At 40.7% G+C, this 208,507-nt stretch overlaps 1 protein-coding gene and 1 long non-coding RNA gene across 4 annotated transcripts; one reads left to right on the forward strand and one right to left on the reverse strand.

Annotated features, from left to right (window-relative positions):
- Positions 1–60,452: 60,452 nt before the first annotated feature.
- On the forward strand, positions 60,453–173,621 carry LOC122981480 (chemokine-like protein TAFA-1). 3 transcript variants are annotated; one of them, XR_006403248.1, is made up of 6 exons: positions 60,453–61,057; positions 63,444–63,580; positions 153,292–153,432; positions 163,506–163,630; positions 164,960–165,051; positions 172,217–173,621. XR_006403248.1 is itself a non-coding variant. In XM_044350223.1 (5 exons), exons 2-5 carry the CDS (start codon positions 63,457–63,459, stop codon positions 172,232–172,234), a joined length of 408 nt encoding a protein of 135 aa, XP_044206158.1. In that variant the 5' UTR covers positions 60,453–61,057; positions 63,444–63,456; the 3' UTR covers positions 172,235–173,621. The 3 variants fall into 3 exon arrangements, 1 of the variants encoding a protein (XP_044206158.1); XR_006403249.1 differs by lacking the exon at positions 172,217–173,621 and adding an exon at positions 166,204–167,335; XM_044350223.1 differs by lacking the exon at positions 164,960–165,051.
- Positions 165,778–191,047, reverse strand: LOC122981481. The gene is made up of 3 exons (XR_006403250.1): positions 190,939–191,047; positions 181,732–181,734; positions 165,778–165,791 (listed from the first exon to the last, which is right to left on the reverse strand). It is a non-coding gene; the product is annotated as an uncharacterized LOC122981481 (long non-coding RNA).
- Between the last annotated feature and the right edge of the window lie 17,460 nt (positions 191,048–208,507).

Raw genomic sequence — 208,507 nt, forward strand, 5'->3', positions numbered from 1 at the left:
ATTGTTTGTTTAATTCCTCGTTTGTGATGGAGGTGATCTCTAGTCTCCTTGATAAAAGTCAGACAAACTACATACCCATCCATGAACCTGACCTCCGTACTGTTACTTTCTGCTATCCTGGCTATGGTATACTACTTCCTCCATTGGCACTTAATGTTGGCACTGGACTTAAATCATAATGTGCGCAATCATCCAGTATGGACATAGTTACATACGGGGTTGATGGACTGCATTGCAGAGGAAATCGGTGAGAAAAAGGAATAAATGCAAAAACAGGTGGGGGGATTTATTTTTTTAAGTATTGTCTAATGTGACATACTCTGTTTACTGGAACATTTTGGTCCCTTAGGGTACATAATTGTCCCATTAAAAGGTACAAATAGTAGGTTACCTTAGTGTATAAGGTACAGCTCAAGCAACAAGCAACAATTCTCCTGTACTTTTTCTCTGAGAGTGTTTAATCGAATCCCTGATTCATATCAATGGACACTTTGTATTAAATAACTATGTCAGATTTGCCACCACTGAGAGATTTTCACAGCCAAGCTTACAATCTCTATCTTATCCATGACGCAGGGAGAGATGATTGCTGATGTGTGCTCACAGAATTTCATCAGGCACACCGTTCCACCTCAGCTCTGCTCTTCTTTCTCCTTTAGCATTGCTCTGATTAGGCCTCTAAATTGGATTCCAGTGCGCTTCTATCATTTTTATGTTGTTTTGTGTTTGTGCACCCTCCTCTACCCCTCCCACTCACGCTTCACCTCTCACTCTATCTTCCTCATATTTCAGCTTTCTCTATTTCATGCAAACTCAGCTTTCGTTACACTAAAGGGCTGACATTTCTGTACACTCTGGTATTATAAGACTGTGCCACACAGTTCAGATGATGTGACAACACAACATGTTTTCTTCCATTGTGTGGGATAATGTAGATGACATTTTTTTTCTGTACTGTTAGATTTGCACTTTAGCATTGAGGTGCTATGGAGCCAGTTCGTCCATTATTCTTACTCTGCAATATGTGATCATAACAGCCGAACGTGTACCATTGCTATCAAACAATATCTCATCACCTCATCTATGTAAACCCTCCTGTAATTAGTTTACACCATAACATGCATCAAGGCAACTAAAAGAAGAAGCTATAGCAGTAAAACCTTTTAGAGCATTTAACATACCGTACAATAGTAGCTCCTTTTTTGAATTTTGAATTTTATTTTCCTTCCATAGGCCACTTGTCTCATAGAGAGGAAATACAGCTAATGTGTTACTTTCAGGGTATATTCATAATTCATAAAAGCACAGTGGCTAGATGGTTCTATCTCAGGCACCATTTCAGTATATATCATAAAACGCTCTTATCTTAAAACTGACATCACCTTGTTATGCATCAAACATCAATATTAATACTGGCTTAACTATCATATATCCACTTATTGCTTGTTGTAAGGACTATTATCTCACTGTTGTCATTTCGATAAAGAATGAATTAAGGGATGGCAAAATGACATAATCCCTATCTTTATGTACAATATAAGGACTGAAATGACCCCCTGCTATGCACACAAACCCACACCGATACAAAGCTTCCACAAATCTGAATGTTTCAAAACCTTTGATGGTGCTAAATGCATTTATTTTGGCCATATGTGCCAGGCCTCCCACATACAGATACTTTATTAAACCTTGCATTTTTGGGCAGCTGCCAATCTACAGCCCACTACTTGGAGAGGCAGAGTAAAAGATTCTATTGTTTTGTTGAGGGAGAGCCTGGAGAGCAAGCCAAGCATGCAGTAATGTTGCCCTCGCCTCCACCACTTTGCTTCCAGCGCACGTTTCACATGTTTCACGTTTCTGCACCAGTACCACGCACACACATACTGAATATACACAAAATCTTGAATATATGAATCCACATGTAGCACACAAACACAAATATACATACACATGCATTTACAAACACGTGCACAGCCCTGCACATGCATGCACCTTTAGGCAGCAAAACAGTTAATAAAGTTATTTAGTTCTAAACTCAGTGGCTCTAGATTTATGTTCATCATAATTTGTGTATTATATGTTGTTGTTATCATATTGATTGTGTGAAGTGTTTATATTGCAGGTTTGCCATAGCAAGAAATCAATGCACTTCTTTGACTGATTTAAAGTATAACTCGGTTACTGTATGTTTAAAGCTTGGTTTAAGTATCTCAACCCCATGTGCATAATAAACATTTCCTGGTTTTGTGTTTATATACAATGCAAATATATAATTTTGTGGCAGCACAAATGCATCTAAAGTGAATGCAACAATGCAAACTTAGAACAACAGGGGTAGATTTGCTCTGGCAGCACAAGATGACAGAAAAACCTTCAGTCAGTTTGGTATATATATATATATATTTGAGTTCCAGACCCCTTTGACTGTCTGGAATGCAAGGCGCTTCCATGAATTTGCTGGGGGGGTGGGGGAATGAGGGGGGGGGGTCTTTAGTCTGAAGATCTTATGGACGACAACAATGATGCTGAGCTTCTTGAGTCTTACCAGCATGCTCACAGGAAACATCTGGCTCTATCTGTGTCCTGCTCTCCTGCAATAGTGTGATAAATAGATAATGAAATACGTGAATAAAAATCTACATCCTCAAGCAGCAGTGTCAGTCGAAGCATGACTCTGCAGGTGGTCCTCCCTCTCTGCAGGAAAAATATGATAATTAATGTAATTATTATTATATTAGCTTATTGCTTGTATCAGTCACATTTCCAGGTCTATATTTATATTCTGGAACTGTATTTTCAGGATTATTTAAAGTAAAAAAAACCCAAAACGGATTTATCTTACATTGGCTCTTTATGCAGCCCTCAGTTAAGCCATTGTCTGAAGCAGGCCATTTTAGATCCTGTCTCTTTAAGGCCGCCCTTTTGACAAACCTACTCTGTTCTGATTGGCCATCTTCTGGAAGCTGTCATTCGGCAGACTTCCAGCGGTTCCAGAGTAAACAAACAGTAGTAATAGGATTTTGCTTATTTATCTCGTTCTTTACTCGAATCATCATACATGTTTGAGCCCAAATCTGATCTAACACATGTGAGCAGACAACATGAACAACCCATGGAACAACCTTAGCAACAACAACTATGGAATGGACAGACATTTGTGGGCATGCTCGAACAAACTGATGTCATCACGAGGAGGAAGTAGATTTAACAATGCAAATGAAATGTTCAGAGCAGGCTGAAGCCGTGGCTTTTGACTTGCAGGGAATATGTTTACATACGTTCACCTGAAGTTTTGGAACTTTGACCATGTTTAACATAGACATCCATCATCATAACAGAATAACAACCGAAAATCACAAAAAGCATATGTCCCCTTTAACAAGAAAGTTTGATTCCCATACAATTTTCCCCTCTGTTACCCCACTTACCTCAGATTTGTGTCAGTCAGCCATTAAATGCACATCATAAATACTGGGGCTTCTTGTATTAATGGTAGAGACTGCAATATTGAACAAAAGCTGAAGTGTGAAGCTGAGCTGTGCAAATAATGTCAAATTGATAATGGTGATAATATCCCAATTTAGATCTCATCTGAAACATTTAAAGCCATTTAGAGATCATAAAACAATGGCTGCCACCACCATGGTGGTTCCAAAATTGAGATTCATGGGAGACCATCTCATATTTAATATTTTTAATCATGTTTTCTGATTGCCATTGCAGAATTCTCCAGGTGTGTAATTGTAATGTTGTGGCTTTTCCAGGTCCTTAAGGAGGGAATGTTGAACTCTGAACAGAATCTATTTCATGTCTAATAAACACCTGCCGCAAGATTTGATAAAAACCATCTCAGTAAACCTTTTCTAATTAAGAAGCATGCTTTTTGCCACTCCAATTCTGCCTCCCATTCATTTTTTCATGGTCCTGTGTGTTAGCCATTGGTCAGTGGTTGTGGAGTCTGTGCCTTCTTCCTCTCAGAGCACATTTCCTGCCCATGACAGCTCCTCTCAGGGGAGTGACACTCATTCTAGTCTGGTGGAGTAAGAGCAGAACTCAGAATACACTTCTCACACAGTAGTAAAGCAGACTATACACCAGGGCCAAAGAGACTAGTGCCTCACCTTTACTTGACCTTGTATGGACTAAGTTGCTCTCAGCAGGCAGTGGCCGGGTACTGCTGCTCCAAAAAGAAATACTCAGTGAGAGCCACTACACAGCCATGGCAGCCCCATAGCAGACAGTCAACGCTGGACACTTCTGATACAGACAATGAGGCACACATCCCTTGAGGGCAGCTGAATGATATTACATGTCAGGTGTGGGAGAATGAACCCAGGAACAAAAGAAAAGTTGAATTATTTCAGCATTTCAACATTAGGATTTCTTTTGGTCTAACAGTCTGACTGTGTAGGTGCAGGGGCACACACACATAGATCCAATGACCTCTGACCTAAAGGTGTAAGGGTGTCAAGGAGACATGAACAGGACTAAAAACCTTTGCCTTTCTCCACCAGCCACAGGAGGAAAATGGATAGTTGAAATGAATGACTTTGTTTTTCTTTTCAGATACAGACTGTACTAACCTGAATGAATCATCTCCCCTTCTTCTGCTAGCTCACTATCTCTTAAGTCATTATTGTTGGGAGAAGCCACATTCCTTTGAGTTGTTCCCACTCCTCCTCTCCTTTGTTAAATGCACAATAAATGTCTGAATTGATCAGAAAATGCTACTAAATATGTAAACTCTTGACTTGTTTAACCCATATTAACTTTTACTATGTTTTAGAGCAATTTAATTAGTTTGATATTATGGAAATTCAAATTTGCTTCAAAATCCATTGATTATAAATTAGACATATTATTGCATTTGATTTATATGATATTAAACAGTGTAAGGGTATAATTTAGCTATGGTTTGATTGCTAGCGTAATTCTTTCTTAATTGATTTAATTACAGATTAGAAAACGAATGTTTATTGATTTCATTCTGTATTTTATTTGGTTAATCCATATTACAATTTCTAAGTGTTTTCCTATTGTTTCATGATGTGTTGATCGCACTGACGACAGAAAATGAGTGAGTATTCAATTTGCAAGTACTTATAGTCTTCAAATATACTATAGTAATAGAATTATTCCGCTTTTATTTGAAGGTCAGTTTTTTGTCTCCATACAAAGGAAATAATTAGTAACCCAAAGTGTTCCCCCAAAAGAACGCAAAGGATCCTTTTTCTTTCAAAACACGCCTCCTTTGTCAGGCAGCTGTTGCTTCTTCTGTTTTCTTTCAACCTTACCAGCTGTGATGGCCTTTGTTGCGTTTGGGTTTTGTCTTTTTCATTCTTCCCTGAGAGATACAATCTTCAGAGCGGAATTCTCAACTGAAAAGAAAGACTGCAAAGATGCCTAAGCCAGAAACCAGGCCAAGCTGGTTGCTATTTGAATAATCTATTATTTTTGTAATCTCTTATTTTTATCATGTAGTTAAACTTTTTAAAGACTGTTCCAATGACTCTTCTGATTAGTTAAGAGCTCCATGCATCCAACTCTGCAGCCTGCCATTGAATGGACTGAGACAGGGACACCTCCCTGCTGCATGTGTCTATGCAGCCTCAACTAGTCTGAGACTGGATTCATCCTCCTGAGAGGCAGTGAACCAAAGCTGTTTCACTGAACCTACTGCAATGGTTCTCATCTAGCTGTCACTCCTGGTGACCCAAGGATAACCGAGTCTGCCTCACCTTGCTCGGCGCTTTCTGGGAAGTACGCCCATCATCAAGCCTTCATCACCATGGAAACAGTAGGAAAACCATCTACCATGCTTCCGTCTCAGACTTGATGCAAGAGCTATTCCAAAATTAAATTTGGCCCTCATTGCATTTTTGATAACATTCATACATTCATTCTGTCAGCAATAATTTGTTAATTTAATTCATTCATTCATTCATTCAGTCATTCATTCATTCATTCATTCACTCTAGTTGTAAATATGTGTTTTGTTTAGTATTCCCTATCCTATTCATCTCTATTCCTTGGTAGTTAAATATCTTGATTTATGGCCAAGTCATTGTATCTGTGTCTTTTTTTGTATCAGAAGATGGGGGTCCTTGTAGAGTTCACAACTTTCAGGTATAAGACTGATTGATTTAATTTAATTATTTTCCTCTTAATTAATCAATTCATTAATTAGTGCCCCTATTTACGTGTAATAATACTCACTACATGAATTCAGAATCATTTCAATATAAATGATTAAATGATTTTAATACAGTAGTTGTGTGAGCACCAAGCTGTGAATAAGTGTAATGTCATGAAAGGACAGCAACTAAGAGAGTCATTAATCACTAGCCAGACATTGCCTATATGAACCAGCAAAGTAAACTGTCAATAGTCCATTAATCAAATGTGTTTATACATTATTTCACAATAATAATGTAATTCTGCTGAGCTGTTTCCACATGCCACATGAATGCCCTTTTTGACTTTCAAAGGAAAAGGTTCCATAGTAATCCATGCCAGAGACGAAAAGAAAGAAACCTTTGTGCAGAAAATATTCTGTGACTCACAACCTACTTTCCCCCCTTGTCACACACACATAGGCTTTTTTACGGCAGCACAAATCACTCATGAACAATTCTATATTCTGTAATTGCATCATACCCGGCTTGTTACATATGAGCTTCACATTATGATTGATTATGTAAAATGATCAGTATGATTCAGCCTTTGTCTGCTTATTCACCTATCCTGGATAGCTGGAGCCTTTTAACAGCATGCATTGGGCTGAAGGCAGATTGAACAGGCTGCCAGTCCATCACAGTGCACATACTCATGCCTGTTGATACATAAATACAAGGAGAGCATGAAAACTTCACAAGCCCTGAGCATTCTTGTTGTGAAGCAACAATGTTGCCCCCTCAGCCACCACATGACTGTGTCTCCTTTTATGAAATCAGATACATATGTTTATGTTGGCAGTTCACAGACATGCAGATTGTTGCCTGGTTCCATGTGTAGATATCTTTAGGTTTAGATATTCTTTTGTCACTAATAGGCTTTCTGTGGGGACTTAATGTGGATTTAAGATTATGCAACAACATCAGAGGCTATGTTACAGTGACAGAATGCAAATAGGACTTCGATGTAAGGATGCATGTTATTACATTGATTATTTTTCTTTGTGCTGTGCTATGATCTTGTATGTTGTACTTTGGATGGGAGAAAGAAAGACTCGTACATTCATGGCATATTTTAAGTGTAAATCTCCTCTACATGTGCCTCAGGTGGAACAGAGAAATTAAATGTTCAGCGAAAAAGGATAGAGCGAGAACATTACACAAGGTTGTAGAAAAGAGTCAGGATCCTTCAGGCGCTTGGTAATGTTCTGACCCCAATGTAAATCCATCAGTGCCATTTTGCTAATGAACTGATCTATGATTTACACTGTCAGTAGAGCTCGTTTCCTGCTGCCACCTTTCTCAAAGTGCTGACAGCGTCTCTCTGTATTCGGCAGACCTTTTGTGTTATTGTGAGTAAGCTGATTTATGTTATTCATCTTAAATCCCTGATCCAGTCTGGTTGTCAGTTGATAACTTTGGGTCACTGCATACACAAGGAGAAGAAATACTTTGGGGGGAAAGTTTTATTACATAAAACCAATTACTGAGCTACTCTGGGTGTGTGGTGTTTGCATACAGATCTCGCGCTTATGTACATTATTCATGACGCATAATCGAGAGGCTGTATGCAGCACATATTTACAACAACAACAAAATGTATGTAGCACTTTTTAAAACTTTTAAATTAGTGTTATTACGGTTGATTGAGTTATTGCTAATCCACCATAACAACAGAAGGCACAGGTGCAAAGAAATATTTTTTTTCCACATCTTTACTTCCATAAGAAAAACAAATCCCTGTGAGCTCCTTGGGCTCTGCTCATGTGATCACAAGGTGTGATGGGAAAAGGTAAGAGCTGTGGGGCATCTGTGGCATCAAGTGAACATCCTGAGGTTTGATGAGGCTTAATGTTGCAGAAGCATGTCTCCTATGGAGTGAAGTCCACCTCACACAACTTGGCACTTTTTGAGATGGGATCGACCAGTGGGAAAAGGAGGAAATGGTGATGGAAAGGGTTGATAAAAAAAAAATCACTAGGTTTTCTGTTTTCAGCAAAAGACAATGAATTAAAGGTCTAGTGTGTAGAATTTAGTGGCATCTAACTAGCAGTGAGGTTGCAGATTGTAACAAACTGAATACCCCTCCCCTAACCTTCCCCTTCCAAGGGTGTAGGAGAACCTACGGTGGCTGTGAAACTTGTGAAACGCAAATTCGCCCTCTCTAGAGCCAGTGTTTGGTTTGTTCCTTCGCGGCTACTGTAGAAACATGGTGGTGCAACATGGTGGCCTCCATGAAAGAAGACCCATTCCCTATGTAGATATAAAGGGCTCATTCTAAGGTAACGAAAACACAACGATTCTTATTTTCAGGTGATTATATACTGATTAAAACATACTAATATTATATTAGCTACATTTCTGCCAAGTCTGTTCCGCTAGATACCACCAAATTCTACACACAAGACCTTTAAATGAATGCAACATCATTCCCAAAATAATATCAAACAAACACAGTCGATTCTTACATCTTAACATTAACTGATTCTTAACATGTAAAACGCCAATCAGTTTGGATTCTGCTCTTATCTAGTGTTTCTTCACTGAAAATGAAATGTATGTAGGCTTGTGCTAAGAGCGCCTCCATCTCTTGGGGTGTATTCAGACATTAAGCAAAGTAAATTTTCAACTAGTGTCTGTTGTTGGCCTCTTATTGACCCCCACTACATGGTACAAGAGTATAAGGCAACACGCACAGCACTTGTTTAGTCTCTCCTGTGGTGCAAGGAATCAACTTTCCCAAAGATCCAATTCCAAAGAAAAAAGTCAATTCTCACACACACTTATCACTATTTATTAAAAAGTGTCAACATTTCAGTCACAGGGACCTTTCTCAAGATAAGTCACTACATGGTACTCTATAAAATGATTAGATGTTAAATGGTAACAATTTTGATAATTAATAAATTCCCAAAATTCACTAGTACCAGCTTATCATATGTGAATATTTGCTAATATTCCCAGTAATCCATGATAATAAACTCAACATTAACTGTGACAAAACAAGTCATTTGAATATGTTCACTTGGGCTGCACAGAACAATGACTAGCAGTTTTCACTTTTTTCTGACATTTTATACACTGAACAATCAATCGAGTCGTGTCAGACCTACTGATGATGAAAATAATGTTGGTTGCAGCCTTACAGTACTACTATGCCCTCAGTTTTGTGCGTGCAATTTGATAAAACACAACTTTACAACAAATCAGCATTATATGATGTCTTAAAACTTCAAGACCAGGACCTCGAGATGGAGGAAGGAGAACCTGTTACAGTTGATGTTGTACTTCAGTGGTGAGGATTTTGGACAAATTTGTAATTAATCAAATTATGTAGACTCCCATGGGTTTGGGGCCTGGTTGGTAATCCAGCCTTATGTTTTACTCGCCAAAGTAACTGCTGAGATCTAGAAATACATTGACATGGCTACAATGAGAAAAACTAGCAGCCAACCTGATAGGTTGTAAACTAGGCAACAGACTTTTAAATATATGGTTTTTAGGGTATTTAAAGCCTTTATTATAGTGACAGTAAAAAGATGACAGGTAACGAAGGAAGAGACAGATGGGTAACTACATGCAACAAAGGTCAACTGCTGCAAACATTGTGATTATGTGGCAAGCATCTTAACCTGTAAGCTATTGGAGTGTGCCAATGCAACAGTTTAACCAGATAATCTAAACCATTTTATTTGGCAATAAAACTGAAAGTGACAGAATGAATGAATGAACTCACCTGAAATGCTGGTAATAATCTCCTAGGAAAACTATGCACATACACAACTACGATAAATACAATAGGTCAAAGTTGAACCAGGAAGTTAGTCTGTAAGCTGTAAAATTTAATTTATTGATTGGGACAGTGTGCAGTTTCAAACATTAAAGATGCACTGCACCGGAGTTAACTCAAAGCTAATTTGCATTCGTAGTCCCCCACAACCAAAACATACAACAGCACAACAACAAACAGTACAACGCAAAAAAAAAAAAAAAAGCCACACAACAAACAGTAACCCTCTGGCACTCACACCTTAGTTTCTCTATAGTTTACATTTGTAGTTCATTCTGTCCCAATTTAATTAACTTTATCATAGGCACATCACAAACAAATAAATGACATGACACATAGGTTTTGTTTCATACATCATACTTTATATAGCTGTTTTGACAGTACATTAGTTTTATTTTGTAACTTTTGTACAGTCAACATTCTAGGTTGCCTTTAGTTAAGTTGTCTTAAGTGGGTCTAATTTTCTATTCTTGGGGTGCTTGGGGTGCCACTGCTGGAGTACATCTTGCCAGGCCTGAGCAAAAGATACGTTCCAGAAAGCAGAGTTGTTAAATACAGGAAGTGGCTAATTGGACCCCACCAAATGCTGGCCACATCACAGGAGGGAAAGTAATTCTTAGTCTAGATATTTTGTTTGTTTCTTTAGAGTATATTAGGTTTTGATACATTTGCTTCAGTTTTTATTTAAATAAATTAACCTTTTGAGGAATTGTCCTGTTTTTTGTTAATTGTAGTTCAGTTGGTAGTGTGTTGTTTGTGTGTTACCCGTTTTGTTTCCAAATGGTCTGATCAGCCATTATATATGTTCCCCATTGTGTTGATTTTGTTAGGTCAGCTTGGAATGTTTGTTGAAGAGGACCTATTATGCTCATTTCAGCTCTAAATTTTTATTTCTGGACTCCACAAGAGTAGCCCTGCATGATTCAAGGTTAAAAAAAACTTATTTATCTTATACTGGCCCTTTATGCAGCCCCTCAATACAAACAGTTTCTCTTACACTCCGTTTTAGCTCCTGTCTCTTTAAGGCCCCCCCTCCCGATGAGCCCACTCTGTTCTGATTGGCCAGCTTTACGTATCAGAGTTGTGTAACTTTACCGTCAATGCAAACCAAACATTTCCTACTTTACTGCTTCAAATTAAAAGCTTTTGAATGACTAACTAATGGGAGACTTTTATTGTGAAGAATTTACAGGGAGTAAAAACGTGTTCCTGACTTAGCAGAGCTTCGTTAGCAGCACTAAAAACCGGTCGAAACAACAACATATGGAGCTATTTGGAACTATTTGTTCAGCGGATCATTTACAAATAATGCAGGGAGGAATAGTACAAGCAGAAACAGCGACAGTGATTTTACTGTGCTGCATAATGGCGTCATGGCTTGGCTTAATTACTCCCGTAGCGGAGCAGTGAACTCGCACGCTGTGCACAGAGCAGATGTCCATACGAAGAAATTTGTCACGAACTGACGTTAGCTCAGGCTGAAAGTAGAAAAAACCTCTGGAAACCGAGCGTTCAGAGCAGTCTGAAGCTTTCTGCTCACAGGGATTACTGCATACATTTACTTCGTTATTTGACACATCAGCCACTTTTAATATCCACATCCGACATTGTGACTTTATATAAATGTCTGAATATAAGGAAAAGCATAATACGCCCCCTTTAAGTTGACATAGCATGAGTTGAGTTCTGTTTAGTTGACCCCTTTTATGGGACCAGAATTTTAGTTACACATCTTTTGTAAATTGCTTTCTGTTTTTGGGTAAATAAAACCCTCTTTTTGAAAAACTACCTGTCAGTCCTCTTGCCTGCCAACTTGGTCTCTTACACAGATTTACAATGTTTGTGTCATAATTTTACAGTTCGCCTTAGTTTTCTGTTCCAACTAAGTTCAGCTAAACTGGAAGTTTGTATAAAACCCCCCTTCAGGCTTCTTTTTGGTGATAATACAATACTGCATTCCCAGACCAAGACCAAATTTGTAATAAACTGGAATTATGCTTTAAGTTTGAGTGCAAGAGGATTGGTGTTTGCTTCTTTTGCTTCCTGCTTTCAATTTTGTTATGAGGGACTGCACGCCTCACACACACTTAGTAAATGATTTTATTCAAATCTGCACTTTGTAATTCAACTTCAATTCATTTTTGAATGGCAAATACAAGTCCAGGGCCAATATCGATAACTCCAATTCCCCATTCTCCCAAGGCAAAGAGAGAGATTTGTGTTTTCACACGATATTGTCCTTAGGTCTGATTTTATGAGGCATTTCTCATTGATTGTTTAGTCTTCACCCACTGAAACATGATGAAATTTAATCATGTGTGCCGCTTCTTCCTACAACACTATTAATTATTTTTAGTCCGTGGGTGGCAAGGTCATAGTGTGAAATGGCACTACTCCAGTTTGTTTGAGTGATTTCCCTAATAGACTGACAGGCAGCAATGTAATATACCGTATATACGTGTGTGTATTTCTGTGGCGATTGCATAATGCAGACAGACGGATCAGTGTCAAGGGAACAAGGGAATCCTAACTAAATTTGGAGATAATGGCAGATGCTGTGTTGTCTGCCAAATGTCTCTGGAGAGACCTTTGGAGCAGAGTGGAAGAGTGGTCCGGGTGTTGAGACATTGTGTCTGATGGACTGTCCTTTGCATGTTGTGATGGTGATTCAGCTAGCTATTCTCACCTTGCAGCAGCCTGCTGTCTTGTCACTTTCAACCTCAGCGCACTTCCAGCTGTATTGCCATGATGTGTACCTTCACACACTCACAGCCAGACGCAGTCACACGCTGCTCTATGTTGCTCGTCAGAGAGTCTCTGGGATAAATGGTCCTGAGTGTGACAATGGCTGTAATTTTATGAAGGGGTTGAGGAGCTGTGTCTCTTTATTCAGCTAACCTGATTACAGGCCTTCTCTTTGCCCGTGTGAGCACACAGTGTAATCTAAAAGTAACACCTGGGCCACTAGGCGATGCAAAATAGACGGCATGCCAAAGTACTGGCACACCCCCAAAATGAATTAAGGTGGGCTATTCAGGTCTGTCCTGACCTTGGGGAGATGTGCATACTGGTTTCTGCTCTCTGAGAAACAAGCTGAATACAGTCTTTTATTACAGAGTCACTGTGAAATGTGTAATGTATGTTAATCCATCTGGGATTGGGAGGAGAAGAGTCAGGTTCTGAAGGGACAAAATGATGGTGTTAAGAGAGAGGGAGAGAGAGGGAGAAGAAGAGAGGGAAAGACAGCGCAGAAGTAAAGGAAATTTGTTCCAACAGGGCAGTGAAGGAGACCTGTCGAGGGAGAGAAAGATATTGAGAAAATGATAGAAAGGTGACAGGCACAGGCAGGAAAAGGCAGACAGACACAGCCAACAGAGGGAGCAGAGAAACAGAGCCAGGATAGACAGATGGAAAGACAAGGGCACATTCACACTGCAGCTGAAAAGCCTCACGATTCTGATTTTTGTCACACGTCATGGGTGACACAGATCTGATATTCTCTAGTCAATGTGATGCAAAGAGCAGCATGACGTGATTTTATTTTTTCTTTTTCTGGTCTGAACCCATGGACCACAGAAAATCAGGTTCTGATGCATGTGAAAAGCATGTCACTTGACAGCGTTGCCATGACAATATGTAAAGTATCTAACTCACCTGAGAAAACTCACATAATTTTGTCCATGGCTCCATGGCTGAACTAACTCTAAAGCAAGAGTAAGTAGCTTTTGAGAAAAAATGGATTAATTCATTGTCTCAAAATGAAAAGTTGAGCAAAAAGCAATAGAATGCACACATCAATACAACAAGGGGTTTTGCTGCTACAGCCTAAGTTGGTCTGGTACTGTATCTAGTTCATTATGGCTAAGATTAGCTAAATCTAGAGGGATATTCCTGTGTAACTGACATTACTCAGTCAGTTAGCTGATGTATTGTGTCTTGTTTGCTTGTACGTACACTATATTATAGCATTTACTGTGGTCATGTAATTGACACTTGTGACCACAGTGGCTGTTGTTCAGCAAAAATTACATGATACATTATTACAAGTACTTCTGTAGTTACCAGGGGGTACTGTAATGGAAAACCGCCTTAAATTCTTCTGAAATTTAAACAAAACACATCAACACTTGCAGGTTGTTGGAAAAATGAATACATTATACAATATGGAGATTACAGGAATCTTTTGGCATCTCTCAGATGAAACACATCGAGTGTGGTTTTTATAAGAAACTAGACAAAAGAAGCTCTTATCCACTGGTCAAGCATCACATCATCCAGTGAGTTAAAACTGTAGGATTATTTTAAACATATTGCTTTATCAACACATCACAAGATTCTGGGCTCTCTGCAAATAAACAAAGGCCATATTGTTAACACACATACATGTGATATATCCATTCAACAAAAGACCACAGTACTCTGAAGGCATATAATGATCACAACACATTTACACTAAAAGATGGCTCACAATTACAGTGACCAAACATATTTTGAAAGTACATCTAATTAAATAAATATATAGACAAATGATAATTAACAAACGATTAACATAGAAATAAATGATAAACTATGAGCATGTACTGAATATTCTCTCAGATTACCTGGAAAGATTGTGAAGTAACTCTTATATATTTATTTTATATTTATTGTCACTATAAACAGTAAGCTTCCAGCTACAACATGCTGACTGCACACCCCTCAGTTTCCCACTGACCTGAGTCAATTGTCAACCTTATCACTGAGTGTTGTAGCATACAGGAAATCACTAAAAGTAATGGATAAATGGTTGAAATGTCCAACTACTGCCACTCCAACTGTACAAATGCAAAGCTCACCCAATGTACTGAAAAAATGAAAAAAGAGACCAAGCCTAAATATTGAAATAGTCCCCACAATCACAAAGTCCTGTGCGGATTCACATGTGCAACAATGGATCTACTACAGCTACTGTGTTTTTTTCCTTGGTGAAATACTATCAAACAATACATGAGGGCTTTCACATCTTTCAAAGGTTATGATAAAGGGGTACTTGAATCTGTCTTATAGAACTGTGGGGGTACTTAGTACAAAAAAAGGTTGGGAACCACCGTGAGACATGACATAGCATTATGGGTATTATTAGGGAGTCTCAGTTCAGTCACATCTTAAAGACACACACAGTGCAACTGATGTGTTCTAAGTAGGATTTGTATACAACAGACATGATGACTTTGACACTGATACTGTATATCCAAGAACTGATGTGAGCAGCTATTCCAGTCACAGCTAGATGAGTGCAGCCTATGGTGTGAACCCAGACACACAAAGCTGATGAAAACACAGCTTAGGCTCCAGTCACATCACTCAGCTCACGCCAGCCCTTCCTGTCTCCACCTATTGAGTGGAAGAGTGAGAGGCGCCTGGACTGCACCAGCAGCCGCGGGATCAGGTGGCTTTTCTTCTCAGGGTCCTGGCCATATGATCCTGCCCTGCCGTCCTTCCTTCCTCATCTCTCCCACAACTGATCAGCATGCACGCAGTTGCCCACTGTCCGCCTGCCAAGAAGAGTGAGGGAGAGGATACTCTGTAATCTATGGCTGCCATGATGACTTTGAGGAGCCCAGTTGTTACCTCCCATTCCCTCTCACCTCACCCTCTTCCCCACAGTTGTAATCCTGGAGCTGTCAGCAGGTGCAGAGTTATGCTTTGACCGGGGAGAGGGCATTTTGTCATAAAGATGAAAAGTGGGGAAAAAGAATGTGGGCAGCGGAGGCCTATAAACTTGTTTTATTGCATTGCAGAGAGGAGCTTCCGTGGAGCACATGCTGTTAATTAATGATACCCCCACCTGACCTAATGCTACTTTGCGCTGTACATCCAAAAGCCGGAGTGCTGAGAGCCTCAAGCAGAGAACTGCCTTGGCACAGCATGGACTTGTGCATCCCCCCTTTAACTGAACAAATGAAGCACAATTTATGGTTGCAATATTAGCCTATCATTCTCAGTGTGATCATCCCTTTATTTGTAATAAGTTATCAAAACTTTCAGGGTGGAACCATTACAGTGCTGGGAAATTGCTCTTCATTCTGAAAGGCAAGTGGCGTGAAATTGGAGCTTTTGACCTCGATAGGAAGAGTTAGATAGTTTTCTTTTTGTAACTGTTACCCTTTTAGTTCCCTGGATGTTATGATTCTTTATCTCAACAGCAGTTTATGATCATAAACTAATACTTTGGACAATACAATGTGGAATGCATTGTGGATGCATAGCAGCTTGTCAGAGTGGATATGAAAAATACATGGGATTCAGGTAGGGAAAGTGCAGGCTAACATCAAAGCCATCCCACAAAAGACAGGAAGACCGGCCGCATGAAAGATTGATGAGGCACTTAAAATTAAGATTAAAAAAGTATAAAGGAAAACAAAAAGGAATCTTTTATAACTCATCATAAAGAACAGAGGGGCTTCACTTTCACAAGATAACTCCTGAAATATAGATCACTGGATTTGCGACCTGGAATGACCGGTGTGCTGTACCAAGTTTGTCGCTCTCAGCTGTGATGGTCCTTGATAGTGGATCATGTATTATGGATGCTGAAGCACAAGGAATTGGGAAAGGTTCTCTGCCCTCCACTGTTTCAGTAGTCCTTCAACATTTGATCTCAGACCTCTGAACTGGGATCTGTGTGTGACGTATAGTTTTGGAGATGGGGTATGAACAACCAAAAATACATGATGAATAAAGGAAGAGGTGTTTTGCTTCAAATCAATGTCAGAGGATATAGTTCTGTCCCTCGCAGTGGTGCAGCAAAAGCTTTTCAAACAATTAGAAAAGTCTGTCATTGATTGGACGTGTATGAGTCTCTGTTGGCATAAGACAGAGGAGCTTCATTGCTTCGAGGGGCTTCTTTTAAAGTGTTCAGACAGTTTGGTGCCTGGTGTGTAAAATGTGTGATATCCATACTGAAATTGGAGTCTCTCTCGCTCTCTCTCTCTCACACACACACACTGACAGATAGACAGATGGTCCAGACTAAAATATCTCCACAACTACTGGATGAATTTGAATGAAATTTTGTACAGCCATTCATGTTCCCCAGAAGATGAAGGTGACTGAAGCTGACTTTTCCTCTAGCACCACTTTATGGTTGACATTGGGGTTTTTTTTTTTGTTTTTTTTGTGACATGTCTCAACAACTGTGTGATGAAGTGCCATAAAATTTGGTACAGGTTCCTCCAGAGGATAAATTCTAATTATTTTAGTTATCCATACATTTACATTCATTAATTTGTCCAAAGCGACTTACAAATGAGGTACAGTCCACGACTGAGTAGATCAAGGATTGACAATAAATGCCACAATGCTCAACTCCCCTAACTTTTTAGGCTCTGATGTCTCCACAACTATTGGATTTGATGCTGACATCCACCTCAGAATGAATTGGAATTCCTTTGTGATTCCTTAACTTCTCATCTGGCACCATCATCATGTCAAAACTTGTCCACTAAGATGGTCAACATGGTAAACATTATACCTGCTGAATATCAGCATGTTAGCATTGTCATTGTGAATATGTTAATTTCATTGAAGACCTATCTTTTTTGAATCTCCACAATTCACAAAACTACATGATTGCTTTTATTTAGTCTGTTATACTTATTAAGCTATCTATCTATTTTCATTTTAATTATCTAAATGTATATTTAGTTTCTGTTTGAATCAGCTTTACCAAATTATTAGATATTATAAGAACCCAACACACAAGAAGACCTATACTAACTATTTATATGCATGGTATTAACAAAATTGCATTTTTTAAATGTCCTGATTTAAGTTCATGGTACATTTCACATGGCATCACATTTCCTGAAATATATATCGCTGTACATGTACTTACAGCTGCCACTGATTTGTGTGTCCTGACAAGTAGCCATCATACTGTGTGCATTTAAATCCCCTCGAGGGTGGAATTATATTATTAAAAAGTCGTGAATAACAACTTTTTAATTCCATCAGATGGTAGGGAAGGAGGGAGGGATAGAGAGAGAGAGAGAGAGAGAGAGAAGCAGTTATCCAACAGCCAAAGCTGTAATGCAGATCATGTATTTTTAATGAGCGCATGGTAAGATCAGACATCGAAAAGGGCTAAACATCTCTGGGATATTTAGTTCCTCTAAAAGCCACAAATGAAATGAACAAATGTTTTGAGTTATGAAGTAAACAGCAGTGGTGGCAACATCAGCATACAGTGGCAACTCTGGAGAGCGAGGTTTCACTGTGTGTGACCTTTACATGGTTTTTCATATCGCCCAACAGGGGTTCTGCTCATGTGGGGCTATTTCCAAAGGCTGTGTTTTCTGACAGAACCTATTTGAAAGCATACCAGAAGACAAGCCACACAGTATGTATATGTTTTTAATCTTGTTCTTCGGGCACCACACACATGCACACAAGCATACAAGTATAGGTCCTGGGGGAATTAAAGAGGAATTCATCCTGTTTTCAGCATGGATAATATTTGAACTGGTGGTACAGGTTTTTTTTTTAGAGAATCAAGAAAAGAATAGGAAATATGTTGAGATTGTACAAAGATTTATCCTGTGTGTCAAAGTTCTGTGGCTTGAAGGTTGTGTGTACAGAAAGATACCCATGAATAATAAGCAATTCTGAATTGAACTGTACAACCATTTCCTTTCACTCATGTTCTTTTAAATGTCAACAATGTGTGTGTGTGTGTGTGTGTGAGAGAGAGAGAGAGAGAGAGAGAGAGAGAAAGAGAGAGAGGGAGAGCGAGACAGAGAGAACAAGGAACAATGTCCACAAGATTAAAAGTAAAACATGGAAATGTTAAATATTTAACACATTGAAAACTAGGACCAGCTGCTTGATGGGACAATAAAGACATAGATAATGTCATGTTTTCTCTTCTTTCTGGGACTTGGAGAGACTGCTGCATCGTTCTCATAACTGTGGATATAAGAATGTTGAAGCTATACTGTGCATAGACACCATAGGTCTTGTTGCATTAGGATGTAACTTATAGGAATACTCATCTTAAAGTGATGCTCTACCCCATAAATATGTTTGGCATACGAAAAACTCAACCCCCTGCAGACTTGAGAAGTGGCTCTAGTTTGCACCTTCGTGGAAAACATAGAAAGTAGACTGCGGTCAACTTCAGTTCATGTACAGTCATTTGGAAAAAAACATCTTCTTAAGCATAATCCATCTCCTCTTTGTCTATCTTTGCATTCTACTGCAGTCATTTCACCAAAGTATGGCTGAACACAGTCCTCACTTGCGACCCTGTTGAGTTCATGAGCAGGATTGTGTGTTGTTTGCATGCAACCTCACTTGTGGTGCATTAATAGATGTGTACTTTTGTTGTTATGCATGTATGCATGTATGTGTGCATGCATGGCCATTGAGGCATATGCATCTGCATGACTACAGTATATATGAATATGTGTATATATGATTATTTATATTTATATGATCTTAGCAATAAACTTGTTCCACAGCCAACAAGACTGAACTGCTTTATCATTTTTACTTGTCATATTCAGGTACATATGTGATCAAGCTGTCCTAGATGAAACAATTTCAAACAGTCGCTAAGCCATTGGGCTTGTAAGTTCTCTATCAGCATGAGCACAAATGTATAACCTTTTAAACAAAGGCTCACTTGCTCTGCCTCAGGCTACACTTGCCAGTTTGCTTTCTTGTCAAGGCATAGAGGAAACGTACATAAGAGAGGAGTGCGCATAGATGAAGAAGAAGAACATTGGTGACAAGTCAAAACTCTGACAGGCAGATGCTGAGACGCTGATAGCACTCTGTTTACATGTCTGGAATACACATTTACACATCAAACACTAGCTTGGTTTATTTAAAAGTCCTGCGCTTTCATAAGATGTCTTCTGTTGCCAACAGAAAGGGAAATAAAAAAAAAACAGGAATTGTGCCTTGTAAGCACATTTGCACACGGTATGTGCACACAAAAACATAACACAGTAACACTATGGAGAATCCACATGAACAGGAGTGAAATGTGTTCAGTAATATGCATGGAAAGGTCTGCATACAAGCACAATGAGCTAGACAGCAACAGACATACAATTATTTAGCTTTTATACCAGATCCTCACAACATAGTTTTTTTTCTCACTAGGGCTTAGGAAACATTTAACCTATGTCTTTAATCTTTCCTCATGAATTTGTTGTAAAAAAGTCAGTAGTCAAGTAACTCACTTGAATGCATGAGGACATGTCTGTGATGCAGACTGACAACCTGTTTCTGAGCATTTCAAGCCTTTAATTTTGCTGCCAACTACATATGAGTAAAGGCCAATGAGCACCAGATTATTGCCTATCACTGTTTTTGTTTCAACAAAAACGCTTCTCTTATCTCAGCAGCCTAACCTTCTTGATTTCTATATTGAACAGAATTTGTATAATTCCTATACATTTTCTGATGAAGTTTAAGTTCAAATTAATTACTGAGGATGTTGCCTGGGGTATGTATTAGAGGTGCGCCCGAATACAAATACATTATTTGGCAAAGCACAAATAGTAGGTGGTTTTATACGAATATTTGTTTCATACAAATATTTTAAAAATTATTTGTTTTTGGGAAGAAAAAAAACCCATGTCAAATACCAGTTCACAGGTCAGTTACATCGTTATCTCAGTCTCTCTCCTCTATTCCACTGTTACATCTATCAGGGATAAGTCTCAAGGGACTCTCCATAACCTGTTGTTCCCTTTCCTGTTGTTCCCTTTCTCCTTTCCACAAAGTTAGGATGTAAAAAATAAGCAATAAATGAAAAGTGCAAAGCAAGAATCACCTTTGAAGTTCTTCTACATGTTACATAATGTGCTGTCTCTGTGTAATGGGTGTATAAATAGGTAGAGGTCTGCCTGCAATGAGTCGATGAGTAAAGTTTTAGCTCAGTAGTCTATGATCTGAGAGACTCCAGTTCAAGACCTGGTGTGGTCCTTCGTAAGTAACACTTATTGTAACACTTTAATTTTCTAAAATTAAAAGCGTAATGAATACAAAAACAGGATTTTTAAGCCTCTTTCCACTTTTATTCGAATACAAATACAAATACAAATAATTTTGCTGCCTCAACAAATACAGATACAAATACAAATACTGGGCTCTCTGCACATCCCTAGTATGTATTATATTATGGTGACCATCAGAGCGCAACTTAGCACCAGCTGAAAATCTTGTTTTTGCTGACTTCTAGCGGTCTGATGTTGCTTCAGTGATGTAGAAATTTACTCCAAGGTGTGTCAGTACACTGTGATATCAGTATTGAGTTTGTTGAGTTTCTTCTTCTGACCACACCCAACCACACCCATCAGTTATACTGGGTGTAACTGGTTAGAGGTGAAACACAGAGAGGGCATTGAAATCTGGTAATAAATTACTCTTTAGAAACACATTGTCAAATGCATTTTTATGAATGCTTATTTCTTATTGAGAGGATATTTATTCATGCCACATTTGTGCAATAATTAACGTGTTGTGTCATGTTAATTAATTTAACCATTTAATTTAACTGTGTCAGAAATGAACCCAACCATTAATTTTAGCAAATTAGAATGAACTGCACAGCGGGACAGATTGTTACAGATGAACTAATTTGGTGGGTTAGTTTGATTTCTACTGTGTTTTCTAGAGCTGGAGAATAAGTATAGGCATCATTACCATTTGCCTACTGTAAAGAAATATACTAATTTATTTACCCTGGCAGCTTTTATATATTATGGTCAAATAACATTTTTTGTACAATATGGAATTCTATAATACCATTAGGATTTGTAACTACATCTTTAACATCTAACATCTTTTTTTTATCATACAGTAGGCAATAGATTTGGAAGCTTAGTGTATCTTTCAGTCATGTGTCTCTGTGCTCCTCTTTGATATTGATTCCACTCCTGAGGCAAAATTGGTTTGGCACAGCTTTCTTCGGCCATGGACTAGATGAGAGACGTGTGAAAGCTTGTTTTGTAGCATGGTGTTTTTTTCTTTTTTAATGTAACCCTTGTTAAGTCTTGACAGCGTTATGTGGTCAGAATTGCTGATACTTAAAGACAAGTTGGCCAAGTATTTATAAAAACATCATGGTAGGCATGACAGCCTCTACATTCCTTTAGGATTCAAAGTTGGCAAAAGTAAAAAAACTTGAATGTCACATTTTGCCAGGGGGTACAACTACTGGCTCTCACTTTACATGTTGTTCATCAGCTTATATTTAGTCTCTTATAGATAGATCAATAGCTTTTTCATGGGGCTGAGCTGCAGATATCACTGCATGGGCTCCTATAGCAAACTAATCCCATGTTGTATGTGCCAGTGTAAAGAGTCATCTGTCTGACATTTAGCAGATGCCTTTAATCTCCAGTAAGGGGCATAATAAAGCTCTGTGAGATAATGTTCTCCTCATGCATGGCTGGTTTCAAATCATGGGAGAAAAATCTTTGTAACTAACTACAGATCCATCTTTTAATAGTATTCATGTATGTTACAGGAAAACATGCCTGGTGGCCATCGATCCTAAGCCAGTGGGCCCGGAGGCAGAAATGTCTTTATTGTGTTTCACCTAAACAGTCCTTTCATCTTACTTTAAGTATTGACATCATAGAGAGAGAGAGAGACATAGACGGGGGCAGCGAACCACTTACTCTAGCCTAATTTTTTTCCCTGATCACTTTATCCACATTCTCCTTAAGCACATTTGTACTCAAGAGGATATTATGTGTGACTGTGCCTGCATAAACAATTGGAATATTAAGAAGTTTTTACACTACAATTCATTTGCACAGAGATAAAACATATTAGTTGTGACAGTCTTATATGAAAAACAGAGAGGGGGAGAGGGAGAGAGAGCAAGTAGAGGTTTTATTGCAACACATCCAAATATATCCAGGCAATGTGTTACCAAATATGCAGGACCTATTTATGTCAGTGAGCATCAGTGCATCCCACTTACAGACAGAAAATGCTGCTTCGACTCCTCAGCACAGCCTGGCATACAACACACATCACATATACATAGAGAAGGCAGGCTTATTGTTTAGGGAGTTGCAACCTCCTTTTAACCCAGATTATTTGGCTAGATTAAGCCCTAAATAGGATCTCCAGTTCCAAGGCCAAAAGACACTAATGTGTAAAGACCAACTCAAACGACCCATGACTGAGCTACTGTAGCAGGATACAAGCCTCCGGGGCAGACAAGAATCTACTGAGTTGTTCTTATAGTTTGAGGCATTCAATTATTTTCCACTTAGTATAGTGATGACTATGGGAAAGTGGAGGCAAAATTTAGTAAGTCTTCCAACTTCTATGTGTAGGGAAGTTTGCTGTTATCACATTGTGCCTATAGATAGTGAGGTGTTTGCAAAGGGAGAGGGGCGGGGGCACTGGAGAGATGGCGAGATTGGGAGATGGAGGATTGGGAGAATGGAGATTGTGCTGCATGCAAACTCTGAACGGTTCCTCAGAGGTGTGAAAGAAAATATACTGTAGCAGAAGAAGGAGGCAGGCTGTGCTGCTCGATGCTAACCACTGTTGGCAACGAGGGGGCTTGACTCCTCCCACCCAGGCTGCGGGGCCGAGTGTCTCCCAAGAGGCTGTCGGTGATTGAAATGGAAATTCAGGAAGTAATACTTCAGAGGGAGGAAGTATCTTGCTCTCCCTGCCAGTCAGTCTGTCTGTTCATCCTGCGGTGCTTTATTACTGTCACTTTCTGTTCGCATTAACCCATAATCATTCATGGCACATAATCACTTTCAGTATGTTCAGCTCTGAAATCCACTGGAAGCTCCAAAATTGAAATGTGTTGCAGTAAATTTTCTACAGATTTGTTTTATTTGCTATCAAAAGAAGCTGAAGTTCTTTTTTTCTTTCTTTTCTTTGTTAAACTGATACTGATGACAAGAGCAAATGTGTCATAACTGCACACATCAATTAAATGAATCAATTTCATTTGAATATAGTCTAATAAAAGCACAGCTTGAGAGATTTCTTGTTGATCCACAATAACTATCATCATCCACTAGCCAGCCTCATAGAGAGCCCATAAATGTTTAAAACATACTATTAAGTCATTTAATGAAGACTATAAACTTGTAAATATATTTTATATATTGAATACAGCTGCTAATAAATAACTCATCACCTCTCAAGCTACTTGAGAAAAATCTGTTTATATATTAGTCTTTATATTTGTTCATGGCCACTGGCAAATTATAGGTGTTAAATATCTGAAACAGCACTGCAGCCCTTTTCCTAGTCATGCCTACGTCTGTTATTTCTGTATCGTTGTTAAAAAGCAAGATATCAAAATCTTTAAATCTTTGATTTATGCAGCCCTAACACGTCAGAAAACAAAGCACCACTAGGCCAGCAAGAGGTTTGACAGTGCAGCCTCAATACAATGTATTCAGTCTGTGTGTTTGAAAAGGTCATTAATGATGGGCACGGACCCCTCTGGTCGAAAAGCCAATATCTCTTCATAGGGCAAGCAGGCTTGCGCCAGTCCCTGCTGTGCCTCTCTGTCAAACCCTGGCGTGTGTTACTTTCCAAACAATACCAAACAAAATCTCACACGTCAGCCCTCATCTATTTTGTTATAAAAGACCAGAAGCCTGCAAGCACTAAAGAGCGGGGGAAAAGGGTAAATTATATGCAAAGTGAGTGGAGTAGGGGGCGTTTGGTTCAGTAAGCTGCAGCCTTGTTTCCATAGTGAACAATATCACTCCCTGTTTGAAGAGAGGAAGTGGACAAAGAGAGCAGGTGGAGTGAAGAGAAAAGGTGGGAGGTGGGGTTAGTGCTACCCAGAAAACACAGAGTGGGTAATATACATAGTGAAAAAACTGCATATAGGTTTAAAGTGGGCTAAATTTGGTTAAAAATGTACGTTTTGTCAGATGTCTACTGTTTCAAGCAGTTCTGTGACTATAATTCAAAATGTAGTTAAGATCAGCAGTGGAATAAATAGGTAGACTGAATACAGTCATTTAAATGATGTTATGGTATGTAATATGTAATCTAGTAGTCTAAAAGACTTTCAGACCTTCCAGACACCCATGTTGGCTTTGTGAAGATGAGCAGTAGAAGCTGAGGAGGACAAACTAAATAAATAGAATAAAAAAAAAAAACATCTAAAAGTAGTAGAACAGTAAAAGGGCAGGAGTGAGAGGAAAACAAAAATGTGCACAGAATGCTTAGAAGTATGAAGTCAGTGAAACCTTTTCAACAACAAAAGAGAAAAATGTCTGGTTTGCAGTGGCCTTGACTACAGCTCCATTGAAAGTTAGCCCTGTCGATAAGCACTTTCTCATGTGTCCACGTATGTTTAAAGTCTAAGACATGCTGTTCAGGCTGTCTTATCGGATCACTGTTTTTAGTATTCTCTGGATTTCCTCTTGAATTAAAAGTGACATTTCATCATGAAGATGCCAGCTGTTAGCTTCAGCTATCGTGCTGTATCTGCTGCATTTAGGACTGGCATGGATGCTGCAACTTTAATTGCTGTTGTTGTTCATTATGATGATGATAATGATGATGCTGATTAGCCATGGAGTTGCTAGCTGGGGTCATGATGGGTAATGACGATAGTGACATTAATGACATTTGATCATACATGATCTAATAATATGATATGAATAACATGGTTGTTGATTATTAACACTCTTTGCTACTCTATTCCTGATTGATTAAACAAAATGATAATTCAGCTTATAGCCACTTAAAGATTTGTTATTTGCTTTTTTACACTGTCATTTAAGTGTAAGAAAAATCACCTGCTTTAATATTCTTGTCTTTTTCATGAATTTGCATCTAATATTATACGTTGATTAGCACACGCTAATACGCAATTTCAGTTTTGTTTTTGAAGCTGCCAAGATCACCAAATGGAGTGTGACACCCCCCAAATAAGCACTCATACACCAGAGCAATTTCCACAGGAGCTCACAAAACTGATGAAGTGTTAGTGTATAACAAAATTAATTAGCAAAAAAAGGCTAAGAGAGGGGTGATGGTGAGATCAACCTAAAGAGGCGAAGGGGCAGGGCGGGGTACAGATACAGCATCCTGAGAAGAATGAGACGAGGCAGCAGTAAGAGGAGAGCTGAGGGATAGGAAAATCAGCATTTCAATTACATGAAAGCAATTGTTTTTTATCTTGAGTGCAAGTTAATGAAACTAATTAGTCTTTGCGGCATGAACCCTCTGGCATGTCAGATAATCGCCAGAGGCTTAGATAGTGCCAGTCAATTTTTAGCTTACCGCAGTAGAGGGAAAAAACAAACAGGGCCTTATCGCTCCAGCAAGCATTACACCTGGGGTTTACATCAACTTCTGGACCTCTTTTCACCTTTCCAGGTTATACACTGCCCGTTTACATGAGGTATCCACAACATTACACTTCTCTCAAATACAAGCCTTAGGGTCCTTGGAACAACTTAATTAGCATTTGATTGAGAACTCCGCCAGGAAATTTGAATATCTATCTGGAATAGTGTGCAGCCTTAGGAAGCCAAGGCTTCTATCTGCTTTACAAAAGTGTGTGGATTTGATGCATTGCTATGCAGGACAGGTAGACAAAGACTCACACATTGCTTTATCACAATAAACGTATTAAGAATTTCACTGAAAGCCTGAACTACCTAGGAGTGAGGACACCTGAAGCGGGCTTGTTTGTGTGACTCATAGTGTCTATGAAGACAGTGAATCAAAATCGGTACTCTAGTGCTGTGAAGGAGACTGGGACAACACACACAAGGATAGACACATTAAGTTCAAGCTTTATCTTGGAATGCTCTCAAATTTTCCATTAGACAAACAGCAATTTAACATCTCATAAAATGTCTCAAAAGGGTTCAAGTACAGCCTATTAAACAGGTGTGGTATTCACAGACAGAAGGTCATAATAGAGATGCAAAGAAGGCACACAAGGCCAAAGAGTTCCAGCTTAGCTAGGACACTAGCAGAAATCTAAAGTGTAGCCACAAGGCCTCTGACAATAATGGTGTCTAGTCATGTAACAGGCCATGGGAGCAACACAGAGAAAAGAAAGCTCAGACAGCCTTACATCACACAGAGGGAGCAGTGGGAGCTGCCCGTGGTGCTGAACTAAGACTGCAACATGAGTAGCAGTTAGTGGGGAGCTATCCAATGTTACTGAACTGTCATGCACAAAAGCCTTCTCATTGGCAACAAAAATAGGGTCAGCTGAAAATGTAGCCTTTTTCTGTGACATCTAACATGAACTTTAGTTTATAGCATATTCATAAAACAACTTTCTAACAGCTACATGGAGGATTCATGAATAATTTATCTCCTTTGTTGTAACCTAAGTTCATCTGGATTGTTATCCGTGCTATTCGATGTGAATGTTTAAGCTTGTTAAATATGCGTCAAGCAAATATTTTATACATTCAGTTTAATTTTAAAATGGATGCTTACAGACAACTTGTTACATTTAGAATTTAACTGAAAAGGTCAGAACTTTGTAGAGTTACAGAAATGGATTGCTCACACATTGATCTGACAAAGCATCACCTTGTATTTCTTGTTTTAATACCAAGTATTGATTGACTGACCTTCATGTATATAAATGGACACTACCCTCAATGTGGCCAGCATGGATTATTTCCACTTATATCTGTTTGTCAAAGCTCTTAGAACCCCTGGCTTGTCAATCAATAGTCAGAACTGCATGGGGATCTTTCGATCCACATCAGAAAGTAATGAAAACAGTATTAGGTGCATTGGTTTATGTGATATTATGGAGTGCATGAAGAAAACAGTCCTGTGTGTGTTTTTTAGTGCCTTAAATATAATAATAACATTAAATACATTTTTTCAGTTTCTATTTTTTTCTCTTCAAGAAAGGTTTTGGCTTCTATTTCACATTACTTAACAATGACTGGAATTATATGAATATTTTTTCAAATACAATATATCCTAACCTTAAGAAAAACTAAATCTCACAGTATTTGAGGTTGACTCATCACTTAGAGGTGCTATTGCATAAAGTGCCATGCTCTAATTAGACACATTTACAGAAGCTTAACTACAGTCAGTAAAAACTGAGTGCAGAAAAACTTACAGAGTAAAGTTAGTGACTTGGCTCTGGTACCAGTACATGGGAACCCAGAATCTAGAGGGAGATAGAAGTTTGATGGTGAAGTACAGAAGCTCCAACTAGGTCAGAACTATTCCTGGTCTCCTACCATATGCTAAAAGGTGCTCCAGTGTACTGGCAGTTGTGAGTGGAAGAATATCAATGTAGCTGCAAATTCATCAGCTGGTAGTATGGGTATACAAACCTCTGGGTGTTTGCTGTGTGCTCAGTGCAGCCTGTGTCCAGCATCTGGTCAGCCATCCAGCTCTCTAGCTCTCTAATACTGGACCTGGCTAAAACCCAGTCCTAGAAAAAATAGAAAGATAGCAATCATACATATACCAGAGACTAGCTGATTTATCCATTCTTTGAAGCTGCTATTTAACACCAAGGTGCTAGCTCTGTTAGAGCTTATTCCAAATCAATACGTCAGGAGAAAAGTATGAGAAACATGTAGTAAAATCTCTAAAATCGAAAAAACGATTTAAACTTTATCTCTGGGCACGATTCATGTTTAAATCTGACATTAACCCAAAATCCTTGCTGCTGCTGGATCTCTTCTAGCCTTCAGCTTTGAAATACACATGCACACACACAAAAAAGTATTGGATCAGATGGGATTGGATGTGTCTATAAATGATGTTTTGGTGCCCAGGGCCACATTGTGAACCACAGCCAGGTTGTGTACGAAAGGCATGAAGAGGCTCATGCATTTTTCTTTTTCTAATACCAACAGCAGCTTTGTACATCTTGCAACTGCACAGGTACATCTTATAAACATGGTGTGGTTTTCTGCTGTTAGTTATTTCTGCAGGTCGGAAAAAAGTATGCCTAGTATAATGTATTATGTGTCACATTCTTGCTTAAACATGAGATAAACAACAACAAAACAAGTTCCAACTTTTGTGTTCCTTAGACATCATTTTGTGACACAATGGACACAAAATGGGTTCATTATTCCTGTACAGTACAACCGCCATGTGACAGAGAAACATGGCATCACCACAGAAACTAAACATCCCTGTCAAGCTATTGTTTTTCCTCTTGGTATCACTGAGATGTGTCCAGGATCATTAATTAAGTCTGCAGGGTCAGGAGGGGGATGTCCATATTACTCCTCTGACATTTCAGCTCCACTGATATGGAAACCAGAAGTGCACAGATTCCATTAAGTGTGCAGGGTGTGTGGCGGCAGAACACGGGGCACCCACGGGATTCCTAAAGTGACATTTCCTCTGCCTGTCATTTCCTCTCTGAGAGAAATGAAATCAGTTGGGCTCCTTCACTTTTAGCTCAGCACTGTCTGATATATTGTAGAATTTTAGCAAAAAAAAAAAAAAAAAAAAACTTGTTTAATGTGCTGCATGGACAGTGATGAGGACAAAGATACTAAAATTTTGATTGACATCGCTGTTTTGGAATCAAACAGCTTTCATTGCAATCATAGAGAGTATGATAAGATGGGAGATATAGCAATTGCTTAATTAACGAGGTGTTTCCACCAAAGAGATCAGTCTGTCTCATATTTTACAGTCTTGTTTATTTCCATACAAGATTTCATTCAAAGCATTATTTCTAACCAGACTCCCACAAAGTGCAGCACACCTGACTGAGCTCTCCATCATTCCCTTTTCTAGCACAGCTGCCTCATTAGAGAAATGCTTTCCTCATGGCTTCCATTAAGGATAAAATAGCCTGATTTCAGCTCAATTTAGAAATCATTAGATACTCACTGCCAGGGTTTTAATATTTCCAGTGGAGAATCATTCACAAATACATTTCTAAAATGCCTAGAACACACATAGTTGATTCTAGGAAGTAGGAAAAGCTTGATTTATTGTAGTTAAACAATCCCATATAGACTTAAAACTTCTGAAAGGAGCCTAGTCTTTGTGTATAATGTCCCAACCAATAAATTAACCCTAACAAGACCATTCTCAGACAGGAGGGCTGTGTCAGCCAAGCTGTCAGAGGAGCTACTGGCTTCTTCCTGAGCCAAATCTCTTGAAGACAACTGAACACTTAGTGCACTACCCCACGGAAAATGAAGCTTGAAGTGGGATTATCTGGTTATCTGCTTATGCCCTTGATATCTGCTATGACTGAAGGAAAAAGAAATCTGAACTGATGATAGCAAGGAAAACATTCACAAAAAGAGGTGTTATACAGTATATTATGATACATTTCTTCACATAATTCTCCTGGAAATAAAGAGAAATAGCTGATACAAACTGCTCAAAGGCAAGACAAAAGCTCAAATTTATATGCACTTTTAAAGGTCACAAGTCCTTGTCATCTTAAAATACCAAAATCTGTAACTCACACCAAATGTAAACAAGGAAATTTTACAACCCTGACTGCTATTCGCAACAACTTGTTTTACATCTTGTAAGTGTGTTTATGGCATGTTTATATGTGAAGACCTCACAGCGCAGGTCAATAAACGATGTAAACCTCATGAACCTGCTACTCAGTGCCTCAAACATTATCTACAAGGTGAGCATAAATCTATCACTCTGTCCTGTTTTTACATGAAAAAGCTCCGGCTAGGTTAAAAAATGGGCTGCCGGCTCAGCGTCCTAAATTTCACTGGGTCTTGACAGGTTGATGCCATATTTACTGTGTGAAATATAATGCAATGAGATGTGGCTATTAGAATGGCTGTAGCTCTTTTTGATCAGAGCCCTCTGCAGCACAGAGCTGTCAACGTTGCTCTGTGAGTTTTTTATTGGGTCGGAGATGCACAGCTCATCAGGGAGCTGGAGTAACAGATAGATGGATCCTATGGGGTTCATGTACATGAGTTTGACACAGACAAGCTCAATAGGTCTGTTTCTGCAGGCTCTGAACTGTTTTTTTACTTATTGTTTAAATGCCAACATGCATCCATACAGCGTGACAATGGTGATGAAAACATACTAAACTTTGTTCCCTCCAGTATTAGGAGAACTTATATCAAGCAAGGTTGCATATAGATCAGCTGAAAAGTCAAGCACAAGTGTAAACACAACTGGGAACATGTTCTGTGTATGCACATATGCATGTGACCACATGACAGACATGCCTGCGACAATGCAGCAGCACCTTCGATTTCTTTGCGGATGTTAGCAGGAGAGGAATAAGAACATAGGCTGAATGGAATCACAATGAAATAACCTGCGAGTTCTCCAGCCCAGATCCAGCTCCATTGTGCCAGCTGACATTGACTGAAGCCCTGAGCATTCCTATAAGAGGAGCCTCTAATATCTCGCAGTCTGCTGATGACTCTGCCCTTTCTTCTCCTTTTCCCCATTGTGTCCAATCCACAGATTCAATTTACAGGCCTTTAAAAATGATTCAAACTTTTATTGCACTGCTCACTGAACAGAACACCACTGAAATGAAATATAGGAGGAACAAGGCAAGACGTATTTTATTTGAAAGTTTTACTCACTTCTAATGTCACAGCTTGTACACAGTGCGGGGTCAGACTTTCATTGTTTTAGGTTTTAAGCTCCATTTTACTATGGCAGTTAAAAATATATTTTACTCTCTTTATTGGAGAATTGGGCACTCTGACTTTTAAAGGACACTGATATATAGTAGATGGTCATGAAAAGTTTTGAATCAAGAAAGTGCTTTGATCATTTCCCTGTGTTATCCCTTCCTCTCACCAGTCTCCTCTCTCTGGATTAATTGGATGAAAAAAGAAAGCCAAGGCCACAGCAGTCACTTTGTCTCCGCAGGAAATAGAGTAAGGCCTGATATAGATTCATTTGAGACAAGATGCCAATAATGCACAGTTATGATCCATTTACTTGCTGTACTGAAGGTGAGAGAAGTGGAGGAAAATGGTTTGAAAGTTACCTCTAATCACATGCTACATTATGTATATTAAGATAATTATTCAGACCTCACGTTGAGTAAATATAAAAAATTATTCTAAGAGCAGCAGACAATATCCAGCCTTGCTCTGGGGCACTGCATTATGTATACAGTACAGTAGGAGAGTAATGCATTAATGTATAGGGAGAAAGAGGTGTGAGTTGGATGGTTAACTGCAGGTAGTGAACAGTAAACACATTTCACTGCCTCTCTCATCATAGTATTGCCGTGAACTCATTGATCTGCTCACATGTAGAGGGAGGGCAGTGAAATCACACTTGGGAAATCATCTATGACCTCAAATGTCACCAGTGGATTTCCACGTGTGAAATGGGCAGGGGGAAATGAATGTTAAGGGAAGAGGACAGCCTTGAGAGGATTGTCAGCATGGATTTCCTGGATTAGTGTTTGGGGGCAGTGGTGCGGAGTGACTGAAGCTGAGTTTGTGGCTATGGGAAGGTAATTAATTAAAAATGCTTGTAACGCTAACCTCGCTCCGTCTCATAATGCCAACACTGATGCAGCGTAGTGGAGGAGGAAGTTATCTGACCAGATGATGCCCAGAAACTCATTTCGTTAGGCAGGGATAGTCAGAGCCTCTGTAGCTTTTCCTCCACATTTCTCTTACTGTCATTATCTGCCTCTTCTGAAAATGCTGGACCATGTTTCTTAACAGTCTCCAACCTCCACCACTTAAGATTCATCCCATTAAAGTCCAGAACAGTCAATTTACCAGCATGCCTTAATAGATGAGTCAGGAGGCAGGCCTTAGCGGGAGATTGGAGCTGATTACGCCCTTGTTCTCTTTTATTTACACCGACCCCAGTTAATTGACTCCTGAGCAGCGATCCATTGGACACACACTATCTGCTGCCAACCTCGTCCTGACCCCACTCAGGGCAGGGAACAAAAGAGCAGTGCTTGTTTAAACAAAGTGTTTGTTTTTGTCTGCGGCAGGTGTGCAGGTACTCGTTTGGTTGTGTAAAACTGAGATACGGAGAAAGAAAGGGAAGAAGAGAGAAAGCATCCTGTGCCTTCATCTGGTGACAGAATTTTCTCCTTTCAATCTCATGTGCAGCAACAGTTGTCAAATCATACCTGCTAGGAAATTCTTGCTGACTGCAACTCTCCCACGTACATTTCACTCTCTGCTTTCCATCTGAAATCACATCATACAGAGTTGACATTATTGTGTGAGTGTGAGGAATTCCAGAGAGAAAGTTGGTTAAATCTCTTCCAGGGGTCAAGGGTGACCGGTACACATGTGACAGGTGAAGCAGGCACTTGTCAGCTTCTGTGCCTTAGTAACCATGGCAATCCAGGATAATCATGTCAGCTCTGGAAGCCTGGAGACGTACTGTTCCTCTATCATTATTCTGCTATGGATATGCCAGCTGGAGTAAGAGCCACAGTAGACTGCAAAACAACCAAACAATAACACATCTAGTAGAGTGATACTGAATGATGGTGAAATCGATGGAGCTGTGCTGAGTCCAAATATTTTCCACTGCTTTTTTAACATGAAGCATATATCTGGATTCAGCACCAACACTTAGTGACTCACAATTTTGGAAGCAGGGCATTGGATTTCACTCATAAATGTTTTAAAATCCAGCAATATTTATGATCATCTACTTTTATGGCTAATCTATAATAGAACCATTAGGCATGCATTAGTGAGTGAAGTATATTTGACCTAATCCTGGTCCTCATTGAGAAGTCAATAGCCTGCATTAAGCCTGCCTAAATAAAAACTATGGCCTGGCCATGTTTTTGCACCAGTCACTTGAGTACCACTTTCGAGACCCTCTCCCTCCAACTCCTGCTAATTGGCACATTCATAACTGGAACATGATCCCTCTGTGACTATTTTAAACCTCAGGGACACAAAGGAAAGAGGAAGGAGAGGGAGAGCGAGAGACAGACAAAGAGAGAGAGAGAGAGAAAGAGAGGTAAAAACAGACAGTAACAGTAGGAACAGATGTATTGATACATGTAGAGTAAAAGGAAAAGTGAATACACCTCTACAGCCAGTCTACTCTACAGTAGTTCCTCGAGTATGAGTACCCAGACAGAGTCCATCTAATTACCTCTCCTTCAAATGAGCCTTATATTCATAAGTTTAAATATTATTCTTAAAATGCTCTGAATGGGCTTATCAAATTTGTGTTTTGATAATTACATCAAAGCATGGAGCAAATGTATAAAAACTGGATTAGTGGCGCCATGGCAGCTTCTATGAAAACGGGCTTATAAGCAATTTGGCATCCTACTGAGTGCACTTCTAAGGTAAACTAAAATATGAATACAACTGCTTTCAAATGCCACAGTGTCCCTGTTTTCCTACTTTCTTATGAGTCATGCATAGCAGCTGAATATAACAAAAGGTCCAATTCAAGCATTCACACACAAAGAATGAAATCTTTTCTACTAACTCCTGATTTTCACTCTTGAGAAGAAAGAGAAGTCTGTCGGCGTAGTTCCATCTTCTTTGCTTTGACAGCTAGCTGGTACAAACTAGGGCTGCTGCAATATTGTAGCTTTGGGCATATGTGCTGTGTTTGTGAGATAAATGTCGACATGTGGAAGACTCTCCATAACACTCCACCTCCTTTGTCACCTAGTCAAACTCTCAGGCTGCTCTGGATCAGCTGTCTGGCTGAGGTGAATGGAGACATGAGGGGTGGGACGCCTGTCAGGGACAGTTCCCTGCAGCCTACGGCCACTGGGCTTATCACAGCCTCAAGTGTGTTATATCTCTGCTGCTCTCATCATGCCCAGGGATCTACTGAGAAGTACAAAGAAAAACCTTCTGCAAAATGATTGCCTCAGTTCAACCAAGATGTGTCACATGGCTGTCTCCCAACAAAATGCACCAGATAGGTTTCAGTTATGGCAACATTGTCAAAGCAGCCTAATGAGAAGAGACGTGCTAAACTGCTTAAAATGCAAATGTCCTCTGCATTTTTTCCGCAGAGCTTTTAAATGGTTATTCCCAGTGCTTTTAAGTGGTTTGAGATGTTACATAGCTACAATTTGAATCCAATTTATAGACATATTGACCCACGAAAATCACATGCAAATGGGATCAGTCGCGCCCAGGTTAAGTGAGCGATCTTGGCAGCGGGTAAGAACTTTACGGCTTGCAAATAGCAAATGGATGGCTTCAGTCTCTCTTTCTCTCTCTCACACACACACTCTTCTTCCTCAATAACTCAGCCCCGGCATGAATATAAATGGAGAACGGTGAAGAGCAGGGACCGGGTGCCGGTGAATGGCTTTCTGCTCGGCCTCCGACAGCAGCGCTCCCCTAATGGGTTCAGCCTGACTGGATTCAATCATGTCCCCTGATACCCTCTGAAGAGGATGCAAATTGTCAATCAGACCTCTCTCTCCACACGTCATACTTCCCCATCTTTTGCTGCTGTCTTCACCTCATTCCCTGTGATCATCTAGTCATCATTCATCTTGCTCTTACTTCCCATTCTCTCTTCCTACAACCTTTTACATATTAGCTCCACCTCCTGTTTTCCTGTTAGCTCTGTCTGGATCTGTTGGGAAGATACTGACATGCACTTTAACCAGGTTGAGTGAAATAAGTAGAGGGAAGGTCATGTGCATACAAAATTCATCAGTTCCTAGTAATGTGAGTTGTAAGGAAAATATGTCTTGTCTAGAATGCATATTTGTGTCTTTGTGCCACTTGTAAGTGTCATAATAAAAATCATCTCTAATAATAGGGAGATAAACAGAAGATTTTACAAGGGACTTTCAATTGCTTTCATTCAAAAGAGAGGAGTAACGGGTCCACTGACTCAATAAACACTGGACAGCCCCATAAAAATGAATGAAAATAATCATGTTTTTGTTTAATCCAACCATTTTAGGCAAATAGCAACAGTTAGGAGGAGATAACATGTTTTGATTTGTAAAGGTTAATGTATTTATTGGATTGCCTCATAATACAATCATATTTCATTAGCTTCATGTAAAAGCAATCAGACTGTGAAAGCACTTGCTGGAGGGCAGGCACAATGAGGAGAAAATTAAGCATATTTCCACACTGGATGACAACTTAATCCACCCTGTGGGCTACAGGTGCACCCAGCTCCCATCTGAATTCAAAGGACTTCATCGTGAGTCTCATTAGATTGCAATACACAATAATCAAGCCACAAGACACAAGGAAGGGACATGCTGGGTTGTGCTTGTGGTCTAAGACAAATACATGTACATGTAACTGCAACTTCAGTTACTGGAATCAAACTGGGAACTCATATTCAAATCACAAAATAGGTCATTTCAATCAGGAGAGACAAGTGAATGAAGCAAAAAGAATTGTTTATTATACAGATGATATTGATGATTAAGTCTTGTCAAAGGTCTTTGGCGCTTAGACTCTACAGAGAGATTTTGTAATCGACATCAGTCCTGAGCAGCAGCAAGATAAATCCCCCCATGGAGTCCAAACACTGGTGCTGGTTGTGGATGATGACTTCTGCTGAGGCTGATAAGGCTGATGAGGTTGATGAAGTGATGCACTGATGAATCAGTGAAGACTGGTTGGTGATGGGGAGGTGGTGGGGCGTGCATAACGGCAGCATGAAAGCATTAAGGCAGAGAGGAAGAAAACATTCTTAAAAAGACAGCCGCAAGATGATAGGCTGACAATGAAGGTGTTTCACCATGCTATTGGTTAGATGTGACCAGCTGATGTGAACAGCTGACGTCTCAATTGATGGCTCGGGCAATGAATGCAATGAAATTATGAGTGAGCATGTGTGAGGGATGGGAATGACAGATGGTTTGAGAAAACTACAGACCTGAGATAGTCTTCCGGACTAAACTTTTGCTAAAGCTCCATTTATCATTGGCGTCAAAAATGATCTGTATGAGTGCTTTCTGATCTGTTGGCAGCACGTGACAGAAATAGGCTACAGAAATAGGCTTAGCAACTTTCTGTCTCAGAGTTAGATGAGAAGATGGATACCACTCTCATTACCCATGCATTAAGTGCTTAGCTAGAGCCTTTGCGGAGAGCTATGAGCTGTAACTGTTTCTTGACAAACAGCAGTTCAGTCGGGAACGATATCATCATAGATTTAGCCATTTATTAGTAAGTAAGTAAAGTTTATTTATATGGCACCTTTCACAGACACCAGTCATAAAGTGCCTCACAGGTGCACAGAAGAAACAATAAATACAGTAGATGAATCAAAGATAAACAAGAATTAAAACACACAGAAGTTAAGTTAAAACATAAAATACCACATGCTGCCTAAATGCCTGTCTGAACAAATGGGTTTTTAACTGCTTTTTAAAAGAGTCCGCAGAGTCCAGAGACCTCAGACCATTAGGGAGACTATTCCAAGGCTTAGGTGCTGCGATCTGGAGTGCACGATCTCCCCAAGTCTTAAAACGTGTCTGAGGGACATTCAGAAGACCCTGGTCAGAGGACCTAAGAGCTTGGCTCGTGGTGTGGGGGTGCAGAAGGTCTACAATATAATGTGGAGCCTAGCCATGTAGGGCTCTATAAGTGAGCACCAAGATTTTAAAATGAATTCTAAAATTAACAGGAAACCAGTGTAGAGAGGTTAAAATAGGTGGAATGTGTGACCATCTGTTGGATTGCGTTAAAAGCCTAGAAGCATCATTTTGGGCAGTTTTGTAAGCGGTCCAATAAAGATTTATTAAGGAAGATAAAAAGAGAATCACATGCTGTCACCATGTGTACAGTTGCTTTTCAACAAATCTTTTTTCTAAAATTTTAGAAAAGAAAGGTTGTTTAGAAGTAGGCCTATAGTTCTGTGACAGGGAGGGGTCCAGGTTTGGTATCTTCAACAGAGGTTAGACAATAGCCTGCTTAAAATAGCAGAGAACACACACCTGATAAAAGAAAGTGGATTATAATATTAACTAAACAGGGACCAATGTATTTAAAAACCTTTAAAAAAAAACAAAGGTTGGTAGGACGTCCAGGGGGCTTGAAGAGGGTTTCACTTTTCCTAACAAAGCTGTAACATTGTTTAAAGAGACAAGACAAAAGGAATCCAAGATGGATGGCTTAGAGGAACCACTAGTGAGTGGACTGGATAAGGGTGGGATGTTTGCCCTAACATTTACAACCTTATCTATAAAATATTTAAGTTTTTGCAGCCACTGTTAGAGAAAATTGGCAAATTTGGAGTGTGCTGAGAGACAATATTGTTTATTGTATCAAATAGGAGTTGGGATTTCTCTTGCTGGAAGATTTTAGATTAGAGAAATAAGAAGATCTCTCAGCCTTCACCATGCCATTGAGGATACCCATAAGTTCTTTGAGATGCAACCTGTGTACTTCAAGCTTCATGGCTTTCCACAAGTGCTTGGTCATCCGACATTTGTGCCTAAATATGCAGATAGTTTCATTTATCCATGGGGATGAATTTGTGGATGGGATCTTTCTGAGGAGAAAGGAGAGGAGCTACTTTATCCAGCACTGAGGAGCAGTGATTGTTAATGATTGGACTAGAGTCTCCACATTGCCATCCTTTAACACTAGAACTGCCAAGGGGTCATTTTTACCCCACTGGCATTTTCAAATTCATGTAACCCCTATATCTCTCAGTTCATGACTTTTCCTAAAATGCGTTTATTAATCATCTAGTGAATTATGGGGGGTGTGGCATGAAAAGAAAAAAAATTATGATCATTTATACCTCGAACTGCTAAGGGGTAATTTTTATCCCTCATAGAAACCGCTGTATAATGCCATGCTCAACATTTTTGCCACATCCAGTTGCTTAGCAATGACCATTGCTTAGACGTCTTTTAATGAGCACACTGCCATATCAAGAACTAGAGCTAGCTAGATTTGATAGAGAGAAAATTGCGGCGTAAAACGCAAGTGCGCAAAAACAACGAAAATGTACATGATATGCCTACGTGCAGTGTGTGGACAGTGCACCGTGAAAGTCTACAGCATGTGTGCTGATTGTGAGTAGTGTGCATGTGTGTGTGTGTGTGCATGTGTGTGTGATCATCTCCTTGCAGCTTTGACTTAAATATTAGTGTTCAAGTTTGCTGTCTGTCATTGTTGCAATAACAAGTGAGAACAGAAATTGAAAACGATGTTCAGTTCAGGTTTATTTTGTCTCATTATTTGTATGCACACAGATAATTTAGTACTACTGCAAACATGTATGATCCATGGGTTAACAGAAGAGTGCTGCCAAGACACTGTGTGTGTGTAAGTGTGTGTGTGTGTATGTGTGTGTGTGTGTGTGTGTGTGTGAGTGTGTGTGAGTGTGTGAGAGAGAGAGCGAGCAGTATAAAACAACGTCATTGTTATCCAAAATTCTTTTTCTTCTTCTACAATAATTAGATTATTTAAATGTGTTAATTATTTTGTTGTTTGTTTGTTATAGCCTACAGTTTATTGATGAATTTTAAATATATTTGACCTTTTTGATCTGTAATGAAATAAAGCAATTTAAAATTAATAAATAGCAAGCACTCTGTTTCTTTATTCCCAGTAGCATAACTAAAACAACACGTTATTATCCAAAATTCATTTTTAACTTTTACTTAATGTTTTTCTACAATAATTAAATCATTGAAATGTGTTAATTATTTTGTTGTTTATTGTAGCCTACAGTTTATTGATTTGATTTATTTTATTTGAATTTTAAAATGTATTTGACCTTTTCGACCTGTAATGAAATAGCCTAAAGCAATTGTAAATTAATAAACCCCATAAACAGAATTTTAAATAGTTATTTTGTCAAGTCTTACTTATTATTTTTTTAAAAATAGATGAAAATGAATAATTTAACTGCTTCAACGATGCTTAATGATTGCTGACACTGTTGTGGTAGGGGATAAAAATGACCCCCCTGGTGGTTCTAGAGGGTGTTGGAATGTTGCCGGTTCTAGTGTTAAAACAATATCACCGTCAAACATAGAGAAATTAACAGCTGTAGCCTCATTTATGAAACAGGTAAGTCTCATAAGTAAAGGAGGCTGAGACTCTAATTTAAATAAAAAATACATTTGTGGTTAATGATAAATCCTTAGAGCCAAATTCAATATCTGTAAAAATGAGGTCCAAAGTGTGCCCTCTGTGTATGTAGAGCCAGATACGTGTTGCATAAAATCAAAGGACTCAATGAGATTGGGAAATTCAGGGCCAATATTACACGTAGTATCATCAATACTAAGATTAAAATCCCCAATCATTAGTTCTCTGTCCAGCTTTATAGTGGATGATAAAAGATCAGCAAAATAAAAAGCAGCCGATTGGGTCTGACCGTAAGACTCTGTGCTTACCATCTGGCATGTAAACTTGTTCTTAAAAACTATGACAAGTTCACCACCATGACCCATCAGCCAGGGTGTGCTGATAAAAGAGCAGTCTGCAGGACAAAGTTCGATCAGTTGGGAATAGTCTATATTCCACTGCCATATTTCAGTCAGAAACATAAAGTCCATACTTTCCCTGCAAAAGAAATCATTAAGGAGAAATTACTTATTTGCAATAGAGATCAGAGCCATCCTGACTGATTGACCGCTGGCCAGTGAGAGCCAATCCGCACTGCCCAACTCACACAAATAACTGTTAATCAACCACCCGAACCTGACCTGACCCACAAACTGACAATTTTTTTTCTTATCAATTTTGTTTACTAAACACTGGTAAGCTCAGTGAGCTGTGGCCAGGGAGCAACAGGCTGTGTCCGGGCAGCAGTGAGCTGTGGCTGAGGAGTAACAGACTGTGTCCGGGCAGCAATGAGCTGTGGCTGAGGAGTAACAGGCTGTGTCCGGGTAGCAACGAGCTGTTGTCGGGGAGCAATGCGCTGTGGCCGGGGAGCAACAGGCTGTGTCTGGGCAGCAAGGAGCTGTGGATGGGAGCAATGCGCTGTGGTTATGTTGTGAAATCTGTGCTTATTACGACCTTTGGACTACCAACAGGAAAAACAAAGGGATAAGCTATGTTCTGCTATTGTTCTGGAGTTTTCTGCTCCTTTGTTAAGGGAATAATGCTGTTTTAGCTGTGTGTGCTTGGGAGTGGGTGACTTGTCATTATGGGGGTGTTTTGTTGTGAAATGTGTAGTGGTTGACAGAGGCAGCTATCTGTCTCATTAGCTGGAGAGCTAATATCTTCAGGGTGTTTCTAGTGTGATAGCACCATTTTGTTGTGTTGTTTTTTTTTGTTATGCCGGTCGTTTGTTGATGTTAGCGGGAGAGAGGCAAGATGCTCAGGAACGTGCAAAAATGTCACTTCTCTTGGATTTTCGTGGAAAATTTGGCCCAGGTCCTTCACATAAAAATCAGCCCACAGGCTGTTACAGACAACTGAGAAAGTTGGAGAAGGTCTCATTTTTTAAATTACATTACTACTCATTCACTCATTGGCAATAAAAAATCATTAAAACATGTAAAATCGCCCCACAATTCTACATATAGAACCTTTAAGCCAGTTAAGTTTGATTTGCTTGTATTCATTTCTTTTTCCAAGACACTTTTTTCTTTGTTAAACTGGACAGAAGAAATCACTTTTTTTTAGTCATTCAACAAGTCTCTGAGTCTGCCTCCTACCACCTTCCTAGCCACTCTGGTCAGACTTCCTCACAAACACTATGAACAGATGTCATCATGAATCATTTTTGTGATGGAAAACTTGCTTGCAACTGCAAATACTTGTAGAGGCAGAGTTAGGTGGCCTTTCAACTTGGTGGGCTCATTTTTTAAAGAATATGGTCACACTGTATGGATTGCATTTACACCTGGCTGAGATCTGAGATCAGTGTCATGCTTAACTAATAGGTTATAAACGCTCTGAAAGAATGCAAATATGCATATTTCCTAAATGTGCAAAACAAGAAACAAGGAGCTGGCAAATTGCAAATTCAATTAAAGGATTAAGTTGAGAATTGTAACCTTATTGTGGTGGATGTGGTTTGAGTGTCCCTGTGACCCTGGGAGCTTTGTTGTTGGGGGCAATAGCCCCTTGAAGGGTCTCCCAAGGCAAATTGGTTCCAGGATCCAGACCAAGGATGATTCATAGACCTCAATGGAGTGTCATTTCAGGCATGTGGGAACCTCGCCTGGAAGAGGGAGACTGAGGCACCCTCCTGGAGCCAGGCCTGGAGCTCGCTGGCAAGCTCCCCTCCCAGGGGAGGGGAGCCGGGCCTTGACATATGGGGTCCAGTCAGGCACAGCCCAAAGAAATAACATTGAATTGTCACCCTGTGGGCCCACCACCTGCAGGGATAAAGACTAGGGTTGGATGCATTGCCAAAAAGGCAGCAGGCAGGGGCGGGGACCTGGACATGCTGATACCAGGCATCATAAACTAGTTCTAGGGACGTGGAATGTCACCTCTCTGGTGGGGGGTGAGGAAGGAGCCGGAGCTAGTGTGGTAGGTAGAGCGGTACCGACTGTCTGGAACCAAACTCCTGGAGAGGGACTGGACTTTCTTCTTTTCTGGAGTTGCCCAGGGTGAGAGGCGCCGGGTGGGTGTGGGGAAATTCATGAGTCCCCAGCTGCACACAGCAGTCATGGAGTTCTCCCTGCAGAATGAGAAGGTTGCCTCTTTATGACCATGTGTTGCTGAGAGGAAGACTCGATCTGATTGTTGTTCGTGCGTATGCGCCAAACAGCAGTTCAGAGTGTCCGGCCTTCTTGGGCCAAAAGGACGACTGCTCAGGTGGCTGCTGAAGCAAAAACCTGGATGTGGGAGGAGTTCGGAGAGGCCATGGAGAAGGACTTTTGGTTGGCCTCAAAGAAGTTCTGGCAAACCGTCAGGTGACTCAGGAAGGGGAAGCAGGGCTTAGCCCAGGCTGTTTTCAGCAGGGGTGGAGAACTGCTGACCTTGACTGGGGACATTGTTGGGCAGTGGAAGGAACACTTTGAGGATCTGCTAAACCCGACTGACATGCCCTCTATGGAGGAGACAGAGTTGGATAACTCGGGGGAAGCCTCACTCATAGGCAGAGGTCTCGAAGGTAGTCAAAAAGCTCCTCAATGGCAAGGCATCAGGTGTAGATGAGATTCATCCTGAGACGCTGAAGGCTCTGGACATTGTTGGACTGCCATGGCTGGCACAACTCCTCAATGTTGCATGGATATTGGGGACAGTGCCTGTGGACTGGTAGACCGGGGTGGTCTTCTACCTTGCAAGGATACTTAGGAGTCATGGGAGTTCACACATCCAATCTACATGTGCTTTGTGGACTTGGAGAGGGCTTACAGCTGTGTCCCTCAGGGCACCTTGTGGGTGGTGCTGCCAGAGTATGGGGTACCGGGGCTGTTGCTGTGAGCCATTCGGTCCTTATATAACTACTGTGAGAGCTGTGTCCGCATTCTCGGCAGTAAGTCAGATTTATGCATTGAAAGGAGCCACCTGAGGTGGTTTGGGCATGCCTCCTGGACGCCTCCCTCTGAAAGTGTTCAGTCCAAAGTTGGCATGTCCAACTGGTAAGAGCCCCCAGGGCAGACCAAGAATGAGCTGGAGGGATTCCATATCTCTCCCGGCCTGGGAACACCTTGGGATCCCACAGGAGGAGTTGGAGGGTGCTGCTAGGGAGAAGGATGTCTGGGTTTCCTTATTCAGTCTGATACCACCCGACCCTGTCCCAGATAAGCAATGAAAAATGGATGGATGGATGGATTAAGTTTGCCAAAGAAATGTAAACAATGTGAAATCAATCACTAAATTGTCATCTAAGGTACTGATAATTAACAGGAAAAAAACACATTTGCATGGCTAATGGTGCTCAGACTGATGGAGGGTAAATTGTTTTGCTCACTTTCTACCATTTCACAGCTTACACTGTCAGAAACATTTTCTACCTTTCCCTCCACCATTTAAAGTAAAGCTGAAAAAGAACAAGATGGTGCTGACGTGATCGATGACAGGGGTGATGTACTGCAATTAGCTGTGATGAATTGCTAGACTCTTTAGATACTCTGTAAATAATTGATTTTAAAAAGAAACACCAGGTATAGGCATTCCAAAACTACTAGCATCAGTGTCAGTAGGTGATGTATGGAAACCCAGTTAAGAGCCCATTTCCCTCCCATTCCATGGGGAGAGGAGAGGCTGTAGTAAATAACCACTACATCTCCAGAGAGGAAAAGGGAGAGAGTGGAGAGGAGAAAATCCCCTGTACTCTCACCACCTTTCTTTTTCCCTCTGCTTCCTGCTTATTCTACTTCATGCATTCATTTTCACCTGCTTTCTGCTCCTCGCCTGCGTCCCTCTCGCTTCCCCCAATCTCTCCTCTGTATGTCTCAATCTCCTTTGCTTTCTTGCCCTCTCAATCCTGCTTCTTTCATTCGTGTGTGCCTGGCGGACGATTGCTGAAAGGAAGGTGGAATTGGATGCCTCCCTTGCAGAGCTTTCCTTTGAGACTTGTAGGAGATTTTGTTTTGCTGGAGTGAGCTGTTACAGCTCACTGGCTCATCGTCATCCAAAACATCATCCAACGTCTGTCATGGTCTGCTATGGCCCTTAAGAGTTCAAAGCATCCAGGACAACAAACATAACTCAATCACACCATTGAGTACATGCACTTGTGATATAAAGTAAGATGATGTGCTGTAGATGTTTTTCATTCATGTGAATGTTTCCATTTGTTGTTTTGATTGATAAGGATGAGAAAACATGTTTGAAAGTTCCTCAGGGCTGTGCTAAGGTCGCAGATAAAATTGCCAGTCAGTATTATCAGAATTTAGTGAGTCACTCCAACAGATGTGTGCCCTATAATGCTGCTTTCAAGTATGGCTGACTCATCCCTGGAACCTCTCAATGAAGAGTTGGAAGTCCCTCTCCAACTCAAATGAAATGCAATCCTTAGTGGGTGGAACTTGGATGTTTGGAATTCAGCGGCTGAATTTTTCCTCAGGGCTTCAACGCCACTTTTGACAGATCATAATTATCAGCATTGGGAAAACATTGAAAATCCTTGTCTCATGGCTGATGAAAAAGGTCACTTCAGTTCTTCCATGTTACCCTGACCTGCTGAGTCACCACTACAGACGGTGGTGGCTGACAACTCAGTTGTCCAAAACCCCCCTTTTTTTCTCCCCATCTCTCCAAAGCAAAGCAACAGAGTTTAATCCCCACCCACAGGTTGAAACCATCTCCTCTCTTATCTCCCTCTCTTTCTGCTTCTCTTTCAGTCATGGACAGGCTGCTTGAGCCATTGTGGAAGGCAGCCAGACAGGTCAAAGGTGACTTGAGTGGAATAATCCCTTTATGAAACCCTCCTCCCCTGCAGAAGTAAAGCTGGCGTAAGGAAGGTCAGCATGTAGGCTCTGTCCCTCCTCAGCATCAGCCAAAGATTGTACTGCTCTATTCACTCTCTTACCTTGAGAAGCACACAGCTGGCTTATCACCCTCGAATTGGCTGTGCAGCATGAATGCAGCAGAAGAGAGAAGCCAGATGAATGTTTGAATGGGGCTAGACTGTGAATGCCTCACCTGTTTCACTCTATCTGCTGTCAGCTTCTCTCTATCCTCTATCTCTTGTTTCTCTTTCACTTAGTTTTATCTCAATCTATTCTTGCCCATATTCTCTAACCCTATGTGAGGGAATTGAATCTGTCGCCTGTCTGTGATGTGTGTTTTTAAGATGACCCAAGTAAAGAGTAAGTTTTGCTGAAAGGGATCATGGCCTTTTCTATAGGTCAGGGTTGGATCAAACCTACTCTGCTGCAATAGTATGTCCAGATGAACATGCTAAAATCCCAGTTGAAAAAACACTTCAGTGACTCTGAACTTGTCTATTCTTAGTCAACTTTCAGTTCATTTTAGTTTTACTTTGCAGACAGAAATAAAGACAGTGTGGCAAATTTTATTGCTTTAAAGCTATACCAATCAATACTTTTATATTATCAGCTTTCAGGTCTTTGCTTTTATAGCATGTGACTTTACTGTTTTAAAAGAAATTAATGGTGAAAATAATAACCCTGTGGTTAAGGTTGGGGAATGATAGTGATCATGGTTTAAAAACACAAAGACACCCAACAATCCACCCCATTCTCCTCCCTATGGAGACTTTGTTTCCCCACAATAACACCTGATTCCTAACACCTGATCACCTGATTTCCTTTTCTGTTGTCATAATTACCAGTTGTAAAACAACTTACTGTTGTTTTTCTCTGTAGGACAGTCTTCTTTTGTAACAGCTGCCCTACCAAAAAACTTTGGAACTTTGGAAAACAAGAGAAAGCAAAATCCAGAAGTCTCTATTCCATTAAATCAATTTCACTTTATTCTGCTCGTATTCTGAGCGGCATTGACAATGGACCCACCATGGACCACTAAAGACTAAGTGCTCTCCTTACAAGGGGCCGATGGTGAGCCATCAACCCGCACATTTCTGGCTGTCTGGGTATTCTCTTATGTTGTGTGCTTCAGATTCTTATTAAATTACGTGTTTCTTATGATTACAATGTAAGTTTGATGATTTATAATCTTCAGCAAGCAAGTTATTCTTGCTGGGTTTAATTCCTCCATAATGCATTCATATTCACACTCTAGGGACAGAAATGGTATGTAATTTTTATTTTTTTCCAAAAAGCTGTGTCAATCTCACACTAGTGTTTTGAGAATGAATAACTTCCATATTCACATAGGCTACCTTCAGCTATCAGAGGCGATGCCTCCTGTGAACAACCTAAACATCCATGTTTCCACTGTCAGTGTAGATGTGTTCGGATCAACCGTGCCACTGCAGTAATGGTGGTGTTGCTTCAGAGCACAACACATAATCAGCCAGCAAATTCATTCATAATGGATGTTTACATCAATGTACACAGATTCTAGCAAAAAGGCTCTTTGAGACCATAGCAAGATATCCATCTTTGTTTGCAGCATCAGATTTATATTTCCTCATTGAGGTTTAAATTTCGATTTAGTTGCATATCCTAGAACTAAACTAGGGTCTTATCAAGTGGTTGAATAAATCACTCACTCCTTCTCATTCTGACTCACAGTAATTTCTAATATCAGTTAAGTTGTGTTAAGGAACATTGACATCTGTCATTTGGAGGAAACCTGGAGCAAATGTGCTACCTTTCCAATTTGAAAAGTGAAAAGCAGTGGGTGCATTTTTTGTCTCCTTCTTCTCATCAGCATTATTCCTTTTATCACTCTTTTTTTCTCTCAGCAGGTCCCCTGTCTCATCAGTTTAATAGTGGTGTATTGAGCAAAGCATTTCCACAGGTGGTCTCCTCGGGCCAGAACCCAACCCCACTGTCCCTGGTCCAATTACAGCAAGAAAGAGAGGACATTTTTATTGGTCTGCAAAGGGACATTTCCATGGCTGCCATCTTCTCCAGGAGTAGAGTCGTCTAGTGCTTAATTACTCCTCCATTCTGAACTGGCAAGGGAAGGAAAACGTCCCCTGCTGAGACCTGGTGAGTCCCAGTGTATTACCAGCAAAGAATTTCTGACCTACTTCAAACACAAAATCCCACAACTTATTTTCATTGCTACCTTTTACCTTTTTTTATTTTATCAGTGACCCCAGGGCTCATGGTCAGGGTGGTGGGCTAGGTGTTGTATTTAAAAAGCATTTTAAATGTGGTCTGTTACCCTCCAAAGATCTCTCTAGCTTTGAGGCCCTTGTCCAAAAAATTCATTGCATAGACCCTGTCCTCTTCGTTGTTATCTATTGTCCCCTAAAGACCAGAAATACCTTGTTCTATTTCACACAAGTTCTGCCCTCTACTGGACTCTATGGGTAATACTCTCCTCCACTAACACACAATTGCCCACTGAAATTTGCATGTATGTAGCCAGCCAATCATGACACATTTACTGATTACATGTGTCTCACACAGTATATAAGGCAGTGCTTTGCTGCCGCTCTCATTCTTCTCACTTCAGCGATGGAAAATCTGCTGACTCATCTTACCTCTCCACACAGATTCACCACTTCAAAACGCTTCGTTGTACACCATTATGTATTCTACTTCAAGTGCCTTGGATGAGACCACACGGAGAGAGGTGTTCAGCAGCCACCATCCTGCCCAGGCTGCCAAAAGCTGTCCGAGATTAGACGCCAGCAGCAGTGGGATCACTTTCTGTGTATCAACGTGATGCTCCGCTGTGAGGAGAGTGAGTCAGAGCTCATGATCAATGACCCTGAGCCCCCTGCTCTGGCCGACAACACACTGCTGCCACTCCCGGTCACCCCTGCTGAGATGATGGCTTTGTTGCAGATGTCGAAGATAACATCTAATCAGTGTCCAGTACATCTTCATCTCGTGGCGGAGCCCCACTGCAGGTGTCTGTCCGCTGGGACTTCCTGCAAGTGATGACCATCGTGGCAGGCCATGTTGGGCTAGCATCTTCACAGCAAAACGTCAAGGTGAAGTCGGTTCATTCCATCTTACACAGCGTGTTATGGCTGTCCAGTGTTGCACAACACACACACACAGATGTTGACCCTGCCCCCGCTCCCATGAAGGAGGCGGAGGGCTGGGGAACTCGTGCCAGCCTAGGTTGTGATGTCCAGAGACATCAAGGCGCTGTGCCAGTTTGCGCATGTTACAGTCAGTGTGATGCTGTCAGAAAGCACACCTCACCCAATGTAACAGCACTGAATAACGTGTTTGCCTCCTGTTGTGGCCGCTGTTTCCACTCTGTCATGGAGCAGCATGTGCAACATCTCTGGCTTAGTGTGCGGTGTCAGGTTACATTATCTCTCCATCAGGGAGAAATATACCTGACGCGCGCTTATCTCAGAGTGAGGGGCGTGCATGCATGACGTGTTATTCTTCATCCATCTCCACATGAGAGACAAGGAGGATTGGACACAATAACACAAGGTCTGCTGCTGTGTTCACAGAGTGGCTAGCAGTTGCGCGTTCACGGACCACCCTGCCAGCTCAGGTCCTTCCACACTGGCCTTTTCTCTGCAGTGATGCCCAGAAGCATCACAGCGCTATGCCAGTGTGTGAGTGCTATGTTCGGCATGATGCTGTCAGATGCTGTCAGAAAGCCTCACCTCACCCGATGTAGCGGCTCTGAATAACATGCTTGACCCCCATTGTTATGGCTGCTGTTGTTTTGCCTCGAAACGGCACGCACAATCCTTCTCTTTTGTGAAGAGCGAGGCATCAGAGTGCATTATGTCTCCATCAGGGAGGAATACACCTGATTCGTGCTTAACACAGAGGAGGGGAGTACATGTCTGTCGTGTTCTCCTTCATTGATCTCCACATGAGAGACAAGGAGGACTGAACACAATGACACAAATATTGCTGCTGCTACGTTTACAGGGTGGCCAGCTCACAAACCTCCCTGCTGGCTCGGCCCTTTGTGTACCGGCTCCCTATGGGCCAAATTCCCATTTATGGAGGTGTGGTGGTGGAGAGAGCTGAAGCAGGATATCACAGCTTCCTGACTGCTGCTATGCAGCTGGTCGCTCACCTCCTGATGCAATTTTATGAGGTGTGGCAGTGCGAGTCGTATTGATAGAGTGGATGGACAGGACACTGAAACTGGGTTGTTCTCTCCAGTTCTGCTGTGTTCCTCTTCCATTCATGGGCATCAAGGAGATGAGTCTATCCTCCCAGGGGGATATAGACTTCCTCTCAGCAAAGATCCAGGACCTGTTATAGAAACAGGCTGTGTCTGTTGTTCCCACTCACGACAGACAAACAAAGGGGTTTTACTCCGCGTACTTCTTGGGAACCAGGAATCCTAAGAAGATGGGAGATTTCAGACCCATTTTGGATCTCAGTTTTCAGACTGCGGCGGGGAGCTGCAGCGACAACCTTGACTGTCATGCAAGTGTTGGGGCTCATGGCGGCGGGCCATCCAGTGGTTCTACTGGGGCTCCTGAACATGCACATGGGGGTTTGCCAGCCTGCGCTTGGATCTCAAGAGGCACAAGCACCGCATGGTGAACATTCCCATATCGGTGCAGGAGAACCTCCATTATTGGGAGTCCCCACATTATCTGTCGATGGGGACACTGCTGGGTTGAGTGACCTCCTACATAGCAGTGTTCACAGATGTGTCACTGATGGGGGCACCTACCTGGGGAGTGCGATAGGTGGTGTGTGGCGTTCAGGGGAAAACTGACACATCAACTTCCTTGAATTTCGTGAGTGCTCTTGATTCTCCAACACTTCCTGACTCTGGTTTAGGGGAGACATGAGTTGGTGAGAACAGACAACCACACCACAGTTGCCTACATCAACAGACAGGGCAGCCTGATCTGCAGTCCTGTTGAAGATGGCAGAGAACCTGTTGGTGTGGGTCCAGAACACCTCCTTTCTCTGAGAGCCCTTCACATTCCACTTCTGGAGAGCAGGGGTGCCAACCTCAAGTTAAAAGGCGGTCCTCTGGCAGAGAAGTGGGTGCTGCACCCTAAGATGGTGCAGCAAATTTGGAACCGGTTTGGGAAAGTGGTAGTGGACCTATTTGCCAATTGGAACAATACCCACTGCCCACTCTGGTTCTCCCTGACGCCACAAGACGATCCACCCATGGGGATGTATTTACACACGTGCCACAGCCAAGGAGGCTGCTTTACACCTTTTCTCCTCTTCATCTCATGCCCCTTCTGCTGGAGAGAGTGAGAGAAGAGTGGCTGTCGGTCTTCCCTATAGCCCCAGACCACCGTTCAGTGTTGTGGTATGCAGAGATGACCCAGATGTTGGTGGTCCAGCCCTGGTCCATCCTCCAAGCCCACGGGACCTATCCCCGGAGGCAGGCTCGATAGGCGTGCTGCCCATGTTGGGCCAACCTCTCCAGGCTTGGCTTCTGAGAGGGACAGGCTGATGTGGTCTGGACTGTCTGCACAGGTGGTTCAGACCATCCAGGTGGTGAGAGCAGGATCCACCATTGCTTGTGACAAAGCAAAGTGGTTGAGATTCCAACGCTTGTGCAAGGAAAGGTTCTCTCCTTTCTACAGTATCTTTTGGAAAAGGGGCTGTCTCATGCCACTGTTAAAATGTATGCAGCAGCTATTTCCTCCTGTCATGAGGGTTTTGGCGACAGACTTGTCTTCACTCACTCCTTCATGAAAAGTTTCTTACAGAGAGTTAGGAGACAATGCCTGATGACACATGTCTCCGCCCCCCAGTGAGAACTACCGTTGGTGCTTAAGGCTCTAGTGAGTGAGTGAGAAATATTCCACTAGAGGCATCTATTGTGCCCAGTACGTGTGTTGGCATGTTACTGTTGTTGTTGAATGCATGGCCCCTATTTGGCGCACTGAACAGCTGTTTGTGTGCTATGGTGAGAGAGTGGCCAGTAAAATCCTATCCAAGAAGTGCCTAGCTAGTTGGCTTTGTGAGTGCATCTCCCAAGCCTACAGGCAGGTGGGTAAGGACCCCCTGCTGTGGTCCAAGCACATTCCCCACGAGGTGCAGCAGCGTCAATGGCCTTATTCAGTGGGGTGAGTGTCAAGGACATATGCACAGCAGCATCTTGGTCTACACCTTGTCTGTTCATAAGGTTCTATCTCTTGGACATGATGGGCTCCTTTTAAGGGTCTGTGCATGCAGGGGTGATTCAAGACTTGTGAAAAGGGTGGTGTGAGTGTCAGCTGTGGTACACCTGACCCCCCTATGCAATATGTGCCTGCATTCTCCTGCGCTCCATGATGACTGAGGGAATGAGGTGTGCAGGGTGTCCATGTTTTGACCACCGTGAGGTTAGGCCATGGTTATACCCAGTTTCATGCTCATGTTAGCGGGGGCTGGCTTGGGCCCCCTACTGCTCCACTGCAATGGCTTGGATTAGAAAGTAGTAGGTAGGCTCTGCCTACTGTACTCATAGAGTCCAGAAGAGGGCGGAGCCTGTGTGGGATAAAACAAAGGTTATGCTATTGTAATCCTAGTTCTAGGCACAGGCGGACCCTCTACCGAGTGGTTACTGGATGAGAGCTGCAGCAAAGTACTGTCTTATATACCATGTGAGACACATGTAATCGGTTAACGTGTCCTGATTGGCTTGCTATGTACATGCAAATTTCAGTGGGTGATTCTGTGCATGTAATTGCAGGAGAGTATTACCCATAGCATCCAGCAGAGGATTCTGCCTGTGCTTATAGAATTAGGTTTACAATATCTTAACCTTTGTTTTTGCCTGAACTGTCAGAGTTTTTATCCTCAGTTGTTCTCTGTCGTGCCAAAGTTTTAATTGCCGGTGACTTATATATACTTACATGCGTTGATGATATTTCTGATGACGTTGCAACTGAATTTTTAAACATTATGGAGTCCTTTAATTTTGCTCAACATATGTCAGGCCCTACTCATAAATGTGGCCATACATTGGACTTAGTTTTTACTTTGGGTCTGGATTTATCATCTTTGGTTTTAAGGGACATTTTTGTTTTATCTCTGATCATCTATGTCTTGTGTTTAACTCTGTGTTTTATGTGAACAGGGATCCTCTTAAGTGGGGAAATTGCTCACACATGGACTCTGCTGAATCCTCAGATTTACTTTCAAACACAAATGACTCAGTGAACTGTGTCAATGATTTGTGCACAACTGCTTTAGATAATGTTGCTCCTCTAAAACGTTTATTTAAATCCAATTCATCAACTGTATAACCTTGGATTACTGAAAGAATCCATGGCATGAAAAGGGAGCGTAGGAAGACTGAGAGACAATGGAAGGAATCAAAGCTCTCAGTACACTATGAGCATATGTGAGCATATGAACTTTTTATTAGTCTTATAACAGTGAAATTAAAGATGCAAGAGCAAAATACGTTTCAAGGCTCATCACCGCCAGCCAGCACAGGACTAGTTTCTTATTTAAGACCACTGATCGATTAGTCAACCCTAGTACTTCTGGTGTCCCTATTATTTCTATTGCAGACTGTGAGAGGTTTTTAACCTTTTTCATAGATAAGATTGAGCACATTCGATCATTCACCTGCCCCACACACACTTCTGTGTCTGACTTAGCTTGTCCTCAGCTGGATACTTGGTGTTTTTTAGGAAATTTTTAGGAATGAACTGAAACTATTTCACATATGACACCATCATCAAGCCCACTTGACATAATACCTACCAAATTCTTATTAGAAGTTCTAGATACTGTAGCCCCCCCTCTCAATCATCAACAGTTCTTTATTTTCTGGATGTTTTCGTGATTATTTTAAGACTGCTAGTGTCCAGCCACTTCTAAAAAACTGGTTCTGATCCCTCTGACTATAGACTATAGACTGATTTTCTTAGCTTCCCTTTATATCAAAATTCTAGAGAAAATGGTCTCAAATCAATTTTTGGAAGTCTTGATGAATAACAGTATTTTTTGGGAAATTTCAATCAAGTTTCCTACAGCAACAAAGCACAGAGACTGCCCTTGTAAGAGTTGTCAATGATATCTTTATGAAGGCTGATGCAGGCAAATTCTCAGTACTGGTTCCGCTTGATCTTAGCGCTGCGTTAGACACGGTGGATCATATCATTATTATTGAAAGGTTGAAAACATGGGTTGGTATCTCTGGGATTGCCCTCCAGTGGTTCCCCTCATACATTTCTAACAGAAAATTTGTTGAGTCTGTTGATGGCTTTACCTCCTCTCAAGCATGGTCTATGTATGGGGTGCTGCAGGGCTCCATTCTAGGACCAATTTTATTTTCTCTTTATTTACTCCCTTTGGGCCACATTATCAAATAGGATTTAATTTCATTGCTATGAGGTGATACTCAGCTGTACTTGTCCTGCAAACCATCTGAATCAGCTAAGTTATCTTCCCTGCATAATTGCCTAACTGCGGTTAAGGATTGGATGGCAGTAAATTTTCTTCAGCTTAACCTCTCAAAATGGAAATCCTTATTAAAGGCCCTGAGCACACTCATGGCCAGGTTCTGCCTTCATGCCTTCTTGGCTCTCTAGCTCAGCATGTGGTGCCCACAGTTAAAAATCTTGGAGCTATTTTAGACCAGAACTTTACTCTCGAGTACCACGTTAAAAGGCTAGCTCAGTCTTTTTTTCCACTTGAGAAACACCTCTAGAATTGGATATTTTATTTCTTTTAATGATCTTCAAAGAGTAATTCATGCATTTATCACTTCTCATCTGGTTTATTGCAATGCAGTGTTTATATGCCTTGGCCAAAACATGATTGCATGGCTTCAGGGTGTCCAAAATGCAGCCACCAGACTTTTCACCAAATCACAAAAGCATGATCATATCTCCCCTATTTTAGCTTCCCTTCACTGGCTGCCTGACAATTTTAGAATGGATTTTAAAATTTCTCTTGACTTTACCATACCTGGTATACCTGGTTCAGGTATGGCTCATGCCAAAAATAAATAATAATAATAAAAATAAAAATAATTAAATTCACTGCCTTCTTTTAAATCGTCTCTCAAAACTTATTTCTACCTTATGGCTTTTGCTTAATCATTTTACCTGTTACTTATTTTATCTGTTAATTTATGTGTTACTTTTAACCATTATTTTATCATTACTTTTAACTGTTTTATGCTCTTTTATTTGTTATTTGTTTATTTGTTGTTAATTTTGTATTGATTGTTTTCCTGCTTTCTTTTACTTGTCCTTGTTTGTCAAGCACTTTGTAATGGTTGTTTTGAAAAGTGTAATACAACAGTATATGATTGAATGTGTGGCAACTAATATTCCCTTCAAGATTGTATATAGAGGTACCAGCAGACTCTTAATAACATACTTTTCCATACAATACATAAAAAGGCGTATAAATAAATTTCAATTAGTTAAGAGCAAAGGTGTCATAAGTAAAAATTATCTCAAAGTTACACATTAAAAAACAATTGAAAGCCTGTTTAATGACAGTAATGACTATGATTTGAATTGTCATAGAGTATAAAAATACAAAGTACATTGAATTCAAAACGAAACGAAACAAAACAAAACAAAAAACTGAACATTTTTTTGTATGCAAATGATTTGGTTATATTTTCTCTCTGCAGTGCTGTTCTTCAATGTTCTCCAATATGGTGCTGACTTTGACATATGTTTTAATGCTAAAAAGAATAATGTAATGATAATTAGATGTACAGTGAATATAAATTCTTCTTCAGTCTTCTGAATTCTATTGTAATTAAATAGAGACAGTCTTAAAGTAAGCAATGAGGTCAGATATATTGGGTCAGCAATTAATGGATGATTTACTGAATGACAGCCTAAACGTAAGCACTATCAGAAACGATCTGCTCAGTGCAACACACATACAGTATATTTCATTGCTCTCATTTGGTGAAAAAGCCTGACTCCTCAGCATAAAAAGAGCAGTATGCAGAGGCTGACAGTCGCTTACATGGGGATTTTATTGTGTGTGCCAAGATTTATAGTGCTAGTCATATGTTCATCAGCATAAATATACCCACATGCCAGGCAGCGATAAGAAACCTTATATAAAAATGTATATGCAGATAGAGAACAGCATAACTGTTGCATTAGCAAATCGTACCTAAAGTTGCACACATTATATGACTGAGATGTGGTGATGTTGATACAGGGGTGTATTTGAACATTAAAGAATGGGTGACAAAGACTGAAATGTTAAGTTTAGTAGGTTTTTGATTTTTATGTTGTATGATTATGTGTGTAATGGCTGTTTTTTGAGATTTAATTTGTATCCTTTTTTTTTTACAACAGACCAAGGACATGGAACAAAAACAGTTGATAGATTGTAGATGAAACACACACTGTGATCTCTAACTTGACCTCTACCTTAGACTACCTAAGACTATTTATCACGGAATAATAGTGTCATTCTAAATTTACCTTTATTGACTTTAAGGAGGTTGCTACTGTAGATATTCAACATTTAAAATCCACCATACAGCTTTCAAGGGAAGTGAAACTTTTGGTGGTATCCATTTTCATAGGCATATGCATGTGGTCATTTACCATTGGAGGGAAATTTGACTATGGATTATTTTGGCCAAGTAGTTGCATACAAATACAAAACTGTAGAGGACCTCGGTCAGAACCAAGAGCAACTCCACTGTTCAGGGTGTCAGTTGAAGATGTAGAACATTAAATTTATCTTTAATGACATAGGAAATCAACCACTTGAGAGAAAATCATGTGAACAGCCATGAAAGCACAACTCAGGTCAAGTAGAAATATCAGTAGCAAGGAGGCCTCACCTTGACATCGACATCACTTAGGCCTGACATGGTCCTACGGTCGTCTTACGGCAGTGTGTGTTCAGGTTTGAGCTGACTCTTGCCTGAGAAGACTGGATCAAGGAGGCCCAAATATCAAAGAAAGATAGCCAAATATCAGGAGCTGGTAGACCAATGTAAGTGGCAGTGATAGAGACCTTGCTTCATATCCATAAAGGTGGGTTATTGATACTTTGCTGGTTGCTCGCTATGCAGAGTACTTGCACTGCTAGGCATCACAGGGGCAGCAAAGAAGCACCAACAGAGCCTGCCAAAAGAACTTCCAGATGGCTTTGGATCACAGGGAGTGATCTGTGGGGTAGAGCTGCTGGGACACAAGTCTGGTTCTGATCAACCTTGGCTGGGTTGCCCTAGTAATGGCATCTGATATTGAAATACTCAAAACACCTGACCTCGGGTAACATCACTGATGGTGTGTCCCAGTGTCCTATCGGGTGTATCGCAGAACCTTAGAAGAGATGTGGAACCTTGGATGTTGCTTAATGATAATGATTGAATAAGTGAGATACATACTGCATCCTCTTACAACAGCTCATTACAGAGTTGGAAACCAAAAGCAGACTCAGGACACAGAGCAGGTATAGTAAAAACAGTCTTCACCTTGTCAAGAGGCAGGCCTAGAATCAGCAGGAGCAAAACAATCCACAAGACACAGAATAAATTGTAAGTGCCATATCAAACAAGGGCATCATAACAACAGACACAGACAAAACATCTAAGGCTCGAATTCTAAGACAATATACATGATCTGGCAGAGAGGGATAATTAGTAACTATGTATATATGAACTATGGTGAGTGGCAGCTTTACAGACAGATGATGGGGTCCGGTTGATGGCTAGGGATGAGAGATGACATGCAAACTGCAATTTACAGTGTCAAAGTCTCACTCATTGTAGGCCCATCCATCCAACCTGACCTGCTTCCTCAGACTTCAGAAAGTGGTATATCACATGATGTCCCTCATTGCTATTGAACATAAACCTAAACAATATTACTGATTAACAATAGTCCAAGTATAGAGGAGTGAAATATGCCAATGACTAACTGACTTGAATTTGCCTCTTGATGACAATGAGGGTGTAATTTGGGATGTTACAGCAAAAAAGTATTTATATTTATAGCTATGAAACTGATAATTTGTTTTTGTGGAATTGCCTATCACGTTCTTTTACACTTTTTACTGATATGTTAGTGTTTTTTCTCTCTGGATCTGCTGACAAAAGAAAAAGGTGGAGGTAAAGCCTGAGAGGTTTATGTGTGGAGAACTGTATATCCACTAACCTTACCCTTTACACTAAAAATTCCACTGTTACAAATCGACAATATCCTCACAGCCAGGTTCCCTCAGTAATGAACACCTGTGAGCAAAAGCAGAAAAAGAACGCTTTGACAAATGTGAAATAAATTATTACTATAGATCAGGCTCCTTTGTTTCATTAATCATCTTCTTCCCTTCACCATACATCAGTGAGCAATAGTTGCCACCGCATACGTCTTCCAAATTAATTTTCTCTGCCTGCCTTAATCTTGCCTTCTTTTTTGCTATTTTCTTTCTCTGCCTCTGTGTCATTCTAACTTTTTCTCAAGTAGAGTGTTTCATAAAGTGTCTATGGAGACTAGGTGTACTAACACAACACAACTTCCCTCATCAGATGAAGAAATGCTTGGTTTGCTCCAGTGAGAAATGTTGAGAAGAATGTAGGAATAATACCGGACAAGGGCTCATTTTTTAAAAGAAAGCATAAAGCTGTTGGGAGGGTTAAATTGGTATTTTAGTACTGCTAGCAGGTGTATATTGAAGCTTGTTGGCTGAACTGGAAGGACAAATTTTATTAGCCAGAGGGAGAAACAGAAAGAAAGAGAATGACAGAATGAGAAAGAAAGACGGAGAGTGAGAGAGGAATATTGGCAAACGCTGCTGTTTAACAGGGCTGCCCAGATCCAAACACAGAGTTGGCCAGTGATTGGTCGGTTGTGGTTAGGTCCTGGCACGGTTTGCGGCGACAGCTGTTTGGAAATGATGGAAGCCCCTGAGAAGGCAGACGGGGAAGAGTGGGACCACGACAACAATCCAGAATTACTGTGAAATACTGTTGTCCCGGTCCATTCTCCCAACGCAGCTCAGACTGACGCAGAATGAAAAATAGGAGACCGCAGCGAATCAACAATAGGAAAAAATTAAGATACAAATGAGAGACTTGCATTGGTACTGCACATTGCTGAAAGGAACATGTAGTAATTGGATGCCTTCAATCTTAAGTTCTCCTCTGAGGCTTGTTTGTGGGCCTGTTTCATTTCACGCCTTCATCTCATTCCAATGGGACAGATCATAAAGACATTAAGCGCTGAAGACAAAATGGAATTCAAGCGTGCATGCTATTAATACTCCTTACAAAAGGAAATATCAACAAATATGCACAAATACAAATAAGCCTATTTATTGGTAATCAAACCATTTAGTGCAAATATAGCTTGACAGTGTAGAAACACTAATCAATGTGGTAATTACTCTGCAGTTCCTGCTTAATGTGAATCTGGTCACTTAACATGTGGTGTGCTTTACCCAACTGAGATCCAGATGGCAGCTTCACTATTTATAAATGCATTCCCATTAGATTATTACAGAAGAAATATGTGAATACAAAGGACGCAGTCCAAAGGCAAAAAAAACAATCAACACATGGCTTAAAACACATCCAGGAATAACTACCACAGGACTCTTTTTTTTTTTGTCCAGTATTTAGCCGTACGAAGAGGTCTCTGTTAACAGCTACTTGTTTACCCACTCAGGTACTCACATCACATTTTGAGAAATCCAACAGACGGAATAATAAATCCCCCACATCTCTTCCTCCATTTCTCCACATTGTGTTTTTCTACATTCATCGCCTCTCTCCCCTGCAGATTGTAACTCTGTGAGGCTGTGTGCATCTGGCTGTCAAATCACACTATGGCGTGTAAAGAACAAGCAGAGGTGATAGCAGCAGCAGATATGGTCCAGGGTGCCCTGTGGCATGACACAGTGACCAGCAATTGAAGAGATTGTTAACCATCTCAAAAATGTCACCCACTAGATAACTGGACAATCAGGAAGATGATATTTTTGCACCGTAGCTCTCTGAGACACACATGGATGTACTGTATTATCATACATCATCACACAAGCAAAGTAAAACAGGGTCTAGCAGATATTAATCATCAAGTTCATCTGTCTGTACTCCCCAACAGCACTGACACTATCCTCACGGTCTGCCAGCTTGTTTAGCCCCTCAGCTCTGCATTGTTGTGAGTAGCATAGGGTTCATTTTCTGTGAAATGTCAGACTGTGAGTGAGTCAGCCATGGCAGGTGCGTGGGATTGGCATATACTGTAAATCTCTGGTTAACAGTATAATGAGTTAAAGGGGAGCTCCTCCATATGGAAGAAAATGTGTTGGAGGAAAACATACTCCACACAAATAAGACTGGTTGCTTTCACCTGCCTGGCTCAGGCTCAAACACACATGCATACACCCACTCACCCACACATACAAACACACACACTCTTAGGTCACTTTTGGGGACATAACATTTCCTGGAGACTTACCCTAACCCTAACCGTACCCACTATTTGCCTTAGCCTAACCCTTACACTAACCTTAACCTTAACCTTAACCACCCTCCCAAAAATCCCCGTTTTACCAATTGGGGACATGGCTTTTGGCCCCAATTGCATAGGCTGTCCCCAATCAACTGGTCTTAAGTCTGGTGCCCCCCCCCCCCCCCCACACACACACACACAGACAGCAGATTCAGTTTGTGAGCGAGTGACAGAAGGATGCTCACAAGTTCTCTCAAGCTCTCGCAGCAGTTGCAAGTTTGTTTGGCTGGCTGTATAAACAAATCCCAACTCATCACCACAAAAACAGGTAGAAAGCGCACAGCCAGCTTGTAATGGATATTATGGTGATTGCAGAGCTCTGATGAGGCACTCTGCCTTCTATTAAAAGTGCTGTGCTTGAAGCATATTTCACTCTCGCCCCTCAAATGCTGCAGGGTGATGACTAAAAGAGGCACATTCAGTCATCCTCCCTCCACACCCTCTCCAACATACACACATACTTGTGCACATGGGTACACTCAAACACATTGAAAGTGAGCTGAAGGCTATACTTGCATGTCTCCTGACGTTGTGGATGGGAGGTTGGGATGTAAAGAGGGGTGGGTTAATAAAGCATGCTTCATTTGCTGATGAAGTCTTGATGCAGAAGTGGGCAGTCTTGCTTTAAGACATGTGATCTGACTCTCTCTCAGCTCTCTCTCTCTTTCCAGCTGGGCTACATTGTAATACACACACACACACGCACGCTCACTCACACACTTGCTCTGCCTCTCTGACACAGACTCTCTACTTAGTGCGTTGGAGAGAGGACTGAGGCTCACACTATCAGCACAGCTTCTCAATGGGGGGACGCAGCCAAGAGCAGACAGAGCAGTCATTCCACTGGAGCCTTCCGCTGCACGCGTGAGAAGGAGACGACAAGTGAGGGGGGTAAATTAGCTCCCTGTCAACACAACATAGGAGTTCTACTGACGGAGAAGAGACAGAGACTGAAGCAAGGAGAGAAAAAGAGATCTGCATGTATGTGGCTGATACAGCAGTGACATGATCAGCCTCCCAGTCCTCAAATCCTGGCCAGTTTGTGACACAGACCCCTGGGTGTTTTGCTCTTGGTGACTATTTGTGTTGCAAAGGATTTCAAAGGAACTGAGCAGCGGGGGTCCAGAGAAGGAAATATTGAGGAAAAGAACAGAATTTTATCCCCTTTTGTGCGGTGACCGGCAAGTCTAGTGCTGGAATTTCATGTGGGAATCCCTTGCTTCAAAGTATGGATGGATTTAAGACAGAAGAGTGAGTCTGCTGGGCAGACAGGCAGTGATTCTTACTGAGCTTCTTTCCTCCTGAACACATTGCTCAGGTAAGGGTGTGGGACTTTCGAGGAACACCTCTGGTGTTTGGGGATGGGATGGGTGGGGTGGGAGCTGATTTTACTAGGACAATTATATCTTTGGGATATATTTCCCACAAAAGATTGCTTGTAGAAGAATGTGTTTGAGTTGAGTAAAAAGGGACATGACTGGGATACTGTATACATGAGGTAAAAATATGGAAAACTGAAAACATCTTGTGTATCATAATACAATATTTGACCAATATATTATATAACTTTCAAGCATGTTTAAATGGGGCAAATAGGTTACATTCATCTTTTTAAATACCACAACTCGCATATTATTAGTGAACTGCATTTAATTAAATGCAGTGTTAAGACATCACGATCATCCTGAATCAACCAGACAGGAACGCTCTTGAGACTCACTGCTTAAGTTGTCTCCACATGTGAAGAAGATAACCAGGCTGCAAGAAACAAAAAACGAGAGTAATTTTGCTAAATCAATGTTGCACGCAGGACCATCGGTGGGTTGTGCGCCTGCAGGTTTGTCTGTTTGTCTGTTTCTACTCCTCGACCGCCTTTACTGTATCACGCTGGACTTACCAATTAGTACGCACTGAAGAGCTGTCCTCTCGCTTACGAGAAACCACATAACTGAGAGTAAACCGCTTTTCAAATGGCTTCCTTTTCCCGTGTGGAAAATAAGAAGGAGAAAAGCTCTTTTGCGCTGAGAAAATGAGGCACATACTGTCAAGAGTTTGGTTCTGTTTTCTTGAAAACTGGTTTCTTTTTCCTCCTCGAAGTTCCTTTAAAATGATGCTCGACCCGTGTATGTGCGTTTTATTCAAACTCTGCTGCGAGTTTTCACCTCTGGTAAAACGCTGCTGGTAAGAATCACATTTTATTTTCGGAAAGACTGCCTTCCGATAACCGGGAGGAACTCTCTATGCAATATGCAGTTAACTGTGAAAGCGTAACGACTCTCTTGAATATGAAGCCAGTTTAGCAAAGAGAAAACACTGAGTGGTTAAAAAAGGAGAGGGAAACATACCCATGGGACCAGTTTACATTTCCACAAAACCGCGGATTATGGTGGATTTAGAGCAGGGGTGGGGATTTACAATTTCTCTTAATAATTATATGCTTAATTTTCGCTGAATATTAAACAGTGTCAATGTCACAGAGGGCACAGACACGGGAAACATTTAGTAACCTAATGGTTATAATCTCAGATGCAGATCAAAACATAACGGTGGTCTAGTTTGACCAAACAAACAAGCAAGTAGTGGCTTTGCTTTGTGGAAATAACTTATTGGATCAGGCCTGCTTTCATGGCACTTTTTTTTTTTTTTTTTTTACAGACATTTATTCCTATATACAGGCTTTTTATTCAGATGTGAAATTCACTGGTTTGAAGATCATCTTGAAGAGACTCCCTGGGGCTCGTAGTCTGGTTTATATTCTCTTGTGTATGATGCTGTAGAATTAAACATTAAAGGAGTACTAGACTGTAACATTAGATCATCAGATTCACACAGTCACCACCTCCACCACCACCTTTGTGTGAAAAACACAAATAGATCAAGGTTCCAGTTCAAGGTTTGTTAATTTTTCCAAACAGCTGTTGACAGTCCCACTGAGTAGGATGTAGGTGGGTGTACAGTTATAAAAGTCTGAGGCAGGGAGCCTAAATACACCACAGTTGAGTTTAGAGGAGGTGGGGTGATGCTTTTAAATTTCCCACTGTGGGGTCTTGAATGGAGAGAAGCGCTAATAACACCTGGAGAGGAGGAGAGTCTCATTATTCAATGAGGGCTAAGGCGTGCCTCCATATGCTGGCCCTCACCAGCCATTAAGCAGTCGCTGAACAAATCTGTGAGTATGTGCTTAGAAATGTCATCTTTTGTACACTTTTGGATATTCAGGGCTCCATCGTTGCTGCTGCTTTTAATTGAACTGTAATTTTCAAACAGATGACACAGATCATCATGAAATTATTATTGCCCAAACAAAGGGATCAGGTAATATTCCTGCTACTGCTTCACAGTGTTTCGACTATTATATTTGTGTGGTACAAGTCCATTTAGACTACAGCAGGTTTGGACAAGACAGATATTGACTATCTTAACTTTATGTTTGTGTGATTCCTTAAAGCCTCTGTCTCCTCTTTTTCTTTTTACTCCTAGTGTTATGATAAGAAAATACCCATGTGCAAACTTCTAAATAAATCATCACTAGTAGATGTGTTGGTCCAAATATTTTTAGTTGAACGTATCAGAAGACACGTCTGCACACATGTTTCTTTTGTTTGGCTTTACTCAGTGTTTGTGTTATAAATATGTATAGTGACATGCTGTAATATAACTCTTTTCTTGTTTCTCTGTTATGTCTTTCTTACTGTGTGCTGCAGACTTGGCCTGAACATGTCCTGGTTGTTGGCCATGTGGATTAGCCTTGGCTTCCTGCTGTTGTGCCAGGCCACACTCTATCAGACCCTCCAGCAGCACCATGTGGCCCGGCCCGGCCGCACTGACATTCTCACCCTAGGTACGTGTGCCTCCTTGTCGGATTTCGGCTTCACAGCAAAGTCTTACAGTGCGAGATGTTGCCCTGTTGATGGGGTAGCAGTTGTTAGCTTTGGCTGTTTAAAAGCAACAGCAAGAGACTGCTGCAGTATGTCAGAATGATTTGCCACGGTACTGTACTGTAACATGATGATTCACCATGCTTGCAGTCATACAGGATGAGCGAAGAGGAAGACGACTAATTGTGCTTCTAATTGCATGTTACATCCTTAGATTTAGTCAGACTCAAATCTATATATCTGTATACATTTTGTGCTATTTATGGAAGGAATATGGTTGCTTGACTTTAAAGCTGAGCTGCACGCTTCTGTTCAAATCTGAACATGGAAGTCCAGTTAGACAAAGAGCATCTTACACTGTGAGTTAGCTGGTAGGGAGATGATTTCTATGTGGGGTGAGAAATTCTTGACTACTGCACCCTGAATCTTGCTGGCAGACTGTTACGAGCAGGACAAGCTGTAGGCAAAAATCCCTATTACTGTGCTGGGTAGCCAAGGGAGCTTTGATCACTGTGGCTTAGATGGAAATGACAATTATGTTTCCCTCTTTTGCACTGGAAACGTTTGGCAATTAAGCCCGACGCCTTCTGCACCGTAGGGGCAAAAGGGGAGGGTAGACGCTGAGGCGGATATAATTCTCTGATTATGAAAAAGCTTACCACCATTGCTTATGGTGTATGAGGGAGTGTTACAGGGAAGGCAAAGGTTTTTTTAGAGCAAAGCGAAGGCTTTCTTTAAGCTTCTAACAATGAGTATGACTCCCATGCTGAACCCTCACACAGAGTGGGGCTCTCTCCGGAAGCCAAGCGGCTGTTAAACATTGATGCTATCTTCTGCTTGGTTCCCTCAGTGTGTTGCATTGCCAAGCAAAAAGACAGTAATTGAGGCACAGCAAAAGAAAAAAAAAATCTAGCATTGAATTCTCCATGCTTGTGTTGAATACTGGTGATTTTAAGCAGCATGTTGGAGAATTGGCTTACTTTTGCTGTGGAACAGCTGACACATGAAAATCCCAACTATGATAGATAGAAAGTTCTCAAAGTATCCCGGTGCCGTTAATTGGAACAAGAGGGTGAGGGATGAGCGACAGAGAGCTCTGAATGAATTTTTAAAGGCTGGCTTCCAGTTTTTCTGTTTTTTTTTTTTGACTGGTTGGCAAGTCGAGCTTGGTGCCAAAGATGTACAAGGAAGTGCAAGGCTCAGTAAGTGTCTTTTGAATAATGCAGAGGTCCCAAAGGGGGAGAAGGGAAGAAAATAAGATCCCCCCCCCCGCCCCGCTACAGCCACCACCCCTGTTGTAGATCTAGAAGAGTCATCCAGGATGGATGAGGATGGTTATGGCTGAGAGTTCTCTGGAAGGTTTTCTGTCAGACAGATCAACTCACACTCTAACTGCATACAAAACTAAGGAGGGTACGGACATGTACATGCTCACACATTTACACACCATTTTCTCACTGAGGCCATTATGGTTGTGGCATTTTCTTGGGTCCTCTGGTGATACTGGAGCTGTGTTCAGGACACATCAGGTTTGAGAGGAGGCAAGCTGTGCAGATGAACAATAACCACACACTCTGTTGATTTGATCTTTTTAAGTCTCAGATTTTATTTACATTTTTAGACTGAGCCACTACATTATGAATAACGTCACCAGGAGGTAATCAAAATAAATACGTTTTACAGTATCCCTGCATTCACATTGAGACCAAAAGTCTGTTGTAGTGGGGTTTTTTTTATTACATGTGTTCTCCAGAAAAAAAGTACTTTCCAGAAAAGTTTTAAAATCACCAAACTGTGATGGACGACGGCCATAATTGGTGCTGACAATCATAATCTCGGGATATGTTATGATATTTTACTATCCTAATCAGCAGGCTTCGAAGGGATAATGGTCTATCACAACTGGGCGCTCAGAGAGAAAACATTTCTGTCTGATTTTTTTTCTGCTGCTGGGCAACTGTACAATTTACTGTATATCATGTTAAGAGGATTAAGCTGACATCAATCTTACTCAGCCGTGGAGTGGCGTTAACCGATCTAACCAGAACTGCTCTCTCAGAATTGAAATGCTATGATGAATATTTGAATTAGAATTGATTTTATAATTTAAGAAGCTCTCTGGTTTCATTGAGGCCAGAACCCTCAGATATAAATAGATATGGCTATGTAGGAAGTGGCAAAAAAAAGAGATGTTTTGCCTCGAAAAATCCATTGACTTTCATGCTACGCTGTTTTCTGTAATCAAATAATGTTTCTCTGTTTCAAAAAGATGATGAAAGGATGTGTGATATACTGTCTGCCACACCGTAAATTAAGTTGTAAAATGTTTTCAAGGAAGCTTGTGAAATACAGGATTCAAAATGTCTTTTATGCTGATAAATAGCTTAATGGAAAGTGTTTTGTCTCAGACTCATACTCACACTGAGATTATTGAATAATTATCCTTAAAAATAAGATAGGTGGAGCATCTTTCCTATAAATTGTAGCATGCTATGCTACTGTATTGTCTTTTGGACAGTCATAAGCTAAGTCTTGAAGTGAAATAGAGGGTTGGTATTTTGTAAGAAACAGTGTCTTGAAATAAATTTTTGTGGATGTTGGCATGCAGCCCGGCCAACTGTCTGAGAGACTGAATGGTACAAAAACTCAAGAACCATCCCACATAGACAAAGACAAACAGACAAGGGTCTGTGTGGGTATCTGAGGACGGGAAGTGAAGGTCATGTTGAGCTAGGTACAAATGTAATCCTCCATCCTGTTGAAGCATCTAACAATGTTTGAGAAATCAGCTTATCTGCCTCCTGGAACGGTGAGCTGACAGTGCATACCAAAAAAAAAAAAAAAAAAAAAAAAAGTGACTGAGGAGATAAAGTTTCTAGATCGTATTTAGTTATTTTTTTCAAATGTTTCCGTGACAAATCGGCATAGTCACTGCTGAGGCGGAGATTGTAACGAGTTGCCTGACTGCTTCGTCACCTGCTCAGGAAGCGATGCTGCTCTCTTTCCCATGAGCCTCCGCTTCACACCGCTTCCCTTGCGTCCTACTCGTGCAGCTGAAGATTGATGGCGGCCTGATTCTGGGCAGCCAATTCTGGTCTCTCAAGAAATAATCCACTACATTGACAGATGAGCTGAATGTGACATGACACACACAAGCCCGGCTCTGCACTCTCCCCACCTGCCAACACAGCGAGCAGAAGTGCTCACTGCCAAGACTGCCGCTGCACAAACCAGGCCACTCTTGACAGCACACAGTATTGGACTCCATCAAAAGTCAGTAAAAGTGTAACCAATTTACATTGTCAGTGCTTTGCTGCCACAACTTATTGCAGATTTGATGTCTTTTAATGAAAACTAAAATGAAAATGCTCCCTAATGTTTTGTCTGCAGTGTTATATAGTATTCTCATTAAGTTACGCTTAGCAGGGACTGTATTTACCCTTGTTCAGCTGAAGAATGCATACAGTACCATGTTCATAATGTATCAGTACCCAGAGGGGCAGTCTGAATATAACAACACTTTAGCTGGTGCTTTATTTTATTATGACTCTGACAGGGCAGTTTAAGAGAGTCTCAGATCTAACAGAAGGGCATGATTCCTGTTCCAGGTGCAGCTGTAAAACTAACTCTACTAGCCTGTTACACTTTAATGGCAGTTTGTTGCTGATGTTATGTTTTACCATTGTTTTTGTCTGCCATGATTAAAAGACAGTACATTGTATACTATATGTGCACTATTACAGAACTGTACACGTATTATGAAACCTCTTAATATGTAAGTGGTGGCTTATGATATAGACTATAACACAGTGGTACTGCTGTTATGTTTTTATCCATTGATTCGAAATGGCTGGTAAAGTCTAATAAGAGATGATTGGAAGGCATTTTAATGAGCTCATTGTGCAATGTGCCATAATGCTCCCTCAGTCTAGAGCATTATCTGAGGTGGAAAAAAACATGTAATTACTTTGATTAGCTAAGACGCATGATATGGTCAAACAAGAGCAACAGCGATCATAAGCGAGCGTGTGTTTGATAAATTAAGGAATGAAACTTCAGCTTTAAGAACACAAAATAAGAACACAAAAAGAACTGTCAAAATACTGTAGTGCTGAACTTAAGCTTGATGTATCTATTAAAGCTCCAATTTTTATCTTTAGAGCTAAGGTTTGGGTTTTTCTGAGTAGAGGAAAATCTGACAAGATACAGGGTGCTAAAATAAACCTTGAACTTGATTTAGGATTGCTGTCTTTTGGCAAATGAGGACGGGATAGAAGTCTGGAAGCCATACATACACACAGCATGAATTGATTTTTTTTTTTTCTTTCTTTCCATCGCTGAGCGGATGGCTGCTTCAGAAGATTGATGATTTTTCTGGCAGTGTTTGAGAATGTTAAGAAATTAGCTTCACGGGCTCCCAAACTGCATGCACACACCGTTTTCAACTTGGAACTCATTTCCATAGTTCTCAGTCTCCTCATTACAATAAGCGTTAGCGGCAGAAGTGAACGTGTACTTTTTTTTTTTTTTTTTTACGTAGTCATCCCCAAATTAGTAATCATGCTGCTTGCCTTCTTTTGTGGCGATGTATGAGTGTTTATGAAAGGCAGATCCATCCATCCTACCCACAGGAACATCTTTCCATATAGGCTCTCTGTGCTTTTGTTTTGCCATTAAATCTGCTTTATTTACATCCCCCATTAAACTGAGGGGACTAATTAGTGTGAGAATTGATTGCAAAAACAAAATTCAATCAAATTTCAGTCACTTGAATGGATGGCGCCTTAATCATATTTTTGTTAAGTGGATGAAAAATAATTGTTTGATCCATCTGTCAGGGTTTGCTCAAGTGGAAAAACATCAACTTATAAGCTATATGCACATGTACACACAAACACACATCAGAACCACTAGTGTCCAAGATATTGAAATAACCTTCTCGGAGTTTGCAGTGGGCATGTTTTTTATTCCATTTTTATTCTTATTCACTTGTGTATGTGTTTGTGTATCATGTCTTCAAGAACTAAATTAAACTATACGGTGATAAAAATCACACATTTTATATGACACAAATTTAATTAGAAACATACATTTTCTGAACGTGGCATCTACAAATCCTGCCTTGAGCCAGCAGAGAAACTCAAATCTGATAATCTACCTCGCATAGATTATAATTGCTTTGAAAACTCTGGGTTTAGGTAGAGAGCTCATCAGTGCTGTGTGATCTCTCACTCTCCGTCGCACAGCATGCCCTTCGAGGTAATGAAAGCAACCTTTCTAAAAACTGGGCAATAACTGCCTGATCATTCAGGTGCCGAGCAGCACTCACTCCGCGGCTGGCCTCTTCTCCCAGCCCTCCATCCTCTTGTCCCTGCTCCCCTCCCCTTCTCCTCCTCCCTCCCTCCATCTCCTCGTCTCTATTGGCCCCTCAGACGATTTGTCATGGATCAGATGAGACAATTTGTCATGGATTAGTGCACTTAAATGTCTGTGTGATAGTGGAAGCAGTCACTGGAAAAGCTTAGGAATCCTATTACACTGCGTTTTATGGCCGACGAGAGGGGAGGGAGGAGTGGAGGTTGAATTGGCACTTTCTATGGCCTGTGTACCATTTCTTTACTTTTTCCTCCACACATAATCAGATATTCACTTAGAGGTGAGCTCCGCTGATGTGTCTGAACTGGGACCAAAAGTTATATATTCTTTTTAGATTCATCACTTCATGCTGCATAAGTTTAATTAGGTTGTTGTCTGCCTTTGCCCACCCCCCACCTACTAATTTTACCATCTCAGTGACACATTTGAAGCCAAATATGAACAGTCTGTATTTTGAGTGCCACTTGCATCAACAAGTGAGTCAGACAGCGGGAAATTATCTACATTTCCCTCACTGTCTCATAGTCTTTCTTGGAAAACATATTCTGATTCACCTGTTGCAATATTGCTGTGTCATTAGTATTCATTTACTCAGCGGTGTTTCTCATCTCAAGCCTTTTGCTGCTTGTACTCTGGTGCATTTTCTCCCTCTCTGAGTGAGATTAGATGGTAGTAGATTAGACACTTTTCTGCTCTGATGTCAGATAATTGTGTCAGACAGGGTGCACAGGTGCTATTTAACACAGGTGGCCCATTCCCTAAACAATTTCTCATGAAGAGCATGAAATATGAAAACATACACACAGAGAAAGGTGTGTTCAAACAACCCAACAGTCGCGCAATACCATGAGATACACGCCTGTGTCACAGTTATTATTTTTTCAGCTGTCTATTTTAAATAGTCCTCTGTGTATTCTTTTTTTGTCTGCCAGATTTTTATTTATTTCAGCCCCTTGCAGCACATCTATTTTATTTACACTAAACAGAGAAGTGGAAAGTTACTGTGTCATAGATCATTACCATCTTTATTCATACAATATCTTATGCAGCTTCTCCATCACCTCTAGGCCCCTCAAGCCCTTTAGTATCATCTTGGTGAAGTGAAATAGCTTGCTTATGTTAATGGAGCAAAGAGACACACTGCCAGGTAATTGTGATGCAGCAGAGCTACTTCATGGCATCATTTAAAACCACTGCAGGGGACAAATGTTGTTCATTGAGTGTTTTGTTTGCAGAGGACTCACTTTACCCCAGCAACTCATTTACCCGATGGCAGTCAAATTAGGTTTCTTTTACCATATTACTAATTTACTTCTAAATCTTTTCACTTTTTTGCAATCACTTGAGTGGATTATATGAAACCTAAAATATTTTTAGCATGGATTTTTAGTCACAGTTCTGCAAATATGAACAGACAGCCAACAGAATCAAAACAAAACTTGCATGTTGACTTCCATTGTCTTTGCCATATTGCTGGTTCTTTCAGTGTAAAAATAGCAAGTAGAATATTTACCCATGTGGCCCTCTTCTCTGACTTCACTTCTGGCATGTTGAAATAGACACCGATATCATTGATTTTGAATTCCAGTTTGCCTCTGGTTTGAATTAATCACTTGTTTGTTTATTGACATTTTAGCCTCTAAAATATTTACAAATTATAAATGTTATATTTCTACTTTAAATTTCAAGTCTTTGTTGCCTGATATCATGTTATCCTTCCAAATGTATACTCACCTCACTTACACTCACAAAATGTGTGATAACTACTTCATCTTTGCAGTATGTGTGTATCAGAATATCAGAATTGTTTTCACATTCGTAAAAACATGATTTTGAGAATGAGCTTGAGATGCATATATTCAATTTGTTGCCAAGGTGACTTCTCAGTTTGGCCCAGTGAATCATTCATTCAGGCCCTGACAGGGGACAAAAGTGGATTATGGGGTTTGGAATTATGGAAACAGAAATCCTTTTGCTTGAATATGTCCCCACTTGTCAAATGAATGATTGAACGTCTGTCTAAATTTTCCACCCAGGGTGCTCTGTCAGCATTAGCTGAGGTCTATTTGTCTTGTCTGATGTGTCTGAATCAGTCTATGCGGGTGCTGCGCCGATGCAGCACCATATTGTCTTATCACAGTCTTATCTGACAGCAGATGTTCTAATAATGGAAGTTCGGTTGAGATGTCACAGTTAAATGTTTATCACAGCTGTAAAAAATAAGCCACCAGAGATGGACACAGCCAAATATCTCTATAAATAGACAGGATATCTTATTTTAATCTTTTTCATACTATTGTGTATCCTGTATGAAATATGCCAGTCATTTGTACTGTACACAGTGAGAATGGTGACAGACTGTTGAAAATGTAGGGGGCAATTAGTATCCGCTGGCCCTGCAATGTATCTTCATTTGCCACAGTATCTCCAGCACATGTCAGGTTCACTGAACATGGCTCAATGCCCTCATACCTTCCCGTTCTGTGCGTGTTGGCCAGGAGAGAGAGAATGAAGGATGGGGTGGCACCTGAATGTGTCTGTCTGTAGCCTAATGACCCAGAGGAGCTTTCTCTCTCTCACACTGTCTCTCTCCTCACTTTCATGCTCTTTGTCTTTGTCATTCTCTGGACAACTCATCTGCCTCTTAGGTCTCGTCTGATCTCAATCCTGTTGTTTTACTCACAAACTTCTCTATACATCAGTTTCCTCTGTGCCTCACTCTCTCAAAAAAATACATGTTTAACTTTAATTATCTTGGGAGCTAAGCAATGTTGGCAGTGTGTATTTGCAAGGAAATATTATTTAGGCAGCCAGGCAGGCTATGTAGGATTTTCTCTTCCTCATCTCACATCCCAGAGGTTTTAAGTGGTACGAGCTATCAAGCTTTTCCAGCAAAAACACCTTCTGACCTGCTTTCTGTAAGTTTTGAGTTGAGTTTAAATGAGGATTAATACCCGCTCTAAGGAACTCGTTCAACCTTTTCCCCAAAGGTATCAACGAAAGTGTGAGGATGGCATACATGTGTATAAAATAAGAGTGTTATTGGAACTGAGCTGATAGAACTGAATACCTTTCCACATGCTGACTTTGATCATAACATCTCTTCCCCATCCTTGTGGATTTCCACTGTCTCCAAGGCATAAACTGCAAGGCACACATGCATGCTAAATAAAGAGTACCAGAACTGTACTGACATACAACTGGATTGCTCACCTCATCTCTTATAAAAAAATTTTTCTGTCCTAATGGAATCCACATCAAGGCACATAATATTAAGATCCTTCGTGAAAGACAAACAAAAACAGGAGTTACGAATGTAACAAAGGTTCTATGAATTCTGGATGACTGCCAGAGATGGTATGTAATACCTAGACATGCATCATGTACATGGGAAGGAGGTCGAGACATAATACCAACAAAGTCACATGTGTGACCTGGGTGATGCAAGCAACCTGATAAAGGGGCCTAGCAATCAGCAGTCGTTTCCAACAGAATCTTCTCGTCCAGACTCCGAGTGACAATGAACTCTAGCGGCCATGCAGAATTCATAGAACCTTAGTTACATTCGTAACTCTCATTCATATCATTCTTCCTGACTGCTAGAGACGGTATGTAATGCGTGGATGACCCATACCAGCAAGCAGGCAAATGTACAGGAAGAAGCCCGAGTAGCTGCAGCACAGATGTCACTTAGTTGAACACCCCTCAAGGCAGCCCAAGAAGTTGAGACACTCCTGTTTGAATGACATTTCAATGGGGGGGACCTGGAGGCCCCTAAGCCTGTATGTTTGTGATATGGTATCAACAACCAAGTTTGAGAGTCTCTGTATGGACAAGGCACAACCTTTCCTGTGTCCTCCATAACAAACAAATAGCACATCAGACTTACGGAACCCAGCCGACACATCTGTCTCACAGCCTGAATAGAACTGAATAGGCTAACATTAGGATGCCTTTCCTCTGCCCCTGGTTGTGGGGCAAAAACTGCCAAATTGATAGGCTGCTTGATGTGAAAACCTGAAAGCCACATGGTAACCCTAGACCCATCAGAATTCCAACACAAACAGTCCCTGGTAATGGACAGGACATGAAGCTCACCAACTCGCTTTGCAGATGCAGCAGCAAGGAGAAAGGCAGTCTTACCAGACAGCCATCCGAGGTCAGTCTGGGCACCAACTGGAAAAGAGTTTCCACCTGTTGGCATACAGTGCCCTAGTTGAGGATGCACAAGCATTAAGTATGGTCTGGACCACAGCCTGATTGCAAGAACTCAGTAGCGAGCCTGGCCCTTCAGGGGCCAAACATGCACCTGAAGGTGATCCAGGTGAGGTTGCCTATTGCGCTCCCTCAACTGTGACAGAAGATCCTGTTTCAGTGGCAGAGGCCAAGGTACTCCCTTGAGAAGCCAACAGATCACCGGAAACCATATCCTTCTTTGGAACAAGAAAATAAGTTGAGTTGAACCCTCTCAATTGAATTGAACTTTCTACATATTCGATGGCACCTTTCCTTAGAAGCACCAAAATTTCCCACCTGAGAGCCAGAAACCTCAGAAGGTCATTGACAACAGTCATTCTGACCCCACTGAACTTTAGGGGCCAACGCCTGAACTGGATACAGTATCCCTTGGAAAGATTCGACACCCATGGATGCGAAAGATGTGGTGGGGAGAAATGGCTTGCGCCTGGACTTTGGGAGTCAGGCTCGACTCCCTTGACATTTGGGCAGCTTGGATGGTCGGTTGGTTGTGTTTGGGTACCCTATCCCTTGGTGTCCGAAAGGCAGGCTGTGGACAGACCAGTTGGAGGTGGCCCTGCTAAAAAGAGGAATGTCTGGCTCTCGAGGGACTCCGAGTGCTGGCTGCAAAGCAAAGAGTGCTGGTGTGTCTTGGTTTAGGCAAAGGCTTGACTTTGTTCACGTGTTCACTTTGTGCACCCCTCTGACGGGAGACTGGGCAAGCCACGCATGGCACCAGGCCAAGGTCAAAGTGGACATCAGTCTGCCATGCTCTCTGGACATGAAAGCAAACACCTGGAGTGGTGCATCACTCAGGTTCTATGTCAAGGCATCAACTCCAGCAGTCTGGAGAGTCTGCAATAGAGCTAGAACAAGGTGGGAAAAAGAGATTCCAATACGCCCCATCCAAGCTGCTACATCATAGCCCTTGGTAAGGAGGTCATCAGTGATTTTACACTGTAGGTGTGGAACGGGCATCCAGTCTAAGGGCTTCATCTGGAGATACTATCAGAGAAGCAATGGAGGCATCAATGGCAGACATTTGGTCTAGACCATATTTGGCGTCATCTGCTAGAGGGAACAGCTTCCACAGGGGCAGCATCCAGATCAAGCCATGAGATGGTCAATTGGATGGCTTGCTTAACTGTGGTATGACCAGCCTCAGCATTCTTCAAGGAATCTGCTCCTGACCTGTGAGAACCTGTCACCGAGGGGAGGGGGGACTCTCCAGTTCCTCCTGTTCTCCTGCTTCCTTATCATAAAAAGATTCCCTGAGGTCACAACAGTTAATGCATTGTCGTCTTGCTGGCTAGCAAGAGAGAGTAAAGTAGCTAGGTGATCACTCTCATCATAGGCCTGGAGTGGCGGCTCTGAAATAGCATTGACAGCAGCAGCAGACGACCAGGCTGTAAATTCAGAAGGGCCTTAATCTGGGCAAACTCAGAGGCCAATGAATCCTCTTTAAGAGCCAATGGTTCATCAAAATTCTGTTTCTTCTTAGTTTTGGAGGCATCATCCTGTGTGTGCCTGTGGAGCTTAGAACCTGAAGGGGGGCTGAATGCAGACATTACTGAAGGAGGTAAGCCAGCCTCAGCAATGCTACTGTCAGACCTGGCCAAAATCACGGTCCTCTCTGCTAATGGCATGCAGCTGCAATAGTGCAAGCATTATCTGTCAGTGTCTGCATTAGGTGTTCAATACCAAGACATGATGGACATCTGTCATGGCCATACTCTGGGCTGAGAGGGACCAAGCAGGAGTTGCAAACAGAGAGGATAGCCTACTTCATGACTTTCTGTCATAAACCAGCAAGGGGCGTTGCCCAAGGGATAAGATGGCCAAACATGTGTTGGAGTGAACAAGCTTGTTCCTACCTCACACAGACAGCTCCAAGGCGAGCAGACCTCAGCATGTGTAGCACCCTATGGTTTGATAATAGCAGTAGAGCAAGACATACTCACTTACAAATCCGAAGTAAACCAGCATCTTTACTGCCGTAAGGTTAGCGACGTAGCAGTAGAGTGAGCAACGCTCAGCTACAATTCCAGTTAAACCATCACCTATAATGTTGAAAGGCTAGTGATGTAGCGGTAGAGCAAGAAACACTCAGCTACAAATCCAATTTCCGCGAGTGTCACAGGCAATCCTATTGTATGTGTGTGTGACTTGTAAGTGTGTAATGAAAAGTCCACTCAGAGCTGAGCTCTGCTCTGCTATCGTCAGGATCAAGGGCTTTAGTTTCACTCTCAACAGACGCAAAGAAGCACCGTAACAGTACGATGTTTCGCTGAAGAGAGAAATACCTCTGGCTCACTGACTGTATATTAGCTTTTAGTCTTACATTCCACCTCTTCGGCTATTTTGCTGAGTGCAAGCCTTGCCCAGAGCTTCGCTCACATCTCAACACGACTCCCTCTCTCTCATAGGTGCAATCAAAGTGCAAAGTGATTTAACCATGAATAAAATACTGAAATATTTTGTGATACATTCACTGGAGTGAGCTGCACCTCTGTCTAGCTTGGGTGCTACATTTTTTTCTTTTTTTTTTTTTTACAGAATGCATGTCAGGCAGAGAGCTGAGAAAGAGATGAAGATGGCTCTGTCTCAGCATTCATATAAGTCACAGTCACCAGTATTACTCATTCACAATCTTGGTCACTTGTATCACACTTCCACACCTTTATCTGCTGTCTGATTGGAGAATGGATATGCTCACATGCTGTTAGTACAATAAAAAATTCATATACATGACAGAGCATCACCTTAGCATGAAACATGGCTATAGCAGGAGGTGCTGCTTCTCAGAGTTTGTAGGGATGTAGAGAAGCTGTGTGCATCCTGTCAGGGTAGTCACACCAGGCTGGGCCCCTGAACAGCAGCATGTTGCTGAAGTGATGTTATTACAATTTTGGATGATTCACATGAGAGGGCAGGCAGGCAGACAGCCTTGCAGTTTTTTTTCTCAGCTCCTTTGCAAATGAGAAATGTCACCCACAGCTGCAGCTGGGGCAGGCTTGAGGGGGTACATATTCAAAGAGCTATGACTATTTGTTCCACTGTTGTAATGTAGTTGGCGGTATACACCGGAGGGCAGAGGAATAAAGGATAAGAAGAGTTGTAGAGTAATACTTAGCCAGTGAAGAATAAGGAGGGCAGAGGATGATGGAAACCTTCGAACAAGGCTCATTAGGGGCTGGAAGTATGAGTTTGACTTGGAGAATATATATTTCTGACAGGCTGCTCTCTGCCCTGACACTGTGACATCCACACTACCAAAATTTATAGAGTTGTGCGTGTGTGTGTGTGAAACTGTTTCTGTAGAACAGCATTGTGTCTTGGATTGAGATGTACAAATGGAAAAGAGATCATTTCCAGTCAAGTGCCCACTGATGTGCTATAGTGTTATCACATATTCAACCTTGACCCTTCTGTTAGATTTTACCATAGCCATTTGATAACCTGGTGTTAGATATGTGTCACACAGCTTCTAGTTCTCCAAAATACTGTCAGACATCCTTACTTTTGTTGACTTTTCTTACAGGAGAATAGTAGTGTGAAATATGGTAATGCCTCATTTACTTCTGGTTTTGTCCAGTTTACATGATACATACAAGCTAATTTTACAGTGCAGGCCACACTATTATCACATGCAGGGTCATTATTTCTATTTATATATAATGTTACAATATCATAAGTTCATATTAAATATGGCCAAAGTGTCAAATAATGAGGTTAACCTATGTAGAAGTAATCCCTGTGAGCAAAAAGCACTAGCTTCAGACTGCTCTGAACACTTGGTTTCCAGCGTTTTTTTCTACTTTTAGCCCGAGCCAATGTCAGTTTGGGATTGATTTCTTCTATGGTCATCCGCTCCACGCACAGTGCTCCGCTATGCTAATATTATGGTATTTTTCCATTGTTTTGGGGGTAGTCACGCTGAGCCATGACTCAAGTCAAGCTGGCACACTGTAAGTGTTTAGATTTTAACACTGTAAGTGTTTTTCCATTACACAGCACAGCAAAGTAAAATAGGTAGTTTACCTGTTGGAGGTGTGTTGGTCATCTGCAACTCTTCATCAAACATCATCATCTCTGTGGCTGTTTCTGCTTGTGCTATTCCTCCCTGCATTATTTCTAACTGATCTGCTGAGCAAAAACATCTCAAAATATCTCCATATCTTGTTGTGTCGACCGATTTTTAGCAACGCTAACAAAGCTCTGCTAATTCAGTGAGGAACACATTTAATTTCCTGTAAATTCTTCACAATAAAAGTGTCCAGTGATTTTGTCATTTAAAAGCTTTTAATATGAAGTGGCAAAAGCAGAAAATGTTGGGTTTCATCAGCAGTAACTTAACACACCTCTGATGTGGCTGCCCCGTGGCAGGCTTCTGGAAAGCTGGCCAATCAAAAGTGGGCTCATTGGGAGGGCGGCCTTAAAGAGACAGGAGCTAAGACTGCCTATTAGAGACGGAGGCTGAACTGAGGGGCTGCATAAAGGGCCAGTATAAGATAAATAAGGAGTTTTTTTGAACTATGAATCATGCAAAGCTACGCTTGTGGAGTCCCCGACTAAAAATATAGAGCTGGAAATGAGCATAATAGTTCCCCTTTAACTGCTGTTCTAGCATAGAGATGTCTCAAATAAAGATAGAGTGATCTGGGAGTTACGTTTATGGTAACATGTTTGTGAAGGATTATTGCTTGTGGAGACTGTGTGTGCATGCACAGTGTAACACAATAACCAAAGATGTCAACAGTCTGTGTAAAATTTTGACCTGGTCAGACCCCGATCACTGGGGTCAGGAAGGGTTCTGATTTCTCTTGATTTTCTCCGTTTTCATTAAGCTGGGTTTTGTCTTAAATATTTTTTCTTATTTGTATTGTCTTTATTAGTCAGAGCAATTGAGTACTTTAAAATGATCAATTTTACTTTGTCATAAAAGTGTATCTTTTAATCATGTTTGGGTTGTTAAGTGCTGAAGCGGTTTGGGCTCAGATTTCTATCTCTATTGGTTTTTGGACTTTTTGGCTCTGATCAAAACCTGAAATATTGTCTGTATATACATAAAGTGATTTGAAAACACATCAACAGTAAAGCACACAATCATACCTAGCCTTTGACAATAAATTAATGAAAACAAGGGTTTATATTTAATTTGAATTATTTTAAAAACTCTATCCAAACACCAAAAGGAATACCTGGTGGAGGTGAGCGCCAGACTAAAGTAAAAAAAAAAAAGCCATATGCTTCAGAGCTGAAATGTTTAGTTGATTAATCAGTTAGTTAATTGCCCTAAAATTAATCAGCATCTATTTTGATAATCAATCAATCATTTCTGTCATTTGTTAAGCAAAAATGCCAAACATTTGATGGTTCTAGCTTCTCGGATGTGAGAATTAAAAGCTTTTCTTTGTCATATATGATAGTAAATCATATATGTTTGGGGTTTTGACTGTTTGCCAGATAAAAGGAGTAAATTAAAACATCACCTTGTGGCTGGAAAAATGTAAATAATATTTTTATAAAAAAATAATAACAGTTTGCAGATTAAATGATTATTGGATTAATCGTTAGTTGTAGAACTAACTGTCCAATACAGTAACTGTGTAAACAGTTAAATATTTAATGTTCAACTTACAGTAACTGCATGCCTTTGACACAGTTTGTATCACTGCTTGAATCACTTTAAGTCTAAAGACCCTTAGTCAAAAGACAAAATCCAGGTATGTGACACACTAGCCTTTTGAGCTAGAAATTTGATTGTGCCCCTTCAGTATCGAATAGTCAGCAGTTTGTGTGATAAATCTTTCACCTACCCCTGCATAGACAGAATAGGAAGAAGAAACCTGGAATTAACCTGAGTGCCTTTTCAGCACTGAATCAATGAGGGGAGATTTTCTGGAGCCGGAGGAGATGAAAACAGTACAGTTACAGTTGAAAACAGAACAACCCTACAGTTGTGCCTAACAGATGTTATCCAACACCAGCGCTGGAGAGGAGGGGACCTCTTTCTCACTGTCTAGCCAGAGGTGCGTTGTGCTAATGTTAGTTGTACTGGTGATATTGAAGATGAATACGAGCCCCTCGTAAGGTCTTACAGTCTCTCATGGACATACCATCTCATCCTGCGGTGAATTGGATGAGAAGCGAGTACAGATCTCATAAGTCCCCTCTAGGAGTCACGGCTCACTCTGCAAGGGCACTCGTAATAGGCGCCTTACACATGGGATAGCAGCGATAAAACAGCCTTATATTTCTTTTCATGAGGAGGAGGGGATTATGTAGTCTTAAAAGAGAAATGTAGCTCCCAAACTGTACATGTGAAGGATACAAATCTACACTAGAGGCATCATGTGTAGGTTTAACATTGATAATAGTGTAAATCATTTAAGAGCCATAAAGTAATGACTTGCTAATCTTCCTAATCTCTTATTGTTAGCTACACAGAATGTTTGTGTCTGTGCTTTGTGGCTGAATATGAGAGTGAACACAATTAGATTCATGTTTCTGTGTGGATGTGTGGATCGTGTTCAGGCCTTTCTGCCAGTTGGAGGAGGCAGCAATGTGTTTGAACAGTGAGAAAATTTGGCCAATCAATCTCACGTCCCCTGTCCAATGACTAAACTGCCATCGATCATCGTTTACCCGTTACATCTCATTCCCAGCAAGATGCTAGTTGCCTTCCCGTAACATTTTCCCCCGGACATTTGCATGTCTGGCTGGATTCACCTTTTATGTGTGTGTGTGTGTGTGTGTGTGTGTGTGTTTGTGAAAACGAGGGAAAGAGAGAATGAGGTTATGTGTATGCAAAAGAACGAGATAGGATGTGTCTGTCTGAGCCAGCCAACCAGCTTGCTGCGGTGCTGTTGCTGAAGCCCAGCCAGACAGATGGCATCCATTTGATCATGGAAATGCTGTAATGGTGGGCCAGGAGCAGCTAAGAGACGCTGTTTTTGGGTGTTCATGAGCAGGGCATACTCTCAGTCTGCCAGGCAGTGAAAACTTTAACCTTTTAAAAAGCTTTCCTTCTTTTCCCCCTACTGCTCCACTGATGTGTTGGCTGATGTGCCAGATTGTTATCACGACTGTCTCAGAACTCGGACTTATATTCATCAGTGTTTGCATATGGACATGTCTGTGTGTCTGTTCACCCTTAAAGAGTAGTTATTTAATCAGTTTAATTTTATCCACAAAAAGAGACCACAATCAACCCTGCATTTAAAAGGTCAACATTTGTCTATGTACACTAACCACAACTTGATATAGCTTATGCCTCTGTGCCATAGACCTCCATCGCTGTACAGAAACTATGAAAATATACATAACAATACACATAAAATAGCCATACTGTTAGTGTGTTGAAGTGTGATCATTACAATAAACAGCATAGTTTAATCTGAAATGCCGGGACAGCATTTATAATCTCTAGAGAGTAGGTTCAGGCAGCTGAAATTGCTGAGCATATTAGAAAATGTGATTTTGTCTTTTCTTTTGAAAAGAATAAAGTGTGCTGGCATTGTTCATTTCAAAACCAATATCCCGCCGTCAACAGCATGGCTCCTTATGCTTTTAGCTATGGGAGACAACGTCTGACGGTCAGTCCACCACTTTGGTCCATACTGAACATGTCAACAACTAGTGGATGGATGTTCATGAAATTTTGTACAAGCATCCTTTATGGTCCCCAGAGGATGAATTATAATAACTTTGGAGATCCCCTGACTCTTATGGTGGACTCTTATGGTGGAGGTGGTCAGTTTGGTTTATGAAATACCTTCAACTCTGCAAATACCTGCAAATCTAATGACATAGCTACTTTGTGTTTAGTGCTAAATTGGATCAACATTTCACCTGCTCCTCGGCATGTTAGGATTGTTATTACAAGCATGTTATCATGCTGATATTAGCATTTAGTCCAAAGCCTGCATGTTAAGTCTCACAGAGCTGCTGTGTCTATAGACTTTTAGTCTTGGAAGATAATGGAGTTGTATGGCATGGAGCCATGAGCTATGTCAGACTGACCATACGGAAAGTATGTGTTAGTGGGTGTACCTCATTGTTGTTTTGGTCTTTTCATGGGATTTGTTGATAATAATAAAAATGTAAATTAGCACCAGCCTTATGTACTACTATTGTGATACAATAGGGAGCTCATGCTGGGCTCCAACCTATGTCTATGATTGTTAAACAGATTTATTTCTTTATATTTATATTTATTTCTCTATGAAAGTGAGACATCAGCCATGAAGGCAGTGTATTGTTATTATTACTATTATTACTATTTCCAGCACTACCACTTATACAGATGGTGTCCACCTGCTTTTAAAGGTGTTAGATTTTAATGGGAATAGCTTTGTGCTGTGTTGTCAAAATAGTTTGTTTTACTTAATCAGTCTAACACAGAACATATGCTAAGTGCACAGAGTGTTAATCTTCCCTGTGCACACATTTGATATGAGATGAAAGGCAACATCTTAAGCACAGTGTGTTTAATTTTTCTATGAACACTGCGATTGTCTCCTTTCTCTCCCTGTTTCTTGTCACAGGGCAGAGACATTTTTATGATCACATTCGGCCCTTATCTCGTCATACTTGCAAATCCATTTTTAAAAGGTTAGACATTAATGGCAAGAATCCCCTCCTTCCTCCTCCTCTTTGCCCTCCCACTTCTCAGATATGAGATTACACATTTCACCCTGAGCAACAGACAGAAACTAATCCGTGGTCCATGTGAGATATAGTATTAGGCCTATACTTGCGGTGTGGCTGACAGCTCTGCAGGCCCAAGTTTTGATATTGGGCATTTAACAGGCCACTATAAAAATCCAGCGTCTGTTAGGCACTAAACCACACACAGCACGCATACTCCCACTCGCTTGCTGTCGTGCACACCATCCATATATGAAGACACAAATGAGCAAACACATGAACATACAAACCCTCAAAGCAGATGCTTCAGCCTAGTGTTGATGAAAAACTATGCAGCGTGATTTCAAGTACAGCAAATGTTAAATAGCAAGATAAGCATTGGGCCTATCAGAGTAAGTGTGATAAGTATCCCATTAAGTGCCCTATGGCTTCCACATTCTCTCTGAATCAGTGTGTGTGTTAATATTTAATGCCTCTAGTAGAGTGCTACAGACACTTCTGGGTGATCACATCAAACTCACAGTGAGTTTGACAGTATCAGACCAATCTTTCACAACTTGAGATTCATTTACAGTCAACATTTCCTTAGTGCTTGCTGAGTTGTTTTTACCATGTACGCACACATGATAACATATATTTACCTACAGTGCATACAATATTCACACTTCTATGTCTATTATTCTTCCTTGTGAAAGGCACAGTGCTAACATTAATACACAAGCTGTGAAATTAGCTACTTTGTCTTGAAACAAACACTTTTAATAGCCCCACAATCAGTAATATTCAATTGAGCAATTTAGATGTACTGACAGAAAGAAGGGTCATGCTGTTAGGAAATGTTACCAATGAACCAGAGTATTATTTATGAACTTAAAATAGGATTTTTTTTACAGTTCTTTGTAATTAAGAGAAATTCATCAGGCTGTGTAGAATACCCCTTGAACTGTTGGTTTTTTTCCTATTGGCTGTTGCACTTTACAGCCTTAATAGTGGCAGCAGTATCAAGCACACTTTCAATTTTTGTTAAATATGAGTAACTACTGTTCACTCTGTTTAAATGAAAGGCAGACTGGACTGCAGTTTTAGGAGCCAGGAGGGAATTTACTCAGCATTCATCATGCATGTCCAATTCATTAGCATCCAGTGCTTTATAAGGGTATCATAATTCAATTTCAGATCTGGATTTTAACATCAAGAACTTAGCCTTATTAATAAATTACCACCACATAATTTGGATTAGTCTGAACCAAATTTTTTGTGGTTGAATAAATCAACACAGGGTGTTAAAACGTAGCATGTTTTATGTTGGCAAAGGGCATAAGCATGCGCATGACTCTATGTGTGGATGTGTGGTTTTTGTAGTAATCCTCCCTGCAGGATCAAATTTTAAATTATTTAGTTTTAGTTTTACTTTGAAGTAAACAAGGCTTGTTGACATGTCTCAGGCCTCAAAACAGAAACAGAAAAAATCTGAAATTGAGGCACGTACTTTCTTTTTCTTCTTTTCCCTCCCCCCTCGCTACACTAAAACTTACTATAGCAGCATGTAACACTTGCATATCAAAAGCATCTAAATGTCAAGCTCTTCATCATTCCCAAGCTTAGATTAAAAGTTTTTCCTGGATGTACAAGATCACATTAGCACAAGTTTTGTCGACTCAAATTTTGTCATCTGTGGACATGTTTCTTTGAGACCCCGTCATTCACAACCACCTTGATGAGATTAAAGTGTCTTTTGTCTCTTTCAAGAGCAACACGCCCCCTGCACAGCCCTGTTTGCAACATAAAATAGATGGCAGTCGATAGACGGCCAAGTTTCTGTTGTGTTGCTCTTGCAAATACAGCTGTGAGGTCTGGACTACGGTAATGAGTTACTGTATACGTGTTTGAGATGCAAGCCAACACTGAACCAACACTATTCACGGAGTTGCAAAAGCAGGTAGGGAGTGGGGGCTTGTCAGCTTGTGTGCTCAAACCCTCCATTCACACCAGTCCCTTGGTCTAAATCCAATTCATCAGCCCTTAATGGACTGCACAAATTGTCTCTCCAGGATCTTAACTCGAAGAGTGGACAGACTAAGCAGGAACAGAGTGGAAGCATATGGCACATAGTGTTGAGCACAGAATAAAAAGGCAAGAGCTGCAGAATTGATTATTAACATGTAAAAAAAGGTTTTGTGTTGTAATTCAATTTATATTTTGTGATTTTTTTTCCCCAGGCAGCTTAGCAGAATTACTGGCATAGTAATCAAACATTCACTCTGGAGGAAGTATTTTATTCACACTGAGCAACAGAGCTAAATCTGACAATTAGCAATTAATTTCCAAAATTAACAGTATGACATTTTTCTTAAGTGCCGGAGCTCTCAAGAAGGTTTCTGTCTGTATTGTGCTGCACATTTGAACCCGTGCAAGGGTCACATTTTGTATTGCAATCACATTTCGCAAGAGCTGGTGAAAAAGTGTGTTGTATCTGTGGTGTGGTGGTTGTTCGGCTGAATGTCACTGCACACATTTCCAGTACACAGGCATCTGCATCTAAAATTACAGATGGCTTTTTTCAGTGGCAGTAAGCGTCTGTCACAGAGCGATGTTCAATGGCCGGTGGATTCTGCTGTGAGTGGTGTGGTGGAGATCTGAGAGCTATCCTTTCTCCTATAGTCCATTTACTCCCTCCATTTCCCTGTATTCGAACATGATCACACAGCTCATAGGGCACAACAGCAGCAACAATAACAACATTAGTAAATTGTCGCTCATTTACACAGGGGCAGCAACATTTACTGGGCACTCAACTCCATCAAGCCTTTGATCCCATTCATGAAGGTGCATGTTTATGAATGTGTGTCCCTGTATAATACACACAGACAAATACATTGCATTTCTCAGAATAAGTCTTGGATTCTCCTGAAAGGTGCATTTTAAAGAAGAGCATTTACTGTAGAAATTTCATTGCAAACACACCTGTAACTCTTTCACCCCCACAGTGTTTGTTTCTCAGCATGGTTTGTCTTCACTCTCTCCAGATGTCAAATTACCACTTGTCTGACTTGTTTCACTACAATTGATTACTTAGTATAATTTGTAAGAAGAGCAACACAGTTGGTAGACTGTCTCACTTTGTCTCTTTTGTTTCCCTCTCTGTATTTTAAATGGAAAGGAGAGTGGGAGAGAATGAACCCATCTGCACCGAAATGACTCATCAGTCCTTTTCCAAGGTTGATATCACCCTTAACAATCTGGGAGTGCAAACAGTCTCCCAGATTCTATTGCCACAACATCACTGGTTGTCAGACAGCATGCAGCAAAATCCAGACTGGCCCACCTGTCACACACAAGCTCAGCTTTATTTTTCTGAAAAAAAAACATCTCAGCAAACCCTAATATTGGAAAATGGGAAATTGAACGCTTGGATAATTTATTATTGTGACAACGCCATTTGGCCTAATCATGATTTTGGATTATTCTGAACTTGTTCCAGTTTGTGTATTATGAGAATCGGTCTAGGATCAGTGAGTTCCTCTCTTAAAGTGGTGAAGCTTTCCTTCATCTCACAACAAGGAACTCCTCTCAGTTTACCTCTTCCCTGCACTCTTGCATGCGGCTCTCCTGACCTTACTTCACGCTCCGCTTGGCAGGATCACTTAAAGACTTCTCTCCTTCCATTTCTTTCCCCTCTCTCCCTCTCTCACACCTTTGCTCTCCCCAGCAATGACATAACTGAGGGGATCGACTCTTCGTGATTTTTTAATATCTCCCACATGTTGGGACTCGGGAGCCGAGGTGAAGAGTGTTTTGTGTGATCAATGTTTTCCAGACTCTACATCTCGTTTTAATCAGGATATCATCTCCCCACTCGGGTATGCTGGGACAGATGCCTTCTCCTTTTCGCTTTCCCTCTATCACCTTGTCTTGCACTTTTCCCCCTACCTCTCCCTTTCCCTGAGGTGTGAGCATGTTATTTAAGTCTTCCCTGTGAGAGGACTCCCTAGGGTATAGGTAGAGAGAAAGTGTGAGGTGTGCAAAGAGAAAGAGCTTTGACTAGGAGGTTGGTTACATGACGCAGAATGCAGGATAAGGCCAGGTCAATTCACATTGATTGAGCTGAGCAAATCCTTCATGGAAATATAAATAATTGCCAAATCACAACTTTTATTTTAATCCTGTGGATTTATTTGTCTATTTCTATTATCCACCCTCAAGGAGAATTTGACACCTTCGGATTAGGCTTAGGATGCTGAGGTAAAAGACGCAAGTGTGAAATTTTAGTTTATGTTCAACTATGCTGCTATAACACCTCACTTAGAAGTGCAAGGCTGTCATATTAGCTCTGTGCCAACAATTCAGAGGTGCAGAAAACAAACTTTTTCCATATTATAAGGCATGGGTGTCACAGTGACAGCTCAAGCAAAAACTTCTTTGCAAATTTGTTTTTTCACCCTTTTCTTGGCTTGAAGCTTAGGTTTTTGCTTTTTGTGGATTCACTTTGAGGTAAATATTGTCATTTTAGGGATCAGAGTGGCAAATCGTGTACAGTATAGTCTATCAGAGACATTTTACTTCCCCGGGTCTCTAACGCTCCAGTGTGAGTTGGATCAAAAGCGCTCATCAGATCAGAAGAAAGCCAGAGCAGGCCTGAACCCGCACTGCAAAGGTCATGGTTCACTCCATTATTCATCAAGCTTCCATGCTTAAGCCGAGGAGTGTTAAGAAAGAAAAGAGAAGAGGAGAGAGAGATCGAGAGATTGATTTTGAGAGGCGTCCCCCTTTTTATATCTGTCCTCCCACAGAGACCCCTGCCAAAAGTCCTCCTTCTCTATTCCAAAACAGCCAGCTCTCCTGTGGCTAAGGAACAAAGGATGGAGGCAAAATGAATGAGGGAGCAGTAGCGAGAGAGAAAGAGGCAGAAGAGGGAGATCACCTCTCTCTTGTGTGGCCTGTCCCCTCTACCTCAAAGACCCCCTCTCTTGATTTAGCCATCTCTTCTGTCTTCCACCACAACCACCCCTCAGAGATATGAGACCAAAACAGAAAGATGCCCTTTTTTCTCTCCAAATATGACACCTGCAATGCCACCTTGATATGTGCAAGCCTCAGCGCCACTTCGCTCCAAGACCCTCTACCACTGGCCAAGATGAGTCGAGTTGCCAAGAACAGAGAGAATATTCATTTGGTAGGTTCCCTTGAAATGCATGTGCCTTCCCCCGGCAGCAGCAACAGCAGCAGCTTGGCTCCCAACAATCACTGTGTCATCTCACCCATTTCAGTAAAGCACATACCTGTTATTCTCTGTAAAGGATAGAAAAGAACTGAAAGCACCAAGCTGGAGATGGGGTGAAAAAAAAAAACACACATTCACACTTTCACTGTGAAATCTAAATACGTCTGGGGCCCTTGTTGTACATTCTGTACAGCTATTGTATTCCCCGCAGAGCATATATACTGTAGCTGTTCTGGCTTGTTTTATTTTTTTTATTTTTTTTTTTTTACACAGTGGCATAGGCTTAGCATCGGCCGTCAGCAAAGCTCTCTCTTAACAGTGACCCACACTATCCAGCCTCTCTGGAAATCCTGACGTCCTCGCTACCCAGGGGAATGTTTCAGGAAAGGAGCATGAGAGGTGAGATCTATAACTGAACACGTATCACTTTCGTCTCCTCAACCGCCCCCGCTATCGCTTCTATCCCGTCAACACACATATACACACCACCTCCGCAGAACAATGAGAGAATTCTGTGATCCCCCGTTGTGCAAAAAAAAGCTCACTCCCCCAGTCAACTTTTTTTTTTTTTTTTTTAATAGCAGCATACAGTATCAGCAGAATTACTGCAGCTCGGCTTCGGCGCTGCAGCAGCCTTGCTAGAGTGTGTCAAGCCCAGAGGGGTTTATGGCTTTGATCTAACGCACAATACCCAGTGTTTGAGGGGAGAAAGCGTGCATGCGTGCGCGCACGACCGTACGCAAATGAGCACATGGATCACACGCACCAGCAAATGCTCACAAACACATACACCTCTACAGAGACACACAAGAGAACGCACACACACACATCCCCTTTGATATAGTTCCAGGCTTTTAGTGGGTGATTAGGAGAGGCGACCCAGCTAAGGTCTAGAGTGATAGGAGGAAACAGGAGCCTGCTGCTCTTTAGTTAGAGGAAACCAATACGCTGTCTGTAGATAGAGGAGTAATTATGCTCAAGGATTGAAGGGAAAGAGGAGTGAGCATTTTAGAGAAGAAGCCAAAGAGGGAAGGAGGAGGAGGCAGAGGGTATGCTGTGGAGGGTGGTGGGGAGTGGGGTTGGTTTCAGATTCCCCACTGTGTCACCCCCACAGACAGCAATTAAAATTCCTCCAGAGGGATTTTAATGTGTGTTTATCGTATGTATGTGTGTGAGGCTAAGGATATGTGTATTTACATTATGGTGCAGGGTGCGGTTGTGCATGAATTCATACAGTGCTGCATAAATGCAGTCGAGACTGCCGTTGTGGTGTATGCATGCATGTGTGTGTGAGTGTGCACACGCCTGTTTACTGAATCCACTCCAACACTTGTTGGTGGTCTAAGGGCTATGAAATATTAATGCCCCCTCTCTCTTAATGATTCATAAATTGTATTCCGATACTCGCCACTCTGCTTCTCCTCGCTACTTTCCACTCCCTATAATTGGACCGTTGGCTTGGTAAAAAAAAAAAAAAAAAAAAAAAAGATGAGTGTGAAGTGTGGAGCATGAGATGAAAATCAAGTTTTCCTCCCTCCTCACATATTTCAGTAAGCCGCATGCAAGTGCTGAGGGATCATAATGTCAGTAAATAGTATTCATGAACAAATGCTCTCCCAGGGAAAGTGTCTTTAGCATTCACACTGACACTGAACTGTGCTGTGGAGTTGGCAGGGAAAACCATTGCAAGACTGCCAGTGACACCTTACAAAATATCAACTTTAGCAGAAAGGAAATGAGAGAATACTTTATTTACTGTAATAAACCCTCCATTATCAGAACAAAGTTCAGAGATTCTTTTCTTCTCTCTCTCTCTCTCTCTCTCTCTCTCTCTCTCTCTCTCTCTCTCTCCACACATTAAGATATGGCGAGGCCTCACTCTAATGTGCGCTAATCTAAAAGAAACAGATTCACATTATGTTTGTTTTATTTATTTATTACTTAGCATCGATTGGAGTGGTGAAATCACCACTTGGGACTAAATTGAAAGAAAATAAGCTCCTCACTCTACAGCTTCTTTGTCTCCCGCTTCTCTCAGTTCCCAGTCTCACCTTATTTGATCCAGTAACACTTTATACGATGGGAACATTAATATTAGGAGAGGAGAAATCTACAGTAGGAGGAGTTTGGCTTCTTTAGATGCTCTTGCTCACTCTCTCCGACCTTACTCTGTCTTTAAATCTCCCATACACACACTTAAACACACACACACATAGAGGCATAAGTGGCTCATCTGCAGGGCCAGCTGTATGGCTGTTTACAGTAATAGGTGAAGAAATAAACCATAGAGCTTCAGCAATTTTCCTGTCTAAGTGTAACCCATAGAGCTGATTGGCTTTAGTATGTTGACATGTCTGTGCTCAGTGACAGCATACGTTAGTGCTTTAGATGAGCCTTGACATAATCTCCCTCATTACACACACACACACACGTAATGAGGGATAAGCTGTGAAGGCTTTTGTAGCAGGTGGGTTGTCGTTCTTGTCGAACACAAGTAAAGGAATTAAAAAAAAACATGAATTCAACATGAGAAAACAGATGACTGTGACTTGCACAACCGCAGACCCACTTGTAGGGAAGATACAAGGACATATACAAAGTGCACATGTATGTTCAGTCACGCTCACCTTTGTTCAAGGATTCATCAGGAATTATCAGTGCAGCTGGAATTTTCTCCTATATTGCTCCCATGAATAGAAAATGTACTGAATATTACGGATCATCAATCATTTACTGTAACAGGATCTTATCGCCTGCACCTCTATCATAAAGAAGAAACTTCAAAATGCAGTTGCACCTAATTGCGCTTTTTGGGCAAAAAGAGCAATAAAACAATCAGCCCAAAGGTTTAGCAAGGAGCAGGGCCTAGTGGCTCCTCAATCACCCGCCAAGATCTACTGACTACAGGAAAGGTCAGTTAGACTGTGAGAATCGAAACAACCAAGCCTAGATATCTTTGCTGGTGACAGGGGCTTCTTTTTTCCTCTGCCTGAGCTCACGCTGACCAATGACTAATGAAGATTGATCCAGTATATTATGGACATAACAACTTCCAGGAGCTAATAAATCCTGCTAGTGCTGTTGTACAGACAGAGACAAAGAAACAAATCAAAGTGACAGAAATGGTGGGAAATAAGGGAACAGGGTGAGGAAAAAGACAGCTGTAGGGTTGTTGATGCACTCCTTCCTCTTTTGTGGTATAGATATTTTACTTGAGATAGTGTGCAGTTATGTGGGTCAGAGTCCAGGGACGGGATTATTTGTGATATAAGACCATGATGGTAGTTGCTGCATGGCTGGAAGTGTGGTAAATTTCACACACAAAAAAAGAAAATAATGACATATTGACATGGTGTGATATGTGGATGAAGCATCTGTCACCACTGGATTTGAGTCAACTGTGGATTTGAGTTGCGCATGCACAAGAGGATCCGCCATCTTGGACAGCTAGATACGGCAGTACCACTTGGACAAACCACATGTTGTCACTTCACGATCCAAGTGTCAACTGTGGATTTTATGCACAATTCACAGCATATGAGTTATTGCATAAAATGTTTGGTTCGTATTCAAATTCTCTGGCAAAATGCAAAACGCAAAACTACTCATTCAGTAGTGTACTTGAATGTGTTTGTCTGAGCTCTGACTTTTGTTTCTTCCATCTTTGACATTAATCTGATACAGTGGGGCTTTTTTCTTTTTATTTAGATCTCATAGTTGTTTTCAAAATGTTCATTTTGGTAACTGTTTGGTTCATGTTCAAAATGTAATTCTTTGGCCCTGAAAGTTATAAAAAATAGTGTTAAAAAAATAAAAGTATACAAACTTTCAGTATCTGCTTGAGCATTCATTCTGAAAAAAATATAAGCTATTGCCTACATTACCACAACTATATAGAATAGCTAAAAAACTCAAATATGCCCAAAATGTCCCCCTAATATATTTATATAAAAAATATTTAAAAAAACATGCACACACAGGCGCACACACACACACACACACACACACACACACACACATACGATCTATAATATGGCTACTGTACCCCTTCATCCTCCCCTAAACATAAGCCCTCCATCAGCACATACACACACACACACATACACAAATACATGTATAGGATATCATGTATATATATCTTAATGTTGTGTTAATGCTCATATTACTGGTCTTGTGTATTGTCCAAATATTTGGACAAATTGCACTTCAATGCTTTGTCTTATATTGGAGTGTATTTCTGTAGTAATTTGTAAACGAACAACTGATGAAAAAAGTACCAAATCTAAAAAGCCACACTATGTATTGTCAGTGAAACCTGCAGTTGTTTTAGTAAGAAAGTAATAACTTACACTTGGAGATGGACAAGTAAATACTGATTGAATAATAATGAAAATGTAATTGACTTCTTTTATGTACCCTTATCCTGCTAGTCCTCTCAGCTTACATGCTTCCCTTAACACTTATTAGCATAAACTCAGTTTGGTGTTTAAGAAGAAGTTCAAAAGTAGTTGATCTTAAAGAAAGACAGCTTCTGTTGTCAACAGTGACTGTTGTCAACTGCCCCAGGAGTATATAAGAAATGTTTTTGTTTTGTTATGTAATGTATGTTTTCGTTGACAGCATTAATTAAAACCTAATGTGATGTAAGGTAAAGGTCCTTACTTGTATGTTGAGCAAAAAACTTTACTCTGGAATTCTTTCTCTATACTGTGTTTTCTTCTAATAGTGTGTAACAGTAAATCAGAGGAATGCATACCAGAGTTAAATCAAATCAAGTAATTAAATGATGAATAAAAAATGAAATAAAATATTTATTTGCACAAAACAGGAACAGGAAAACAGAACTTTTGGCTGACCCTAACACAAACTCCTGGCTACATTCATTGTGGGGAAAAACAATTGAGGAAGTCCATCAGGTGGAAAGGCTGGGGTAAAGCAAAGGGTTTGGAAAAGATGGAAGAGGAAGGGAGGGAGAGTGATTGACAGAACTGACAAGTGTGATGGCTACCCTTGAATGTAAAAAAAATAAATTAATAAAAGAGTGCACATCAAACACCACATAAAGTATAAAAATCCTGACCTCTTTTTTTGCTGCCAAAACTTTGGTGGGAAATCCCTGTGTCTGAGAGACCAAATCCAGAATCATCCTGGATTTGGTCTCTCAGACACAGGGCAATATTTTTCAAAACTATACAATTTCCCAGAGGGTCTGAAATGAATTCTGTCATGCAAAAAATGGCCCGGACTCATGTGCTTTATCTGAGGATGATGTACAATGCTTACACCAATAGACAAAACAAAGGTAGCTATCAAACTGTTAATGAAGCACCAGGCTTTGTTCTTGGGATGGGCAGACCTCCACCGGTATCGCTGGGTGATGGCAGAAAAGGTGCTTTTCATCTGAGGGAATTGCCGGTGGAGATTTTGCAAGTCCTGCTTGATCCCTGCGATGAGCTTCATGCTCTTGATGTTCCCAAGATAATTTCCTCCATAGTGGATTAACAGGACATCTGGCACAGCTCTTCCTCCAAGGCACTGATGAAAGAAGGGGAGGAGATTTCTCCAAAACATGCCACTCCCAGCCAAACCACTGGACCCAGGCATCCAGACCAAGGTTGGTCCTGATGGTCTCTCTTGCTCATATTTCCCCACAGCGAATGTGGCTGTCACCAGTAATGTATATTTTGGGTCCTGTTGATTGTAAAACGAAAAGAAAACAACATCACCTTTCTATGAAACTTTGTGCTGGTGTATTATAAAATTAAACATATTTCATTTATTTATTGCTATTTTATTTCTTCATATTTTACCAGGCTGTAGTGTGTTCTATGAGTGTATAATGGATGTAATGCAAAAACTTCAGTTTATATTCTTCTCAAATGAATAAATAAGTGTTATGCCAAAATCACAATAGGCAAGATTTGATTTCCATGTCCGATTTACAGATATTTCCATTATATTTATACTTACTCTTGGCCTCTGTGGAGGATAATGAAATTGAGGATAACAAAAATAAAACAATGACTAACTGTCCATTCCAATATATTGACTCTACATGAGAAAAGCAAAGGTGCTAACTAACAGTTGCAAACATTGAATGCATGTGCTAACCTAGCTAAAGTATAGACTGTATGAGCTAAAGATAGATGATTTGGCTGTTATGTTTAATTTCAATAATAATGAAAATGATGTTACTTGTATTTTTAAAAATATAGTATGTTAAAGGGGACCTCTTATGCTCATTTTCAGCTCTATATTTTTATTTTTTGTCTCCACTTGCTCCTCTGTCTCTAACAGTCAGTCTCAGCTCCTGTCTCTTTAAGGCCCCCCTCCTGATGAACCCAGCTTTCTTCCAGCTTTCCAAAAGCCTGCCAAGGGGCAGCATGTATCAGAGTCGTGTTAAGTTACCACTGATGCAAACCCGACAATTCCTGCTTTACTGCTCAAATTAAAAGCTTTTAAATGACTGAATAATGGGAGACTTTTGTTTTATTTGTTTGTTTGTCTTACCCATGCCATGTGATGCCTCTTTGCTAACTCTTTTTTCCAAGCTGGAAAGATGAAAAATCACACTCCAATAGCGATCCCTTTCCCATGCCGGTTGTGAGTTATGACCGTTGATAAAACAACAAGCATTCACCATTCCACCATGTTTTAAAGTTGGATAAGATAAACACCACCACAACATCTACTTCCTCTACTAATACTACTTGGTCTCTGCCATAGTGTCCATGTCCTAATCTCTTACAGTGCCTTGCGTTGCTCACTTGCGCTGACGTCACAATCCTATTCTCTCTCAACTGCTCACATGTGCCACCTGGTGGTTGTTGGTGCGCAATGCAGCTACTCCTGGATAAATTAATTGACCCCTTCACTGCCACTGTGACATTACCACCTTAATCATGTCAGTTGAAATGAGTAAAATCTATATCTTATTATTTAACATAATTTTAACATGAACATCTGACATTGTAACATTATATATATATACATATATATACATATATATATGACTGAAAATGAGGAAAAAGCATAATAGGTCCCCTTTAAGCAATCAGGCTATGTCAAAAGTTCAGGGAGTGTGTGCTCGAGAATAGCAATTGAGTCGGGCGGGTGTATGTGGTTTGTCCACTTGGTGTTGCTGTACCTAGCTGTCCAAGATGATGGATCCGCTCACACATGCGGGATGCAAATCCACGGTTTACGCAAATCTCATAGTGACAGTATCCACACACGCAAGAGCTATAATGAGCATATCACCAATCCGTCATTATACTACACATGTCAGTGCTGGCTGAGTAGCCTCCCACTTGTTCACTGTTTTCATGATAATGTCACCCACACACAAGCAAGACAAGTTAACATGGCTGCCGTGGAAGAAAAAGCATGAGTTTCCACTGACAGCGAGGTAATGATAACTATCGAGTATATAACATACAATTACTTCCTTGGTGCATTTAACACACAGCTGAATAGTTCTCTCCAGGACTGTGGATGGGGCTGGACACGTGCTTGCACTCATAAAGTGACCCCCTTCATTTAGGCAGTATTGTCTCTATTTTAGTTATATCATTATAATTATTTTTAATGAGGCTAACAGAACAAAATCTGGCAAAGAGAGAAAATAGCTAGCTAGCAGAGAAATCCTTTTATCACTGGGACAGAAGGTTGGCTGGCCACCAGCATGATGCAACATGGTGACATTTTTATCATCTGTCCTTACGTGAGCCATTCCTAAATACAGTAGGTACAGTTTGATTTTTTTTTATTGAAATGACTCACCAACTCTCACTTTTCTTCACAACTCAGCTCTCATACTTTTTTTCCTGCCACACAAAGAGACACACACACGTCTGCACTCTCACAAGCGTACAACATGGATAACACACAAGTCATTAACTGCCCCCACGTCTCCCATCTTTTCCACGCAAAATGAGACACAATACATTCTGAGGCGTGCAACCACCTCCCTTCTTCTCCATCTAAGTGTTGTATTCAAGCCAGCAGCAATCCCCCCCCTTCATCTTTCCCCTGGGGTGATGTTGTGATGGGTGGATACATGTGTTTGAGGCCCCCAGGCCCTTCCACACCTGTAGCCTGCCACTCTATCTGTTCCAGCAGGCTCGTGAGCTGCAGCGATGACCACCACAGCCCACCCCTCATCCTGTATCCCTGTTGCCGCTGTCTCCTATCGGTGGGTGGGGGTACACCTCCACCAACTGACATAGATGCTGTGCATGTTTATATATGTATTGATTCTAATAATGTCCACTTCATTTATTTGCCAGGCTAGACAGTGGTGGGCCACCATATGTGACTTATCTAGCACTCTGACTTGCCTGTCTGCCACATTTCTGTACTACCAACGCAGGCCTTGATGGAGCATTGTCTGAGCTTTGTCTGTTTATTCACTCGCCTCAGGGTGTTCCAGCACAAGCTGCTGCATAGACTGTAAATGCCTTCCATACCATTCCTGTCACTGCCTCCCACCTTCATCCATGTCAATATGTCATATTTATAGTATGCACTGCACAGCATAATAGCAAGTGCTAGCTCTTGATTAGGTTGATGTCTCACAGTAATGCACTTTGATGTTATGTATAGAAGGGGAATCGAAAAGGACCAATCTCCCAAGACGTCCTTCACCACCAAACACTTAGTCTGGACTGATGTTTCACCCCATGTTTAAGATAGCAGAAGAGAGGGAGGGAGAAGAGAGCAGAGTGGGAAAGAGAGGCGAGGAGCAGAGAGGAGTGGAAACCTAATAGTGAGGGATGGTTCCGTGACGTGGCCCTACAGAGAGAGACAGCCCTCCATCTCACTTATCTCTTGTTTGCTCAATTTCCTCTGTGTACGACAGTGCACCTGGGGTCTGGCTGCAGCCTCCCAATGCTCCTCAGCGGCAGCCCCCACGAGATAATAGCCAATCCTGCTCTCCCCACTCTGAAATCAGACAGGGCCAAAAGACCTTGTGCTTTGTTTAAGATTTCCAATGAACAAACCCGTGTCTCTGTGGCGGCAAGCCATTACAAAACCAGACAGACTTATATCAGACTCCTTTTTGCTCAGCTAATAGCACAAAGGAGAAAAAAAAGAAACCTTTCTGTTCTTAGACAGAAGTTGTGTCACCTAATAGGGACTATTTGGCTATTGTGTGCTATAGAATGATTACTCCATGGATGATAAAAAAAAGTATTCCACTATGATTACCATGAAGTTAATAATCCACAGTTACCTGAAATCAGAGCATTACTTACAGTATGATTGGCTGTTAATGGGCGCAGATTGTGTGAGAGACATAACACTCTGATAACAGCAATAGCAAAGCACTCTGTATACAAAGATGCAGAGCTGCCACAAATGCTTTGATGTCCTCCATTATCCTCCCATTCGACACCTTGTCTTCTTTGTGTTTGGTGAAGGAGTCAGGTGCAATTATCAGATGGCTCATGTGGCGGTGTCAATCAGTCTCTCGTCTCCCAGATACCTAATTCCTCTTTCAACTTGGACGTCATGTCTGTCATTATTAAAACACAACAGCTGTCTTTTATGAAAGGTATTCACACTTCTCAGGTAGAGCCTCTCAAATCCGTGTGACTGCTGAAGACCTTAAAGTTTGCAAAGGGCTAAAAAATAGCAGGTAATTGGATATTTTTTGTGGCATTCATATCCAGGATGGTTGTGAATGACTGAAATGGTTGCCAAGCATGAATTCTGAATTAGTTTTCTTTCCAGACATGGTCAGCAACCAATTTCATCATATTTTATCTATATGTGCAACACTTGCCTGAATCTGTTTATTGGTTGATGTAAGACACTCATGCCCACTGTGTTTGTTGGCCCTCCTGTGGGGTACTTTGTGTAGATAGAGCTGTTTGACTGTGTCCAGGAGTATCTCGTCCTTCTTGCTGCAGAGATAGGCCAAACAGATAGACTGTTATAGCATACAGTAACATCCCAAGGGTACACTCTTTCTGGTCAAAGAGGAAAAGAACCGCAGGTGAATCGTTAGGAAATCCAAACCCTTAAAAACCCAAGCACAAATCAATGAGCAGAGCTGCCTGTAAGGAGTACGCCAACCAAACAGCCAGCGACTTCCCGATTGCCGCACTATCAACATTTCATGTTGATGTGACGAGATCAGCAGCACACTGGGAAAACCACTTGGGCCCTGTCCATCATGGTCAAGACATATGAGCTTCTAAGGCCCCTTAGAGATGAAAACAGAGATATTACCAACATGCACTCAATGCATATGCAAACTGCACACCGGCACCCAAGCACACCCAAGCTCACTTACACATATTACAAGCAACAGAGCTATCGGAGCTTGTAAGCTGCAAATCCATTTGGTATGAGAAATCTGAACAGGACAACAAGATCATCAGCAACACCATGACATGACATGACAACATTTTCCTCCTCTACTCCTTCAATGTCTACAACATGCCTCACTCCAAAGGAATCCAACCTTAATATGTAGCATACTAGTGAGGACTTTTAATGTCTCCTGTTTCTGCACTCTAAAATGCCAAATCATTGCTAACCTACTTAACCCAACACCCCTAGAAAGGGTGAGAGATTACAGCAGACTTTTATCCCTCTAGTAAAAACCACACTTTCCAGGGAGAGGATTGGGCAGGGAGGTTCTTTCTTAATAGGCCCCTCTCTAACTAATGCTCTTAAATGATAGATTAAACAAGGAGACTCTTGGTGGTACAGAGGGTGGTGGGGAGATCCAAGAGATTCGTGAGTGAAATTAGAATTAGAAAGACACATGGCAAGGGAGATAGAGAGAGAGATACATAGTAGTGGGAAATACAGTCTGCCAGAGTTGAGTCTCAACACAGCAAGTAAACACAAATTCTAAATAATGCACACAAACCTTTGATAATGTTAACTAAGATGGTTTACCACACACTGTCCTCTTGCTTATCAATTACCACTTATGGGATGAACCAACAAGCAAGGTTGGGAATTATAGGAAGCAGTTTAGACCTTTTATGGTACAGTGGGCGTGATTCTTTAACAGTAAGGCCTCAGTTTCAGAGTCATCTCTGGAGAGCTGCCATTGAGAAAGAAGTGAAAGTAGGTAGTAAGTTAAACACAATCAAACCAGGGATCATAAAGAAACAGATGGTGCTGGGCTGCCTGTTTACAATACTAGTCTTAACTGCTGTGACATTAAAACACACCTACACTGGTATACTCACAATCATTCACATTAGCATGACTCAGACAAGAGAATTGGGCAATGTCAAGAGAAAGTCAAGAATGCTTGTTAGCCTTAATGTAATGTTTGGTGCCACTGTAAAATGCAGCAACATATCTTTAGTTTTTGGGGGGTTTTTTTGCCATGGCTCAGACTCAGTTCAGAGACGCTGCAGTCACTGCTCATCTCTTTACGACAGCTAGGAGGTGTAAGTTAACTTTTCCCGTTGAAGAGAGGCACTTAACATTGATGTGTGCATGCTGAGATATTTGCTGGTTCATTTAACTCCAAGTGGACATGCTGGGCTCTCTCTCGTGTGATGCTGTGTGTGTGTGTGTGTGTGTGTGTGTGTGTGTGTGTATGCGCAAAAAATGCATATTCATGTTAAATGTTATACGTTTTTGCATGCATCGTTTTTAACAGCAACATTTCAATGCAGTACTCTGGTTACAAACCCTTCCCCCCGACCTCCTACAACTTGTTCTCATTCAGTCGGTGATAGTGTCTGTCTGCGCCTCCCAGCTCATTAAATGTGCCAGTCTCTTTTGCCTCACAAGTACCGTTATCTAAGAGATGAGCAAACACACAAATAATGACTTATCCACATGTAATTATATCAGATTATTGTCACATTACAGTTATTGTATTTGATTGCCAGCCCACTTGTTATCATACGTAATCTATGCAAACCCCCATAACTGTCCTCCTGTTTTTACTTCTAGAAGGCATGTGCTTTGACGCAATGGTACATACAATTAGACATAATTGGTGATGTTTCATGAAGACCTTCTCCTCTCAAGAGCAGCCTGATGATAACTTATTGAGATATCTCTTATGACGCACGGCCACTCTGCCTGAATGTCACAATTTTTTAGTCAGTCTAGTATTCACACTGACAGTACTCCCACACAAAAATGCACAAATAACTCTTTATTATCCAGAGAGGATACTATGAATTTTGTGATTCCATTATGCTAAGATGAGTCCTGCTGGAGACAAGGAAACTCTTGTGTAATTTACTTTTGGGATGATTGTCCAGAGTGAATTATAAGAGTGAAATATTATTGGATATCATGGTGTTACAGAAAATGGAAAACAGAGACAGGCAAGAGAAACTAAAGAGTGCAGAGACATGAGTTTGTAGTCTATAAATGTTTCAGAACAACTGATACCGATATTGATCAAATGTTTCCTTGCCTATGTCAGATAAAATTCAGCCCTGGATCTGAATTTAAACATGAACCATCCTGCATGTGCAGCCTGCTTCTGATCATCCACATGTTCAGCATAAACACTTTACATTATTAACATCTAATCGTCAATTGTATACTGGGTCAGGAAACAACAATATGTCACCTTTCATACTTCTCAAAAAAAAAGTGTAAATGCACTGACTTTGCTCTGCTTGTGCAGTCATGTTCTCAGTTATATTAATACTTTGGCAAACAAAAGTGTTATTTATCCCTAATATGGTTTTTAAAAGGACATGTGCGCCTCAGAGGGCAGACTGCAGCCTTTGTGATAGTTAAAAACAAAAATCTATCAGACAGCCAGGCCTTGGAAGTGTAATTAAGCAGCTACCTGGCAAAATTCTCTCTGATGCCAAAGTTTTCAAAGCCCACCTTGCTTCAAAGCAAAAGACCCCTGAAGAAAGGAATCAATTATTTCATTATTTATTATTTACCGACTACAACAGGATAAACAAACTCTTTTTTTAAGCACCTAATGCAACCTCTAAGCTGGGCTCCTCAGAGAGTAAACAATGGCTGGTTTTAGTACTCTATTTCTGCAAACAATCTCAGCATTTCCTTTCCATTGTGTTTTCTATTCGCTGCACTCTTAAAGGTAGAAATTTTAAAAAACATATGTGCTGCAAAGCATATGTCTGCTACTAGCAATTATATGACTTATTCATAAGAATGTGAATGGAAGAGAGGCACTGGAAGAAGACAGATGGAGACTATAAAAGAGAAAGTGACTGAGTCTTGGCACCATAGTAACAAATGGCAGCTTTGACTCTGAGTCACCTATGGGTGAAAGCCTAGCGGACAACGCATGATGCTAATGTTAAGTGACACAGCAGCCCATTGGCTAATGGGAGCCTGGTGACCAGACTGAAACTAGAGTCTTCCTTTCTCACCATGTATACTTTGTCACACAAATATTTATAATTTCATAAAAGACGGAGTGCTCAACTCAGTGTGGCATGCATTGTAGCACATCACAGATTAGTCATAAATTAGTTTTTAGTGTCTTAATATTTTGTAAACCCATCTGGGCATAGATGTCACTGTAGCATTTCTGTGTACAAATAATGAGGTTGTTTAATGTGATTATTTTGATGTCAACATGATAAATGTGTTATTGTTTAAGTTTAGAAATATTGGATGTTGCACCATTGTAAATGCTTCTGGCGTTAGAAAATAACACAATAGGACATAGCAGTGTAGAAAATTACCAGGCGAGAAAACAAAATGTAAACCCTAGAAATAAATATCAGCGGAGCATGGAGCCAATCAGTGTCTTTCGAGGTGAAGCAAACTTTGCCTTCTGACTTTGCAATAAGTGAAGTCAAGTGAAGTCTTTTTTAACTTAATCATCCCTCTCTAAGCACATATTTCTCAGTCTGTTTGAAGATCCAGCTGAATTAAGTCATATACATCAAGCAGTGAGCAAATGTGCGTAAGATTAAAGGCACATACACAATGCTCAGAGACCGCTGATCACTTCACATTCAGACAAGATGAGGATGCACAGAAGATTTGCACATACAACTGTGCACGTCTGTGGGGAGCCCCTTTCATTTCACACTGTAATTTAATGATTCACTGCACTTGGAAATAGCACGAATGCTATAGAGAGTATCAACATGCCTTTGCAACTGTATGTTCTAAAGCCAGCATGATTTGACATGATTGCTATCAGCTCTCACTGAAGAGGAGCTGCAGCAGCAGACACTAAGAAGTAAATCACTCTGCGAAGATGATTCACAGATGATAGATTAAGCATTCAACATCTCAGGGAGAGTGCTGTTATTGTAAATAATGACCCTATCAACCTCCCGCATTATGCACAAAACCTGTTCTTCAAACATTACAGCGCGACTGATGTTGTTATTCAACATCAGTGGTGCTGTCACAGCTTTGCATCTGACAGCCTTGCTCCTATTGCCTAACACTTAATTAGCTGGAATATTTTGTCTGCCACCTGATTTCAGCAGCTATTGAGCAATGAATATTTTCAGAGGAGCATCCTTGGGCTTGAGCAAACACTACACCGATACCCTAAGGGGGTGTCACCTGATGAATTGCCAAGCTATATGCAGAGCAAGGTCTAGTGACATAGAAGGAGAATGTGAAAGCCGTCTTGCTTGCAAAAATGTGTCTCTCTCTTTTTTAAAATTGACCCTAGACATCAATCAAATTATCATCCTCCCATCAATAGTTGTTAGTGAAGTGGTATAATTGTTGCCCTTAGATGCTGAGAACCATGCAATGCTATGCAGTGCAGCAGATTCTATGCACAAGGATTGATGGTTGCCATGGAGACAGATATCTGCACTATCTAAGTTATGATTTATCAAAACACCCTCAGGTATGTAGCCTATACTTGAGGCTCTCAGAGGAAGAAACTCCTCAGCTGCTCAAAGCGCCTGGTCAGGACCAGTCAGGAAAAGACTGTAATTCTCTTACAAGCTAAATGATAGGTAAAGGGTTGGCCTCTGAGATGCTAAGTATCAGATAATGGAAATTAACACTACATCCTGCTTGTCTTGAACTATGCAATTTGAGTTGAGTTATTCCAACAGTGTGAAGTCAGAAAAGTGGTTAATAAAGGAACAAAATCTGTCATGACTTTCGGAGCTTGAGTTGGATCAGGGGCTGTAACCCAAGTGAACTGGAATCATTACGACCTCTTGGACCTGGCTCTGCAGAAATAAAGCTCTGTGCTCAGAGCTGAGGAAAAGGAGGTCAGGGGCCAAATGGTGGCTGGGGAATGGGTCAGTGATTACAGTAAGAGGCCCAGTCGCTCATCGATCCCTCAGCTCAGGGTAGAGCAGGTGAACGACTGGAGCTCTCACAGACACCGAGAGACAAAAATGGAGCTGATGCAAGGAAACAGGAAGTGATGGGGGGCCAAGGAGAGGCCAGGGACACTGAGAAGCAGAGGCATGCACTATGAAGTCTCTTCAAATGAGAGTAGGAAGGGCGTTGTCAGCGAGTGGTGTGTAGAGGCAACGCAAAATGTGTGAAGTGAACCTGAACTGAGCACCCCTGGAGAAATGTTCTCTTCTTGGTATAGTGGTAAACTAAAACATAAATGCAGTGTATTCAATTTGCTTTTTGGCGTATTTGTGTACAGATGCGTCCTTCACATGCAAAATATTTTTGACTGCACCCAGACTTTAATTACTTTCAAACATGGCCGTGATTATCTAGCTTGCAACCATTTCTTACTGAAAATCACAGACTAATGTTGTCCAGTAATCACAGTGAGTAGGGCTTATTGAAAAGCTAATTGCCTATTAGGCTCAACTTGTTGCCTTGGATTTTCCTAGCCCGGTTATGAGGCAGAGGACTAAAGGGCTTGAGAAAAATATGAGGCGATGTTTTCAAACTTCAGAGAGAAGCTGTCAAGCTGTAATGGAAAATGCCAAGTTCTGCAATGATGGTTTTACACAACCAGAGAAACAGAAAATATTTATAAAGTTCGAGTCACTCCATCATGCTCTGCCTCTGTGAAAAACCTACGATAAAACAACAGATTTTTTTTTTTTCTAAAATACAAACACTAAAATAAACATCAATTTATATATATAATATAATAATGTGTGCCCTTGAATTTGCATAGAAATGCATTGAAGAAATTAGAAACGGGAAATATATTGATTTTAATTATTCTTGTTGTGCTTTCATGTTTCTCTCTCATATTAGCTCATTCTGCAAGACACACAGGTTTATACCATCTATAGACACTACAACAAAGAGTAGTTCAACTAAGACACACACGCATACACACGCACAAAGTGGACAATCTCATCAAATTGTCCACCCACTCCCCCAGCCAACCCTACTCCTTGTCTGCACTATTATTTTCCTTTCCAAGCCCTCTCCATCCCAGTACCCATGCTGCCCTCACAAACATTTTACCCCCACTGAGTTAATCAGAGGGGGAGGCTACAACAGTATGCCTGCAGAGTATACACTATAATCTGTCTATACACACACACGCTGCACACAGATACTGCACCTGTACTTGTGTAGGTTATAATCAGCCTGGTTGGCTCTCTCCTGGTGTGAGTAGAAGAGAGGGTTGGACCAGGAAGCAACAGGAGACTATTAAACTGATGATGGCCTGAGCTGTAATCACTACCTGATGGTGCAAGAGGTGCCCACTCCACGCTCTGCATTCTGGCCCCCACACCCCAGTGCTATAAATTGTGCCCCCCTCATAAAAAAAACTCCATCATGAAAATGCAAGTTGATATATTTCATGCTTCATACACCTGCTTCATTTTACACCCTGAGACATCTCTGTTTGAGTCTCTGCCACTTGAGGACAAGGAAGCGATTCCTGAAATTGTTGTAGCTCAACACAGCAGTCAAATGATGGTGTTTAAAAACAGCCACTACCAATGTTTCATCCCAGTGCTCACAGAAAGCAACATGCATCTGAGGCAGAGCCACCCCCCAACCGAATGCTCGTGGGGATGCTAAATATAGAAACCATTTTCCATATTTCTTTTCATCAACGCCATGGCGATTGCCCAGTATATCATTTTCTCATCATGCAAATTGGCAGAAACTTGTAACATTTGTGTTGTTCATCTATTTGGCAGAGAAAAAGCCTGATCACTTGATGGGACAACTTTACAAAGCAAACTGGAGGTTTCTGCTTGTTAGTTTGACTTCGATACAATTCATTGTAGTGGAAACTATGATATATAAAAGTGAGAGATGAGACTGAAGGAAGTTTGTAAGTGTGTTTTGATTTGCTGATCCATATTTATGAACTTAATGGTGCAATGGCATGTGGAGTGAGGAGGAGAATACACTTTGAATATGAACTAAAATGTGGCATAAAAATGACATTTAAAAAATTTGTCCTACAGGGTAAAAAATGTCTTTGCGATGAGAACATGAACAAAAAAATGCTAAAGATCCAATTTGAACAATTATTATAAACCACTCAAGTCTGTTTCTGGGCAGGGGACACTAACTTATAAATGTGTAAATAATTCATGCCTCAGTTTCAACAATCCATCCAAAATATTATATATTCATCTTTGAGAAGGAAGACAAACTCCAGCCAAACTGTCTGAGACAGTGAAAAGTGTTTGCGTAGTCTGTATGCTGTTGGAAAAATATAAATAAATAAAGGAATAAATATAAATAAAGAAGTAGCTGATGAAAATAGTGTGACAGGGATGAGGATGCAACAATAGGAGGAGTGTCTGCCTGCTATTGCCAGGATCTGGCAGAGTGAAGGAGGATAGAAAAAGAGGGGGAGGCTGGAGAGACAGAGAGGTAGAGGAGCTCTCAGCTTCCTAATGGATCAGATCTGCTGCCACTAACAGCACCTGTGCTGTCACCACCACTTCTCTTTAAACCTTTAAGGAGGGAATATGCAGCCAAGAAACCTGGCTGATAAGGTCGAGCCTACAGTGGAAGGAATGCACTACAGGATCTCTGCTTTGTGCTAACTTAAGGCTGTGAGGAAGAGTTCTTTTGGACAGTTTTCAGGTGAACAAAGGTGCATTAAATGTTAAAAACAAACAAACTGCTGCCTTTGGCTTCCCTGTGACTAGATGTATCTCTTGTGTTTTGTTCGCATTGGCTTCACCTTCTGTTGAAATATCTGATTACCTGAGCTGAAGTTTATGATCAATTCCAAATCAGATTTTGTTGCTCACATGTCTGTTTATTCAAATGCTAATCGAGAGAAAGCTTGCTGCTTGTTATTTCACATAAAAAAACAAGACATTTTTGATGATTAATTATGTCTTTGGTTTGATGATGGGCTGTGCCAGCAGGATGCATTGAATATGATTTAATGAAGTGTCAATAAGTGTATCAAGGTACAAAAATAAACAAGATGACACATTTTTAATCAGGAAATCTTAAACTATAAGTGTGGTGGTCTCTGGACACTTTAGACTGATTATTGTAATAATTTCATATATTTTAGATGAGTCAGATTAAGTGCAGCACTTACAAAAGTTATCTGTAGCTTTTTCCGTGTAGGTTACCCTATACAGCAGACTTTTTATTATCTAAAGATGTCAATAGCATACATAGTAAAAGCCTTTTTGACCGAGAACAAAATTTTATTCAGACTCACGTCCTAGACTATATTTCTATTTCCCATCGCAGAACACACTTTTTACACATGCCAGAGTCTCAAAAAGTGCCGGATCAAAATCTTAAGTTACATTTTTTTTCTTTCCCCCTGCAAGTGCATTTTTGACAGGGGAAAAGTTGCGACAAACATCCAGACTTTTAGTACTAGAAATTCCAGAGTAGGAAGGAACCTGTGTGTGCTCAAGTGGGAGCAAAAAATTTCTCCAGGCATATTTTGTGAGGTGAATGGTAAAATGATGCCCACAGGAAACAATATAGTTGCATAGCGAGCAGAAATTACACTTAAATTTCACCAAAGCAAAGCTTTTTCTTCCTGTGGTGGGTCCTACGTGCTTGTCTGACACTTAATCCACAATGATGTGTGTGTCTTTGAACATATTTCCATTCCTGCATGATTCTCCCGATCACCCGCAGCTAAAAGACTTTTGGGTTGTTTTTTTTTCAATACAACCATAAAGGAGAGCAGCACTTTCCTCTCCATGTCCTCACTCTTAATTACTTGTGATCACTCAACTTGTTTCCAAAAGCATCTATTCACAGCTCCGTAACTTGACAAAGACAACAACAGAGACGATGCTCTTATTGCAGGGATGGAGGAGAGAGGGAGGAGGAGGAGGCGTGTGTGAGCGTATGTGGTATGTCAAGTCAAATTGTTTTTACATTTCATCTTGTTGGCTCCTTATCTATTCTAGTGTTTATCTGCATCTCTGCTGGGGTATGTGCAAGCTCCTGGCGTGTGTTTTTGTGTATGCTTGTGTGCAGCAACTGCCAAAGTAAGGAGGCAGGCAGCTTGCTGTGTCAAGGGCTGTAGGGGGAATGTTCAAACCCCAGTCAGCGGGGGATTGTGTGTGAAATACAGATGTTAGAAATGGCTCGACTGTTTGCCTATTGTTATCACTGCTCTTTGGCTAAGAGAAGAACAGTCTCGGGTTTTGACTTGACAAGGGAGAAACAGAATGATAAATTGTCCCACCAGCTTTCATCCAACCCACCGCTCCCACTCTTCCCCATGCACCGCCGCCCCACCCTGCTGTAGATAGCATAAAAAACCAACAGATTACAAAGTAATACACAGACAGCTACACAATGAGCAGAGGAGATAGGAGTCCCCACCCTCTTGTCTCACCAGCTGCCACATCGGAAAACAGGGCATGAATTAATAAGGCAAAAAGAGGGTTACAGCAGTTTTTTTAAATAAGTGATTTCTGGGGGCTGAATGGAAGAAAGTAGAGGGACTGACAGCAAGAGACAAAGAAATGTAAGCACAGTTATGTGCTATATTCAATTAGAGTGGAGCACAGTATAAAATAATAATGTATTCTGAGATTTCTGCTCTTGATGATAATGATTTTTACAACACTTGTTTTCCAGTGCTGTTATATATACATACTAATTAGCCAGAAGAACAAAGAAGTCAACTCTCTGATCTCTCCTGCTGAATGCTGACGATGGGCAGTTTGGCTACAGCAGTAATTAAGTACAACATATACAGTAAGTTGCTCAACAAAGTAAAGAGTTTCATGCCTTGGTGAAATGAGGTCTTTTTTTCAAATAAAAAAAAGCTGGAGACAAACAACACACATCAAGGTTTCCACAACATCATTAGCAGATACGTCACCATTTTGAACATGGCTTTTATTCTGTTTGTGTGGCCTCTGTGCAGGCTGACACTGCATAAAAAAGGAGATAACAAAACAAACATTTTTGGCAGTAAAAATAGTGTAGAACAGAGCCTCTTGGCTAATTAAAGACCTGGCACATAAGGAGAACAAAGTTAGGTGTTAGTCTGAAGGTGTGGATGTCTAATTAATCTGCAGAGACCACTGGCATAGATGTGGCTAGTGTTGCTTATGAATTCATGCATTTTCAGGCAAGCTTATATTAATATATGGAAAATACTCCTATATTGTGCCGTATTTTGAAAATTAACTGAATAAATGTAAAAATTCGAGGCATTCCTAAACCCTTTAACCTCACATACCCATAACCCATATCCCTCACATGAATAGCACACACTACAATCACACCGACTACCCTCCTACACACACACACACACACACACAAACACACACACATAACTGTCAACCCACCATGCACCTCCCCAACGGAAAAGTAAAAGATCTAAATTTCTCCACCCAGAGCTGTAAGAGCACTCTGGCTGATGTGTAACATTAATTTCTCATGATGTCAGTCAGCTTTCATCAACGTTAAACTTTAGCTTGCCCACAAGATGACCGTCCGGGACAGACGTGGGAAGACACCAGAGGGCTATCTGAGAAGATGACTGTCCCCTCCTCTCCGGTGGTGACAAACCCCCACCCCACTCTTAACTGCCATCACAAAAAAGAAAAAAAAAAAAAGAAAAAAAAAAAGTGAAACTTATACATTTTAATATCTTGTGCCTGGATGCTTTCCCCTGACTGCATGGTCATGTTTCCCAAGATGCCTTCACTGGCTTTCCAATTACAGTAGAGAACAAAACAGGAGATGGGAACAAAAGAGCGTAATGGAAACACAGACTGCCTGGGTGTGTGTGGGTGAATGAGTTGGTGTAGGTGTGTGTCTGCGCTGTGTGGTTGATGCATTATCCAGAGTTTTTTTCTCTCATCCAGGTGCAATATTTGTATTATTATATAAAACGGTGGTGTAAAGCCTATCAGAGATATACGATTATGTACTGTACATTATTTAAACAGTAATCATCTATTTTCACAATAGTGTAGAGTTTAAATTTTGGTTATAAAAACGTAGATTTTGTCTTTATGTACGAAGATCTAAAGTTAATCAGGATGTTGTGAGGACAAAGGGGCTTTTACACACTGCTTTTCACCGTGTCTGTCTGAACATTCAGCAGACATTAAGCGTGTGATGGAGCATATGGAGTTGACTGGCACTGTGCTTGTGAGAGCACTGTGTTCACTCTCTTCTGGTTTCAATCATAATAGGATTTTTTTTTTTTTGCGTGCACAGAATTTGACCTTGTACTGTAGGTAGCTGATAGCTCCCGCAGGAACGGAGCAAAAATCATTAACCAATAGCGATGAGGTGGATGGAACTTAAGATGTTGTCTGCAGGGTTTAGTAGCTTCCTCTCCTCATACAGTCTTTGTGGACAGAGCAGTGTTTCCATCCATCACGCATCACCATGATAGGATAGCTTCCACAGCCAGCTAGTTTTACATTATGTATTGTGAGCCAAGTGGTCTTATGCAGGCTTATTGCCACTAAAGGAACAGCCAGCGCCTCTCTTACTAAAAGGATTTTTTTGGGTCTCTCTGACTTGTTTGCCTTTTTGCATTTCTATGAAGAGGAAGGGGCTTTTAATCTGCGTAACACATGCTGGTGCTACACAGAGAGAGACCTTCACTTTTATAGTTTATCATTGGTTCAACTAATCCAATTGGCCATGGCTAGACAGAGGCAGAAAACTTGTCTCTTCGTTATCTTACAATACTTTGAGCTCTGAACTTCAATGATTTTTCTTTTGGATTGTGCGGGAGAGCGTGTTTTCATCTATCCCAGTGATAGTATTGGTTTATTAAGAACCTCAAATAATCCTTGGAATCATTCCCAAATGCTCTGTCCCCAAAAAATGGGAGGAAGGTAAAAAATGTAAAACAGATATTGTATTTTTCACATGGTGGGTTTTGTGATACCCTCACTTCACAGTTGGAAAACCGTCAACGGGCCATACATAGCAGGGAAAAAGTCTTTTGTTTGTTTCAGGTTGCTCTCAGAGAAGTCTTTGCTCTGGCACAGAGTAAAAGAATATCGCCTCACACAGTTTCAATGACTGACTGAGGAAAATGTGGTTCACCACATAGAATATAAATATTCAGTCAACGTGCACTCCCCATAGGGATCTATGTGGACTATCAATATGATGGATTAGTCTTTGCCTACAGGAGAAAAAAAATAATTACTCAAAGCAATAATTGCACCAGCCCCATGCTGAATTGCACAACACTCAGTCAGTAGATAAGATTTCATTGTCAAAGTGCTGAACTGAATAACGTACAACTTGAAGGACAAGCGGAGAGCAACAAACTTCACAGGTCATCTGTATGGATATTTTTAAGCCTTTTTATTCCTCACTTACATGACAACTTAATTAAATTTATATAGTCCAGGTTAGCCTGCAGTTCTCTCCATGTTATATTAAACTTGAATCCACCTAAAATATTTGATTTCAGTTCCCTGAATACTATGTGAAAACTACAACCAAGCACAGCACTAGTCAGAGCATGGCATATTCAGCCTTTGCCTCTAGTTTCCCCATCAGCCTGTATAATTTGATGGTTCTCCTGGCTGGGCTGGGCCAAATGTTACAAGCACAAATCATTTATCTAGTAATTAGAGCTGGATCTTGTATGGCAACCCTTTATTTGGTCAAAGTTGTCAGTAGGCAGTTACGGCAGTTGGATAATTGAGTAAAAATGTGAGTAATTTCCAAATGCCCAGCTACATCATTACAGCCTCTTACAGTACATTCCTCTGGTGAGCTGTTGGACTGTCGTGCATATTAATGGTCATGCTTGTGTTTTATTACAGTATACACACAAATACATAGAGTTCTGTTCTTGATCTGTTCATCAAACCACTGAAGTGAACGACTTCCAGGGACACCAGCAGATTCAACAGTTTAATAAGCCCTTTAATGGGCGAGAAAGCAATTTGATGATGACTTTCCAACTGGGGTTATGGTGCTTTGGACCTCTGCATGAGCCTGTGTGTACATGTATGCATGTAAGCAAGTTCATTGTATGGCTGATATAAGCCTGTAGCTAGTGGAGAGACTAGCAGTGCTCAAGTAATTAATTTATCACTGAGTGACAGTTAAGCTGTGGGGCAGAAGCTTGCCTGTCGTTGATAAACAGATAGGAGTTGATTTATGTATAAGTCTGGGGTATGTGTGCTTATCTGTGTGTGTTTCTCTGTCTGCTTGTTTCATTTTGGCTGACATGCATGTGTGCGTGTTTATACATAATGCAGTCTCTACAGATGCTGCCTTCAGCTATGCTTTTATTTATATTTTTAAGGTCTTTGGAGTCTCTCTAAAGTTGCTTCATGGAGAGGAGATCCATCAAGCTGGTGGAGGAAAAACAACAGAGGGGCAGAGGTCAATTGAGAGCACCGTGCACATCAGAGGAAACAATGGTTCCTGAATTATTGAGTCCTTCCTCTGCCATCAGCTATTTGTCCCATGCCTAATGGGTTTCTTCTCTAAAAGGCAGTGTGAGAGAGAAGGGAAGGGAATTTTCTTTCCTTTTTTTTTCCCTTTGAGGTAAAGAATCAAAATAAGGATTTCCTCCTTGAGACAGGAGCTTCCTACCTTGGCTCAATATGCTTGTTTAAAAATGCTGCATCCAAAATGAACTCTTTCGCTTCCACTTTCTCTTTGGGTTATCACATTGCTTCATACTAATAGATATATTTTGATTGTAATATTTATTCAGAGTAACAGTGCCTGAACTGGTCTAAAAACACTGAGGGGTGAATTCACAAAGAATGGACTGATAGCACCATGAATTGCACATGCCCCATCTCAAGGTCTGATTCACAAAAGATGCATAATATATGTCTATATTATACGAATATATATGTATATGTATATATATATGTATGTATATATATGTATATATATATACACACACACACACATATATATAATGAAAACTGCAAAGAGCACAAAAGCCTCAAATTTCGTGTCTTTAATTAGCAGAGGTGCATGCACACAGAGCTCTCCATAATCACAAACCAACTTTCATGTATTTTGCTTCTTTTACTTCTCTAGTATTTCACATCTATAACATAATGTCAAATGTCAAAAAACAACTATTAATGTGACTCAAGCAGGTCTGAAGTGTGTTAGATTAATCTCAGAATTTTACAATAATGTTGTTCAGGTGTCACTGAATGTATCTGGGATTTCAGAAACAGAGACATCAGTACTGATGTTCTGTTTGAGGCCCACAGTCAGCTGTGTGTCACAGTTGGCTATAAGATAAGTGCGACTCCAAACTGAGAAAGAGGCTGTGCGCATTTATGCATGGTAACTTTATTAACACTGGATCAGTCAGGATCTGACGGTAATTAATGTTCTGTGTTCTGCTACACATATACACAGGTCAGCTGTTACACACAGATTCCAGGTTTATACATTGGGATTGTTTGTAATAAAGCAGCTTATGAAGAGAGAGAGAGAGAGAGAGAGAGAGAGAGAGAGAGAGAGAGAGAGAGAGAGAGTGAGTGAGTGAGTGAGTGAGCGTTTCAGTTACCAACAAACTCTCTGAAGTTGCTAATAATTTCACTCTAACTGCATGTGGCTATTAGTGCTGGTCTTTGTGAATTGGACTATTTTTGCAATGAGGCTCATTTGCATAGAAAAGGGCCAATTTTGCACCAAATGTATGCATATTATTTAATTTACATACATGCAAATACCAAAGGAGTACCGAGACGCTGTTTGCTTGGCATCGCAGTTTGAGGTGCATTTCACCCTCTGCAGGTGCTTTGTGAATTACATGGTTTGGTTTTTGTCTCATTTGTGCAGGTTTAGTGGCCCCAAAAGCTGCACAATCCTTTTCTGAATTTGCCCCTGAGATTAATAGGAGGAAGAGGGTGTTTTCAATACATGCTCACATACACACAGATATGTATTGAGAAGAAGCATTGACTGACCAGCAGTCTGACTGGTGCTGTCTGCAGCCGTAGAGGAATCTGTCTGCCAGCTTCTTCGATTAGCCCGCACTTCCTGGGGCTGGTTAGATTTAACTCTCATCACAGTCAATATGAACTCAACTGCACACAAACATACACACGGTTGCACGCACAAATCAGAAATGTGTTCAGTGACACAGACGGACAGTTGGTAGATACACAGTCACATGTACACACATACACACGCACACACACCCAGCCTTCACACCTTTCCAGAGTATGTGTGCTCCCGTGGGTTTTATTGGGTGGGCCACCATCCAGCCATGAGTTCAGGAATCTGGTCTGTCAGCTGGCAGTCAGGACTCGGCAGGTGTCTCCTCAGCACAAAAGCGAAGTCAAGGGCCAATAAACAACCACAGCAGGAGAACCCAAGCCCAAATCAATACAGAGAGTATGTATTTTCCCTGCACTAGCTGCAAGATCTTCTTAATCACATAACAACTCGTCTGCTCCTCACTCATGGTGGTATAGTCACACGCACCTCTGCCTCAGTGACATGGAAGTGACATGCTGTGGGCTGCAAATGTCTTCTCTGGAAACCATAACATCACTCGGTACGCTTGCCCAAAACTACAGCTGTTGTCTCTCAGTGTATGTTCGGGCGTGATTGCTGTCAGGTCATTCAAATCAACACATGGAAAAAGCAGCCCTTTTTTCCTGCACTTCATTTCCCAAAGTATTAGCTGTTCATCTAATTCGCTGAACCGGTAATATTTTATCTGGTAGCATGCAAATGGAAAGTAAGTGTTTTAAATCTTGTGGGTTGAATGCCAACTTGCAAAATCTGCAATTCTTCCATGACCAGAAATGAGTGGAATAGATGCATCCAAATATGTTGGAGAGTCAGTTGGCTGGATGAAGTTTGAGCATTGAGTGATTCACACTGAACTCAGGTGCACTCGAGCATGTGGTAACTATGCCGAAATTGTTGAAAATAACTCTTTTAGCTCTCTGCATGTTAACTCTGAGTTCTTGTGGAATATAAAGTGTGGTTAGACAATGAACCTGCCATCTATGAGGACAAGATGTCAAATAAATCATAAGGTAAATGGCTTTAAATAAGGCATGATATATGTATTATATGACCTCTCTCACAGTCATCCAATAATTAGAGGGCTAACTAAAGGTTTTACAGTACACTATAGTGTAGAATATAAAATCACTTTTAGGGTGCAAAATGTGCACCAGGCTCATTGGGCTACTGATTGATCTCTGCTCCATTTTCAGTGTTTTTTTTTTACACAAAGTCTGATTTTTGTGGCATAACCATTGCATGAATTAATTAAACCTATTCCTAAGTTAATAGCCAGGGTATACCAACACGTCTTCCTCAGGTCATTGTTGCACCCTGGAAAAATCATTTTACAGCCTTTATTAATGTTATCTCCTTCCCCCACATCTCTCACATTAGTTGGTTTTACTGTGGCTGGAAATGTACTTTCCCTGCCAGTTTCTTTACTCCCTCTCAAGAGGTACATGCACTCAGATATTGGTCCTGTATGCATGTACACATACACTCTCAGACTTCAAAGACGTACGCTGTCAGCAGCAATCAGCAGACCAGAAGATGTTAACCGAGTATAGATGGCTCCCCTATAGATTTCAATAAAAAGCTGCACTGGGTTATAGCACTGCAGTGCCTTATTGCCACTGATTGGTGTTTCCTCAACCTAACAGCTCGAGCAGTCAGAAGTCAGTCTTAGCCTAGAGCACTGTTACATTCAGACAGTCAGACAAAGTCACGCATGTAGATACAGAATTAATGAATAGTACAGTGGTTACAGTATTGTTCAATCATATACATATTCATAATGTATCGCTTTAGCAGCAGTGTTTGTCACTGTGACTTTGACTGTTGCTTTGTCTTTTGCAAGTGTTAATCTGTTTTACGTCAAATTAGCCATTATATAACCTTTATAGAAAAGAGATATACAGATATATTCAAAAAGATTAACATTTCACCTGACTTGTTATATTTTGAAAAGCGTTCCCTTAAAGGAATAGTTTGATTGCACTCATTTGCTTTCTTGTCAATAGTTAGATGAGAAGATTCATATCATACTCATGTGTGTTTGCTAAATATGAAGTTACTGCCAGCAGCAGATTAGCATAGCTTAGCATAAAGACTAGAAACAAGGTGATACAGCTAGTCTGACACTGTCTAAAGGTTAAAAAAATCCAACTTTCAGGGTCTCTCAAGCTCACTAATTAATTATTTCCAACTTCACAACATGTCAAATTATTCTCTTAAACAACAGCTCAGCTTTAAAGGTGAAATCACAAAATGTTTGACACTGTTTTAATCAGAAAATTCAATCACTGACAACACTTTTCATCATTTTATTCTCTGTCAGTGCCTGAAACACTGTAACGCCTCCCTGATTAAATTTTCAGTGTCAACTCCACCCTAAGATAAGAATTGCTTGTTAAAAAGTCCTAGCTGGGCGCATGACATCACAGAAAGCTTTAGTACCTAAATTTAATGCTATGCAAAATATATATTTTATATTTTATATACAGTATTTATGGGTAAGAATGCTTTGAGGATATGAGCCAAGAACTTCTGATATGGCACTTTCTAGAACACAGAGGAAAAAATCAAGGGAACATCCCCCGTGTGGGGTGTGTTTTACACATCATTTAACTGAGAAATTGTGTTTTTTTTTCAACATATCTCAGCAGCCATTAGTGAGGATTTGCTCCTGCTTGCTAGAAGTTTTGGTACGGTGGAATTACAGCCACATGGCTAACCTCTGTTATCACGACTTGGGATCCACCAGAGCCTGAACAATTACAAGGGACTGTGTTCTTGTGAATATGTGTCACATTAAATTTGCTCTGACAGGAAGGAAGGAGGGAAGTGAGGACAGAAATGCTGTAGGGATTAATGTTGAGCTCGGGAGCCCATTTCTTCAAGGCATTAGCTGCCTGGTGGAGCGCTGAGGGCCTGACAGGGAACTATGACACAGCGCGTTGAGCCCTTTGGGAATTTTACAACTGAATACACACATGTTTTCTTGAACCCCGAGTGTGTGTGTGAGTGTAAGCTACCAACCAGATCACACATCTACACTTGTACCTTAGAGAGAACAGGTAACTCTGAAGTATTCAGAGAACTCCTATGCATAGACTGATTTCAGTAGCATTAGCACAAAGGGCACCTTTAAAAGTTCAAGTTTCAATTTTAACAAATGTGTAGCAAATTAATTATGATAACGGAGCCTGAAATGTTAATAAATGGGAGAAGACATATTGTCAACAGGGCCCCAGGCCACCAAACATAGAGGGAAAATAGAGGTTGATAAATGATGCAGAAATGCATATATCTACCCACACCCGTCTGTGTTGTATGTAAATAAGTTTGGCCTAAAGGTTTGGTCTATTTGAAGGGACGGAGCTCTAAAAACAGGCCAGAGGATTTCAGATTGGTGTTTTAACGGTGTGACCTTTGAGTGAGTTGAATACATGCAGACAGCAGCATGGAGCCTGATGAATAGCTTGGGTCTTTTCCCAGCTGGGAGAGCAGATGCTGAGAGGAGAAACAGTACATGTTTTTCTATCCTCCTGCACTCTCTTTTTCTTCCTGCTTCTAATCTTATATTAGAGATCTGGGGAGGGGGTGCGTGGTGAGTTTGGAAGGAGGGGGGCTTAGAAGATGACACACTATTAACTCTCCTGGCGTTAATCTTAATGGCTCATGCTAGAGGACTATACACAATCCATTTTAATGCAATTAGCTCTTGCCAGGAAGGATGAGTTATTCAATGGGAGCATAATTGCATCCTCAAGTTTTTACACTGGTTCATTCCAGGGATGTAATTACTTTCATACGTGGTTTAACACATGCCGCCACTGACACATACAGTATGTACACACACTGGGGCACTCATGCAGACACATACACAGTCATATGGAATTAAGTTGACACGCAATACATCACACAATTTTACCTGATTATTCAAAGTAGAAAAGTAGAATTGCCCAGCATCAGGTTTCATCAGTGTTGGCATTCACATAGAATTCCCAAGCAGCAGATCCAGGCACACGGGGTCTGTAGATTGATGGGCTGCCTTTGGATGTGTCACCCTGAGGGGGACAATTGTGTCTTCCTGCTGTCCTACAAAGCCATCTAGCTGCTTTGTATTAAAATCAGGATGACAAAAGCCCCAAACATTACCCTTTGATATTTGAGAGGAAGATAAAGCAGGATGCCCAATACTCAAGCTGGCATGTTGCTTCCTTTTCTTTTTCCCTCCCAATCTACTTACCCCCTCCTTCCTTTCCCATCATCACACTTTTTGGCTTTTAAGTCTGTTTTGCCTTAAGTATTTCCAAAAGACTTGGCAACACCATCCTCCATACAACCTTCTTCCCCGCCCAGCTCTTCTTCCCATGAGTTTTCTGTATTTTTTTTTCTTTTTTTGGATGTAAAGTTTGTCATACTTACTCAATTAGTTTTTTGTTTATGGTATCTATACATGACAGATGGAGAATTTCAAATGAAACTGTAGCACGATTAGTTCAGGTTTGAAGTGGGTTCCTCAGAGTTGATTTCTTTCTCCCTTAAGGGATAATAGACTTTGAAAAGATGGGGACTTTGCAAGATGATGACATCACGTTGAGAGCTATTGCAAGGATACACACCACAAAGAGCGCTTTCTTAAAACTTGATAAATTCTCTTGCAACTCACGGTGAATAGCTTAAACACTAAGTCCCTGTTCACTTTCCCTCATATTGTAGTATATAACACAGAAGGCAAAGATGGAAGGCTTACAGTATTGTCCCTTCGAGGCCAGTGCTTAACGAGTGATGTCTGCGTAAATAAAGGTTCCGTGTAATGGAGGGGGAGCAGAGAAAGCCCAATGAGCTGCCGCAAGGGAGATTGTTCCTCTGCTCTAAGTCTATAAATAATGGAGATGAAAGGGAACTAGGACTAGAAATGATGCGCAGTGGCCCTGGGCAGCCCACGGGCCCCTGTCAGGGCCAGGGGGAAGGAAGCAGGCCCTATGTCCACCCACAGCTCAAGTCCCAAGCCTCCTGTTAAATTTGGCAAGACAGCAATGCTCAGTCATTTACAATGAGGGGGCTGATCAATTGTTATGCAACTGTTTCACTTCTCTTGCCACTGTATTTTATTGAGCTAATACACAGAAGTGGAAAGAAAGTAAATGCACTTTACCACTCTTTACAAGGCCTGTAGCATAGCCTTGGAATGGCCATTGCTCTGAAAAAGATGTTTCCACTAAAACCCAGATTCTCTGACATGGCTGTGAAAGGTCAGACCCCTGTGCCCCTGTGATGAACCACGTGCCCTGGCTCCCTCCCATGTCCTCCCTCGATCAACAGCAGCAGCATGTCCAGATGCACTGACCCCTCCTCTGTGTAGCAAATCGCTGACAAGCAGCTTTTTCAGGCAAACTCAACAGTGTTAGCCGGGACCCTTAGAGAATCCCTCAAGCCCTGTAGCACAGATGACCTTCACTGCAGAAGGTGGAAGCTCTCTGGTACCAGTATACTGACAGATGTCAGAGCTGTTGTGGCAGAACTGTGGGCGGAGGTCACTGATGATGGGGGGCGGGGGGTGCACACCAAAACCCCTACGCATGCAAGACCTTGAGCGCAGTATGACACAACTACATCCGTTAGGTAGCTGGATCTGTCATCCCACACACAGATATGACCCCTCTCCTGCTGAGAAGCACACAAATTTTGTCCAGATGAGCTGTTATATCTTGGCATTGGAGCATTAGATGTCAGCTGTCAGGTTCAGACTAATACAGTTAACCACACATATACATACACACACACACACACACACACACACAATCTAGCCTCAGCAATGTGATAGTGCCTTATTGCCTTAATCCCAGACTGTGAGCCATGGAAGTCATTATATTGACCCACCCGTAACAGCCATGTTTCTTTTTTCACCCTCTCTCTTCTCCAGTAACTGCAAGGATTCAGATATGTTTTATCTCTTAGCTGAGTGGACACTGTGTGAATGCAAGCATATGTAATAACTGTGCATTAATGTGTGTGTGAGCATGTAAACATCTTTCCTGCCTATTATTTCTTGGGCTGCCGTTGCATCTCACACTGAAAATTGGCACAGAGGCCCAATACGAAGAGAAAAACTTACATGGCCAATAGTGTGATTCTACATAATAACCCTCACCGTAACCCATTTCACTGAAGAAAACTGACACCCAGCCAGAGCTAGTGTGTCTATTATCGTGCTCTCGCCATGCTCAGGCACGTCTCGTGATGCAGACATCCCGCCAACTCATTTATAAATGATCAGAGAGTATGATACATCCCCGGGAAAAAAAATAGAAAAACGTGTAGCTGTCCAAGTGAATTTCACTGACATGGTGCTTTATATAGAGCAGACTGGACTTCAGAGTGGAGAGAGTGAGAGTGAATTCCGTTTGGTGTTGAACTCCGCTGTTGTACCTTCAGGCTACAGCCGTGGACACACAAGTCCCTCGGTGACATCCATTTCATTGACTTGGTGCTGCAATATTTACCATTCCATTCCAGCACACTGTGCAAAATACACCTTTTCCAGTATTTGTCTCCCATTCCAGTCCTGTGACATTTAAAGCATTTCCTGAAGATAAAAGTGTGTTGTTGGGGAGTTGACTTTCACCATTTTCCCTGTAAATCTTTTATTCAAGTAGCTGTGTTAATTTACAGCATCCCATGTATGCATAATGATAACGCTGTTAGCATCAGTTATCTCAGGAGGAACAATATGGAAGTGGATGTTCTACTTGTATATTTCTCTACATGTCCCAGGGCGGCATGTTGGGAATGTGACAGTGGCATCTCTTGTAAAACTGTTAACCCATGGCTCCAGCTTTGGAAGCCATATTGATAAACAAGCTGATACACACATTAGCATATCGGCAGTACTAGAATAGAACAGAATGACAAAACGATGAGCATGGAAGTGGAAACAAAACAAGCTGTAAGTCTCTAAGTCTCTAATTAAGAGCTCACAGATAACGAGTCATGTTTCTGTATCGTGAACACATACAGTGGTCCAGCCCCTTCTTAAACAAGGATGCACAGTGTCATTGATTAAAGCAGCAGAAACCACAATTGACTAATATTAGCTAGTTTCTGAACCTCAGAGACAGCAGACAGAGACCTGAAGTTCTGGTCTACAGTTCCAGTTCAACCTGTGCCACTTATCAGCGGCAGCAGCGGTTTAGACCTTCTGTTTCAGACATGCTAATCTGCGCTATCTACAGGGAAGCACAGTTATGGCTGCTACTATTTTGATATTTGCACCACCCTGAGGCACAATAATATAACAGCAATGTTTATAGCTTTTTTGTCAGTCTTTGTGTTCATACATGTCTCAATGAGACTACGTATTCATCCTCAGTGAATAAGGGTTTTAAAAAAGTCTTTATTTCTTGGATGTGTGTACTACATAGTGGAAGCTCAACTAAATGTACTATCTCTGCTCCAAAAATCACCAGACATTAAATGTCACTGCCAATGTAACACTTTTTGCACTTTTGTGTAACTTAAAAAAAAGAGGTTTAATATTGTACTTTTGATAGTGTTAAAGTAGTGAGAAGGATTATGGATTTACCATTTTTAATTCTGCTCTCATTTCTTTACCGTTAAAGACTACATGACTCTGTCATACATGCACTCTCTCCATGTATGACCCTGCATGCACTGTACATGTGCTGGACTTTGATTTCATGTTGCCATGTGTAAGGAGGACGCTGACCTAAGAACAAGACTAGGAGTAAGCAAAAGAGCCAATTCTGTTGTATACACTGTTCTCTGATAGGTTCATTTTGAAAAACATGGTTTTGAATTATGTCACATGAGGTAACATATATGTAATGATGAGTGGTGTACATATGTTCTATATTTGGATATAGCACATATGTATATCTATGGATATCTATCTCAAAACAACCAATCTTTGTAATGAGGTGTGTCTTGCTGTAAAGCATAAATTGTGAATGGACCTGTAACTGGAGAGAGATAAGGTAATGGGTAGGTAATGGTAATGACAGGTAATGCTCTCTCCAAATGTAATGTACATTACATCTTGTAATTATACTTGGATTCTCATCAAAAGTGTTCTGCATGTCTCTGTGTGCTTCATTCCTGAGAGCCAAGAGTGCTCACAGGCAAAATTTTCACGACAACAGTCAGAGAGTTGGAGTTATAGTATACTGTAGCTATAGTAGAGCTGACAGATGGATAACAAGTATGAAATTGAAAAGAAAAAAATGAAGAGAATTAAAATGATCAAAATTCTTCAGAAAACAACAGTGCTGTCCAAGCAGTTTATTCAGTCAACTTCACAGCCTATATGTGTGTTGTATTAGAATCACACCCATTTTATTGGTAAGTAAAACACTTTAAATCCTCTTTTTATGTCAGTGTGACTTAGAGAGTAGAACAACTTTACCATGAAATAAATGACTATGAAACTGTGCTGATGAGAAAAGATCAGATAAGTATGAACAGTAACAGGAAAAAAACAACAAAAAATAAACAAAAGTAAATAGACAAATAAATGAGGAGGCCTCAGATTAGTATGTTTCAGTGGCTCAGGATGCCACATGTATGCCCTTACCAAAGCATATATGATCATTTACCATTTCTTTATTAGTAAAAAAAAAAAAACCTTTATAAAGCCGAGCAGAGATTGCTATTGAGGTCATTCTAAATCTGCAAACCTGTCTACAACCTGCTTTCTCTGAGTTTCAATCAAGCTGTCCTCTTTTAATTTTTGACAAGCCGACTTACCCGAGGGTGAAGTCAAGCACATTAACCTTGCCCATCCTCCTGGAGCATCTGCTGCAGGGCACCCTCCATCAAGGCTGCCCTTCCATCAGAGGTGTGACAGGCCCTCTGTCACACCTCGGCCTCACAACTCGGTGCTGAAGATGGATGGATGTGTGCCCCAGTGCCCAGGTGAACTACAGTAGGCCCTCTATGCCATTGTGCTGCTAGCTGCCAGCCCACCAGCTGACCGGGCTTGAGCTGACAGCTCCCTGGCCCAGGCACAAAGCTGGATTAGGCAGGAGAGAGCTGCCAGCACCATTCTGGTACTAGGACCACAAGCCTTATGACAATTACTCAGCAGGTCTGCTTCTGAGTAAAACTACGCCCACCTACAACATCTTATACGTGTCATCTTGAGCAGGCTGGCATATATTTAGGTTGTGTAAACAGTTACTTTAAATACGCAAGGTGACTCCAAGGTGGGTACAGTACCACACTGCCTACTGTTGTCTGCAGGGAGGATACTGAGTAATGAGCTGGCATGATTGATCAGAGGCTGTCGAGGGACATCAGCTGGAACCTAGCCAGTAATGCTCACCAGTCAGCATGGGACCACCATCAGAGGGCAGCCGTGCTTGGACACAAGCTGCAGGGATGTCTTGCACCATGCTGCTCACTACATCAGACCTCTACAGCAAAAGATTTAAGAAATCCCACATACTGTTTTTGGTCTGTTTTCAATGGTCTGACTATGCTGCATTGTCATAAAATTTTGGCTATGATGTGTGTGTGTTGTTCTATATTGTGGCAGTGTATTGTGGTGTTGTGTTTTCCCCATTTTGCTGAGTAACTACTGTATATGATGTGGTAATTGCATGGAGCCACAGATAATAACGGCTGTGGATTTTGTTAGGGGAGAAATACATTTTCCTTTGTTTTCTTTGTCAGCTCTCTGCTGCCTTCTTTTTGCACCATTTGGTTTTTTTCCCTGTTGTTTTCACACTTTCATTGCATGTGTCTCTCAGGAGTCTGTGTTCATAGGCACAGTAAGATTGCCTCTAAACGGACCGCTGGTCTCTCTTGGTAGGAGATAGAGTAGCCATTATTCAGGCCCTGGCCTTCTCCCAGCTTGCCTGGTCACCCATCCCCAGCTGAGTGACAATGAGGCTGGGCAGCAGAGGAGGCTCAGGGAGGCGAATATGACAGGAAGCAGGCGGCTGTGAATATGGATGGAGGTGTTGCTGGGGAGGCGTAGGTGGTGTTTGGTAGGAGAGGGGGAGAGGAGGAGCCACAGAAGCCTGGATCCAGGGACCATTGCTCGCCTGTCAGCGAGGTGGCAGAGCGGACAGACTGCCTCTGTGCTGAGCTCTCCCCGCTCAAGAGCCCAGTAACGCTTAAACACCATGGAACATCCAAAAACGTTACTGCTCAGTGACTGCTCAGCACAGGACTACACATCTGAAACACTTCTTGGCCCAGAGGTTCAGCAGAGTGAAGTGTAACTAATACAGGAGATAATAAATAAAGGTAGCCACCACCTATTTCAGAATTCAAGAACCTATTAAATGCCTGCCTTTGTCCAGATTTTGTGATAAAAACTGCTGTTCAATTCTCAAAATTCTCACCTTCACATTGAATGAAATGTTTTGCTCATAAAAATCACTGACCTCTGGATTACAGTTACTGTAGTAAGATATCAGAGAGGCACATCAATTTAATGATACATATCCCTTTTCAAAACTGATAACACACTGCCTTGGATGCAGTCATATTCATGTCAAGGTTCATGGTCGATGATATAATTTTAAGAATGACAGCAAAATTACAGCTCATGTCGTGCCATCCTGGCTTTAGATACAGTTTCTGTGGATGCGACAGAAAACTCTTTGTGGCGGTTACTAGAGCTTTATTCTGCATAGAACAATATGATGATATACCCAGGATCTACAGTCAGCCTGGGCTCCCAACAATCCAACTGCAAACCTAGCAATTATTGCCACAAGTGATGTACAGCCTATGGGACTCAGAAAGGAGTGCTTTCTCAGAGGGAAACACAGTGACTGGGCTCAATTCACAGGGAGCTAATACTGTGTGTGTGCGTGCATCCATGGGTTCACTGAGGAGTTTCTTTATTCCCTCTTTTTCTGTATGACGTTTTTCTTCTCAAAGGTTAATTGAATCTGTTGACCCCAGAAATACTTCTTTTTTCCATTCAGGAAAAAACATATTAGTCTCACTTCCAGCAAAGAGCAAAAATACACAAACTCCAAGCGATATACCAACATTTTCTAGCCATGGAGTGGCATTTAACATTGCATTAGTCTTCAAAAGTCAGTAAACTAAGATGTTCTTTTTTTATAGTGTTTTTAAATTTATCATACATTGATGTATGTTTGTGTATAGGTGGGGGGGGGGGGACACTATTTATACAGCTTGCATGTAATTGCATGTTTGCATGCAACCACACCCATAACTGTGTGTGCACAGCAGCTAGAAGCATTTGTATGGCAACATTGGGTTTCCCTGAATTATGCTCCACTCATCCCTACCATCGATCAGCACCTCTGTGTGACGGCAGGAAATCACATCATATTACTAGCCCTTCACTAATGTCGTTAGCGGATATTGTTCTGAGGCGAAGTGTGGACTTGCCCAATGTGATTAGGCCCTATGATGAATTTGCCCTGTTGTTTGGAGACTGCTAACTGACTAGAATGATTGACCTGACCCAACATCCTTCTGGGCATTTATTGATGTTCCCCGAGTGTTATTCCTTTAATGACTGCACTCTGATCATTTCCAGCTTCATGGCTTGAGGGAAACTAAGTTGAGTTAGCAAAGTTAGACTAAATGGAGTTTTAGAGGTTCATGGTCACAAAACAGGGTTACCATGTACACATGGTAGTGTTTACTGCAACAGTAGTGTTTGCTGTATCCTCTGAATTACTGTTTTTAGTGAATGTTTGTGATGACTGTAAAAGCTTTCAGATAGGTAAAAGAGAGCCAAATGCCTGGAGGGCTCAGTTTTGTACATCTGAGGATGTTAGGTCTCTCCAAGGGTGAGGCCTGGCAGTTTTAGCAAAGACAGAGTGGCCAGGGTACACCATGAGTCAGTTTATTTTCAGCAGCCTCAAGAGGTACACGAAAGGGGCGAGGTCAGAGGGTTGAGAACTACCCAGAGTTTCAGCAGTTCTTCTATAGTATATCTTCCGGTATATGAATTTGTGTTTATGTGTGTGTGTATGTACACATTCTTAGCCTATGGCCTGTGTAGGTAGAAGAATAGTCTGTCAATCAGTGGGTTATCTGTGCACTCAAGCATTCCCAAGAGTCAGACCCTTACCTGTTAAATTGACTCCCCCAGGCCATTTTGGCAGGGAGCTGTTGAATGTGAAGAAACACACAACAGAAACAAAACAATGCTTCCAAGCAGAAGAGCGGTAGCAACCGTATCACCCACCCACCTGTACCTGACTACAGGCTGCCCTGCCAATGATATTTCAACAACAGCTGGGTGCATGGCAAAATCAACACAGGTTTTAGTTGCAAAAAATGGGATAGCCTCTTTCATTCTTCCAGGTTTCTCAACAAATGAACTATGTGTTCAGATTGCTTGCAGTTTGCGTTAGTCAGGCCAGGGGCCTTTGTTGTAAGTCGTTCCCTGTCTTGTCTCACTGTCATCTACCTAATAAAGGCATAAAATGCCCCCAGAATATTTAAAAAACACTGAAATGCTTTGTTCTCTTCTTATTTAAAGTAATACCGGTCAGTTCCTGGCACCAGTGTTGTCAGCCTTTGTAGGTGAACACAGAGAGTTTGATTAATTAAGAATTCTCTAAATATACCAGTCCAAGTTACACAAATTGAAGTGGAATATCGGTTTGTATAACTCTGTTAAAAGCAAATCTGTTTTTGTAAAAAAAAAAAATGCTTGGTTAACTCATCACTTCCTTTGTCTATCATAATATTGTATTCTGATTAGTTGTGAATAAGTTTTTAACTGATTTATATCATCTTATCATTTTCAACCATTCAGTTTGACACACCAATCAAGAACTAAGAACAGAATCACAGTTACACAAAAAACTTTGCATACAGTGATAACTGACTGCTTGAGTCATTCACACCTATACATTACTGTGTGATTTCACCCCTTTAATACAATAGATATGGTTCCTTTGCAGTATACACGTGTGACAGCCGGTTTCTGACATTTATAGCACATCATACGTGTTTCCCATTTTCCCTTTCTTTCAATGCTAAAAACCTTGCTTGTTAGCAGGAGACATGACATGACGGGGAAAAGGGAAATGTGAGAAAAAAGGGGGAAATTGACTTGTTGTCGGCTGAAATTTCAGGTCTATTCGTTCACAAAGAGACACTACAGTATGCTATTTTGGCAGTTATCTCTTGTGTTGCAAGTAGCCTTATAAAAGCAGCAAATTCGGTGTCCTCATCCTACAGTGTCAGAAAAGAAGCCATCCTCTTCTGAGACATGGCACAGTGCAACAGAAAAGCAGGTCACGCTTTTGTTCCTTCAATATTGGGCCATATCCTTTTGAAAGCATCTTTTCTATTTTCTGTAATCTGCAGCCCTGTAACAAAGACCCATATGACCACTTCAATGTAGTCAACATAGTTTATGATTAATGATGCCCATGGCAATAATAATAGCAAGTATTTTTCAGTGTTTAGTATATTCCAGTATTAATAAAAGGCTTTTTACATGTATGGAAAATAAGACAGAAGGTGTTTAAATTAGATTATACATTTTTTGAACCTACATTATAGTAATATATATTGTGCAGTGATATAGGCAATATACTCTAGCTTATATACACCTACAACTGTGATGTTAAGTATTCTATTCTTTACAATATAAAAAATATCCTGTCCTATGTGTTTTAGGTTACACAAATTCCATAAACTGTTTTATGTGGTGGATAACAGCCCTTGTATCAAGCAATTGTATTCCATATGCTTGTAAATTTGACTCTGATATGGTCAACTCCTTTGTGTGTGAACACTGCCCACATGCCTATCAGAGTGTGTCTGGGCCAATTAATTGCATGTAAGCCTGCCTATCATGCCCATGCGGTTGTGGTGACCTCTGATCCCCCCTCCATCCCTCCATCCCTCTCACCACAGACACAACACAGACTGTGTCCAAGACCACTATGCAAGATCCCAGATGTGTAGTTGCCCACCAGCAGAGGAGAGAAGGCTGAGCGTACTGCATGTTGATTTGAAAACAGCCACTCACAATGCACCAGCTGCCCACACAGAACAATAAGCTCCAGGTATAAACACATCTAAGAAGACACATTGTTACTATGCAGAGAGTAAAAGCACACCGTACACAAATGCTTCCTTCTTGTTATACTATTATAATAATATGATATATATTACAGGCATCATGCAATATCGTGTACAAAAAAATACCATGTGAGACCACTGAATACGGATTCTTAAACATCAGCTACATGATGAACTATGGTGTCAGCTAGGAGCCTGTACAATAAGACTTACACTCAACAAGAGGACAAAGAGAGAATTGAATACAAGCCGTCAAACTGCAGGAGCAAATTATTATTCATCACTTATACTTTTAACATGCATTAGTAAACAATGTCCAACTCAATACACAGACCATTGTTGCTAAAATCATTGAATATGACATTTGTTATATATTCATGAATACATTACACAAATGATGAATGCATGTATGCCTAATGATGTTATTCAATTTCAGTGTATCATAGATGCTGTCGTTTTGCTTATATCCCATGTTCCATAAAATATAAATGTTAAGTTACACGCAGTGTGTTTTTGCATTTTGCTCTGTCGCCTTCAATTGTTGCACACACAGCAGGAAGATGGCTACTTTAACAATGTAGGGATTTGAGAATCTATGAATACTTAATAAGTGTCTGGTGAAAATGATGTAATGGTGATGTAAGCCACTGAAAGCTATTAGCCAGAACAGTTAAACCTGAAGCATTCTTTCTGCTCCGATTCACCTTTTTGGTAGTGTCCTCATGAGTTACTTTAGTATTTTAATGGTGTGTGTACATACAGTGTAGGGAGTGTGTGGTTTAATGTTTAATGTGGTTTTGTGTTTTTGTTTGTGTCAGGAATACTTAAGTGCAGTTGTGTGAAAATGAATGCGGACTGTAGAAGTGTGCTCATTCTAAATGACGGACCAGGACAAGGGACTTTGGTATTCACTTTGAATGTCTGTTCAACACTGATGTCAGCCTTTCAACTTTCAACTTGGAATAAAATATTGTACTGTAGATCCCTTGCACAGTAGCCCTGAGCTCCGCCATACGTTTGCATACAAGGATCTGAGCCTGAGTGGAGCTGACAATATCACTTCATGACTCACTGTATGCACAGTGGCAATCCTTTGATCCCCATCACTTTGAGCGTTGGATGTGAGACACACACACGCACACACATACAATGGGAGGCATTTGGCCCCCACCACAGGGGACGTTGATGCACTCAATAGAGCCAATTAGAGCAGGAAGCATTTAGTGATTCATGCAACATTTGACACATCCCAGTGGATCTCCCCGTCCCGTTCTTTCTCTCTTTCCTTCCCTCTCCCTCTCTCTCTGTTTCCTTTCTTTCAATCAGTCTCTCCGTGTATGCGTATGTCTCTTACTGGCAGATGAGAATGAGACTCCTCCATCCTGTTCAACTCCATTAAGCAGCTAGTGTGCCTCAGTTCACCACAAATCATAATCTGCTCATGGTAAGAGGAACTATTCAGCATGAATGGGACTTGACGCCAGAGAGTCACATTGAGTTTAAGAGAGGGTGTGTGTCTGTGTGTGTGTGTGTGTGTGTGAGAGAGAGAGAGAGAGAGAGACAGTCAAACTTAATTATTTGAATGTCGCACCTCACATACCTCACAGCTACTGTTCGAACATTACAGGGCAACCAATTGAAACTACACTCATGTCACCTTCTGTACCAAACATTACTGTATCACTATCACTACATCGCTGCAAATGTGACATTTCTTGGCACATGGATGACTGCTTTTTCAATCTTTTCCACTCCTAACTCCTAACATGGAGTATGTCGGGGCTTCCTCCTCACCTCAGCAGGGGACGGGAGTGTCAGATCAAGAGTGCAGAACAAGGTGGACTGGTGTGACTTACTGACTCTGTGGTTTTATTCTACCCCATGCAGGCACCCCCACCTCCCCACCTCCCCCTGTGCAGACCTTACAGTGGGACACAGCAGGACTTGTCAGCCACCACTGCGGCACATGTTATATTGATAAATCTCGCCTGAATTCAGATACGACAGGCCAGCATGTCACTGCAGCAAAAGCTATTCCCCACGTCTCCCAAGTCAACAAGATGGATCTATTGCTGTGCTGCTTTAGTCAAAACTGTTCATGTGATTTCTCTGTTTTTGGAAGCTTGGCGTAGAGTTTTTGCTGCTGGTAACAAGAATTGAAAGTGATTGACAGAGAGGGTAGAAATGTACTGTAGAAAGACAGTAAAGCAAATACTGAAGCCAATAAATTGATGATATTATTGCTGCCACTATTGTATCATTACCAGCTTTCTCTTTCTTGCTATTACCCTTTTTCTCTCTTCCAACCTCTCTAAGGCCATTATTAGCATGCATGAGCCTCGCGTTCCTCAGTGCTCTCAGGGAGGCTCTCATCCAGCTAGTTCATATTTAGTCTCCTGAATGAAACATTCATAACTCAGGTATGTGGTCTTAAAAACAATGAGTGCTGCTGCCTCTGAAAGGCCTGCATCAATCACAGGCCTGAAGAAGTTAGGCATGAGATAAAAACAAGCGCCCTTGTCAAAGCAATTTCGGCTCACCTCGAGGACAGCGTTGGGGGTCATAGGAACATAGTTCCACATAAGGATCCACAGGAACTAACAACTTCATTTGCATTTTCAGGGACCACCCATGTCTCAGTGGGATTATTATTTTTGCCCTTTCAGCTGGTTTATCTCTTAAATACACAGAGCCACACAGTAGCACAACCTCATGTTAGCACTGCTTGGTTTATTTTCAGACTTCAGCCTCCCTCGGTTGTGTAACTCTCAGCCCCCGCTATTTTTCTAAACACATTAGTGCTGAATTATGGGTATGCATCATGTAATTACTGAGGAAATGCCCACAGAAAAGGAACCCCCAAGAGAATCAACTGTTGTTATTGTTGTTATTATTATCATCGTTAGTGCTATCAGCTTGTCTGCAGAATAAATATTCTGGCTCTCAATTGTAGGACAATTGCTGATTAATCCAGTACAAACAAGGCTTTGCAATTTGTGCCTCAAGAACAAGCACAAAGAGTTCCTCTGCTCAGTAACCGCCAGATCTCATATCATGTCAGCCCTTCACCCACCCTCCCTCATCCTCTCCAGTGCTGTTGAATCTCTAATTACACCACTAACAGGAGAAAAAGGGAGCACCCTGGGATGCTCCGGCCACCCAGTGATAAACCTCTGTGGGAAACTAACAAGAACCCCCTCTCTTCTCCATCATCTTCCCTGCTTCTCTCGCTTGCAGTCAGACTCAAACTATTTGATTCAAATTACTTTGATTATATTAAATAGTGCATTTCAATTTGTGGTTCTGTAAAGACCCTTTCAGGCACCCTACCTCTTTAGATTTCACACCTCTGCGGGTTTCCTCGCATGAGTAGGAAGAAGCTACACTCAGGAAAAACACAATTTTGATATTCAGTGGACATAGAAACCACAGTAGATACATAGCGGATACTGATGCTCTCAATAAATGATGAACAGCAGCCACAACTTACTGCATGTCTTTCCTTTCTTCCTTGTTCCCAATATTTCAGTTTTGAAATATCAGAGACAGCTGCCACATATTTTAGCATGCAGTCCAGGTGTTGCTTGGTCGTTTAAGGACTCCCTAGTGCTGAAGAGAAGGCAGAGCCTCAAAGTCTCCACTGCCAATAACGAAAGGAACAGGTGAAAACAGAAAAAGGAAATTAGTAACAGTCTGCTCAGTCACACACACACACACACACACACACACATTTGCAATTGCCATGTCCCAGAGGAATTCACACAATCTCCAAATTGTTTGGCGTAAAAAAAAAACAATTTCAAACAAAGTGAAGCAAAACAGGGGTTATATTGTACATACTTTAAACTGCTTGGTAAAATGCCAGCTGGTGTATGCAGCCGAGCTCATCATCCAATAAAAATATGTTCCAAATGAGTGCTGGTGCATAGCTTCAATCAGAACTGAGGGTAAGGACAATGTAAAAGTAGTATTTGCTGTGATCATTCCTCCTCTCCATACTGGCCGTGCAGTGATCCCCTCTTAGTGTGACTAGTGGGAGACACATGTAGGTTTCTTGCCAAGATGCAGCACTCACAGAAATAAACTCACACTGGACTACCATAGACAGCCTTATAGCTTCAGCTGAACTTTACAACATATTTTTAAGCAGAATGGGAACTTTGTATTTTTTGTATCTCTTACAGTCAGAGCTGTAACTATGTTTAAGATCACTGATGTTGTGTCCTCTGTATTCACTCTTCTTCTGGAATTTTTGGGGGTTAAACCCTCAAATCCCCAGGAGACAAGTAAACATAACACTGAGCTAATATTACATTTTAAGTTGATATGGCTAACTGGTTAACAAACAGCCACCTATTTGCACATCTAATAGATAAGGAGCACCATTAGCATTTATGGAGTTGTGTCTCTGGCCACCTGGTCAATGTAAGTCCAATATTCACTCTCCTTTTATCTTTGTTTTTATAGTTCACCAACTCCTAATGGAAATATCTGGCTGTTTAGCTGCTAAATGCTCCAGTATGTTCACTAGCTGGCCACTAACTTTGTTAGTCTACTATTGAATGTGTTGTTCGATGGTGTCGGTTTTTGGAGCTTTTTCACTGCACCAGCTGGCTGCGAAATTATATTCCTTGAAGTGTTGAGTTCTTTAAAACAGCATTTAGACCATCCTGTAACTGAACAGTGAAATGAATAAATATCTATAATATAAAGAGGAATGATTACAACAACCAGTAATTCTTTCAATGTAGACAATTGGAGAAAATCTTTTTAGAAAAAAATAAAGGACTTGCCATAACAAAATCATTGATATGCATGTTTTCTAGATATTTATTCCATAATCAAATACACCCACCCAGTGTCGGTTATTTTCAGATCCTGAGTATACAAAATCTTAGTCAGCATCACTGACCGTTGCTATTTTTCTGTTTCCGTGCAGGTTGCATTTATGATATAAATGGATGTCACCTTAGAATGAGTGTAGGTGTGCAAGGGTAGGTGTGTTTGAAAAATGAGAGAGAGATAGAGAGAGAGAGAGAGAGTGGGTCCAGTTGTGACAAAAGTGAGTCAGCCAATGGAAATGGGGCCGGTTGCTTCCTTCCTTTCTCCTCCTCCTCGTCCTCCTCCTCTCTTTGTAACTCTGTGGGGATTTAGTTATTGTGTATTTTCTCTCCTTTTTGGCAGGTAGTTTTTCCTGATAAATGAGCAGCATTTGACTCGAACAAACAGAGCTGAGGAAATTGCATTCAACAGTAAAAAAAAAAAAAAAAAAGTTTCCTTGTCCTTCCCTTCTTTTTTTGCTCCTACGTTTTTTTTTTAGGATAGATGACAGTGTGGGAAAAGAGTGGGGCGGGGAGCATCTTTATGTCTGGCAAAATGAAAATGCTGAGAACTGGCACTCACATACTGTACCTGCTCTCAACAGAAGAAAGCTGTAAAAGCCGTATCCCTTCCGATGCCAGAAACAGGCTCATTTTCTCACAGAGATGAAGAAAAAAAATGTCTTTCAACCTGCATCTGCTCTTCAATGCTGAATCTTTCAGCTGAAGTGGAGTATTCAAGAGTAAGAGAGAGTGAGAAACAAAACAGACAGGGAGGAAGAGAGAAAGTGTGAGAGGCAGCGAGCTTGGTTCGGGAGCCATTTCATCACTCACTGTGTTGTGAGACTGTCCCACTGCTTGGGTTCAGCGATGCCAACTGCTTGGAGGAAAGCGTCCTGCTGAGTGCTGTCTATTGGCTGCCACTCTGAGAAGATTTGAGGCAACATGAAATAGGCAATTTTGCACAATTCTAACCTAATTTCTGCCGGAGAAATTTTCTAAACTTTTCGTCTTAATATTCAAGTCAGATCCTCAGGAAAATCTGCCACTTTTAGCCTCTTGGCCATTAATGTTGCTGCTAATGTGGTTCAGCGCCTCTGGTCTGAGCTGAAGTTAAAAGTACATTGTCAAATCTTCCACTTGATAGTGTTGTAATTCTGGTTGCTTTCTTTGATTTCAATTCAAACATGGGGCATTATAATAATATAGAAGTTTCACCACTGCAGGTGACCTCCCATGGTGAGAAATGTTTTGAATAATGACACAAAATAGTTACCCAACTGTGTTGTGACCCTGTTTCTTTTATACTGTGTGTCAGCATTTCTTGCTCTACATTCATTTTTCTTTTGTTCACCACTCAGGGTGGATACTACTCAGGATACTGCAGGAAGGAGTCACATGTGACTTACTCTTACCTAAAAACAGGCATAAATGTTTCTCTAAGAAGAGTGTTTGTGTGCAAGCAAACATTTATGTGTGACCGAGTGTGTGTGTGTGCTAATTGCCTCAGTGAAAGACAGATTCCTTTGCAGCCTGAACTTATCCTTGCAACATGACCCCTAAGTCAGTACTAAAAAGGGTCACTAACACAAGACCTTCATTATAATACAGCCCCATGCAAATCAACCACACTGACAAACTCCAGTGTTTAAAAAAAATAAAAAACATTTCTGAAAAGGTTAGAAGGGGCTCTGTCTGCCTGTCTCTGAGTCGTCCTTTTTCAAGGTGAGCTCCCCAGCGCCATCATAATTGAAAATTAAGTATTTGCTGCGGTATAATTAAATAGTGACCTATGAACTCAAATGAGACCTCAGACGCATATTAAGAGATTAAGGGCCTCGGATCTCTTCACACACACATGTTCACATGCACACTCACTCACGGAGACACATACAATGACAAGGTAACAAATGGTGACAGCTTCTTAATTATCACCCTGCCTTAGTCGTTAAAGCGCAGCCTCCAACATCACCTTTCGATTTCTACAGCCCATAAGTTCAGGGAATATCTCATTTATTTTTAATTAATTATCAGATAGCACCATAAAGGTGGTGGTAATGATAAAGGAGTGGGATAGGCAGCTCTTCAGAGGCTAATTCAAGGGGCTTAATTTGTGAACTGGGGAGTTTTGGCTGAAGAGGAATCAAGAAAGTTGTTACTCTGTAGCTCATGAAAAAGAGATCAATTTAAAAGGCTTTGTTTTGGCAACATGGGGACAAACTACACCATGAATAGTAGACACGCATACAAAGCGTCCCTGCATAGTATCTTAATTGAAACAGATTAGTCAAGGTAAGGCTTCTGGACCATCTTTTGAAAGTGCTCACCAGGTCATATTATTTTCAGTCACTGACCACTTGCTACCTAATGTCTTGGCTCCAATTATCTCACTCTGCTGAAAACGATGAAATTCTATTGTTACTTTCACTATTCTAGATTCCTAATGAGTTATAAATTAAAGTGTATATTTTGATACAGAGAAAAAAGAGAAAAATGTCATGAGCCTTTTCCCATTTCAACAAATGGAATCATCAATGGACTTTGGTTAGTATAAATCTTTTAGTAATCTTAATATAAATATGATTAGTGATTATGGATGTAGGCATTTTTTATTCATACGGAATTATCCATTACTTTGGTAGAGCTCACTTAAATTCACTTTAATTTCATTTCCCTTCTATTAGATTCTGTTTTATTCTGTTCTTTTTCAAAGCCCCTGTCGAGTTTTGCAAAGATCACTTCAGTGTTTAAAAAATAAATACTGTAGTTGACAGGGCAAGAATATCAAACCATATATAAAGTGAAAATAATACTCACTGACATGTGCTGTTTGCTCTACTATAGTATTTTAGGTTTTGTGGGTCAAATGGTAGATAGACTTCTGTCAAGTAATAGCATCACTTAACTGGGATCAGCACAAAACACTCACTTCAATCCTTTTGCACAACTAGGAGGGGATTGTTATGCTTGATGCTTTGAGCTCAGCAGTGGTTTAAATTGATTAGCACGCAGTGTCTCCTACTTAGCCAGAGAGGAGGTCTGCATTTTAAAAAAATCACAACAGCTCTTAATCTTGGCCCTTAAAGAGGGAAGAGCAAAGGAAATCAATAGTATTAGAATGTGGTTCGTACTCCCACTTATCTTTGTCTCATTCTATAATATAAGGAGTAGAGAGAACAGGAGCCTTGAAAGGCTCAGTGCATAATTCAAGCAAAATGTCAGCTATATGGTGATGTCAGGAAATATACAGCCCCCAGCGGCTCAGGGAACCCCTAGTGCAGCACAAGAGCAGCCATTCAACTGAATATCCCAACTGGCTTCTTCAACCAGAGATTGAGTGAAATCTTTTGATATCAACTGGATTTTGGACTTAAGTGTTTTTTCCTGCAGCTCAACCATATTCACTGTCTGCATGGAAAATATTTCAATGACTTATTACACTTCATTTTGTATCTCTCGCCTCTGTCCACTGCTGTATATAGCCTCATGCGCACCAGGGATAAATCACTTCCCAGCCAGCTTATTACATGAAATGAAGGAATTCATCATGGTGACAGTCGACCGTTGCAAGGCGTTCACTGTGATTTATCTGGGAGAAATTGATTGATTAATTAACACTGAATGAACAGTGCTTCACTGAAGGGGCAGCATGGCGTACTTTGCCGCATGCTACTGTACATGTTGAAAGAACAGATCTCCAGTAAGGAGGCCATAGCTGGATGTCCCCTGTAGCAGCATACAGGGGCTCCGATGTCGCCAACTCAGCTCATTACCTGGCCGTTGTAGTCAGTGGCCCACAGCTCAAAGTTGGCACTTTGGTGTAAAGAACAGAGCATTCCTAATGAGTTCATTCATATGCCTTCCAACATAATGGAGAATGTCTTATAATATGACACTAACAGAGCTTTCACTCAGAGACGCTGCAAAGTAAAGTTCACAAGGCCAAATTACTTATGGTAGTATGGCTGATGTTCCACCTACTGTGAGTCATACCTGACAGTTATGAATGCCTTGTACGGTTCAGTACAGTGAAGTACAGTGATCAATAGTGTGAAGCTCAGTTTGATTGAGTGAAGAAGTTCCTATGTGTGCAACTGTCTATGTGTCCTTCAAGGGACTTTCATGAGAAAACTGTGTGTAATTTCCAAGACTGCACTAATCAATACATGACTGGAATTAGGCGTTTTTGCAGTGTTTCAGGAGAAGTCTGACAGGTGACTTAATGATAGCTAATGTTAAAGGTTTCTCTTGCCTCCCTGTTGGTGCTCCTTCTTCTGGATTTTCTGTTATGTCAGTGAAACTTTAGAAGAAAAAAGAAAAGCAGCCCCATCTCATTCCTTCTGTTTAATTGCATTAGTGAGAATAATCTAATGTTTTTTTTCAGGTTTTCTGGAGTAGTGATTTTGATTATAGTGTTTTCTTAAAGAGGGGCTTTCTTTGTAACCAGGTTGTGAATCAATAGTTTTGCAAATACAAGTCTACAGGTATTCCAGTAAGGCTGTCCCATATTCATGGTCTTGTTTATCTCTTAAAAGAGAAGCAAACGAATGCAGTAGAAAAGTTTTGTTAAAGTCTGTCCTCTAAGAAAAGTTTTAGTAAAAGTTGTGACAAGGTCAGTGAGAGACCTAGTCTTGATGAAGAAAGGAGAAAAAAGGGATGTGCCTTGTGATGAGTTATATGAGGAGACACAACAGTATGGCGAACTTGCTGGCTGGCAACCTGTTCCATCTGTCTTTTTATCCAACTGCCTGTTCCTCTGTCTCTTTTCATCCTTTTCATCTGCCGCTTTCATAGGGCTCCAACTGAGGATTCTTTATTGATTAATCTAGTGATTATTTTTATGATTGATCATAAAATAATTAATTGTTTAGTGTACAAAATATAAAAATGATGAATTCATCCATCACAAGATACTAGATCACAAAATAATTCCTTAAACTCCCCAAGGGTGCCTGTCTCCTCAGCTGACATTACAATCTTTCAGAGGCTGCAGCATTTTAAAGCTATAGTGAAGATAGTGGTATCATATGAAACTAGAAGACCAAAGGCATCCATTGGTACCAACCATGTCATGCTAGCTTGTCAGGAAGGGGGCTAAATAGCACTCCAAATTTAGGCTAAATTTTGGCAAAGTTAACACTGGCATGGCCATTTTCAGAAGGGTCCCTCAACCTCTCACTTCAAGATATCTGAATGAAAATGGGATCTATGGGTACCCGCGAGTCTCCCCTTCACAGACATGCCCACTTTATGCTAATCCCATGCAGTTTTGGAGCATGCAGTATAAATGTGTTATTTTTGCTTTTTCTAAAAATGGTGTATTTGAATATTTCTACATACTCGGGTCCCTAAACCGTCTTGAAATTGCATAAATTTGGTATGACTGGAAAGCTGAGACTCTTGTGGATTCAATGTGCCCAATTGTATTCATGGGTGATGATGTTAGTCCCCATAGTAGCCATTTTGTCGTAGTGAGACCATTTTTTGAAACTTGAATATGAAACTTGGGAATATGAAAAAGAGAAAACCAGGATCTTCACAGTTAAATTGCACCAAACAGTAAATGTTTGTTGTTTTTAGTCATGCTAGCAGTATGGGTCTAGGGATGGCAGTGTCATTCAGTTGGTCAGTCTGTCTACCACTGTGGTCCAGACTGAAATATCTCAAAAACTATTGGATGGATTACTGTGAAATTTTCTAAAACATGTTCTCACCGGGCAGAATTGTAATAACTTTGGTGAACCCTTAACTTTTCATGCAGCTTAACTTGTCCAATATTTTGGTAAACCTTAACGTTCATTAACAAATGTTACCATGCTACCAGTCTAAACTAAGATGGTGAACATGGTAAACATGTTGTTCACCTGCTAAACAGCATGTTAGCATTGTCATTGTGAGCATGTTAGCATTAGTCAGCATTTAGCTCCGCTGTACCAAGGACAGCCTTACAGAGCTGCTAGGATAGCTCTAGACTTCTTGTCTTGGTACATTATGAATATATTTATGGAAAACTCAGATTTATTATAACTTGAGTCGTATTTTCAAAGCTTTGACCAACATTGCTATTGGTCATGACAACATTGTATTCACCAAAGTAATTGCCACTCTCTGGGCACACAGTGTCTTTGAGTGAGTACAACACAGTTAGACAAGGACAAAAACAAATTTATTGCAAATAGAAATGATGGCCAAAACCATGACAAATAACACCAAAGCTGTATGAAGCAAATTTTGTCAACTCATTTCCTCCCGTAGGTTCTGTAATAGTTACTGCTGTGCTGCTATGCTTTCAGAGTATAAAGTACAGTCAGAGTGAAAGTCTGAGGACCCAAAAATGCACCACAATCTAGTATGTCTCACTCTGTTCCTCCATTTTATCGGAGCCCTCCAGCTGATGCCAACAGAGGTGGGTAGGCCAGATGGGGCGTGCCAAGCTCCACTTGTGACGTCAACAAAAAGGTGCAGTATTCTCAGAAGGCCACATGCCAAATTTGAAGTGATTAATTAAATTCCAAAGAGAGCGGGCGGGTCTGAAGACATTTCTAATTTGAAAAGAGTTGGCATCTGCCTCAGGAACAACAACTCTGAGAAAGACAGATAGGAGACCTTTTAAGCACATTCAAAATAGCTGCCACTGTATTCAGCTGAATGAGTCTGCCTGGTTTAAAACATACAGCAGTTTACCCTCATGAAATGCCATCAGTTGTGAAAATGGGCAAATAATGGAGCCCTTCCAGAAGAGTCCATGGAGACAAACATAGGAGTGTCATCCTACAGTAACTACTGGGGATTTGCTCTCGGTGTGATCAACCATCTGTTGCTGAGCCTTGAGAGCTCCACTCTAATTTGATTTGTGCGTGAGAAACAGCTGGCAAATATCGTTATTGCATTTTCTTTTGTTTAGAGTGCATAGGTGTTGACAGATCAGGGCAATAATGTGAAAATTAATGTACAAATTACCCCATGATGAAATTAATCAAAAACACACTTCTTAGCAACAGTGTCAAGCAAAAGACAACCAGTACAATTCTATTAGTTTCCATTTAGGAACATTAATATGTGCAGCACTGAATGTCTCCTTGGTATGACAGACTTAATTGCAATAATTACCACAACACATGAGAGTCATTTTGAAAGTGTAATTTTTATGTGTGCATGTGTGTGTGTGTGTGTACACCCATAACACACACATATTTTTTCTCTGTTGCCCATCTGCATGTTTTCCATCGTAATGTAAATAAATGTATGTTTTTTGGGAAAAGTTGCCTTTTTTAACTTTTGATAGTGATAGTAAATCAAGCAGTAAAGGGAGAGAGAGTAGGATATGACACGCAACAAAGGCTCTCAGCCATTATTGATCCAGGGATGTTGTGGTTTTATGGTGTACGTCTTAACCACGAGGGCACCTTAACATCCCTGGCAAAGTTGCCTTTTTATGGCATAAGCTGCCTGCCAGTGGGGCCGCTGAGCCTGGATGAACTCTTGTCAGTGACCTGGAGCACTAACACCCCATCCATGGTGCCATGGTGCGATCTGCCCCCCTTAAGTTCATCCGGGTCAGATGTTATACCTCTCTCTTACACGCCACTGTTGGAGATGTCTTTAATGAGAGACACCTGAGACATGAGAAGAGAAGGCAGTCAGTGAGAAAAGTGAAATGGAGAGTATTAGAGTGAAAGATCACGTTGCAGTTTGAGTGTGTGTGTGTGTGTGTGTGTGTGTGTGAGAAAGACAGAGAGAGAGAGCGACAGAGAGGAGTTGATGAGTCTCTAACAAGCGGCTTCATCAGAGTGAGGAATGAGCTGCCAAGCAGGATCTTTCTTTTGACCTACCTTGGAGAGCGATGGATGGATGGATGGATGGACGGATGGATGGATGGATGGGCAGATGGGTGGGATGGATGGAAAGAGACAGAACAGAGAGAAATGGGGAGAGCATCTACTGAAGTGCTGTGCAGAGGCTCCTTTCTTCATTGCCTGTCAAGGCAGCTCGTCTGTCTGCCAGGAGACAATCACTTATCTCCTAGCTCTGATCTCACAGTCACGACTTGGAGCACCACCAGTACACAGCCAATGACCAGGGAAATGATGCAGCAGATATGATGGATAAAGAGGATACACACGATGACTGCTGCTTTTGGCACTGTAACAGCCATATCTCTTTCCAAGCTGATGTGTTGTAGAGAGGGAGGTATTTTTGCAAGTACAATCAATGGATGAAAGGTAGATACCACCATGGAAACGTAGTTAAGGCAGACCTTTATGTACATGAAAATTGTGTTTAACCTTATTTTTCTCCTGGATAACACAATTCAGTTTTTTTTCCAATATATTTATTTTTCTTTGAAGAGAGATTTTCTTTGGTTGCTTTCTTGCTCTCTCCCTCCTCTTCTCTCTCTCTCTCCATCACAGAGCTCAGTGCATGCATTGCTATGGCATTAGTATGCACACTGAGTTCAGTCACACTTTGATGTGCAGCCACATGATTTCACAGTCCACCCTGGTGGCACAGATCAAATTTACAGGTATGTAGAGGCAAGACTGATGAGGAGATTCAGGTTTTCATTTCATTTCTACTTAAGGTTTTCACAGTTACAATACAATATAATGCCCAAGTTACATGCATTGTGTGAATATATGGTATTGATATTGATACAGAACTCAGTCATTTGGTCATTTTGTCACATAACTTTTGGTAAGCAGGTTATGAAATAACTGCATAGAAAACTATAAACATTTAATTCATTGTCACCATGTTTCTTTGCATTTAAGTCATCTTGTAAGAGAGAATGACCTTGAGAATCAGCATGGACATGAGTTGAAAACGAAGTCGTGATTCTAATCTTTATAATTAATGGGTACAAGAGCCTGTGTCATTCATTATAGCTGATATTTAATCTCATAGATGGGGGATAGTTTCTGTGACTGAATCATGGCATATTTCAAATTCATGATTGATTCCTCTGTGCAGAAGATTGCTATGGAAGATGAAGTAATCACTCTTCTTTTGCTATTTGAAACTGAGAGCCTTTCTGAAAAAAAGTTTGGGTGAGCAGCTGATACTACCTGAACTGACAAGGGTGGAGGAGGTGCTTCACAGTTACAAAAGCTCAAGGCAATTTATTAGCAGGGTATATTCAACAATGATGGATCAATGTCCAAAACAAAACATACATCGGTCAAGAGAGAGTGGGGAATCTGACTTGGGCATTACTATAGATGACCTATGGTCTGATCTATGTCAGAACAGCATGTTTGTCACTGTAAATACCAGATTTAAGCTGATCAACTACAGTTTCACCTCACCTCTCAGAATTTATACTGGTACAAACCTGCAAACTTGAATATGTGTTTCAGGTGCAGTATTACTGAGAGCACAAAGTTACACTGCACATGGCAATGTGCCAAAGTCACAACATTTTGGTGTGACATATGTGTGACAGTGACTAAAATTATGGAGACACCAGTCCCTTTATACCCCGAACTCCGTCTCCTAGGAAACGTAACTGACTTGAAACTAAGTCAGAGTTCCAGAAAATTCATTGATATAGCTCTTGCTGTTTCCAGAAAATGTATTGCATTAACTTGGAAGTCGGATTCCTCCCTCTCAAAATGGATATCAGAAATGACTAACTGTATGCTCTCAGAGAAAATCATGTCTGTCCTGAAAAACAGATATATGATATATTTTTAAAGATCTGGAAGCCTTTTATTGAATACATGGAAACATTGCCTCTTTCAACTGACTTGATGTTTTCTTTGAACTGGCTCCAACATAGGCCAGTACTAAGGTATCTAAGAGACAAGTATGTCATGACATAGGAATTGTGTTTTGTTGTGTTTTTTTTCACTTCTTTGTTTTTTGTTACCTGTGTACTGTATTATTAAGTTAAGTGGGAATAAGTTGTACTGTTTTTTTTTTTTTTTTTTGTATATTTGAATATTCTAAAGAGAAAATATTTAAAAAGAAAAAGGAGAAGAGTGAAAGTTAGAGCTTTTTCTTTCAGCATTCAGCAAGATATCTTTCCAATTTTAAGACGTTCGATAAGAAGCCACAGGAAGCTTAAAAAAGGTTTGATTGCAATATTATCTCCACACACAGAAAGAAGAAAGAAAACATGTGAACCATACAAAAACACTCTTAATAAACACTTGCAGAATACAAAAGTCTTGATTCAAAGAGATGTTAATAGTGGCAAAAGTTTGTTGTTGTCCTCATCTCTATGGGGATGTGAGATGGGGGCTTGTTAATGATAAAGTCATCAATCATTTTTGTAATGAATCATCTCACTCATTGCTCTGGTGCGTTTAAAAGACCAGGCTCATTTTTCTCTGTTATGGCTTCAACAATGGAAACAGATGAGACTGAGACTCTTCTCCCACTTGTGTTACCACATCAAGATGTTATCTCCAGCTTAAAAGCTTATCAAGCTGACAGTAATGATATTGGGTGACTGAATTGTGTGTTTTGATGGATATCACTGTGAGTAATCTGATGCCAAATTGTGTTCCAGTATTTGTATTGTTCTGATTTCAGAGTCTGCAAATAACTATGCTCCCCTTCTCCTTTGCTATTACCCCCACCAAGTCACCCCCCACCCATCTCTCATCTCGATTACAGTCATTTGTCATAGCTATGATTCTTTCCCACAGGTAGAGAAATAGGTTTAAAACCCATTTTAGTGCACTGTGACACAAAAATAGATTATTATTGTCCGATGTCTATTGGCCCATAGTCAATCTGTTGTACATTGTGCACTGTGCTGTATTTTCAATAGTCTCCATTCTGGTCCCTGATAGGACTGAGAACCTGCCTTGTGCAATGCCTTATGAGGAGGATAATTAGCTTCTACAGTCAAGAAGCACCACTGAGGACGGTGACAATTAACAGCGAATACTCCTTGTGTCAAATAATTTGTGGCTACAATTACAATTAATCACCAATGTGGGGAATGTTTTGAAAAAGACCTTTTCCTTTTCATGCCTTTGCTAGACAATTAAGGCTGGCGTGTGCTCAAAAATAGTTTGTACTTTGTACCACTGGTTGTCCAATCACGTCGGAAGGTAAAAGTGTTAAAAGCTGGTCTGAATGGTGGTCCACATCAGAAGGTGGGTTGAGTGCTGGCCGTCATAAAGAGGTGCGACACATGATAATTGGGGGATAATGGCACATAGTTTTTCACAGTTTTTCAGAAAGCATTCATAGTGTGTCATTTATTTGTACCAAGGATGTTGTGTTGTGTAAAGAATGAAAAGAGAGCTTGGAATAGAGGTTCAAATCTCATATATAGTATACTGGCGCCATTAATGAAAATATATACTGGATGAGGACCATCATTTCAATATGTGCAGAGTAGAGGTGGACAATACAGAGAAAATCCTCTGTCACTGTAATTTTATATCATGATATAGTCATTTTAACAGAAAATCAATTGAGAAAATGTATGAATAACATACACTGACAGGGATATCTGTTTTTTATTAAGCCAGCAAATTAAAAACCAATAATAAATCAAGATTTACATGAATGCTACAATCATAGAATATATAATGTAACTATAACATATCAAAGGGATGGTTATCTTGGTATAAACATTATGCCAGAATATCTGATGGTTGACAAATTTAGATAATCTCACAGTATTAATTGTCATGTTGCCAACTTTGTTCAAAATATTTGTGAAATAGCGAAAGTAATTACAGTAAACACATTTTATAATCTAAAAACCACAGATGAAATTAGGGGGATAACGATGGCAAATGATGGTTATTTTGGTGAAATAACCCTTGTGCCCTAATCCATGGATTAAGATAATCGTGAAACAATGTGATTCAAGTTCACAAAAGGGATTTTTGAGTCTGACAAATATCTAGAAAGCAGGTATGAGAAAGAAATTAATAGAAAGGGCTATTTCCTGATCAGTTTAAATGAATATTCTTCAACCATGATAGATTATAGCTCTTTATGACAGCTTCATGTTAATGTCTTTCTCGTAGTTCACAACACGCTCCTGCCCTTGCTGCCACCGAGAGCAAGGTCAACCACTAAATGCCACATCTGACATCGTTACTCTGAATTGTCAAACAGCAGCTAAGTGTTTAGCACATTGATTTTCCTCCCTTTTGCTCTGACTTAGATTGATCATCATGTGGAAGTCGGTCTTTTGGAAAGTGATCAATGCTATATCATCTTGCAATGTGTCATTTAAAGCCAATATCCATTTTAATAAGGTGCTTAGTGGAAAACACTTTGTCACGTACTGTACATGTCAGCCAATGACACTGGAACTTAACTGAGAATACAGGCACTGAATTGTAGAACATAGTCGTAAAGCTTGTTGTAAACAGATTCCTGGGTCTTGACACATTTGAGAAATATGTAATTAGTTAGATGTAGCATGCACGCTTGAGACCAGAATGCTTTGGTTCAAATTGGCTTGAACCAGTTACAGTACATGGCAAAGCAGGGCCATTTTCCACAGTTTTCTAGCCACATTTGCACTAACAGCCTGGAGTTATGTGTTTGTATGTAGACATGCTACAGTAGCACATTTGAATTTCTGTTTGTGCCTACAATTATTTACTATAAAATAAATAAATAAATGAATGAATATATAAATAAATAAGAGACAACATTACCAGACACACATCCAACTGGCTAATGCTTTAAGACAGAATTAAAATATGCAGACATGCCAGTGAGAAGGATACGAGCTTATTAACATTTATTGCATATGGGGCCAAGTTATGCAAAATCATGCAACTCCCTGATAGCTTGGCTTTACAGAAAGTGGGCAGATTATTTGCTCAGCAAAGTGCCCTTTCTCTACGTACTGTACACTGCTCTGGGAATTTTTGCATGCATCCATAATTTGATGTTAAGTGCATTCTGATGCATTATGCATATTAGATAATGTATTGCTAGTAATCCAAGCAGACCTTGCCTGAACCTAGAGTGTCATGTCGTTCCAGACCCCACACGCAGAAGCCCTGCTATGGCTTGATCACTGGTTGAGACAGCCACCATGTTCTCCACATCATAGCTCCTTCACATTGTAATTTTGTGTCGCACAATATTTAAGATAAATCTGACCAGACAAAAGCTACATCCTGTCATACTAAACAGACCTATATAGCTTTTTGTAACTTCACTTTTTGCCATTTTCAGAACTTTTTTCCTTTAGAAGAGGTGAACTGAAACTCATGGTCTATATTCAGGCCATTTTCCAGGGCTCACAGCATCCAATTGTTTTCTTCCAAGGAATGTGACTTTTTGAAGGCTTCTCCATGGTGCCGTTCAAAAAGGCAGTTTTGTGATTGTGAATGGACAATTTAGTTGCTCATTTCACCATCCGACTCTCATTTAGAGTGAGCAGTGACCTGTGTCATATGGACATTGAATAGAGGTCAGGCAGTGCCAACTGTACTGCAGGGTGCAGTAAAACACGATCCGATGGTTGTGTGGGTTTGTAAAGACACAAGAAAGTACACACAACCTGAAGAGAGTAATAAACTGAGATACAAGAAGTGATAAATAGTAGTTTGCTGATTTTATCTAATGCTTTTCTTTATATGACTGTGACAGCATACAGTAAATTCTGTATAATAGTATTTCTGGCATTGCACTACACTATTTCTGGCTTCACCCTCCTGTCATGGAAATAAGATAAGCAGGATAAGGATAAGCACATTTGAAATGCAATGAAGCCCTTCGCCACCGAAAAAATAACTGTTGTGCTCATACAAGAGTATCCAACAAAGTTATCCTTACACCTGAAAGACCACAGAAGTAGGTTACATCCTGCATATATTTACCATAATCACTACCTTTTTCCATTCATCTGTAAGGTAACTTCTGAGAACTTTTTATGTGTTTTCTCCGAAATGGTGTGTTGTTTTTTTTTTTGTTTGTTTGTTTTGTTTTTTGTCTATTAGTTTTCATCGCTTTTCTAAACAACCATGTGGGTAATAAAAGCTAGAATTGACATTTAAGCCATAATGGTTTTCAGCAGACCCTGTAGTGCCCCCCCCCCCCCCCCCCCCCCCCTCTTCACGGGGCTTGAGCTTGGCAGTGGGTCTTCTTGCAGTGGGCTGAGTCCATGACATGGAGAGTTATATATGCCAGGGTATTACAGAGCCCTTCTTAATCCGGTTTGTCACGCTGCTCCCTCTGGACCGGGGTAATTTCATGGTGCTGAACTGGTATTGATAGAGCCTTGGTAAATGAGGCACGCAGCAATCGTTAACTTTAATAACCATAAAGATGTGAGCATTGGAGTCATACAGGCCCACGAGAGGAAACCCATACAGGTGATTAAGAATCGACCAGGGCCGTGGCCAGCAGCACCATCTCTTATTCGTACTAATGGAATTACCTGTTAAAGATGTCAAGACTATTACCACCAATGGTGCAATTTCTGCACAATACTTTTCCTGTTCAGTAAACTGGAGCTTATTTTCATGTCTCCTTGGATGAAAAATACCTTTTAAAAGCAAAATGCACATATTATGTTTTTCTTTTTGTGTCTTTTTTCCTCTGACTTCGCTCTCATTCATCAAACTCCATAGTAGGTTTCTATAAGTTTGACCGGAGTAAAGTGGTATTCAATATTCTGTAGGAGCATAGCAAGATCCAGAAGTAAGCCATACCAGCAGTAGGGAGGGGAAAACAACATTGATTCATGTGACTCCAGTATAGCTGGGTCAGTGGTTCCTGTCAGTCAGCTTGAGCTGTAGAGTGTCTTTCTCCCCTCTCCTCCTTCTCCCCCTCTCTCACTCAGGTTTGTGATAGCTGCTGGCGCTACTATAGCTGCTGTGTCCACTTGTTTGTCTACTGCCGTTACAGTGGGTGATGCTGCCTTAGGAGGAAAGTGAAATCCAGGCCACATAAGGGTCAGAGAGAAACCAGCCTGAAGCCTTCACACTGGCTGAGGTCAGAGAAACCATACGGATCACTACAACAGGGTGCTGCTGATAGGTATTTGATAAACAGTGAATCCACTCCATCTCCTGATACATCAGTGGCTCAGGAGGTTTTCAGATGAGATGGTTAACAACGCCTGAGATTAATTTGTTTGTTTGTTATTCTTAGAGACATTTTGTGCCATACAAAGTCCCAAAGCTGGCATTCCTCCCACCTCTTTAGATGTGCTTAGTGGTGAACGGTGCAAGCTCTTCTGGTAGCCTTCCTCCTTGAGGCTACCTTTTATTATTCATTGGCAAGAGTCAGCTCTCTGGGAAAGGACTTCAGAGTGAGAACAAGTGGCTAAGGCTCAAGCCCTAGTGGACGATTTACTCTCAAAGACCAAGAGAAATTTGCCACTGCAAAGAAATACTCTGCGTCCAAACCTTAAGAGGCGTTAATGGTGTCGTTTCATGCTTTTATCAACAAACTACCCTCTGTACATGCCATCAGTTTCCATGTTAACACCTCCATTCAGTGACATGCATACCAGCACAGCACTAATGTGGCATATGCACAGAAATATGCACTATGCATGCAATCACTCCCTGCTTTTTCCCCTATTATGCTGCTTCACACATACCCCTCATACTCTATGAGGTGTGATACAGAGAGCATTAGCACCACAGAAGTGATATACTCCACTGTGAAAATATAGCAGTAAGGTCTAATTCTGCTCCTTCCAGGGATTTATCCTCACACACTATCCATTTTAACTGGTCCCGTTACAGAAGTAGGAAACAGTAAATAAGGGTTGTGTAATTTCTGATAAAATATATAAACAGTATCAGTTGCCAAAAGGAAGGACATAAAAAGTTGTTCTCTGGCACTGCCTCCAAGGCCCCCATTTGGAAGCCACTCGACAGTGCTTTGTAGCATGTTTAAACATTATCCTAAGTAATCAGGGGGAGTGTTCGAGAAGTTCCAACTTGATGTTTAAGTAATGAAAAGCTAAATTCTGATGAGTGTCATTAAACATATATGCAGTGGGACAGCTGGCCCACAGCCACTTTGATGCCTTTGCCTCTTGAAACAGATCATTAATATCCTTCTTTTTTCTTCCTTCAAATCTGAAAAACATAAAACTAATCGGGACAAACAGAATAGAGTAGAATAGAGATTCTGGACATATCTGACAACATTTCAATCATGTATTTTAAAACTATGCCTCATAAGTAATAAAAAGGTAATTTCCATTATGCATGAATTCATAGCACAAAAGTTGACAGAAATAAACTATCTCAATCAACAATCTGCTGCATAATAAAATGTTGTGGGTTGAATTGCCTTCTCTAGCACACAGTACAAAGCAACTTTGTTCTAGCGAAAACGCATTTGGCGAATGTGAGATTCTCAATTTGTCTTCCAAATATGCATCATTTTCAGCAGTAATTTGAAATGCAGCTCTCCCTCTGCCTCTTGAATAAGGCCACAGAGTCAAATTTACATTTCTTAGCTCAACACATGTCTACATTTATTTTCCGACGATGGGAACCATAATTCTTGTTGCCACCTGAGATGTAAATTGACAATTAGAAGTACTAAGACAGTGGATCGCTGTCAGTGATGCAGAGGCACTGGGGAATGACAACAAGCCCACAAAGAAGGAGAAATTGTAAAGAAAAACAGACTGGATGGTTGATGCAGCAGCTGCCTTTCTGGCAAAACAAAACCAGCACTCCAGTATGCAGAAACAGCTTATTTTCACCTGAGTGTGCACTGATTAAGTTGTTATGACGAGTTCTTGAGAGGCTTAAGTTTTCCCAACTGCTGTGTTCCTTCCCTCGGCCATATGTCATTACTTAATAACTGTAGCACTGAGAGAATCAGTGTGAGAGAGAGAGCTAAAGAGTGTTAGAGGGAGAGAAGGTGAAATGCTTGCTGATGGTGAGCCAGTGATTACTGCTCTTGGCCACTCTGCATAGAAGCTGAGCCAAGGTGTGGTGGAAAGAGGATTTTTTGGTTATTGTTGTTTTTTTTGTTTTTTTTTTGCGGTGACATTGTCACCAGCACCTGCATTTATTTCTGTGTCAAAAAATTGCCAGATGCAGTGAGATCAGAAGGCAATCAGCTGCCAGTTGAGTACATTTTTTTGTCACCCAGAGGATAAAAATAAACTGTCACTCTCACTCCTGTGAGCCTGGAGTCTTTTGATGTTGCAGAATAAATATGTAAACATGTCATATATGTTATTATGACCTTGAGTTTATGCACAGGCATAATAAAACCTGTGGTAGTCATGAGGTTGGCTGCTGTAGCTCTTAATGGTGATCAATCTACTGTATATGTGTGGGTTTTATGCATGTATGTGTGTGCACAAATTTATTTACATGCACACCTTTGCATTACTGTTATGTAAAAGTGTAACTTTTCATGCTGCAAATGTCAAATTCTCTGCAGACTACTTTAATATGAAGCATGACTTTTCGTCTTCAGCTCCCATTCCTTCTCCCCTTATCTGTCTCCACATTTTACAACTTCCCTCATTAACAGCTCCTAATTGGCCGTTGGGCTAAGCTGAAAACAATGAAGCATTGATTTCCTTAAACATAATCACCTCATCCAGTCATTTAATGGCTGCTGTCACTGTAGGCCGCCAAGAGAAAAATGACCAGTCGATGGTCCCATCGATGCCCTTCACCTCCCCTCACCAAAGGCTAGAGTACACAGCTACCCACTCTATCTTAGCAGGTTGGTTTAACCCCTTTAGCTGCCTGACAGGCTCCAAGCAAAACATCCATCACAACCCACAGTCATGTATCAAGTTGTTGTGAACCCATAAAGCACCGGAATGCACACACAGTTACTACTGTGCACTTGAGCAGAACATATCTGTTATGAAATACTACCAAATGTCATATGAATAAACCAACTCATATGGACACAGACACACACATGAACACACACACGCAAACTCAGACACTGATAATGGATTGTTATTTACTCCACCGTGAGCTCCAAGCTACCTGAATGGGATTATATCTAGTCCAAGTGGTCATTTGTCGTTTAAGTGGCTCTTGTGACTGGCTCAGTAGAGTCATTGTGAAGCCATTTACACTGCTCTCTCCTCCACATACCAGATGGTTCATAGTGATCACGCCTAATGTCCACCTGGCTGATGGCTGGACTTCACCCCACTGCTGATACACACACACAAGCATGTGCTTATGTGTGCGTGTTAGGGATATTCCCAAATGTAGACTAATAATAATGAAAATAAGGATATTAATAATCATTAATCATCAGTGTTTTCTTTCCTACTTAATTGTATGCAGTCAGACATGTTAAAGTAAAACATGCTCAACAAATACAACAATATTCTATATTCACCCTACAAATCATGTAATTTAAGTAACTGAAGAACATTTACATCACCACATTACAGTTATTATACGAGTTATTATAACTTTAGAAGAAAGTTATAATGAAGTTTAAGTTATGACCTCATGCTGGAACAGCTGGAAGTATGATTGCTCTCAGCACCTGTCCATGATTGGACTCCCCATCCTGAACCAATCCTAATGACCAAATGTAAGTGTTAGTCTTCTATCAGTGGTGGGCTCCCTTCTAAACTAAAGCTACAATGATGAACCTGCTTTACAATCGTGTAACTCAGTGATCGCCCAGTCAAAACTATTACACTACTCTCTTTACAACATCTAGAATGGAGCATAGCATTAGGTCTGGCAGAATGCTCAAGTCAAGATCGCATCAGCCGTTGCATTCATGCTTATCAGCCCAATGATGCATCATCTGTTGGACCACCAGCTGACTTAACATCCAGTCCCATCTATACAAGGGTACTAGGCACCCTATATAACCTGTCAGTTCTCACTATAACTCTTCTGACACCCATTCAACACTGTTTGCTGCCTCAACTCCCTCTAGCAGCCCAATGTGTTATGTGATTGAAGCTTTGGTATTGATTTGCTAAGCTCTAATGGTAATTTATGTTTGCATCTGTCCTTGATTCTGCACTATTATGTTACAGGCAATTTGTTCTCCCAGTAGATTCCCTGTTGCTGCACCGATGAAAGATTCCTCAAAGAGCAGAGCCTTCTCTACAACATTTAATTGTATAACCAATTGAAATAAGTGATCAGTTTCTTGATTTAGTGGTTCTGACACAAGGTTACATATAAATTTGAGTATTTAATGATAACAATAATAGTAAGTTTATTTAGTATAGCACCTTTCACAGACATAAAATTCACAAAGTGCTTCACAAGAACAAAAGTTCAAAATAAGACCATAAAACATACAAGCAATAAAAACACAAGGCACTAATTAAAGTTAATATATAAGCAAAAGACAGGCAACAGGGTACTCCAAAAAGATCAGTCTTCAGTTGCTTTTTAAAAGCTTTTACAGAGACTGCAGACCATATATCTAAAGGAAAAGTTCCATATTGTTCGAGCCACTACATTAAAGGCACGATCACCTTTTGTTTTCAGTCGAGAGCGAGGGACAGTCATTAGGCCCTGGTCAGAAGTCCTAAGTAACCTACTGGCGATATAAGGATGGGGGAAGTCACAGATGTACTCAGGTGCCTGTCCATGCAAGGCTCTATATGTGAAAACAAGAACCTTAAAATTAATCCTAAACCTGATGGGAAATCAATGTAAAGAACTTAAAATGGGTGTGATGTGAGTTAACAGCCTCACAGCAGCATTCTGGACCATTTGTAGGCAGTTCAGAGATGACTTTCTGAGACAGGTGAAAAGGGAATTGCAATAGTCCAGCCAGGATGATATAAAAGAATGAATAATCATCTCAAGCTCCGGTTGTGATATGACAGACCTAAGTTTTGCAATATTTCTTAGTTGGGAAAAACATGTACTGTTCAATGATTTAATATGCTGATCGAATTGCATAGTCTGATCAAATATAAAACCAAGATTTCTTAAATTAGAACAAACAGCTGTGGAAAGGGACCCAATACTCTGAGCAACCTTGGGAACTATACTGTCTGAGGCAATGATAACAACCTCTGTCTTGTCTGTAATAAGCTGTAAAAAGTTGTTAGACGTTTCTGTAACTTAAGTCCCACCGGAGAACCAAATTTAAAAGTTACACTTCTGGCCAAGTCACATAACATTCACACAAAGGTAATTGTGATATGAATATTATAAGCATTGCCTTTTGTTGTCCCTTGTCAGATGTTTGCAGGTTACACCTCTGTAATCCTAACCTGCAAATCAGGTGTAGAAGCTTGCTGAGGGGATTCAACCCAATTCAGTATTCTGTATAAACTTCTCACTTATTCAGAGATCAGTTTTGACTTGAAAGCATGTCTGCAGGTCAGGAAGCCGTCAGTAAAATATTCAACAAGCCAACACATTGTGGAGTTTGTGGTTTTAGCACACTCAAGGGATATTCTCCTCACTTTTATAGTCTGTGTTCTGCCTCCTCCTGCCCAGAAATATCTAACAACAAGCACTGAGAGAGTGACATTAATACTGCACGACAGAACAGTCCAGCAGGACCACAAATGTTTGCCTTTTAATCCAGGACTCAGCGGCCTTTGGTCTGGCCATGGCAGACATTGATGGGAATGGGAGAAGAAAACTGTTGCCAAACTTGTCTGGGCTGCTGGGAGCTCCGTTCCGTAATTCATGACCCGAGCCATTTCAAACATTTGCACAACCAGCCCAGCCAGAGAAACACACACCGGTTGTTGTCATGCCAGTGGAAGCAAATGCATCTTCTCACCGCAGCAGGATGTCCTCTTTAAAATGTGGTACGGCCGAGTGAAATAAGGCACAAACAAGATGGAATGTGGCATTTGGTTGCCTCCCCTTTTTACACTCTATCCATTCAGTAGATTTGAGAGGATAACTTCAACCCTCCCCTATTTCTCTTCTCTTCTCTTCTCTTCTCTTCTCTTCTCTTCTCTTCTCTTCTCTTCTCTTCTCTTCTCTTCTCTTCTCTTCTCTTCTCTTCTCTTCTCCTCTCCTCTCCTCTCCTCTCCTCTCCTCTCCTCTCCTCTCCTCTGTCCTGGGATGAGCTCCAGTTTGTTGGACGATGGTGTCTGTTGCGGTGGCTGTCAAGGGAAGATAAAGAGTTTTTCCTGGGGCGTGAGGAAAGGGGAGAGCTGTGATGGAGGGCCTCTCTCCTGCAGCTCCGCTGGCTGCATTAGCCCCTTGCTTTATAATTGTGTGAAGGGGGCACTTCCAGTGGCTCCCTCATTACTCACTGGCATGGTCAGTCCCTGGCAGCCAGACACACCTTGTCCTCTAGCTCTCTCTCTCTCTCTCTCCCTGTCTCACTCATTCCAGGATGTCCCTCAGCTCCATCACCCCCTCTCCCTCCCATGGGCAACCCTCCCTATTGTTATTTTGACCCGCACCGCTATTGGCGCATATCACCTTCTCTTTTCACCGAATTTTTTTTGACATTCTCCTTTGTCAGACTAGGACCTATTGTACAGCATTTGCTCTGGCTGATGTCAGCTATGCTTTGGAGTTAATGCTTTAGTGTAGTATAGCCTAAGACTGTATTGGCTAAGGCATGAGACTTAAAAGTGTCAGCCATTTAAGTCTCATGTCTCAAAAGAAGAAGCAGAGACAAAAGATTCGTCCCTTTTTGATTATATTGACAACATATGGGAGACATCAAAAATGCAAAGACAGGCACATTAATACATACTGAATGCATGATGTGATCTTCAACATGGGCTGATTGGTATGGAGTGAGGACAGCCAGCACTGAGTGAGAGGCAATTAGATAACATAATTGAGATGCCTCGAGGGCCAATTTGTTACACATACTTACGTGTGAGTGCCCAATAATTTTACTGCAGCATGCCTCAAATGATATGACGTGAGGTAGTTGAGCATCGTAAGCCTATTATTTTTCATTGACATTATTGTTATTTATTTGGATTTTTGATGTTAAAAATCCAACTGACTTACAGTCAGGTAATGAAAACTTGCAGGACCTCTATATGTGGATGCCTCTGTTAATTTTTTGTGACATGTTTCTTCACACACACACTGACCGTGTACCTCTTTGTCTGCTTATCTGTCTGCAGAGGGAGGTACGTGTGAGGTGATTGCTGCCCACCGATGCTGTAACAAGAATCGTATCGAGGAGCGTTCTCAAACAGTCAAGTGCTCCTGTTTACCGGGGAAAGTGGCCGGGACGACACGCAACAAACCCTCCTGTGTGGATGGTGAGGAAATCTCATGTGTTTTCACATTGTATTGCTGTTATTTATTACAGAGTGCTCTTATGAGGCGAAAAAATGTTCAGTGCAGTCTGATAGGTACCTGCTCTACTAGTAATTCCATACTGTTAAAGAAACACTTTGCATTTTTTTGTAAAAATATTTATATCAAATTAACATTAAATAGGACACTGTCATGAAACGAAATTATGATATCACTTAAAGATTGTTAACAAATATAACAAATAGTGAATAAATTGCAATTAATCTGAAGTCAGTTACAGTAAATTAGGATGCAATTTTAAGAATATTGCAAGAAATCTGAGACTATTAAGTGAGGATATGGATTGAAAGCTGACAAGTAAATACCACTGCACACTTCTGCTTGGTTTGTTAAAGCAATACTTTGAACATACATGCATGGGCCAAGGTATTGATTGTTGAATTAAGTATTACATAAGAGATTTCTCTGACTCATTCTGCTACACTGCAGCTACAGCACCAGCATGTCATAGAGAATAACATCACATGTCAGAAACAAAATATGGTTTCCAGGTGGGGTTATCTTTAAGTTAATTATTTCAAAAACACTCATTCATCATCACCAAGACCTAGCATATAAGGCAATACAGCTTTCTCTAATTTCGCTAATAATAAAACTGCATTCAACCATTAAGAACCCAGTAGTTCTGTGCTGCTGGGCATCATGAGAGATAGAGGATGATCCATTTGGGCTGTTGAACACCTGAGCAGGGAGCATGTTGCAGATCACGTTTCCTAAGGCAGATAAGGCTGATGGAAATGAATAACTAATAAACACAAGTCAGGGAAGCTCCAGGCTAGTGCACCTGATTTACCTCAGCTGAAGAAAACAATCAAGCAGAGACAGCCCCATTGAACAAAAAAAAAAAAAGCCGACAGGAAGTCACAAGTCTACTGAGACAGAACTGCAATGCCCCCTTCACTCCATGGAGCTCATTTATTGCTCCTCAGTCTACATCTTTTCACCTCCACCTTCACAAGAGATCAAAATCATCTCTCTGACTGCCCTCTTGCAAAGAAATGACACCAAAATGTCTTCATTATGAGGGATGTTACATGAAGGGCCAGACAGGCCTGCTCAGTGGGTTTCACAGGGTTGGTTAGCCATAGCTGACACTTGAGAAGATCCTAGAATATGAATTAGATATGAGTCAGGGATGACACAAAAGAACTTTCTTCTGGTTTGATGAAAATTTACCTCAAACAGCTGAGTTTTTAGTCCTTGAGACATTTTTTGTTCAAGAAACTGATGTTCTGTTTGCCCTGTGGTTGGAGACATCTCCTGAATGAAACATTTACAGAGTTCTGACCTTGAGCCGCAACTCGACATTCTTTTTTAGCAGACAGTGTCATATTTATGCAGAGAGGCAGACAACCAGACACTGTCTCCTCAGTAGTACCCAACAGACAAGGGACTTTCACTCAGATTGGCTCTCATGCAAGAACATTTTCATATTATTATCCTTAAAATCCTTAAAATCTTCTCTTGTGATGTTTGCTCATTTGAGTATTCCAAGTCAGATTCAACAAACTCTGTACAAACTTGTAATTAATAGCTGGTTTCATCCTGATGATCATCTGTTCATGACAAGGTGTGTGTTTGTGAGATTTGATCATTTGCATAACTGACACATTTGAAATTGCCAAGACGTTCTGCTCTGTTTGTGGGCAAGTTTAATTCATAAAAATGTTAGGTTGGAAATCAGCAGACAAAAACATAAAAAGTTTCAGCAGTGTCAGTAGTCTTAGTAGAGGACCCTAACAAGCTAAAAATATGAATACAGCTGCCAACAACGTGTCATCAAAGCAGTGTCGCACTGTGACAGAAATAAACAGGGAATGGTTTAACGTGATGTGAGATGCTAAAAAGTCTTGTTAAAACAAAATTAGCAAAGTGAGAGTTTTTTCCCCTGTGGAGAAATATAAATTGTACGACAGGTCAAGACCACTCATATGTGCCACTTAGGAAATAAATCTGTTCAAACGAGTGGTTTTTGCATGAGGTCTATTTTGTTTTTTTTTTATCACTGACTGTGGCCTAGACAGACTTGATAAAATACCTGAAAACCTTAACATTAGACATTTTCTCACCCACAACTAAAAATGATGCCTCAGTTCTTAAGATGAAAACCATGCTGGCTGACTATCATGATAAAACATGAATGTGACTTGAGGCATCAGGCCTTTTTTTCATCCTGTCATTAAGAAATGCAAAGTTGCAAGTTGAAGTTGGACAAAGGTAGACAAATCAGAAAGTACATCACACAGTTTGAGGCATGGAGGTGGAGAAGTAGGAGATGTTGTTAACACTTCATGCCTCTATGCTTCAGGCTCCTGCAGCGAGAGAATCCTTGCTGTTAGGGTATTGATTAACAAGCACTTATATAGGGAGTGGTGATAAAAATGGAAATGACAAGCCACTGAGCAGCACCGCTCCGGTATTGAGTACCATTGCACCACACCACCACAGTTAAAATGACCTGAACTCTTAATAAATGCATTTTCTTTATTTAGGGCCTTCACCTCCCCGCTTGGATAATTTTCACCTGCTTGACAGTGAAAGAGGCTATTTGTTATTTATTTAACACAGAAGCCACCGCAGGATAAGGGCGGAAGGGCAGGCGCAATAATTATGTGATTATTCATAAGAGCTCATTTGTAGTTGGAAGTGTCATGCGTTGCAAATGCATCATTTAATTAAGGGAACTTTTTTGTAAGTGTGGAAATCAATGGACACAGGAGGAGGGTTTTCTGTTCTAGGCTTTTGATTGTCTAGGAAAGCTACACCATAAAGTTGTGCGTGTTTGTCAACTGTGCCCGTGGGCTGCTGTTGCACCGTGTGAGGGATTATAGACTTGTGGAGTCAGTGGTCTGTCCCCTCAGCAGCGCACCAGCCTGGCCCAGATGGAGCTTTCTCCCCAGGTCCTGGCGTTATTAATGGTCCGTCCAGATGAGGAATGATGCCACAGCCCAGCTCATCTCACCACCCCCGGGGGACACCTGCCACCACTGTACCATACACAGGTTATGTACCCACGAAAAATAAATAAATAAATAAATAAAAAAAACAGCCAGTGCTCTGATATAACAAATCAAAAGTATATCTTCAGAGGTCATTTGGTTTGGACACACATATAGAGCCTGGAGGAGTGAACACTCCTTTATCTTTGGCCAAATTTGCAGCCACAGGCAGTCTCCCTGAAGTGCTGTATTATCAGTCATTAGCATCAAACTCCAACATCAAAGCACACTGTGAACATCAGTCCTATTGTTGAATGTTTACTACCTCATGAATACAGGCCACATGGGGTTATTCCAGTTGCTATTGGTAACTGTTTTGGTTGTTATTAATATATGGGGATGTGACGACAGCTTGCGTTGGGAGGCGTCATGCTCAGTAGGGGTCTGCTGTCAGATTATCCCCGTTGTGGGAATTGATTATTAACTTTGACAAGGAGAACTATGTCCCAGTTATGTCAGGGCCAACGAGGCTCTTAGTGAAGAACATCCCTTTTAACAAGTCAAACGCTCATATCTCTCCTGCCTCGCCGGGCCGATCACATGCGCCGAGATTAGGCGCTCATCACTGCACCACTGCCTTTATCCCAGTGTATGAGACATGTAAGCCCTCAGCCACAGTATGGACATAAATACACACATACACAGAAATACACACACACACACACACACACACATGCATTCATTCACTCAACACATGCATGCAGATGCCCTAATACGCACACATGCTACCACTTTGTGTTGTCATGTAGCTGCTGTAGCAGTAAACTCTTTCAACAAGAGATGCACGCAGATGCCCGCTCGCTGCTGATCACTGATGGGGAATGAACCCTTCTGTTTGGCTGCGGGCGCGTATAGCCGAGCATGACAGGTTGTCATGGTACATTTGAGATACATCCTGGGGGGGGAGACACACATGGACGCTACTTGAGGGGAGGGACGAGAAATGCTATGATTCTTTCACATACAGTGCTGGTCATACAGATGCACATTATGAGTTACAGTGAATCAGATAATAGAATAAGATGCACAGTAATGTCTTCTCATTACAAGTAGAGCCATGACTGCATTTCCTTGTTGACAAAGCTTGTGCTTGCATGTGTTTTGTGTAAAAAAGCATATATCTGATCTACAAGAGTTTATTAATTAATGAACTTTCTTACATGGATAGTAAAGTCCAAAATGATGACACTCAAGAACAGGAAGTGAACATTACACGCTCCTGTTATAAAAGCTCTGCTTCCCACAGCACAGCTATATTGTTCCAGAGCCCCCCCTATGTTGTTGGGAAGACGCAAACCTGCTGCAGATGCTGCCTGAGGGGATGGACAGAAGGAGCACATTATACTGTACAATAGAAAACAATAACTCCTTTCTCCTGCTGACAAACAAACACACAGGGAGACATAGAGAGAGACTAACAAACACTGAAATCCTCCTGGGTCAAAAAAGATGTTTGTGTCTTTCGAGAAGCTGAAGATAATGATCGTGAAGCAGGTTTTCTCCTCCATCTTTGTCACATCCCACTGAGCTCTCACAGCATTGAAGATGTGATTAGACTCTCAACCTTTAACCTGTCAGGAGAGGTTAAAGGAAAGGTCTCCAAACTTTTGTTTTTCTCTGCATGTCTCTCTCTCAATTTTTTTTAAGCAACATATTTCTTTGCTGCTCTCACTACTGAGTATCAAGTTTTCAGTTGTGCTGAGTGAGAAGCACAGAAACAAGGCGGATCTTTGTCAGTTGCGTGGGAGATATATTTTCTTAAGTCGCTTTTGTACCCACAAAAAGGAAAGAAAATAATCAGACAATAAAAGGATTCATTGTTCGTCCATTAATAGGCACATACATACTGTACACGCCCACTCACACACACACATCAAGTCCAGGGGCACAAAGTTACACATGTGCACACACAGACACACTCAAAAAGGCTCATAATATCTTATGAGACATTTATTTATAAACTATAAATGTTTTTAGTGTAACTGTATTCATACAAAATACTACAATGCCATATACTGTATATTTTGTTGTGGTTAAACAAAAAAATGGAATTATTCCACATGATGTGTTTGCCCGTTACCTTTAGTTTGTTTCATTTTCCCTGATAAACTTTGCTGTTTGTATCTTCGTATCTTTGTGTTTGTTGTATAACTGTGCCTTCCATTTTCATGTGAATGAATCTGAGGTCACGCAAAGTGAGAAATGCTTCTGTGCCACTGTTCATAATTCATTTGAATTTAAAAACCATACTGAAAATAATCAAATGAATACACAGCAATTCCTCTTCAAGTCTGTGGGTGCCAGGGTGTTCATTACAAATTCAGAAATTCACAAAAGCTGTGTGATTAGAAAGCCAAACGATATTTCCTGAATAGCTAATCAAACCTCGGCTCTCTCTTCTCTGAGAGGGGCAAAGATTAATGCAGAATAATGACTCTCTGAAACTGACCTCAGGTTCAGGGGTCTGAGTCTCAGTCCCGCTGTAATTATACACTTGCTTCATTTGCTTCATGCTCCCATGACCCTTCCAATACTTTACAAGAATGCTTGCACTCATGCTTCTGTCTCATTAAGATGGAAATGTTTTTTTAATTCACTGTAATTCTTTCGCTAAAGTGAAAGAGGGATCACTTGATTAATGGATGCTTAGTTGCATGATTAGATGAATGAATGATTGATTGGTTGTTTGTTTGCTTAATAATTAAGTAATCAGGACACCTACAGAGCACTGATGTAAACTGATCAGGTTATGGGCAAGAGACAGAAACCTAAAGAACTTGTACTAGAGATAGATAACCTGAAGTGGTGCTGGATTTTCAGCATTATCCAGTGAGAAACATCGATCCTGCACCCTAAAATTCAAAAATTCAACCTAACAAAATGGCATTAAAAATTTAAAGCTTAATCGCTCTCTGCTCCAGATCTTGACTTAAGGCAACTGATTTACGTGGGTAACCACACACAAAAAAAGAGACCACAGCTGACAAGACTGGAAAGCCATCGTTATGATTAATTTAAAGTAAGTCCACTAGGCTCTGTGCGGCCGCTTCAAAAACATTAACTATTCATTGAGCCCACGGACACGTTTTCACATTGTGACACAGACAGAAATCAATTCTCTTCCTCATCCGTCAAGGTGTTCAAACATTCTGCTACCTGGCAGGGACGTGTCAGTGAGTTCAATCCATCACATAGGCCGCTCACCAGTGATCTGACAGATGCACTTGTAAAAGGTCCATCGCTTCATGTTTTTCAATCAATTCAAGTCCCACTCAGTTGTTTGTCCATCAAAGCTAAAGACTCCAACCTGCTACATGGTTAAAATCTTGAATCAGTCCTGTTTCCTGATTATTCCAAGCCCACCTGTCATCTTTTGCAGGATACATTGGCTACTTTATGCCAACGTGAGGATTGTGTTAATTGGTGATGGTACTGTAAATCACATTGAAAGCGTTTAGCTTGTAAACAGATAGATCTGAAAATTAATAGTTGGCCCAAAGGAGGATATAGCACAGTTGTCCATGGTAAGCCCCCCACCCCCCCCACCCCCCCCCCCCACCACCACCACCACCCCCTACTGCACTCCCCAGCAGACAGAGCAGGAGTAAAGTTTGCTGATGTTGGAACAAAGGTTATACCCTCTATGCTGACGATTGCACAGGGAGTAGTTAAAGTAAAACGACTGTTAGAGGTCAGTGGTCACCAGAGAGTGATGCATGGATCTCGGCCCGGAGATGGCTCTTCTCCAATGGTCAAGGTCAGAGCCAGATGTCCTGGCCTGGGTACAGCCACGGACATGAAGTGTCTATGTTCACATTAGGCTTGACTCTGTCTGGTTTTTATTCTGATGGCCATCAGACACATCATCAGATATGTCATCAGCGATGTGTTTTTCTTAGACGGGTGTGCTGTCTACCACATGTGCCATGTACCACTGACTGAAATAGACATTTAAGGCAAAGATCCAATTTGAGTATGAATATTTATAAAATTTAAGATATATTTCATGATCACTGCTCATTAAAGTTTTACTCTCTTTTTAGTATAGCACAAGATGGGAAGCTGTCAAGATATTAATTAAGATTGTGCAAAAGAGCATCTATTAAGGGATGACTTAAACAGTAAGTTTTTAACAGTAAATCATGATTTGAACACAACCCTGCAGCCCTGCTCTAGTTTACAATTCCTGGATGGTATATTTCTTGGCTTAGGCACTCACTGCAATTTGTCCAGACTCTGGTAATCCATTTTTTATATTATCGGTTGGATATTTTATTTTTAATCGAATGAGTCATAATGTCTACTTAAGCACAGCCTTGTGAATTTACACCCATAATAAAAATGTGCAATTATGGAATTTTATTGATGCCATGAAGAAGATGAACATGTCTTAATGTGGTGATGCATGCTGCCATTGACCATAAATGATATAAACAACACTGCTATCTGCATGTAGAATACACTTTAACATATCTTGATGGTCAAAACAAACCACAGAACCACGTTACCAGTCAAAACAAATTATACAAATCAATGCCCTTTGCTCTTCCAGAATTCAAAAACATTGCAGAGGCACTACATACACTCTGTACTGATCATCATATGGAGAGGAAATAATACAAAATACAATAACAATAATACAATAATAATACAAAAACTTGAAAAATTACACAGTGATTTTCTCACCTCACCTTGTATAAATTATCTATGCGTCATGAACACATTTCAGGGCACAGAGGTGAGGTGAATTCAGTTCCGTAAAGTACAGTAAATATCATTCAATTTTTATACAAAGCAGCTCTCATGTTTCAGCTACTAGTGCCAGGCAGCGTTTTAATCTCCTGCCTCGTTTTTGTTTCCTTCTTTCTCTGTTCCCTGCTTTCACTCTTGTTCCATTTGAAGGAATTGATTTTTTCTTTGCAGGTATTACTTTACCATTTTCGATTTCAAGTGGATTCTGCATTCACATCGTTGAATAGAAATCTTCCTCGGTTGGTGGTCTAATGAAAAACAACTTATGCGTTCCCTCTCATTCTCTGCAGCAAGAAGAAGGGTCTAAACAGAGTGGCAGCGTCGCAGCACGTCATCATCACTCGATAGAACTGATTAAACATGTCTCCTCAAGCCTAGTCATAATTTGCTACTTAACAAGGACTCCCTGCATAGTTTTGGTGTTTTACCGCACTTAAACAGCTGAATATAAACATGATTACTGATATGAAATGTATATGTGTCCCATGGATGAAGATAGAGGGGGAAAAAGCAAAAAAGAGGGAGCACAGTCGATGATGGACCAACATGTGGTAATTAGTGGAAAAGGTAAACAGCCATGGGGAAAGCCAAAGGTTGGGTTCACAGCTGGTTAGTGGATGCTCTCATTCTGGCGTTCAGTATCCCCCAGGGCTCATGGAGGGAAAAGCAAAGGAGGAAGTCAGGATCTGCAGCAAGTTCACTGAACAGCAGTGGGGTGTAACTCTGTGTCCAGTCTTTTGCTGTTATGTATTTGTGTGTGTGAGTGGGTTCACACAGAACCGTAGCACACTGTGTGCAGCAAAGGACTGCAGTTTAACCATCTTCTTCCATCACTTGGAGACGGCATGTTGCTCATACTCACAATTGATTGGTGGTTGGCCTGTAACCTTGGCAACACAAGCTGGAGGGAAAAAAATATTTTCCAAAAGGTTAAAAAAAAAAAGGAGTTTGGAAAAATAATGATACTGGTTTAACTAATTGCACCCATCCATTCATTTGATCTTCACATCCTTATGGCTACATGATTAAAGGAAAAATAGTCTTTGGAGATTTAAACACCAATTTTTAAAAAAACATTGCCATACATGCTGAAAAAATTCTGGGGGGGGGGGGAGATGATTTAAAGTCTGAAAAATGGTTTTGAACACTTCACGTTTGCTGTCAGATACAGAGGAGTGTTGAAAAACAAAAAGTTTTTTCAAGCATCATGGTTAATAAATGAATCACAACTTGACTTTGAAAGAATGCTAAAGATTGGTGTGCCAGGATTTAATTCAAAGAGAATGACTTCTGGATATCAAAAGAAAAAAAACTATTTAAATGCATTGTTAAAACAGTGATTTTTAGCTCACTAGATATAAATACTGCTACAGATTATATATATGTACTATAAGTATATATTTTTTTATTTATTTATTTTTTTTTTTGTTTTACATCAAATTCAGTTAGAAACTGTATGGATGTGAAAGAAAAGGGAAGCAAGGGACAACTCATATATCATGAAAGGTGCAGGGTTTTTTGTATCATTCAATACTTAAAACATATTTTCAGAACATAGACACACAGTCACCCAGAGACACAAATAGAAAGAGAGGGAAGGCAAAAGAGAGAGATCTTGATGAGAAGATGAGAACATATTTGTTTTTGTCAGATAGCTGGAGGAAGAATTCAGTGGTTGTTAATGAGAGGCAATTAGTTTTGATTAAAAATGAGATTGCTCCCCTACATGCAATGTAGCTATATCAAAACAAAACAATGATTAATTTCTGTTGGTATAAGACATTATTGTCAACAGCAAAGTACCCATGCAGCAACGATACAATAGCTCTGAGGCTGAAGAGGAGGAAAAACATTCATTTAGAGACATGGCTGGGTGTTCCTCTGGAGATGCTCATAATATAGTGTGTGGGTTCTTGTGTATGTGTGCCCGTGTATAATATGTACTCAAAATATGTTTGCGTGGGAGGTTTCAACATGTGTTCAACTTTTTGTGATGATTCCGCCTAATGTGGTTGCTCCTTATGTTTTAATTGTGCTTAATTATTATTTATGCTACATTTTAATGCTTATTTTGCTCTTACATTAGTTTTTTCTATTTAATTTGCTTATTTAATTTACATTTTTCTTCTTCCACTCCCAGTGTTATCAGTATTTGTATCTGTACATTATGATGTAAACATACACACATGAATGTGCCCGTACAGGTGTGTCTGTGTTTAATAAACTAACCTGCTTTGTTACATATCTATGCTCACCTTCCCCAGCGTCCATTGTAATTGGAAAGTGGTGGTGTGAGATGGAGCCGTGTCTGGAGGGAGAAGAGTGTAAGACTCTGCCTGACAACTCCGGATGGATGTGCTCCTCTGGGAACAAAATCAAGACCACAAGGGTGAGACCTCACTCACACACGCAGAGCACACATGCATCCAGTACATGCACAGACCTGTACTCACAATGCACAGTTGCACACAAGCATATACAATATATGCATATGCCTGTACTGTGTGTGTACATATTTTACCCAGGCATAAACACACTTGCACACATACCCACGCGTGCACACGAGACCACTCACACCATTTTCACACAGTATATCCCCAAAGAAGACAGATTTCACTTACTGTTCAACCTTTCTTCTTAAGCTTGAAATGAAGACATCACTAGAAATAACAAGAAGCTGTGTTTGAATACTTGGATTAAATGCTTCAACAGAGCTTTTTGCCAACTGCCTGCTTCATTTTTCATTAATCTTCTGTCATTTAACAATCAAATATGTACAGTATGAGGATACGCACAAATCACACTGTAGACAGAATACTCAGAAACCACAGCACATCAGTGCCCTTTGTATAACAAGGTGGATTCTATTTGGTGTAAGCAACCTAAGAGCCCATAGTAGAAGAAACAAACATAAAGCAGGCAGTAAACAAACAGGTGGGCTCTGCCTCAGGCCACAGTCTTTTCAGAGATAAAATTAACGACCACTCTGCTTCTCCACTGCCTTTCGGCTCTGTAAACTGACTCTGAATGCAGCATGCAAAAATAACGAAGGGAGTTAAGTCCTCAAAGCCAGCAGTCCAGCACTCTGTGACAGGTTGATCACCCGATTTGTATTCATTTAATTGACTCGCCCCCCCACCTGCTCGCGATCGGCAAACCCCCCGTCTTCTCTTATTGCTTGGTGACAATGACTTTGAATAGAAGCAGAGACTAATGTGACGGTAGGGAAAGAGGGACCAGCCAGTGAAGGTTAGACCACACGGGGCTTCCCAAGGTTGTTCTGCAGATTTATACGCCAGCAGACAGACATAAAGCTTTCACTGGGCCACCACAGGCCTAAACTTTTCTGAAAGAAGTTGATTGAATGGGGTCTTGCCAGCCTGTCAAGGTAAGGTGCAGTACTTGGTTCGCTCTAAAGAATGCATCTCTATTCTCAATTCAGTCCTTTGCACAATTTGAAAAAAGTAAACTTGAAATGATCATTGTGGTGATATAACTTAGTACAAAATATTTTCTTTATTGTTTTAAGATACATCAGTCAAGATTGTACTTTTCTGCACACTAATGGGGAAAATAGCTTTAATACATATCCATGAATAAAATGGCATTTGTCTAATTTTTATCAAAATCTTAAGAGAAGAGGGCCAAAAGGTCAGGCCTGAAGCTGCTTTTCTACCCAATACACACGTGTCCTTTTCTCTTGACCCTCTCTTTGCAGAACACCCAGCCATACTCCCCTTTTTAGCTTCTGGAAGCAAAATGCAGAGGATGCGTCAACAGAAATTGAGCTGCATTCTTGCTTCTGTAAAGGTTAGTTCTCAAGCTGTTCTATGTTTTTGTTTTTCCGGTCTCTCTCACATCACTGTGTGCACTTGAGTGTCGGGCGGCAGAAGTGGAACCAACTCATGTTCAATGACTTCTCATTAACCCAAATACTCAGTGCAAAATAATCAAGTGTGTGTTTACATGCTGTGCATGATTAGGCAGGCGTGACACAAATACTGAACGCACCGCCACCCACTGTAAATATTTATCACAGAGCACAGGCAGTGCAAGCATTAGTAAAAAGTATGTTGTTGCGTTTTTGATGTAAATGGTAGAACATGTATCACTGAAATATATCAGTCAGCATATAGATGTGTTAACACACATATACTGTAGCTGAAAATTTGTGGAGTACTGTAGAAACACACACACAGAGCCAGGTCCACCCCTTAGTACAACCCTGCTGTCTGTGATCAGTGTGTAATGGCAGGATCAGTCCCTCTTCCTTTCATTGCCTCCTTTGTTCCGTGTCCTGTTTTTGCTATCGGCCACTGTGTGGGTTTGATTACAGTGCCTTGCACTGGTCTGCCAATCCCATTAGGCACTAATCTGTGACATGCTACTTGCTACTCTCTGTGTGTGCTCCTAGTTGTGAATGCACGCACATGTTTGATGTGTTTGATATGTTTGTGTCTGTGCATGTACGCTCACATGTGCGCGCGAGACCCCCGGGCAGGCCTCTTCCCTTTAGTTGTGTGGCTTCTTATCAGAGGCCACTTGATATCCTGATCCCCCTCTGAGGGTCTTGTTGAAGCAGCTATCAGCACACAGCATAGCCCACAGGCTACATGAAAGGCCTTTTATCCTGCACTCTGCTCTCTTTTTTTAATCAACTTTCCTCATTCACCTGCGTCTCAGGCCAAATTGCCTCATTTGTATTTGTTCCGTCACAAGCCAGCAAGCCCACAACACAGCATTGTTTTTTGGGGGTATTTGAATCCTCAGCCATTTTATTTCACCTGCAGGTTTTCATTTTGCTCTGAAAAGTGAGGCACAATGCGGCAGGCACGCACACATGTTCTCTTGCACACAGACTTCATCATCATATTTCATAAAAATTGGCATGGAAAGTAAGAAGCCAAGCTAAGCCAGTGCCTGACACCCATGTTTCTTCTTTTCTTTCTTTATGTCTTTCAGAGAGAGAGCCCTTCATTGCCTGTTCTATAGCAGCAGACAAGGCAGGCCCTTTTGTTTGTGGAAGTCACAGTGAGAGCGAGGCTGGGGAGCACCTTCCAAAATACTCGCCCACCATAGATCTGCATTACCCGCTCCACTGGCTAAATAGATCAATCCATTTCTGCTCCCTCCAAACAATTATACACCTTAAGAGAGACAGGCAGAATGAGAGAGGCTGTAATGAAAACATCTTCTCTCCTTCTTCTTCTTCTCCTCCCCTGCTTTTGATGATAGTGAAAAGAATTATTTTCATTCGATAACCTGTGCTAGATAAAATATGAATGTCATCAGTATCAAGGCAGGAATGTCATACATACAGTACATAATACAACCCTCATCAGACATTCAGTTAATTTAATTACTTTTTCAGTAATTTCACACCGCAACATAAACACTTATTCATGTACAGTATTTGTTTTAACTATATAAGGACACTGCAGTTCCACTATGGAGTAAGTAAACATTCATGAGTGCCAAGCATTGGACTCAAGTCAATCAGTTTTTTTACACCACCATCTTTCACACTTTACAGGGTGTTTCCCCTTCAACTAGTCCAACATGATTTACTTGCTGTTCAGAGAGCCACATGTCCCTTATTAAAAGAAGCGGAGGGCACTTTTTCAAGCAAAATAACACACTGTGACAGGATGTAGCCCATCTGTGAGACAGTTTCAGAGCAAAAGTGACCTGCCAGCAGATGCATCACCATCTAATTTGTCAAAACGGGAGACCACACACTCTGCGGTTGATCAAAATGAACTCCAAGCGGCCATGCCACATACAGTTCAACTTCACCGAGAAATCATCTGTTCCACCTCTGTGCTTGACAACACTTCTCCTCCTCCTTCTCTCTTGTATGATGTCATCATGAAGACAAACATAAAACCATACACAAATGGTAAACAGTATGTCTTTTGGGATAAATAATAAAAGACTTTTCTAAAAAAAAAACAAAAAAAAAACAAGTAAGGTTATAAGCTGGCAGAAGCGGGCGATGCTGCCAAGACTGCCCAGGTTGTCATCCTCATGACATTTTTATACAGGTTTAGGATGGAGGAGTTCATTCCAAGTGCTACTGATTAATTTATACTCGTTTTCTTTGCTTTTTCCATTGTCAATGTCACATTAAATGGATCTTGATGTATTTTGTTGTCTTGAGTCTTCTGTTTTTAGAAGGTGCTCTTTAGTGCTGTTTGAAGAGGTTTCTCAGCTGGCATGATTGATTTGTTCAGCACTAAACGAGAAAGGGGGAAAGGCTAGGCTGTGTTTGCACTAAATTCTTTTTCTAAGGCAATTGTCCTTGGCTCCTTTTACTAACTGAAGTCTGAGTAAATTGCAATTTAATGTGGCCAGCAAATTAGAATGCAGACGGCTTAGTTGCCAGCAAAGATGGGATAGGCAGGAAATCCTTCAGCAATCCGCTGGTACCTGCTGCACTGTTCATTTGAAGAGACAGAGGACAAAAAAGAACAGAGGACACTTTCAGTCACACACACATTCACATACATATGGGTTGAAATGATAGCATTTGCATACGACACCTCTTCTCCTGCTAACAAACCTCTGGTGGATTGTATCTGAGATAGAAAGAGAGCAGTTAATATGTAACCTGTTAGTGCTCTTGTTCTGGCAGAGGTCATTCTCTACTCCGACGTTTTGATACGTCATTGGAGATGATACAGATGCAAATGCTGGACAGATGAGCCTAGAGGATTACTTTGTTTAAGGATCATGGGAAAAAAGGAGGCCACATTGTAAAGAGACAGACACTGTGACAAGACCTGGAGGAGGGATCAACATGTTAACTCTGAAGCTGTGCAGCTATTTACAGCACACAGAGGAACAGCTGCTGTGCGACTGCTTAAATAGGCATGATGCAAGGGAGAATACGTCAGTACTGCTAAGTGTTTCCTCAGTATGGGGCTCTGAGACAGTTCACATGACATCCGTCTTAGCATGTCATTTGGTCTTAAGAGAACAATTTTCTAAAAACAAAACAGTCTGCAAATGAGGTAAATGAATTCCAGTTGTTTCCACTGATGCTTTCCTTCTTTCAGAAATTTTGTAGCAGCAGTATACTCAAACAAGACAGAACTAGAAGGTTCTCAGTACATTCCCCTACAAAGGTTGTGTAATCATGTAAATGTATTTGAGTAAGAAGATGTGTTTAGAAATGATTTGTCTGCATCTGGAACTGCATCAAACTATTAATTTTAATGGACAATTATAGGCCATGTGTTCCAGTTTTATTTGTGATAATAGTAAAGTTGGTAAAAAATAGTAATTCTGGATCTGCACCTAGACCCAGGTCTCAACCAAAACAAAATGTTCCTGGACCTATAGCCTAACTTTGCACCTTCACAAAGACACTAAGTTCCAGTTTCTCAGACAGAGATTAAGACTAGTCCTAGACTAAAGAAAAAAATCAGTGAAAATGTCTTCTGAGAAACACTGTAGTCTTGGACTAGACTTAATACCTGTGTGGGAAATCAGCCCTAAATGTTTTAATAGGTTTTTGAGATACAAACCAAAGATCCTGCTAACTAACAAACAAGTGATTCAAATGATGATGAATTATTCTAGAAAAATTCTTCAAACAAGTTGATTTGTATTGAAAACTGGTGAAACAATCTCACCCAGTTGGTTCAATTAGACTCCAAAATCAACTAAATTACTTCCTAAAATTGAGAATTTTTTCTGTTTTCTGTGAAATTAAACGCAGTCAACCAATAAAACTACTGAAATCCATTATGTTTTCAGACATAGTCAATGTTGACGCTAAATTAAACCTAAATTGCAATGCCTTAGAGTCTCCTGCTCTTCTAATTGTTCTCTGAAGTATAATCTCAAAATAACACACATCATGGTAGGTGAATGCAGTTGCACCCCAATCTACACACACAAAATCATTTGGCTCTCATATAGCATGTCGAGCATGTTGGAGCTCTATAGGAATATTAGGCATTTATTAATATAAAACCTTGTTTGGACACCACCCCTATATAGTAAACATTTAATGTCTGGAGGAAACATTAAAGCTTGAATTTAATTCTCACTTTGGTCAATTAATCTGTCTCAAAACTGTAAGTTCTTTTCAAAGCAGTGACCTCTGTTTGCTGTACTCTAAGAAATCAACAACGACTTCCTAGAATAAATGAAGACATTAATTAATAGCTGAACATCTTAAGCATAATTACATTATTATACAAATGTTATTAAGCATAATATGATAAACAAAAAGAATAATAAGGGCTTTAAATGATAATAGAAACAAAATAATAAAAAAATTGTTTAGAAATAGTGGCTTGAAGTGTGTGACTCAAGGATAATGTATTGCACCGGGGAATGCTAAGGGAAAGCTAACTCAACTTCTCTAAAGAAATTATCTACTTATTTTGAACATTATTCAACATCAACCCTTGATCACAAAGCCGTGTTATGCCTTACTGTTGACAAGTTTCATTGTAGTTGGTGATGTCTCAGCAGGTCCAGGTTTGTGTTGGTTGAGCTGTAGTTAGCCTCAGTGTTCCAGCCGTGTTATAGGTGAGTCTTTGTTGATGCAGCGGTGTTGAACCACTGGTGAAGAGGGGTTAAGCCTCGTCTCTGGCTGTGCTGTGAAAGAGTATTTCTGTTGGCTTAAATCCCAGTTGGCCGTACTGCTGTCAGCAAGCAGGCCGAGATCCAGTTTAAGCATCACTGTGTTCTTCAAAGCGACGTTTCAGTTTGAGTGAAGATCCAGGTTTTCACTGGCTTCTTGTAATCTTAGTTTAATGTCGAATAAAGTTTAATTTGACTACACTCAAATCTTTATTCAGTAGCGGATAAACTCCATGTGAGTTGACGTGACTTCAAAAGCAAATACTATTTGTGGAAATAGGAAACTTAATGTTATAAATAAACAAACAAACTGAGCATGTTTCAATAAAAGATTAAAATAAACGCATACTTGGCCAAAAAACAAAGAGATGTCTTAATAGAAGACTTTTGTCTTGGCTCATGAGTTTCTGGAGGGAGCTCAGAGGGAGATTCCTCTGAGGTTGTTTTTATAAGTTTAAACAAGACAGGCAGAGTTTTGGGTGTGTTTTGAATGTTTTCACGCCAAATTGTTGATGAATTTTTTTTGTTGTTGTTGTTTTGATGATTTTTAAGGTGTGGCTGACTTTGACTTGAGATTATTTTTCTACACTGGAGAATTAAGCCTTGATTTTTAAATGCAAATTCACACTTCAGAGTCACTATCTCTGAATACTTCAGGTCAAATTGTAACCAACATATTGTGAAATCATTCAGAATTCAATCCTTCCTATCAACATAACGAACATTAACAGTCATATTAACGCTTCTCATGATGTTTAGACACTCAGCCTTCATTGATTTAACCTTCTCAAACCATCTATTCATCTAGTGCTGAACTAGAAGTTTAAAGCAGCAATTATGTGACCAGATTAAACTTTCAGAAACAGAATAAACTCAACATAACTCTTACTCCATAATGTAAGAACATTCAACATTACTATTATTTCATAATAAGAAAACGTTCAACCTGAAATTCCTCACACATCACATCTCTAATATTTCTATTACTTCAGAAAACATCATTTATACAACAACTTTCTAATTTATGTAATAAAATTAAAAAAAAAATATTTCCTCAATATATTATCAAAGTTATACTATTATTTATGAATTTTTATGACAAACAACATGACAATACATGACAGTACATAAGGATTAGATATTAAATTCATACAAACTTAGATTTGGCTCAGATTTGTAGAGAGACTCCATGAATGTCCTCCAGGAATATGACTTAGAGTTTATGACTCATGTCTAGGGAGATAAAGAGAGGAATTTTCTGTCCATGAGTGTTGAGTTATCAGTCCTTTATCCTGGTTCAAATGACCCCAAAGGTCGTTTATACTTTTAAGTTAGTTATATCCCATGAAATTAAGGAAAAGGCCACAATGTGTTTCACAGCTCTGAGACTCTGTGTGCTACAGCTCACAGAGTCCCAAGCAGCAACCTCGACAATCAAATCCACACACCTGGCTACCACCTGCCAAGCCTGCTGGAAATGTCATGGCTTTATTTCTTTGTTGAACAGGATTATGGGATTTCTAATTGGCCCCACGGTGTGCAGGGAGCTCCAGATTTCTTCGTTGTAAAATCTGAAAGTAAAATAACTGGCAAATATAAGGTAAAGAAATGTTCTGACAAACATTTACACGCTTTTGCTGCATAGACATAGGTCATAGGAGGGCAAGGAACTCGACTACTTTAACTGTTGTAGACATTGTGTACACAGAGTTTTTATTGAGCTTCAGGTTAAGCAGGATGCTGAAAAGCAGGACATTCAATAGCAGTCTCAAGGTTGCACAATGTACCATTGAAATGTGTCCAGGTCTGCAACTTAGGCTGAATAAGAGTCCCTGAACCAGAGTCACGGACAGACAGCTCAGACTCCGCAGTGGGGGCCCCGATTCCATTTAGCAAAGACAAAGTCATTTTATTGGGTTGGAGGAAATTCTTAGCTGTGATTGCTGTCTTGCCATGAAAGTGCAAACAAGGGGGGGCAGGCAAACTGGAGATTGGGGAGATGGAGGTAAAACAGTCTGAGATAAAATCAAAAATATGACTAATTTTGTTAAGCAGACATACACAGCATGAAAACGCACCAGGGATTTTTGTACAAAGGCTTTTCCGGATATATCTCAGTATACCTATAAATGCCAAACACACCTCCATTTCCAGTGTTGTTTCCACTTGTATAAGCTGTCTGTTTTTAGTAGCAGCAGGAACCAGGTGGTGAGACGGGGCTGTATAAAGCCTCCACAGTTCAAAAGACTCCCCTTGTTTTTGAAACACGCGAACGGAGCAATTCCTCAGGGTCTAATCCTCGCACACTTGTTTGTCTTTGTTCTATCTAAGTGCATGTGTGTTTTCTCTTCTCTCCTCTTCCTCCTCTGTGTTGCAGATTCATCCCAGGACCTAACAGAGAGCTCCCATTGCAGGGCTGCGTGCCAGGCTCTTCCCCTCATCTACTGTACTCTTTCTCTTCCCTCCGAACGGACTAAAACTATTACATCCACGGCTACTGACTGGATTACCTGGGACCACAGAAAGGATATCCACCCAGATAAAACAGCTTTGCTTGCGTGGTGCCAAGGATTTGAAACCAGACTAATCCCCTGTTTGATCAATGAGCCCCATGTTGGTGACTCTCCTCTTCTACACAGCTGTGGCCAGTTTCCGACCTACTCTCTCTTGGTTTTCCCCATTCTGTCTCCCCCTCGAAAACTCAAACAGCTTAGCAGGGGTTATTTAGAGTTTGTTAAAACATTATTCGAAGATATTCGCCCCCGCCTGCCAAAAAAAGTAAACCGGTTGAGGAGCTTACATGGAACTGAACATGGGATCCACAGAACTGAGGGCACGAGCGAGGGAAATTACCTTGACATCCTTTTATTTCTGTGTGGAACGCATTTGTATTTGACTCGCTAAGCCAGCAGGACAGCGTTGCAGTGACTATATGGAGGAGATTTGACTGAAAAACACTGGATTTTTAGTGACAGCGACCACTAGCAGCCCAGAATGAGTTAACGAAGAATCTTTGAGAGGCTTTAGGGTCTGCCCTCATGGCCTCGCCTTCATCCTCCATCATGGACATTTGAATTTGACTTTTATTCGTGGGCATGCCCAATGTAAATTCATGAGCACTTCTTTTTCTTTGTATGTAAGATAATTTGTGTATATATACATATATAAATACATTACATACTATAAGACGACAGATCCAAGAAGCTGAAAAGTATATTTAAGACTCTATTAAGAGCTTGAGCCCCACGGTGGAATATTGTTTAGCCCCTTATGCAGAGGCTGTTGCCCCAATATGGTGTGTATAGGACTGCTTTACAGTGTATGCTTGCATTGGAAAAAGCCACAACAGAGTCATAAAAATAAGTATTGGTCACTTTCGTCATTCAGCAATGTCGCTGGTTAAGCCAGAAAATGCTTGTAGTTTCTGTAAAGATGAGGAAAACACTGTATAGAACTGCCTCACAAAAGAAAGCAGCACTAACAACAACCCCTGGGCTTTCCACTCAGATAAAGGAGGGATTTAGACCAAACTGCAGAAAAACTCGGACCATAATCGCACAGTTAGTGTCTATTTCTGCTGCGAAGAGTGGTCATGGACAACTGCTTGACTGTGTTTGTTATCTAGATCTCCCTCTCACACGCCAGAGAGACAATATTCAGATGATTTACTCAAAATGACAGTGAGGAAGTATTAGTCACAATGGAGAAGCATACAGTTATTCCCCAGTAGATATAAGTACATTACAGGACAGCCTTATGAGAAATAAAAATGGTTTTCTATACTGATATGCTGTCCCATTCCTTCATATGGTAACTGATATTTTGAAAAATGTTCTTCTTATGACTATTTGATATGTTGTAATATGTGGGTGGAAGATCTTGTCAGAGTTTCATTTATATGATATGTTAACATTGTGAACAGAGTTTTTGCTTGAGTAAACAAGCAATCAACAACGGCACAAGGCAAGTATGAAAATGACTTACGGGCGGACAAACACACACATGCAGTAAACACACAAACAAATCTGTGATGCTTCATTTATACTATTCCCTTGGTGACAGAGAGGATTTATCAGAACAGCACATTCAATTCATTCATGCAATTAGAATAAAGATTTCCAATATCGTGCCAGCCCAAATTCCACATGATTTTCAATATCAACCTCCTCTCTCGGCTGATATGAGATTCGTTTATCCTCCCAATGGATGCACTCGTGTACATTCATCATTTAGGAATTTGGCTAGTTTCATGTAGCCCGGTGCCTCGCTGAGCAGTCACAGAAGGTATGAAAAAGACAGACACATCAATCTCCCAGTGGTCTTGCCAGAATCATGAAGGAATATGCAAAGGGAAAGAGCATGTTTTTTCTTCCTCAATGAGCCGTTCCCGTCTTTGTTTTCTCACATCTAATAGGATTCACTGTCCTGCAGTCTTATTGAGGCTGTGTGAAAGAAAATGAGTGGGGAAATGACTTTGTGTATATGTGTGTGTGAGTTTGTCTCTGGGTGCAGTTTTGTTGCCGCAAAATGAATACATGCCAGTGTATGTGCACATTTGTCTGTTTTACCACACGTCTGTGTGTATTTTTAGAGAGGTTACTCGAAGTCTGTGAGACAGGCGTCCTGCAACGACGTACTGTGAAGATTATCCTCAAATTCAGTGCTTGTGTAGAAAATCAAGGGATTTCTCCCTCCCTACTTATACGAGTTCTAAGTGGATTTTTGCTTAAAAGGTGCTTGGGGATCAGGAGTGGAAGAGGTGCTCTTTCTTCTCTTTTATGCACTCCTTAGCTCTTTCCAGAGATGCTGGAGTCGTGCTGTGGAGGGAGGTCCTGCTCCATTTTAGGCAGAGCAGAAAGGAACACTGCATGAATAGATAACAGGGGCTGGGTCCTCCTCCCTCTCTGCGGTGCTGTGCAGTCTCTAAAGAGAGACATCCATCAAGTCCTGCCGACCTCCCACCGAGACACAGAGACAGCCATGTCCACATCACGCTGGATGGCTAATCAACGGCTGACAGCAAGGACAACCCTTTTCATATGTGTGCAGAAGATCCCGGACAGTGTTTATAAAACTTGTGTTCGTAACTTCCAAGGGTATCTCAAGTAAACCCTAAACTTTTGTGCAGCACAGAAGTTAAATGCTTGGTTGCTTTTAGGAGCTTTTAATAGAGACTTCCACTGTACTTATACAGCACTCCTTGACTGTGCACTTTATCACATTTATATTCTTTAATCATTTTGCAGAGCAACCTATAATTTCTAGAAAACTCCTTATCTGTGGGGGCTTTGCAGTCTATAATTATAGTCATTATGGGCATGAGTCATTGTGAATGTTACCTTTACCATGAAATAGACCTGGACAACTAAATGTGTCTCAAAATCATTAATGACACTAAAACTTCTTCTCAGTGATAGCTGTTCAGCAACTTCAGGCATTATTACCAGAGGCCCATTAGCCATGTAAAGTAATGATATCAGGCACTTTAACATTTGAGGATCCTTGATTAATCCTTTTAATCACTGGACATAAGTAAGCACTGTCAAAACTAACGAGTTGATCATGAAGAGGGTTTGATGTCCTTTTCAAGACAACATAATCTTCATAAAGATCAAAAGCTGATACAAAGTAGCCCACAGCTACACTGGTGCAACAGTTTTTATGCTGCAACCAACAATTATTTTCATTATCAATTCATGTGTCGATTATTTTCTGGATTAACTGATTATTTGTTTGGTCTATAAAATGTCAGTAAATGGTGAATGATGCGGACCATAGTTTCCCAAAGCCAAGATGACATCCTCAAATGTCTTGTTTTGTCCTGACCAGCAGTCCAAAATCCGAAGATATTTAGTTTACTATCATAGAGGTACTAAAGAACACAGAAAATATTCACTATGAGAAGGTGGAATCAGAGAATTTAGATCTTTTTTTTCTTAAAAAATGACTCCAAATAATTAATCAATTATCAAAATAGTTGGCAACTAATTTAATAGTTGACGACTAATCGATCCATTGACTAATCATTGCAGCTCTGAACAGTTTCTAAACTTTATAATTCCAAACAAGGTCACCATCATATATTGAAACACCAGTGCCCTGCTGCAACACCACTGTGTAACAAATGAACACATACTCTGATGCGTACACAATACATCACTGTCCTAGTCCCATGACACTGCGCCATGCCCGCCAACCACCAATACACTTGTCAGCCAAATGACTTGCCTTGTCTATGATTGTCAGCAGCTGCCATAATGATAATTTATTTCCCCACTGCTTTACCGTTTTTCTCACCTTATTTTCTCTTATGTCACAACCCAAAATGCAAGAACTTGCAAAGCTTCAAACAATGAGATCCATCATGTTCTACATGAACTGCCAAGTGCAGACTATGACAGGGCTTGTCCCACCAGGGGCGCCAAAGTCGGCACAGACCAGCCTCCCTGGGAGATTTCAAACTTCACTCTTTCCCATTAAACAGAGAACATTTTTCATGGCAGTGTCTCCCCACAGCCAGACTGAGATGTCAACACACCGACTCTCTCTTGAGAGCAAATGACCAAGAGCTGGATTTGAAAAAGAGAAGGATAAGGTAGAGTGAGGAGCTAATACATTGTTCCGAGCCTGAGGGGAGTATACAAGCATGCTCTGTATATTTTTATAAGTCACATAGGTTTAGCCTGAGTCGTATTCCACCTTCTACATATACAGTACACCTCACACAGTGCAGAACTGTATAATACTGCAAAATGTGAAGAAATACTCACGTTCAATGATTTGTTTTTATGACCTTTTCATGGTGGCACAGGGGATGCAGGAGCCTCTCCGGTCACCACAGACGGTGTGAACAGTCTGCTCTTGTCACAGTGGGACTATCACACAACAGGATGAAGACACACAGCACATCTTGCAGACTTAAAAAGCACTTGTGAAATTCTTTGTTTCACATGTGAAAACCAAGATGTGCAAGTTTTGTTTTCCCACATACTAACTGACTAGAAAATAGAAACCCCAGTGCATTGCAGTCCAAAACAAAGAAACACACCTTGGTGTCCTAGCATTGTATTGTCTTGCATTACATCATACAAGGTTTTTTTTTGTTAGGGTGTATATTTATCTATTTGTTTATCTAGCTATCAGTTAGATATTAGTTTTTCAAAATATGTTTAAAATATCACATTGTTACATAAATAATTTTAATTTGTGTGTGTGTGGGGGGGGGGGGGGGATTATTATACTGGCAAATTTGTTATGAGGACAGCTATGTTAAAAGCATATACAGTACATATAATATGTACCAGAAACAGATTGTACTTTGGCCTTTTTCTGGTGGAGGTCAGATGAATGTTGTCAATCCAAGTTTGCATGGATAGTTCACAACATCAGCCCGGCCTTCAGGCTGCCTGCCAGAGACAAAGCACTGTGCCGCCTGTCCAAACCTGCCCACACACACAGTATGCTGCAGTGAACTTATCTAAAATTTGGACAGTGGATTTTGTCTTGCCTACACACTGCCCTAAAAGTTTTGCCAAGTCACTGGGTTCATGCAATATCCCTCTTTCACTTTCTGTCAAGTGTTTCTTTATCAGTATATAATACTGTAAATGTGAATACAAATGATATATTTGTTTTTGTTATATGACTCTGATTACTCTCAAATGACATGCCATTTGACCTTAACTACTCACATGTGGCCCAGTACAACACTCATGTGACATCACTGTGTGAATGACCCAAAGCGGTTCAAATGACACTCACCACCACTCACATCACATGATTGAATCTCTTGGATCTTAATTCTACTTCTAGATGTCCTGTTACTTTGATTATTGAGAATCTTCATATATGTACTGCTTATACTCTTCAGTGTCGCAAGGCTCTGGAGATGGGAGGCAAGGGTATAACCTGCAGGTCACCAATGTATCACAAGACTAAAACATAGACATTCATGTTTACAGGCAGTTTAGAGTTTACAGTTCACCTAAAGGCAGGGACACATTAAAACAGTTGAGCCGATTATCAATATTATTTGATTCCCTGGTGATTCCCCAGTGGTGGAATGAGTTACCAAACTCTGTAAAACTCTGTATGCAAAATCTGTAGAGTCCCTCTCAATCTCTAAGAAAAGACTAAAGACCCAGCTCTTTCGCGAACACCTCTGCATTTGATGACTGTAGGTAGAGAAAAAAATAAAAAGACAAAACTTGAAAAAAAAAACAAAAAAACTTGCTTCTATGCAATCTATGCACTGCCTGTTGGCATCTACGTCCTATCGAACTCAAACTTAAGCTTTATGGCACTTACTCATGTTGTTGTCTCCTGACTAGATCCCTGCTTGTGTTGTATCAGCCTCAGATGTACGTCACTTTGGATAAAAGCATCTGCTAAATGAGAAAATGTAAATGTAAATTTGGGCAAGATGACTGATCGGACCGCATTGGAGCAGGTCTGTTCTAGTCTGGGTCAGTCTGGGTCTGTTGACAGTAGGCAGATAAAATCATATAATGTGTGATGTATGAAGATTCTAATCTCATATCTTCAGATCCAATCAATTTTTTTAAACATGTTTGAGACATTTGCAACTGCCATTTACAAAAGGCATCATTTGTGTGTCTTCTGAGGGAAATGTACTGATAATAAACAAAAGAAGGGAAAATAGCAAGCAAAAAGGTTTGTGGTGTGAGAGAAAACTGGGCAACAGAAATGGAGAAAAAGCTGATTGAGCTGTGGCAAGAGAATGAATATCTCTACAAAATAAAATCAAAGACCTACACAGATTACCATAATCAGAAGTTAGCTTCATTTTACAAAGTTCACTCACCTCCAATTCCCTCTGCAGGCTCTACAGTCTACATTACCCACGCTTCTGCATTCAGGCTCTCACCCGAATTCTGCTCTTTTTCCTTAATTTTTTTTAAAGGTTTATGCTCCTTCCTGGCTGCAAAAAATTCTAACACAAAGAGAATTTAGGCCTCTTGCCATGAGGCGACAGTGCTTACTACTGAGCCGTATAGCCCCTGCCATCTCAACTGGATCACTCCACAAATTAGCATGACAGGTAGAATGGGGTTGTGAATAAATTAAACGCTTAAGACTTTTTGATCATTCAAACATTTGGTAAAAAAAAAAACTCCTCATGAGTTAAGTCTCACTTTTTTCACACAAAAGATGAATGTCTCTGTTCAGTCTTTACCCAGCTCTGTCTCTTCTACATTGTATCACCCCTCATGGACTTTTTAGTCAAAGTCCCTTCTGTTCTGTCACCTTTGAAACTGAATTGCTGCCCCTTTGTCATTAAAACATATCATAAAACGGCAAGCATGAAACCATAGCCACAATAATTAATAAAAACCTGTAGATTTACATCTTTAAAAATGCTACAATAACACAACAAACACAGAGCCTGGGAGGTGTCATGGAGACCATGAAGACGACATTTATCAGGGTTGCTAACTGTCACAGGTTTGGAGTGAGACACCCAGGTTTATGCTCTGTCTCTCACTGCCCAAATAAATCTCACACCAAATAAGAAGAAACCACAAAGCCGCAATTTAATGAAAAATATCCAGCAGCTATATAGGTTAACTCTAGGCTGCCTCAACATCTGAACATCAGGCTTTTTTCCACATTCCAGCTAGATAGAGTGTAAAAGCCACAATTAGTGTGGCTTTAGTTGGCAGAGGCGCAAACTCAAACCTCTCCAAAATCCCAAAACACCAAAACACCGCCATGTATGTTGACTTTTATCTCTTTCACTTTCCTTGCAATTCCGAAGAGTCTTTAATGCATTTGATTAAAACGAAATTATAGATTAAAACTATTACCAATTATGTTCAATTACTGAATAATCTGGGATTTTGGAGAAACGTCAGTACTGATGTTCTGTTTGTAGGTTTTTGTCTTTGTCGTATTAAACACCTGTAGCCATCACACAGCAACAGGAACGATACTCGCATCTCCATATTAAGGTTGGGGCTGTGCAAAACTTTATGTACATTGTACAGCAGCATGCGTAATCATTTGCGGTGACAGGATCAGTCTCAATATAATGGTAAATGGAAGTTTTCTACATCAGAAGGACAAGTTGTAACACACAGATACCAAGTTTATATCCTCAGGATGAGCCCTCAAAGCTGTTGGAACATTTTTATTGCACTGCAAGTAAAAACTAAAATAGGATAGAGAACACGAATAAATAATTAGTGCACACAAATTATTTACTTTTTTCTCCATGTCCCAAGTCTGTAGAAAATAATGAAATACAAAAAAATATAGAACAGCAAGACAAATAGTGTGTGCGAAAATCCATTCAAATTGAAACATTGTGACATTTGGGAAATTAATTTGAAACAAATGTAACACATTGTTGTTTTTCTCTGTCAGTGCAACATGTCAGATACCACATGAGGGGATTCAGAGACTTCTACATTGATAATTTATAATGAATAGAATAATCAGCTGCTAAACATAGAGTCTGAGTGCTCCTTTCATTTTGCAATGGAAAAAAATTCTACAATTGATTCTGGATGTTACCTACTAGTGTTGTAGAGTTTACTTTAACGATATATAAATGTGTTAATGGCATATTAACATACTGATGCAGTAGAGTTAGAAATAGCTCTCAGCAGATTCTTTAGTCTGGGTTAATGGTAAAGGTGATTGCCTAATGGATGCGGGATGGAAACGCTCTTTCCAATTCCACCCTCAGCCAATTGGCTGCCTCATTCTCTGGTATGCAAATGAGAGCCACAAGGGCAAGCAGAAATGGTGAAGGACGCAGTCTTTGGACCAGAAGGAGACAGAGCCACCCTGGAGGGCCAAGCATGCCTCATTTAGATTCAACACTATCATTTCACTTAGGCAGGTGAAATCTAAGTATGATGCTTGCGCTCTTTACAGTGCCAAGAACACAAGCAGGTCTTCCTTGCTGAGCCTTGTTGAAGCTATCAAACTGGAATTTAGTGTGAATTACCATAATGTGCTATTCAGGCCCTAAATGCATATAACTCTGTTTAACAAATCACCATAACCTAGCAACAAGCATACAGGCACACAAGCATGTGAAAGGGCAGAACACTTTCCTTTATCTAACTAGCCAGTATAGCAAACCTTGCTGCTAGAATGGAATGTTAACATGAGCATGGAGCAGAAATCAATTTAGATGTTATTCCCACGACAGTGCCTGGCTATGACTGTCCAGGGCATTTCTATTTTGTATTACCTTCCCCACCTTGTTTTTCCCCGAGCTATCATCCCAAATAGAATGGTGTCTGTGTCTCAAGGCGATGGCCATTGATCCACATTGGAAGTGAGATACTACTGCCTGAGCCATCAGCACAATGCATTTTATTTGTCAGGCCACATTGATAAGTGCAACCAGACAGACAGACAGACCATAGAAAAAGTCCTGCTGTAACACATGGCTGTGTTAAAAGCGTCTGCACTGTGTCATGATGTTTTCTTCAGGGCTGTAAATGACCCATGTCAATAAATTGTGTTGCAGCAGCTCTACACGTCACATTTTCCTTCATAATATGTGATTATGTAAAGAAACTCACATCTCATAAGCATTGTACTGTGCTTGATGTCAAACTGAAATAAGGTTTCAAGATTGTAACATAAGATGCTGTGGAACAAGCATTTATGGTCACAGTTTTGTCATACTATATGATGGCTGTAGAATATCTGGTTAACACCAATTTAAAATGGCCATGATGACTGAGCAAATAGTATTACAGTTAAGTCCTGAAAGCACATGGGTGCCTTAGAATCAATGTGAAACATCCAAAATGAGTACCCTATTCACTCTTTGTCCCTCATGGATCTATTAGGGAGAAAAAGTTGAGACCCTCTGGATAGATGCAGTCCACCAAATTTACAGCTAGTTACACTCTGTCTCAAACAAGAGAATATCAACTGTCTCTAGAATTTTACATGAGACCAGCTCACACCAGCGTCCTTAAATGTAGTTTTGCAGCTGCAATTAGAGATTAAAAATTGGTGACTATGACAACCAACTGATCTATTAGCATGTTTTCTGCATATCAGTTGTCAGCAGACCGTAGACAAACAGGCCTACAGGATACCTGTAAGTGACATGAGGCTGTCCTATCGCAAACTGAAAACCCAGTACTTAAATGACACTGAAATATAGAAGTGAGTTATTTTTTCCAGTAGCACATGTTAAGCAAGAGGCAGTCAGTGTACACTATTTCTACTCATATTAAGTGATGTTCATTTAACCAGTGTTGCATTAAGCTTTGCAACTTTAGTGGCTTATGTACAGTGTGTTAGATGAAAAGTTTTTGGTCTGCAAATAGTTCAATATTCTCTAAAGAATTCTACACAGAAGAAGAATGATACATCCAAAAAAGAAGAGCTTCCACTTTCTGTTCAGTATTGTGTTCAACATAATGCTCCAGATGCTGTTTTGCAAAGTTGTGAAGTTGATTTTATGCGTATAGTTACAAAAGCCTCACACATCCATGATGTCAGAAACTCTGTTGTATCCCTGCATATTTTTGTGCCTTTATTTAATTGCATGTGCCACAAAAAGTAAGATAATGTTCCATGTCAGTGTGGCCCAGTGAAGGTCAAAGGGGTGCACCCTTCAACTCTGTCTGACCACCTATATATCGAGCTGCTCCCTCAAATTACCCCTGACATGAACATTATTGATTAACTATCAGAATAGAATGTGCGTCATGATTATATAAAATGCACTTACGGTAGCATGTTTAATAACTATCTTTCATTGAAGCCATGTAGTTCATAGGAACGTTGTTCTGTGTGTTTTACATGGAGCAATTTTCAGTATAGCAAAGCTTTCATTTGAAAGGTTCTGCTAGAGAGAAACTGTGATCCCTAGATACAGTACGCTGCAGGCCAGTGCAGGGATGTCCCCTGCCACTGCTCTCATTTCATATAACACTGGCAGTGCATTTTCCTGAAGTGCTCAGAGCAAAACTATTTAAACTCACTCCCCATATGAACAACTTAGTAAATGAATGCCTAGACTGTGTCATCGATTAAACAGCACAGTCCTTCTCCTATGATTCATCGGCAGGGTGTGTGCACTCAGCCACATAATCTCTCTTTTTCATTTCAGCACCTCCAGAAATGCCTTCTAAACACAAATAATGACAGTGGCAGCAAAGCTCTGCAAGCTTATCCACGAGCTCATTTGAAATGTGTTGATCATTTGGCTGATTCATAATTTTTCGCTACCCAGAAGCACAGTCCTGTGCTGCAGGAGTCAGATATTTGTTTTACTGCATGCTAAATAGCAATATATTGATATTGCTGAGGCTATATTTGAGAGACAATGAAATTACACCCTTTTAAGATGCCACGCTACATTTAAGAACATGGTATTCTATCACAGACACATAAGATAAAGTGTAAGTCTAAAACAGATAGATTAGTTTGTTTTTTATTTATCATTTACTCAAGAATAATCTAGACATGTAGCCTAAAGACCTAAGAATATTTATGCTGGTATTACCACAGTTCATCCACCATAATACAGCAAAAACAAGGTTACAGTAATCAGTAATTCCTGGTAATATGAACAAACTCAAACTTCGCAAGATGATGTAATCCCTATTTCATCCATTGTGTGTAAGTCAACTTTCAAGCCTATCCTTTCTGTTGTGTAACAAATGAAAGAACTGAAACCCATGCAGTTTGCAAACCTTCCACCTGAACCCCCCACCCCTGTCTTTATTACATTAATCACACTTGCCTATATTAAATGAAATCCATTTAAATACCCCTGGTTGCACAAATAATTTGTGTAGCCAGGTTGAAAGAGTTGGGAGTCAAAGGCAGCATAATTAGATGGGACGATTCTGAAACCTAATACAAGATGTAATTAAGGAAATTAATAAGGTGTCAGCCCCCTTTCAAAGGGTACTCTGCCTGATGATTAATCACAGCCTGGGCTAATTTGATTTGTGACAAGGAAAGGGATGACTTGGTAAGTCATTTAGGAGAGCCCAACTCGACAGCATATGACATTAATACAACATGAATAGTGGGGGTTCAGAGGGGAACGAAAATCAACTTGCGATCCACATGAAGTGATCAGATTAAAGAAGTCTTTGGATAGATAGCTCTGTGACAAAGTCACTGACAGGGAAGTGACTGGAATTTAATCAATGCCTCTGATGTTTCATTATTGTTATCACTAAGTAATTGGACTTTGCACCTTTATAGATCAATAAGTGTTGGTCAGGGTATTCTTTTATGGAAGGGGGAGATTAGGTCAAACCAAAGTACATTGTAGGTCTAATGTGAACTTTGTAAGAAGCTAAGAACACTATGTGACAGACCCAAACTGCAAAAGAGAAAAAGATGAGGGCAGAACATTAATCACTGGAGTCACCAGCTTGGAGGATGAGGATGGTACAGGAGCACAAAGAGCCTCCCCCACGGCTCAAAAGGTTGCAAATCACAGAACATCCACAAGCATGGGATTGAGTTTTATCAAATGAGGCTGATTGGCCTATTGCTATGCTGTCATTGTAATATGACACAGTACTAATGGTTATATTATATTATATTATATTATATTATATTATATTATATTATATTATATTATATTATATTATATTATATTATATTATATTATATTATATTATATTATATTATATTATATTATATTATATTATATTAAATACAGTTCACCTCCTGCTCTTACCAGGTGATGTAGAATCAAAGGCTTTGGGGTGACGAGGAAACATTATGTAATTATTTTCTCAGATTAATTCAAATAGATTTGTTCTATATTTGTGGGGGGAGCAAGGAGGTGTATTTATTGTTTGTTATTGTGTTTACCCCTGCAGAGTGTAGACACAATAATAGGGACATCTGTATAATATGAGGCAATCCTACAGCATATAATGTTCGATTTTAAGCTTCAATGCTGCTGTCTGACTGATAGATGTTGAATCAATATCCCTCTAACACAGAGAGGGTTGTTGAGGTGTTAAGTCCACTTTATGGAAATTTATGAGGCCATAGTATGTGGTGGTGCTGCTGCATTGTATTGCATTATAGAACACAAGTGTCTCTATGCACTCTCTGTATGAACTGCAATAACATACAAGAACACACAAACATAAGGCATGGATGCACATGCAATGAAAACAGTTATGTATTTGCAAACACATGCATATGTGCGCGTGCACACACACACACACACACACACACACACTACATTTTCTCTCAGGAGCCTCCAGAGTACTCCCATTGTTGCCAAATCACCAGTTCCCCATTGTTTAATCTCCCAGGTGGTTAGGCTTGACAGGGTCAAGGCCTGACCTGAGAGTGTGTACGTGGGGAAAGTAACCCCCTGAGGACTGCAATGGGACCAACCACAGAATGAAAAATAGTCAACAGCCATTACAACCAAGTCTCTGTAGACTCTGGTGACTTGGGGAGTTTGTCATGCACACTTACTACTGTAATTGAGTGCAGATGCTGCTAATTAAGATGTCATAAGCAGAGAGCATTATGCATAGAAACACCAGCTCTTTATCCATTTCATAAATAGGATGCCATGTATGTGCTGAGACATGCCTACAATGTGTTGTAATTTCATATTCATAAGTATTCATAGAAGGGGCATTTACCAAGGTTGAACCAAAGCCCTCTGTGATCCAGAGAAGTGTTCATGGAATCATAGATATAGAAACCTTTCACAAAATAGCTGAAAAATCTAAATAATTCTTGAAATAAACATCACTAATGATGTTACTCGGCACTGTGAGAAGAAAAACATGCACTTGGGTCTAGCTGTTAAACAGTTATAGACATATTAGGGTTTTTTGGAAGTCTTTTCTTCAAGAGAGAAAAAATACCTCTGTATGAAAAGTTTTTGTTATTTTGCCTATTCCATTCTCTTCCCATAATTTAAGACTAATGTTAATATATTCAGTTGGTTTATTATAGTTAAACCTGTATGTTAATGTAAAAAATGCAAATAGGCACCATCTAGCAAACTGTTGATGACGTTTATATAGTGATGTACCTCACTGCCCTTTGGAACTTTAAAAACTCATATTCACCTATTGAAATTTTGTAGATGTGAAATGAAACATGACTCTGCAGCTGCATGGCCCATTTCTTGTCTGAAGTTATTTATAAACTGACTTTGGTGGACACTTAAGGAGTAATTTGACAACGATGCCAGAGCACACATCATGTTTTTCCAGTTTGAGAATCAGATACAAGGACTAATGAAACCCTATTTCACCCAAACTGATGTAAGAATAGTTTGTGTTGATGTCTGTGTGAAAGTTGGAAAGTGTCATTCACTTGTTATACAATCCATTTGAAATGATATCTGTCTCCAGCTAATTTACCCATGGCCTTGCCTGACTGCAGTGACAGAGGAAAATGTGGGCTGGCTTTGACAGGCCAGAAATTATGTCATGAACTATGAAAAATAAGCCAGAGGTTCTGAAAAAATGATGGACATAATTAACTGTATTGACTAGACATGATGATACATAGGCTAGTGTAGGTCTGTACAGATATTTTTCTGGAAAAATGGATGAAGCCGGAGATGGAACAGGCCAAGCTGTCAGAAATACAGCATGCAGGATATGAGTAGGTGTAAATAGCAGTTGGGCTATCTGGCCGAGTTGTGTCGTGCCCTGCCTGTTGTAATAGAGATGTGAATGTCCCACTGACAGCCAGTAGCTACGTAGCCAGGGTTGCTCATCAGAGGAATATTTACATTAGTTTGAGGGAGATCTACAGCATCAGTCAATCATAGTCATAGCTCTAACATCTACTTGAGCAAATTGAGAGATGTGTCCTATGAATGAAAGTCTATATACCTGTCTGCTAGACACATGGACTGGCAGACACACAGTCCAATCTAGCCATGACTCAGTCCACTGCTTCCATCGGCTTCCTGCTGTGATGCACAAGATGTGCTGGCAGACACTGAAAGGTAGACATAAATAATGACTTCTAGTTATTTCAGTGCAGTGAAGAGCTCTGATGTTCAAATAAGGATCTATGGAAGGGAAAATAAACTAAACATTAGGCTATATGTGCTTCACCTTAGACTCCTTTGGCAGCATAGAAGCATCAAGAATATAGAAGCCATAATTATAAAAGAAAGCATCTGTGTGATTCCTTTTGACAGTAAGCAATTCCTTGCTGCTTTATTTCTACTGATTGTCGGCAGTCTGTGAGTGAGTATGGGGCTGAATGTGTCTGCTTGCTTGTGCTGTTTATTTTTTCTCTCTCCCAGATGTCGGGTGCCAGGGCTCCTTCTTGGCAGTAGATGCAGATGGTGCCACTGACTCTTTGGTCACCGCCACCAGCTGAATCCCTTCACCAATGCAGTGCTCTCATGGCAGCGGTTGCAGGTGTTGCCCTTTCTGACGTGTACCAAAGTCCTCTCTCCTGCCAGATCGTGCATCATTACATTGTACATTTGTGCTGTGACGTCTTCAGAGACTCTTGCTATTTTTATATATTTGTTCTTCTTTGTTACTGTTTGTGATCTGCCACTGTTATATTGTATTATATATTTCTTTTGCTATTTTGTTATATTCTTAACTCAACACTGATCCCTTTCCCTGTTTTTGTTGCCCAAGGTGTCTTCGGGTTATTTCAGATGTTTTTCTTGCCCTGGTGAGATAAGTTGATTTTTTTTCCATGCTCAATGCCAGCCTGTAAAAACCTTTGAGACAGTAACTGCAATCGAAAAAAACTTAACAACAGAAGTGTAATATTGAATCCAACAATGTGAACAATCCAGCCCAAAGGCAAGGGAAAGACCAGTTGGCAGAGCCTCTCCAGCCTGATGTTCCTCAGTCAGAAAGTGTTTACTGTTTATGTCTCAAGAATTTCTACCAAGACCTATTCACCAAATGTTTCTGGCTATTTTGCCTTTATCACTAAAAATAAGTATAAATACCATATATTTACCATATAAAGTACAGTATACTGTATAATACTGTATATACAAAACATCATAATCAATCACCCAAGTTCAATAACTTAACATAAAAAAGAAAAAGCCTATCGCCATGATATGGCATGATATAGTTTGGCTTCAGTGGTGTCAAAGTTAATTTTTTCAAAGTTGCATTATAATTGTGTGGTAATGCAGTTAAGTGTGGTCTAATTTCAAAAGTCTCCCAGTCTGGTGCATTAATGTTCTATTGTATAGACTGGAAAAATTATTTCCCAACTCAAAGGTTGCCCTGACTAACCAAAGTCAAAAGTAAGTAGTAATGTTGTTTTTCTGACTGTAAGGATTTGAATGAACCATCTGAGCGCTCACTCTGTATAAAACCATCTTGCATAAGAATGTTGCATTTTGCATCCTTTTCATTCCTATGTGTTGCTGCTTATTGTCCTCACAAGAGCTGTATCAGAACTCTTTTTGTGTTTAATATTTGTGTCTAATAAAAATGTTTCCACAGTTTAGTTATGTGAATAGGTTCACATGCAGTATATACTGTATACAGAAATGACCTGCCTGTCCTCTGATGAAATTGCTTTAACAATGTAAACAGTCAGGTCTATGTGCCTAACATCATTATGGGCTAGAGTGCAAATTAGCTATTTACATTAACTGAAGTTGATGTTTATACTGTTGATATACAACATATATGTGCAAATACAAAATAAGAAATGAAAATCAGTAAATGTGACATTATAAAATTGATTTAACTATTTTTACTTAATCTCTTAATGTTGTAAATGTTAACATTATTAGGTTTACCTCTTGAATGTTCAAAACTACACCAGAGTTAGTAATCTCCAGTAAACATGACAAGTTTTCAAATAAACCTTCAAAGTCTCCCAAGGACTCTTCATTTCCTACAGCTTACATCATATATAGCCACATATCCCAAAACACACTGGAGGTTTACCCAAGGACAATCGTTCACATGTTGACATCTGTCAAGGCAGCTGAGAACAGGGCAGACAATCTGATCTCATGGGCTTTTCTTGCATTTACACTGCTGTGGACAACACCATTTCACACAAGCAAAGGTGTGCAGGAATAATAATGAGATGATGGTTTATGACTTTCCCCGTGGACATCTTAATGCTATTACGCTAGCTAATGAGCAGTTATAGTTCCCTTGATCATAGTCCAGGGTCTCCTGTACACTACCTGCCAAGCATATAACAATCAATTATGAAGGACCCTCCTCTCATGGGACTAAATTACCATCTAGATGGATATTGCAGAATGGAATGGAATGGTAGAACTGTTTTTTAGATATAAATCAATATATATTATATTTCACAGTCTAGTTATATATCAATACAAAAACATAACTCCTCATAATGGTCATACAGTATTTAAGAATCAGGTACAGTACTATGGTGCAATACATTTTTAGTAATGACCAATTTAGAAGGTTTGATATTTTATTTTATCTTAGTCCCATACACATAAACATAAAAATATATATTCTTAAAGCGACAGTCTGTGATCCAAATGTAAACATATCCCTACCAATAACAAAGAATAAAGGATTGGAACCTGTTCATTCCCACACTGATTGACAGGTCTGTTTATACATGGGCTAATAATGAAATCTAGGTAATTAATGTTCTATTTGCCACAGGCTCCACCCTTGCTTGCTCATTCTTCACTGTGCAGCAATGCACAGAAATTTGCATGTCCTCGTTTGGCCAATCAGAAAAAAAACAACAAAAAAAAACACCCACTACCAGCTGCAAAAACATCTGTCACACCTGCAGATGTGATCCATGGTGTTCAGCTGGAAGAGCAACAAGATGACTTACCTGCAGTCAAGGATGACCTTGTCTCCTGCCCGGGTCTTGTATGACATCCGTCGGAGATCCGACCGATGCCAGCACTGAGATACCTCCAGGGTGTTGAAGTGATGAACGCTTTCCTCGGTTCGACAGGGACCTAGCTAACACCTTTTCTAGGATGGTTATACCACCCAGAAGGTGTATAGTCAATCATGTACGTAGAGCTTTTGTTCAAGACTTTGCTATCTTCACCGTCCCCACTGTGTCCTAAATCACCTTGTCCATCATCAGAGGACAGAAATGTGAAGCTATTAGGGAGTCCTGTTTCCTTCAACAGATAATCCCACAGCTCTCTTAAGCTTTTGCCCATGTCTCGTATATTATTAGCAAACCCCTCTTCAGGTGTATTTAACTCAGGTAGAGGTAGATTGCTGTTTGCTACAATGATTTGTAGCTTTGGATAAAATGTATAAATTCCCTCTGTTATGTGAAACTGCTTTGCCAGCTCAGTATAGTTAACAGCAAAAAAATAAAAAATGAAATACATTTAAACTGAACCACTGCAGTGAAATGTGAAGGACAGCACTTTCTTTTGCATTCAGCAAACTTTGAATTCACACCTGATATGTAAAACTTTGCTAGTTCTAGCAATGTTAAGTAAGTATGCCAGTCAACACTTGATGTATACAAACAGCTTAGGGATTTATTGGTATTGCATTTATTTCTTTGGCATGCTTTTACTGAACACTAGTATGTTAATAGATGGGTCCAAAATTAAAACAATAGTCAGGTGCCCAAATGAACTGTGAAATAGGTTTTTCTTGCCATAACCATTCCTCCTATTCATACTGGCCATTAGGAGATCCCTTCATAATGCACTTACAATGTAAGTGATGGAGGCCAAAATCCACAAGCCTCCTTCTGTGCAAAAATGTATTATAATATGAATAGCTAATATGAAAAGCTTCAACCATCCAAATTAGTCAGTTCAAGTAGATATCTTTCAACATTATGGTCTTTTTAGTGCCAAAGTCTGTCTTTTTGTTAGACTCAGGAGGTAGAGCGGGTCATCCACTAATCAGAAGGTCGGTGATTCGACCCCTGGCTCCTCCAATCTGCATGTCGAAGTGTCCTTGGGCAAGATACTGAACCCCAAATTGCTCCCAAAGGCCATCTGGATGTGAGTGTGTGTGAAAGAGCATTAGAAACTCCACCTGATGAGCAGGTTGGCATCAGTGTGTGAATGGGTGAATGTTGGCATGTGCTTTGGAAGATTAGAAAGGCGCCATATAAGTGCAGTCCTCTTACCATTTACTATACTTCCACCACAGCTCAGACTACCGAAGCCTCATATGAGCTTCTGATAAAGTTTCAAATGCATTTTTGCACAAAATGACTGTGTGGACACACTGTGGATTTTGACCCCTATCACATAGGTTGAAAGTGCATTTGAAGGGGATTTTTTAACAGCCAATATGAACAGAAGGAATGATTACAGCGAGGAAAACCTCTTTCAATGTTCTTGAAAAACTTGAAAAATTGTGAACCTGTCCTTTAAAGAGGAAGACTCTTATGATAGCTAACTCAGATTCTAAGGAAACATTCTGTTAAACATCTGTAACAACAGGGCCTATATACATCCCCACACTGGGGCCCATGTTTTCTGGCTCTGTCATCTCTCATTACAAAATTGCTGATTGCATCAACTCAGTAATAAGCTATTAGCTGATGATTGTGTTCTCATTGCTCCTTTTGTTACAATAAGTGTATTAATTATTGCAGATGTAATTATCAGCCCATTGTTCTTCTGTAATTAGGCTGTCACTAATGAATTTTAAGAACTTTGCCTCATCCAAAGCTAATTGATTCCTCTGAATCTCACTAACCTCTTTAACTAAAAACCTTGCCATTGCCGTGGCCATAAACAGTTTCCCATCTGTTCTGCGACTCCACTGTGACAACAGCTTCCATTTTGCTATGAGCTCAGCTCTCACATCCAGTGACCCAGAAATCTTGCCAGACAGCTCAACAGCCTGATAGGCAGCTTTGTTTAAGCCGGCCTTGCAGCTCACCATCATCACCACAGAGGTTAATGAAGGATGTTCATACTCACTGGAAACACACGTCAGCAGCAATGAAACATACCTTTGATATTATGAAGGGCTCCTTCAAGTTAATGTGATTGGTTGTCACTAATCTTCTGTCATTGTGTGACTTCCCTTTGAGATTCTCATTTTGATTCTGTGACTCTGCAAATGGAGGTGAGCTGTGATGCAGACTTTATTGTCTGCTACGTGCTTTAATTCCTTAACTGGCTGTGTGCATTTTTCTATGAGGACCTTAGCTTCAATGAAGCCTTGCTGTATGAGCATAGTTCTTGTTAATGAGTCTGGCTACGGCCAGTTAGGGAAATGAAGCAGATGCTTAATTTTCTCTTTCTCCTCTCCTCAGTGGATTGGCTGACTTTGGGATATTACACCCAAATTAGCGCTGTGAAGTGACAGGTTTTTTTTCTCTCATTAGCACAGTGTCGACTATGAATCAAAGCCTCAACAAAATCCCCTCTCACATCCATCTGCATGCATGGACTCCCGAATTCAAGTCATTAGACCTTTGGCAGGGGGATGTGATTTATTCTGGAGTCACTTTATGCACATTCCCACTACCCATCTAACCTCTGTGTATACTCAGTCTGCAGCACTAGCAGCCCTGAAGGGCCGTGGCTCAGGTATCCTTGTCATGTAACACCTAAAGACAGTCAAAGGTTAGGCAGTGGAGGAACAGAAGGGCCACAGATGGAGCTGCACCGACTGGCCCTGCTCTGCCCCAGCGCTGTCACATCACCACGTGCCTAGCCCCGACCATCCCACCATCTCACCCCCTGGAGGGCCAGACCAGCTTCTTCTCACACACACATACACACAGGGCTGTATATGCGCTCCTGGCTACATCACAGCCACACATGTAAATGCGCACATTTCTGCACACACACGCTGGGTGGATTAATGAGGGGGAACATGCATTTGAGTCAGATTCCAAGGAGTTTAAGTGGAGGTCTGCTGAGTGCGTCCACAGTGACCCCCAGGCAGCATGGTGAGCACGTAGGACAAGCAGGTGGCCAGGGTTCTGGATAGCGTGGCATTGCTCTCTCTTTCTCTCTCTCTCTCTCTCTCACTTTCATAATGTCAAGCCCCTGGCATTGTTCCAGTGTTAAATGCATTTTCCATTATCACACCTGTCACTTGGACATTTCTGTGTGACCAAGAGGCAAATTACATTTACTACAATTTAAACCATCAACTTAAAAATCTTAAAAAGTTTGCATTAACAAGTATAGGTCCATCCAATAAAAATAAAAAAAAGCAACAGCTATGAAACACATCTGTTGGAGCTGCCATATCATTTAGAAAGGTTCCTCACTGAATTCGAGGTTTTCTGCAGTTTGCAAAATTCCAGAGTGATTAGTCAGCTGTCAAAACTGTGGTCAGTCCAAAACATCTCTGAGGACATGAGTTTCTGTGCACGAGGTCCAGGACGTAAATGAATGATACATCACCACTGGCTGACTAACTGACATGGAGCTTGTCCCACACTCTCTTTTTGAAGTGTAGTCTGGACTACATACGTCAACTGCATTTATCATTAGCAAAGGGCTTAAGCTGTAAACAGGCCACATCATTACTAAGTCTAATTACATTTGGGTCCAAGGTCTCACTGCAGATAGACACCAGCACACACACAAGGGCACACTTACAAACACGTACACACAGTCGTCCAGTGCAAGTAACAGGGCAAGCACCGGCAAAATAACAGCCTTGACTACACTAAGCAGTGGTTATAAAAGGGTTAACTTTTAAAATAACTGTTGGAGAATTACAAACTGCACAGCAAAGCTGTTCCTGCAAATATTAACTTTTCTCACACTTTTATGTTCGTAATCTTAAGCAAGCAGAAATATTGTTTTCTGACATCATTTTGAGTCAACTGTTGCAACTTGGAGCCAATATGCGCATCAAGCAAGAAGTTGGAAAGCAGTAGTGTACTGCTCTCACATCCCAGTGGCAGTGCTGACTCTCTTGGCAGGAACTATGATCTACAGTTCAAGCAGGTGACGCCAACAAAACCGGTGGCGGGTTTGACAGCACCACGCTGTATTACACCTTGGACTTCATCATAGTGGAAGGCCTGGATAATGATCTGATGCATAATGATCAGCAGCACCATGTCCTGATTAGCACTGACAGCCTGATGACAAGAGTGCTGTGACAGCAAAAGCTGTAGTGGAAGACTGTGAAAGAAAGACATGGGGAGAGTGAGGTAGACACAGAGTGAGCGATGAGAAAGAGAGGAGAAGTGAGAGAAAGTCCTATAACAGGAAATCAGAATAAGTCCTATAACAAAGTCTGACATGGAAACGTCTTAATCAATGAGAAAAAGTGGGACAAAGGGTGATTGGGAGGGATGTTTATGTGGTAAATACAAACGTCCATCACAGCAGAAAACATAATCAATATGGCCTTTTAAAGAGACAGCTAGCAAACAGTGAGACATTCCCTGGTGCTTGATAATGCCACCAAAATTATTTTCCCCCTCCATCTCCCTCTTCTTTTCAGCCCCTCTCCTCCTTTCCCCATCCCATACACCCTCACCGCGACAATATGTCATGCAATGGATATAATTGCAATAATGCAATTTGGTTCGGAGGCGAATTGAGAGAATAATTGGACTCAACCCCAACGAAGTGACAGGCTAATGATTTAGCATGGCCACTGGCTATTGTGAGAAGCGAGCGCTTTCAACGCTACTGAGCTAATTTCCTCTGATGATGGTCTTAGCGTGTTGTCTTTGTGTCGGCACAGAGGAGTGCATGGCCATGAGGCGGACAGATAGATGATGTAACCCACCCACCCAATGCCAAACAAACACATGTCTCTTGTCTGGGAAAAGCCACCCACTGTTCTCAGTTACTTCATGCAAAAAATGGGCCTCATTTGAAGTAAAGATAAAGCAAATCCCGGAGCAAGACAAAGTCCAAAAAAAGTCCTCATTTCTATTCACTTTCCCCAGACACAAGAGCTATGTAGGAGACCAAAGAGAGTTGAAAAGAGAATGGAAAGCATTAACATAGCCATCATAGCTAATTGTAAAGTGTAAGGCAAGACCAGAACTTTAAATTACTACAGCAACTGCAGTCAGTTGAGTTGAATATGAAAAAAAAAAGTGAATCTGTATGACTTTGAAGTAGACATTATTCTGATGTTGTACTGTACAATATTCAAGTGCAATGTTTGTAATGTATTCTGATAAAAACAGGCAATATACAGTCAAAGCACCTAATGGTACAGCTGTACGACTTTGTTCAAAGAGAAATTAGCATTTGAATAGAGTGTGCGCCCATCACTTGCACAACAATAACAAGGCAGCAGCGCTTTTACCAGTGACCAGTGTTGAGAAATGTCACATCTTGATACCTATTCTGTTTGATGAGACGAGAATAAGACTTCAAGACATTTTCTCCTACTTCTGCAAAATACAGCTCGAGTGAAACAACCACAGATAAGCTTGTTTCTCAGTCTGAGGACAAGATGTGAATGTGAAGTGTGCAAAGTCAAAGGAGCCTGTGAAACAGTGTATGCTTGTGTCTGTGTTTGCGTGCATGTGTGTATCTGCAAATTTGTGTGTATGTGTGTGTGTGTGTTGGCAGACTAAGAGCGGGGCTGGAAACCAGGATGGTGAATTTATTTATATCAGCTCATTTTATGAGCCCCACAGCTGGTGAGATGAAAGGGTTACCACAATATAGATGCTGTGTGTGTGTGTGTGTGTGCGTGTAACTATGTTTAGGTGTGTGTGAGAGCAGATTATTAACGACTTTCATCCAGGTAAAGTGGGGAAGTCTCACCAACTTATATTAGTTGCTTTCTGACATTTTGTGCCAGCGGCAGACAGAGTGAAATGTTCTCATATGACAGTGTTCCTCTCTCTACCCTTTTACTGAGGCGCTATCATTTTTCTCCTCACTCTATCTCCCTATTTGTCTATTTTGTTTCCCTCTTCTTTTTCTTGTGTAATGTGTCCTGTGACTTTCATCATTTATTTCTTTTATTTCTCTTTCTTTCTCTTGCTTTTTCTCTGTAGCCATCTGCTCTTTTGTTTCACTCTGGCTATGTTGTTGTCATGCACTGGCATGATGTCTTAGCCACCATTTCACACAAAAAAGCATTACAAAAGGAGAACATAGAGAGAAGCTGGAGAGGAATGGAGGCAGGCAGAAAATACTGTACCTGGCAAGAATAAAATCATCAGGGCTGGGCAAAGTAGGGGCTAAAGGAAAGAAAAAAAACATTTATAAAGGTTAGCACCAGGAAAGCCCCCCCCCCCCCCCCCCCCCCCCCCATCTCCTCACTCCCTCTCAGCCAGAATCAATGCTCCAGATTCCCCCAAAGCCAGATCCTCTTACATCCGATCAATTATTCAACCTGCCTCTTTTGTACAACCACTCCTGTTTACAAGGACTGCCTGGCCAATTGTAAATGTTTGCGTGCCCGCTGAGCCCCCATCACCTCCCAACCACACACATTGATTACACAGTGATTTAGCTCTATTCTACCATCCCCCGCCGCCTCCACACCACTCACATCTGCGCTGACGGGGCATCTGTCAGGCTGGCACAGAGGCAACCGTAGAGGCATATAGCCCTGAGCTCTGAGGGTGAACAGGGTAGAGCTGGATGAGAGATGCCAGTCACCGCCTGTGGAGCTTGTCATCTGGGCTGAGGTCTGACTGAGGGCACGGCATCTGGCAGCCAGTCCCGGCAGATGTGAAGCCAAGCTCAGGAGGCTCTCAAAATATGCATCAGCCTGCTCCACAGCACCACCAGGGTGGCTGGCAGACAGAAAATATGAGTTCTATCTCTCAGTACATCCCTTTAATATATAGAGAGCCAAAGTTCCCCCTTAACCAGCAAGCCCCTGCTTCACTATAGCTCCCTTAACTCAATAGGTTTTCTAATCGAGGATTATTTTTATCTATCTTTCTGAAAGGCTGAAATATGTACCTGGGGTTTTCTGACCATATTCTTAGCTATCTACTACTGTGCAAGATAGTCTTAGCAATGGTACTGTCTAAACCTCATAGAGAGCTGAATCATAACATAACATGCACGCTGCTGCTCCACTATGAGTGCAATATTCCATTAAGGGGTCTGTCATAGCTCTTTCAGAATAAGTGAAATAGTCCCAAAAGATGTGTGTGTGTGTGTGTGTGTGGTGGGGGGGGGGGGGGGGGCGAGGGCCAATGGCCAGAGCTTCTGCGTGAAGTTGCTGTTATTAATTTAATTTTGTTATTAATCTATTTTTGTCATATAGTCAAAGGGCTTAGTATTCATGTCAATAACAGAGCCCCAAAATTCCTACTGAAAAACTGAAGGAATAGCCTAAACATTCGCTTTGAAGATGTCACAAGAAAGAAACCGTCATGACACCTTTTAAGTGAATGTTTATCCCCTCAGTTTATCTATAAGACTTTAGAGGGGCTGAGTACTCCATGCAATATGGGCCCTTCAACTCTGTGGGGAGAAATCCAAAAACCAAATGCAAAACAACAGCATTAGAAGCTGTGTCTAAGGTGCCTCTCAGAGGTGGTTCCTACATTGTTAAGCCTATTATCATAATTTTTAAGAGAGAGAAGCTTGTGTAGGCAACAAATGTCCATCCCCATTAGATTAATCAGTATAGAAATTGGTCGATGGAGGGCGCTATAAAAGTTTGTGAACTGGAGACAGGTCACAGGTGAGGTCACAAATCATGATAAGGTCAATCTGTGCATGATTGTGACAACTGCACATGTGTATGCAAAATGGAGCACCGCCGGACACTAAGTGGAGCAGCTAAAGGAAAGCAAAGAAAAGAAAAAGAAGCAAGGGAAGCAGATATTTCACATCAAGTTCCTTGCAATTCCAGTTTTTCAAAAACATTCAAACAAACAATGAGAATAATAACACTGCAGAGGCTCACAAGCCCACCCTTGGAGGTGGTTAGGGGGAATAGCCAGTTAGCAGCACTGTCAATGCTGTACACCAGGGCTAATGTTGGTGGGTGAGGAGGAGCAGACTTGTTCTAAAGAAGAGGGCCAAAAGCAACACGTGTCACCTCCTGCTAGCATGGAGGATCAGCTACAGCCTCCTGAAAGAGAGCAAGGTGAGGCTTGGTTTGAAGCTGTTACTGACCCAACTTTGTGGGGGAACACTCAAAGTGAGCGGGCCAAAGCAGTTCTTATTGACAGAGGAGTTAAAGTGTTCCACAATCGCCGTGCACATTATCCAGCCTCTGTAAAACAATTATTTGTTTTTCACAATGGTCACTGTGTCAAATTAGGCAATCATAGTGCCATAAATTCTTGCCATGTCTTGGCCGGGAGACTGGCAACACTACAAGTATGACCCCAACCAACCATCGTATGCTGCCTTATATGATCTTGTGCAAGTTCATAGGTCATCGGGGAGGAGGGTCAAGAAATTGTCAATAATGGCTACAGAAGCGCTATGTGTGAGAAGGGTCCAGCTGCAGCCTTGCAGACCCTACAAACCACGCCCCCTTCAAACCATGCCCACTATTATAATTTGTTAGCGGCAAAGTAAAGCAGCTGCAGAATCCAAACCACGCCTCCTCCAAAACACACCTACTTGTACACAACGCTACAGTGGCTGAGGAAGACAAAGGTAGTAATTTCAGCAACTATGAAACAAAGAAATTAGGATAACCTAGTCTATGCGTTTGAGCCACAGCACTTTATGACTTTCAGCGCAAATTATGTTGTTTAATCAATGAATGAATGCAAACCAAAGGTGGCTTAGGAAAATATAATAATTTGAAAAAATAAGTATCGATATAGGTATTTTTGCAACCATTAAGCAGAAATAATGAGGATAAGCTATGAATTGGGTTAGTCTAACTACTAAAAATATATTTATACATAAAAGTTGATATTTATGAACATCAAAATGTAGTTTTTATACATTTTATAATGTGAATAATTGAAAAACGTTTGCAAACTTCACATCATGGGATCATTAAAGTTTTAAACATGTGCATTTACTATAACTTGAAAACATTATTTTTTCGTCTCATTTCTGAATCTCACATTAGCCTATGTAGTTTAGTATGTTATTGATATGGGCTGAACACCCCTCCACAAATGATTATAATTAATAACTGTCTACTTTTTCATGCCACATTAGGGGGCCCACTAATGCGCTAAATCATTCACATTTATTATTTCATCATATTTCTGACAAGTCAACAGCACTAGGTGTCCACTACGAAACCTTTACAGGAATCTTCATGCACTCTGTGAATGTAAACTATAAGATATTCATTAACCATATTTGTTGAAGATTGACATTCTCTCCTGAGCTCAGTGTGCCATTTTGTCTTTTCCTGCTGAGCAGCCAAAATAAAGGTCATCACGTTTTGGGCACAGTCTATTCTGTGACCCTACCAGCTTACGAACCATATTTGGAAGTTCAACTTCCTTCACCTTCCTCCACATTTGTGCTGCGGCTGCAGCTGGATATACTTGCTATGTGTGATGCTGGCGGTCTTGTGTTCTGAGTGTAGACGCACAGTCGGAGCACTCGCTGCTTCTGCTGCTGCTTTGCTAAACGTGCTGCTCACACTACGCTTTCTGTGAAGACAGTGTAACATGTCTGACAGAACAGATACAGTTCAATACAGCTGTCTACACAGACCGAGTAACAGCTTGTGTTTCATTCATTCACAAGTCAGAAGATTCTGTGCCAGTTGGAAGGTGGATCACAGAAATCAATAATTCCAAACAAATTGAAAAAAAATCACAAATTGGTTGAGAAACAAGAGTAAATCCCTTTAAAACATATGAGAGCCTTTTATTGATTATATGAAAATCATTCCTCTCAAACAAACCGGACTGATTGTGCCTCTGTGTAAATTAAAATGTTAGTATGTAATTGTTTTATCACGCTACAATACAATAGGTCAAATTCCCCATTAACTCTCAACTGTTAACCATAGTCTAAACATCCGTTTTGATTTCATTTTAATGTTTCACTCACGCTTTATGCATCAAACCAAGACCATGTCCATGTTGAACATGTCTATTTTGGTTCATTTTATATGCATAACTATAGTGACTGTGTGTTGCACTGTGTCTAATTCGGATACTTCCGTTAGTACACTCCCATGTTGTATACTATGTACACTATGTGCTTGCTTGCCTAGTGCATGAATTTCGACAGGGCAGTTTGTCCCAAATCTAGCAAGGCCATTGTGCACTTACGGGAAATGATGATTGCAACATTTGACCACTTCTTCTTCTTCTCTTCTTTTTAATGGCAAATTGCAACTAGGCGGATCATTATCACAGAGCATTATATGTTATTATGTAAAATTTGACCACATTTGTCGCCCGCCAAAATATCACTTGATTTCAATTCAATTGAATTTTTAAAAATGAACGTGCTTTTACGGATTTACGCCGTCAATCTGCAATTGGAACAGCAGCGTCGTTGCTGACAGCACTAGCTCAGCTTCAACACACCTGACTGTGCTGTGACAAAATAATCTCAACTAACTAAATCATCTCCACTAACACTGTTCTCACAAAAATAACCTCATTGACAGAGAGATGTGGTAAATTATGCTATTCAGACTGTAATGTAGCGATAATAAAAAATTAATAAATAAAAAAAAAATTAATATAGACTGGTCTGTTCATTTTAACACATTTATATGGATTGAAATATGGTGATATCTGTACAAATAGAGCCCCAGAGGCAGCACTGTTGTTCTGTCCAGTAAAAACATGAAGCTTCACTTTAATGTTACATTCAGACAAATTAACATGGCAGCTACAATCGTTAAATTTCATCTGTGAGACCAACATTTATCTTCCAAAAGGAATTACAAAATGCTACAGAGACATAAGAGCCAGCAGTAAATCATTAAAGAGCCACACAGATCAGTTCATTAGATCATGTTCTCCCCTGACGTTAACCAGCCGATCATCTTAGGAGTCGGGCTGCTAGCAGCTGAGATGACTGGACAGTCTCACCAGGTCAGCTGCAGCTCTTTACATGTCCGAAAACATCAGGTGTTATTTGGATAAACTGACCACATATTGGGAACCTATATGGTTACTTTCTCGTCTGAAAAAATATTAAAACTTAATAAATTGGCATATTAACAGTCCTACAGCAAAGATTACAACAGCTTCTAGCCTGCTTTAAAATCTCCCCCTCCCCTTCGTCTATCTAGCTAATGTGGCGACCGTTGAGGTTGAGAAGTGTCCAGTGTTCCCCACGCAATTTTTCGACCTTTATGAGTACATCATCCGGGGATACTCATAGTTCACTGCATTTTGCCATACTTGTCAGTGTGAACATACTTACGCACTCAAAATAGCAATTGTAAGAAAAAAAGTAAGTAAACTGAGGCACACTGTTGGGCTTTGAGAGTTGCCAAAATGCAGGTGACCTAAGCTCAACAGTGTCCCTGAATGCATCTGTTTAGATGCAGATGCAAGACTGAAGTTGTTGCTAACATGCTGCTTCACTACGCAGACTGTGCAGACATTGTATATGCAGCATCCCTCTTTCTCTTCACAATGTTTACATATGTACGCCAGAGAGCACTCTGTCATCCTATTGGTTAATGTCAAGGAACACGCCATAGGAGTTGTCAAACTAAGCAGGGAAATAAAAAAATTCTGACATGCTAGACTTTTTGTCGGGGTGTCGTGGGGCGTCCCAGACACCACATGTTTTTCTTCAATTATGTCACACTACAAGGGATAAAAATGCCCATTTGTCATTCCCGACATTCAAATTAGGGCTTGAAATTCGTCGGGAAGAAAAAATTGTGTCAAAATCTGGCTGAATTTGTGTAGTCTGATCCCAGCATAAGGGACAGTGGGATTGGGGGCAAGACTTGAGTCTTAACAAATGAGAAGCTTATATGCATATTGCCCAATGGCCAACTGGTTGATAGAGAGTGGATTACATATTCCCCATCCAAAGGAAATATTTTCTGTTTTGCATGCAAGCTGTTTTCTACCAAACCACAAGCATTCATTACTGGCTACTGTGTCTGGAAATACCCAGAGTGAGCAAGCAGTGAGCGAGCAGGAGAGAAGTGGAAAACATCTAGTCTGCATCCTGTATCATAGAGCCACAATAGCCACAGTGGACGCCGACCTTATAAAGCAAATCGATGGGGAGAAGCAGTACTGGAGAGAGGTGTTTAAGAGAGATGTCTCTGTCATCAAGTCCTTGGGGGAGAAGGGTCTCACATTTAGGGGACATGACAAATTGCTAGGTTCACTACACAATGGTAACTACTTGGGTATCTTAGAATTGTTGTCACAATTTGACCTTTTCTTGGCAGAGCATATGAGAAAGTTTGGACAGATGGGTAGGCGCAGTGTTTTATATTTATCCTCAACAATTTGTGAAGAGTTCATAGAATCAATGGGAGAGAAAACTAAACAGGCAATTACAAAGGAATAACACAATGCTAAGTATTTCTCTGTATCAGTTGACTCGACCCCCAATTTATCTCATTAAGACCAGCTCACCTTTATATTTAGATTTGTGAGCAAAAGGGGCCATGTAGTGGAACGCTTTCTAGGATTTGAGCCCATCACTAGTCACACAGAGGAAAGCGTAGCAGACTGTCATTGGTGCACGATCTTGGACTATACTTGGCAAACTGCTGCAGACAATTGTATGTGAATGCAAGTATTATGTCCGTAAAATACAACGGATTGCAGGCGCATCTAAAGAAGAGGTTCACTGTGTCCCCTGTGCTGCCCATTCTTTAAATCTGGTCAGAGTCAACAGTATTGAAGCCTGTAGCAATGTAATTGGCAAATATTTTGACTTGTTGCAGTCTCTATATAAGTTGACCTCTGCTTCACCTGGGCGTATTGATCTAAATACCCGCCAGAGCTGCCTGCTGGCTCCATGAAAGCACTGTGGCAAAATTACCAGAGAGATACCAGAGAGGCACACAGAAAAAGGGACACTAGCTCTGAAGTGGCTGCACTCTGTGCGCAATTGGAGATGTTGGAGATGGCATTCATGGCCAAGTTTTGGGATACTGTATTATCAAGGTTTCGAGCAACTAGCGCTATTTTGCAGCGAAGTAGCCCTTGATACTGCAGTTAGGGTACTTGAACCGTTGTGTGATTTTGTCTTTTACAGACATGACAGTCATCACAGAGAGAGACACAAGACCTTTGCTGACAAGAGTGAAGAGCAGGATATTGAGCTTGATGGAGGTGTAGAGACCAGGTAGAGACCATCAGTGTTGCCATCGACACGCTTACTCAAAGCCTTGGACACTGTCTGGAGGCCTACGGGCACCTGTGCAGTTTGTTCAGTGTTGTTTGCTCTCTGCAAAATCTGAGTCCAATGCCTCAGTAATTGAGAAGGCCAAAGTTCTGGCATCTGCATACCCATAGATGACAGCTTAGGAGATAAACTCAGATCATTTATTAAGCCTGAAAATGATACAAGCCCAAAAGGACTGCTCCGAATAATTCTAGATTATGGCCTGCAATCTATGTTTCCAAATGTTTATCTCTGACCTCGCCCGTCAGTAATTGCGAAGGGGAGCAGTCATTCTCTCTCCTGTCCAGGACTAAAAATGAACTGAGGACTAAGGTGATGCAAAAACGCCTCAAGGCACTTTCTCTCATGACAATTGAGAGCAAACTGACCAATACATTGGATTTTGATGATATCGTGGATGATTTCGCACGAAGTAGAGCCAGGAAAAAATGAAATGCATAAGGTAAGACTATTTTATGATTCATTTAGGCTTATAAAGTCTTCCTGTGTTTGCTATATGTGACACCATAGCTTGCTGTCAATTGTTTTTTGGGCTTTATTTTTGTTAATATTAGAGATGGCTGCTTATCTCTTATACATGGTTGAGAGCGGTGTATTTTGTTAATGTGCGGTTGGCTTTATTTGAGTGTACCTGCACTTGTAAGTCCTGTGTTGTTGAGATACAGGTGAATTTATTTCTAGTTATTGTGCAGTTGGCTTTGAGTTTTCCTGTGCTGTAAATCCTGTTGAGATGGAGGTGAATGTATGTCTTAGTTAATATGCTGTTGGCGTCAATTGTGTGTTTGTGCTCTGTAAATCCTGTTGAGTTACAGGTGATTTTAGTTATTGTGCTGTTGGCTGCAAGTCAGCGTACCTGCCCTGCCAGTGTTGGGGGGGGGGTGTTCATGCCCAGGGGCCCATTGTCTCATAATCCACCTGAGGGTTTGGGTAAAAGCTCTCTATGAATGCAGTCCATGCTTTTTCCATATTAATAAAATTTATCCAACACCCTCTTCTGACTTCATCTTTCCAATTTTTTAACTGTGATATCAGCTGTCTGGTCCACCCTGTCCATTGTCTTTTTTTCTTATGTCTGGAGCAGAATCCTGAAGTTACAGTTTCACTTAAATTCTCTATTGCAGCTGTATTGAAAGCCAAAATACCAGAGAAGCACAGCATAGGAATCATAGCATTAGCATCACAACATGAATAGTAAATAAGCGTTTAGCTTAGAATATGGACAGAAAACCCCCAGGAACATGTTTTAGCGTCAGAGAGAAAAGGTGGGAGCACACTGATTGAGTGGTAGTCTTAACAGTGCAAACAGACATTTTGAGACTACTGTGTTTTCATATAAGTCAAAGAGGAAACATGTTTCAGTTTTTCAGAAAGATCAGTGGAAAAAAACATCTACACTCTGAGTTAAAGAAACTAGTGGAGCAGAGGCTAACTAGGAGATGGGGCAGGAGTTTTGCTCTCGATTATGCTACAAGTAGCCTAACACAACATTGTAGAACTTGTGAGTTCTCCGTGTGTAATGATTTTAAATCTGTAGCAGCAGGCCACAGAAGCAGCGGAACTAATGGTTTCTCTATGTTTGATCCTCCCTTGTTCTGTCTCATCACTCTCTCCATACCTCACCTGCCAGGGAAATTTATGAGGACGCTGTTTCTCCACCCAACGTACCGGACAGGAGACATTTTGCAGGAAAACAAACCATTAATTTGGTAAATAAGGAAGTTTAGCACATTTGGATAATTAATTATAATAATGCATGCATACCTGTTGTTGTCATTGGTGTAAACAGTGAAACATTTACCAGTAGGCTATTTCTCCAAATTCATATTTATGTGTCAACTTAATGTGAATTGTCTCTGTTGGTGTGTTTTCATATGTCAGGGAGCTTGCTGCATGGTTGACAGTAATATAGCATGACAGTAAAGGAAATGCAATTTCTACAAACTAGAAACAGGCTTTAAGTAGCACTGTTACCATACCCTATTCACCAACAGAGTGCCACCGGCTGCACACCACACCATGCTCTCTGTAGTTATATGCTCAGCAGAAAACAAAGCATTCCCCTGCAAGCACTACAACTCATCATATTGTCATAAGTATATGTGCAATCTTAGAGCTTTAGTAGGCAAAATTAAATGTCACTTGTGTCACACTTGTGCACCACATACCACATAATACAATGCAGATATTATGTATTGAAATGTATATTGCTGATGTCTGATAGCTGCTATGTATGTTATCTGTGTTACTGTGCATTCAGCAATTGATTTTTTGTGTATCGTAGCATAAAGGCAAACAAAATCAAATTTACACACATATGAATTGCTTACATTACACTATTAAGTTATTCACATCCCCTGTGTGCAAACAGGACTACACCATACACACACACACACACACACACAGCCCATACATACATTTAGAGTCTATAGGAAGCTTGATACAAATGGTGCAGTGTTAGCAGCCAGTTAATATGCATGTATGTAGCTTTTATATTACATACACACATTATATACACACATACACATGCATGTGCACACCACAGGGCTCCTCTTTATCAGTGCTGCTCACATTGGCACAGACACATGCATTGCCAAGACTGCCAGGCTACGGCCATGCTAATGTAGCCTGTTAGTCTAACAAAGGCTCAGGTCAATAGAGCCTCCAGTAGCTAATTGCTTCAGAGAGATAAGTGAGTTTGACGACGCAGCAAGGAATGGCTCTGTGAGAGGAAGCAATGAGGGAAAAGATGTTAATGAATCCCCGTTCACTCCACCGTCAATATCGGCCCGTCACAGGCCTGCCGGCTGCTGCAAAATGAATATTAAAGACACTTTTGATTGTTTTCCCTTTTTTTTTTTGCTTGGTTTCATTGAATTTTAATGGGCTGTGTTGTGGTGTTTTGTCACATATTCTATGGTGGGTAAGAGACTGTAGCTAATGCAATTAATCCCCACACCATCACCTGACGGCAAACCAGCTGTGGTAGCCAATAAATTCACGTGACCATGTTGCACTATTCTAATGTGCTGCACCAGAATACTGAATGAAGGAGACTGACTGCATTATGTTCTTGAGTGAGCTGAATGGTAATAAAAGGCCTGAATACAATTAAATGGGGTGTGAATAATGTGTTTTTGAGAGCCTTTGTGCACACATCTGAGCACATTTGAGTAATTAGTCTATATCTCACTTTTTTGGGGGGGACTAGAAAGATTTGATCTCTTGAAGGAAACATTTTGGCTTGAGTTGATTTGTTTCCTCTGAAGTGACAGGCACAAGACCGGCGACTGCCATGCGGCACTGATAGCGCCGATCAGATCTTGTTAATCAGCTAATCTCCCTCTGACTTATATTAAATCAATGTCAGTTTCAGACAGCAGGAGTTGCAGCCCATTTCCTCTACAATGGCAAAGCTTTCTTTTCCTAGAGCTGACTCAAGTTGTCACACATCTCTTTGCCTCTGACAGACCTCATCTGAAGATTACGATTCTCACTGAACATGAATCCTGAACCCATATTTCCTGGATATGGCTGGAGGCTAATACAAATTGGACTTGACAAAAGATGATGCATAAGCCAAGACAACTGTGTTTCATCCCTTTATTTCTCCCTCTCTAGTGTGATGATAGACTATTGGAGGTGTTTGGTTTGACGATGCAAGTGGCCTCTCGGGAGCCACCCAGGCTTAGCGCATAAACAAAGACATACTTAAAATACTCTTCACACTCTCCCCCTCTCTCAAACACTATAGCTATACCTCTTTATCTCTGTTTTTTTCATTCAGGTATCTCATTGTTCTTCTATTTTCCATTCCCGCTCAAAACTGTCTATCCTCCTCTCATTAGCATGTTACTCTGCAGTCATTTCCTGCAAGCTGTTTGTTTGCTGTTTGTCTGTGGGTCCTGCCCTCTGGGTCCCACCAGTTGCTAACCCATGGAGATGAAAGCAACCAATCTCCATGGGACATTTGTGAGGTTAGACCCCTGCTGACACTACAGACATTTCCACTTCCAGTTCAAATCAAGATGGGGTTTTTTGGACTAAAGAATGTGTCTGTAAGCAATGTAAGTAATTCAAACAGTGAATATATTTCTTTTATTATTTTAAAGCCATCTGTTTACAAGGATGCAGAAACTTGAGGGTTTTTGTACAAAGAGCGGACAATGTATAGACCCTTGGATATGTGTGATGCCTGCTAAATTTGCATGCTATGTAACATCTCATTAAAGGTGAATATGGTAATATGCAATCCCTTCAAGATACCTTGAGGCATCTTTGCAAGTTCAATCGTCTTCCTTCTCATAAATTGGCAAAGGCAGAGGAGTTCTACTGCAGGGTTGGTCAGCCCGCACAGCAGCTGTAAATGTATGTATGGTGCACTTTGTACATTTTCTTGTTAAATAATGGTGACCTGAAACAATGTGTGAATCTGTCCTAAGCACGCCTTCTCCGTGTCGTGATCTGAACTGTAACTGGAGCTGCAGCATCAAACCCCAGCCACCAGGGAGCAGCGCAGTGCAAATTGTTCTCAAATATTGATTCTGCTGCAGAGAGCAATGTAGGATGGAGGGAGCAGCGCAAGGCTCATCTACAGAACACCAAACCTCTTGGGGTGAGGGGGGGATGCGAGATAGAGGGAAGGAGAGAGGGTTGGAGAGAGGGAGGAGAGGATCCCCTCAAATGGTTTGAATTTGCACAGCTCTGGAGACATTTTGCCTTATGTTGGCTGTAATTAAGGCTTGTCACTTTATCTGCTGATTCTTACACAGTTCTCACACATCAGTGTGTCTACATGGGTGTGAGTGAGAGGCTGGTGAAAGTGTTTTTAAAAAGTGAGTTTGTGACTGTCGGTGTAATCGCTTGTGTGCGAATGTGGCTGCAGAATGTCATCGTATCCCCACTCTAAATGGACCATTGTTGCTGAGACGCTGCTCAAGGAAAGAGGGCATTGTGGTGTGATTGGCCTAACTGCAGTGCTGCACCGTAGGCCTAAAAATATTCCATGTCAGTGGTCCCGAGAGAAGCCCAGTGCTATCCAGGCCTCTCAGTAATTAGAGAGTGGAGCTGCCTGCCACTGGTAGCCCCGCTGTCCCCAAGCTCCCTTTGGCTCAGAGCTCAGCACTGTAGCTGGAGAGGCAGCAGCTCAGCTCCCACAGATTTATCATAGCTCACAAAGCAGCATGTCTGAAAGCAGAGGCTCTCGTTCACAGAGGAGCAGCCCCCGGCGGGCTAACCCCTGGGCACACTGACCCAACACATTCACATATCAGAGAGTCAGACAGACACAGTTTGAGAAGGACCTGCACTTGGATGTGTGTCGACGAGAGAAAAAATGGATTTGGAAAGCGTGAGAGCAAAAAGCAGCACACTAACACAAACAGCTGAGAAATAAAGATACAGTGTGTGGGACAGGCCGAGTGAAAACTATTTTAACTGTGGCATCTTTTCTATGCTATGCATTGTGGTGGAAAAGAGAGAGGGGCACATGAGAGGGACAGAGAGATTCAAAGA

Source organism: Thunnus albacares, chromosome 4 (genome assembly GCF_914725855.1).
Source record: "Thunnus albacares chromosome 4, fThuAlb1.1, whole genome shotgun sequence".
NCBI classification, from domain to species: domain Eukaryota; kingdom Metazoa; phylum Chordata; class Actinopteri; order Scombriformes; family Scombridae; genus Thunnus; species Thunnus albacares.

Bases quoted from the DNA above. Each gene is read 5' to 3' on its own strand.
- LOC122981480 (XM_044350223.1), top strand. From the start codon at position 63,457: ATGTCCTGGTTGTTGGCCATGTGGATTAGCCTTGGCTTCCTGCTGTTG. The intron at 63,581-153,291 runs GTACGTGTGCCT...ATCTGTCTGCAG, and splicing joins CACTGACATTCTCACCCTAG to AGGGAGGTACGTGTGAGGTG. The intron at 153,433-163,505 runs GTGAGGAAATCT...CACCTTCCCCAG, and splicing joins CAAACCCTCCTGTGTGGATG to CGTCCATTGTAATTGGAAAG.